At 39.0% G+C, this 288,358-nt stretch overlaps 8 protein-coding genes and 1 non-coding gene across 27 annotated transcripts; 5 read left to right on the top strand and 4 right to left on the bottom strand.

Moving 5' to 3' along the window:
* Positions 1-58,194: 58,194 nt before the first annotated feature.
* LOC124411921 (synaptic vesicle glycoprotein 2B) lies at positions 58,195-107,216 on the top strand. 2 transcript variants are annotated; one of them, XM_046891463.1, is made up of 9 exons: positions 58,195-58,388; positions 96,969-97,177; positions 101,469-101,528; positions 102,104-102,187; positions 104,060-104,384; positions 104,526-104,647; positions 104,881-105,564; positions 106,220-106,507; positions 106,646-107,216. In XM_046891463.1, exons 2-9 carry the CDS (start codon positions 97,141-97,143, stop codon positions 106,699-106,701), a joined length of 1,656 nt encoding a protein of 551 aa, XP_046747419.1. In that variant the 5' UTR covers positions 58,195-58,388; positions 96,969-97,140; the 3' UTR covers positions 106,702-107,216. The 2 variants fall into 2 exon arrangements, with proteins under 2 accessions (XP_046747419.1, XP_046747418.1); XM_046891462.1 differs by lacking the exon at positions 58,195-58,388 and adding an exon at positions 72,307-72,693.
* Positions 95,651-95,723, top strand: Trnar-ucg. Its single transcript has one exon. It is a non-coding gene; the product is annotated as a tRNA-Arg (tRNA).
* Positions 107,217-133,210: 25,994 nt separating the features above from the next.
* LOC124410745 (protein shank) lies at positions 133,211-194,088 on the bottom strand. Of its 9 annotated transcripts, XM_046889334.1 has the most exons (19): positions 193,609-194,087; positions 174,750-174,817; positions 155,418-155,670; positions 152,936-152,955; positions 147,748-147,873; positions 146,486-146,666; positions 145,611-145,930; positions 144,537-144,801; positions 141,988-142,600; positions 141,288-141,514; positions 139,666-139,842; positions 139,332-139,542; positions 138,990-139,191; positions 138,479-138,788; positions 138,170-138,363; positions 137,024-137,188; positions 135,327-135,630; positions 134,632-135,185; positions 133,211-134,574 (listed from the first exon to the last, which is right to left on the bottom strand). In XM_046889334.1, the coding sequence occupies exons 3-19, from the start codon at positions 155,617-155,619 to the stop codon at positions 134,137-134,139; spliced, it is 4,509 nt and encodes a 1,502-aa protein (XP_046745290.1). In that variant the 5' UTR covers positions 155,620-155,670; positions 174,750-174,817; positions 193,609-194,087; the 3' UTR covers positions 133,211-134,136. The 9 variants fall into 9 exon arrangements, with proteins under 9 accessions (XP_046745290.1, XP_046745284.1, XP_046745288.1 ...); XM_046889328.1 differs by having other exon boundaries at positions 133,211-135,185; positions 155,418-155,673; XM_046889332.1 differs by having other exon boundaries at positions 133,211-135,185; positions 152,936-152,953; positions 155,419-155,670.
* Positions 194,089-208,373: 14,285 nt separating this feature from the next.
* LOC124411574 lies at positions 208,374-215,735 on the bottom strand. 2 transcript variants are annotated; one of them, XM_046890775.1, is made up of 3 exons: positions 215,602-215,735; positions 215,094-215,157; positions 208,374-208,647 (listed from the first exon to the last, which is right to left on the bottom strand). In XM_046890775.1, the coding sequence occupies exons 2-3, from the start codon at positions 215,096-215,098 to the stop codon at positions 208,374-208,376; spliced, it is 279 nt and encodes a 92-aa protein (XP_046746731.1). In that variant the 5' UTR covers positions 215,099-215,157; positions 215,602-215,735. The 2 variants fall into 2 exon arrangements, with proteins under 2 accessions (XP_046746731.1, XP_046746730.1); XM_046890774.1 differs by lacking the exon at positions 215,602-215,735 and having other exon boundaries at positions 208,524-208,647; positions 215,094-215,330.
* Positions 208,910-225,710, top strand: LOC124411568. The gene is made up of 11 exons (XM_046890762.1): positions 208,910-210,953; positions 215,668-215,824; positions 216,434-216,547; positions 219,609-219,799; positions 221,634-221,852; positions 221,962-222,112; positions 222,344-222,534; positions 222,832-223,061; positions 223,478-223,878; positions 224,104-224,425; positions 224,623-225,710. The coding sequence occupies exons 1-11, from the start codon at positions 209,094-209,096 to the stop codon at positions 224,978-224,980; spliced, it is 4,194 nt and encodes a 1,397-aa protein (XP_046746718.1). The 5' UTR covers positions 208,910-209,093; the 3' UTR covers positions 224,981-225,710.
* On the bottom strand, positions 222,147-241,072 carry LOC124411571. Of its 3 annotated transcripts, none has more exons than XM_046890771.1 (7): positions 240,052-241,072; positions 236,163-236,270; positions 234,256-234,420; positions 232,563-232,660; positions 230,043-230,205; positions 229,307-229,518; positions 222,147-222,182 (listed from the first exon to the last, which is right to left on the bottom strand). In XM_046890771.1, exons 1-7 carry the CDS (start codon positions 240,236-240,238, stop codon positions 222,162-222,164), a joined length of 954 nt encoding a protein of 317 aa, XP_046746727.1. In that variant the 5' UTR covers positions 240,239-241,072; the 3' UTR covers positions 222,147-222,161. The 3 variants fall into 3 exon arrangements, with proteins under 3 accessions (XP_046746727.1, XP_046746725.1, XP_046746726.1); XM_046890769.1 differs by lacking the exon at positions 222,147-222,182 and adding an exon at positions 225,544-225,719; XM_046890770.1 differs by lacking the exon at positions 222,147-222,182 and adding an exon at positions 225,544-225,719 and having other exon boundaries at positions 236,163-236,267.
* Positions 241,073-247,451: 6,379 nt separating this feature from the next.
* On the bottom strand, positions 247,452-250,887 carry LOC124411572 (toxin Tbo-IT2-like). 2 transcript variants are annotated; one of them, XM_046890772.1, is made up of 4 exons: positions 250,729-250,887; positions 249,721-250,002; positions 248,295-248,388; positions 247,452-247,922 (listed from the first exon to the last, which is right to left on the bottom strand). In XM_046890772.1, exons 2-4 carry the CDS (start codon positions 249,803-249,805, stop codon positions 247,787-247,789), a joined length of 315 nt encoding a protein of 104 aa, XP_046746728.1. In that variant the 5' UTR covers positions 249,806-250,002; positions 250,729-250,887; the 3' UTR covers positions 247,452-247,786. The 2 variants fall into 2 exon arrangements, with proteins under 2 accessions (XP_046746728.1, XP_046746729.1); XM_046890773.1 differs by having other exon boundaries at positions 250,773-250,879.
* A 194-nt stretch (positions 250,888-251,081) lies between these two features.
* On the top strand, positions 251,082-254,742 carry LOC124411415. The gene is made up of 6 exons (XM_046890508.1): positions 251,082-251,166; positions 252,753-252,987; positions 253,815-253,925; positions 254,205-254,247; positions 254,412-254,630; positions 254,722-254,742. Exons 1-6 carry the CDS (start codon positions 251,112-251,114, stop codon positions 254,740-254,742), a joined length of 684 nt encoding a protein of 227 aa, XP_046746464.1. The 5' UTR covers positions 251,082-251,111.
* Positions 254,743-254,752: 10 nt separating this feature from the next.
* Positions 254,753-265,712, top strand: LOC124411569 (serine/threonine-protein phosphatase 6 regulatory ankyrin repeat subunit A-like). Of its 6 annotated transcripts, none has more exons than XM_046890765.1 (16): positions 254,753-254,801; positions 259,419-259,543; positions 259,916-260,173; positions 260,749-260,944; positions 261,091-261,280; positions 261,407-261,653; positions 261,758-261,872; positions 261,936-262,025; positions 262,223-262,446; positions 262,674-262,899; positions 262,995-263,159; positions 263,425-263,783; positions 263,862-264,016; positions 264,151-264,429; positions 264,623-264,997; positions 265,129-265,711. In XM_046890765.1, the coding sequence occupies exons 1-16, from the start codon at positions 254,787-254,789 to the stop codon at positions 265,236-265,238; spliced, it is 3,129 nt and encodes a 1,042-aa protein (XP_046746721.1). In that variant the 5' UTR covers positions 254,753-254,786; the 3' UTR covers positions 265,239-265,711. The 6 variants fall into 6 exon arrangements, with proteins under 6 accessions (XP_046746721.1, XP_046746720.1, XP_046746724.1 ...); XM_046890764.1 differs by lacking the exon at positions 254,753-254,801 and adding an exon at positions 258,470-258,832 and having other exon boundaries at positions 263,425-263,779; positions 263,858-264,016; positions 265,129-265,712; XM_046890768.1 differs by lacking the exon at positions 254,753-254,801 and adding an exon at positions 258,470-258,724.
* Positions 265,713-288,358: the final 22,646 nt, after the last annotated feature.

Raw genomic sequence — 288,358 nt, 5'->3', positions numbered from 1 at the left:
GTGATCGAAGGATAAAACTTATCTTCACTCACTGAAACTCGGATGGATTTTAGTTTCACTAGATACGATATTTCGATTTTTCATTTAGCATTCATGAACGTTGCGAATAGTTTTCTTCCACTTTTATTCGATGAATATATTCAGGGTTACAAATTAACAGAATTGGGTATATTTGCGCAACCAAACTCACGAACTTCGCAGCCAAATTCCTTGTCTCTCCTTACATAAATCAAACGCTACTCGTGCGAATACGCATTATGTACAGAATTTCGGAACGTGGAAATATTTTCTGTGAGTAAAGGACTTAAGTAAAAGCTCTTGTACTTACGATTTTGCATGAATCTAACATCTTTCTAATGCTTAACGGCGAATACTGAATAAATTTAGCGTAGAGATTTATCTCGATATTGCTTAGAATGAAAATGAAATGCAGGACAAATCAACAGGAACAAGTAAAGGTGAAGGATAATGGAAATTGATAAGTTTATTGTTCGAATACAAAATTCATTCCCCTCGTACAAGATAATTTTCATCCATGTTACGTGATACATCGGAAAAAAATAAGATTTTAGATTTAGCATGTTAATGACCTTGGATTAAATCGCACGATTTTTAATATTTGCAAAATTGACGAAATGGCAGCCATTTTTTGACATAGTTGAAAGAGACAGCTTTTTTTGCAAAAAAATATAGTTAAAATCAGAATTTCAAAAAAGGAATAATTGGTTTCAAGGCCATCAACATGCTGAATCTAAAACCGTTCAATTTTTTGGTTTCAAGTTAACCATCTCCGAGAAATCATCAACACCTTTTTTCTAGACTGATTTTCAACTGCGATTTTCGTGTCTGAAAAGTGATTAAAAGCAATAAAAAAATGGTCTTTTATGTAATTCGAGAGTGTATTTATTAAGCCTAACAAAGCCAACTTCAATATTTGCGGTGAAAGTTATAAAAAAAATTCTTGAAAAGAACCCTTTCTTTGCCCGTCAGTTGGGTAGACCCCTTAAGCTCCTTTTCCCTGCATTCCCTCTGCGCAATTGTTATCGCTTCCCACGTGTGTAGTTCCCTCGAATATCTACTTTTAATTGTTAATTCCCTCGCAGCTGAGATTCAGGCACATACACGTATACATATAGGTATGTTGAACACCGTATCTCACCCTACAAGTTGGAAAACAGGGTGATTTTTAACTCTGGCGTAATTCAGGGGTTGCAAGTTATGGAACAATGCCATATATAACATGATACTTGGTAATGGTAACAGTTTTCATATATATCACAGTCGGAGAACTGTATACCGGGTGTTTCGAAGAAAACGTCGTAGTATGTCGAGTTGCCTACCACAGAGGGGAACAAATATCGGTAAAACAGACCTACGTTACCGAGTCATGGTTGTTGTTTTATCATTTTTTTAATATTTTTAAATTCCGTTAGTCCCAATAGTTATTCTATTATATATGCGCAAATGCGGGAGAAAAATCTACTTTTTCCTACATTTGCGAGAAAAATACGATTTCCGGGAGAAAAGTCTGCTTTTCCCTCGCGACTTTATTCCCGCAAATGAGGGAAAAATATGCCACTTTCGTCCCGCTTCGCAGGTCAAAAAAGTCAACACTATGGTCGAATCGAGAATGCGTACGTAGATTGTTCGAGGCGCTCGGAGCGTCTGCAGGCAAATAAAACTCTGAAGTTTGAGAAAAAAATCTTTGTGCAAAGAAGGAATGAATAGTAAATGAGAAATGACGAAAAAAATTCTCCACGCACGTAATAAATGTGGGTTCCGAAAATTCACCACCGTAGGCAGATCTCGAGAGAATCTCATGAATATATTTTTTCCTCGACCAGAAGGCACCTTGTGTAAAATCGATTTTTACGAAGTTTAATTGTGTAGTACAGACTGCTTCTGAGATTGCCAAGATCGCGAATTGAATTTCACCCTGTGATACAGTAAAATTCATTCAAGAACTATCCTGACTCACCCAAGTTCAGATTTCGAACACCGAGGATAAACGGTCAAAACGGTGCAGTCGGCATGGTGAACGTATTCTTGGAGGATTCATCTTATTCCCGACTCATCCATAACGCTCACTTTTTTTACCCGAAACGCAGGACAAAAGTAGTACATGACTCCCCTTATAATTTTTTTCCCACAAATTTATTTTCTCTCATTAAAGAGTTTTTGAGTTTTGCTGATTTTTTCTCTTTTTTCTCAATTCGAACTATTTCTTTCTGTATTATTATAAGCTTTCAATAACATTATAGTCTCGAGATTAATAAATTAATCACACTGACACATGAAAAGAAAATTTATGATGATTTTTTATACAATAAATGATTTCATTCGTTTATTTGAAATATTTGATATCATGTACATAATATTTTTTGATTTTTGAAATCACTAAAAAAGATGTGATCAAAATTCCTCCCACCAAAATTCGGATGATCGTAATATGCGTCCTGAAAAAAAGTTTCAATCTCCTGCGACGAAAGTGCATACCCAAAAAACTTTTGGCAGAAAATTTCTAACTTACCGCTCCCAGAAATTCCTTACGCATGCACTTGCATCGTAGGAGATTGAAATTTGTTTCAAGACACATACCGCCATGATCTAAATATTTTCGGAAGGAATTTTTGATCACATATTTTTTACTAATTTGAAAAACAAAAAAATTGATATTACAGAAATTTCACCGAAGTCTCCCCTCAACATCTCTACTCTCTAGCGATCTTCGAATCTGCCGAGTCGCAGACTGCCTTACCGACACGTCACCAACTGATACTTCGCAATTCGAACGCCAAGAGGCGCTGTATTCGCTTCAGTCTGGTTCCATTGCGCCTGCTCGAGCCGGCCGGAAAGTCTTTGTCCGTCCGCTGCCGAGTTAGCATGAAACGCGTTACTTTACACCCGCTTTACACGCGTGAAGTGACAGTTTTCAAAAAGGTTGCACAAAAAATGTTACAAATATTATATCGAGCAAGCTTCAAGCACGGTGGTTATTCGTTAAAGTGTGTGCGTAATCGTGAGACAAAAGTGATTAAAAGTGTATCAACAACCGAAGTTTGGCCGAACATCCTGACAAGGTAAGAAGTCTTATCTCATCCGCACGTGTACAGATATTTACACAATTTTTGGTTTTTAGTGAAAACATAACCTTGAAAGCGACGCGTTTGTCGTACGTTGAAGGTACGTTTTACACTTTCGGTAATGCTCTAAGAATAGACTGACAGCTCACAGCTGACTCTACACCCACTTGAGAAAAACGGTGATCGAGTCAAATTCTGCTTTCTAAGTCGATCTTTTTTGTCGATGATTTTATTCGATTTAGAGTATTTTCTCTCGTTTTCCAGTTGACCGATAGTCGACGTTGTGTTGTTTGGGCTTCCACCCGAAAAAAAAACAACAGATTCCCGTTTTTGACTTAAGGTGCTTATAAAGAAGCCTCGTACACCTCGAAAACGCGGGGATGCAAAACGCCTATACCGCTCAAGCGATCAGAGTGAAACTTGGGCAGTTAATGCCTTATTTTGGCAAAAAGTGGAGCGTCTTTTTACTTTTTCAAAATTTTGAAAAAAAATTTACAGATTGGTTAGCACTCACTGAAATTATCCAAATTTTCACAATTGCACTGAATGGATCGACCTATCCGGTATGATGCCACTCGGCAGTGATGAAACATACATTTTGAGCCCAGTCCTATGAGATATGATGGTGATTTGACAAAATAGCAGCTGATCTGGTTTTTTATTACGAAGAACACTGAAATCTCATTTTGGCGACATTTGTTACCGACATTACGCGCATGCCGGTAATGCATGCGTGTCGAGTCGGTAAAAAATTACCGGCATGCATGGAAAGTCGGTAACAAATGTCGCCGAAATGAGATTTTGGTGTACCTCGTAATCGAAAACCAGATCAGCTGCCATTTCGTCATTTCACCATCAAATCTCATGGGACTGGGCTCAAAATGTGTGTTTCATCACCGCCGAGTGGCATCGTACCGAACAGGGCGATCCATTTAGTGCAACTCTGAAAATTTGGCCAATTTCCGTGGGTGGTAACCAATCTATAGATTTTTTTTCAAAATTTTGAAAAAGTAAAAAGACGCTCCACTTTTTGCCAAAATATGGCATTAACTGCCTAAGTTTCACTCTGATCGCTTGAGCGGTATAGCAGTTTTGCTTCCCCGCGTTTTCGAGGTGAACAACGCTTCTTTATAAACACCTTAACTAGAATCCGTCGATCTCCAAATCGACTGACGATGTGCAGTTTATTGCAGTGCAAATAGATGGCGTCGATTTTTTGTGCAATTCGCAGTTCGTAAGGCGCTAAGATCGGAATATGAGCGGAGCTTGAGAGTGGAATTAGAGCTTGCGGCCTGTTAGGAATACCCGAGCAAAGTTGCTCGGTCACAAAGTTGGCGTGTCCTAAGTTCACTATTGTTTCGCTCATTGCGCACCGATTGCTTTGAAATTTCGGTCGCAGCGGATTTCTCTTGCTCCGTTTCCTCTCCGGCTTTCGAAACTGCGCGACTGCATTCGCTGCTGCAGTTAAGGCCGAGCTTTCTCAGTATATTTACTTGATTTACCGATTGCAATCTCTCAGGCTAAGCAGCACAATGCACGACTTGCTGCTGCTGCTGCCGCCGCGGCTTCTAAGTTATTTATAATTACCACTTTCAATGCTTCGGATTTCGAGTCGAATCTGTATGCAGGATATGTCGCTTCCCGAACTTTTGACTTCGCGACTTAAAATCGAAGGGACGGAAGTTGTGATCTATAGATCGATTTTCCATTAAAAAAAAAAATCCTTACGCCGTTAATAATAAATTTTATCAAACATTGATTCTCTGCTTTTCGCGTAGGGATAAAAACGCCGAAAAATCAAAAAATAGAAGATTCAACGAAACGGAGTTTCAGAAACATCAAAATTTATTTCATATACATTTACAAAAGTAGAACGTTGATGTGTAGAAAAGTCAAAATACAGAAAGATCCAAATGTCGAAAGACCAAATACAGAATCATTAGAATGAACGAGCCTTCATTGCCTTGGTCTCATAAACTTTGCCTTTCTTCATTTTCAATGTTCTGTACACCGACTTTATACACTCAAGAATGCTATAAAATTTTAGCATTTTTCGAAACATTTTACGGTAATTGATTATTTTCATTTAAAACTTCATCCCGCTAATAATGACCCCTTAATTTTGCCCGTCAATCAGTTACCACCCCCCCCGAAAAGTTTGCTACCCTCTGTTTTGTCGAGATTAATTGGAACTCTGAGAAATTTTGCGGATCTTCGATGTGATCTATTGATGCAGAAATTGATTCTTCCTTCAATTACTAATCAGCATTCGCCGTTGCTCGGGATTGTTTTTAAATACTAAATTAAATGTTACCTCATTAGTGGAAAGTTCAACTTTATGAGAGGAAATAGAGTGACAATTAAAACAGAAAAATATCAGTCATAGTATAAACTCGGGGCGCGAATGAAAAACTAAGTAAAAATGGGCCAAGCGATTGTTTTTCTCTTTCCCTTTGACTCCGATTTTTCAAATTTCACGAACCGTATGACGTAATTTCACTTTGTGTTTTACAGCCGGAAATTCGTTTTCGCTTTGAACAATAGTAACGCAATGCATTGTAAATTATAACGATCTTTTAAATTTGTCACCGTCAAAAAAAACCCCCCTAATTGGCTGCAGGTATAAATGTGTGGTTTTTCGAGATGCTGTAGCAGCTTCGGGAAAAAAAAATCACTTAACCGCAAATATGCATCTTTGATTCTGTCTTAAAAAATCTGAAAAAATTCTCAACAATCTGGTGTGAAATACGAAAATGTTTCACCAACCATCCATTGTAGAACGACTTATGCTTCCAATTTTTTTTTTTAAGTTTTCTTTTTTTTTTTTAAAAGCTTCAAAGCAGTAAGAAGTAAGAATCTCGCCACTTTGGCTCTGAGCTTGAAAATTTTGATACCTGATACATCATTTTTCCAGATTTTTAAATCGTGTCGATCAATAAGTTGGTTTCGAAAAATTGTAGAAAATTCGAACCGTGTCGAAAAAATGTAAATTAAAACTAGAACTTTTCAAAGTGAAATCGATCGTGTAAAAAAATGGTACAAAAAAAATGTTACCACAGTTGTTACCATACCAATTGGATTCTGTGAATCCAACGATCCATTATACCACTTCATATGCTGAGTTGATGCTGTTTTAAATGTTATTGTAGGCCTGAATTTTGTTGAAAAAAATACTGTCTAACAACTTTGGAATTGTCCGAAGTACTCGGAGATAAAACTTCGTCGGTGATTCCAAAGACTAAAAAATAGTGATTTTTTTTCTCGATATATCGTTACATGAACTTTGCGAACTTCAACCTCGTTATTCACTCATGTATATAGGTACTCTGATCTACATAATATTGGTTCCGAAGAAAATACATATCGGTAAGTCGTGCCAGAGGTGCACGAATATTTTCTAACCACACAGCTTCGTGCGCGCCATTTTTATTTTGTTTTGGATTTTATCTGCGTAATTCGATCGTATTTAGTGCTCTTCGATATATCTCGTGTTATTTGTGTTGAAAAAGCGACTGCAGATTCTTGTTTATTACTTTAAAGCGGGAAAAAAGAGTCAAATACGCCTGAAACATTTATTTTGTGACACTGATCATATCTCGTTTATTTAGTTCCAACTTTATTCACTTAAGAATAGCATAACGTGATCCGTTGATATCGTTTTTCCAAGCAAATAATAAGTATTACGTTACATTCGTTCGGTATTCCTTTTAACTAATTAATAAATCCGTTTTTGCCAACGGAAATGGTTCAGCGAGTCTCATTGGTGAAGTTAACACATTTATAAAATTTTCATTGATTCGATGAATTAATACGTTGAAGCAGATTTTCTGCACAGTAAAATAAAATTTGAATTCAATTAATTTCGCACCTGTTCATCGCAATGGCTGTCTTACAATTGTTGTTGTTGTTGTTTAGAAATGTTTAGAAATTTGTCAATAATATAACAAGTCTCTCTACCGGTGTTGAGATTTTACTTGGGACTCTCCCACGTGGGTATTACTCATGAGTAGGGTACCAGGAACTCAAAGTTTTCCTCTTTGCCGAGGCTTCTGTCGAGAGGATATCCGTGTTTGCACCAGTGCAAGTGGAGGGGTGAATTAATAAAACTGAGACTTTTTGGGGATTTTTAGACAGCTTAGTTTGAACTGTAGCAGAAATTAAGTGTATCTTCTGATTCACTGAAAATCCCGAATCTTCAGCCTGTCTTTCAACTTAACTGAAAGTCGAATTTTTTTAACAACGTTAACTACGTTCGGAAATCCGAAATAAAGAATCTCTCAAGATTAAAATTTTTAATACAGTCGAATTATAATTATTTCATATACAAATTGGACATTAAATATTATGTAGACGATATCAAATATTTCAAATAAATGAATGAAATCATTTGTTGTGTAAAAAATCATCATAAATTTTCTTCTCATGTGTCAATGTGATTATTTTATTAATCTCGAGACTACAATGTTATTGAACGTTTATAATAATACAGAAAGAAATAGTTCAAAATTGAGAAAAAAGAGAGAAAACCAGACAAACTCTAAAACTCTTAGTGAGAAAAAAGCAAATTTGTAGGGAAAAAATTATAAGGGGTGTCACGTGCTACTTTTGTCCCGCGTTTCGGGTAAAAAAAGTGAGCGTTATGGTTGACTCGGGAATAAGATGAATCCTCCAAGAATACGTTCACCATGCCGACTGCACCGTTTTGACCGTTTATCCTCGGTGTTCGAAATCTGAACTTGGGTGAGTCAGGATAGTTCTTGAATGAATTTTACTGTATCACAGGGTGAAATTCAATTCGCGATCTTGGCAATCTCAGAAGCAGTCTGTACTACACAATTAAACTTCGTAAAAATCGATTTTACACAAGGTGCCTTCTGGTCGAGGAAAAAATATATTCATGAGATTCTCTCGAGATCTGCCTACGGTGGTGAATTTTCGGAACCCACATTTATTACGTGCGTGGAGAATTTTTTTCGTCATTTCTCATTTACTATTCATTCCTTCTTTGCACAAAGATTTTTTTCTCAAACTTCAGAGTTTTATTTGCCTGCAGACGCTCCGAGCGCCTCGAACAATTTACATACGCTTTGCAGATCTCGAGCAATCAGCGGTGATTCTTGAAGAGCGAAGAAACACCTTACAATTTCGCAAGTACGGACACATATGTATACATAACGTACTTCTGACAAGCAGAAAATATTAAGAACCAAGATTTTCAAAAACTCCCATCGTGCATTGAGACTTCATCAACAAACAAGCCCATAAATTGTCATATCCCACGGACCCACGTCTACCCAAATCCTAGTTCCGTTTTTGACCACGCAGTTATACATTTCACAGAAGCTAGCTAGAAATCCATGCTAATTTTCTCATGAGTTACGATGACACGAACAACTTTTCATGGGTCGTTAATAAAACGACATTGCAGGATCATCCATATGGTAACCCGTACCATCAATGGTAAACTGCAGTTCTGCCATACAATTCGGTTTACAGTCCAACAACGAAGCGCCGCAGTTGCATAGCTTAATTGTTACACCTGCTTGCATCGCGTATCGAATGACTACGCGTGCACATGTAAGTGCAGGTGGATGTACATTGGCCGGAGAGAGCTATTTTCAGTTGCAAAATAGTACAAATCAATGCAACACTGCACTTGATTGGAAAACAGCGGTATCCAATTTCCAGCTCTAATCCCTGACCCAGGATCAGTGATTGACACCGTAGACCAGACTTGTTTCCATTCTTCTTGTCGTTCAGATTTCAACAATTACCAGCAAAATCTCGTTAAAATCGTCGTCTGCTTCGTGCTCTCTCTCTGTCTGACGGTATCCCGTATCCCTCACTCATAGTCGTCAAGTCTCTCGAAAGAAAGTCGTTCCTAATCGTGTGTTTAATCGTTTGCTTTTAAAACGAGCAGCATTGTTACATATTCTTAGAAATATTGTTGATACTTGTCATCGCTGTATCAGAACACGGAATAAATTTCAACTCAGGGATTATTTACCGTATTCGACTGATAGTGGAAACGATTGGGTTGTTAAACGGCAGTCGAAACTGCTGCGCACATTCTGCAGCGACGATTGGAAATAGGGGATGCAGAGCGAAGGGCGTTCGGCGTTAATTAAGCTTTAGAAAATGATCGGCAATCCAATTACATCGCGGCGTTGCTGGCTGGTACGTCAAATTACCCAGCGGATAGTTGGCTATGGATATATATATATATATATATATATATATATATATATATATATATGTAGAGGGGCTTGTAGCCAATCGGAATAATGGCTCGAGCACTGTGCGAGCGGTGCAGAATTATCCCTTTCGCCGCGGTCCAGAGATACAACTTCCGGCCGCACGCGGACGCGAAGGCTTCTCCGGAAGCAGCAATGCCTCGAATCCGCGCGGTTTAACGCTGTCCTCGCAAGTGTGCGAAAGGCCATACACTTGCGCGTATTTAACCTGCGGAGGATTATGTACGATGCGGTTTTTAACACGTCTGCTATTAGATACTTATTATGTTTCTATATCTATCCAGCAATCGTTTATGATACGAAAAAAACAGAAGATAACGTGATACCAATCTGTTTGCAAAAGTGAAAATTATACCGAGAGGAAATTGTGAAACTTAAAATGACAGTTCTGGATTTACTTTCGACAAAAAAAGTTTTCAGAAAATGAGAAGAAAACTTTTTCGAAACACTTGGTTTCACTTTCAAGAAACTATTTTTACGTGTTAATCAAATGAAAGTTTTCTTCTTTTTTTGATAACTTTTTGTCACGCCCTACGGTGGCGGAAATTGGGACTAAATTCAAAACTGTCGTATCGTATTTCCTTGCTTGTAAACAGGGCCGAATTTAACGTGTAAAGATCTTGGGGTTAACACATTTTTCGAGGCTCTACACGGGGATGATGTCTTTGCAAGTGGAAGGAAATTATCTGAATTTATCTGAGAGGCATAGGAATTAAAGATAGTACGATAGTCATTTAAAGAATAGAGTTTTTTTTGTTTATGGCACATTTTTTTTATGTATATAATAGTATTTAAGTGACTGGGAAATCGGAGATTGGAGATCATAAAAGTAACGATAAAATTATTCACCATTATCAGAAAAACTTGAAATTCATTGCCTGCAGGGTTGCCTCCGAATTTTGGCGTTGGCGAAATCTTCAATGATTTTAGTATGATCGATAGTGTTTAGGGACAGCACTTTTAATACAGCAAATAGATGGTCTTAATAGTATATCATTCTGCATAAAAGTTCTGCGTTTATTTTTTTTTTTATAAAAACAACTTTCGAAAAGGAACCTTCCGATTTATAATTTGCAATGAGAGTTGACAAATATAATCTTAAAATAATAAACGTTACACTTGGAAAAGGAGATATTAAATCCTCATCGATTATCATTTTAAATAAATTTCATTTATTAATCCGTTTTAAAAGAACATTCAAAAGTTTTTTTGGGCTATGAACCCTAAAGTCCCCCCCCGTTAATCCATGCCTGCTTGTGAAGACTGAGCATGCGCAAACCTTCTTGTCTTTTCAAGCAGGCTGGCCACCTCAAACTTCAGCTGTCAGACGCCCCTCACGCAGGTTATGTAGGAAACGCTAACTTTCTTCGTATAAGCAGACCTCGAACAGTTAATTTGGTAATTCGGAAATTCTTCGCAAACTTTTATTCCTAACGCGAAAGAGATCGACATCTCATGGCTAGTTTCGATCAGGTTGGCTCCCCTGACTTGCGGACAAAAACTCTTCTCAAGACCAATGAAGTTCAATTATTTTGCGCACGAGCAGACGGTTGCTAGGCCTGCTAAGTTTCACCGTTTTCCTCTCGCTAGATGTAATAAGATGTGCGAGAATACGGAGTAAAATAAAAACGGTTGAAAGAAAGAAGAAAAAAAAAAAAAAAATGGGGAAGAAACGAGGTGAGCGAGCGAGAGAGAAAGAGAGAGAGAGAGATTGAGAGGGAGGCAACGTAAAGGTAAGATAAGAATGGGAAAAATTTAATAAGTAAAGACGGGCGCATAAGCAGGAAGAAAAACGACCTGCCCGACGGAGGGGAGGAGGGGTTTCGCAATACCGACGGCAGGTACAGCTCATATTCACGAAACAAGGTAAAAGCGCTGAGGTCATACCGCGCTTGCTCCTCAATTAATATCCCCCCTCATATACCGGCTAGATTCGGCGTGACTTGTGCTGACGAATGACGTCTATGGGCTAAAACGTTGCTCGACACTTTCACGTTGTTGGGTATGAAAGTCGTGAGTTTAAGGGGTTGTATACGGTTGCAATTTTCAAAAAGTCGTTTTTTTTTTTTAATTTTTTTTTATTTATCCGTAATGTACATGTATTTAAGTACACACACGGAAAATTTCTTATCAATATTGGTAAATATTGAGGATTCGATGTAAGTTGAAAAAAGAAAATTTTCTACTACATGTAAAGTGCTTCTGAAACTTTAAGCGCGTTTTTCTGAATATTTTGTTTTTAAAGTCGGTGAACAAGATTTTTCGGAAACGACTTAACCGATTAGTCTGAAATTTTAACACAAGCTGTTTAAGAATATTTTTTAGTAATTAGTCGAAGGTTTTTTTCTCATGGATTAATATTTACCATTTTATAGTCAATTTAAGGCCTAAGTTTTTGTCCATTTTGTTCATATTAAAGCAGTTTATAAAAACAAAAAGTAAATATCCCTCTACTCGCTGTAATCCACCAAACTTGGTTTAATAGTTCTAAATATGAAATATAAATAAACAGTGCATAGACAAAAGTATAATTGAATTTTAACAAAACTGTTAAATATTATAAATAAAGAGAAATGTAAAAATGAAAAGACTTAAATTACACCGTTCACCTTCAAATGTTTTAGGCCTGATTATCAGAATCTTTCTATCTCTTTCTCTCTCTTTAGAGTTCTTACACGCGTACTATTGTCAATAATTCATGATTTGTAATAAATTATTGTATTTTATCATATGACACCATTTCTCAGTCTTCGTTTAACAAATTTTAGTTATTCGCTAATCTTATCCTTATACGACCTCCATTCACGGAAACTAACTGTAGCAATTAGCCGCACCTTCAGAATTACGATGCTTGTGAAAGCTAAATTCTATTGAACCGTCTTTCTTATGAATTTTTTTTATACATTCACGGTTTTCTTCTTACCCAAGGAGAATCCCCCCCCCCCCCCCCCATACGTCTGCTAGATAATTTGATCAGAGAGAAAAAAAAACCTCAAGTTGAACTTTGCTTTCAAAATAATCGCTACGAAGGTACGGCTTTGCTGAAGTACTAATTTGGCAAAAAAAAAACAAACCTTTTATCGTTTGGTATAAGCAGAAAAAATTACCGCTCGTTGATAATCTCGGGGGGGGGGGGGGGGGGGGAGGGGGTGATATAGAAAAAATAGGCTTCTGCAACTTTGCTCTCAGAATAATCGTTAGAAGTCTATGACTCGCTGAATTTTGTATTTGCAGACGCAAAAGTCTTGAATATTTTCACCCTTGGCATAAATTCAGTAAAACTTCAACATTGTCACCTGCGTCGTCATTTCTACTGATGTGAAATATTCCTATTCACATGATTAATCATAATATATATAATAAGTTACACAGTAAGCCTAAATTTTATGTCGATAAAGGTAAAGGTACTAAGAAAATGAAAAATTAAATACCATGAGTGTTTCTTATTAAACATGGGGGTGAAAATTTTTCAAATAAATGGTAAACATGGGGGTGGAATCACGGCGAGGGGGGGGGGTGCGAAGGAAGGAAGGCAGACATTTCGCTGAAGCTCTTCGAAGTTTCGACGGTAATACACAGTTTAAAAAATTTAAGACTATCTTATAAAAAAAACTTATTAACCGTGCGGCTTATCGACGCAGCGCATCAAAACAAGAATTTGCATAATAGCAGCCTTGGGGGCTGGGCGAAAGTTTAGGGGGAAGCTCCTTCAATTCCTCAATATTTAAGGCTCTACAGTTGACTGCGTAACGAGGCATCGTTTAAATACCTGCCTGTCGGTATAACAAATAATTACGCTTTCATACGCAAGCGAGATTCGTGTATTAATGCGGTCTTTAAAAGTTACTCACGTACCACGGGTAACCTGACTGAAACGGATTCAATTATCGCATCCTTGATTCAAAATGGAAAATATCTTTGGAGGAATTTTCTGTAGAATATTACTAAGGCGGTTCAAGTCTCCTTAAAGTGCGCGTTGCAATTTTTTATGCTACACACTTTTATGCTCCCGAAAATTATAAGTTTTGTAGGAAATAACATGGAGTTGAATTTTTCTTACCGGATTTTTATTTCCGCGGATATAAGTTGATATTTAATATAATATTCTATGACTCGATTTAATATCATAATTGAAATAATTTTTCATGCGGTAAATAATAATCGCAATTTGAAGATCGATTTTTTTCAATACAGATTCGAAATGTAAGAATTTATCACTATTCCAAAGTTCAGATGAAATCAAAATGAAGAAGCTTGATTCTCACTTAAGATCACGCGTGACACAAAATTTATATGCAGAGACAAAATTTTTTGTGACGGACGGAAGGTTTTTTTTTTTCTTTCTTTTTTCATTCGAAGAAAGAAATTTGGTAAAAGTGTTAAATTTCTTTCTTTTTTTTTGTGTCTAAAACGTGTGAAAATTTTTATGTTTTTGGCTGACATTTCCCGTGACATGATTCCGCAAATATGGTTAGTCTGAAAGTTCAAGTTCAGAAAATTATTTGACTTTGACAAGTTGAGAGTAAAAGCACAACTTGAAGCGCTTCGCCTTATGAACCGTGCAATTACTCGAGTAAATGATTTCCGAACAATTCATATTTAATAAAAAGTTTAGCTGGTCAATTTTATCCCTTGTTATTTAAAAAATTTCACGGGGGCCCACTTTGCCCCAAAATTTTTCGAGACGTCAAAAATCTTAAGGTTCCCACTTTGCCCCACCCCTCGCTACATAAAAATTGAAACTTTTCTGAGATAAATTTCGAAAAATCAATCGATTTGGATGCTGATTACAACAGGATAACCCCTCAAGAAAACTACCACCCTCTCTGTCGGAGCACGAAAATAAAAGACTAGAACCCCGACTCGGTTGTAATTATTTATTAACGTCAATGTGATTAGCTTCCGGTTGCTCGAGCCTCCGAAATCAGTCCTATCTATCCCAGTTACAAAGAAAAATAGCCGAGCCGAAGGAGCCTAGACGCAATAAAGCAGAACGTACACAGATACGTGCAGGGTTCATTACCCGTCTGCCGAGCCGGTATAACCGTACAGCTACATCCGTTACTCGAGGGGCAGACGGTCGGTCTATTTGCCCGGCGTGGCGTGGCGCGGCGGCCGCATCCGAGGGGCTGTTACACGTATAGAAGGGCGGGAGTGAAAACTCCACAACTCCACGAGGGAGGCCAGGGTCAGGGCTGTTGGCCAAGTACCGCAACGCTCCGCAAAGGCGTGACGAGGCGAGGCTCAGCTGTCGCTGGCAATACGCGCGTGGAGAATTCTGCGGGGTTGGTTATGGCCGATCCCTTCTCCAACCCCCTTCCAACCCCTGCCGCCCTTTCCGACAGACTGCGCCTCCTCAGACGAATTAGCCCCACGCCCGGTATCCCGCCGATGCAGGAAGTGTGCCGCTGGCGTCTATGATCCTTGCCTAGACCCATTACCGTCCGGCAATCGCTCGCAGAATGCTCGACCAGCCCTAATGGCCCGTCATATATAATATATATATATATATATATATATATATATATATGTGTGTGCATTTATGTGTGTATATATATATAATGGGTGGAAGGGACGCACCCTTGTACTCCTGGGGACGTTTTACATTTAACCGCTTCATACCCAACGACGATCGCAACGAGTGAATTTTCAAATTTCCCGCCCGAACTACCGACAGCAGCGCACCTGGTGGTCAGTGATGTAACTCAGTACAGCGAGACTTTGTTTATTGGGATTGAACGGTTGTGTTGTTGAATATGTTTGATTGATTTATGTGACATGAGTAGTTTGAGAAAGCTCAAGAATTATGATTTGTCTTCGTTGAAATTAAAAACTTAGGTTATGTGGTGATAAAATGACGCTGACAACCAGCCTCTGACATTATGAAGACACTTTTTAATATATATATACATGTGTCTCATACGTAGGTATATACGTACGTCTCTCTTGTTTGTTTGACGATGAATTATTTTTGCTCTGGAAGATTCTGCCAATAAACTGGGATTGAAAAGTTTCATTTGTACGTCAGGCGTTTATGCGTTTTTAATACTCACGTTTCATTTATTCCGGCCCCTGACAACCCTTATTTTCACGATGATCTTTCAGTCCAGTCTCGCGTTTTCATGTTTCATGTGCTTATTTTTTATAGATTTTACAATCGATAGAAATACGTCGAGTAAAATTTATTGTGGAAGCTACAGTCGGAATATAAATTTGGTTCATAAATTGAGGAGTGATCGAGTGGAAAAATGGCCAATCCAACCATATTTATATTTTAGTTATAGTATACTTCGTATTCTTTCTGACGTTTTGAGGTAATTCCGAAAAAATACTTGTAGTTGATAGTTCCTTTAATTTAAATTAAAATACCATATTTCAGATATGACTTTTACAATAAATATCTCTGAATAACGTATGCAATTAATCAGCAATGAATCAAGATTGAATGAAGTTCAATATTGAGTATCGACTGACATATGAGGAAAGAATTACAGTTAGTTACAAAAATTAAAAAATAAAATTAACTGCAGAGCTAACATTTTTCCGTGTTTTGCGAGAAAAAAAAATCATCAACCGATACAATTAAGCGATACAATCGACGAGCTCATGGATGTATTTTTTTAGGCGGAAACGATTTCGACTCGCGTCAATGTTCAAAACGCGTTCAATGTGTGAAGAAATCGTTTGGAAGTCTAAAAAATTAGAAACGTTACAATATAAGATACAATACGTTCTTCCGGAAGTGAAGCTATCATACACACCAATGAACTGAGGTGACATCAATTTCAGGAATTTTTTTAGACTGTTACGTTTACGGTCATGAAAACTGTCTCAATTAGTCAGCAGAATGCAAGATACTTGAAAAGCAGCAACTTTATCTTCAACTCCGATCTTAGGAATTGACTCAGGTTGTTGATATCGATTACTGAAGTCCTCACGTATCCCAGAAAATATGTCGTTATCAGACTCATTCGGTATCAAACATTCATTTTTCCCTGAAATAACTAATTTAGAAGCAGGGATGAAATCTTTCTCTCAGAATTCACAAACAAGGCGTGAAAGGAAACGAAAACACATAGTTTGAGTATGTTACCTATCCTGGTATTAAATTTCTTGGAGAAAACTTACAACCTCAAGGGAATCCGGTTCCGACATACTTCGGGTAGTCTTTCTTCGTTTCCTTTTCCACGGAAAGCCAGCCAGTACTTGGAACTCTAAGAAGCAGGAAAACTTGACACAAAGTAAAACAACCTGTGAAGAATTCAATCACGGTGTAGTATTTCGATTAGACCAGGCATTTCTCAACCAACCATGAAAATCCAAGTCTTCTTTCCATTCGAGGGTGTGAAAGCAGCGCCGATATTGGTTGGCAGATTGTTTCATGCAGTACTGATCAGTTTGGGCGACAGTTTATCCGCAATTGTGAAATTTCATGAATAATCTACTGTGAAATATCATCGGAATATTATGGAATATACAAAATCCCGGATCATTTCAACACCAGAACCACTGACAATTAAGATGTGAAGCTATTCAAACCAGTTAGAATGATTATATTTTTATCAATATGATATAAAAAATATTCTATCATGGCATATATTTGAGAAAATATCTGAGTACAGGTGCCACGAGGAACTTGTAGATACTGAAGGACCAAACTACAGCGCAGGACTTCACTGAAGTACCTATCTCAAAATCATCTGAACAAGAAGAGAATATCGTTTGCTTGTTTTCAAGGAACGGTATCAACAACAATTATTTCCAAGCATATCCAGTTAACGAAAAAGATTTGTCAAAGAGCTGCAGTCACACAAGCTTGAATATTATTGTTCCAAGTATAATTATGGAAATATTTCCCAATATTCTAACATAACATGGCAATAATAAAACAACGAAAGAACTGTCACGGATAACTTTCGATGCATTATTTATTCATGGTGTCTCTTTTCATGTCCTTAACCAAATCGAGTACTCAACGATGGTTTCTGAGCTCTAGCAGATCTTTGTGTCTGTAAGTTGCGAATTGATTGACAATGAAACGCAATTTTCGGAGGCATGAGAACCAGGATGGAGTGAGTACACGAAAGGAAGGAAGGAAGGAAGGAAGGAAGGAAGAAAAAAGGGAAAAAAAGAGATTGTAGAGACGTAGATCAGCTGCCAAGCTGAATTCTCGTCTCTCACTCGACGTTGTCATGGAAACGTTAAGCTGGTCGCGGTGGCTCTAATATCTCAGAGTAGAAAATAGAATTACCTTAACCGTTTAACAGGAACCGACGATGGATCAATTACTTTCTCGTACAAAAAATATCGGCTCACGAGCCTTAAAATATCTTTGATATTACTCAAGTGATACGATATTCATCGCTGATTTTCGACTCGAAAGTTTCCATGTCGTTGCATCAATATGGCGGTGCAGCTGCCGATCAGCTGATCGCTAAATACGGACGTCGAGAGATTCGGGGACTCAACTCAGCCGAATTCGGCACGTCGAGCATTGATCCAGGTCAGTTGATCTATGACAGGCTTCCGAATCGGTCGTAGTTCTAGTGACTTGCTGCTTTTGGAAACGTTGATTTTTTTTGTCATTTTTTTTTTTTTTTTTTTGCTGCTGCCACAGCTGTTCTGTTTCCGTCCCGTTAATGCACACCTTCTATAATTACCATATCCATCCAAAATAGAACACTGAGAATTCTTGTCGGAAAGATCTCTCGGCTAAAAGAGCGCAGGAATATCTTTTTAAGATCCTGTTTCGTAGTGCAACGAGAAATCTTTTGGGAAATCCCCGTAATTTCAACCAAGACTGCAACTGTCGTCATCAGCGCAGGGCAGAATGCAAGGTCACGGTCAATCCCATGGGAACCACTCACAGCTCACCCGCGTACCTTCGCTGAGATCATAGTGATGTAAAGGTCATTCCTTTATGCATGCCGTGCTCACTGTTGTTCGGACTGTAAATTGGGATGCGGAAACCCTCTCGAGTTGATCCTTCGCCACAATAGTTCCACGCAGCAGCTGATCCGTTGGGATGTTACTCAAACACTCAATTTGCGGGATCAAGAAGTCAAAACACACGAATGTAATTCAAGGATAACCTTAAGTAACCTGAGCGATGTCTCAATAATTTGTACGACGGAAGATGTGAATTTTTTAATTTTTTTTTTTTGGTTTATAGGGGTTTTTGACCCTCGGGAACTCAAATATAAAGTCATTTTTGTGCTGTATAATCAGGGTTTCGAGGAAACAGCCAAATTTGACGTTTTTTAGATTTTCCTGAAAAATTTCCATTATCGATAGATAGCAGTATCTGAGGAAAATGCAAAAAACAAGAAATTTGGTTGTTTTCTCGAAACCCCGGCTTATCAACTCAAATATGACTTCAGATTTGGGTTCCTGAGGGTCGGAAACCCCTGTAAACTAAAATGCAGCATCATCAAGAATTTGGACAACTGTCGGTATTAAACACAAGAAAATTTTTGAGGTTATGTTCAAGACGGTTGGTTACCCTGATGAAAAGCTACTTTTGAATTATAGCACATCTGCATTAAATTGTAGAAGATGACGGACTATTCTGCCATTAACAATTCACTCTGTATAATAAATTCTTTCGCATTGTCGACAGCCGATGGTAATCATCAAATATACAGTGACAACCGAAAAGAGAATCATGAAGCGAATATAAAATTCAGGCACTTGCAAATTGATATCGTGAAAAGTACTTTTTGCGCGGGGTGAACACGCGTCAATGAAAAACGAAGGGGTGCTCCACACTAGAGAGAAAACTCATGTGGTGCCCACACGTGATACCGGCACGGCACAAAGACACGGACTTCGTCTCTGTGGTTTACTCAGTTTCAACTCCTAGGCTTCACCTGTACTTTGTTTCGCTTTGTAGAATGGCCGTTCATTCGTTCGTTCGTTGCCTTAATTAGAACCGAAACACGTACATATTGCCGGATAGCCAAGAACACGTGCGCTCAAAGTGTCCATGGTTGAAACCCTTCGGTGGGTACGTTTAGGGGTAAATTGTCTCTGCGGTAAGCACGAGGCAGCGGTGGGGTGTGACTTCAGCCGTTTCTCACGTTGATTCTGGTTCAGTTTTTAAATTGGATTCACTGTTGGAACCGTCACAGCATCTCGCTTTATTCCGTTACTGTTTTACCCCAAAAACCAAAGAGCTTGTTTCATTAACTTTATATTTACTGTTTACATTTTTCAAGACTTTCAGTAAACTCGCATCTCTGACTTGACACTGTCGTTTCTATTTATTCTCGGTAATATTTCTTTCTAAAACTGCAGAATGCAGTTTGAGCTCTACGCAATTTAATGAGAAGTTTTTTAGACTACGACTTGACTTCCAAATTTGATTAATCACTCGCTGATGCATTTCACACCATCTATAGATGCTCGACAATTGGTCGCAGCACTATCCAAACAAATCAATCAAAAATTTGGTCAGACAGATTCAACACTATCTTCATTAAAGGGACTAAAAACTCCCATACATGTTTTGTGATCAGCGTTTTTCAGTCGATTAATGATTCAGTCTTATTGAAAAGAAGTTTAAACCATACGATCTCCGGATTTGTCATGCATTCGTTACGTTCTATTTAAAAAAATCCGCTTATAAATACACCCCCAGCGGTTTCGCCTTACGGTGACCGAGGGTTGGCATGGGGGACATGGATTCAGACACTCACGGCAAAAGCCAACAGCTGCAGCACGCAGAAGCCAGTCATGTGTCGTTGACGTTGGAACGTGACTACCTACGTCAGACTCTCACTGTGGGCAACGGGGTAGTTTTCTGGCTTTTTGGTCCTTTGAGGGACTGCAACGTGGCTGCATTTATGCGCCCCAAGTCATTCCTATAATTGCAAACACGAGCTGCAGGCACTCACGTGTGCAGTACAAAGAAACCAAAATTGAGAAAAGGGAACGTGGAAATGCACGTGTCTGTACTGATGATGATGATTATTCGTTTGATCAAGAAACCATCAAAAACTTATAAGCTCGTATCATTCTTATGTCGTTGGTTCTGATAAAAGGAATTAGTTTTTCCTCGCAAAGTCTTTCCAATCATGCTATCGAAGTGTTTTTTAAGTTTCTTAATTGCAAAATGATCTACTGAATTTTCGAAAATATTTCCTTCACGTTTTTTCGGGATTGAAACCCCAAAATACGCAGAAAAATGCCAGTTTCAGGAAATCTACACAATTGCCCAAAATATATGGAAACAATCAGCTCTGAAAAAAGTGTGTCGAATTCAAAAATAGAAGTTCGAATTCTGACAAATTCAATATTCACTAATTACTTCTAACCGTTTAATTGATTTTAGAAAATAAATATATGCAATACCGCATATTGATCAAGAAATATGTTGAATAAGACGCATGCTCAGCGCGAGTCTTAGTAGTTTTACACTAAGAAGACCCGACAAGCTGTTCGTCTACAACATACTTTGTGCTTCATGAAAATCGATGAAGCAAAAAAGTTACCCGGCTGAGAGCTGACGCGCGAGAAAACTTATCGTATACTTGCAGCATGATATTAATGTGGTCCTCTTTAGCGGAGCTTAGGTATATATATATATATAATACACACACATATATACATGTATACGTGTACACATTCGCAAATTGGAAAGAGATTTGAAAAGTATTTTCAAGCCATGTTCATAGTCTAATTGGAAAGTGATTTAATCGAAGAAAAAAAGATCCTTTTTCTGCATCCCAATCAACGCGCTTATTTAAAATCTTCAATTTTTATGCTGACGTTCGATTTCTCAAAAAAAACTTTGACAATATTTTAAGTATATATGTCATATCTGTAGGTGATGAATTTTCTGACAGGTTAAATTTTAGTAAATAAAATTATTGCTAAGGCTTGACCAGTTTTTTCGTTCCTCAAAAAATCTTCCGTTGCTGTTTCAAGAAAAGATTTTCATTGACATTACTACGTTATATTTGTTATCCTCGATGTGTTACTTGAATTGTTTTGAAGATCTTTCAATTTCCAATAGCCATATGCGATAATTTTCAAATTCACGCATAATATATGAGAAAAAAATATCTTCAACATTTAAAAATCTCTTTCCTTGGTTTTAAATTTCTAAAAGTTTTTTTCTCAATTTCTATTACCGGAATTAATTTTCAGGGATATTCATTCTTTTCGTCTTGAAACTTGCATTTTGCAATATATTTTTATCCTGACGTTTTATCCGCAGTTATTTTTAGTTTTCTATACTTACATTGATTATAGTAAAAGGTATTAAAAAAATACACAATTCTTGTGTCATAACAAAGTATTTATTTACCAGTATTTCATCAGTCTTTATACCTATGAAAGAGATAGTTTTGCTTCAGTCTCTTTTTCTCTCTTGAGGCCGCGGGGTCATTATTTATCCAACACGTGGAAGAAACAAACTGTTGTAAGAGAAGGAAGAACGAAAACATGGACATACCGAGAAGAGAATATTTTCTTTTCTCATCTCCTCTTTATCCGAGCAATTTTTCTTCCTACGGTAATTATTATCTTCTACAACAGTGATTATGGGTTATCATCATCCTCGCAGGTCTGAAGTCTTCCATTGAAACATGAAGTTACATTGTTAATATATATATATATAAATTTGGAGCGACCTCTTAAATTTTTTTTTTGAGCTGTCCTTTGTAGTGGGCTCTTAAAATATCAAAAACTAACATTTTGTCACCCGTGACTCAAAAAAAAAAAAAAATATTCGGTTTTTTTGCGCCACCATAATATATATATATATATATATATATATGTATTTCCAAATTTTTAAAAATGTCCAAAATCGTCAAAAAATTAAATTAAAAAAATTATTCTTTCAGTATTTTGTTTGATTTTTAATTCATGTCATGGTGTATTGTTATCGATTCTTTCTTACTTAATAAAAGAAAAAAAATTTATGAAATTATAATATGAATATTAAAAGGTCGCTCGAAAAGATCTAAAGAAATGCACCAAAAAATTGAAAAAAAAATTATGAGCGACCTTTCAAAATTCAAATTTTGAACTGAAACTTTCGGAAACCTAATTTTTTTTTTACTGTCTATAAAATTATACCGTAACGAGAAGAAAAAATATAAAAAAAAACGATTTTTGACGATTTCTGACGTTTTAAAAAATGTGGGCCAAAATAAGATTTCGGTGTACTTCGTAATCGAAAACCAGATCAGCTGCCATTTCGTCATTTCACCATTAAATCTCATGGGACTGGGCTCAAAATGTGTGTGTTCATCATCGCCGAGTGGCATCATACCGGACAGTTCAATCCATTCAGTGTAACTGTGAAAATTTGACGAATTTCTATGAATGGTAACCAATCTGTAAATTTTTTCCCAAAATTTGAAAAAGTATAAAGACGCTCCACTTTTTGCCAAAATATGGCATTAACTGCCTAAGTTTCACTCTGATCGCTTGAGCGGTATAGAAGTTTTGCTTCCCCGCGTTTTCGAGGTGTACGAGGCTTCTTTATAAGCACCTTAAGCCCCAATGAAATGTCCCTGCATTCCATGCAGCAAATGTCAGAATAGTCTTCCAACAAAATCCACTTTGTCGGTTCAAGAATTCCTTTCCCTCCGTCTACCCCCAGTAATTAAATGACTCTGGCTGGCGTTGAATCTGCGTAGATGCCACACGTATGGCGGATGGACCCACGCCGCCATTGTACCACGTGAAACGTAACAGCTCGCATATTAATAGTCAGGTGCATAAATTAGTGCTCTCAACTCGGCTGACCATTCGGTTCCAGGGTGAGTGACTCGAAATGTTGCTACAGAGTAGCAGCCTCGCCAAGACGTGACAGGCTGAACAATGAGGGAGATTTGTACGGACCTTCTCAATCCCGGATACCAACTTCCGCCCTTTTCACCGTACCTGAACCCGCAGGGTAAATATCACTCGATTGACTTCATTTGTCTAACAACTCCGTGTGCCCCCTCCTCCCTTACTCGCTGCTGGGGTTGAATTCACCCCCGAGCGAAGGTGCCGTGTGAAAAGTGATGGAAGGAGGAATTCTTCTTGGTTCGGAACTGCGAATTAGATGAAAATGGGGAAAAATTTACTGCTGAAAAACTTCAAGGGTGAACGTTGTTACTTCATTTGGTAAAGTTATGCAAACTTTTTGCTTTTGCTATGCAAAATATATCTACCTTGATTTTATCATGGCTTGTGTGTGGCAAACATTTTTTGATTTTTTTGACTTTTGGTTTTGAATTTTCTGGATCTTATGGTTGAGTGGCGCGAGAGTTTAGTCGTTTCGCGTCAAATCGAGTACTCTTGGGGATAAACTTACATCGATATTTACGATTTTCACAAAGGTTTGTGAAAATGTTGTTTCGACGCAGAGATAAATCCTGTAATTTTTTTTTTTTCCCGAGCATTTTCGGTATCGGCAATTTTATTGGCTTCAAAATTAAACTCTATACAGGCTCTGTACGATAGATAGGTCTGGAGATACGAGCGTTTGAAGATCATCGTGCGCGAGTGTTTTGCCATTTTATTGGAAATTCCAACCTCGTTTAACTTGCAAAATATTGACACTAAATACAAAAGAGTTATGGACATTCTTTCGAGTCAAACGTGTTCACGCTTTTTTTCATAAAATTTGAGAGCCTGACCGTTTTGAAGGTAATATATACACAAATACCTATAGAGCAATATCTGTGAACCTTCGTGGTTTTATACGTTATTACGTTAAATAATAGATAATGGCAATTACCGAATAAAAATAATTTGTTGAAAGTATTTTTCTTTGATGTTTATAGTTTTGGATGTAATTAACAAGATTCATTTACAACGAAACTGTTATTTATATTTATTGGTAGTGCAACTATTTAAACTCATAATTATTCGGTCATTCGTATGAAATAAAGCGAACAAGTCGTATAAAAATACAATCGATTGCGTGCTCCGGAATTGAGTTGCGATTTAGTAAAGTGATTTTAAATCCTAACCGCAGTTCATAAATTGGTGGAGCACCCTCGCTGTTTCAAGAATCATAACTGCGTGAAATGTTACTTCGTACAACAATGAACTGCCGAGGAATTTTCATAAATTTCGCCACTCGATGCCTGAAGAGAAAATATCGTTTAAAAATGTGCATAAATTACAGAATTGCATTATATTAAATATCTTCAGGGTCCTATTATTTCATTTCAGTTACAAATGATGATTGCAAAAATTATAAAATTTGCCAAAGATGAAAGAAAAAAAAACGAAACAAAATCTGCGGTTGATACACAATTAACAATATCATTTCTCCATCTTAGTACTCTCAACGTCGATAAGTTGGTATAACAAAAAATCTAACTGGCACCACGATATTACATCGTCATGTTGGCATAACGAGCCCGGTTGTTTCCCGATATGAAGTGCTTCGCAACGCCATCCAGGAATATTTAGTACAACCGCGATAAGAGCGAAACAAGAAGCACAAGATAACAAAAAAAAAAAAAAAAAAAAAAAACTTGTTAAATCAACACGTGACTAAACCGGAAACTGAGGATGACCGAGTAATCCGTTACCCCGCGAAAACGGGGGATGAAATCCCGACGATCAGAGGGCGGCTCGTCGCGTCGACGATGAGCGAGGTGCGATTACCCGCAGTGGACGAACGGAATGACAATCACCGGTTCCGCCTACTCAGCATGCACGGAACTACCTTCTCATTTTGCCCGCGGAAACGCACCCTTCTAATCATTACTTCCAATCCTCAAATCTCTGCGTGCCTTCCTTCTCCGCCTCCTTTTGATCCCCCTCGTCCTCCTGCTCCTCTTCCTTCGTCATCCTGCCGCCGATTTTTCAACCGTTTTTCCGAACAAATTGCTCCGGAAGAATCTTCCAGCTAAGCCAGGCGTTAGTTATATATCTGAAATCTGGAAATAAAAAATTTTTTCATGGGAACAAAAATTCAGGGTTAATATACAGAGTTTGAACGAATATTATTTCCACGTAATAGCAAAGATTAATTGACTTTATAGAGCGTAAAAATCAAAATGTTTCAGTGATGTCTAGGAAAGGTTTGGCACCGCTGTGAAATGATTTTGTAAAGATTGGAAAAATCATCACCGTGTCCTCAAGTTTCGATTTTACCCGAATTTTTCCAAATTTTACCAGAAACATGATAAAAAGAAAAACAAAAAAAAAATAAAAAATTGCAGAAATTTTTTTCGTTGATTCAATATTTCTGAGAAGGCATTTAAACTATCTGGAATTGATTCTATTACATTCGAAGAAAGTGTAAGATTTTTTTCAAGTTGATGAGACGAGTAGTTCCGAAATGGCGAACCGTGCAAAAAATTCACGCCATTAGGCTGACAGGTGCACTAATTTACTCATTGTAATATCGACTGATTGCTTCTCTCTCCTTCCAAAGAATCCTGACTAGCTTCTGGACCTTCTAACTTTCTTTCAACAACTCCCTACGGAATATTCTCGTAAATGCAGCAGAATTCAAAGTTCTTCCGAGAACTGCTGAGCGAGGGAAAACCGGATACTTAACTACCCTTCTTATTATAGTACCATTCGGATCGAAAAACACTGCTGTAAATTAGTTCTCAGACTTCGAAGTCAACGCCTCGAGGTAAACTCGTTTTACTCATTCAGACGCTGTGAGATTTGTACAATTATTTCAAGAACCGATATTTTGCGTTGGAACTTTGACCTGAATTTTCGAAACTTGTTTTCGTAATAATTTCTCGGAATTTGAATTTAAGTTAGTTCTCCGAAGCTGTCTTCTTTCAGCGGGATATCGTTGGGTTAGTGGAATAAAAAGACACGTCGTTTTCATTTTCGAAAAATGGACACGCAGATTTTGAGATTCGAAAAAATGACACCTCGGGTTTGAAGTGAAAAACTTGCTTTCAAAGTTGAAGAAGGGAACACGTCGTAGATTTTTGTAATAAATTTATTTTCCATTTCAAATTGTAATTTCTTTGTTTACTGAATTATTTTTTAGAGTGGAAAATTTTTAATTTCTAATAATCATAAAAAATATCATCATGGGCAACAAAAGTTGCTGAAAATAATAGCAATCTTATATAATACGTAGAAGCACGCTTGTCAAAAATTTGAATGACAGTATTGTGTTCTATGAATTACCTGATCGTTTTGAAATCAAAAGATATTCGAGGATATTTTGATAAGATACATCAATGACATCGGAAATTTTGGTTTTCCGCACAAGAACTGTAAAACTCGTGATAATATTCTGCGTGTATTTTTTTCTCGTCTATATTGATTATTACCAGTTATAAGAAAGTTGAAAAGTGAAAATCCCAAAAACTTCCCCCCGAAAATATTTTGACATCGTAGTGAAATTAAAAATTGGCTGCTCCTCATCATTGCTTTCGAAGCGTAAGATCTGCCGAAAAAATTGATGTGATGGATTTTCTTTCTTCTTCTAAAGACCGAAAAAAATTTGCCCGATTTTGAACTTTCAATCGAGGAGTACTTGTCCGACTTCTTTTTTTTCTACTCACAGCCCCATACGAACGTATATTGATGTGCGAGTACAAAGAAAAAAATTTTTCACTCACTGCTACGGAAACTTTGTAAGTGGAGCCTTTTTCTAGGGTTTCCTGTAGTTGGTAAGATCATCTTTCACGTTGTTTTCTTCCCTTCAAGACACAGAAAACAATAATTATTATGAAGAATATGAAGGCGATCGGAAAGGGAAGGAGGGGTGTCATTTTTTCACAGAATTGGCACAAATGGAGAAAACTTGTCGAGGAAAAACAACAAATCGAAGTTCCGGAAGAAAGTGAGGGAAAATTGTTGATTGAAAATTATAATTCAGATACACAGGTTTTCATACCGATAATTTTTTTATACCTTTTTCTCTCTCATCTGTGAAAGCGGAAAAAGTTTGAATAAAAGAAGAATAAAAACCTGAATCCACTTGATGATTTTTGCAATCATTATTTGTAACTGAAATGAAATAATAGGACCCTGAAGTTATTTAATATAATGCAATTCTGTAATTTATGCACATTTTTAAACGATATTTTCTCTTCAGGCATCGAGTGGCGAAATTTATGAAAATTCCTCGGCAGTTCATTGTTGTACGAAGTAACATTTCACGCAGTTATGATTCTTGAAACAGCGAGGGTGCTCCACCAATTTATGAACTGCGGTTAGGATTTAAAATCACTTTACTAAATCGCAACTCAATTCCGGAGCACGCAATCGATTGTATTTTTATACGACTTGTTCGCTTTATTTCATACGAATGACCGAATAATTATGAGTTTAAATAGTTGCACTACCAATAAATATAAATAACAGTTTCGTTGTAAATGAATCTTGTTAATTATATCCAAAACTATAAACATCAAAGAAAAATACTTTCAACAAATTATTTTTTATTCGGTAATTGCCATTATCTATTATTTAACGTAATTACATATAAAACCACGAAGGTTCACAGATATCGCTCTATAGGTATTTGTGTATATTATATAAGTCATTCCACGCCAAACCGCGTACTTTCGAAACGGTCAGGCTCTCAATCCGTTGATCTGCAATTATTGAAACCTGCTCGAAACGCAACCAAGAAACAAAGGGAGGGAAAGAAGAGTTAAGCTGATTTTTAAATCTGCAAATCATTTGTTTCTCGCTCTGTCCCAACTCACTTAGGCTCCGTTCGCCAACTCATACCTACAGCCTCCTTACCGAACCTCCTTGATTAGCATATATTCAATTCATGATCCAAAGTACCGTCGTTATATTCTAAGTGCAGAAACATGTCGTCTCCCCCCGTCTTTCCACCCGCCGCAGATTTTTATATTTCACCTCCAGAGCCCCTCTGTCTTACGTTTTTCAATTATCTTGTTTTTTTTTTTTTTTTTTTTTTTTTTGTTCGATTTGTTTCTTGCGTCTTATTCTCAATACGGCTTCTTACATATTGAAAACAGGATAATAATAGGAAAGAGGATAATTTTCGGAGTAATACCGTTCGCTTTCAATTTTTAATCCATTATCGCACTTGCTCGATATTAATAATGGTAGAAATATAATTATTTGATGGTGATATGAAGGGTCTTGAACTTCTCGTTGGAGATCGATTAATTGTATCAAAATTAGCACACTTTTTTCTTTTCTTGTTTCTAATCTTTAAACTAAAAATATTTAGTTTAAAAGTGTAGAATAAACACTGCTTTGGAAATTAAATCCTGAATAAAATACAAATTGAATGCTTGAATTGGAAAATATGGAGAAATATTGGAGAAAATTATTTTCAATATTGCGCCTCATTCAAACGGTTTAAAATTATATCAGTAGAGATTGCAATTTGGTAGTGTAAATTCATGTTTAACGGTAAAAAAAAACAAAAAAAAAAAAAAAAATCAAGAGTAAGAATTACAGAAAATATAAAATAAAACGAACAAGTCTATCGACAAAAAAGAAAAGGAAAATTCTATTCAAAGTAATTCAATTTTTTCCTCCTTTTTTTTCATGGAACATTATTAACATTCGAAACGCATAATTTGAGGTGGAAAAAAATTGTTTCAGAGGTAAAATTAAGACTATATCCAGAGTATAATTTTAAATCGATGCATCGATGTGTATAACTGCACTTCATAAATCGCGCTTATAACCCAACGCCGAAACACAATTAAGTCATAATTAATAACGACATAAATCGCGCTTTGAATTCAAGATGCATAAAAGGCTGTGAATCACAGGAAACTCGAATGAACAGTTGAACAACTAGAAGTTGGAAATAGTTTGGATTGTTGTCTGACTGTGGAATTGTTGGGGGTACCACTACAGAGTTTAGAGAAACGTTGATGAATATCTGTGGCTTTCTGGGAGATTCTTCTTCCCTCAGGCGAATAATCATAATAGTAATAATAATTATAACAGCGACAATGATAATCATAATAATGACCACTCCAGTTTCATTTATCCATTTTCTCTGTCTTTGCTTTGAAAATCCTGAAATTCCGATATGTAAATTTTGAATAAATATATTTTTCTTAGTCGCTTAGAGTGTTTGCCGCTACGGAAATTTTATTTGTTTAAACGAGCCTCCGTGAAAATCTTGGCAATTTTTAATACTCTCTGTGCTTGTTGTCTTAAATTAATGCATTATTGTCTCATGGAATCGGTAATTATTTGAAATTTATTAGCGAGTCTCAAGGCGAAAAGCTCTTTTCATTTTTCACATAATAAATCATTGTTTTTGCTGAACAAACTTAAGCTTATTGTTAGGAATATAAGTCACGTACTTTGAGTTTATTTATTCTGATTATTCCTATTTGATTTTTTCTCAATTTTTTTCTTCTTTCTCGATGTCAAAAACTATTCAACCATTTTATACAATAACAGTTAAAACCTTCGGAATTTTATTACTCAGCAAAAGAATTGCGTATCGTAAAGAACAATACATGTTTTTGTAGCAAATTGAACGATCTACAAAAAGAGTCTCTTACAATTTTTTCGTAAATCTACTGGCTTATAAGTTATTTAAGGTTAAAAATTAGTTACGTCAAATTTTAACATTTATTTCCATTTCCACTGTGAAATAATGATTTAAAAATGAACAAAAATACAACATTTCTTAAATTTCATGCTATCTTCATTATTACACGTCGAAAGTTTCTAAAAATTTCCAATTACTTAACAATCAGCAAGTCCTTAACGTAAACTATTTTACAAAATTAATATTTTTATCAACTTTTGATGCAGTAGATTTACAAAAAAAATCGCAAGAGATCTCTTTTGTACATCGTTAAATTTCCTACAAAAATACGTATACATTGCTCTTCACGATACGCCAATCCGTTATTGAGTAATAAAATTCCAAAATAGAAAATAAAAAAAGTAAAAATTTCTCTTGTTAATATTAAGAGCTCAAACTATTATAGAATTTTTTTTTTCGTCATCTTGAACGATATTTTTACGCTGACGAACGAGAAAAAAAAAACCATACATATATATTTATTGTACATGGATAAATTATGTTTCAAGCAAGGCTTGTGTACATTGCGCTGTACCAATATACACTGTTCGTTATGCTTCTTCTACGGTTGGAGAATTTACCGTCCCTCGACACAGCATGTCCATTAACGGGACATGGTTATCCGACGTCTATGTACGTGTATATATGTATACATACATACTCATCGAATCACATAACCACTTGACGAAGTGCTATTTTTTCTTTTCTTTTTTTTTTTTCCATTTTTTTTTTCTCTATCAAACTTTAGCCTGCAGAACTTCAACCGCGAGATGAGTTGCAAATTCGATTATTCCACCTGACACTCGCGCAAGACTTTGTAACGCTTCAGAAAGCATCCTAAAATACTGATCCTGAGCTTTTTTGCTTCGGCATTTATACATCGCAGTGTCATCAGTTCTTTTTTTTTCTCAGTTTCATGTGCCACATGTTTTTATTCTGCCAAAGTTTCAGCTCTTCTTTATACCTTTTTGCACGATATAATCTAACTGGGAAAGGGGGGGGGGGGGGGGGGGGGGGGGGTAAAAATACGCGATGATCAAAAAAAGTATAGAAAGTCGAAGTATGCAGGAATAAAATAATATAAAGATCGGAATATAAATTATACCAAAACGTTAAATTCTCAAAATTCTTCCACACAATATATACAAAATCGTATACAGATTCTAAAGTTTTTCGTTCTATGTTTTGACTTTCTTCTATACTTTTAATTTTCTGTATCTGGAATTTCTACATTTTGATTATTCGAAGAATGTGCCATTCTTTCCACCGCCCCAGCCCCACTCAATTACTCGCCGTAATTAATATCTATTTTTCTATTTTCCATTCTGCAAGTATATCTAGGATTATAACGGGACCGAAACAGTAAAGGCAGAAAAGATTTTGAGAAACTTGTATACGGCAGATGAATCGAATCCCGCCGCCGCGCCGTTTAAAATAACGCTGCAAAACGATCATGCACTTACCGCGAGGCTCTTGAGACGAACGGAAGTTGATGGCGGTCGGTCTGCGGAAGACGCGTACCAACTGGACCACCGCGCACCGGATTTTCTGAGAGCCAAACGACCGACACAACAAAGCTGAGAATCCTCGGTTTCCGGTTGCTCTTAACGTTGATATTTTAAATGAAGTTTAAACGGGAAAGAAATAAAGGAAACGGGGAGAGTGCTGGTTGAAAAATACAAAGGAAGCACTGCAGTGGACGAAAAATAATCCGAGAATAGACAAAAGCGTTGCTCTGTCCTTTTTATAATCCAATTTTATTTGATCTTTTGATCGATTCATTCGCAAAATTGTTACGTTGTCAGATTTTGAAACGTTTTTTTTTTTTTTTTTTTTTTTTTTCTTTTTTATCGAGAAGACATTCGTGTGAGTCAAATAGGATCGGGAGAGTTAAATCAATCGATACAGACATTTTATAATATTGCTTCAAATATTCGTGAGACAGTTTATTACGAAATTTGTTGTGGAAATGATAAAAAAAAAAAAATTCTGTTTTTAAGGAAAATGCAACAGGCGAGTTGAAAAATTTATACGAATAAATTTTCATCACGTCAAATTTGAAAAGCAAGTCAAGCTATTTGGATGCATTTATAATGGATTTAGAAAGGTGAAATTATTTTACATTGCTTTATATTCTTTGGTTTGAATTCTGAATAGCGATTTTAGCGCGACAGCCTGACTACATGGACGCTCAATGAGTCTGTCGTACATGTAACAAGATGAATCTTAACCAATCCTCGAAGTTTTTTCGATCTAGTCAAAAAAATATGAAAGCTGCGTTTCCTCTGAGTGATGCAACGATGATGCAATGCTTCGAGGAAGAACTTCGTCGGGGAAGATCATCAATTAACACGTGGAAAAATTATTTAATTTCATATTTTTCGAGGCTTCGGCTGGGCATTGATGATGCAATAGTCACAAATAATACATTTCTATTTATACGATCTGTTATGGTTATTCGCAGAGTCGTTGAAGACTAGTTTTTTACATTCACAAGTTACGAAATGGATTTCATATTTCCGAGCAGCCCCCCCCCCCCTCCCCCCCCCCCACGATCCTGACCGTGGAGCTTTCCTTCTTTTCATATTGTTTTATGTTGTCAGCTGAGACGCGATGATTCGTATTGATATTTTCTATACGACGTAGAAACATAACGATTAAACAAGATCCTGAAGTATAGCGATACTTCTAACACCCAAGATGACTCCGTCAAAAAAATTTCTCGTCTCATTCATCGACCAATTCGACGACAAAAGGATTTTGCTTACCTTCGGTGCAGCCAATGAAGAGATACGCGTGGCCTATGAAAGGCAGACTTGGCATTTCCTCGGCGTTAGACGGACAATCGGAGTCCAATAAAATTTTCAACACCTTGACTGCAAAGTTGATCATCCGGTAGAATGCAAAGCGCACCACCAGAAGCGTGGCTGGCTACCGTGAATGAGTTCGTCCTGCGATTCGGTGAAAACGCGAAACACGGATCTATTCATTTTTCTTCCAGCTGCGTCGATGAAGTAAGATTGAATTTGGCCCGTCGTACTGCAACACCTTTCTTCGTTAGTATTCACTAAACTCACCTCCCCGTCGTAGGTATAATATCACGAGCTGAGGGAAGATAAGATTCCGCTCTACGCTCTGATTGAACTGACTCGGATTCGCCGTTTTTATACCTTCAGGGAATAACGCGTCGCATATTACCCCCGAAATGATCGAACATTCTCTCCGCTGTCCACTCAAGGCCAGTAATTATTTATCGCTCACATCGAATCAGTGAGTGCAAACAAGAGTTCACTCGAAGTCTGTGATAGAAAACCGGTTCGCTTCTAAACTGAAACAGGTTCGGTTAGCGATTTGGTCATTTTCGTCCGATCTGTGTGGGTCGTAATTTCGGTAACGCGGTATTCCGAGTTAATTGACTACCGTTACTTGTAGTCACGAATATCCCGTCAACGGTAAGAAGTTGCTATCTTTGAAGACGAGAAATTTTTTTGACGGAAGTCATCTTGGGTGTCAGAAGTATCGCTAAACTTCAGGATCTTGTTTAATCATCTTTCTACGTCGTGTAGAAAATATCAATACGAATCATCGCGTCTCAGCTGACAACGTAAAAGGATATGTAAAGAACGAAAGCTTTGCGGTCAGGGTGGGTACGGGGAGCAATGAGCGAATGCAAAACAGAGAAATAAAAATATGCAATATTGGATGAAAGTAATTTTTTTTGTTGAATATAATTTATATTTTTATTAGCAGCCGCGAGTGATTTCGGTGGGATGAAGTCATCACTGTCTACACTCTGGTCTTCCATAATGACTATTTAAAATACAGGAAAATATCTAATTCAAAGCTACGGCTACGACGCCATGACGCGAACTGCAAAGACACATCGGCGGTCATTTTATCGTGCCACGTGTGTCAGGATAGTGTTGTATTCATTTGAATCTGAAATCACTTATTTAAATCATTTGCTTCACGTTGGATCAGTCATTTACAAAAAATCATTACCTTCGCCTGGTGGGCGTAAAGTTCAATTTTACGCGGATAAATGGTGCATATTTGAGCGTACTTTACGCCTACTATGACGGAAAATGATTTACCAAAGGAAATAAAAAATGCGTCTAAATTGTTTCTACATTTAATACTAGAGAAAAATATATTAAAGGTGATTTTATTTTTCAATTGTAGGGGCGAGGGGGGGGGGGGTGGGGTGGGGCAAGGTGGGCCCCTTAAGAAAACAACGCCTAAAATCAGAATAAAATGTTTGATTTTCATATGAACAATTATGTTAAATTGTTATCCAGCTTTCTCGAGAAAAAGTAATCACAAATTCAAGTTCAGAAAATTATTTGACTTTTCAATTACTCGAGTAAATGATTTCCAAATAATTCATATTCGATAAAAAGTTGAGGCTCCTAATTTTATCCCCTGTCATTTAAAAAATTTCAGGGAGCCCACTTTGTTTTTCACACACCTCATTCCTTCAATTTTCACAATTTTTTACAATCAAATTCTTTCTAACAATAATAATTAACCTATTAATATACACGTTCTATCAGGAATAGCAAAAATCCGCAAAGAAATATGTTGAAAAGTTCTCTAAATATACAAAAAAAAAAAAAAAAAAAAAATGAATATAAAATAGGTGGTAAGAAAACTTACCACTCTGATTCAAAAGGTTAAGCTCATGAGAAAGCAGAAATCTGAGACAAAATGAGATTTTAAACAGGCTGAACGTGAACCTCGGGGTAATCACTCTTACTTGTAGATGCATAACCGCATCAAACGTCTCATCACAAGTGCAAAAAGTGTTTACAAGCTTCTAAAAAGCTTGCTCTCAGATTCGCAATATCGCATCATGTCTATAGAAATGTATGTATGTCATATATATATATATACGAGCAAGCCACGTCATACATCTGCTACCAATATCGCGACGGTTATAACGGGCGAGTAAAACCGCGTTTAATTATTATTTTTTTTACGACTAATAATATTCTAACACGGCAGCCTCTCGGGGTAGACAGTGAGGCAACTTTATGAAAATGGGAATAATAGTAAATGTCGGATAATAATTTTCCCTGCAATAATCGTTAACCGCGTCAGCAGGTATTCCAATGGTTATATCGCCTTTCGGGCGTTTCTTTCCTACATCGTATATATATATATAATATATATATATATATCGGCATGTATACATGGACGCATCTCGGAAGACGATAAAATAAACAACCTCTTTGTTTTCTGAAAGCGGTGTAATAAATTATTATTCCAACATTTAAATAGATATATGTAGAGCGGGAAAGGTTGTTGGTAAAAAAAGTTTTACACTTAATTAGAACGAGTTCTTATTCCGGATATAATTCGATGAATTAGAGTACCTACCAGTGTGCGATCTGAAAAAATGAATTTGAAAACGGAAAAAGTGATTATTTAATCAAAGTTGAGAAGCTACGAATTGAATTAATCTAATTCAATTTAATTAAACGACAAGCGGCTTTGGACTGGCTATGAGCCAGCCCTCGAACTTCTTCTTCTCATACAGCAGGTTCCAAGTTCATAAAGAAAAAAAAGTATAATATGCAACTCGTATGTCGAACTACAAATTCAGATTCATGATTTAAGATTTCAAAGCCCTTGGATACCATATTACGTGAAAATATGACGATTTTTTCATTTTTAACCACTGTAATGGATTCACCATCACAAATTTTGCAAGTCTGACTTTGGATTCGTTACCCGTGACCCAAAAAACATCCCCCAATCAATTTCTGACTCAGATTCGTGATCAGCCACTGAACAAACTGACGGTTACCAATTTTCAACAAAATCAAAATGTTTTTAGTTTTAGCTTATTGAATACATCAAATTTACATTTCGCAAATCTGACCATTGAGCCGTGATTAACTAGCCGGAAAACCTTGCGGCACCAATTTTCATTCAAATCCGTTCATCCATTCTCAAGATGTCATCGTATTTATTTGATTTTCATTTTTTGTTTTATAATTTTGTTATTTACATAATTGAAAGAATAGTGAACAGATCAAAGCCAAACTCTAATCAATTCTAAGTTTGGAAAAGCCGAATCGATTTAGATAAAAATCATTGAAATCCGGTAACTCGTTCGCGAAATATCGTCGGATAAAGAAACTGATGACGTACGTTCATATGGACATACATACACACACTCACAGACGTCCACCTGAAAATGATTGAATGTAATTCTCTGAACTTCAAAACGTGGAGATCTAGTGAAAACTGAAATTTTCATTTTCGGGATAATCGCGACAACTTCCTTTTTTTCTTTTAAAAAATCAATTTGACGCAGACAACCGATTGAATTTCTCACCATACAATTGAATCTATTCGCAATTTCTTGATTCTTAAACTTTTCACCTCTTACCAGCTCCTTGCAAACATTTCACATCCATTCATTATTCATTCGAAACAGAAGAAACAACGTTAAAATGAAGAGAAATAAATTTCGATCATGTATAATATGTAAAAATTTATGTGAAATATAACGCGAGAGCACGAATGGCATGATATTTCTAGAGGAGGTGAAATGAGATTAAAAATAGTCCGTTTGACGAGCACTCCAATAAACTGAAAGCACATCATATTAAGGGACACGACGTGGTGGTACGATGTTTAAGTCTCCCACCCACTCGTCGTTAAGTAATTCAACTCACACACACACACACACACACACACACATACACACAGCAATAAAAGCAGAGGCATTTTTGCGGAAATATATTATTAGGCAGCCAATTTTGCTCGCGTGAATAACGTATTCTAAAAAACACGTACACGGTGTCCCAAAATGAGACTCATAGATCTGACGATCGGTAAGCGTGTCATTTCAAAAGTACAGAATGAAATTGATTAAATAAGTTAATCAATGAATTCGGTTTGTAGCGAAAATTTATTTGTTCGTATAGGTATAAATTGCGCGACAAAACTCTAAGAGGTTGAGCTTCATGTTGTGTAAACTGACTTGAAAAAAATATCTTGCAGATTCATACACGATGTCTTAACGATGTTTGGCAAAACTCTACTGTAGCTTAGAAGAAACCAGTCAAGTCTATGGAAATAATTATTTCAGTAAAACAACTTGGGAAATAATTAGATTTTTCAAATGAATGCTTTTTTGTTACAATCAAGATTATTGTATCTTACATAAATTTGCAATTAATCATTGAATTTCATCATGAAATTTGACTATAGTACTGCATTACTACTCGTAGAGATGCTCGAATTGAACACAATTTGTAACAAATGTAAAAAAACTGGGCAATTCTCTGAGCGAGGCACTGCATGATTCTCAGACATTTTTACAGCATTAACGTCAAGTGCGTGCAAGGGATCGTGGATCTGGTTATGGGCGGTGGGATTTTTCTGGCAACAAAAACTGATCCCACGTTTTGTGACTCTAGGTGTGGGGCCTTTATTTGTACATTTTTTTTCACCTTTTTCTCAGTTTTTCTATGCGTGTTTATTTTTTTCTTCTCATTTTTCTCTTCTTATTTGCTGCAGTCGTTAATGCACCTTTTTGATACATATCAGCTCTACTCATCGAGAGGCAGTCCGATGACTTAGCTTCTTCTTAAAAAATTTATTCGCACTTAGAAAGTTTTGCATATCTTACATTCAAATGACTTGGTCAAAATTTAGAGGTAATGTATTAAAGAAATCTCTATACTCGGAACAATTTCAAAGTACAGAAATCTCGTGGCTTAAAGAAAGTAAACGCTAAGCTTAAAACGAAGATAAAAATTAAATTATAGATTTAAAATTTAGTTTCTATCATTTCTTTTATAATTTGTTTCCTTTCACCTCAATTTTTATTTATAAAAATACGTGAAGCTAGAGGGCTGGATTTCGACTTATTTGATTAAAATTCAGAGTCAACCAAGAGTCCCTATTGACTCCGATATGTATACGCAAAATGCCTTTTCTATGTATACATAGTGAGATATTCCGTTGAAATGTCAGAAATGCAATTTAATATAAAATAAATCCGCCTGTATTTATGCAATTCATGATTTATTCTACCGAACTCAGCCTGCATTTATGCAATTCAGGACTAATTTTACCAAAGTCAGCCTGCGTTTATGCAATTCATGATACACATCACAGAACTCAGCCTGCATTTATGCAACTCAGTATACATTTTAACAGAATCCGCCTGATTGTTGAGAACCAGAAATACGTTTTCGTCATACTCAATCTGAGCTGCATAAATGCAGGCGGATTTAATTTGTGTTTGAATTGCCGATGTGCCGTTTCCACGAAATGACTTGGTATATGGACACGAAATGTGTGCGCACGAGGAGTACGTAAAACTGCGTTTATCTACGACGACGTACTTAACTTACTTATACAATGACATCAGCTGCTGTCGGGTTCTACACTACTTAATGGCCACCGCCGAGAGTGCAAGTATCCCGCTTCGTTTATGCCGCCTACCTTACGCACTTATCCATCCGTCAAGGGTGCCCGCCATATGGTGAACCAGGACCGACCGAATTACCAGCCATTTCACACTGACAATAATCTCGTGATCTAAATCGCAAATCCAGGTCTTATTCTAAAATTAGGCAGGCTACGTAGACTGTTTAATATTGTTGAAACAATGTCCTCTCAATGAATGAAAACAATTGAAAATATCTTCATTTCTTACAATTCTCTTAAGTTTTTTTTGATAATTCTGTAGAAACCCAGAAAACCGTTGATGTATTCGCGGTTAAGGATCAGCGCTACTTTTCGTGACTAAAGGACCTTGTGAATCACTTTCGGAAAGAGAACGATCTGGAACACAGATAAACATTTTCCTGTAGTGACTACATAATTTCATAGCATTATTATGTTTGTGTCAAAAACCAGTAATATTCTTGTAAATAAATAATAACAAAGATTCTGAATTCTAGATTAAACTTCGAGTTTTCAGTAGCCATATGCCTGGGGTTTAAAGTATTTCCTTTATAAGTACGAACCGTAAGTCATTTGAATCAGCCGATCAAGCAGCATCGTGTGCGAAGAAGAAAAAGCTTTTTTGGAACGCTACTACGCTACTATTTTTTTCTCGAAAGTATCACATCTAAGGAATATCACCTCCAAATTTTAGTTAAAAGTATAAAAAAAATTGAGAAAGTTATGATTTTTTCCAGTGAAAGTATCCTTTTGGCGCATTGACCTCTTTATCTTTTTTTTTAACATATCGCAATTTGATTTCTTATAAACCGACTTTTCGTAAGTAATCTAGAATATTCAAAGCATGTACCGTATTTTTTTTTTATTTTTTTTCACCACACTAGATCGGTAGTTGTCTCACGATTATTCTTTTTTTTCAACCGATTGGGTAGGATCGATCCGGTGTGACTATCGTGAAATTATTTGGCAGTGTCGCTACGAAGGGTGAAAAACGTAAAAAAAAAAAAAAAGAAAGAATCAAAGTGGATTGTATGCGGAATCCGATTTTTTTTCTCATCACTTATCCAAATTAATTTTATTGCTTACTCTCCTTGACTAACAAGTTCATGCAATATCAAATAAAGTGAGCAAACTGAATATTCAGTTTCTATTAACACGTATAGTGTCAAAAAAATTGTTTGCCTGTCACAATCCTTTTCGTATTTTGGAATACGAAATCTAAAATCAATTGGAGACGTTATGAAATTGTGACTAAAGGTATTACTAATTGTAAGTTTCATTGTATCGTAATGATATTTTTTTAAATCTTGTTTAAAGTGAATTTAAGATTAGCTACAGAAAGAGCTTTTTTCAGCTACTTCTATCACAACAATTCAATAAACCTCATGTTCGAAAAATACTGTGAGAAAAATTCTTTTTTGACCTCTAAACGAACAGCAAAATTTTTAACACCTCATATACCTGTATATATGGATATATTTTTAGCGTGGCGAATGCTGTGCTACGGTAATTTATTATTAATATTCGCCAAAATCGAAGGAATTCTTGGTCACGTTGAGACGCGGGGAACGGTGTGAGTTATGTAATAAACGCATTCCCTTCATCAGCATGGAATTTGACTCGTATCATTTCCGGATTTCAATTAGTTACGAATTTCATTCCTTTTTCATCCCTATTCAACACTTCCGTTCTATAAATACGTATCGTAACATTGCAGTTTATTTACGCATATTATGAACCACCACCTCCACTTTAATCTAAACCTACACTTATCTAATACTCTGCTAAGTGTTGCCAACCACTGACTGTATTCGTCTGTATTCTATGCTCTTTTCTATTACGCGCCTTTCTTTAAGAAAAAGCTCAGTTCATCAATATCATTGGTACCGTTTTACACGTCGAATTCCGTTGATTACATCACACTTTGATAAGCTGAAGATCAGCGCCATCTACCGGCAATGTATTGCAACTGCTCCAACGACGCTCAACCTCGTGATTAACCAAGTTTTTTGTAGCCTTAGAAACTTTCACAGCGACATCGCGAAATCGCTGAGCACCGCGAAGCTCTGTCACGCCATCTAGCGGCCATTTGCTCACGACTCTTCCAATTTCTAATTCCAGTTTCCGACGAGCGAAACAACTTTTTCTGTTATTGCGCAAGAGACCGACGACGTCATTGTTCGGCGTTCGACTTGTTGCTTATCTCTCGGGTTTTCGTGAGGATTTATCTGAATTTAATCCTTTGTACTCGAGACCATTTGCGCTTGGGGAAACCAGCAACTCGAGACGATTTTCCGCATATATATCCGAGACCCCGCATAAAGCCAAGTGGTGATCGAGAGTCACCTCTCCAGTGCAAAGGGTTCATATCACGATGAATTAGCAAGACAAATATTGATTTTTATAAAGCAGCAAAAAAATTTCAATCCTTGTTCTGCGGTAATCATTGATTATTATTCCATCTCGCTATTTTAGAGAATTTTATCTGTGAATAAAAATCAATGACAGGCATGATCGACTTTATAAAAGGATAAAAGTGTGCTCTTATAATATAATAAATTTCAGAAAATATACGTATTAGAAAGAATGTTTATGAGCTTTTCTCCTGTTTCGATTTTTGTTAATATACGATGATTACTTTTTTCCAATTGAGTAAATATAAGTTCCTTTGAGACGAAGATGGTAACTAATCGTCAGCTTCAACTTCTTCTTATCTCGTACTCTCCAAGAAGCGCGTTATGTATTCGATTAGAAGACCGGCCGCCGTTTTAATCTTTTTTTGCCCTCTTTTATTCTCGCTTCCGCAGAAATGTGAGTTTTGCATAATTATCGTGCCAGCCGAGGTGTTTTTTTCCCTCTCGAGTTTCACGATGTCTTTTTTACTTCTGAACTCTCAGATGTGTGCGACTCCTCCCCAGGCAGAGATGATCTTGAAATCCCTCCAAATTAATTCTCGATCAGATTTCCCGCCTCCGTCGTCAAATCCTTCATAACTGTCGTCAGAATCGCTCTCTTTAACGCTAATTCCATAAGCTTATGATTTAAACTAAATTGACGGTGTCAGACGCCAATATCGGTCTTTTCGGGCCGAGCGTAAGTTTGCAATATGAGTCGTAAGTAAGCCGAAACCAAATATTGCAAATACGCGAGGCTAAAAGAGCGTTGCCTCTTTATTGCACACGATTCCTTATATAAAACAAGTTACGCGCTTCTTCGCGAAACACAAAATTGAGGTTAAGGTCGCGTAATGTCGGATTTGTTTGCGACAGCGCATGCGCAGACTCACCCTACCGTAATCGAAACGAGATCTTCATGTGCGGAAAACACGTATGATAAAACGCGTGAAACATGCTTCCGTTATGTAAAGAAATATTTTCAGCTTTGCTTTCATTTATTGAATTCAATGCTCAACTTTAACTATATTTTATTTCACTGAAGAAATGCTTAGTCGTTATAATGAAATGAAGAAGTCTTCTGTCAGAAGATAATTTCAGTTTATGAAATACTAAGATTGCTTCAAATCAATCTTCAAATGATGTTTTTTCCTATAAAATATTTTGTTTACAGCTCGCAAGTAACTCATTTTTGTGGAGTATAGAAATTTTTCATAATTGTATTGATTAATTGTCACTTCATAGTCAGAAGAAAAGATTTCGTGAATCAAGACTTGGTTGAAGGTGTAAGATTTCGGGAAGTCAAGTAAATTCGAATTACTTAATATCAATTCTATAAATCTAGAAAAAAATTTTCTCTGTGTTTTAACTTCAAGTCTTCAAGTAACCCCCCAAGTTTGCTCGACCAGTTATAAATATTGAAATGAAACCTTTTCGATGATTAGCCGTGGAAACATATATTTCGATCCCGCGTATTGAACTTTCGAAAAAATCGATGATCCAGCAAACTTCACAATAAGATACCACAACCTCTATTGAAACAACTACAAGGGGTTGATGGTTGGACATTTTCCGTAAGAAAATAATTCTTGAGGGTTGTGCCCACTTCACGTTAAAATATTATGACCATACGAAGTTTGTGTTAATTACAGTTAAACATTGATCGTAAAGAATTGTGAAAGCACTCAAATTTGCCGCTGATTAGTCACTCACGATCCATGAAATTACATGGGGTTGAAGTTCGTATTATCACAATCTAAATATTGTCCAAAAATGAGGGAACCGTAATAAAGTGAAAAATTCACCTACTTTGCAAAGACCAAACTCAACTCTCCAAAATTTATTCTGAAATTGTAACTTCGTGATTCTTTTCTCAATGTCTCGTTACGTTAACGTTACTAACTTCAAACTCGTGAAATTACACGACAAGACGTATTTCTATTTCATTTTGTACGTCTTATTATTATTATTGTTATTATTATTATAATTTCGCACGTATTCTTGAAATCTGCACCGATATAGTGAAAATCAATTCATGGGGGGCTCATCCTCATGTTTAATTTTATTTACTTGCAAATGGCAAACTGAAGAATCCGTATCTTTGAAAGGCTACAATACGAATGTGATTATGCGGTCGTGTCTGGTGCAAAAAACCTAAGCTTTTGAGATTCTCCAATTTTTTCACACACGGACTGCAAACATACGAGACATTTCTTATCCAAGCAACAAAAAAACAAACATCCGTTCGATTTTGCAAGTTCTGGATAATTCTCGACTATAGTTCTGTAGTTCTGTGCTAAAGAGAAAAGTAGAAATCAGATCAAGATTGATATAATGCATTTATTTACATAGTCGTTGTAATCGTTATACGAACTAGGACATTGCGTGTCTGCGTTACTAATTTTCGGCATGAATTGCCAATCACTTTGCATAATGGGAACGCAGTTAAAACTCGGAGGGGCAAAAGTAACACACAAAAAATAGACGGAGGGAGGGGATCCTCAGTATATTTGCGTTAAAGGTAAGCTAAGAGAAAGAGAGAGAGAGAGCCAGAGAGCGAGGGGGGGGGGGGGGGGGAGTAGTGCTCAGTTTCGTTCTGCTCTGTTAGTACATGTTTGGGCGTACCGTTTGCATGGCATTTAAATAATTTGTTCGATAAACAAGTTCTCAGAAAAATGGTGATATCAACCTGGGGTTGAAAAGAGGCTTGGGGGGGGGGGGGGGGGGGAGGCGAAAGAGACGCCAGGCGTCCCAACTTTGGGGCTGAAGGATGAAAGCTAATGCAGGCAGGTGTGGGTGGGTTAATGTCGTTTCTGACGGTAGATTGAACGCAATCTGTCTTGACAGCTGCAGGTTCTATACTTCGAGTTTTATACGAACGTCATTATTCTCATGGCAAAATCAGTACACTGTTATATGTGGAAATTTATTTTGTTTTACGGGGAAAAAGTTTATATTTTAAACCCTCCGACTCACTGCATATTTTTTAATAAATATCAAGGTGCTGTTTAAATCCTTGAAACACTATGAGTAATTCATTTAATCGTGCAATGTGTGTGTCTTGAATTCATTCATCTTTTGTTAGGCACTCAATATCACGATGCTTCAAAGAGGAGTGTAATTTTAATTATCGGACAATCGATACTTCTTTCAACTTAAATATCATTCCCAGATTCGTACAATGAGATTTTTTCTTGATTTTCAAAGCTGTGCATATACAGTAGGGTGGCGCAAAAAAACCGACTGTTTTTTTTTTTTTTTTTTTTTGAGCCTCGTGTGACAAAATGTTAGTTTTTGACATTCTAAGAGCCCACTTCAAAGGACAGTTGAAAAAAAAAATTTTAAGAGGTCACTCCACATTTTTTGAAACGTCAGAAATCGTCACAAGTCGATTTTTTTTTTTTTTAATTTTTTTTTCGTTACGATATAATTTTATAGACAAGAAAAAAAATAAGTTTCCCGAAAGTTTCAGTTCAAAATTTGTATTTTGAAAGGTTGAAAATTTTTTTTTCAATTTTTTGGTGCATTTCTTTAGATCTTTTCGAGCGACCTTTTAATATTCATATTAAAATTTCAGAAATTTTTTTTCTTCAATTTAGTAAGAAAGAATCGATAACAATACACCACATGAATTAAAAATCAAAAAAAATACTGAAACAATAATTTTTTTACGATTTTTGACATTTTTTAAAATTTGGAGCGACTTCTTAAAATTTTTTTTTTTCGAACTGTTCTTTGGAGTCGGCTCTTAAAACAACAAAAACCAACATTTTGTGACACGAAACTCAAAAAAAAAAAAAAAAAAAAAATAGTCGGTTTTTTTGCGCCACCCTAATATACAACTTTCGAAGTTAATCCAGAAATTATTAGTATCAAGACTGTAAAATTTCTCGTAGGTTTCCTCCTAGCCAATGTTTCCGATCTTATCATTGTTCACTTTTCATCTCTTTCACGCCTAATAATGAAGGCAGAGCATTTTTTGTCGAGGATCGTCGCCCCGCGGTGGTGAATAATTATTATCCTCGCGTGTGTAATTAACCGCTCGCATTCCGCAACATTCTACAGCTGTGTGTTATACCGCCGACCAACGAGCTGAAAGCTCAAATTTTCCGCATTGCTTTACCAGTCAGGTAATTATAATGTATTACCTTCGGAAACTCGGGCGTTCGTGATTTGAGTCCAGAGACGACTGACTAATTGTTGCATAAACGATTATATATCTGTGAAAATACGGCGAATATTTTACACGTAATTTTTTTTTTTCTCTTTTATATGTCTAACAAAATTATAAACTCATCGTATTGAACAACAACAATCGCTCTAATTAGCGTTCCTGAAGCGAGAGGTGAAAACTTTTTTCCGCGTATTTGTATTATTTATAAACCGACACGCGCCTGATATTCAAAACTTTCGCGCCCAATTTTTGCTACGCAGTTTATTTCGGGTGAAAAGCTAGAGTGAAAACCGAAAAGACTTGTCCCGGGGGAAAGGAACTCCTTGATTCACCTTAGCCGCGTCCTTTGAGTCCGCAGAGAATAACATTAACAACTCACTTTCACGGAAAGTTTTCAACGATGTACTAGGCAAACACCTATTGGATAAATATTTATCACTTGAACGCCGGTTCTTCGTTGAAAACGTTGAAGCGGAAAATTTGAATTCAAGATCATGAATTTTAAACCGAATTCAAATCGTTTTTGCCTTTGGATTAGTAATTTTAACGTAAACGTGTTTGAATTCATTGCATTACTCTTCATCTTCATCATCTTGGATGCTAGTGTGTATAAAAATTTGCAAATGCATCGGTGTGAGTGTTTTCAAGGTTATTTATCTAGAATTTTCGTTTACTATTTAACTATTTAACTCTAACCTTTAAGAAAACATCTGCATTGAAAATTAATGTGCTAATGACTTACAAAAATCAGATTTTCATAGTAAAAAGCGATGTATTCGTGATGTCGATGTCGTAAATCTCTTTTTTTTGTTTACAAAAAAATTTATGAGAAAAAATTCAATTTTTCAATCTTGTGCTTTTGGAGTAGTAAATAAGATCAAACTCGCGGTCCAAGAAACCTGAAACTTATTGTTAACGAAAGGTGTTTTTGTACACTCGACACCATACTTTAAAAATATATAGACATCGCCGATAGTGAGGATCAGACGTAAGTCGGTTCAGGATGGAATGTCTCATAGATATATGCACACATACAACGTGTATGTGTATCTTCAATTACAGCGTAGTTTCGAAGCGTTGAACCACTGCACCGCGCTCCATTAGCGCTCGATCGGTATATACGGTATATACAATGTATACATATACTGTAGTTGCCTGTAGATTAATTAATCCTCGAGGTATATGCGAGCACACACACACACACACACACACACGTACATACGTGCATACTATGTGTATAATCCGTAATTTTTCCATCGTACAATACACCGTCAATCTATATAATAAACAACAATACACGCGTACATATATTTATAGTCTGAATAATGCGAAACTTCATGGGATACAATGTTGTACGTGTCATGCGCTCAGACTGGAACGCACACACACACGTATAAATGCCCACGTTCGATTATAATTTCATCACATCGCTCGATATATAGATATGATATATTTCAAATGATTTATACATTAGAATTAGTGAATGAAGTACAGAAATCACTATTTGCACAGTAATAATTGTCCAACAAAACGTTACGCCAAATCAATTGACAAGAAATTAATTCTAAAAACAAGTCAATTTTGAAAGACTTGAGAAATCACAAATTTATGGATTATCGTATCATCGACGATCACATGTATTACTGTTATACTAATTGTGTATGTAAAAAAAAAAAAATCCCCAAAAGTTTTTCATTACCAACTCCAAGCATGATTATTTCTTACAAAAATAATTTTCTATATTGTGGTTTATTGAGTCAGTTTTAAATAAGATACGTAAACTCGATAGGATAATTACGTGAGCTATACGTTTATATTTAGTAAAAAAAAATTCGCAGACATTCTTTACTCGACAATGCAGAAAGAAGGTTGCGCGCGACTTCCAAGGATGATATTATGTCCACCTTTTTCTCATTCTCCGTGCTTTCGTCATCTTTTTACCCCCCCCCCCCCCCCCCCCCCCCCACCACCGTCAAGCTTTCTCTTGCTCTTGCTCTTTTCCATCTTTCCTCTTCTTCATCTTCTTTCTCTGCACCAGCAGCACCCTCGCAGCTGGCTGCTGGCTGCTGGCTGCTGGCTGCTGGCCTCTACTTTCCAACTTACTGTGAGCCATAAACTTGACCCTGCTGTTGGCGTTTGTCATCTGGAAGCGTCAGAATGAGGAGCACGTCCCCCGGTTTTCTCGGCATATTCCTACTGGCACGCATGACTCTTAAGAACGGTTTATCGATGGGTAATTTCGAACCAGAAAATATCTCACCCGAGAGAAGAAGAAAAAAAGGAGCGGTAGATTCGACGCGAAAAAGAAATACCTACGGTAAGAATGTTTAAAGGAGCTTCGTTAAATCCTGTTAACAGAATCGATTCAAAAATCATTTGAAATATCTTACACGACAGTTAAATAAACTTGGTGTGGAATTCAGAATAAATAACAAACAAAAAAAAAAAAAAACACATCTAACTCTGATTTCTTAGAAATATAAAAATCTCTTCAACATTTGCAGATATTACTTTTAACGGTGTAAGAAATTAAATAAATAATTTTGCACACTACGAAATCCGCGTGGAGCGTCGACTTCTATAAAGCGTGAAAAAAAAAAAAAAATGACAAAAAATTAAAAAAGAAAAAAAGAAACAGTGCAAACGGTAAGAAAAAGAGAAAGGTAGCAGCTGGTATTGTAGCTCGTAATTTGGCAACTCGCTATACGTCTACCCGCAATTTTTAACCCGGATCGTTAAGAAACCAAGTCACGTAAAGCCGGAGCTTAAAGACCGGGCGAGCTATCGGCGGTGGAACGGGTTACTCCGTGGAATATAGCAACATAAGAGAAAACAATTCAGTTCTTTTCGATCTCTAACTTTATACATGCGTGATACATATTTATCTGCACGTATACGTGCACGTTAGAGTGTTTGAGAAAGAAATAATTTGCGACTTTCCGACGTGGAAGTCTCTAAAAAGTTTGATTAGGTTGAAAGAAGCGTTCTGCTTCACGTGGAAGATCGTCCTCGATTGATTTTTCACTTTTTTTTTTTTTATTACGTTTTTTTGAAGCTATGAGAATTGGTGGAGATTTTTTATTTATTTTTTTTACAGGTTACGTGGATCGAAATATCAATTTATATACTACAGAAGATAAACAATTGTGATATTGAGTCTCCAGTTGATTTTTGAGAAGTGTATTTGTTGACTTTTTTTTATTAATAATTCAATCTCGTCAAATAGTTTAGTATGAAATTTAAATTTAAGAATACGGAATTGCCATTTGATATATTAATATTATGTTGCGAATCGTCATTTTTCGGATGAATGTAAATTTCTGGAAAGAAATAATGATTCAAGGGCTGCAACATGTTTCTTCGTAAATTCAAAGGAATGTGAAAAAAAAAGTAATAAATCGAACGAGGACGATCATCTTTTCTCAAAATCTTTCCTTTTTAATCTAACCAAACTTTTTAGGGGGTAATACGTTGAAAAATGGCAAGTTACTTTTCCTGAAACACAGAGTGAATTCCTAAAGACCACATGGTACGTGGTCTGCGCACGCGCTACAAGCCGAGACCAGCTGTTTGCCAGGGATACCAACCGTGATAAATATAACCTCAAAACTTTCACAGTTGTCGGGATTGAGCATAGCTGCCACCGATAACTGTCAAAATTTTTAAGGTTATGTTTGCGACGGTTGGTAGCCCTGGCAAAATTCGCTCTGTATAATATTACCGCCGTGATGATTCTTGTTTATTTTTTTCCTACCGAAACTGGTCGAAGTGTAAGGATAAACGCGCTAAGCCAGTTAGGAAAGGGGGAGAAAATTACTCTTTAATTTGTCAGCAGCGCGTCTGCGAAAAATAAAAGCCGGAGTAACCAAGGAAAGGGAAACGGGAAGAGGCTGATGAGGGAATGCGAGAGATGGGTACGAAATTGATTGTGTGGGAAGAAGAAGAGTGGAATTCGTGCGTGATGACCGGACATTGCTGCCGCCTAGCCTCTCGCTTCGCTTTCCTTTCCTTCTTCCCTTCCTCTTCTGTATTCCGCAGCTTTTTAACTCCAGCTCGAACCCTCGAGCCACGTAAGAGCAAGAATAAGGGTTGATCCTTTCAATGTATGACAGAAATTGAATTCCTATATTCCCAGAAACAAACCCTTGTGTATATATGTATACTATATTTATATCAATATATGGACGACGCCGGGCAAGCTTCGATAAATTTTATCTCCGGAAACGGAAGTAAATTTATATTTCACCTTCATCTCGCATTCCTTTGCCTATTCACTCGCATGTGAAAAATGAACGTTTTTCGGTTTCTTGGTTACAATTTTCAGCGGAAAATTTGATTCGTCGGGCAGAATTGACCGATCCATATTCTTTACACTTTTTTTACTTTGTTACATGAAAATCTCGTTTCTGGCAGGAAGCCTGTTTCTGGTATTTGTCGAAAAAAAGATACAAAATTTTGAGATGAAAAAGAAAATTTTACGGTCCATCCTTTGACTGAAGACCCTTCAGGATATTGTGGAAACACGTGTCACGAATTTTTCATCAACGTCAAGGAATTCTGTTTTCATCTGATATGCGACAAGATATTTTATTTGAAGAATTTTCTTTCTTTTCCTTTTTTTAAAACCGAAATTAGAGCAGAATTTTCAAACCTCTTTCGCTGTTAAAAAAAATCAATTTGCAGACGTATTTTTTAGAAAATTTTCTTTTGGCAACACAATATTTTGTTGTAATTACCAAAATTAATGAAATAATTGTTTCAAAATAGCAAAAAATTTAACTGAATGAAATATTGTCATAAATACAAAATTTAGATTTTTTTTAGTCCATTTAGTCAATTTAATAAAATAATAATTTTTTCCGAGTGTTATCAAAAAATTCGAGTACTCTTTGGTCGATTCAACTAAATCGCTTCATACGGTTAAGATTAGTCAAATTCACAAAATCACGAGGACTACTAATTGATTACCGCTATCAAACAACATGTTACATCGTAAATCTACAAAATATTTTATTCAAGTGGCTGAACACTCTCATAAAATTGCAATCAACGATCATTTTTTCAGTTACAACAATTAATCAATCATTTTTCAATCTTCCCAAAATGATTTCACTGTATACATCTGATTTCGCAATCGTAACAGAATCCATGGGATTGTGGTACCAACCTTTCCTTAAACACTACTGAAACATTTTGGTTTCTGCGCGCTGTAAAATGAACTCAGCTTTTTGGTTGTTTGAAAATAATTTCTGGCCAGAATTTCGGTCACGACTGAATTTTTTTCTGCGTTTATAGCAGAAAATACCGAGCACATTGGAGTCCTTAATCGCAATGTAAGGACACGAAGTCCTGTTCCCAAAGCACGTAGCCAGACGCTCTTTTAGGGTGGACTTAGGTGAAATCGAGTTTTTTTTTTGTTTTTGAAATGACTAAAAAAGATGTGATGAAAAGTTCCTCCCAACAAAAATTTTTTTTTTCGAGGGCACTTATTACCATAATCTAAATTTTGTTGGGAGGAATTTTTTCATCACATCTTTTTCAGACGTTTCAAAAATCAAAAACTCTACATCATCAAAATTTCACTGTAATCCCCACTCGATGTTTGAAAGAATGTTATAAAGCAAAATTTTCGTTATTTCAGTTGAAAAAAATGTATTTTCCGACGCGACGAAATGCCAAGTTCAAAGCGTAACACAGATCCGAAGTTCTCCACGAGTTCTCCCCTAAATGTTTGTTTACAATAAACAACTTGACGGTTTTCATTATGTTCTATCATTAACGTTTAAACGATGTAAATCTCTGGGGGGTAATTCTGTCGAGCATTGAAGCAAAGCCTTCGAAAAATCTAATCGCGAAGTTAATAACTTGGAGCTATTAATTAGCCCGTTTTACAGTGTTTTGCGTGTATCCGTTGAAGGCAGCTAAACTTAAACCAGACCGCCATTGAACCTTTCTGTTCTCTTGAACATTCGCACGTGATCCGTTTTTAAATAACAAAATAGCGGAGCTTTAAATATTTTTTATTTTTCATTTTTACCATTTTTTTCACCGTAAGCTGCTTATAATTTTTTTAAATATGAATAAAAAGTTATAATCCTATTTCACGCCAAAACTATACATTCGGTGAAGATTTGTGGAAAGTTTCAGCTCAATCGGATGATTAGATCGGCTCGAATCGTGGTCGCAAGATTGAAAAATGTAGTTTCGAGAATCGCGTTTTAAAGTTTTTTACGAGTAAAAATGTAGGAAAAAACGTATAAAAAAAGGTCTTACACTAAATCGGTGATGCCTGCTTCATAAAGTAAACCTTCTGTTTCGTAAAAAAATTCATTTAGATCCGCTTTGGACTTTCTTATTTCAGTCCAACGTTCTTCAAACGCCTCTGGGGCCTTCCACAGTAATTCAGTTTTGGACTCGTTCTCGGTAGATTAAAGGGAAAAGAAGGTTTCTACCTCATTCCTGAGGGTTTATAGTATACAGTAAACAAAAAAAAAAAAAAAAAATTCTAACTGGGAAACCCCTCTTAAACCGATCATTCTCATCAAACATTCTAAAGTTTCTTGAACCATTTTCCAAAATTGTCAAAAGATTCATAAAACAAATTGTGAATATATAAGGTAAAAAGCATTTGAACGATAAAATTTTGGGATTACTAATCACATTGAATATTGCTGTCTTTGAAATTACTGTAGAAACTTTAACGGCCACGTCATTACTACGTAGACTGAAATTAAGGGGACATCCACGTGTAGCCGTCTGATATCGTTCAGCCTGGATATTTGATACGAAGTCGCGGTTTATTTACCACCCTGATAATTAATATGTCAGACTTTCGTCAAGCTGGAATCGGTTATCGGGGCTGTTGGACGTTGGTACGCTAATAGAGGCAAAGGGTCGACCACATCAAGCCCAGAATTTACGAAGCGTCGCACGTGATCCTGAACTATTAGACAACTTTTGTTCAACTCTGCTAGTATTGATCAACTGTGATTAATCAGAGCGATTAAAACTGCTCTCTCTTTTTTTTCTCCTTTTCGATGCCTCAATTCAAACATATAACAAATAATAATAAATACTGTCTCGATAATAATATCCATAGAAAACCAGACATTTGTCTTAAAAAATAGTGAAAATATTTTTAAAAAACTCGCGAATCTTTTATTTCATCCGCTCCTTTGTACTCAAGTATGAATTGTTATGAGCCTGATTTAATATTCAATCAACGATATAACTGCACTAATATTACTAAACATGTATTTTTTATTAATCGATGATGGCATAACTTTTGCGAGCTGCTGATGCAGAGAGCGAAATATTGGCTAATTCGTGAAACCTGTGCCCTGATTCTAATATCGCTTGTTTCCAGGACGTTACGGTGGTTCTTCTCTACACTAGTGCATTACCTGATTAAATTTTCCCCGATTCATCCCCCTTCTTCACCACTGAACTTACGTATAGATATATATATATATACATATACGTAACCTGTATATACGCGCGAAATATAATAAAAGCGAGTAGATATATACAACGAATATACGAAAGTTGCGCAAATCTCCTTTCCGGGCAGAAATTTCTCTCACACATTCAATTCGACAAACATCTGGACTCGGATTCTTAGCTTGAATTCTACGTGGACAGATTTTCAGGGTATACAGTATTCGTGGAAATTATGGAATCAGGGAATTCTCAGGGGATTTTATATTCCCTGAAAATTTCATGTCGTATTTGGAATATATTAATTTTCATCCTAGGTTCATAAAAATGTAGCCATTTGGTGAGGGAAAAAATTTTCTTTCAAATTTCAGGCAATGGTCACGAATGAAGCCCTGATTTCTTATAAATTGTACGTGTAATAATATCTGTGTAATGCTATGGAGTAAATCAATGGCAAAAATTTCACGAGTATCAGAACGATCGTACAAAAAAAATAGAAATAATCTTTTTTTATCATCTCCGTAGCAATTATTTGCTGTTTTCGAAAAAACGCGTTACTGGAATAGTAAAATCCTTTTAAGAATATTAAACTCCAACGAAGAAAAATATATCTCTCGAGCCAGACATTTTCCTACCTGTTTAACCAGATTTTATTCAACATATTTCTAAACATTACGATTCTGAAAAAGTTTACAAAAAGTTCGACTTATAAAAAAAATTATTCCCACAATCATCCTCAGAGTAGAATTTGAAAACTAAATTTGCTATATAAAGTATGATCTGAATAAATAATTCCATGGTCATAAAATTGGCAGTATTATTCTATTCCCTGTGCGAACAAAAATCCTTGTGTGAAAAACGTCTACAACAACTGCGATAATAATAACGACAACAACAACAACAACGATTTATTTATGAATAAAACATGTTTCTCTTTGCCCGAGTGAACTTCTTTCAGAATTATTTTGCAACACAATATAGATGAAGTCTAAAATCGTGATTTGAAGAAACTGAATAAAACCAAAAACAATTGAAACAGCATAATTGAATACCGTATTCAGGTCACTGAGACCTGAAAGTGGGTGCCGATTTTCTGAGAGATAAGCCGACCCACCAATATTGGCAATTACCAACACTTTACTATCTATGCAAAATAAGGTGGTCAGGATTGTGCCATAAGCAATAGACCGTTTAATAGACGGCCAATGCGATGAGCTTTTACCTTAACGAAGCAACAATCAGGATCGGTATATCCCCAGGGATCGCATCGGGTTTAACGTCTGCCGAGAACAACGAAGCCGAAGGCATCACCAGGGACCTCGTCAAAATTCGATCGTTAATTTTCATCTACCCGTTTCATGGACCCTCAGTTCGGTTTCATAAGAAATTCATGCATGCTAAATGTGGCGTATTATACTGGGTGGTCCATTTGACACCGCCACCTCGATTAACATGGTTATTATTAATAGTCATCTGAAAGTCATATCTCATGAGATTTCGGTGCTCGCGATGTTTTTTTAAATGGAACTTCCTGTTTCCTTGCTCTCTACAAGGAAGCTGACATCGAAACGCGTCCAATCATGTGCAACAACGTGACCCTTGACTGCAAAATTCATGATTAAGTAATGGAGGTGGGAATTTAAGGATAATGAATTGAATCGCCTCATTCAATACTTCTTTCACCTAATTTATTTCATCAAATGCTCAAAATGCTGTTCATCAACCTGAAAATCTTGTGACAGTTTTCTTTTTTTTTTTTTTTTTTTGCTGATATCTTAATATTCGTAAAAAGTGATTCGAAACTGAGCCATTCATCGAAACGAAGAATGAACTACTCTTTTCATATATGCATTACCACAAACTTACTTTCTTTCCAAAGTACACAATTGTTTTTCCAAAAATTGTTGCAAAATTGACTCTAACTTTATTCGCCAAAAAATCTGATGCGGTAATCAAAACAAAACAAAACAACAAAAAAACGATTCTACACCCGTCGAACGTCGAATTGTTGCAAGCAAAACAGTAATTTGGGGTATTTCAGTCGGTCGAGAAAGAACCTCAGGCAGTCGCTTATTACCTCGAAACTCTGCAGGGATCTGCAGAAAAACCTTACCAGCAGAGAAGACATTAGCGACTGCTAGGTTACTGGCTTCCACATCGTCAGGAAATTTTCATTTGCACGGTGAGTGAGCAGTTTCTGAAGAACTCTTCGGTTACCTTCGTGCTTCGCTAATTGAACACACATCGAGTAATGGTAACACAGATTCAAAAAGCCCGCGGGCTTATGAACACGGAACGGTTTCTCTTTTATGAATGGCAACATTATAAATGTCGTCTTACGGTATTCACAAGTCCACGTCTTATATCTCACCAAGATCCCAATTGCCAACTGTTGCTTGGCAGGCAGTTTTAACGATGCTGCTGTCGGAAATTGTTGTCTATGCGATGCCATAAAGACTTTTGGCATGCAAAAAAAATTTAAACTTACAAATTTTAAAAATCCCTCAACTTGGGTATATATTTGCACTCCCCCACTCAAGAAAAAAGTTAAGGGTGCGAATTCACACCCAAGTTAAGGGTTTTTCTATGAGGGTACTCAGTACGTAAGGATATCGATTTTCTGAATGTCAATTATTCAAATCGATAATTATTGGAACAATAGGAATAACAATAATAATTTTTGGCAGTTATCGTAGTTTATGCAATTACCGTATGTAGATAATTTTTTCAATTTTCATATAGGCCAAAAGGTCGTGTCTACCAACACCTACGACCTTTTACTTTGGGTTGGTGAATTTATACTTGAGCCCAAGGAAAGTGAAAAAAAACAAGAAATATTTTTGGCACATACGAACTTGTGACATACGACCTTACGGAATTAGTTTGCATGGGTTTTTATAGTTGAATACATAAGACCTTTTGCTCTTCATTAAACTCGTATTCAATTTTAACGTCTCTAACTATATTTACATGTTTTAATCCTAGATACCAAAATGGCGCCTGCTACCTTATTATGTGCATAAACGACATCTTTGCACAGAGAACTGCATGATTCACTTCAACTTCTTGCCCGCAGGTCAGATCTGAGTAATAATTATGAATGCCAATACAGGCCGTGCAGTCGTACGTGCATGAGATCCTGCAATTCATTCAAACTCAAGGCAAAGTGCTTTGTTTGCATACTAGTAATGAAAAGTTAATTATTTCAGGAAAAGCACTAAGCAGTTACAGCCTCTTAGAATATCGATCTCTGCGTGATAAATAACGCGAAATAGAGCTTGTAGCAATAATTAAATGTAGTTTCATTAAAAATGATTTGTACACGCTGCTCGCAAGGCAATCATGTATCAATAATGGCTGCAAACCTGATTGTCAGTGAAATATCCGCTCACGCAAATTGGATAGTTTATGCTGGAATTGCCTAATTATCTGCACGTATTATTAGTCGGCCGTCAAAAAATGACATAAAACAATGTTTCGAAGGTCAATTGAAATTACTGCAGATGAAATTTATGGGGTAAAAAAGTTTTTAATTGCAATATTCCAACAGCGATGCCTTATCGTGAAAATAATCTTTACATAACTTCAGTATTTTACGATGTTTTCGACTGCAAATTCATACGGTTTGGACAAAATCTATGAAATATAGTTATTTTATTATCTAATAGGTACAAAATAATAATCAACTTATGATTACTTACACAAAAACGATAATTGCTCTGGAAAATTTGTTTTGCAAAATAAACTAAAGAAGCATTCGGAAGTGACATGAGATAATGTCCGTAAAAATCTTACAAACGATACACGTTTGGCGTTAAAAAATTTTCGAATAACGTGAATTCTCTGTTCATAATTGGAGTTCGTTGCTTGTAATTTGCAATTCTACAGGTATTTGATAATAAGATAAATATTTATTTTTATTTTCTACCACGGCTGAAATATGTAGTAATATGTGTAATATTGCTTTCTGTTTCCATTAATTTTGGCCAAATGACAACTGCAATGCATATAGTTGAGTCGTCATAGCCAAGTCTGTCTCTTCGGGATACCTATAGGTATGTACGTATTCGTATCTGCAGTCTCACCACCACCGGACATGGATAAATTGATGAAATGAGTCACTAACGTGTAAATGACATATAATTGGCTTATTAACTAACTCACAGTTGAACCACGCCGGATTCACAGTGATAATTTACAAAGCAATATTTAAGTGCTTAAAGTCAACTCGTGCGACGTGTCATCGCTTACATACCTAGAACGAATTGGAATTTCACGGTGCTGTTATGCTCGCAGATTATTATACACCTGGGTGAAAATTTTTTCTGCAAATTTCGCGTAGATGATACTTTGGCAAAAGTGTTCGGGAAATTTGTTCGGAAATAAATCGTACGCGTGAATCATGAATATTCTTGTGGTACTGTATTGAAGAAAACGTCATTTTTTTTAAAATTTTTTTACTGGGCAAAGTGTTCAGCCGAGGTAGCGGTAATGAGTTACTTCTTGTGTACAATCTGGATTCTTGCGAAATGAGCTTTCCGGTACCTCCTTGTAGAACCTCATTTCTTCTAACGGATTGTCTCACTAATTTGACCAGCGTTGTAGTTTCGAAATGTCGGACTTTGACATTTAGAAAAACTCTGAAAATCCAGGAGATTGAGTTTATTTATTCCAGTAAATTTCTAACTTCTTATACGGATATCCAAAAAAATTTCCTGACCCAAGAAAAAGTGTCTATTCAATCAGCCTGTGTAACAGCAGGTAGTAAATTCATTAAAAAATAAATTTTTTCTGGAGAGAATTTTCCACATTACAAACGAATATGCTTCTCAAACCGTTAAATATTTGCTTAAAACTGTATTGAAAACAGTATCGCGTTTGGATTCATTATGCGTTACATTTTTCATCCGCATTACAACAAAAACTTGCAATCAAATCAATCAGAAATTTCATTTCCTTTATGCTGACAACGTGCAATTGTACATTGAGAAAAATATTAGTCAAAAGAAAATTCTAACACTGTTTCGCTGTAGCTAAAACAAAACCCACGAATTTATATCGGATGACGATAACCTTGGACCGTGTTATAAAATACTTGATCATTCCATAAAATTTGATGAATTCTTTCAATTAATTACTGATCACTGTGCTACCGTAATTAAGATTCATGATTTTCCAATCTCCTACTCATTGAAGGTATCAAGTTTCACCAAAATTGCACCCGATTGCTTCAACTGCATCTTCGATATCCCTGTTTCATCACAGATACTTTTATCTCTTAAGTTTTTCGGCCGGACTGTACATTCGATGCGTCCAAAAGCCATCCACGCGTGGTGAGCGGTCGCCTTACCTGAGAACGACAGGCAACCCACGAAGCAGAGATTACGAGAGAGTCTGGAGGGCATCGACGGCAAAAGAGACCGATCGTCAAAAACGGGCGTCGATATTCCAACCGCAGAGAAGATTATACCTCTACATATAACCAAAAGTATCGTCATCCGGGCGTAAACAGTGTTCGATATTTTAGGGGAGCTCATGACACTGGATTCGGGCTACTTTTCTTACCGTCTCATTCATGATGCGATAATGCAGCAATAGAATGATTGCTCGCGGCGGGCAGTGACTAAAGTGGATAAAGCCTTTACAGTGCCACTAGTTTAAATCGAGCGGGGTTCAGGGCTGCGCCTATGAGAGCCTCGCCTCTCTCTTTCCGGACACGGCGTCGCCGCGGCGGAACCGGAAGAAGCGCGGGAGCAAGCGGTGAGAAAACACCCTCCGAAGGCTCTCGCGGCTCGACGGTGCCGCTCGAGGAGCCCGCGCGGGATTTAGGAACGCAATTCAAACGCCGCGCGGGCTTTTTGAAGGGCCAACAAGCCGCCGGCCCTGTCTGACGTCCTCGAGAGGTGGCTTCGGCCACCAGATTGACAGACGCTCTTGTCGCGAACCGACCGACCCCCTTCAGTTATTTAGTCACCACGTACGGTACCTATCGACGCTTTGCCAGGTCGCAGGCTGTCCACCTCGGGAAAGTGTGCTCTGTAACGGAAATCTACCTATCGAGGCCGCCCTTCGTCCTCTATGAGTGAGCTTCTGCTACAGTACTATCCCTTCAAGGCAAGATATTATGATTAGGTGAGTAGCCTCGAGTAGGATGTCGGTCGTCTATTTTTAATCGATTTTCTGAATTTAATTAGGAGATAGAAGGAAAGAAATTTTCGTTAGAAAATAGGGGGAAATACAGATCGAGTTGGTTAATCGAATGAATGATCCTTTTTTTCTCGTGATATCGAACAACGATTTCATCAACGGTTTTCACGAGGCCTCTGATATTAATAAATTAGTGACGATTGCTTCGAAGTGACGGTATCTTAGCAGAATGACGTAATCCTTTTATTGATTTTACTTCCCTCGTATAATCAGAGAAATGTTTTTTTATTTTTTATTCAACTCTCTCTGGCGGATGCAGGTCTTTAACAGGAAATTGCAAGATTTGTAACGTTCTTAAAATATTTTATTGACTCAAAATTGAAACATGTAAACAGAATTTTTTATTCATAATTATGATGGCCCAAAACAAAATCGTGAGAAAATTGGTTTTTCGTATAATGTTTCGATTTTTGCACCTTCGTAACCCTAATAAACAAAATCGATTCCAAGGAAATTTTTCAACGCAATATTAAAAAAATTTTAAATCATGATTAGAATTTAAATATTAAAATATGAATTTATAAATTCTGAATTAAGTCCACCGTTTATGCGATAGATTTGGAATTTTTTTTTTTCAACCTCAAATAGACTATTTCGAAGAATGATAATAAAACCGGATGAAATCGAAAAATTGAATGATGCAATAAAAAAAAATTACCTTTTGCTCGCAGGCGCCATTTTCTATCGAAATGGAGAACTTTTAATTCGTACAGATTTTTCTTGTTACAAATCGAAACCGTTTCATAGGTGGAAATCTCCTTAATGTTTGAACAAAGTGCTTAATATGATTAATTTATGTCCATTTTTTGCACTATGAAATGTGATTAAACGATTTTCTTCGAGTCGATCAACTGTCTCAAGTGTCAAACAGCTGAACGTATAACTCTGTGTGATCACCTTAATAATTTAGCAGTTCCTCTCGCTCAGAACCTTAACTCGTTCCAACCTGTTCATGACTAGTTAAAAGCCCAGTTGATAGTCACGTGAACTACTTGTCACTAAAATATTATCAACTTTGAGGACACCAAGCGATAAAACCATTCTTGGGTCATTTTCTCCGCCTCTCTCTCTCTCTCTCTCTCGCTCCTTTTCTTTCCTCACGATCACCGACTGCCCCGCAGTAATCAAGTAATTCAGGATTTAAATCTAGATGGACAGTTGAAACGTGCGTGTTAGGGCCAGAGTGTCAGGGGCGAATTGGTATTGAAAGTGAAGAGCTTGCGACCGCGTTTGGCCTCGTATAACGCATCATGATAGCCGAGAGAACGCGGAGAAGCTGCACATCACGTTGTAAAAATTCCATAAGTAGCTTCTGAGATTCTGCACGATCTTGTGCAAAAAGTTGCAATTTTCATTCCGTCAAATTTCAGATTTAACATGATTGGTTATATTTGTCGTTAATATTTTGTCAAAAGATGTCGGTGATAAAATTTTTTGGAAAATTAAAAATAATTAATCCATATTCTCAATGTAGAGAACCGTTGTAATATATTCAAGGGAGGAAAATTCTGAGATGTAAGAACTGTGAAACCATTCTTGAATGAAGGTAGAAAAATCCAGCTCATTAAACATCAAATATTTTTAAAACTTTCGCCTAATTCATCTCGAGCTCTTTTTGTCGGCTTTGATATTTGAATGGTCTAAGAAAGACTTAACGTCAACGACCCTAGAAGTAAGCAAAGTTTTTCGAAATCGGCTCCAGTTTTTCATTTTATCAACGTTTCAATATATGCCTTGAAAAGGTGATATTCGGATGAAAAATTCGATTTTTTTTTTGCTTGATATCTAAAGTTTATATATAAAAAAAAAAAAAATTAGTATCAATGCCTTTAGTTATACATAATTTATTTATACAAAAGGAAAAAGAATATAGTAAATATAATGCTTTTCAAAAAATTCTCTTACAAGATTTTTCGTGAACCATGTGTCTTTGTAGAGTCCAACTATCGTTGACTATCCCAACGACCCTAATATCATTCCTACATCACTCTCAAATCCTGGTGAAACCGTTAACATCTATCTACCGTCTTTATTTGCAAAACCTTCGAAATTGTCATCAACCCCCTCCCCCCCCCCGGGCTCACTCCATAAAATATTGCAATAACATAAGAACTAGCGTCAATATAATATAATTATATTATGATTTTATTGGTAAATTTTACGTTTTTAAGCAACAAAATAGATGGAAAAAATCAGGGCGATCGGACATTTATCAATTACGTAAGGACCCCCCTCCCCCCCCCCCCCCCCTCTCCCTCGAACCCTTACGTAATTAATGAATGGTCCCTGATACGAAAAACATTGTTTTTTTTTCTATTTCTTTTCGAGCCGCGTTGCAAAAAGCAGGAAAATCTATTGAATATAAGGTATAATTTTACCTTCTAACTGTCATACGTTGGAGAAACTGGGTAGTGAGAAATTGTGCAACAGTTGCGAACTAACTGTATAGTATGAGTGATACTATACATGCCGGCATATTGGGTGGTACTTTCTACTACGTCGTAACAGTTTGATGGTTGGGTTGTTTTCTGTTCTTTTTTTTTTTGTACATTTCACCTAACACATCATCGATATGTACCTGAGTATGTATGTCTTATGTCTGCTGTGCAAACACGCGACGTGAATCGCGCGCACGAAGACGTTTACTCTGCGGGTAGAGATCGCACTTAGATTTGAAGTCTGGAAGATAAGAGAGACTCACTTGATTCTGAGGGGCTGCGCGGAGGGTTTTCATTAGATGACAACGTGATTATGAGATTTTTTTAAATACCATACAATCGAGGGAGATAATGGCTCGTCAAGAATACGGGTCTCGAACAGTGACTCATCCTTTCGCAAAAATACTGGTAATTTGTCAAGTGCTGCTCCCAGAATCTTAGAAAATTTTTGGGATATGACTGAATTTTTGTGGAGAGGGGTTATTTAGACTCAGGAACGGAAATCTGAAGTTATTTTTGGAAAATAGAAAAATTTGAGGTTTTTTTCACTGACCTGAAAAACTGCTATCGGTAGGTTAAAAATGACTTAATCATCGCGTAGAGCGGAAAATTCTACATCGAATTGTGTATTAATAAAAAATTAAAGGAAACAAAATTATTTCGTCAGACTCAGTCGATAAGTAGAAGTTCTGTTCAATTTGTTGATCTGACTTCGTTTCCGATCTATGAGGACATAATTCGATGCAGAATTTTCCGCTCCGCACGTTGTTCAAGTAATTTTTCATCTTTCGATAGCAGTTTTCGAGGAAAACTTGGGAAACGTCAAATTTTTCTGTTTTCTGAAAATTACTTTAGATTTGAGTTCCTCAGGGTCGGAACTCCATCTGCACAAAAATACAGCCATTTCTCAAATACTTTTAATTCAGACCTATTTTGACTGGAGTAAACTCACGCCCGGTTTACTACGTGGCATACGAGTGATGAAAATTCGTTCTTAATATAGATAGCTTCTCACATGTAACACGTGTTAATTAGCTTGAACGCGAGTAACGTTAGCGAGCGTAAATTTGTCCGATTTGATTTTATTGACGATATTTCAAGTCCAAAAGTTTCAACTGTTCTGTCAAATGAATTTTCGTAAGGGGTTTATCTCCTTTTTTTATCAGGAACATTGGTTGACCAAAAATCGGTATTTTTTTTAGGATTTTATTACAAGATAGTCGGACGTTGAGTATTTAGGAATTTATTTTATCTGTGAGCTACGAAGATCTCTTGAAGATAACAAAAATAGAAAATAATGAAATTGTAAAGAAAAGCTTAGATATCAATGCATCATTTTAAATCGGCAAAAAAAAAATTTAAACAGAGAAGATTCGTTAAATTTCAGTCTCCCACGACTCACTTTATTTAGAAAACTATTTTTTAGAAATGAATTAAAATACTTTTTTCGATATTAATATAATAACGATTACGATCGACGAATGGCAATATCGAATTGACTACTGAAAAAAGAAATATGCTTCAGCGATTTTGTAGAAAACAGTCGTCTGAATGAAATAAGCCGTCGCGGCGTCGTATAGAAGTGAAATCGAACGAATCCATCAGATTTTTAACCATTTCAAAGCGATTTGAAATGGAGAATTGATATCTAAGCTTTTGTATGATACAACTTTAGCCTTTCTTTATTTTTAAACGAATCCAATTCATGGTTTACTCATATAATAACTTCACAAATATTAAATGTACGACTATTTCGGAATAAATATGTTACAAAAATACCGATTTTTCAGCTAATCTAACTCTAAGCTAAAAATTATTAGTCACCGTTTTAACAGATGATTATCCAAGTCAAAATCGGTCAAGATCCTGAAATATATACTCCACAAAATTGATCTTAATCTCGATTCTCAAAGACAAATCAAAAGATCAAAAATTATGTGATCCTAAAAAATTCTTCTCGTCGAGAGGAACGAAAGTCTTTGAGATAAAAATCGACGCGGAAATTCGTCTGTCTTGCAGATGAAAATGTAACAATAAATGTAACGGCATGATCTGGCCAACCAATAGATTTCAATTATCTTACGCATGCACATTCGGTCACTCAGCTGCTAACTTTCATCATTTTCTCTCGTCAGGCTCAATCGCTCGACTGATTGTTACTGATTGTTGTGCAGACTTATTTTATCGATACAGGGATTTGAGCAGTTGATTATACAGATCGGACGAAGGGAAATTTTTGTACCACATTTTCTTTCTCTCTTTCGCACTTTTTGCCAGTTTCGCGAACTCTTTTTACGCCACATTTTTTCTTCATACATTCTCATCCTAAAAAGTGAAGCGTCATTCTTTGCTTCAGCAAATACGATAAGCGCTATCTGCAGCTTTACACATTCAAGGCATATTGATTATGTTGTCATTTATTATTGTTTGAATAAAATGTCGATCGGGGTGGTAAATGACTCAAGTACCTATAGACTACAACTATACGTGATAAATATTATCAAACTCTGTATTTGTCGACGGTGATTAGAAGTCGCTGGTGCTAAGGGGTCAAATCAAAGAAATGTTTTCTTATTATCGTAATCAATGTGTATTTCTAGATCGTTACAGAAAATACCTCGAGGTATGTATGCGTCTGCTGTGTAGGCCGTTGAACGTTGTTCGATTGAAAGAATTATTTATACCTGGTTAAAATTTAGGTGCGCAGGTGTATTTTAAGTAACTCCTTACCAAACTGAGTAAATATTTCAATTTATACGACACAAGAAAAGAGGTAAAAATTGCGATGTTCTTCTCAAAAAATTACTCATTCAATAAAACATTTGGAATGAGAATTTTCAGTATAAATTAATTGAATGTCAAACGTGTCTGGACGTTTTTTTTTTGTGTTTTCATTTTTGTAAATTTCAAAACGATATACGAATTTCCAGCCACGTGAAATTTGATCTACCAAAAGCGAAAGCGAAAAACGTACTCATTCTAGACCCTTCGAACTATAATGAATGGTAGAATTTGCGAATTTTTGAAGAGTGAGAGAGAGAGAAAGAGAAGAGAATTGTATATACGAAATACGCATTGCGTGTCAAAAATGTGTACATGGTTTTCTATATGTATACATATGTGTTTGACGGGGAGTCGCGAAGAGTAGCTACAAGCTGGTATAATCATGCTCACCGAGGTTGGGCTGTTCTGCAATTATCAGGGAAACTTAAGCTGTTAACGATGGTATTTAGCAAGTCTGTTTTCTATAAATAGCATTAGTAACCACTCATCTTCACACATGTATGTACCTACGTAGATGCAACGCAGTGAGAGCTTACAGCCCACAGTTTTCAATTCTATCGAGATATAGCTCTCACAGCTGTCTGTTGCCCGATGGAAAAATACGCAACTTAAGTTAACTTAACTTAACTTAACTTATTCTGGTCTAGAGGCTTGATTTTGAGGTGATTTTACGGACGCAATAGAACAAAAGCAACAAACATTTTTACCATACATTTTTTTTATCAGTTTTTATTGACATATTAAAAGTCTAAAAATGTATTTAAACAAGAACAATAAATAATTCAAATTCGTACAGACCAGCGAAGTGGGGACTCGAAAAAAGGCGTCTTCTGGTTAACGTGATTCCAACCCTCCTGGTGATCCAAAACATAAATTTTTGGTGAATTCTTCAAAAAGAATAATGTAGAATCAATCAGACGCAGGCGATTTGGAAAAATGCAGTTTTCTCGCAAAACGGCGTCCATGCAAAAAAGAGGTCACTTTTTTGCCTCATTTTTTCAACTTTAGGAATTTTTTGAAAATGGTACAAAAAAAAAAAAAAATTTCAAAAATTCATACGTCAGTCCAATTTTGGTAGTATTAAAAAGGTCTTTGCAAAATTTCATGTAAATCGGTCCATTAGAACTTGAGATATCAATTCAACCGTATCGAAAAAAGTAGTTTCGAGAAAAACGTGTTTAAAGTTTGGAATCGAGTTTCGCGCGGTCTAAGTCATTTAACGGTGTGTTATAATTACATTTTCTCAATTCAAAATCAGAGTTTTCATAACGTGAGCTCCCCCAGGTAGTAAAAAAAAAAAAATCGATTTTCTCAAATTTCTAAATCAGAATACTCCCTTAATTTTACATAATATTTGCGAGACCTTTGATGAAAGGTTTCAAGCCCGGATAAACATTGTTATGAATAATATGTGGAATTGGTGAAGACACAATACATGAAAAATGTTCAAATTTCTACGTCACACATTCCGCAGATGTCGATATCTATTTAAAGAATCGAACAGGTGTTCGAGGATGATTAAAATTATACACTTTTGATGATAAAATTTAAAATAGCTATTGAATAGTCGTACAATTAATGTCTGGAATTCTTATAACCAGAAATTGAGAAAATGAAAGATAAAAGATGTGTCAAGCTTCACACATTAGAATGTACAACGCTTTTTAGATATACAGGGTCGTTGTACAATAAATCGTCTAATTTTATGATCGATAATTTATTATTAACTGTTAAATGAAGTGTTTAAAATGAGGAAATCAGCTGGCATGCTTTGCAAGACTGAAAATATAACTTGACTCCCAAATTTTGTCAGAATCTATTTTACAAAGCGTTATAGAAACTCACCCCTTACTAAATGTGTTTATTGAACGAGACTTGTTGTATTTATTGACATATCGCAGCATTGATTAGAGATCGCCTTTATCGTGGAAAATATTGAACATTTTTTATTTATGTTCAAATTTTTACAGGTACGATATTTCAAGAAACATTGAAAAGAATTTTCAAATTTTACATCTAATGACTAAATATTTTTTAATGTTTATTTACTGCACCATTCGTGTGAGGCTATTTAGAAAAGTTAAAGTTCAAAAAAGTCTTCCGACGTTTATCCGAAAGCCATTGAAATCGTATGAAATTTCGTGAAATCATAACACAGTCCAAAGGGTTCCCAAAATTTTTTGAAATTCTCGAAATGTTACGAGATCGCGAACCCAATTAAATTGCACGAATACAAAAAGAATGATAAATATTATCAAACACATAAAATAGAATCTTCAAGGTTTCAAAATTAGAAAAATAGCAGTTTCTAAAAAAATTGATGATGTTTGAGTGGAAAAATATTTCAAAAAGCGCCATTTAAATTCTAGCGATAAAGTCACTCAGGCACGTAGCGATCTGACGAGTAATTCTACTGATAAAATTCTATCGTAGACCGAGTGAAAAATTTCAATACGTACACAAAATTGATTTCTGTTTCGTGTAACTGTCAAAGACATCTATTTTCCTCCTAATGTAATCACGTCACCACAAACGATAATGACATTATTAAAGTTGATCACGAGTCGTCCTCACGTTTCTCATATCAGTCTTTGGGTCCCAACCACATTTTTAACCCCATTCACAGCATTACATAATCAAGAATAACCATCAACAAAATGGGTATCTTGAAATCACAATTCACAAATCCATCGCAACAGCGATCATCGGGTTCAAAATTTCTAGGTCAACGCATTAATGGTAGCCCTAGATTTGTCGACTTGAAATTATTCATGTAAAATTTTTCACAACCTCTTAAACATATATATATTAAGGTGGCGCAAAAAAAACCGACTGTTTTTTTTTTTTTTTTTTTTGAGTCTCGTGTGACAAAATGTTACTTTTTGATGCTTTAAGAGCCCACTCCAAAGGACAGCTCAAAATAAAAATTTTAAGAGATCGCTCCAAATTTTAAAAAATGTCAAAAAATCAAATTAAAAAAATTGTATTTTCAGTATTCTGTTTGATTTTTAACTCATGTCGTGGTGTATTGTTATCGATTCTTTCTTACGAAATTAAAGAAAAAAAATGTACGAAATTTTAGTATTAATATTAAAAGGTCGCTCGAAAAGATCTAAAGAAATGCACCAAAAAATTTGAAAAAAATTACGAGTGACCTTTCAAAATTCAAATTTTGAACTGAAACTTTCGGAAACTTATTTTTTTTTTTTTTTGTCTATAAAATTATACCGTAACGAGAAAAAAAAAATTAGAAAAGAAAATCGATTTTTGACGATTTCTGACGTTTTGAAAAATGTGGAGCGACCTCTTAAATTTTTTTTTTTTCGAACTGTCCTTTGGAGTGGGCTCTTAAAACATCAAAAACTAACATTTTGTCACACGTGACTCAAAAAAAAAAAAATAAATAATCGGTTTTTTTGCGTCACCCTAATATATATGTATATATATGTAGCTGGTATCGCTTGTCTCAATGTATTTTGAAAGGAAGAAAAAAAAAGCAAAAAAAAAAAAAAAAAAAAACCTGCAAGAATCCAACGATAACGATATTTTCGTACAACGATTCAGAAAAATCTTAACACAAGAACAAGTAAATAAAAAATTGAAAACAATTAACTCCACAGGCGACAAATTATCGCGAGATTGTTTAAATTAAGAAAGAGTCACACACGTATTACTTATATACCTACATATGATACGCATGGGTGATTGTGCGAAAGGATTATTACGAAATCTTATTCGGCGTATACATATACGTCTGCCTAATTTAGTTCAGCCAGCAGTCTGTATCCAAGGCCATAAAGTACGCCGAAAATTGTACAAACATAACTGGTATTAATTGGCTAACTACTCTTTACAACGTATCACTCTCCAGCATTAGCCGCAGTTACACGAAAAATTTTATGTATAAGCCATAGAATGAATAGCTGGGAACAGCAGAGAATGCGAAGTTAGGCGCACTTGCCTTTCGAGTGTATCGCTGCGGCGCACGTTATCGGAGCTCGCTATCTGCAAATGCACGAGTAAACAATAACGGTTTATTGGTAAGATTCTACTGTTTACCCTATTGTACGATTTTTTTTTTCTTTTTTTTTTTTACCTCTTTTCTTTTTTTTTTTACACCTCTCTTCTCTCTCTCTCTTCCTCTTACTGATGGACCGATTTATGGAATAAACGCGCGTAAGCGACCTTATCATTATCAGCACATAATTTTCGGCTCGTCACTGTCACGTCTTCGTTCCAAAAACGTACATCGAAATAGATTGAGGACGCTTGGAGGAACAAGGATGTGTTTTTGAAGGACAGAAAACTTGGTTCGGCTTCGTGTCGATCGGTGATTGATGATGCAAGTTTTCGTTTCAGTGTGAAAGCACCTGTTTAAGAAATAATTATCGCAGCGTTTTTCAAATGAATGTATATATATATTTTTTTTTTTTTTTCTTTGAATAGAAAATTACGACAGAATGGTGGTCAAAATTTTTAATTTTCAAAGTGAATATATTTTTGAATTGTACAAGAATCATTCTTCAATTTTTTGTGTAAAAATTTGGAAAAATTGGATGATAAATCAAGGAAAACATTTTTCAAAAAATTTCGTGAATGTTTCGGAACTTTCATTAACTTAATGACTTATGAAAACTTGAATGTTGGACGTTTTTTAATCTGCGAAGAGAAAATTTTTTGAAGATATCTCGGTCTTGGAGAAAGAATTAGAAATATTTGAAAAAACAAGCGCTTTTAATAGAATGTGAGAAAAAGCATAAAAATTTCTTTCATTGTCAAGAGGAGAAGAGAGAGAGATTTTTTCGAATCGTCCAAGAAAAAAGAACAAAATTGAAAACAGAATCTATAAATCAAGAAGCTTCTGTGCTTCCTGGAATATCAGGAAATATCCGATTACTCTTATTGCCACTGTAGTCTTACTAGAAGCGACGCACAAATACTTACATCAATTATACACACACACACACACACACACACACACACGTAAAAGTATTTCATTACTTGATTGCTCCTCATCATCCTGTGACGTCAAGCCTGTCAATGACTCACTCAATTTTGCCGGCTCGCTATGCGTGTCCGAGATTCGCAATTCCTACTTTTTTCTCCTACGTAAAATACAAAATGTGCGAAATGCAAAGTCTTATACGCAAAGAGTGCCTAACAGCTGTGACAACTTCTTGAAACAACAAACTCTACTCTGGAAATTGTTACGCCAATTCTCGCCCCGAATAGAAATTAGTTTAGCATTAGTTTTCGGAAAATTGAGACAATTTGTGAAATTTTCTACAAAGTATGGTTTTTGTAAAAAATTTTAAGTATGCATGGTTTCTAATTAAAAAACTTGTAGATTTTCATGAAAATTTCTAGTTTTTCAGCTAAAAAATCTACGAGATTTTATGATTTTTAACGATAATTAAGAATTCTTTACGAAAAACTATGTATATTTACATTTTTTTTTATGAATCAATACGAAACGTTCCGAATTCTGTAAAAATTCGTAATAGTAGAAATTTTCACTGGGGTACGTCACTCCTACTAAGCCCCTAACAGTAAATCCTTTTACAGCCCTGTTTAAAAACGAATATTTGTAAAAAGAAACTCGGATAACCGTTTTTATCTTCCACCGTGTGTGAGTGAAACCAATATTCAACTGACAACGTAATTCATTTGAAAATCTGATAACATTACAAGTGTTCTTATGTGAATGTCGAATCACTAGATACAAGAACGTGAATATAAACTAAGCAAAGTAACTTGGCCAAAAAAGATTACATTATAGAGATTATTATTCTATAAAAAAATTAATTACTAGTCTAATAATCTACGAAATTGACTTTGCTTGAAAAATCAGGTTAGAAAAAAATGTCCCAGCAGGGTCTACCAAAATTTTTGGGTCGATTGAACCATTTTTTAATATATTACTAGGCGAAAAAAAAGTTGGAAGTACAAATTAAATGTTGATATGGCAATTCAAACGTCATATTTACTAACAGAAATGGAATAAATAATTCAAACATCGAGTGGAAATCCGGTGGGGGTTGCAAAAACCACAATCATGCGATGTTTAAGTTGTTTTTTGTACTCTAACATACACGCCTACAATAATAGTTTTTACAGTCGAATATAATATGTAAGGCGCAATAATATCTACTTAAAGAGATTGGCTTGAAAAACAAGGCGTTAACGAGTCGTTCTTTCGTCGAGGGACTTTGCGTGCGATTGTCGGAGCTGGCTAGCTAGGTTAATTGATGTATAATTACGCAAGTCCATTAATTGTTGAGACGGTAAACGTTTTAATTAATTTCACCCTTTTCTTTACCATCTTGTATTGTAAATATGAATTGAGCACGTTTTCATTCATGTATCGGTCAATTTTTGCGACGGACTAAAAATTTAAAAGTTGATATAGCAGACGACTTGGAGGTAGTCAAAGTCGTATTAGTATTACGATTTTCGATGAATTCTTTTCTTTGCGCAAATATTTTCATTCAAGTTTATGCACAATCAGAACCGTTTTCCCAGTCGAGTGAAGTTTGAGACACAATTGCAGAGATCCAAAGAAGTTCAAAAGCAATAAAATGTAAGAGACTGTAACGATCTGCGTCAATTCAAGTACAAGTTTTGACAGAAAGTGGTCAAAAAATGTCAAAAACACCGATCCGGACAATTAGACATTTTTTTTTTAATTCTTATTGCCAGTTTTACAGAAAATGACACCAAAAAAAAATTGGAAATCTGGAAAATCGATGTTGAAGAAGTGCCTGCACAAGTTTGCGGACTCTGCGAAAATATTCAATTTTTTAACGCAACACGGATTCAGAAATACTACACATAAAATTGACTCACGCTCGTAAAAAATCGAAACATATAACACAACGTCACATAAATTATGAAACTTTATTTATTTCTTTTTCTTCTTATTCTTCTCTCCTGTACGCAAAAAACGTTTTTTCGATTAACTCTTGAATTGAGATGCTGTTGAATTTATCTAAATGACGCCACTTCCTAACTAATGAATGAAAAAATTGTTACAATAGATAAAGTTTACTTTTGTAGAAACCAGAACGATATTTCTGATTTTAACAAAGTTCACCTATTTTTCAAACATTTATTGTAAATAACAATTAAACAATCTATTCAAATCGCTCCTATTCAAAAATAAGGTAATTAATAATAAACTACAAACGTAAAAGAATTCATAAACAAAGTTCAAAATTTAATGTTTTTTCTAATTCGTCTATGTTTGTCTGGACTTTCTCGTATCGAGCCTGAAACGTAATCTGCCATCATGCTCTCATTATATTGCACCTGATAACGTCGTTCAAAGTCCGTCATCATCTCGGTGAAAACATTTTTATTGTTCTTCTGAATAGGCACCCACATTATAGCTACCAACCAAAAAATTAAGGACTTATTTATAAAAGAAAATAAACAAAAGCAAACGTTATAAGTAATGAATAAAGATTCTGGTTATTATTCGATGTTTAGACTCAAATTTTATTTATTTAAATATAAACTCAATAAAAAATGTTTCCATCATATAGTATCGTTTTTGAAATTCTAAGAAAAATAAAAGAAAATCCATGCTTCATTCCTGTTTCGAATGTCTGTAAAAACACGTCATAACATTTCGAGTACATTAGTCTGCTGAAATTCCGAATTATCATCGGTTTTAATTAATCAGAATACATATATTTTGTAATACAATATATACGGTTCATCTGACCAGCAATATCAAAGATACTTGGGACCAGAAAACGTGTTTCGCACATAATAAGGCGTCGCGTGTTCCCGTTCGATTTTCCTAATTAGTACTTGTATCAACGTCATACTTCTTTATTTATCGCTGAAGTAAGAGGGGGGATAGAGGAATCGAGAATGGGAATTTTTTTCTCGTCATCATATTTTTCCTCCCAACAGGCGGAATAACTCCGGCGAAGTCAATTCTGCAGTCTCGTTCGATCTATATTTAGTGGAGAAACATGTATATAGCTTGGTTGGCGGGAAGAACGAGATGGAGAATGAGATGAAGCTTCAGAGTGAGACGGGCGATGCAGAGCAGAGACTCTCGTGCGAAATGGGAAATGTATTTAGAAAGAGAAAGAGCGACTGTGCGTGGTCAATAATTGGCACAGTTTTCTTCCACGATATTCCGCGGCTTCTACGTGCTCAGCCGTCATCCTCCAGTTCCTCGGAAGCCAGTCGGCTGGTCCAAATCTCGGAACCGGTGACGAGAGGAGAGGATCACGTAATCATGCCAGGCGCAAAAGCAGCCGCCAACGACGCGCGGCCATTTTAGAATTCTGTACTCGGGAGCGAGATGATCGCGTCGATTCCACATTTCCCAAATAGCGTGGAAAACAAGCGGTCCGCAATAAGCGCAGGCATTCTGCATTCCTACGCCCCTCGGATTATTCACAACAAGTTTGTCCGGTTCGCTTACTATACGAGTTCGAGCACCGCAGCGCAGCGGCCGCCGCCGCACAGCAAGCTGCGCAATCGATCCGAACTGCAACTCGCGTTGGCGCACGCCGACGATTTGCGCAGCTGCACGCGCGAGTAACTGCAACTGCAGCTTCGACTTTCGCTCGCTCGAGTATCGCAGCTGCGCGAGTGTGCGAGGCAAGTTCTTCGGCGCTCAGCGATGTGTGCGCGCAAATGGCGCTCCTCTTATCGCGATAACGGAGTTTGATTTCTCGCTAAAATTTCGCGACTTTCGTGGAGAGGACGGCGATACGTCGTCTTCGGCAATCAAACTCCCGTCCATATCTTGGCAGTGATTTGTGGCACCCCTTAAACCCGGATTGCGATACTGGCGACAAAACGCATACCGAGACGAAGATGAAGAACAACGCTGACGTTCGCTGGTCGCAGCTATTCGCGGTGGTGGGGGCGCATCGACATTCAGCGCGCCGCCTCCCTGTATATAAAGCTTTGATCATTCTCTCAGACTTTGGTTGTTCCCCTACGGGCAACTTTCCCGAGACTTGGCAAACACCGGAACCACTGTAAGTGTCTTTTTCACCACTGTATCTAAAAACGAAAAAAATTCATTCCAAACTTCGCTTTTTCACATTATTGCACAAACTTCATCCTCTTCTTCTTTATATTTCGTTTATATTAATGTTTATTCTCTTCTATTAGTATTACCATAATCGTTATTATTTTTCCGTTTTTAACATTCACCATAAAGAACATATCTATAATCTCGTCCTCTTCTGTCTTTATGATTGTTTTATTTTGCTTTTCTTGAGTTTTCTTGGCAGCCGTAAAATTTTCCGTTATTTATTTCGAACATTTTCGTTTACAATCTTGAACTTGCAGCGCAGCCTTCCGAGGGCGGAGCCGGCGCGAGTGATAGCCGGGCTGCCAGTCTTTGTTTACGCGAGCGCATGTAATAACCGCCGATTGTAGAAGTTCATTCGAGGCATACTCGGGGTCTCGCACTGACATGGGCAATCAAACCTTGGCATGATTTTATTTTACTGACAATTTGCGGTGATCTTTCCCGCTTGTTAAATCCTTGATCAATTTTCCTTTATCACAAAACTTGTACGATTGCATCCGTATGTGTCGAGATAAAATAGAACACAGGCACTGAGCAACTTTAATAACGCTCGAATTCATCAGATGTCACCAAATTGACCTTACAATTATTTTTAAAACTCGGAGAGAGGAGAAGTGTGCGCTTTATCCGCACCGCGTTAAAACCACAGAAACAGCAAATCGTATCCTCGGTTGAGAAGCAACAGAAAAGATTCAAAGTTGAAATAGGCAAATTTCGTGACATCAGCGTTGAAACGGGGATTGAGCCGAATCCAACGATACCCAACAAAGCACTATTCCGGTGCCTAAATACCGAAATATTGCGTATCAATGTGAAAGAGCGCAGCCAGCGCAGCGTTCGACTCGTGCATGGTGGTCCGCAGAACGGGCGTACTGCGGTAATCAAGTGGCTCAAATAGGCGTTGTGGCATATCGTTGGATTCGTCACGAGCTCCGCTACAAACTGATGCTGAAATAAAAAATCAACGAATCATTTGAGAATAAAGCTTACGCATTGGTTTAGAAAACAGTCTAAATAGTATCGGCAAAAATGAAATGAAATTTCGGAACAAACGGAAAATTCCAAAAATCGTGTGTACAAACTGGGCTGCTATCTAAATGCCTCATTTACGACTCGTTGTGCAGGATGTTGGCTGGCGTTGATTAATCGCGTGTATTGTTTATAGCGCGTAAATATAAGCCTGACAAATTTGTGGTCTCGCTGCAAGCTCGGAAGCCAACCGTGTAAATATGAATATCCTTCTGTCTGGAATCGGTAGTGTGGGTATAAAGTGATTACGTGTGTAACGGAGGCACCGCGGAGTGATAACGTCTTAGAACAACGTTCATACATGATTATTTCCCGACTAAATTATATCCAACGACTCGCAGCGTCACTTTCTGCGGATGCAGGTTCACAGAAATTGAGTGTCAATGAAGCAATAAATTATTCCAAGTAATATATGCGAAACGCGATTGACCATCGGTTAATACTGTTATCCGATAGGCTGTTTGACTCTTACAAGTGTATGAATTATTTACGCATGACATTACTGCACCAGCAAATGTTATTTTGTAAAATATATATATACTTTCACAGTGCATCATTTACATCTATGTAAATGTCAAATATTAGTATTATGCAGTTTTTATGCAGTTTAATCACTTTTTGAAATTTTACTTGTTGAACAAGTATTACGTATATAATTAACTGTATTTATAATTCACCACGCAAATGATGTATAATCGGTTTACCTGATTTCTCAAGTCACTTTATTCCCGTTTTCACGAGGTGATATGTTTATGCTTACTTATTTTGCACAAATTTCGCGATTCGTACACAACACGTTATTTCTGTACGCTTAAATTGTGTTTCTGTTTTCATACATTTGCCTACAGCGCGCACACCATTGGCAGTACGAATATCACTACACCACGGTGACTAACAACAATACAAGCAGAGTTTTTATCAAAATTATGATAATTCTGAATTCAGAGCTTGATCACTATTGTCATACACCATTTATCAACCAGCTCACGTTTTCTATGCCGAGTAAAAAAAGATATGAACAAAACAGTTACAGTTTGTCGCGAATGGGCCGCAATGTATTATATTTATGCTGTCATTATAATTTCATCTTCAAAGATACTTGACAAAAAAAAAAAACTACTTTTCTTTGTTCAATTCGACGGTTTCAAATATTTTCTATAAATTTTCTTGCGAAATAATCCAAGAAGTTAATTGACTGAAAAATACTTGCACTTTTTAGAAAGAAAAAAAAAAGTATTACCTACATCTATTTCTTGAGAATCCCATAACGCCACCAAATCATATAACAGTCAGTATGAAAAGCCTTGATATGAAAAGTTTCTCAGCGTAAATATAAGGTTTTTAGTCTCAAGGCGAAAACAACGCGACGGAATTTTTGTTAGCAACGCAACTTCACTTACCTTCGAGATTTTATAATCATACATTGTAGGATTCGACAGTTTTCAATATTTACATACTTCTAAGCACACATTTCTGGTGATAATATGTACTTTGAATAATTTTTAAAGTGCAATAGTCGACGTACTATTACTACGTTACGTGTAAAAAAACAAGCTGGAACTTAGTGTTTGTGATTAGCTACCAATTACCAGAAGAAGTGACATCATACAAACGCTCGTAGGCATCAGGCGTAGGCCTCTTACACCTGTACCCAGTCAACCCTAAATATGATTAGGTTAGAAAACTTATCTCGCTTATTCTCACGGTTCGCAGATATTTCTACGAAACTAAATTACTTCTGCCACGATTTGGTTCAACGTTAAGTGAAATATGATACTCAATGAGAGCTCAAACTTTCCGCAGAACTGAAAAACAATCGCAAGCGTGTAAGCGGCGGCCATGTTGACTTTGATCTAGCGTCTCAATTCGCGGCAGAAATATTTAACGATAAAAACTGCAGACACATTTTCGCAGTCACCCTGATCATTTCAAGAATTCAATTTTAGCATTTTGACATTAATGACTGCTGCTATTCGAGGAAAATATACTCGTCCTTACGTGACACACGGTTAATAGTAACTTTCCTCGCTATTACTGCTCTCTGCTCCATTCAATATACTAACTGATGTAGAGGATTATTTTATAAGTACATCACACTAATACGTGTATGCAGTTAAGTCAAAGAGATCGGGAGTAGCTGGTTAAATCCGCTTCTTCGCAGCTCATATATCAATTAAAGATGGCTGCTTGCGATGCTCGGTTGACCCCCCTCGGCAACAATTCGTTTCATTTAATCACTTGCTAGCACATGCTGTACATTGGCAGCTTGCGAGGAACTTGTTTATAATAATATTCTGTGTCGACATTGTAAAACTTACATGCTATTTTCTCTTTCACATTACTCTCCGTTTTTTCTTCACTTGATATTTTCATGACCTCACTGCATGTCGAACACGCATATTTCGAAGCACAAGTCACATCTACTGATAAAATACCTAACACTTTACTCGTACTGTTTGACTACATTTTTACACATTTTCCTTTTTTTCTTATCTACCGCCTCCGACGTCATAAATACGAGTTTTTTTTTTATTGATCGTATTCTTATTCTCCTTTTTGCTGCTGAGAATTGAAAACTCTGATTGATTCACAATTTTTAGAACACATTTGAAGAATTTCAGAAGTATTGCAAAAGTTTTGAAAATCTTGAAAATGAAGCGGAGAGAAAATTCTTGAAAATAAATAACAAAGGAGAATTATTTAGAGGAGAACTGTTCTGCCAGTAATATTTTACTCGTTGCAATTGTGTTAAAACTTGATTACTGAGTCGGTCCAATTACCGTAGATCCTACGAAAATTATTATGGCAGGCAAAATTTAATATGAATTTATCAAAATTGTGTATCTATAATTTATCTTCTTGATAATAATTTGTGTCCATCTACATGTAATGAATAAGTTGGAGGATAAGAGAAGTAGCAGAAGTAGTAGAGAAGGAGATACCTATCTTAGTGTATTCAAGGTTGATGCCTATTTTTAAAAATAATCATTTTCCACCGACAAGGCGAGGGCCGACCTGCGTAGGTCTCCTCTCTCGACCTCTGCAGCTGTCTGCTAGGCTGTTTCAAATCCATTTTCTATCATTTACATTTACTGCGTGTAGACGGACGCGATATTCACCTCCATGTCGGAAGGTAGAGATTTAGAGAGAGTCGAGAACCTCTGTTCACGTTCATCGATATGTCGATAATCATCAACGATGCGTGATCATCGTTAATCGATTTTGAAACGCAAGATTAATTGTTAACTTTGGGTTTGTTTTCTTCTGTCTTCTACACTTCTTCGTTACTTTTACATACGATAATTTAATTTCAATGATCAACCTGTCTATTTCTTATACAACACGAGCATGTTTCACGTGCGCAAAGTACCCGATTCTATGACGCTCGAGTGAATCTGCGAATGCGCATGCGCAGAGTACTGAAAAGATCACTTTTGGGTCTTGGAACTTAAAAGTGATCTTTTTTGTACCCCGTGCATGCGCTGTTGCGAACGAATCTGACGTTAAGCGACCCTAACCTCAATTTTATGCTTCGGGCATAAACGCGTAACATATTCCTGCTATACATATAAAGAATCGCAGGCAACAAGAGGGCAACGGTCCTTTCGCTTCGCGCATTTGCAATATTCGCCTTCGGCTCACCTACGACTCATATTGCAAACTTACGCTCGGCCCGAAAAAACCGAGTTAGTCTCCTTATTCCGCAATATGTAATTGTTCAAACGATTCACAGCTGCAAAATGTTTTCGCAGTTTTTTTTTTTTCGTCCAACTTGGCTGTTGAAAAAAGAAGTTAGTACAGCATGACTTTATTCAGTGCTTTGATAACCTCGAAATTAATGTAGGTATCATTTTTTTCCGTTTATTCTTGCTTCCTCACTTTCATTTGTGCAGGTATATTGTAAATTTGAATTGTGATTTCATTGTTTTATGTTATGCACACCGAGATTGAGCGAACATTGGAATTTGATGCGTGCACCAGCTGTAGATAAACGATAATTATCTGCTGCTCTTGTATTTAAGTGGTAAAACGTGCTCAAGAACCGCGGTCCGTGTATTGCAATGTAGAAACGTCTGTGAAACGTGCCACACGAGGTTTGACGCACGTGGCCTGTGTTATGTATTACATATACTATAAATACGAGAGAGCGATACGTTCCCGAGACGTCGTGTGAGAGAGAGAGAGAGAAACAGAGAGAGAGAGAAATAAAAAAGCTGATGATTAAGTACACTGATTTTCACATAAATCTTAGAAATCAATTTTTTACTGACCTGGTTTCTTTTTCCACATAATTTGATTTTGAAAGTTTGATAAATCATGAAAAATCACTGTATAGTATACCTGTGAAGGCTGCTTCAGCGACGTAAAAAATCTTGTTTAAAATTGTGCAAAATTGTTAAGTTACTTAAAGGTGGAAGCTGCGTCATTAATGCAGGGATCATCCGTATCAATTCACGATATCTAGGCACACATCACGAGCTCCAAATCGTCGAAAGTGTTTAGTTGATAATAAAGACATTACTTATGTATACTTTCTGGGATACACTAAATTGATAGGATTAAAATTTAAGGGGAATTCCATCATAAGTCGACTTGGGTTTGACTTTTGACCTCTCCGATTTGGCTCGCAATTTTTGTATATGACAATTTCGGGAAAAATTATAAGTCAGATATGAAATTTTTTATTCTAATTTAAAAGAAAATTTGTTATATTTTTCCAACCCTTTTTTGAGATTTATTTTCAAATTTGAACTGAAAGTCAGTCCACCGGCTCAAAACTTATGAATTTGGATACATGACACAGGATTCTTCATAGTTATTCCAGATTTCCGTATCGTGTCGATCGGTATTGTCGTTTCCAAAAATTGTAGCTAATTCAAATCGGTTATAAAAAAATTAGGAAATAACAGCTTAGTCCCTTCGACAATCACAACAATAATACAAAAAATGGCGAATGCCTCTAGATACACAGTATACAACATAACTCAAAATTAGGTAAACTCAATACCGTTGTCCAAGCATTCGCAACACTCCGCAGACGCGAATTCCGATTATTTTTTTTCCGCCTAGGTCGGGATGTGCGCAAACAGATGTTGGGTATGGGTGACGGATGGTTCATACTCGGAAGCTGTGGCTGGACCATAGGATCAGAATTTAAAGATTCGAGTAGCGCTAAGCGGTTTAATGATTTGGGTAAATACCGAGCATCTACCTACCTCCGGTACTTTTGCCTACGGTTTTGAAGGAAAATATTTTTGTTTACCGTCGGCTTTGGTCCGCGGCGACGTCACGACGTAAATTTAGCCTCCACTGATCGTGAACGCCGTCCTCGCGGCCACCGAGATCTCGAACATCGCTCCGAGTAAGGCGCAAATGGTCTTCTGACCTTAATAGTTGCGACAATTCGCGCCAGTCACGATCATGCAACTTATACCCTCGACTGGTACCGACTCACCTCTCCGTATACCGTGTGTCCATGAAAAAAGTGCGCACATTATACGCGTGCGTCAAGCAGCCGACGCCAATATCAATCCCGACTGTCAAAAAATGTCCCTAGGAACCCACAACTAACGATGGGCTCCTAGGGAAATTTTCTAACCGTACCGATTAGTATTGTGTCCGCTGCTCAATCAGGCGCAACTGTCGGCCAATAAGATTAAAACGACTTGAACTATACTGTTAGAAAATGTCCCCAGAAACCCACAGCTAATGGTGGGCTCCTAGGGACATTTTCTGACAGTCGCGATTGGTATTACGTCCGCTGCTAAATCAGGCGTAAACTGACTGATAAGATTTGAACGACACTTTTCTCGTGAACACACAGTATATACACAACTTATCTCACCGAGGTTATGCGAGTGCAAATTTACGGTTTCGGAGGTCGCGAATGTACCGCGGTAAACAGATTTCATCGATTTGATGCAGTAATTAATCTCGGAATTCGATCGATTATGAATTCGAAAGAATTTATATGTTTTTATTTTTCTTCTCTCGACGTTAAAGCGATTTTTCAAATCAGGCGACAAAATTTCACGTTTTTGTTTGTTTCTTGTTCTGACGCAAATGAGCAACCGTATTGAAAATAGTGAACTTGATGTGCAAAATAGAACAGAAAAATTTCACTGTTACTCATTACTTTTTCCTACTCGTTTGGTTGTACTGGTGAAGATTTTTTTAACTTACATTTGTTCTTGTATAAAACATTGTAACTCTTCTTTCAATTTCACAATGTTCTTGATCTTCGTAGTTTGGACCGCATCTATCTATAGCAAAACGTAGTTTAAGTGCACTAGGAGGAAACTTGAAGGCGTTGAAAATTGAAAATTTCTAAAAGTCACATGTTTTCAGGTTGTAAGTAAAATTCTTTTGAAAATAGAACAATTACCGAAGCGGTATAAGAATTCAACGTAAATCGGTAACTATGATCGAATTGCAAAATACTAAGATGAAAGAAAAAAATGGCGTGGAAATAGAAACATCAGTGAAATGACCTTTGAAGATATTCAGACAGTATTGCGAGAAAAAAAGCAGCAAATAGGTACATAAATCGAATTTTATGTACCGTAACATGCGAAATATAGGAGAGTCAAATGTAGCACGATTGCATGGCGCTTCATATTCACGGTCGAATTTCATTTCGTAACTAATGTCTCGAAATACTTTTTTTAGAAACAGATCTCTCACGCAATAATCAAACTAGCCACTCTAGGACCGCGAAGAAATTGTACATCAAACTGAAAACTGAATGGATAAAAAAGTAAAATAAATAAATAAACGGACTAGACGTACACACGAAATAAGATTGCGGCGCGGGATTCCTGTGTGAAAAACATCGGGATGGCTAATCAATCTCTCGAAACAAAATTTTGAATTGTTAAATTTTTAAGACGAAAACTTGGAGACTGTTTATCAATGTAAAAAAGACAAGAGCAAACTTTATAAGCAATAAACAAAGATTTTGATTGTTTTACATAAAAAACAGATTTATCGAATCTACAAGTATAACTAGAAATAAAACACCCCAATTGCTAACAAAAAAAGAGTTAGTGAAAAGAGTAGTTTGTTGGGAGCCTCGAAAACTTTTGATAATCTCAAAATACTTGGAGCAAGCAAAAAAACGATTAAAAATATATCGACAGGATGGATAAACAGAAATGTATAAATAAATCCTATAAAAGTGAATGATATTAAAGCAGTAACAACTCATGAATGAAATCATTAGTCACATGTTATGTAAACCATTCTTAATTGATGTTGTCTTAAATTTATCTTCTTTTCTTGTTAATTGTTGTTAAATTTTAGTCTTCAGGGAAGCCGGAGCTTCTACTTCTGAAGAAAATAAGTGTAATGCATTATAAATCTGTTCTTACTGTATTTTGGTAATCTGGTGAAATAAAATTAATAAATAATTAAATGAATAAAAGAATAAATGAATAAATGAATGAATAAATAAAGGAATGAATGAATGAATGAATGAATGAATGAATGAATGAATAAATGAATGAATATATAAATGAACGAATAAACAGTGAACAAATGAATAAATAAATGAATGAATGCATGAATGAATAAATGAATAAATGACCAAATGAATAAACAATTTTATAGAGAATGAAAATTTATTTCAATACAAAATGAAAACTAAATTTTTTCGTTCACCTGTGTTATCTGCGAAGTATAGAAGAGCTCAAGCGCGGCTGTGTAAGAAATTAAGTAAACGAGGAACGAACATTATACCGGTTCGAGTTTTTGGCCGGCTGCGCGCGATAGCCTCGGGCAATTCCTGGGCATAAGGAGGCTAGAATTCGGAGCGTTAAGCATGGCATAGTGGAATCGCGCTCTAGCCGCGGGTTGCAGGCGGCTCTGGAGTTGGACACACGTTTCCACCACACTTGGAGTATGCGTTACTACATGTAGGTATGTACGATAAAGCCGTGCACGAGTACACCATCGGTGTAGCCGTGATATTATAGTGGGGGAGGTACGGCGCAGGTAGGCAGCTTTTAGCTGGTTGAACAAACGTGCAGTATTCGAAACGACACTCACTTCATCTCGACTCACTGTCTCTCACGGATCAGCAGCGCCAATAATCTATCTTTGAAACATCCGAGCCCGCGTTCACTCGATACCTACTTACACTTAATAATAAACATATAATACAATTAAAAATATTAAATTTATACTATCGCACAATTATACGTATATTAAAAAAATACGTATACATATATATATATACATATTTAAACAAGTTAACGGAAGATATAATCAAAAACCCACGGACAATTGAACGTTGAATTACGGATGAACTGAAGGAAATAATAAACGCAATTTGTGAATGAAACAGTAATTTCTCTCACTCATTGTCAGCTGCTGTATATAAACAATCTCCTTCCCTCTCTCTCTGTCTATCTATCTATCTCTCTATCTCTCTCTCCCCCCCTCTCTCTCTTTCTCTATCTTTTACACACGCACATTGTTTGTACAAAGAAGAAAAAATTAATCGCAGCTGAGAATGAGCCTCCCGTTGTTATAATTAATAAAAAATTTAAAGGCATGTTTATGTATTTGTACATGTACAGCTAACGGCGGATTTTACCGTGTAAATAATTCAGGGAGTTCAAAGTTAAAAGAAATATATTCGGCATTTAAAAAAATAATTCGTAACATAAAACAGTTGTTTGTTAAGGTTGAAAATATTTTTATAAACAAAGTTCACATGTTTGCTAAAAATTTTACCACTTCACCCGTCAAACTGAACGAAACTCGCTACAGAAAAGTATTCGCTATAAAGTGCTGCTGCAGTTTATGATCGTCAAAGTGATTACCGAGAAGAGAAGATCAGTGTCCAGATCCGCAGATCTTGATCCCTTCCTTAATCGCCGATTCTATTCACGTTTCCTCAACGCGCAAGAGTAACACTTTCTCTCTCTTTTACTCCTTCACCCTCTCTTTCTCCCTCTTTTTCTCCCTCTCTCTCTCTCTCTCTCTCTCTCTCTCTCAATTCAACTCTACGACACCGTCGCACCAAGGATTAGGACTTACTACTGAGTTTCTCATCCAAAGACACCACTTCCGACCGCACTGCACTGCTCTGCGGTAAGTATCCGGTGACGATTATTAGTATACGAGTAATTCCATGGTTTTTTTAAGCTTGAATCATGCGGCTGGTGATTTTTCTTGCGATTTTAATTTTACCTTAATTTTGATTCCATCAAAGGACGACAGGATTTTGCGCAGTTTTTTTTAACAGTTTTTTAATACTACATCGGTATTCCTTGAGTTAAAAATTATTTTACCTCGTTTTTTTGGGTGAAGGTTATTATTTGAGGGAGAAAAGTTTTCGTTTAAATTCCAAACAGTAACCTGAAGTTTTTTTCTTTCTTTCAAAACTTGCTCCTTGTTGCGACATTCTTAAATACCCATGTAACGTACCTGCTATTGCAAATCTCGGCAATTTCGGAATATCTCTGAAATACCAATACTTGTAACATTATATTTATAAATACGAATATTTATGTATCTTGATTGAAACGAAACAGCTTAGCAAATAACGTAGGTATAGATTGCTTAATTTTCGCAGCAAACTGAACACGTTTTGCAACACGATAGTGAATCTTCGATTTCAAGTGATTAGTGAAACTCGGCGTTTGGTAAGCTTGGTGTAATTATTCCGGATCCTGCTTAGTTACATCATCAATTTATACGTCGTTAAATTATCGTTATTATCGTAAATCACAGTTATTAGAAAAAATCGTGCATTTTAAACCGATATTGCGTTGAAATAACGTCGAGTTATTCTCGACGCCAACAAGCGTCCCAAATTATCATGCAATATTCAAGGCCTCGATCTGTATTCGAGAAAATTTCATCGATGCGTTGTTAAACACTTCAATTCAGCAACATGAACTCAGCGCGAGATTGCAAACAGGAAAAAATTAGCGAGGAATTGATTAGTCGGTCAACGAATTCGGCGCCGTTCACGCAGACTCTCAAACCAACGTCATTGTCCATCCGCAATGCAATCTCAACCGCCATTATCGAGTAGATAAAGTTCACGAGTCAAGGATAGTCGATTACAACCTCCACGTTTATCTCGAGTGTAAATAATGAACTGGAGAATCCGATACCGGATTTCCGGTACACGGTCAGAAAAAACAATCATGCAAATTCAGTTTCAGTGCTCAAATATTTCGGTCCCGAGAATTTCACGCGCCATTTGCCCGTAAATATTTTCCGATTTTCGTGATAGTATTTTATAGGTCAATTAGGTGAAGGAAAAAATCCTGTAAATCAAGCGAATATTAATCGTCCTGCTGGTTTTCAGAGTTAATATAATCCTGCGTTCTGTATTGAAAATTTACGAGAAACCAGAATGAAAAAAGGCAAGAATCTCGGCTCTCTCGAATCGATTTATTTTCTTTTTCCTTTTTTTTTTCATTTTGTTTAGTATTATTATTATTATTATTATTATTATACACAATCATTAATTTCCACATTGACGCTAACTGCCTTGTGTATATTATTTTTCTGATACTTGGTACTTGGTGTAAAAAGAAAAAAGTTTTGAGGACGTTTTGAATTTTTTTCTTTCTCTCAGCGTAACCATGAAAATTAATCGATCGGAATGTGTAAACAAATAAGAGTGGTGGGGTTAGGGATGCGGAAGATGAAATTAAATGTGAAACTCGAGATGATATTCGCTCATCGGTAATCCAACCGGCAGATACATTTTGTACCTACTCGATGATTTTTAATTCTTGACTTTATTTATTACAATATAATTTCAATGTACGTAAATATTTTTTAAAATACTGGCACTGCTCAGTTATTGAAATCGGTAATCGATCAGAACCTGAGATGATTATAGATATAATTTAATTCTGTGTAATTGTAAGAAAGTCGAATGAAAAATCAAACGAACGAATGAAATCGTAGGGAAAAAAATTCTGTATTAAATCAAAAAGTATCGAATTAAATTTTAAATTAGTGAAACCTCTGCTGTTTAGATAGTGAAATTATTAAATGGAATAAAACGAAGATTGTAAGTGTTCATTTAAAATTTTTTACGTCATATAAGAACTTGAATAGTTGACAGAACCGATTATTTTCATCATACATATATCGAATCTTTCGCGGTTTCACCTTACGGTTAATAAATTGTCGATTTATCGATTTTATTCATCGATCAAAATCTATACGCTCGTTTACAAAACCATTGACGTAGGGTGAATGCCGCGTGCCCCATATACATATACATGTATATAATATATACGTACGTACAGTGATCGGTTACGCATTAATATACATATAACTTACGGTGTGACAGATCGCGCATAATGAGACAAATAAATATTAAGATCTAGGTGTGTAAAACAGCGCATAATCACAATGCTTATGCAAATGAATATAGCTGTACAGTTATCAGCGTTTACGTAGAACGCATTGCGCATTAATCTATAATACCTATCTTCTTATCCTACGTTATATATATACATATATTATGAGGCACCAAAAATAATTGCAAATACAAGAAATAAAAAAAAAAAACACGATTAGTCAAACAATAATAAAATAGGACAATGCATAGTGCACGAATGACTGTTAATGTCACGTGATTATTTTACACGGGTAGAACAGTGTCTCGTATAATATACCGTATTAGACGAGTTACATAACAATCGTTAAAAAAAAAAATATATATATATATATACATAAATGACTATCCTAGAGCGTACAAATTTTTTATTGTACATTTTTTTTTTTTTTTTCTTCTGTTGTTGTTTTCATGTGCACGTATATACATATCTTATTCCGTTTTTTGTCTGCTGCAACCATCGTCACGCCTTACTACAGATTTCCGCAAACGCGCAGCTTCTGAATGGTGTCATAGAATCATGGTCGGAGATGTTTATGCCGTACATTTATCCGTATTTAACTATTCAATTACTGAGAAGTTTTTTAATTATCCGGCTTGGGCATCTGGGCAGAAATAATTGTCGGACCTAATGTTCCTTGAACATAGATCTTTATGCGCCTATTGTGTCGGTGGGACACCGAAGTGGGTCGTAAATTACATAAATCGTTTGAACATAGTCTTTCTTATTCACCTGCAAGCGCAAAGAAAGAAGAAAAATAAAGAAACCGAGGCTTCGCAGGACGCAAAATATTTAGCCAATTATTCACATATGTTGGGAAGAAAAATAAAAAAATTATAACACTTGAGTAAATGTAGGTTACACGTTTACTCGATTTCGTTGTAACGTGCATTCCGCTACTGTACTTTGTACGAGCGATTGACGTGAAATTTCAGTTTAATGGATTTTGTTTCGTTTTTTTCCTTACCGGGATTTCTCGGTTAATCGATCGTGTCTATGTACCCATTTTGAAATCGTTTTATTTTTATATTCCTCACCGGTGTCATAGCCGTCCAGTAAACTGATCGCTCGCTGTGCGGTTTATATAGCTATACAAGTATAGAGTGCGTTGCGTTTTGGGTCAAGTATTTTTATCTTACAAGAACGCGTTTTTTAGCATATGGACACGACGGCGCGGGACTCGGTTTGGTCACAACGCATCTAGTAATGGGTATAATAGGTATCGAAAGAACTCAGGACTCGCTATTCAGTTCGTAAGTAGGTATACATAGATCTGTAAGTAAATCCTTACTTTTCAAGTGTTTCTCGGTTTTTATTTTATTCTTTTTCTTTTCCATTCGCGTATCTGATTTAATTCATTCTATTTTGCGCACACTGCTCCAGTTGTATTTATACATTTACATAATTTTTATATCACAGATATGTGAAATTTAATATTTTCAAGTTCTTACAGTTTTTGGCAAAGCTTATTCGGTAGAGTGAATTCTTAACGACCGCATGCTTCGTCATTTGCTAAAATTTTATGCGCATTTCGCCACGCTGACCAACCGTCTCTAACCTCAAAAATTTTTGCAATTGTCGATTGAACAGAACTACCACCGTTGACGAGGAAATAAATCAAGTTTTGTAAAAATTTATTCACAAACATATCTTATAATATAATACACTAATCGTAAAAACAATGTGCCTATTATTAGTGTACCTACAACGCTGATCCAGATTACTGAAGTTTATTCAAAATATATTTTCTTTTCTTTTTTTTTTCGCTCGTTTGTTTTTACACGTAGTAATCCGCTTACTCAACTTATCTGAACAGTTCATGCAGATTATATAACAATTTTGTGATTACTTTTCACTCAATTCAGTCGAAGACATCTTCTGGTGTAATCAGAGCTGAGTTTTCTTTCATAAATCGTATTTCGTGGTAGCTACGCCTCCTTAAATGATACAATTTTGTCAAATTAAGATATATCGCATCAAGGTGCATAAGATACTTGTAAACCACTTACCCAGCAATATGCTTGCGTATATACCTCCCGCTTAGCGTGTTAGGTAAGTTCAATTATAGTGTCAGGTAACGGCTGCTTGGTTAACATAATCAAGTCAAGCCACCCGATCCCCTCGTATAATTCGAGCATCAAATGGTTACGGGGTAACAGCCGTTGCAGATTTCGAATCTGCTGGGCTAATCTTGTACCCAAAATTGTAATCTGGAAAAATATTTTAGAGATTTGGAGCAGAAAAATTCTCGCATATTTTTTAACGTTAATTTTTCGGTATTTATTGTAAAATAAATCGTTTCAAGCAGTTTGGAGACCATAAAAAAATAGCGCTCTTTGTCTAACTATCGTGTCTACGTATTCAAGAGATTACTCTGTCGGTAACAAGACTTCCAACAAAATGTTGTGCATGTGCATTATCACTTCTCCGTTTTTGTATGTTCTGTTCTTCTGTCGGTAGGTTAGCTTGAATCTTAGCAAAATCCCTTCGCACCCTGAAATAAAAACAATATTAATAAAATGAATTAAATAAAAAAACTCGGTAAGAGAATTATTAGACTGTTTAACATTGGGGGCAATGTTCTTTTACTTGTTTTTTTGCGCGAACAGGATACGATTGTTTTTACAGAACTTCAAATCCTACCGAAGTGTAGAATTTTTAGCTCAAGTCTTATAAGTGCCTGATCGTGTACGCTTTAACGGTTACACTGACTATATTTTCACCGAACGTCGGCTCTTTCCGCAATTCTAAACACAGGATACAAAAAGTATAGATTTTGTAATACGTTTCTGGTTTCCATGGTTACCATATCATAAAAATAAGGCTCTCATAATTTTCTAGGGTAACTTAATCATATCACGATTATTATATTCACATGTGAAGTTAATCAGGATTATTACAATTTTTTTCAAAAAAACTGGAATAAGTATGTTTTGTTCAAGATGTCATTCGAGTAGTTTAAAGTCACACATGGTGTGAAGCACCTATGGTCGTTAGACTTTTGCTGAAAATCCTATACTTCAGGAGTAATTTTTGCAAGGCACAAAATGACTTTCAGTTCTAGTTCGACCAGAAGAAACAGGATTAAAAAAAAAACTGGATCCCAAATTCGAAACAGTCCAATATACTTGAATTTATACATAGATGTTTAAATATGTACCGTTTAAAAGTGTCGTCCTCGGTCCAGAAGCGCAAACAGTGCAATACAAGGACGCGTTACAGCCAAGCGGCTCGACCTTCCTTCCGGTTTCATTCATTTTAACAATCCGCCAACACGATCGCCAAAGAATTTCGATTTTACAATTTTACACGCATGCATTCGATACGGTCACCGTACAAATACACACGCACGCACACCTGCGACTAAATCGATCAAAATATAAATTTCTGTACATAAACATGTTTAACAATAAGTTTTATACGTATATGCAGGGATGATAAAAAATTATCGTGCCGCGGCAAGGCCAGCTTCCTCTCTATCTCTCTCTCTCTCTCGATCTCTGTATAAGCAGTTGGTATTCGTTGACATAAATCTGGGCGCGGTGGTCGCATTTGGTTCATTCGTACGATGTTTATGTGTGTGCTTAAAAAAAAGGATATCATACCTGCATGTGTCACGAATATATTTGAGTAACATTCGACGTATGATTGAGTCATGTATTGTATCTGACGTATATATATATATATATACACACTAAAGATATGTTACCTACAGTTATCTATTGTTATTTGCTGTCACATTTTTACAATAAACTGTACACTTTTTCCACGTTTCTAATATCACGCGCTACATAAATTTCTTACATTTATATGAAACGTTATTATATTTGTTTTACTGCGTCCATAATGTATGTCATTATACTTGTCATATATATTTTATTGTTATAACTGACATGCATATCCATTTTTTATTCTATGGTTTGTCACCGCGGATATACGATAATGTCTTCATGTTAGTGTATCTCTTATTATACTTTACTACACGTAAAGAGTGAAGAGAGAAGGTTACAAGCTTGTTTTTTTTTTTTTTTTTTTTTTTTTTGTAATACTTTTTTATAGCAAGTCTTGACCGCGTTGATAATAGATTCACGACGTATGGCTGGCTAAAGTTATGATAGAATGAGACGCAGTTAGGACTTTCAACTTAGGCTTAGAATTCGTAATAGAAACCCGTTCTGACTTACCAATGAGTGATTAACGATGCTTGAACTTTTTTGGTTCACTGATGACAGATAGATTTTGGTTGATCAGGGTGAGAGGTATTGTTGAAATTTATTCATCTGTATTTGTTTCTGGTCCAAGTTAGAAACGCCGTAGTGTGAAAATTGAAATTAAGAAGTTGAAATGAAAATGATCCAGTTGAATTTTATGCCAATATATATGTATTTTATTTTAAGTGTGCGGGGAAAATAAAAAACCAAAAGTCTTATACACGTTGGCAATTTCAGGAATATCAATTGAAGCACCAGTCTGTTCGTTTCTTCACGTAAAAATCTAGTTGTTTTCACAACTTTTATGGATCACGACTGACTTCCATTTGTCATTGGATTCTTTTACGCGAGTTTCCGCAAATAGATTCTTGATAATATTAAGTTCGTTTTTAATGGAGCATAAATTCGCGAGTTTCTGCAAGTAGATTCTTAATAACATTTAGTTCGTTCTTAATAAAGCGTAAGTTCATCGATAAGACCTCTGATAATTTTGTATCAAACGGTTATGCAATTGACTAAAAAAACTAAGTAACGTGTAAGTTCATTCCAGGCAATTTGTAAAGAATTTAAATACAAAACTACTTATTCGATAACGTAATTGCTCTGAAATGATCTATGAAACGAAAGTTTCCTCTTCTGAAATTTTAATTTCTAAAGCCACTTGAAATACATATCCAAAAACCATTTGCCAGTGGAACATCGAGCCGAGCAATGAAAATTTCGTTTGTTAATTACATCAAGCAAGATTTTCGGTCTCTACAATGAACCGTGAATGTTGGAATTCAATGTAACATAAGACTCGAGAGTTGACGAATGCGAGCATCGTACAAGTATCCAATGCACCGTGCAGAGGACAGCTGATCTCGTACTACGCAGAATGAGCTAACCTTAATTCGCGGTATAAATTCTCTACGAGATTAGCAAGTACTCCTCTAGCAGAACAGGCATGCTGCGCAATTCACCATTCGCTGTTTGCTTTGCAGAATTTTCGAGCTTCCGGCATTCCACCTACCAAGCACTGCAATCCCATTCGCGTATCAGTTATCAGTCCTTGATAAAATTCGACTTATTGTAATAAATTCACAGCTATTAGATTAGCACTTTTTTCGAACAACGTGGACACACACTATCGAGATATCTCGAATACGTAATATGTATAAAAAAACGCACGAAAAAGTTTCGAATCTAACAATTCTCAAAGCAGGACTTGCCCATTATGCGAGTGATGAAATTGTACCCAGTCTCCCACGTTTCATCATGTTTTTTCGAATCAGCTTAATGCTAGGGATCCTTATCTCATCAACCTCATATTCGAGGGCTATCCGGTTCAAGGTATGCCGGTCGGTCCAGCACGCTGGGTACCGTGTCCATGTCCATCTGTAACGGCAATACCAAGAGATTTGGTACCACGTAAACAGATATTCAATACCTATCACACCGAGACCCAGAGATATTGTGCTAAGGCAGGAGAAAATCTACTTGTGTAAGTGTGTGTCGAGGCATTCTGCGGTATGCAACTGCAAATTGGTATTACAATCAATCGGCCGAGCAGACTGCAGACTGAGTGGCTGCCCTTTCACACGCGTGTAAAACTCGCTTAGCCTTGCATCTGACATCTCTCGCGATGTCGCGTATTTATACATAACATCTGAACGAACGATTCTCTGATACACTCGACAATTATTCACGTGCTAGAGTCCACATTCACATAGTAAATTCAGGCCTGTTGCGCAGAGAGTTGGTTTACAATTTACACGGCCACTTGAGTTACTTCTACCAGCTAATTGAACTCACTGCACTCTGATGTGAACGACCAAGTCACAGACACATGTTATTATGTACAACTGTGATTCGACTACTCACCGTACCTGGAATAGTAGGCGTAGTAAATAGTATCGATTCACAACTGGTTCGAATTGTACATAGTGCAACAGGTTCAAGTTTGGACAAATCGAATACTCATCCATTAACATTTTATTGACAGTTACCTAGCACTGAAAATGGCGACAAAGTACCGGATATTGTCAAACAGTTTTTGGGGCTTGGGGCAGTTGTCACAGACTTCAAGTTAATCGCGTCACAGGAGTGCTTAGAGCTCGGTAGGTAACATCTGGTGGTGACTCACATTTTGTATTTCGTCAGTAAGCTAGCGTAGAAACTTGATATGTTTTTACCTGTGAAGATCTGTTGGCACCTCGATGGCGATGAAGTTTGCGAATATCTGTTGAACCTACAGCTTAGCAATTTTCTGAGAATTATTTTCGTAAACAAAAGATGTAAAATAAGATCCGAAAAGGTGTTAATTTCGACAGAAAAAATTCAACACTTACACAGATTAGTTGCAACAGTAACTAGGTACCAGTGAATCTCGTTAGCTGAATTCTCACTATTATGGCTTTTCCAATAAAAGTTTAAAATGGTGACTGAATCATTCCTGAAGGAATATTTGCTTCGAAAACATCGCCATATTCTTTACTGCTGAAAATGATTGTATAATATTTGAAACTTAATCGCTGTAGTGTAACGATCAATGCGGAATTGATTTTCCGCCAATGACGTTCGCTGGAATGGGTCTGTTTAATGTCTGACGGATGTTTTCTCACAGTTATGACCTGCAGGCTTTCGCATGTCCTACTTTGTTTCATTTCAAATATTTACCACGGAAAACAAGGTATCTTTTCTGTACAGCAAGTTCTAAAAACATCTTTTCGTCTCCTCAAGTTTCTCTGTAGTAACCTTCCTATTATATCAACCATCTTTCGACATACGGTAAACTCTGAGAATAATACGGAGTTATTGAAGTCATATTACGTGTTTATTACATTCAATAGTGGAGAAATAATTTCGAAGTGACGTTCAAGATACAACTTGAGTTAACGAGACTTATATAACGGCTTAAAATAATTCTCGAGAACGAAAAATTATGGGCGGATCGTAAAAATAGCTTGGTTATGAATTCAGTATGACGATGAAAGGCATGGTGGCCGATGGAACGCCCCGTCTACCACCTCGCGTTTTGCAACATTATTCTCGACCCTTTCCCGAGTAAATACCTCAGTTTCCTTGATAGCGGCAGCAGCCTAGCGACGGATAGAAAAATTGGCAAATTTTCATTTTGGCAAAACGTCAATCGTGTGCTCTTGAAACTAAAAGCGGAAAAATAAACATGGCGGATGGTGGCGCCCCGGTGTTACTCGACTATCCTCATGTAACTTTCAGCTCCACGCACATACTTATAATTTCATGGACGGTTGGGCTCGTCGGTAAGGTTACCAAAATTTACAACATTTTAGTCCATGGAACACCATGCGCCTTGTGATGCACAGAGCAGCTAAGTTATCAGCAGAGCGCCAGATACGTCATTGCTATTTAGAATCTCGGATATAATTTCCATCTACTCTCGTCCTCGTCACGCTGTTTGAGAACCCGATAAGCATCTAGATAATGCGCCGTTGCATTTCCCGACGTATTATCATCGTGAAACTTTGTTGCGTAGTGCAGTTTCACACGTATCTGCTTATATTCATTTAGTAATAGTCTGGTTTATACGTATTAAATATTTTTTGAATCCACATATTCTGGATGAATACTACCGGTGAATGATTATGACAGTAAGAATGCAAAGCGACCTGTTTTTCTGCAGCGGAAGTTCGGTTAGGGGTCAGAATTGTTTAAAAGGTACTACTAGAATGAGGAATTTGATTTATTTTCCGATTCTTCTCACTGATTTCTTATTGTCTGTACCTAATGTGTCTCTACGAGTTTCGTATTCGAGCCGGGACGTGTAAACACGGTTGTTGTTTGATGTCTAAAGTAGCGTAATCACCGTTTAAGTCGATGTCATACTTATCAAGGATTTCTCAGCAATCAATAACCGAGATTACGGCTTTTTGAATCACTCGAAAATGGCAGCACTAAATAAATACTTGTTTTTGACTCGATGTAAATCAAATATTCGTAATCAGCACAATGAAAATTACTTCCTCCAATCAAACACACCGAATTAATATAGACGCTAGAAGTTCCACAAACTGTATAATCGGGGTCATTTCAATCGGTGGACAAAAGTCATCGCATTACTTTAGAGCCGTTTTCTCTTTTTTATTCTAATCATCCGATAGGGCGACTGTTGTTCACGGTCCATTATTCAGAGCGACGACGTGTCGAGTCCACACAGGTGAACCTCGGCCTCGAAGGCTGCTGCGCAGACATCATTCGTGACGTAATTTCACAGCTGGATTTCAGAACGCGAGTGGCGCTTTCTCGCGGAGCAACGCTTTGAACGGCATTATAAACACGAATCGACGCATTCTAAAATCTCTATAGGATACCCGCAACTCTCGGAATAATGTACAAGAGTCACAGGCGTGGCCTTAGCATTAATAAATTGATCATTGAACTCTGGATCGTTGCTGAATCATTCCGTTTACACAAACACAACCGCGCTCATAGAATGCACCGTTCAATAATATTTCGGGGTCGAGAATTCAAGTGGCATTTTGTCTGGAAACGCGATGGTAGTTTTATCTCTTCCATTCAGTCATTATATTTTTCCATTTCTTCTCATCGCTTGGACTCTTCTACGCGTATTTATTACCCACGTATTAGAAGCGTGCGGAAAATTTCTTATCCCAACTAATTCCATACGAATAACATTTGAACCTTCGGAATAACTCGATTAATTTTCTCCAGTCATTTGAATTTTTCGAATCGTTCCATTCGATTCGATCACTATATTCGTACACTCCTGCTCCGTACACACTTGCATCTACGGACAAAATGTTGTCATATCTAGTTTACCTCTTCCTTTTTCTACAAAAGTCTCATCACACAGCGTTCGGAGTTTGTTTTTTACCGACTTGTAGTAACAAGCCGTGACTATAGTAGCTGTGATTGATTCGGGAGAGACGTCTTGATTGTGCTCAATAACGGGTCTCTCTCCACGAGCTGTGAAGACGTGTAGTATGCGCGGTTGGGTTTCAAGGCCTCGTATTACTAGCAGCTTAAGTGTGTAGGAACTCATGCGCGAATTCCATATACGAGTATGTACACATACGACACCTAGCCGGCGCCTCTTGTTGTTGGAAGTTTGGAAAATAAAGGCGGGGAAAATCTTGTTGATTTAATATGAGGAGTTTGGGCTCGGGTCAAGGCCTAGTGCGAGGTGATAAAAAATAACACTAATCAACGAGGCCTGCGAAGGCATTCGAATACATGACACCTCGAGTAGGTTCTGATTGCGCAATTTTCTTCTCTTCTTCGATTTTCAAAACCAGGATTAAGTATGAAATTACGAAACCGAGTGATTCTTCCATTAGACTCTTCACTACGTCTATTTTCAGAATCCAACACGTTTCGTGACGCTATAAGTGATCGGACTTTTAGAACGATGAAAACGATTTCGTAATGCACATATTGCAGATGGATTCAAGACGAATAGAATGCTGATTAGCAAAATTAGAACGTAAGGTTCATGAGTTTCGGAGAAGCCACTCGCACACATCATCGAAAGATCCTAACCTTAAACTTCGCATTTAACTTCGAGCCTTCTTTCACCGTGTAAGGGTGTACAGCCTGTAATAACTAACGTACTAAAGATCAGCGTGACGATACTCGGTTAGTGTAACAAATTGACCGCCGGATGTCTCTTTTAACACCGTTTTCTGGAACAAGGCTCCAAATCCAGTACCGTCAGCCTTCCTCTCATTATGTGATTGAGCTTTCGTTGCGTACGTCAAGCCTCGCACGTAATGCCGCACTACCGGAAGCCCTCTGCCTCCTCCACAAAGTCGTTTCAAAGTACCCGGCATACGTACTTATGTACACAAGACACAGACAATAGCGTGTGTGTACTTGCACTGCAATGAAATAAGCGATATCTCGTTGTTGTCATCAATAATTACGTTCCGTTTCAACCTCCGCTCTTGTGGAAAACTTTTAGTATGTTGTACTAGATCTGTAACTTTATTTTACATATCAATCGAAAAAGGATCGATACAGTTTTTATTGTAGTCCGATCGCTTTACTGACGTATAGTTATTCGTTGTTTTTCTATGAATTTCCTCATTCGTGTATGAAAGAATTTCACCGTCGAAACTAAAATAAATTCCGACCTGATTAAACTTAGATTTTCAAAATTTATCAAAGTTTTTATTCCGACCAATCCCTAAGCCTAAAGCAACTTCCGCACAGCAAACCTATGCTCCAAGCGTATATCGATCCATACAGAATTGGATACTGTAGTAAGGGGTGAAATTCGCTGGTGAGAAAAACACCCCCAACAGACCGTGTGGCCTAACGGATAAGGCGTCGGACTTCGGATCCGAAGATTGCAGGTTCGAGTCCTGTCACGGTCGTGGAATGGAATTTTTTTCCATCCCTTCGTTTTTTGCATCGTCTAAGAAGCCGAGTCAGCTGTGAAGCTAGTTTTTCTTTTTTATTTGAAGTTATACCAGTCTTTGTAAAGCCTACGAATGTAATAGATCACGTTTTCCATTATCCACGTGTGGCTTCTGTTGAAACAAGTGTATCCTCGCTTAGTAAAAATATTTGGAAATGGGAACGATCACCTGAGAGGTGGGTAAAAAATATGCGAATAATAGAAAACATCTGATGAGGTGTTCATTTTTAGAAATTTGTTTCAATATTTTTCACGTGCCTGGATTGTGGGTAACGATCTTACCTTCTGTACGTGCGACACATGGACATGTATGGTATATAACGAGGCGGTTTGAACTTTGAGTGTCAATATTTCGGCAACGCTATAGCTAGTGTATTTGTTCAGTGTCTCCTTATCATTTTCTCAAGCCCAGAGTAATAAGATAGTCTACTTTGCACTCCCGCGTACGAAACTGGGTTCAAAAAACACGGCTTTGAGGAAAAAAATTCAAATGAATTTGCTGTTTTGTATAAAAAAATTTAATCAATATTCGGGAATGAGCTGACAAGAAGACCGCGGGTTCCTAAACCTCGTATACTGCACACGTTTTCCGGACTTTTTATTCACAGTTTACATCTTCGTTTCATTTCCACAAATTAACTTAAGCCCTGCATCGCATTCTAATTGCGCGGCAACTCACCGTCGGGATCAATTTATCGCGTTTATTCCCCGGCTGACGAATAGAAAAAAAGAAGGAAAAAGAAAAAGAAAATTAAACAACGGGGAAAAAATAATCTTACGTAAAAGAAGCCCAAAAAGAAAAGCGCGACTAATAGATCAGATATTGGTAAGTCTGTAGCTCGACCAACAACATCTTTTCATGTAAACATTATAATGGGTGCGAAAATTAAAAAGTACGAATACGTGCTAACGATGAGCATAAAAGGGTGTCAAAATGATCAAAATGAAAAATAAGATTTTTAAAGAGACCGATTTTGTGACGGGTCTTAATAATTCTAAAAAATTAACGGTTGGAGGGAAAAAATATGGAAAAGTTCGGGGGTGCTTTATCGAGATCGAAAAATCGTATAAAAAATGGTGAAGCGAATGAAAAATGGCGAAAGAAAATCATTGGTCGAGTTGAGACGGAAAGTCTCATATTCTTTTGAATTGGTGAATTGTCACAGTTTCTTATCTGTTCGTATGCACTGTGATGTTTCAGCTTGGCAGCGAGTTCAGAACCCCATCCCTCCCACGAAAAGCAGTGCAGCGCAGGATCAGCAGGAAGACTACGCCAGATCATAGCCTACCGTTTCCCAGCGTATCTTAACCGGAGTAATTTCTTTTAGCTCGCTTACCGCAGCCAGATTTAAACACCGAGCCGACATCGTAGGATGGTAGAAGGTGAACCCGACTCAAAGCACAATCGTAGTGAGTACAAAAGTAATCTTTTAATTAAAAAAAACATCAGCTGGTGTGCTGTAAAGTCGTTCAATTTTTATTACACTCAAGCAACTTTTATCCGCACGTTCCTTTCGGTAAATTTTGCTTTTCATCACCTTTGGTGATGTAAAAAAAGGTTTCGGTAGAAAATTACTTCTTCTGATATCAACGGATCTTCACGTTTTCGAAACTCTAAAATGCGAAATGGCTCGATGAAAAAGTTTGAAGCTCACAGGATTTTACAACGAAACGATGAAATGAAAATTTCCATGTCCAGGTTTTTATTTGAACCTCCCCTTCTACCGGAAACCAATCGATTTTTTATGTTTTACACAGAAGCCTAGACTTTTTCTGAATTCTAGAACCGATTTTGTTTCTTCCAGTTTATATATTTATCATCTACATCTTTACTAACTGCTTATGTTTCCTGTCACAAATCTTCAAATAAATACACTTTTTAAAAATTGTTTGAGGGGAGCTGGAACGGTGTGAACATAATCATTTACGGAAACTGTTTTCTCCTCGATGTCCTTAATTTCATTTTTATTTTCGAATGCGTTCTCGACTTCTTTTCAATATTTTAAATTTCATTTTACGAGTACGTTATGTGCACGTATATTTTTAACACCCACGGAACCTACTTACGTCCGAAACGGCGCCATTTTATTGCAAGATGTATACTTGGCCTATAATTTCCCAATTTTTTAATTATCCAATTCGAATCGATGCCTTAAATAGACCCATATAATCGCCTCACACATTCACGAAAATCACGCCATAAACTAAGTATTGAACATTCTCTCTAATGCAATGTGTACAAAAAGTGTTTAACTAGTTTTCTGCTGCCGATACGGTTATCGGCGAACGACTGGGGAAAGAAACCGTTCAAAGTTCGTCACATGGACTCATTGAACAGATTCTCTTATCATCGCTGAAGAATTAATATAAAAATACATGAAATATATCTTCAATGTTCAAAAGTATTCAACCAAATACATACATTGTTATAAATTATAAAATGGTTATAAAAATATATTATAATTTATAGATCATGTGAACCTGGTTGCTTTATTTAATTACAGAAACATGTTCCGTGGATATTAGGAGAAAAAATTTCAAACCAGTAACTTCAACACACTAAACTACTTCATTATCAAGCATCGGAGATATCACATTATTTGATCATTTTTTATTTTATTTTATTTTCTTTAGTTACAATCATAAAACGCTTCCCATTCGATTAATGATAGCTAATTTTAATACTAATCGCCTTACAATAAGATCGATTTTTGATCGAAATAACGACATTCCGACAAAATCTTAAGTACTATAAACCAATGCTTTTGTTCCTTTTTTCCAAAATAAAAGCATCAAAGAGTTAATTTATAACTTGATCGGTCAGAGATTTGCGCGGTTCTTTTTTCATATATCTTTCATTACTTTAAAGTCTAAATTAATTGAAAATATTAGTAGAAAAATAAGTCGATAATCAATTCAGTAATAATCCCATCCAGCCATGCGGTCTTTCAACTCCGTCCCGTTATGTTATTGTATTTTTATAGGCTGCATAAATTATATATCGCGTTACGATTACGACGATAAATTGTGCGAATTGTACTGCGCACCAGCAAACCTGACGTGCATACCTTTCACATGTCGTATAAAATATGTCACATACCTTGAGAATTAGGAATCAGCTCTGCCGGGAACCTTGAAATTAAAAGTGTCCTCCAAAAGTATATACTGCAGTTAAAAATATCTCTCAAGTCGGTTATATCTGTACAGTGAGTATTAAGACGGACGAAGAAAAGCTCTGGAGAAAATGTATCAAACATTGTAGAAATTTTGTATAATTATTCACGCAAAAAATGGAACGATAATCACATTTATCGCCTTTAAAAAGAACAAATCATAATTTAAAGGATTTTGATGTAGCTGTCGATGAAAAAAACGAAAATAAATTAATTGCTGATGGATATACAGTGCGGGATAAAAAAAGTCAGATCGATTTTCAGAAGTTTTTTTTACTGCTCAACTTTAAAAGAATAAATCTTTTGTTTCGCGTTTAAAAATCCGAAGAAGCTTATTCCTTGCTGAGATACACGCTCGGGAAAAACAGGTTTTAGAAAAGTCACTGGGAGGCATGAAAAAATTTAATATAAAGGAATGTTCAACTTGATTTCCATCTTAAATTGTGATTCGAAGTTTGATTCTGGCATTTTAATAATTCTCATAAATTCTATTCACGTGACATGAACCGTTTCTTGTAATATTAGAGAAATCTGATTGCCTATTAGCTGAAGTATTTAGATCGTTTATCAATTTTGATTAAGTTCGCGACATCGTATACAGCGGAATTTTTTGATAGTGAACTTTCTCGATAATTTCCCAAAAACAGAATCTTAACCTCAAAGCGCTAGTTTGAACTCTAATATTACAAGAAACGTTTCATGTCATATGATTAGAATCTAGGTGGATTGCTGAGAATGCCACAATCAAACTTCGAATCACAATTTTCATGATAAAAACTGAGTCAAGCATTCCTTAATATCAGTCCTTTTTCATACTCCCAGTAATTTTTTCAAACCTCGTTTTTCATGTGCGTGTATCTCAGCAAGGAATAAAAATTCTTCTGATTTTCAAACGCGAAACAAAATATTTATTTTTATAGTTTCAAGCACAAAAAAAGTTCTGAAAATCGGTCAACGCGTTCGGATCTTATTCACGTTTTAAATCGGTCCACTTTTTTTTTCCACCCTGTACATCAAGAAGCCTTCACTAGAAAACGCGAATTACGAAAATGTCATGAATTTGATAAAGGTAGTTAATTTTTGAGGTTAAAGACGGTTGGTCATCCTGAAAATAAGCCGCGCTCGGATTGTAGCGCATGCGCATTGAATCTTAGCAGACGATGGAACGCGCCGTCGTTAGGAATTCACTCTACATAACACTAACCCGTCATACGATGCATCATGAAAGAAAGTAGCGTCGAACCTTTAAACATCCACTTACACCTGCGATGGCGAGTTACGCGAAAGTGTAGAGCAAAACAAAATGTATAATCGGAAATGTCTCGCTTGTGGCTATAAGACGTGGAGAGTATCATGCTGTCGAGTTGTATTTTTAAACAAAAATCATTGACGGCGAATGCCGCACTGGAACTATTTTCTAGCCGGCGATTATTTTCGGTTTTCGAATGTTTTGACGCGACTGTTATACAACGGGGCACATTGCTCGGAGCCTTCGAGGCTTTGCACAGCTGCTCTTCTTCTTTTCCTTCTTTATTTATTATTTTCATTTATTTTTTTATTTATTTTTCTTTTCTTTCATACTCTGATAGACCGTATCCGTAACACCTGCCAGAGCCGCAGGAGATTTGAACATAAATCAAAATGGCTGATAGAAGTTTAACGTTTTCTTACTTTGCATACATGCATGATTGACGTTTATGTACTCTTCAAGAAATAATTTTTGAGACAAGCCATAATGTGTCTTGTCTCATCAGTGGTTGGATATATTCTTTAATTGTGTCATTTTACGGCTGGAACAAACTCCATCGCAATTTTATAGTTTTCATGCACCACTCACATACGAGGGAATTTGAATTTGAAGTCAAAATCGAAAATACTCTTCATACTGTCAATTAAAATTGACAATACAGAACTGCGAAACGTATCGAAAGATTCTTACCTTTCGTTGACAAAAAAAGGGAAAGAAATGGATGATACAGTTAATATCAAAAGTCTATTTTCTAGTAAAATAATTTATAAAAAGATATTTCGTGTCTAAATTTCTTACGCATTATTTTTCGCAAATATCACAGAAGTAACGCAGTGAATGCGTCAGGCATGTCTGCAACAATTTGCTTCAATTTTATCTTCGGCTGAACTTGGTTCGTAATCGATCACAATACATACATCCAAAAATACGCGTAAAAAAATATATCAAGTTTTTCTACCCGAGTCCTGACGTCAAATATGATGATATTTCTGTGTGCATATTTTTAACTCGAGACATCCGCCGAACGCGTGGTAATAAACTATTAATATTGGTATATATATATATATATATATACATGTATATAATGATACGCGTACGTTTTGGAACGTGGTGAAATGGGTTATTAGCTTTTAAAACATTTGAGCAAACAATTTTTTCTCCTGTCAGCCTCTTAACTTGGGCCAAATTTGACGACTTCGACCATAACTTTGTCTGTATTTGCCTTTTCCGTTCACTCGTCTTCTTTCTCTGTAACTTCACCGTTAACTTTATTTTTCAGAGAGTGATGTAAAAGACGATCGCCCAAACGGCTGTGGTTCAAAAGACCTAGAGCTCGCACGTAAGTTTCCAAATCAAAAGTATTGAAGTTACTGAAGTTGAGTAATACCTACTTATAAGTTTTCCGATGGTTAAAAATGAATCGCTTTTTCCTTTTCTTTCTTTCTTGCTTTCGTTCTCTCTCTCTCTCTCTCTCTCCTCTGTAGCGAGGCTTGAAATTTATGTTGCTCGAGTAAAAATAGAATCAGTTTAGATGCATAGAATTTCTTGAATGAATTTTGACCTTCATTCAATGATATTTGAGAAAGTAAAGAACCTCTGCTTTTCGGCAAGAAAACGTGAAAATATTCCGTTATATATGCCTCCATCATCTCGAGTGTATATTTTCACCACGTAGTAACTATTTTGCTGCGTGAGAATGAAAAAAAAAACGCTTGTCTTCGCAGTATTTTGTCAAAGAGTAATAATTACAAATGACGAAATCATTAAAATTGAATGTTACGACAGCATCCGATGTACCGTTTCTTTCATCTCTTGGCACGTATTTAATATGCAGTATTAACGATATTGAAGAACTGTGTTGTAACTATTTACCATTCTTGAATATACATAATTAACTTATTTCTTCTCACGCAGGTTTAGGGACAAAGGGCAAGACTCTCGATCCCGAGAAAGGATCTTTTGAAAAAGCTGATTTCGAAAAGGCTATCGAACTTACCGGTGAGTACTTATGTTGATCAATTTCTTTTATTTTATCATAATTATATAACCGCGTATTGCATAAGTGCATGCGGTTGAGTAGCCATCTTTTATTTGTCTAATAATGCTTATACTTGACTAAATTGATACGCCGAGGACATAATTGATTTCTTTACAACGTTATATGTATGATATGATATCTATTTGATAGCATTTATCAAGAAATTCTTATTTTCTTCTTCGCACGAATGTAAGCCTGAAAGAAAAAACTTTGTAGAACACCGCTGTGATTAACCTAATGTTGAATGAAAATAATTTATCCGTTTGAAGTTCATATTTGGTGAAAAATTTGTATGTCTACATAAAAATTTGAATGAAGGAGCTTATAATTCTTAGACGAATAAATAGCAAAGTAGATTATTTATCAGGTCTATTGGGTTGCTTTAATTTCTCTTTTTTTCTTTCTCTATTCGGGAGAGAAGAAACTGAAAATTAGACTTCTGTACCTAATAAGAACGCGAGACGCCAATGGCTGAACATTTAGACAAGATTTTCTGTTCGATCCTGAGTCTAAACCGCGAAATTTACGTCAGAGGTTACCGCGATACCAGTTTCCAGTTTCCGCTTGAATTCTACCTGATATCGAATAATTACATAAGGTCAATTAGCCGTCACGTCTAAAAACCAATGTAAATAATTCGTCGTAAGAATTCGATAACTGCATAACTATAACCCGTCGCCAAAAATAATCCGTATAAATATTCTGGGTCACTTCGAGTATGCGCAGCATAGGAGATTATTCTCTGGGATTCCGCCCACACATAGGCAACTAAAGATACACTTACTGGGGATTTCGCCCGCACATAGGCAACTACATACACACCTACTGGGGATTTCGCCCGCATATAGGCAACTAGAGATACACTTAGCGACGTACCCGCCTGCATTTAGGCAATTCCGTCTACTTCTTATCACTCGACTTTTGTTAATTAAATATCCTCAGTGCGCATACTCGAAATAACCCGGTATACATATGTATATTATGAATATGTATAACTGCAGTCGATAACTGCGCTAGTATCACGTTCATTCCTCAAAGTATATATCATCTACCAGTGTACAGTGTATCGAAAACGGGGCACTAGATGGTACCTACACATGTGGCACGCTTTGCATGCTCGATCGTATCTTAACGTTTTGAATCAACATTTTTTTATACGCACAACTATGTAGATACTTAGTCATACACATTATGCATGTGTACATATATTGGACTGGAATTTTTTGTTTGCTATTTAAGGTGTACTTAACTCAGGCACATTATCGAATAATGATTTCCAATGTTGGAAAAGTGCTCTGCTCTCATATAACGATACCTAACACTTGTATCAACAGGTTTAATGTTTGGTTAGGGTTCTTCGATCAGTTTAGTCGATTGAAGCGTTATAATTTTGAATCAGGATAAGCATCATAAGCACATTCGCAAATCCCTCGTACGTCTGGCTACTATCCGGATTTGCCAGCTTTAATTTGCTAAAAATAGAGAAGAGCTGTGGAAAATAATTGGTGATAATGAACGGAAGAGCTTCACTTCCTCTCTTTGAAAATTTATCAGGTTTATGACTGTGTTGCGGCAATAGTAACTGAAAATAAAGTTATAAGAAATAATCATTGAAAAATTAAGAAGAGTGTATGGGATATAACCACACAGAGCATTTCATAATGCTTGTTCTGGAGTGAATAAGAATCAGCTAAAAATAAATTCACGATTTGTCCGCAGTCTAACGTCTTCTCAAAGACATTTTTCTCTCACAATAAGCGTCGAAAATACAATTAGACTATGGGTAGAGGATAAATAAACGAAACTTATGGGATTATTTTAATCGTCTACAGGATATGGCAAGTTCCACTACTTCCTGCTCGCAGTATGCGGGTTGGTCAGCACGAGCGAGGAGATGGACGTAATTTCCATGTCCTACATTCTGCCGAGTGCACAATGTGACCTGGATCTTGATACCCACAGGAAGGGATGGATGAGCTCCATCATATTCATAGGGATGATGGTCGGTGCCTACGCGTGGGGTTCAGTGGCAGACGCCCTGGGCCGCCGCAAGGTCCTGATCGTCATCTCCATTATGAACGCCGTCTGCATAGTCGCCTCCAGCTTCACTCAGAGATATGAATACTTCTTGTTGTTCAGATTTCTCAACGGTGCTGCGTAAGTCACTGAATTACTTAGTTCACAGCCGAGTACATACATTGAATTATCAAGTTCTATGATAACCTGTTGGATTTTTCTTCGCCATATCATTGCAAGCTTGATACCCCGTAATTATCATGATCCTTTTCATTCCTGCAGCCTTGGAGGTAGTGGGCCTGTGATCTGGTCCTACTTTGCTGAATTTCAGCCGAAGGCGAAGAGAGGTTCCATGCTGTCGTTTATGGCGGCATTTTGGACCCTTGGCAACCTTTTTGTCGCTGGTAAGTGAAGACTATCTACCCAACTACCTTGATGTACTCCGCAGTTTCCAAAAATTACCTTCAAATCATTAGCAATTTTGAGTAGTAGTTGACAATTTTCTGCTCACTTCAGCAGAGAAACACGAGTATGTAACAAAACTTTCACCTGTGTTTAGCACAAAGTAATCTGCCAGTGTCTACTGGCTTTCTTTCAGATGTTGACTAGGCGCTAATTTCATTTGATTTTTTTACAGGACTGGCATGGCTCATTATCCCTTCCGGGATCGGTTTCTACAGCCTCACATTCAAGTATAACTCATGGCGAATCTTCCTGCTGATCTGCGCTGCACCGTCCTTTTTAGTGGCAGGGCTTCTGCTGCTCCTGCCCGAATCCCCCAAATATTTACTCATCCGTGGACGAGAGAAGGAGGCTCTGGAAATATTCCGTGGCATATACGCGATAAACACCGGTAACCCGCGAACCATGTACCCAGTGAAAAAGCTGATATTCGACGACTCGAGGAATCAGTCTAAAAAGATGAGCACCAAGACGCCAGGCAAATGCAAGATGCTCTTCGGTGATATATTGGGAAACACTAAACAGCTGTTCGTCTCACCGATCCTGCGTTTCACTTTAATTTCCATCATAATTAACTTCACCTTCCACATCGGGTACTACGGGCTCATGATGTGGTTCCCTGAACTGTTCAACCGTTTCGACGAGTACCAAAAGAACCACCCAAATGTCACCTCGATAGGCATCTGCGAAGTTACGGACTTCGTAGTCAAAAATGGAACCCGGGGCACAAACGTCACCTGCGATGACCAAATCTCTGCCCAAGTGTTCCAAGAGTCCCTCATTACCGTCGCATCTGCAATACCTGCTAATATCCTTGCTGTTGTTGGAATGGATCGTCTTGGTCGCAAGTTCTTCCTCGGTAAGAATTGTGCACTTCGTTATACACTTCTCGAGGGCCGATTGTTCCATTTAGCCAGCGACGCGTTTATTCGCATGACAAATCTTTCGTTGCAGATACAATAACTAGCCCTAGATCTGTTCCTTCCTTTCTTCTTTTAAACTTTGTGGCGTTAAAATTATGCCGTCCTCAGCACAAAGTAATGGAATGGAGTATTCTTTCAGCTAAGTCTTTTTCACCTACTAAACAAATCTGACATCTGCACCATTATCAATATCAGATCGTACGCTTGCTAATTTGAAATCTGAATTTTGGGGCCTAAAATACTGAGACCAACAGAATACTTAGAAAAGATCGGCCTATTTGAATAATAAGTTAATTCAAAATATCTCAAATCTGGAATCTCAGATTTCAAATTGAAATGTCTCGATGTTAAATTATCCAACGAATTCACAACATTCTTCTCAAAAGATTAGCATGCCTCAATGACATTTCAATCTAAGAAATTATAAGATCTTACACTTTCAAAATTCAACTAAATGACGTTGTTGCGCAAAAAACTTAGCCAAATGTCAAAGGATAGTGAGTTCTCGTGAAACCGATTAACGTCCGTACAGCAAACTGCTCATATAAAAACTTCTCAACTAACCTGTTGCACTTTCTTCGGTTTTTCCAGTCTTCAGTACCTTCTCCGCCGGTCTTTGTTCCACCGGACTATACTTCGTGACGAACAAGATTCACAACTTGATCGTATCGGCGTTCTTCAGCGGTGTGATAAGCTGCGGTAACGCGGCCCTTGATTGTCTGATCACTGAGGTATTTCCCACAAACCTCCGCGCCACCGGCGTGGCAATTTCAATGGTGGCAGCCCGCCTGGGTGGGATAATCGGTAACATAGTCATTGCTCAGCTGCTGGACACGTATTGTCCAGCGCCCACATTTATCGTCGCCGTACTTCTTATCGGTAAGTTTTACTTTCATTCTCACCATTTATCTACATATACCACGTGCTTACAAGTTTATTTTACTATACCTTCTGGTCTTCCTTTATTTTTGACATGACTAATTGTAATTTTTTTTTCTTTCATTTCTTCCAAAACAGGAGGAGGTCTGATGTGCTTAGGTTTACCAAACACAACGCGTCAGCCGTTATCCTGATACCCTTATAACGAAAGTTTATTGAAATTTGAAATAAGAAATTGAACAAAAAAAAAAAAAAATTTAAATAAATAAATAACACACTCGATTCCGATCGAGCTCCATTGTATAGTCATGATGCATTTGTATTATTAGGAAGATGTACGTAACCGGTCTGTATACCTTTATTATTGTAACATACCCACCAAAAAAGTTGCGCAGCACTACACACACACACACACACGCACACACACACACGCTTACACAAACACACAGAGTCACATACTCGCAAATCACATACGCTAACAGTATATATAACACGTCATTATACACACAATGCACATATGTATGAATACGTATGTCAAATGAATGTGTATTACACGTTAGATTGAAATATGTTTACTTAGTTTCCGCGTAGAAGAAGTTGAAGGAGAAAAAAAAGTGTTGAAAAAGAAACAGAGAAAACAAAACATCAGTGATTCAGTAATGATATTATGGTATATTTTATGCAGAGGAACGAAGTCAGAGGTTACAAATGAACGAAATAATTTTCATCAAGGGGATAGACTATATATTCGTTAAACTGAATTATGTAAATAGTGAAATTCCGAATTATCCCAACCAATAAGCACGCAGCATGCGCTACGATATTAATGAGTATATACTAAATTTCTCCACAAGTATTGTCGTTATGAAAAATTGATTAATTAAACCAAACCATTAAAATATGTCAATTATGATAAGACATAACTCCGTTAAATTTAATATACGTGTTATATGATACACGTACATGAATAACGTGATCTATTCCTGAATGATGAATACGATGATCATTTTTATTACGATTAATCATTACGCGTTCCGATTAACAAGGCTGTTTGTTGATCATAATTACGGTTTGGAAACTGTTTGTTCACAGTTCCTCGATTTTAACTTTTTTTTTTGTTTTGTCTTCACTTTCTCATTCTCACTTCTACTTCTTTGCCTAAAGCATGTATATAAATCTGAATGGTGGATTAAGTTTTCTGCATCGGTATTGGACATTCTGTATAAATGCCGATATTTAAAAACCTCATACATCTCATATACATATCAGCAATAAGACGGATGATTTTTTTTTTTTTTGTTGATTGCAAATGTAATTACCTACTAGAAAAATATGAACATCATTGCAGTGGTTAAGGTTGCAATGAGTTATTGAAAAAAGTATTAAAGCATGAAAAAAAATTAGAATGTCATGTTGAGAATGTTAGCAAATTACACGATATATCCCCATATAGGTGAAGTACGATGATTGTTATTGTTTGAAACTTTTATGATTATATGAATATTGGTTATATATAATATACGATACCTATACTGTACCTATACATATATATCTAGAAATCGTAAGCTGTTGATAATTTGGATGATTTCTTACTGTTGGTACTAAGGAGAATCGTTGAATACCCACATTGTATTGTATTATACCTATTTGTACTCAGTGTTAAAATACTCAGAATAAAACTACTTGGAATTGTAACGATGCAATCAATATTAGTCTGTATATGCGACTGCTCATGTAACGTAATGAACAACCATAATGGAAAAAATACAGAATCAGGAAGTACCTTAAACAATGTAAAAATATGTGTTCGATTTGCCTGAGTGTAAGATATTGCGGGGAGAATTTATCGTTTTATGACAATATCTCTTAATCCGTACCTCGCAGCGTATTAAGACTGCGCATAATCGATTTCTCTTGCGAAATTACGTCAAAACAGGGCCTCACAGAATTTATTGCACTTTTCAGAATTGTCGAAATTTTCGCCGAAATTCTGAAGGGGTTAGCCTTACTTTTTTGATCATTTTCGGAGCCGAAGATTTCTCGTCTTGGAATCGATTTGTATGACCATCTCTAGAATAATTCGACCCCCAGGAACTCAAAAAACTCATGAAAAAGAGCGTAGGAGCATCAGCAGAGAAATGACGATGATTTTCCACAGTTTTTCGGCTGTAACTTTTGATGCGTTGCTCGCAGCGTATTGGGACTGCGCTCAATCGATTCCCCGCGCAAAATTACGTCGGAATAGGGCCTTAGAGAATTCATTGCAGGACTTTTCAGAATTGTCAAAATTCTCGCCAAAAATCCAAAGGGGTTAGCCTTACTTTTTTGGTCATTTTTGGAGCCGAAAATTTCTCGTCCTGGAATTGATTTGTATGACCATCTCTAGAGTAATTCGATCCCCAGGAACTCAAAAAACTCATAAAAAAGAGCGTCATACCATCAGCGGAGAAATGACGATGATTTTTCGCAGTTTTTTGGCTGTAACTTTTGATGCGTTGCTCGCAGCGTATTGGGACTGCGCCCAATCGATTCCCCACGCAAAATCACGTCGGAATAGGGCCTTGAAGAATTCATTGCAGGACTTTTTAGAATTGTCAAAATTTTCGCCAAAAATCCAAAGGGGTTAGCCTTACTTTTTTGGTCATTTTTGGAGCCGAAAATTTCTCGTCCTGGAATCGATTTGTATGACCATCTCTAGAGTAATTCGACCCCCCGGAACTCAAAAAACTCATGAAAAAGAGCGTAGGACCATCAGCGGAGAAATGACGATGATTTTTTGCAGTTTTTTGGCTGTAACTTTTGATGCGTTGCTCGCAGCGTATTGGGACTGCGCTCAATCGATTCCCCACGCAAAATCACGTCGGAATAGGGCCTTGAAGAATTCATTGCAGGACTTTTCAGAATTGTCAAAATTCTCGCCAAAAATCCGAAGAGGTTAGCCTTACTTTTTTGGTCATTTTTGGAGCCGAAAATTTCTCGTCCTGGAATCGATTTTTATGACCATCTCTAGAGTAATTCGACCCCCCGGAACTCAAAAAACTCATGAAAAAGAGCGTAGGACCATCAGCGGAGAAATGACGATGATTTTCCTCAGTTTCTCGGCTGTAACTTTTGATGCGTTGCTCGCAGCGTATTGGGACTGCGCTTAATCGATTCCCCAAGCAAAATCACGTCGGAAAAGGGCCTTAGAGAATTCATTGCAGGACTTTTCAGAATTGTCAAAATTCTCGCCAAAAATCCAAAGGGGTTAGCCTTACTTTTTTGGTCATTTTTGGAGCCGAAAATTTCTCGTCCTGGAATCGATTTGTAAGACCATCTCTAGAGTAATTCGACCCCCAGGAACTCAAAAAACTCATAAAAAAGAGCGTAGGACCATCAGCGGAGAAATGACGATGATTTTTTGCAGTTTTTTGGCTGTAACTTTTGATGCGTTGCTCGCAGCGTATTGGGACTGCGCTCAATCGATTCCCCACGCAAAATCACGTCGGAATAGGGCCTTGAAGAATTCATTGCAGGACTTTTCAGAATTGTCGAAATTTTCGCCAAAAATCCAAAGGGGTTAGCCTTACTTTTTTGGTCATTTTTGGAGCCGAAAATTTCTCGTCCTGAAATCGATTTGTATGACCATCTCTAGAGTAATTCGACCCCCAGAAACTTAAAAAACTCATGAAAAAAAGCGTAGGACCATCAGCGGAGAAATGACGATGGTTTTCCTCAGTTTTTCGGCTGTAACTTTTGATGCGTTGCTCGCAGCGTATTAGGACTGCGCTTAATCGATTCCCCATGCGAAATCACGTCGGAAAAGGGCCTTGGAGAATTCATTGCAGGACTTTTCAGAAATGTCAAAATTCTCGTCAAAAATCCAAAGGGGTTAGCCTTACTTTTTTGGTCATTTTTGGAGCCGAAAATTTCTCGTCCTGGAATTGATTTGTATGACCATCTCTAGAGTAATTCGACCCCCAGGAACTCAAAAAACTCATGAAAAAGAGCGTAGGACCATCAGCGGAGAAATGACGATGATTTTTTGCAGTTTTTTGGCTGTAGCTTTTGATGCGTTGCTCGCAGCCTATTGGGACTGCGCTCAATCGATTCCCCACGCAAAATCACGTCGGAATAGGGCCTTAAAGAATTCATTGCAGGACTTTTCAGAATTGTCAAAATTGTCGCCAAAAATCCAAAGGGGTTAGCCTTACTTTTTTGGTCATTTTTGGAGCCGAAAATTTCTCGTCCTGGAATCGATTTGTATGACTATCTCTAGAGTAATTCGACCCCCCGGAACTCAAAAAACTCATGAAAAAGAGCGTAGGACCATCAGCGGAGAAATGACGATGATTTTTCGCAGTTTTTTGGCTGTAACTTTTGATGCGTTGCTCGCAGCGTATTGGAACTGCGCTCAATCGATTCCTCACGCAAAATTACGTCGAAATAGGGCCTCGAAGAATTTATTGCAGAACTTTTTAGAATTATCGAAATTTTCGCCAAAAATCCAAAGGGGTTAGCCTTACTTTTTTGGTCATTTTTGGAGCCGAAAATTTTTCGACCTGGATTCGATTTGTATGACCATCTCTAGAGTAATTCGACCCCCAGGAACTCAAAAAACTCATGAAAAAGAGCGTTATACCATCAGCGGAGAAATGACGATGATTTTTCGCAGTTTTTTGGCTGTAACTTTTGATGCGTTGCTCGCAGCGTATTGGGACTGCGCCCAATCGATTCCCCACGCAAAATCACGTCGGAATAGGGCCTTGAAGGATTCATTGCAGGACTTTTCAGAATTGTCAAAATTCTCGCCAAAAATCCAAAGGGGTTAGCCTTACTTTTTTGGTCATTTTTGGAGCCGAAAATTTCTCGTCCTGGAATCGATTTGTATGACCATCTCTAGAGTAATTCGACCCCCAGGAACTCAAAAAACTCATGAAAAAGAGCGTAGGACCATCAGCGGAGGAATGACGATGATTTTTCGCAGTTTTTTGGCTGTAACTTTTGATGCGTTGCTCGCAGCGTATTGGGACTGCGCTCAATCGATTCCTCACGCAAAATTACGTCGAAATAGGGCCTTGAAGAATTTATTGCAAGACTTTTTAGAATTCTCAAATTTCTCGTCAAAAATCCAAAGGGGTTAGCCTTACTTTTTTGGTCATTTTTGGAGCCGAAAATTTCTCGTCCTGGAATCGATTTGTATGACCATCTCTAGAGTAATTCGACCCCCCGGAACTCAAAAAACTCATGAAAAAGAGCGTAGGACCATCAGCGGAGAAATGACGATGATTTTCCGCAGTTTCTCGGCTGTAACTTTTGATGCGTTGCTCGCAGCGTATTGGGACTGCGCTCAATCGATTCCCAACGCAAAATCACGTCGGAATAGGGCCTTGAAGAATTCATTGCAGGACTTTTCAGAATTGTCGGAATTTTCGCCAAAAATCCAAAGGGGTTAGCCTTACTTTTTTGGTCATTTTTGGAGCCGAAAATTTCTCGTCCTGAAATCGATTTGTATGACCATCTTTAGAGTAATTCGACCCCCAGAAACTCTAAAAACTCATGAAAAAGAGCGTAGGACCATCAGCGGAGAAATGACGACGGTTTTCCTCAGTTTTTCGGCTGTAACTTTTGATGCGTTGCTCGCAGCCTATTGGGACTGCGCTCAATCGATTCCCCACGCAAAATCACGTCGGAATAGGGCCTTGAAGAATTCATTGCAGGACTTTTCAGAATTGTCAAAATTGTCGCCAAAAATCCAAAGGGGTTAGCCTTACTTTTTTGGTCATTTTTGGAGCCGAAAATTTCTCGTCCTGGAATCGATTTGTATGACCATCTCTAGAATAATTCGACCCCCAGGAACTCAAAAAACTCGTGAAAAAGAGCGTAGGAGCATCAGCAGAGAAATGACGATGATTTTCCACAGTTTTTCGGCTGTAACTTTTGATGAGTTGCTCGCAGCGTATTGGGACTGCGCTCAATCGATTCCCCGCGCAAAATTACGTCGGAATAGGGCCTTAGAGAATTCATTGCAGGACTTTTCAGAATTGTCAAAATTCTCGCCAAAAATCCAAAGGGGTTAGCCTTACTTTTTTGGTCATTTCTGGAGCCGAAAATTTCTCGTCCTGGAATTGATTTGTATGACCATCTCTAGAGTAATTCGACCCCCAGGAACTCAAAAAACTCATGAAAAAGAGCGTCATACCATCAGCGGAGAAATGACGATGATTTTTCGCAGTTTTTTGGCTGTAACTTTTGATGCGTTGCTCGCAGCGTATTGGGACTGCGCCCAATCGATTCCCCACGCAAAATCACGTCGGAATAGGGCCTTGAAGAATTCATTGCAGGACTTTTCAGAATTGTCAAAATTTTCGCCAAAAATCCAAAGGGGTTAGCCTTACTTTCTTGGTCATTTTTGGAGCCGAAAATTTCTCGTCCTGGAATCGATTTGTGTGACCATCTCTAGAGTAATTCGACCCCCCGGAACTCAAAAAACTCATGAAAAAGAGCGTAGGACCATCAGCGGAGAAATGACGATGATTTTTCGCAGTTTTTTGACTGTAACTTTTGATGCGTTGCTCGCAGCGTATTGGAACTGCGCTCAATCGATTCCTTACGCAAAATTACGTCGAAATAGGGCCTTGAAGAATTTATTTCAGGACTTTTTAGAATTGTTAAATTTCTCGTCAAAAATCCAAAGGGGTTAGCCTTACTTTTTTGGTCATTTTTGGAGCCGAAAATTCCTCGTCCTGGAATCAATTTGTATGACCATCTCTAGAGTAATTCGACCCCCCGGAACTCAAAAAACTCATGAAAAAGAGCGTAGGACCATCAGCGGAGAAATGACGATGATTTTCCGCAGTTTCTCGGCTGTAACTTTTGATGCGTTGCTCGCAGCGTATTGGGACTGCGCTTAATCGATTCCCCACGCGAAATCACGTCGAAAAAGGGCCTTAGAGAATTTATTGCAGGACTTTTCAGAATTGTCAAAATTCTCGCCAAAAATCCAAAGGGGTTAGCCTTACTTTTTTGGTCATTTTTGGAGCCGAAAATTTCTCGTCCTGGAATCGATTTGTATGACTATCTCTAGAGTAATTCGACCCCCCGGAACTCAAAAAACTCATGAAAAGAGCGTAGGACCATCAGCGGAGGAATGACGATGATTTTTCGCAGTTTTTTGGCTGTAACTTTTGATGCGTTGCTCGCAGCGTATTGGAACTGCGCTCAATCGATTCCTCACGCAAAATTACGTCGAAATAGGGCCTCGAAGAATTTATTGCAGAACTTTTTAGAATTATCGAAATTTTCGCCAAAAATCCAAAGGGGTTAGCCTTACTTTTTTGGTCATTTTTGGAGCCGAAAATTTTTCGACCTGGATTCGATTTGTATGACCATCTCTAGAGTAATTCGACCCCCAGGAACTCAAAAAACTCATGAAAAAGAGCGTAGGAGCATCAGCAGAGAAATGACGATGATTTTCCACAGTTTTTCGGCTGTAACTTTTGATGCGTTGCTCGCAGCGTATTGGGACTGCGCTCAATCGATTCCCCACGCAAAATCACGTCGGAATAGGGCCTTGAAGAATTCATTGCAGGACTTTTCAGAATTGTCGAAATTTTCGCCAAAAATCCAAAGGGGTTAGCCTTACTTTTTTGGTCATTTTTGGAGCCGAAAATTTCTCGTCCTGAAATCGATTTGTATGACCATCTTTAGAGTAATTCGACCCCCAGAAACTCAAAAAACTCATGAAAAAGAGCGTAGGACCATCAGCGGAGAAATGACGACGGTTTTCCTCAGTTTTTCGGCTGTAACTTTTGATGCGTTGCTCGCAGCGTATTGGGACTGCGCTTAATCGATTCCCCATGCGAAATCACGTCGGAAAAGGGCCTTGGAGAATTCATTGCAGGACTTTTCAGAAATGTCAAAATTCTCGTCAAAAATCCAAAGGGGTTAGCCTTACTTTTTTGGTCATTTTTGGAGCCGAAAATTTCTCGTCCTGGAATTGATTTGTATGACCATCTCTAGAGTAATTCGACCCCCAGGAACTCAAAAAACTCATGAAAGAGAGCGTAGGACCATCAGCGGAGAAATGACGATGATTTTTTGCAGTTTTTTGGCTGTAGCTTTTGATGCGTTGCTCGCAGCCTATTGGGACTGCGCTCAATCGATTCCCCACGCAAAATCACGTCGGAAAAGGGCCTTAGAGGATTCATTGCAGGACTTTTCAGAATTGTCAAAATTCTCGCCAAAAATCCAAAGGGGTTAGCCTTACTTTTTTGGTCATTTTTGGAGCCGAAAATTTCTCGTCCTGGAATCGATTTGTATGACCATCTCTGGAGTAATTTGACCCCCAGGAACTCAAAAAACTCATGGAAAAGAGCGTAGGACCATCAGCGGAGGAATGACGATGATTTTTCGCAGTTTTTTGGCTGTAACTTTTGATGCGTTGCTCGCAGCGTATTGGGACTGCGCTTAATCGATTCCTCACGCAAAATTACGTCGAAATAGGGCCTTGAAGAATTTATTGCAGGACTTTTTAGAATTATCAAAATTTTCGCCAAAAATCCAAAGGGGTTAGCCTTACTTTTTTGGTCATTTTTGGAGCCGAAAATTTCTCGTCCTGGAATCGATTTGTATGACCATCTCTAGAGTAATTCGACCCCCCGGAACTCAAAAAACTCATAAAAAAGAGCGTAGGACCATCAGCGGAGAAATGACGATGATTTTTTGCAGTTTTTTGGCTCCAACTTTTGATGCGTTGCTCGCAGCGTATTGGGACTGCGCTCAATCGATTCCCCACGCAAAATCACGCCGGAATAGGGCCTTGAAGAATTCGTTGCAGGACTTTTCAGAATTGTCGAAATTTTCGCCAAAAATCCAAAGGGGTTAGCCTTACTTTTTTGGTCATTTTTAGAGCCGAAATGTTCTCGTCCTGAAATCGATTTGTATGACCATCTCTAGAGTAATTCGACCCCCAGAAACTCAAAAAACTCATGAAAAAGAGCGTAGGACCATCAGCGGAGAAATGACGATGGTTTTCCTCAGTTTGTCGGCTGTAACTTCTGATGCGTTGCTCGCAGCGTATTGGGACTGCGCTTAATCGATTGCCCATGCGAAATCACGTCGGAAAAGGGCCTTGGAGAATTCATTGCAGGACTTTTCAGAAATGTCAAAATTCTCGTCAAAAATCCAAAGGGGTTAGCCTTACTTTTTTGGTCATTTTTGGAGCCGAAAATTTCTCGTCCTGGAATCGATTTGTATGACCATCTCTAGAGTAATTTGACCCCCAGGAACTCAAAAAACTCATGAAAAAGAGCGTAGGAGCATCAGCAGAGAAATGACGATGATTTTCCACAGTTTTTCGGCTGTAACTTTTGATGCGTTGCTCGCAGCGTATTGGGACTGCGCTCAATCGATTCCCCACGCAAAATCACGTCGGAATAGGGCCTTGAAGAATTCATTGCAGGACTTTTCAGAATTGTCGAAATTTTCGCCAAAAATCCAAAGGGGTTAGCCTTACTTTTTTGGTCATTTTTGGAGCCGAAAATTTCTCGTCCTGAAATCGATTTGTATGACCATCTTTAGAGTAATTCGACCCCCAGAAACTCAAAAAACTCATGAAAAAGAGCGTAGGACCATCAGCGGAGAAATGACGACGGTTTTCCTCAGTTTTTCGGCTGTAACTTTTGATGCGTTGCTCGCAGCGTATTGGGACTGCGCTTAATCGATTCCCCATGCGAAATCACGTCGGAAAAGGGCCTTGGAGAATTCATTGCAGGACTTTTCAGAAATGTCAAAATTCTCGTCAAAAATCCAAAGGGGTTAGCCTTACTTTTTTGGTCATTTTTGGAGCCGAAAATTTCTCGTCCTGGAATTGATTTGTATGACCATCTCTAGAGTAATTCGACCCCCAGGAACTCAAAAAACTCATGAAAGAGAGCGTAGGACCATCAGCGGAGAAATGACGATGATTTTTTGCAGTTTTTTGGCTGTAGCTTTTGATGCGTTGCTCGCAGCCTATTGGGACTGCGCTCAATCGATTCCCCACGCAAAATCACGTCGGAAAAGGGCCTTAGAGGATTCATTGCAGGACTTTTCAGAATTGTCAAAATTCTCGCCAAAAATCCAAAGGGGTTAGCCTTACTTTTTTGGTCATTTTTGGAGCCGAAAATTTCTCGTCCTGGAATCGATTTGTATGACCATCTCTGGAGTAATTTGACCCCCAGGAACTCAAAAAACTCATGGAAAAGAGCGTAGGACCATCAGCGGAGGAATGACGATGATTTTTCGCAGTTTTTTGGCTGTAACTTTTGATGCGTTGCTCGCAGCGTATTGGGACTGCGCTTAATCGATTCCTCACGCAAAATTACGTCGAAATAGGGCCTTGAAGAATTTATTGCAGGACTTTTTAGAATTATCAAAATTTTCGCCAAAAATCCAAAGGGGTTAGCCTTACTTTTTTGGTCATTTTTGGAGCCGAAAATTTCTCGTCCTGGAATCGATTTGTATGACCATCTCTAGAGTAATTCGACCCCCAGGAACTCAAAAAACTCATGAAAAAGAGCGTAGGACCATCAGCGGAGGAATGACGATGATTTTTCGCAGTTTTTTGGCTGTAACTTTTGATGCGTTGCTCGCAGCGTATTTGGACTGCGCTCAATCGATTCCCCACGCGAAATCACGTCGGAGAAGGGCCTTAGAGAATTCATTGCAGGACTTTTCAGAATTGTCAAAATTCTCGCCAAAAATCCAAAGGGGTTAGCCTTACTTTTTTGGTCATTTTTGGAGCCGAAAATTTCTCGTCCTGGAATCGATTTGTATGACCATCTCTAGAGTAATTCGACCCCCCGGAACTCAAAAAACTCATAAAAAAGAGCGTAGGACCATCAGCGGAGAAATGACGATGATTTTTTGCAGTTTTTTGGCTGTAACTTTTGATGCGTTGCTCGCAGCGTATTGGGACTGCGCTCAATCGATTCCCCACGCAAAATCACGTCGGAATAGGGCCTTGAAGAATTCGTTGCAGGACTTTTCAGAATTGTCGAAATTTTCGCCAAAAATCCAAAGGGGTTAGCCTTACTTTTTTGGTCATTTTTGGAGCCGAAATGTTCTCGTCCTGAAATCGATTTGTATGACCATCTCTAGAGTAATTCGACCCCCAGAAACTCAAAAAACTCATGAAAAAGAGCGTAGGACCATCAGCGGAGAAATGACGATGGTTTTCCTCAGTTTTTCGGCTGTAACTTCTGATGCGTTGCTCGCAGCGTATTGGGACTGCGCTTAATCGATTCCCCATGCGAAATCACGTCGGAAGAGGGCCTTGGAGAATTCATTGCAGGACTTTTCAGAAATGTCAAAATTCTCGTCAAAAATCCAAAGGGGTTAGCCTTACTTTTTTGGTCATTTTTGGAGCCGAAAATTTCTCGTCCTGGAATCGATTTGTATGACCATCTCTAGAGTAATTCGACCCCCAGGAACTCAAAAAACTCATAAAAAAGAGCGTAGGACCATCAGCGGAGAAATGACGATGATTTTTTGCAGTTTTTTGGCTGTAACTTTTGATGCGTTGCTCGCAGCGTATTGGGACTGCGCTCAATCGATTCCCCACGCAAAATCACGTCGGAATAGGGCCTTGAAGAATTCATTGCAGGACTTTTCAGAATAGTCGAAATTTTCGCCAAAAATCCAAAGGGGTTAGCCTTACTTTTTTGGTCATTTTTGGAGCCGAAAATTTCTCGTCCTGGAATCGATTTGTATGACCATCTCTAGAGTAATTCGACCCCCCGGAACTCAAAAAACTCATAAAAAAGAGCGTAGGACCATCAGCGGAGAAATGACGATGATTTTTTGCAGTTTTTTGGCTGTAACTTTTGATGCGTTGCTCGCAGCGTATTGGAACTGCGCTCAATCGATTCCCCACGCAAAATCACGTCGGAATAGGGCCTTAAAGAATTCATTGCAGGACTTTTCAGAATTGTCAAAATTGTCGCCAAAAATCCAAAGGGGTTAGCCTTACTTTTTTGGTCATTTTTGGAGCCGAAAATTTCTCGTCCTGGAATCGATTTGTATGACTATCTCTAGAGTAATTCGACCCCCCGGAACTCAAAAAACTCATGAAAAGAGCGTAGGACCATCAGCGGAGGAATGACGATGATTTTTCGCAGTTTTTTGGCTGTAACTTTTGATGCGTTGCTCGCAGCGTATTGGAACTGCGCTCAATCGATTCCTCACGCAAAATTACGTCGAAATAGGGCCTCGAAGAATTTATTGCAGAACTTTTTAGAATTATCGAAATTTTCGCCAAAAATCCAAAGGGGTTAGCCTTACTTTTTTGGTCATTTTTGGAGCCGAAAATTTTTCGACCTGGATTCGATTTGTATGACCATCTCTAGAGTAATTCGACCCCCAGGAACTCAAAAAACTCATGAAAAAGAGCGTAGGAGCATCAGCAGAGAAATGACGATGATTTTCCACAGTTTTTCGGCTGTAACTTTTGATGCGTTGCTCGCAGCGTATTGGGACTGCGCTCAATCGATTCCCCACGCAAAATCACGTCGGAATAGGGCCTTGAAGAATTCATTGCAGGACTTTTCAGAATTGTCGAAATTTTCGCCAAAAATCCAAAGGGGTTAGCCTTACTTTTTTGGTCATTTTTGGAGCCGAAAATTTCTCGTCCTGAAATCGATTTGTATGACCATCTTTAGAGTAATTCGACCCCCAGAAACTCAAAAAACTCATGAAAAAGAGCGTAGGACCATCAGCGGAGAAATGACGACGGTTTTCCTCAGTTTTTCGGCTGTAACTTTTGATGCGTTGCTCGCAGCGTATTGGGACTGCGCTTAATCGATTCCCCATGCGAAATCACGTCGGAAAAGGGCCTTGGAGAATTCATTGCAGGACTTTTCAGAAATGTCAAAATTCTCGTCAAAAATCCAAAGGGGTTAGCCTTACTTTTTTGGTCATTTTTGGAGCCGAAAATTTCTCGTCCTGGAATTGATTTGTATGACCATCTCTAGAGTAATTCGACCCCCAGGAACTCAAAAAACTCATGAAAGAGAGCGTAGGACCATCAGCGGAGAAATGACGATGATTTTTTGCAGTTTTTTGGCTGTAGCTTTTGATGCGTTGCTCGCAGCCTATTGGGACTGCGCTCAATCGATTCCCCACGCAAAATCACGTCGGAAAAGGGCCTTAGAGGATTCATTGCAGGACTTTTCAGAATTGTCAAAATTCTCGCCAAAAATCCAAAGGGGTTAGCCTTACTTTTTTGGTCATTTTTGGAGCCGAAAATTTCTCGTCCTGGAATCGATTTGTATGACCATCTCTGGAGTAATTTGACCCCCAGGAACTCAAAAAACTCATGGAAAAGAGCGTAGGACCATCAGCGGAGGAATGACGATGATTTTTCGCAGTTTTTTGGCTGTAACTTTTGATGCGTTGCTCGCAGCGTATTGGGACTGCGCTTAATCGATTCCTCACGCAAAATTACGTCGAAATAGGGCCTTGAAGAATTTATTGCAGGACTTTTTAGAATTATCAAAATTTTCGCCAAAAATCCAAAGGGGTTAGCCTTACTTTTTTGGTCATTTTTGGAGCCGAAAATTTCTCGTCCTGGAATCGATTTGTATGACCATCTCTAGAGTAATTCGACCCCCAGGAACTCAAAAAACTCATGAAAAAGAGCGTAGGACCATCAGCGGAGGAATGACGATGATTTTTCGCAGTTTTTTGGCTGTAACTTTTGATGCGTTGCTCGCAGCGTATTTGGACTGCGCTCAATCGATTCCCCACGCGAAATCACGTCGGAGAAGGGCCTTAGAGAATTCATTGCAGGACTTTTCAGAATTGTCAAAATTCTCGCCAAAAATCCAAAGGGGTTAGCCTTACTTTTTTGGTCATTTTTGGAGCCGAAAATTTCTCGTCCTGGAATCGATTTGTATGACCATCTCTAGAGTAATTCGACCCCCCGGAACTCAAAAAACTCATAAAAAAGAGCGTAGGACCATCAGCGGAGAAATGACGATGATTTTTTGCAGTTTTTTGGCTGTAACTTTTGATGCGTTGCTCGCAGCGTATTGGGACTGCGCTCAATCGATTCCCCACGCAAAATCACGTCGGAATAGGGCCTTGAAGAATTCGTTGCAGGACTTTTCAGAATTGTCGAAATTTTCGCCAAAAATCCAAAGGGGTTAGCCTTACTTTTTTGGTCATTTTTGGAGCCGAAATGTTCTCGTCCTGAAATCGATTTGTATGACCATCTCTAGAGTAATTCGACCCCCAGAAACTCAAAAAACTCATGAAAAAGAGCGTAGGACCATCAGCGGAGAAATGACGATGGTTTTCCTCAGTTTTTCGGCTGTAACTTCTGATGCGTTGCTCGCAGCGTATTGGGACTGCGCTTAATCGATTCCCCATGCGAAATCACGTCGGAAGAGGGCCTTGGAGAATTCATTGCAGGACTTTTCAGAAATGTCAAAATTCTCGTCAAAAATCCAAAGGGGTTAGCCTTACTTTTTTGGTCATTTTTGGAGCCGAAAATTTCTCGTCCTGGAATCGATTTGTATGACCATCTCTAGAGTAATTCGACCCCCAGGAACTCAAAAAACTCATAAAAAAGAGCGTAGGACCATCAGCGGAGAAATGACGATGATTTTTTGCAGTTTTTTGGCTGTAACTTTTGATGCGTTGCTCGCAGCGTATTGGGACTGCGCTCAATCGATTCCCCACGCAAAATCACGTCGGAATAGGGCCTTGAAGAATTCATTGCAGGACTTTTCAGAATAGTCGAAATTTTCGCCAAAAATCCAAAGGGGTTAGCCTTACTTTTTTGGTCATTTTTGGAGCCGAAAATTTCTCGTCCTGGAATCGATTTGTATGACCATCTCTAGAGTAATTCGACCCCCCGGAACTCAAAAAACTCATAAAAAAGAGCGTAGGACCATCAGCGGAGAAATGACGATGATTTTTTGCAGTTTTTTGGCTGTAACTTTTGATGCGTTGCTCGCAGCGTATTGGAACTGCGCTCAATCGATTCCCCACGCAAAATCACGTCGGAATAGGGCCTTAAAGAATTCATTGCAGGACTTTTCAGAATTGTCAAAATTGTCGCCAAAAATCCAAAGGGGTTAGCCTTACTTTTTTGGTCATTTTTGGAGCCGAAAATTTCTCGTCCTGGAATCGATTTGTATGACTATCTCTAGAGTAATTCGACCCCCCGGAACTCAAAAAACTCATGAAAAGAGCGTAGGACCATCAGCGGAGAAATGACGATGATTTTTCGCAGTTTTTTGGCTGTAACTTTTGATGCGTTGCTCGCAGCGTATTGGAACTGCGCTCAATCGATTCCTCACGCAAAATTACGTCGAAATAGGGCCTCGAAGAATTTATTGCAGAACTTTTTAGAATTATCGAAATTTTCGCCAAAAATCCAAAGGGGTTAGCCTTACTTTTTTGGTCATTTTTGGAGCCGAAAATTTTTCGACCTGGATTCGATTTGTATGACCATCTCTAGAGTAATTCGACCCCCAGAAACTCAAAAAACTCATGAAAAAGAGCGTAGGACCATCAGCGGAGAAATGACGACGGTTTTCCTCAGTTTTTCGGCTGTAACTTTTGATGCGTTGCTCGCAGCGTATTGGGACTGCGCTTAATCGATTCCCCATGCGAAATCACGTCGGAAAAGGGCCTTGGAGAATTCATTGCAGGACTTTTCAGAAATGTCAAAATTCTCGTCAAAAATCCAAAGGGGTTAGCCTTACTTTTTTGGTCATTTTTGGAGCCGAAAATTTCTCGTCCTGGAATTGATTTGTATGACCATCTCTAGAGTAATTCGACCCCCAGGAACTCAAAAAACTCATGAAAAAGAGCGTAGGACCATCAGCGGAGAAATGACGATGATTTTTTGCAGTTTTTTGGCTGTAGCTTTTGATGCGTTGCTCGCAGCCTATTGGGACTGCGCTCAATCGATTCCCCACGCAAAATCACGTCGGAAAAGGGCCTTAGAGAATTCATTGCAGGACTTTTCAGAATTGTCAAAATTCTCGCCAAAAATCCAAAGGGGTTAGCCTTACTTTTTTGGTCATTTTTGGAGCCGAAATGTTCTCGTCCTGAAATCGATTTGTATGACCATCTCTAGAGTAATTCGACCCCCAGAAACTCAAAAAACTCATGAAAAAGAGCGTAGGACCATCAGCGGAGAAATGACGATGGTTTTCCTCAGTTTTTCGGCTGTAACTTCTGATGCGTTGCTCGCAGCGTATTGGGACTGCGCTTAATCGATTCCCCATGCGAAATCACGTCGGAAGAGGGCCTTGGAGAATTCATTGCAGGACTTTTCAGAAATGTCAAAATTCTCGTCAAAAATCCAAAGGGGTTAGCCTTACTTTTTTGGTCATTTTTGGAGCCGAAAATTTCTCGTCCTGGAATCGATTTGTATGACCATCCCTAGAGTAATTCGACCCCCCGGAACTCAAAAAACTCATAAAAAAGAGCGTAGGACCATCAGCGGAGAAATGACGATGATTTTTTGCAGTTTTTTGGCTGTAACTTTTGATGCGTTGCTCGCAGCGTATTGGGACTGCGCTCAATCGATTCCCCACGCAAAATCACGTCGGAATAGGGCCTTGAAGAATTCATTGCAGGACTTTTCAGAATAGTCGAAATTTTCGCCAAAAATCCAAAGGGGTTAGCCTTACTTTTTTGGTCATTTTTGGAGCCGAAAATTTCTCGTCCTGGAATCGATTTGTATGACCATCTCTAGAGTAATTCGACCCCCCGGAACTCAAAAAACTCATAAAAAAGAGCGTAGGACCATCAGCGGAGAAATGACGATGATTTTCCGCAGTTTCTCGGCTGTAACTTTTGATGCGTTGCTCGCAGCGTATTGGGACTGCGCTTAATCGATTCCCCACGCGAAATCACGTCGGAAAAGGGCCTTAGAGAATTCATTGCAGGACTTTTCAGAATTGTCAAAATTCTCGCCAAAAATCCAAAGGGGTTAGCCTTACTTTTTTGGTCATTTTTGGAGCCAAAAATTTCTCGTCCTGGAATTGATTTGTATGACCATCTCTAGAGTAATTCGACCCCCAGGAACTCAAAAAACTCATAAAAAAGAGCGTAGGACCATCAGCGGAGAAATGACGATGATTTTTTGCAGTTTTTTGGCTGTAGCTTTTGATGCGTTGCTCGCAGCCTATTGGGACTGCGCTCAATCGATTCCCCACGCAAAATCACGTCGGAATAGGGCCTTGAAGAATTCATTGCAGGACTTTTCAGAATTGTCAAAATTGTCGCCAAAAATCCTAAGGGGTTAGCCTTACTTTTTTGGTCATTTTTGGAGCCGAAAATTTCTCGTCCTGGAATCGATTTGTATGACCATCTCTAGAATAATTCGACCCCCAGGAACTCAAAAAACTCGTGAAAAAGAGCGTAGGAGCATCAGCAGAGAAATGACGATGATTTTCCACAGTTTTTCAGCTGTAACTTTTGATGCGTTGCTCGCAGCGTATTGGGACTGCGCTCAATCGATTCCCCGCGCAAAATTACGTCGGAATAGGGCCTTAGAGAATTCATTGCAGGACTTTTCAGAATTGTCAAAATTCTCGCCAAAAATCCAAAGGGGTTAGCCTTACTTTTTTGGTCATTTCTGGAGCCGAAAATTTCTCGTCCTGGAATTGATTTGTATGACCATCTCTAGAGTAATTCGACCCCCAGGAACTCAAAAAACTCATGAAAAAGAGCGTCATACCATCAGCGGAGAAATGACGATGATTTTTCGCAGTTTTTTGGCTGTAACTTTTGATGCGTTGCTCGCAGCGTATTGGGACTGCGCCCAATCGATTCCCCACGCAAAATCACGTCGGAATAGGGCCTTGAAGAATTCATTGCAGGACTTTTCAGAATTGTCAAAATTTTCGCCAAAAATCCAAAGGGATTAGCCTTACTTTTTTGGTCATTTTTGGAGCCGAAAATTTCTCGTCCTGGAATCGATTTGTATGACCATCTCTAGAGTAATTCGACCCCCCGGAACTCGAAAAACTCATAAAAAAGAGCGTAGGACCATCAGCGGAGAAATGACGATGATTTTTCGCAGTTTTTTGGCTGTAACTTTTGATGCGTTGCTCGCAGCGTATTGGAACTGCGCTCAATCGATTCCTCACGCAAAATTACGTCGAAATAGGGCCTTGAAGAATTTATTGCAGGACTTTTTAGAATTGTCAAATTTCTCGTCAAAAATCCAAAGGGGTTAGCCTTACTTTTTTGGTCATTTTTGGAGCCGAAAATTTCTCGTCCTGGAATCGATTTTTATGACCATCTCTAGAGTAATTCGACCCCCCGGAACTCAAAAAACTCATGAAAAAGAGCGTAGGACCATCAGCGGAGAAATGACGATGATTTTCCGCAGTTTCTCGGCTGTAACTTTCGACGCGTTGCTCGCAGCGTATTGGGACTGCGCTTAATCGATTCCCCACGCAAAATCACGTCGGAAAAGGGCCTTAGAGAATTCATTGCAGGACTTTTCAGAATTGTCAAAATTCTCGCCAAAAATCTAAAGGGGTTAGCCTTACTTTTTTGGTCATTTTCGGAGCCGAAAATTTCTCGTCCTGGAATCGATTTGTATGACCATCTCTAGAGTAATTCGACCCCCAGGAACTCAAAAAACTCATGAAAAAGAGCGTAGGACCATCAGCGGAGAAATGACGATGATTTTTCGCAGTTTTTTGGCTGTAACTTTTGATGCGTTGCTCGCAGCGTATTGGAACTGCGCTCAATCGATTCCTCACGCAAAATTACGTCGAAATAGGGCCTTGAAGAATTTATTGCAGGACTTTTTAGAATTATCAAAATTTTCGCCAAAAATCCAAAGGGGTTAGCCTTACTTTTTTGGTCATTTTTGGAGCCGAAAATTTCTCGTCCTGGAATCGATTTGTATGACCATCTCTAGAGTAATTCGACCCCCAGGAACTCAAAAAACTCATGAAAAAGAGCGTAGGACCATCAGCGGAGGAATGACGATGATTTTTCGCAGTTTTTTGGCTGTAACTTTTGATGCGTTGCTCGCAGCGTATTGGGACTGCGCTCAATCGATTCCCCACGCGAAATCACGTCGGAAAAGGGCCTTAGAGAATTCATTGCAGGACTTTTCAGAATTGTCAAAATTCTCGCCAAAAATCCAAAGGGGTTAGCCTTACTTTTTTGGTCATTTTTGGAGCCGAAAATTTCTCGTCCTGGAATCGATTTGTATGACCATCTCTAGAGTAATTCGACCCCCCGGAACTCAAAAAACTCATAAAAAAGAGCGTAGGACCATCAGCGGAGAAATGACGATGATTTTTTGCAGTTTTTTGGCTGTAACTTTTGATGCGTTGCTCGCAGCGTATTGGGACTGCGCTCAATCGATTCCCCACGCAAAATCACGTCGGAATAGGGCCTTGAAGAATTCGTTGCAGGACTTTTCAGAATTGTCGAAATTTTCGCCAAAAATCCAAAGGGGTTAGCCTTACTTTTTTGGTCATTTTTGGAGCCGAAATGTTCTCGTCCTGAAATCGATTTGTATGACCATCTCTAGAGTAATTCGACCCCCAGAAACTCAAAAAACTCATGAAAAAGAGCGTAGGACCATCAGCGGAGAAATGACGATGGTTTTCCTCAGTTTTTCGGCTGTAACTTTTGATGCGTTGCTCGCAGCGTATTGGGACTGCGCTTAATCGATTCCCCATGCGAAATCACGTCGGAAAAGGGCCTTGGAGAATTCATTGCAGGACTTTTCAGAAATGTCAAAATTCTCGTCAAAAATCCAAAGGGGTTAGCCTTACTTTTTTGGTCATTTTTGGAGCCGAAAATTTCTCGTCCTGGAATCGATTTGTATGACCATCTCTAGAGTAATTCGACCCCCAGGAACTCAAAAAACTCATGAAAAAGAGCGTAGGAGCATCAGCAGAGAAATGACGATGATTTTCCACAGTTTTTCGGCTGTAACTTTTGATGCGTTGCTCGCAGCGTATTGGGACTGCGCTCAATCGATTCCCCGCGCAAAATTACGTCGGAATAGGGCCTTAGAGAATTCATTGCAGGACTTTTCAGAATTGTCAAAATTCTCGCCAAAAATCCAAAGGGGTTAGCCTTACTTTTTTGGTCATTTCTGGAGCCGAAAATTTCTCGTCCTGGAATCGATTTGTATGACCATCTCTAGAGTAATTCGACCCCCAGGAACTCAAAAAACTCATGAAAAAGAGCGTAGGACCATCAGCGGAGAAATGACGATGATTTTTTGCAGTTTTTTGGCTGTAACTTTTGATGCGTTGCTCGCAGCGTATTGGGACTGCGCTTAATCGATTCCCCACGCAAAATCACGTCGGAATAGGGCCTTGAAGAATTCATTGCAGGACTTTTCAGAATAGTCGAAATTTTCGCCAAAAATCCAAAGGGGTTAGCCTTACTTTTTTGGTCATTTTTGGAGCCGAAAATTTCTCGTCCTGGAATCGATTTGTATGACCATCTCTAGAGTAATTCGACCCCCCGGAACTCAAAAAACTCATGAAAAAGAGCGTAGGACCATCAGCGGAGAAATGACGATGATTTTTCGCAGTTTTTTGGCTGTAACTTTTGATGCGTTGCTCGCAGCGTCTTGGAACTGCGCTCAATCGATTCCTCACGCAAAATTACGTCGAAATAGGGCCTTGAAGAATTTATTGCAGGACTTCTTAGAATTATCAAAATTTTCGCCAAAAATCCAAAGGGGTTAGCCTTACTTTTTTGGTCATTTTTGGAGCCGAAAATTTCTCGTCCTGGAATCGATTTTTATGACCATCTCTAGAGTAATTCGACCCCCCGGAACTCAAAAAACTCATGAAAAAGAGCGTAGGACCATCAGCGGAGAAATGACGATGATTTTCCGCAGTTTCTCGGCTGTAACTTTTGATGCGTTGCTCGCAGCGTATTGAGACTGCGCTTAATCGATTCCCCACGCAAAATCACGTCGGAAAAGGGCCTTAGAGAATTCATTGCAGGACTTTTCAGAATTGTCAAAATTCTCGCCAAAAATCTAAAGGGGTTAGCCTTACTTTTTTGGTCATTTTTGGAGCCGAAAATTTCTCGTCCTGGAATCGATTTGTATGACCATCTCTAGAGTAATTCGACCCCCAGGAACTCAAAAAACTCATGAAAAAGAGCGTAGGACCATCAGCGGAGAAATGACGATGATTTTTCGCAGTTTTTTGGCTGTAACTTTTGATGCGTTGCTCGCAGCGTATTGGAACTGCGCTCAATCGATTCCTCACGCAAAATTACGTCGAAATAGGGCCTTGAAGAATTTATTGCAGGACTTTTTAGAATTATCAAAATTTTCGCCAAAAATCCAAAGGGGTTAGCCTTACTTTTTTGGTCATTTTTGGAGCCGAAAATTTCTCGTCCTGGAATCGATTTGTATGACCATCTCTAGAGTAATTCGACCCCCAGGAACTCAAAAAACTCATGAAAAAGAGCGTAGGACCATCAGCGGAGGAATGACGATGATTTTTCGCAGTTTTTTGGCTGTAACTTTTGATGCGTCGCTCGCAGCGTATTGGGACTGCGCTCAATCGATTTCCCACGCGAAATCACGTCGGAAAAGGGCCTTAGAGAATTCATTGCAGGACTTTTCAGAATTGTCAAAATTCTCGTCAAAAATCCAAAGGGGTTAGCCTTACTTTTTTGGTCATTTTTGGAGCCGAAAATTTCTCGTCCTGGAATCGATTTGTATGACCATCTCTAGAGTAATTCGACCCCTAGGAACTCAAAAAACTCATGAAAAAGAGCGTAGGACCATCAGCGGAGAAATGACGATGATTTTTTGCAGTTTTTTGGCTGTAACTTTTGATGCGATGCTTGCAGCGTATTGGGACTGCGCTCAATCGATTCCCCACGCAAAATCACGTCGGAATAGGGCCTTGAGGAATTCATTGCAGGACTTTTCAGAATTGTCGAAATTTTCGCCAAAAATCCAAAGGGGTTAGCCTTACTTTTTTGGCCATTTTTGGAGCTGAAAATTTCTCGTCCTGAAATCGATTTGTATGACCATCTCTAGAGTAATTCGACCCCCCGGAACTCAAAAAACTCATGAAAAAGAGCGTAGGACCATCAGCGGAGAAATGACGATGGTTTTCCGCAGTTTTTCGGCTGTAACTTTTGATGCGTTGCTCGCAGCGTATTGGGACTGCGCTTAATCGATTCCCCACGCGAAATCACGTCGGAAAAGGGCCTTAGAGAATTCATTGCAGGACTTTTCAGAATTGTCAAAATTCTCGCCAAAAATCTAAAGGGGTTAGCCTTACTTTTTTGGTCATTTTTGGAGCCGAAAATTTCTTGTCCTGGAATCGATTTGTATGACCATCTCTAGAGTAATTCGACCCCCAGGAACTCAAAAAACTCATGAAAAAGAGCGTAGGACCATCAGCGGAGAAATGACGATGATTTTTCGCAGTTTTTCGGCTGTTACTTTTGATGCGTTGCTCGCAGCGTATTGGGACTGCGCTCAATCGATTCCCCACGCAAAATCACGTCGGAGTAGGGCCTTGAAGAATTCATCGCAGGACTTTTCAGAATTGTCAAAATTCTCGCCAAAAATCCAAAGGGGTTAGTATTACTTTTTTGGTCATTTTTGGAGCCGAAAATTTCTCGTCCTGGAATCGATTTGTATGACCATCTCTAGAGTAATTCGACCCCCCGGAACTCAAAAAACTCATGAAAAAGAGCGTAGGACCATCAGCGGAGAAATGACGATGATTTTCCGCAGTTTCTCGGCTGTAACTTTTGATGCGTTGCTCGCAGCGTATTGGGACTGCGCTTAATCGATTCCCCACGCAAAATCACGTCGGAATAAGGCCTTGTAGAATTCATTGCAGGACTTTTCAGAATTGTCAAAATTTTCGCCAAAAATCCAAAGGGGTTAGCCTTACTTTTTTGGTCATTTTTGGAGCCGAAAATTTCACGTCCTGAAATCGATTTGTATGACCATCTCTAGAGTAATTCGACCCCCAGGAACTCAAAAAACTCATAAAAAAGCGCGTAGGACCATTAGCGGAGAAATGACGATGGTTTTCCGCAGTTTTTCGGCTGTAACTTTTGATGCGTTGCTCGCAGCGTATTGGGACTGCGCTTAATCGATTCCCCACGCGAAATCACGTCGGAAAAGGGCCTTAGAGAATTCATTGCAGGACTTTTCAGAATTGTCAAAATTCTCGCCAAAAATCTAAAGGGGTTAGCCTTACTTTTTTGGTCATTTTTGGAGCCGAAAATTTCTCGTCCTGGAATCGATTTGTATGACCATCTCTAGAGTAATTCGACCCCCAGGAACTCAAAAAACTCATGAAAAAGAGCGTAGGACCATCAGCGGAGAAATGACGATGATTCTTCGCAGTTTTTCGGCTGTTACTTTTGATCTGTTGCTTGCAGCGTTTTTGGACCGCGCTCAATCGAATTCTTTCGCAAAATTACATCGGAACAGTGCGTCAACGAACTGATTGCGGTACTTTTTAAAGTCGTCGAAATTCACACTCAAAATCCAAAGGATTTAGCCTTGTCTCTTCTCGAGTGTCAAATACATTGTCTCAGAATTGATTTGAATGACCCTATTCCAACTAATTGGCCTCTGAGAAACCCAGAAAACACAGCAAAAAGGGCGTAGGATCAACAGCACAGAAATGACGATGAAAATCTTCAGTTTTTCAACTGTAGCTCTTCACGCGTTTATCGCACCGTATTTTGACGCCGCCCGATCGCTTCCTCTCGCAAACTCACGTTGATACAGCGTCGTTTTAAAGTAATTTTAGTTATTGCTTTGATGCTTCGAAATATGTACTGAAAAATTACGAACAGGTCAATCTACGTTTTTGGGGCAAGAACTTTTGGTTTCAGAATTGATTTAAACGATCCTATTGAGACCAATTCGATTTCAATGAATTTCGAAAATCCATCAACACATCGTAGAATTAAAAACTGGTAAATCATGACAAACCGTTGAGAATCATCTAATATAATCGGCTCAGTATTCTTTCAAGAATTTCGTTCCCTAATGGGAACTTTTAATACGAGGCCCGCAACGACTTAACACGATGCGCTATCGTTCACTTTCGCAAAATTACAACTATTTCACGTCTCAACGAATTCGTTCACGTTCGTCAAAATCCATTGAAATATGGCAATAAAAATCCATAGGGGTTACGCATTCTCGTTTACGACTCCAAATTCTGCAAATGAAGTATATTAAAGTGATCATAAACGTCTGGAATTGAACATCTGTTATTATTCACTCTCAAAAAATTGCACATACCTCTGCATCTTACAGTCTAATACTATCATACAAAATACAATATTAATTATAATAATTACAATGAGAATCATAATTATTGTAACAATAATGACGCGAATGATGACGATAATAGTGACAACGATGCCGGCGGCAACAGTGACAGTAATAATATTAATAAAAGTATCAATAATAATGGCGATGATGACGATGATGATGGTAGTAAAAATCAGAATAATAAGAATAACAACAACAACAGCAGCAACAGTTTCAATAATAATCAAAAAGTGGACATATGCGTGTATGTATTACGTGGTACTAGATGGCAATTTGCTAAAGTGTATACATATAGTATTATAGGCATAATGGAAGGGTGAAATTTAAATAAAATAAATGTTCCGATATTCAGTCGTTTGAAATATCATTCGATACGCTTTTTAGTTGCTATTTTACTACAACCATTGCTCTGTATGGTATACGATGATCACGTACACAGATTAACGTCATATATTTTACTGTGTACATATGTGTTTAACAATAATTGTTGCCTGAAACTCCGCTAAGAAGATAAAAGGAACTCTCATCTTCCTAATCATCGGTTCGTAGCGAAATCCAAGTTATGAGCATTTACTTATCCATGGCTAATCCAAACTTGACCCTTTGTGCAATGCGATCAAATTCATCTCATATAAAGTCAGTAGAACTTTAGTTCGATCTCTTTTATCAGTTCTGAGTCTTTAATATACATATAAATAGTGCAAGATCTACACAGGAAGTTGCAGAAAAATCGATTATAGCAAATTTTTAAAAACTCTGAAGTTCTCTCCCATTCCTCTAGCCACGCTATATTATAAACGTACATCGACGCTGACTCAACACATATTTATGCCACGAACTTCATCCCAATTGAGAGACCAGATACGATGTTTACGTATGTTTACAGTACGCATGTATATGTAAGCTTGGCGATTATATGCATACATATATATGTGTGTGTATGTATGTATGTATGTATGTATATATGCATAGTATATTATTTATGTGATTGCAGTAAAAGTTTTTCGACCATACACCACTTACACGGCTTGCTTTTGTCAATAACACTTGTATCTTGCCAAAATCAAGTCATAAATTGAAACTGCGTGGGTCGATGGACAAATAGATCGTGCGAGACAGGAGGTTGAACCGCAGAGATACTTGAATGAACTATTATTATGGGTGCTGAGAGCTCTTTGATAGATGCATAGACGCATTATGTTTTATACATACCTATATTTGCATTTTGGATACTTATATCTATAATTATCTCTTGGATACCTATTTTTCTTCTACAGAAGGTATATGACTTTGAGACTGTGTAGGTTTCATTGGAGTGAAAAAATTGTAGCGAAAATCACGTCCGTATTACATAATACAAATGTTATTCATACTAGGTATAATTGCAGTTTCATCCAAAATGGCATTTATCTATATATCGTAGTTGCGATCAGTCACTTTATAGGTAATATAGTACACTACTTCATTTTTACTCCAGCTTCAATGAATACTAATGTTATTAAGGAAGTATCAATGCTGGAATCATAATTGCAGTGGCTGTACCCGATATATATGGTATATCATATCATACTATGTTATATTAAATTATATACTATATTATATATATTTTTTATAATACTCTTTTCACTAATATGGCATGTCATTACTATAACTATTCTTCGAATGGTGAACAGCGGATGATTCGGCATTCCAAAGGGAACGCCAGCTACACTTATATATAGGTACATAACGAACACCTGAAATTCTGTGCCAAATCTACGCACCCTTGACCCTTCCCCTATTCTATTAATTAATTTTGCTTTTGACATTGACCCAATTGGATCAAATATATTCCAATTTTTTCGATTATTACAAACAATCGTTTACATTATCGGGATTCGTAAAAACTTGCAGTTTAGGTAAGGTCAATAAATTAATTGTCAAACATAGTTATATTTTTCAATATGTGGGTGTCGTCAGAGAAATCACGTGTATCAAACTATTTCCTTTGGATCGAACTTCCGTATGCGTATTTTGCAAACCTAATTTGCCTCTTTGTAAAGTTGCTATGGTGTAGGCATGTATAATACATTACACATAAATATACACTAAAAAAGAATTCTAACAAATAAATTTTCGATCGTCGGGATACAATTGCTGTAAATAGCTGTGTAAATAACTGTTAACGACGGTAACAAAAACCGTATGCAAAGTATTACAGAGTACAGTTCAATAAACTTTTCTTTACTCAATTATTATAGTATAATATTTATGTAGACTTGATTATAAGGTACATACATGGTATTTATCACCATCATTCTTTCTCACAACCATGTATCTACGTATGATGAGTACTTACACACATATCTATACATTGTTTTCTCCTTGTTTTTTTTTTTCTTACTTAATTCCGCTTCAATATCAATCGACCCTGACTTGACTCTATTTAAACATGTACAATGAATTACTATAAAGTTGGATTGATACGCACATGGAAAAATAATAATTTACAATAGAGAGATGAAGCATCATGGACGTCGTTTGTAGAAGTAACTCACGTTTAAAGCAATACTTATTTATAGTTATTACTAGTGACAAACATACAAGTGCGTGCATTCCAATATTCGTCATTATCAATGTATGTATAATAAAATATACAATGAAACACGATACTGTACCCAAGAACCATCAATTGTTGAACTGCTCATGTGGGCAGTATTAGTCTATAAATGTGAAACCATGTAGCTCTATGACAATGATAGTAGTCAAGTATGAGTACAGATATTTTGTCTCGAAAATTCAACAGAAGATATGAGGACTTGAGAGACGATCAAGTATCAATTTTCAGACGACGATAAATTGTTTCCCAGAATTTCTAACAGTTTTTGCAGACTATGATAGATTACTTCACCATGAAATAATTCTTAGGAACAGATTTACGCATGGAAGGAATAAAGACTACTATTTAACAAGTCTAGTATTGCAGTACAAGAATGTATCAGCGAGAATTCGAGAGGAGCTCATACTTCGTTGATGGTAATAATTATGCATTTGCTTACATTATTAAAAACCACAAATATTTTTTCATAACTTTGCGATTGTGCAGTTTTTATTAGGCTCTTGAACGGTGTCCGTAGTAAAGAAAACAACTACAATCTATATATGTGTGCCGTACAAGGACAATATCAATATAACAATTTATCCCAATGTATACAGGCATCACATATGTGTATGTACATCAAGTTCTGCGCATTCATGTATTTATGTATGTACGTACGTATACAGCTATTCACACGCGCACAGCAGTTCTGCAGTCGTTGCACCTACAAGCCGTTCACTGACTGTGCAATCTTCCACTAGGTGGTTTTACTTGATTATTTCCAACCTTAGGGATAGCTCCGACTATTTTGACGCGGTTTTGCTGCCTGTTGTCGCAAAACTGAGGCGGTGGTGCAAACACCGGTTCGTCGCTACTGCCTGTCGATGGCCCTGCATTAAATTCCGGTGGAGGTGGAACAAATAGATCGTTGTTCTGTTCATCGGCTTCGGCTTCTATTGGCGGGGGTAGTTGAGCCAGGCTGACAGCATGCCTGGTCAACATCCCGCTGCTGTAGCTCATTCTCTTTGGGTTACTTTCTTTATCCGCTGGCATGGGGTGGGTATTGTTCTCGTTCCGGGAGTCGTCAAACCCTGTCGGCGGTCCGACCGGCACATCTTGATCGGAGCTCACACCGCTAGAGCTGTTGTCACCGTCTTCCATCAGCTGTTGGGTCTGTTGCAACAAAAAGTCATTAGGATAGCTCTTAGATGACTTAAGCTGCGTCCTGACCTTTTGAATTTCATCAACGCTGAATGAATGTGGAATCGAACTGCTTCCGGAAGAGCTGCCCGAGTCGTTCGAGTTCCCCGACGTTTCTTTAGCTGATTCCATTTTTTCCCTGACTGCCGCTTTTTCCAACGCCTTGGCAATGTCTGATTCACCGTCGGTTTCATCATTTTCCGATTCTGAGAGGCTGTAATCTGGCTCGGGTATAGGTGGTGCTGCTAAATTCGTTGCGGACGAACTTGTTGTCATGCCACTTTTCTTCTTCCTGTCTCTAGGACCGGTAGTGTTGTTACTTCTATTCGTTTTCAAAGGCTGGGCGTACTGATTCTTAGTCAACTGGTTGTTACTCTGGCCAGGTGGTTTGAACGTTGAATTGTTCGGAGTTCTTAAACTGTGAGACTTCCTGACGTGTGGCCTTGCCGAGTGCGCCGGCAAACTGCGAGAGCGATAACCTACTGTCTTTGTGTCTTCAGGCGACGCGTACAACTTGGCACTGTTGGTTGGACGAAAGCTGGACATGATGCCGTATACAGATTCTGGTGTTGCCGCAGCCAATTCTGAAAACGGGCAGAGTTAGTATTGGTACGAATGAAATTTGGTAGGACATTGCCATTTAGGTAGATAGAATATAAACAGGAAGAGCAAAGATTCATCTACTTCAGCAGTCGCTCAAGTTACCTACGTAATTAATATCAAACCTTTGACTTGTTGGATATGCGCAATGTTGTCGTAAACAGATGCAGTCGGTGTTACCACATCAGACGCACTAGTGCCAACGTTCACTTTGACAACCTGGCCAACAGGCGGGGGCGGGGGAGGATGATTTGGTGGAGGTAGAGCATTTCTACTGGCGAGCACATTGACATCCTCTTGACTACGATGACCTTTTGGGACGATAATGTAAGAATGTGCTTGTATGTTCAAGTCTGGAGTGCTGTGGAAATCCCTGTGAAGATCGGAACCACCTCCTAATCCTCCAAAGAACCGTACCTTCGAGTTTGACTGTAAGTAAAGTAAGTCTAGTTATTTATACAAAATGTGTATGGTTCCTCAAATAAAGTAATTATTTCACTTGTTATTCAATCGCAGGACATAATGGTGGTTAGAGAGAAAAATCCGTGCAAAAAGAATCTTGATTTAATGACATCCGAAAACGATAATTTTATTTTTTGTTACTTATTATGGCATATTAGCAATTGCACCGTCATGTGTTCCAACAGCTAGACTTATGTTTCTACACAGGATAGAAAAAATCATATCTGTAAAATTATGTGGTAACAATCAATTTATTCATATTCATATGAAGCGAGCAAATAATGTAACACTAACTGCCCAGCTGTTTACTAATTTGTGGTTGTTAAAAACATCAATTGCAGACGGTTCAGGCTTTTGCTGAGGCTCTATGCATCCAACTGAAATATGTAACTCGTGAGACATCTATTCCGGAAAAAGTTCAACTCTCCGTGAATAACAGATATTGGGCATGTGAAATGAAGAAAAAATCATACTCCCTTAATTAATCGTAATCATACATTTTTATACCAATAATTTAATTAGTATCAATACAACGAATAACACGGTAAAGATATCGAGTATATCCTTACAAACCAGTATGAATGATAAGAAACGCATATCGAGCCGGGTAATTCGGTTAGTAAAGGCAATTCACCTGGAATCATGCAAGTATCAGATGAGTTATAAATAAATTGCTTTTCAATCAGTAATACAAGAAGTCCTCGTCATCTCGCCCGTGCCAGGATTGCGGTCTGTTGTACGCTCGTGGTTTGCGCGAAAACTATAACAAACATGCATATTGCATTCTTTATCCACATACATGCATTAGCTGTATATAAATAAGTTTGGCATTGTTTATTTTGGACTATGTACTATAATTTACATGAAGCGCAAAGCACTGGCAATCGAATGATCAGTAATAGCATCAATAGTTAACGATCAGAATATACGCTACATGTTAGATAAACACGGAATTGTAAAGTCTCAAAGAAAAATCAGATAATACAACAGGAGTCCAATAAACGTTAAGTCCAACAGCTGATAAATAGCCACATTGAATTAGCATTGACCTTGGTTGCAAAGATCTTATTTTACCTGTTACTCCCCCAATGAACATCTACATAATCCCTTAAAGTTAGTTTTCATGTGCTATATACCCGTACAAGCTGTGGTAGGTGTTGATATTAGAGGAGCAGTGTATTTAGGCATAAAAAAATACCAGTTACCGCATATATACGTAATGCAACTCTAATGCTGGATAAATTAGGTGAAAACCCTAATGAGAATTCTGTAGACATGTTGAATATGTTTCAACGAAAGGCGAAAAGGATGAAAAAAACATGAAAAAGACTACAAGACATCCAGGCAACTGTTACTGTACCTTTCCCTTCCTTTTCATGTCCGCCACACTGGCATACACACGACCAGTTTTTGCCGGTGATGAAGGGTGAGATTTAGTCGCTTGGCTTCCAGTTTGAAAGTGGGAGCTCATCATTGAGGAGCCATACTGACCGGTAGCGCTGCCCTGTTGTCGCTGGAACAACTCCTACAAGCAAAGTTTAAATCTAGATACATTCCTGTGTGCAAAGCTTGCAAACAATCACTCTCCTGTAACGGGAAAAGTTCGTGTAATAAATGCTCTGAGAAATCATAAAATAAATCATGTGAGAAATCGTACGCAGTTATGAAAGAAGTCAGTTTCACCTTGATCAGGTAATTTATTTATTTTATTATGTGTTATATGAGTTATCAGTTTGATTTAAAGCATATCATTTAATATCTGATTTATTATACAATTTTTGATTCTATCAGATTGCGAAGAAAATTGAAGATTCGTGTCGGGATAGAACCAACATCCATCGAAGTTCGAGACAGTCAGTCTGCCACTTGAGCCACTGCACTTGTATAATACGATTCAGTTTTACAATAATAAATCTCAACTGCGTTCTCTTTTAATATTATTTGAATTTATGTCAAGTCCTCTCAGAGAGGTTGAGATTTATTATTATAAATCGGAACCTTAATGGTAAAAAGTGCTGTGGCTCAGATGGCAGAATGACTCATGCAAACTTCGACAGATGCAGATTCGATCCTGACCCAAATAGCCTTTTTTTCTTCCTAGACTCTCAAGAACCATATAACAAATAAATTCATTATATGATTTTTCAGAACATTTATCACATCAACTTTTTTAGTAGGATCCAGTGCGTCGTACTAGTTTTAAATATTATCCAGTTAATTTAAATAAGTGTTTCTTGGATTATTTCTTCATTGACTGACAATGAGCTTCCATTCTACTTGCACATTTATGGATTGAACAACGGTTTTTTAGACATAAAGTAGAATTAAACAAAATAATATACAAGCAGACATGCTTTTGCGATACAAGTATGTGTTCAGCTATCTACGATCAGCACGCCCGATATATTGAAGTACATTCGCAGTGGGAACATTTTTTCTTCATCTCACATTCTTTAGTAAGTTGAATGCAACATCTGAGGTTTCGCTCTATGATTTAATCTATTACCTCAAGTTCGGCAGCAGTGATACGACTAGACGTTGGCCTTGAACGAATGCTAGCCGTTCTCGGTTGAACTGGTGTACTCTGCCCGGTGTTTGATCCTGTCAACGATTGTTGGGGCAAATGTATCGACTCCGCACTACTCGACTTGGCACCTGTCGACGCTATTTCGTCCCCATCATCCTTTTCTCCATCGCCCTCTATAAAATAGAGAACAATTGAAGAGGTGAGTTAGAAACGGCTGTAAGTGCCATGTTTTCGCTTAAATCTCTTTCAATGGTCGCCGTCAAGCAAACAAAAAATATAATAACTCACCCAACCCAGCGACCATGGATCGAGCTCTTGCTCTTCCGACGCTTAGCGTTGTTTTGGGATCCCTTCTCGGTGGCATCGGTGCCGGTGACCTACCGAGAGTGCCACCAATGACCACATTGTTGTTCCCTTTCCTCGGCAGTGTCGCGTATTGCCTTTGGATTGGCTGACTAATAGGCAATGCTGCGGCAGACTGAGAATTTGGAAGTCCGACAACAGCCGAAACAACGCACATTCGAACAAGTTCACCAGATTTTCTTATCAGATCCACGACGTGCTCGTGCGAAGCTGTTGTCACATCTTCGCCATTTATCTACAGTGTGAAAAGCTTCGAGTCAACTATGTATGCAACGATACCTATGATTACAAACGCTGAATAGTAAGCTATTGTTTCTTATACTATAAAGAGTGTATGAATTAGTGATTTGGCACGGTACTTGACTGAGAAATTGCTCGAATACAGGCACAGCGCATCAAAAGTGGATACTTAGGCTGTTGAGCGATTGTACATTACCTGAATCAAGTAATCCCCTTTTCTCAGTCCAGCAATATCTGCAACACCACCCTGATCCACATCATCGAGATACTGTAAAGCAGGATATCTGGTCGATGGAGTTAACTCCATTAGTGGTGAGGTTGCTTTTGCTCCACGTAATACGAAACCAAAACCCTTTCTGGATCTGTGTAGCACGACGGTGCGAGGTTCCGTCGTCACTCTGGAGGAAATAAATTTTCTACATAGTCACGCGAACACAAGCATAAATAGAGTCAGGGTTGTTCATCTGAGAATAAATGTGGAAAAAGAGAGAGAAATTAGGCATCCATGGGACAATTGCGATATGATTATTTGTCTTACGGTTTCTTCAAACGTGGAGCGGTCGCGAAGTATTTATGCTGCGATTCTCTACGTCCCAATACCCTGTTTCGTCCTTCTCTGGCGGCTTGGGGACCCAATGGAATATTCGTATGTCTCAGCCTCACTTCTTGTACGCAGTGCGCTGGAAATAGACCGGTTCCTTGCCCCCTGAGAATTCCCTCCAGCAACCCGCAATCCGTGGCCCCTGTGACTGAAGAAAAAATAACGTCACCACTTGGATAGAGCAGGTAAATACAAACAATTATATCATGTGCCATAGAAAGGTGTAACAGGTGTGCCACAGACTGCGCTATAGAACGTTTCAGAAATGTACCTTCCAGAATGTCGCCCTGGTTGATTGCGAGATGCCCGTTAATCCCAGTATTATAACTTTCAACACAAACGACCGTTGTTCCAGGAATTGAAAGAGAATTTGTTGTGTCAGATTGTGACGTACCGACACCAGAGCTATCGCTGATAACGTCGGATGCTGTATCACCCAAGCTTTTGTCTGAAATAATTGAGAAGACAGATGCATTGAGGTAAAAATTGTAACGCATTCCAAACAGTTTTACCTTTTCGAAATGCCAGGGGTCTGACGGGTAAGAATAAATAAAAATCTATCGGGTTCAATAACCTTGAGAAAAATTATCGAATTAACATTTTTTCTCTTCCTATGAAATTTGTCTACAAAATAAGTCTCGTTGACAATGTATCAAAGCAATTTATAGTACGTAAATATTTCCCTGAAACTGAACGACTCTTTGCAGGCCAATGCAAACCAAGTCATCGAGAAACATACGGTGGCTAAAGGTTGCTAAGCTGTGAAATTGCCATAACGAACCAGTGGATGATAGCGCTTTCGCAATGGTTGGACATGAATTGAGAAAAAAACATGCAAACCAGACAAAAACTGATTAAGATACCATTACAATATTTCAACATTATACACTATACGCACATGTATGTTTTGGGATTGTCTTCGATTTGGGTTCAGAGAAATTTTCATTAAAAATCGTTAAAAATAATGAACATAAAATTTCGACCCCCCACACCGATGGAAACCTGTGCATTATAAAGCTCGGGCTTTCCCCATTCAGGGTACATTCCCAGTTAAAAAAAAAATTGCTAATCTAAGAAACTTTTTCTCAACAAAATTGATCTGATTCCAAAATTCAAATTATTGATTAAAAATGTAAACAGTTTGCGACTAAACGTTAGTTTCAGCTCGCCATCGCAGTCCGCAGAATAAATTCGTCACAAAGCATATGGAACACATACACATATGGGAACAAGTTGATCTAAGTATGCGTACACGATTGTACCTATTTGTCACTAGGGTATTAAAAATGTACCATTTTATATATAAATATATATGCGCCTATAAATATTTGACCGCCGCACGATCGCAAGTATATTCTTGAGAGTACACATACCAATGGACGATTAGTGCCATAAGCGATTGAAAAAAGATGAACATCCCTTTCAGAGACACTGAACAAACATGCATGATATAGTTATTTGTGTGTATAGATAGAATTGATTTTGGTGGTGATGGATAAAATAACAAACGGATAATGACAAAAAGGTCGTTCCGACAGACTTTCCACTTATTTTATAACGCAGCGTTAGAATAAAATCATAGAATAATCATTTTTGCCGTTGCGCCAGAGTTTCGGTTTGTACATTCCTAAGTACGTTTCTATCCTAAGCTAAATCGCGATTGATCGCCAGTGATGATTTTACAACCTACGACAAAGTCGACCATACCATGATTAGATATTGACTGGCATTTGTATGCAAAACTTGTTGATTATTTTGCATAATCACGTATCGCAACACTTCTGTCGTAAGTCTATGTTTGTTACTCACACGCAGTACGGCGTGGACGTACAAATATGGCACCTAGCAGTATTTTGTCTGTGGAAAAAAAAAAATTCAAAAAAACTCTTGTACCTGTAACTATGCTGGCTGAATCTTCGCCGGACGGTTGATTGCTGCCCTCTGACAAGCTAGAACTAGCAGAGCTGAATGGGGCGAGACTTCTGTTACTTGGGGATGGAGATGGTGGCAGGTCCATCGTCCGATGAATGTCCAGGCGATGCTGTAACTCGATCCTATGCTCTTGTAACCTTGAGAGGCCCTCAATTCTTAGGTTTTGATAGTGCTCCGAAGGTGGGAATCTTGAAATTTTTGTGTACATTTGACATCGGCATAAATTGTCTTTGCAGCATGGATAATTTACAAAATTGTCCATTACACTCGACACCATTCATACAAAATTTCAATGTCGGCTGATTATTTGCATAAAACGAGAGAAATTTTTGAAATGGTAAAGAAATTTATGGCCGTCACACTAGTTTACAGGATGTCTGACACATCGGGCATGGAAGGGGGGAAATTTTTTTTTGTTACCCATTAAAAGCCGAAAATCGTATAAAAATATACTTTTCTACTTCACTCTTGGAGTCGACATCATGAAATTACCCCTGAGGAAAGGAATCCTTAATATCATCATTGCAATGGTTTCGGTTTAGCCTGATAGTATGCGGCGGTTGGAAATGACTTTCCACCCCTTTGGCTCTTTTACAATACTTGTAAATAATATGTCCAATCATACTTATTCGCACCAAATGCAAAGACAGTTTATGCTTACCTTGTGTTCGGATCTCTTAAGCTATTAGGATTCTGGTATTCGGACGGTATCCGGTCAAGTGTGTTCAACTGTTCGGTTCTAGCCAGGGTGCCAAGGTTGGGCTGATCAGATTGTATTCTGACCAGGGCTCCCAAGTGTTGTTCGGACGGGATTCTTTGGAGGGTTCCAAATTCTGTTCTGGATACACCGACACTTTGATCCATGGACGGTAACCTCGATAGGCTGCTCTTGCGCAATTCGCTCATTTTCGTAGGAGGGTAGTGTTCCATCGACGGGATCCTTGACAGCGTGCGAACTCCAGGATTGTATTGTTCGATCGACGGAATCCTGGTCAAGGTTCCTGCAGTGAATTCGTCGGTGAATGGTGTTCTAGCCGCAATATTTTTTATACCACTATGCGTCTCTGCGTGCTGCATTCTCGTCAATGTCACTCCGGCATACTCTTCAACGGAAATTGTTCTCGTAATGAGAGGACCCGACACGTCATGCTGCTGATCGGCAGACGGTACTCTAGTAAGAGTTCCCAGGTTGCTAGCCGAACAGCTTGTCGTCATACCGCCAAAAGCCATAGAGCGGCGTTTCGGATTGTAGCGTGGAGGCCCTTTAAACGGTACTGGAAAAGGAGGTTGCAAGGTTAAGTAAATAAAAGGTTACTTAGCCTTACAAGTGTTCAGCTTATATCCTATCACATTTATCATACATGTAATCGTACATACGCAGGTGTGCAGTACGTAGGCGTGCCGCTGACACAAGCGACATGTATTACAGTAATGTATGTACCATTTGGATGCGACAGGTAGTCATATCATTGGCAAATATGATGCACAAAAACACATCGCTAATCTATTATCAAATATAACGTACAACTCTTATTAAGCACGATTAAAGATTCTCCATCATTTTCGCCCACATTTCTTGCCGGCGCCCTACTAGCAAAGATATTCTCACAATTAGACAGATAATTACTGGAAATATTTTTATTCCTCCATTAGCTAATACCTCTTCCAAACTTAGCTACTTGACGTTTTCTTTCCCCTAAAATTCTCACAACGAATCTTTTTTTTGCCACAGCCTCCAGTTGTAATGGAAAACGTGCAGGTCTGCACGTTACGTGAGAAGTAATTGGAAATTCACTTCCCTTGTTATGTGTGTCACGCCAAATACAAGACATTTAAATACATACTCTGAGGATTCTATAAGGCCGTAGGTCGGCCCTATGCTATTTAGCGGGATTGGCCTGCTTTGCCAAATCTTCACGCCATATGTGACAATAACAATAATAACAATAACTGTAATATACGTTGAAAAGCAGTGAAGCACAATAAATTGATTAGTAACGCACTCATGTTTATACATCTTTCTAGAATAATTACAATACATAAAAGTATACGGAAATGTATGAAGGAGTTATCAAGAATTAATGACAAATGTTGTATAGTTACGTATAGCTGGCGTTAATATTATGACACCTGCAGTCCATTGGTAATTGATAAACAACTGTCCTTTTTTATTTGCTGATCAGATATTGCAAATTGAAGCATGAGCATTGAAAACCTCTTTCCCTTGCCATTGACCAGTCAAACTTATTTGAGAATGACACGATCCACCGCTTATTGGACAAATATCTACCCGCATGTATAAGCACTCCTGGTCTAAAAAATTTTTACTTCTGCAGCGACATGCAAATAACTGTCGGGTCACTTACATTGTTACATTGTTCAGGTTGAGAACGATATAAGTACAAATTTTATATGTACCAATACCGTTTGCAGTATGTGCCGATGAAGTAACAATGAATAAGATTAACCAGGAAGAAGGGAGGCGAAAAAGTGATGTTCATAGTGTATCCAGAGTATTTTAATAGTGTGAGAAAAGGTTCAAAAACTAGCTTCGTATTTTCCTTTTTGCAATAATTGTGAAAGGTGTATGTCAGTCAATATGACCAGTGGACTGCGGTCGCATTCAATGGTGAAAAATAATTCATGGCGAGTCTATAGTGATCTGGTGTATACGTACCAGTCAAGCAGTTAGTACGTACATATGAGTTACAAGAAAACCAACGTTATACAAAATTAGACGGACAACCATCACCACCAAATCCCACACACAGAGTGAAGTTGATATTCCTAAGTATACAGTTACACTTGATCGCTTGGTAAGAACTTGGTACTACGCTTTACAATTTATTTTCAATAATAATTTAAAAAAAAAAACAGTTTTCAGTACTCATAAGATTAGGAAAACTAGGACGTGCTCGTGCTCATGCTCATGCCAAGCAACCAACAATGAAATGGAATTGTTGTGACGATGTGACTTCGATATCGAATTCTCGGTAAAGTTACAAAAATAATTTTCAATATACTATCTTAGTAGATTTACTGGCATTAGATTCGTACTTCATATATGAGCGTAAAAGGTTAGTTCTTTTTTTATTAAAATCTCAACAAAGCCTGTCATTGAACAAGTGAAAAGAATAAGGGTATCAATGAGTCTAATTGGAAGAGGAATGCCTACATGTTTCGACATGCTGGTTAAAGACGAGCACTTACCAACTTCTTCAGCTTGATAATTTTTAATAACCTCCGCTAGATCCATATTACCAGCAATCACGGCGACCTGGTACGGCGTTTGATTTGCATAGTTGAGACTGTCTTTTTGAGCACCTCGGAAAAGAAGTTGTCGAATGCACGAAGAGTCTGTGTTGTTGACAGCGCATACGTGCAGAGGGGTATTCCCAGACGCATTTCTTGTATTCATGTCAGCCCCGTAGAAAAGAAGGTGGTCAAGGTGTTGTACTAAATTATTTCTACAGGCCTGTAAAAACATTGAAATATTACCTACCCTGTTGCACATAGTATTACGGTATTGCGATAGCTAGAAATTGATAAGCGGAAAGTCACTGCCGAAATGAGGTATAGCGATAAAAAAAAAAGAAAACGAAACACTCGTAGTCCTCGGGGCTGAGTGAGTGAGTGTGTACCTACAGATAGTGTGGAGTTTCTTAACTGCGAGGTATGAAAACATGATGAGGATCTCAGGTGTATAAGTCGGTTATAATGAAAACGTTGCATAAAAATTTCATTATAATTGACTGATATACCCGAGAACATCATCATGTGCATACATATAGACAGGGTATCCAGTTATTTGTGAAAACGTAATTCCCTGAGAATTCCAGGTTCTCCAGATAAGAATCATTATTTATCCAATTTCTTCTCATGTACACAATAAATGAAAAATACAATAGTCAAACGAACAAGAATGGTCTATATTTGATTAGAGCATAACTCATTGATTGTGAGGCGAATTTGTAAGAATTCGCTAGCACGTACAATTTTTAAGAAAATTGGGGCTTGGTTCATGACCATTGCCTGAAAGTTGAAAGAAAGTTTTTTTTATCCTCACCGAATGGCTAAATTTTTATGAACCTAGGATGAAAATTAGTATATTCCAAATACGACATGATATTCCCTGAGATTTCCCTGATTCCATAACTACCATGAATACTGAAACCCTGACAGACTGTGTCCAGCAGATTTGAAAACGTGATTCATAAATATGAGGGATTAGGTCTGATAGGTAAGATAGTCAAGGTGCGGTGATAGGGACCTTCATCAAATTACCTGATGGACCTCCTGCCAGCCCTGAAGATCCTGAGCCCCGATAGTGGCGTGATCGTGAAGGAGAGTTTCGCAAAGCATAGGATCCGTCTTGTACGTGACGCTGTAGTAAAGCGGTGTCAAGCCTTTAGTGTCCTTGTAATTTGGACTGGCCCCCAGTTCCAACAATGTTTTCACAGCGTCTAAACTATTTCGCTCGACGGCCCGATGCATGGCCGTCAGACCCTCTTTCGTTCGGTAATCTAGGAGAGCTCCACCATTCACCAATGCGATGATCACTTTGGACGGTTTTTTTAGGGTAGCTGCCAACGTCAGCGGTGTTTCTGTTGCGTCGAAAAAATACAAGATCAATCAGTGAATAATTTTCATTAGACTAAATAAAGAACTTTCCCCACTTTGGGCCATCAACGTCCAGTAATGAAGTCTGTACCATTTTCTGGATAAGTTTTGTAGTAACAATAACTGAAAAATAGTAGCTCATTTAGAGTACCCGGAATTATTTCTGATCGATCGAACATGTGGTCTTACTGTGATAAAATTTTATCGTTAGAACTCTCAAGTGTAATGAATATGTTGTGGACATGCTCAGACAGTACCGGTATAGTATCATCTTCAGGATACGTGTCATATCCCAAGTACCAAATGAGCAGTGGTAGAACTAGAAATGTTGACGTTAATTTTTCATTCTATTTTTACGATTATTGGTCAGAATAACTATTTCTGATCTCAAAGATGACAAGAATTTTCTTATTGAATTTAAGTAATTTGGCGCTGATAGAACAGAAACCTTTATAATAATGTGACCGAAGTTCTTTAATTTTATACAATAGTATGCCGCATAAACAACGGAACACCATGCATGATTTTATTCAACTTACCACCTGATTCTTGACAATGAAAATTTGGATCGAGTCCTTTGCTGCACATTTTAGCTATTTTTTCTACTTGACTATTAGCTACGTAATCCAGCAGTCTTCGAAGGTTTGCTCTGGTATGCATTGCTTTCAGTTGCTTCTCATCCAAATGAAGCATTTTGTACACACGTCTTTTGTACTTCAACTGAAACAAAATCAAACATCGTGACTTCATAAATCGCCGATACTTACAGTTCTAAGTACCTACTGCATTTACATTTCTCATTTCTTATACATTGCACATCATGGAAACACCGAAAGGGATATTAAATCGTATAGCTCCTGTGTAACGTAATAAACATGAATAACTCTTGGTAGATATTTGCATTAATGCTCTCGACCCGCAATAATATCACTTTATACCTGTGGGAGAACAATAGGTGATAACAGGATATTAACATCTGACATTGGTAGCTCAAACGGGAATGAAAAAAGCGAGGTACATGACCGACCGCTGGTGCATGGATGTAAAGAGACGAACGTATGCAATCGAATATTGACCAGCGGTTGATCAGGTATGAAGAACTGGCGAAACACGGCATTTCTAACGGTGCTCGCCCCTTCCTGCATCCGTAGATCTCTGTCCAAAGATAATCAAAGCGATGGTAAGCCATCTTACTTATATTACACTGTTACGTATTATACTTAAGTAGCCATGCCCAACGGTGATCCAGGATAAAATCAAAAGTCTTGAACTAAGTCAAGCCGGTTTGTTTTTTCGATGTAAAGAATATTGGAAAGAAACAATTCGGTCCATACTTTCAACTTGAAGAATGACTCGTTCCATTAGTTCAATATTCCATTTTTTTTTGTATTTCAAATTAATCTGACGAGGTTTTTTTGAAACTTGCAACAAATATATCACGAGGGAAACAGACCCTTCGACCGTTATCGACGAAACGAAGAGATTCTATCTTAGTCAGAATCATACCGAAACGAACATGGAACAGAAGAAAAGAAACAATAATTAAAAAATAATACACGGACTCGCTGCGTACGTAAGAAAGAAACAACATATTAACAACCGCCGCGATGCTGGGAAAGGTTAACTAATCCCTGCGGTCCAGCAGCTTCGGACGTACTCGTTTGAAGTGTTCGAATTTTTTTTCAGCAAGCATTCTGGCCGCTCAATTTAACGTCGTTTTAAACAGATAGTTACTGTTTACCAATGATTGAATAATGCAGACAATGCTATGGATGGTAAATATTATATACCAATTACGTACCTCCAGGTAGCCGACTGGTCCGTTAAACGGATAATCCCCCAAACGACGTTCTTCGTCCAGGAATTTTCCGGCTTTTCCGTTAACTGGTGGGCAGAACAGCCCATAGTTAAAACTTTCCTTGAGCTCCTGTAAGATGAAAATTTTTGGGATGCAATACTTGTGATAACAGGGAGAAAGAAAAAAAAATAAACCAAGGTCTCCTGTTATACGAGGAACGCGATGGATGCTCAATATTTTTACGAATTACATTACGATTAATTATACAAAAACGTGCAGTGAGAGGTGCGATGTTTAACCCCTTGACTGTGAGTGACACACATATTGGGCTGAAATTAGTCGTGCCACCACTTTTGTATTGTAGACACATATGTGGATATTAGAAAAAAAAAACATGTTTTTACTTAACCGATTTGATTATTGTACGGCAATTTATAGCTTTTATGGTCGTTGGCGGATCCAATAAGGCGGGAGAAAATTCGAAAAGTAGTTGGATTTCGATAAGAATTCGTATCTTAAGTGTTTATCAAGTCAACTCTATCAAATAAAAATTCAAATTGGCAATCTCTCTTTGGATCCACCACTTTGAATTTTGTAAATTTGATTACAGATTAAAATTCAGTGAATTATAAAACCATAAGACTGACTTTCGTCAGAATCAAACTGTTTTTCGAATCTGAATCCACCACATTAGATCCGACATTTCGAATTAAAAAAAAGTGATTCAGATTCAAATCCAGCAAGCTCAAAAATCGCAATACTGAGATGATAAGATAAATCTATCAATTCTTTTCTCCTGGCACGAAAGTGGTACGAAAATCTCATATCTGACATACTGCTCAGAAGTTAAGACTGATGTTCAAGAGTGCAGTAGGACGTCGAAGGAAAATAATTAAAGAGATCCACAAAGTGGAGTAGAAGAACAGGAAAAAAGGAAAGCAGAGGGAGGTCGAAGGAAGGCAACACTTAAGCGAACAGACCGCACGCTTCCCATATACCTTTGGTAAAAAGCGTAACTTACTTTCAAGTTAAAAACCAGTTGGGATGAAAATTGAAAGTTCTCATTCGAAACGACGTAGGTAGACAGTTAATGGAGTAGTTTACTTCTTCAGGCTAATTGAAATAGCAATAAATATGAAAACATGCTGTGAACCAGATGACTATTATAGCCAAGAAGATAAAAGAAGAAGTAACCTCAGATAAGTATAACGACGTGTAACCCAAAAGCGTCGACGTAAACCTCTGCAATATGTTGCAACGTGTTACGAACTATGTCTAATTATTTCAAGCTCCCACTGTTATCAACAAATTTAAACTTTTCAGCCAAAACCCCAACGAACAAGCTGTTGGTGCATTGCGCTCAGGATTCTATTTATGCAAGATGAAGGAAGGAGTGGATTGAGTATGGCTGACATCCTTCGGTTCTTCATCCAACGACTTAGGATACGTCCGGATCGCGTGAGATCAAACTGTAAACCTTCGCTCGACCCGATGTTGTGAAAGAACAACGTCGTACCATATCACGCGACAATTTGTGTTCTAACGTGGGTGTTAGAAGTGACTCGTGATCTATGCACGAACAGCACTTGCCGTAGCCACGGGGCATTTTCGGTTTAGCCTTGAACTGACAAAAGTATAGAAAACAAGATAAAAAAAAAAACCAACAAATTTTTACACACACCTCGATCTTGAATCTCTTTGTCCGGCAATAAGCAGTAAAAGCATTCATGGAAGATATTGGATCCTCGTTATACGCTTTTAAAATGAATTTGACCTTATATACAATATCTCCGCGTATTCCATTGAAACTCGAGTCAGTAGAATCGAAATATTATTGAAGAGTATGCTTTAATATTTGTTAATATTATAATTTAGTCGTTTGTGGTAGTCGCACAATAGATTGCAAGTCAACTCCAACTAACTTCATCCTGATAATATTTTCTATATTGACCTCAAGAAATCTTTCATAAGACAGTTGAATAATAGTAGACGCCATAATATATGTGATACCGGGGATGGTATGTGGTATTTGGTCAAGGATAGAGGGGAAAAAAATCCTAACGATCGATTTTTCAACCCGTCGTTGAATGTTTTTGCTGATCAGAATACGTTTTGAGATGAAACAAGCAATAAGTAGATAGCTGCAAAATGCAATTTGTCAAAAGATGAAAATTGCGCTGAATAGGCTGATCCCTGCTGCGCGCGGGTTCGCGAAGGAAGCTATAGTTAACGATTCGAACGCGCAATGCCATATACCTACCATGAAGTTGACTTCTCGTTAATTTCAATCAAAACCGTTAACTACGTCGTTAGCGACAGAGACAGTTTGCATCTTCCGGTAGAGTTATATAGCTGCTGGTAAATAATTGAATTGGAAATCACTTGGTCCGTTCACAAATCACAGTAGTAATTCTCCGGTCGTGCGGAACGACAGAGTCACGGGATGCGGAATAAATTGTCGATAACATCGGATATTGAAGATTGATTCAAAACGCTTCTTCGCAAGCGATCAAACACTATAGCTTATATCGCTTCGTAATGTCATTCCATGCTTGATGCACCGTGACTGTATTTCACTCCTCGTTATTAAACCGGATATTTCAGCGTCTGGCAAAATTCTAATTAACTATCTCGTAAAGCTGACTCACTCTCGTTGGAGAGAATTTCAAATGTGAACAGTTTCCAGTTTCCTAAATACGCTGTTCCGGCTGTCTTACGCATGAACACTCGTATCCCGTTTCGTTCTCCGTTTTCAAACTCATACCAATAACATGCAATACTTATTAAATTGAGTAAAAATTTTCGCGTAAGAAATGATGATGTTTCTCTTGTAGACAATCACTTAATTGATATCCGAAACGAATGACCGGTTTAATTTCACAAAGATTTTCTCTTCGCGGAGCTGACGTCGATATTTTTTGTTATCGGCAATAAATGAACCGATCATTAACTACAGTGAAATGTTTTTCGTAAATGAAAAGGTTTGAAATATCTGAGGAAGAGGTTCGTCAATTATTGAAATGCCGAAGAGATATTACAGGGTAATCGTTGCGTGTATACAATGCGCAAAAGTATAATAATATTATACGGCTGGTTGTGAAGTTGAAAAAACATGAAAGAACTCATAAAATCGATGGCTTACCCGAAGCCAGGACTACGAGGAGACGGAGCAACAGCAGCAACCCAATGAAAAGTACTCCCACGGGCTTTAGGTGAATCGTGAAGACGCAAAGAAATAAAAGAACCAGTTCACCGTCCGTTGAGTACAGTACTTATTTCATTAGGGTTACTACAAAACAGAGTTATAGTGTGCATCTTATAAGGCAAGAACGACCGTTTACTACAAACCGAATACTTTCGCAGTGTTAGCGAAAAAAAATTTTGCTGATCTTGACAGTTTTTAAGATAGCACATCATCCCCTTCACCAATTTTTTCTCATACAGACTTTAAATATTATACAATAAACAATAGCCTAACTAAACCCCAATCAGTAATAATTAATCTATCGGTAGAAGAAAACCGCGATGAGATTATCAATTAATATCGTATGTTTGCAGAATCAAAAGGCTTGGCCGAAAATACTGCTATCAAGAGATGGATCGGTTTAGTGTCTACAATTTCTGACGTATGTAGGTACGCGTGTATCTTGGATACTGCGAGCTAATGACTTGAGTTGACAGCGAATGAATAAGTTATTATTGTGCAAGGGTATTCGATGATAAGCTTGCGACGACATGATAAAATACTACAAGAAGTACAAAGTGCCTGTTCGAACACCACATCCAGGAAAATACGAATCTCTGCCTCCTCAGCGATATTGAACATAAAAGTACATCAGACGAATGGACGGAGACGTTCTTCATCGTTGTGCAACTTCCGCTGTCATTATCACGTCTTCAGTGAATACCGAACAATGCATTGCAGGTTACCATAACCTATATCTACACATACTACATTATTATACATCAGAGGTGTGTATACATACGCTAGTAGCTACTACGCGGAATATATGATATTACAATAGAATGATAGTAAACACATCGATCAGTCAACTCTACGCAAACACAACAAATATATATGCAGAGTGAGTAGCTAACGGTCGAATGGTCCAACGCGCATGCGCTAAAATTCTAGAGCAAAAGCAGTTGTTTTGTCAGGTTGACCAACCGAAATAAGTTCAGATGACAGGTCACCGCGATGTATGTAACCTCAAGAATGTTGGTCGCCCTGACAAGTCAACTGCTTTGACTCTAGGATTTTAGCGCATGCGCGTTAGACCAGTCACCGTTAACTACTCACTCTGTACGTATATAATATAAAATATGAGTTGTTTCATGACAATGCAGCAAACAATTGACTATGACATTATTATTTTCGTTAGGAATTTTTTTTCAACAAAATTTTTAATTTGTTTTAACAACCAGCTTTCAGCCTATCGACTAGCACGACTTTGAATTTTGTGTGAGAATTTCTCTAAGAATCAGAACACCGGTTATATGTAATTTTTTATTTTTGAAAATTAATTAATAAGTTTTTGAGAAACGTTTGAAAAAACCATAGACTGAAAACGAGTGCTTCGAAAATAGAAAATAAAATTTACAGAACAAAGTGCTGTTATAAGATTCTGGGGGTTCCGCTAGCACGAAAAAATCACAGGTGAAAATAATAAATGTCGTCGATCGTTGACCGAGTTGGCATGGGACACACCATATAAACTTCATGTTTTATGCGAATTCTGACACTCCACATCCTGCAAGATCCACTAGAGGCACATACCGCGTACCTAAGCTGCTTGTGGTCGTCCTACTGCAGCGTATCCCTTCCAAAGCAACCCTCACGTACACTTTTTACGCCTTTGGTGGACCTGCTACATCACATGGAGTGTCAGAAATCACAGACAACTTAGGGTATACAAGTATAATGTAACATGTGCCAGTGCTGTGCGTTTATTCGATTAACGGGCAGCTTCGATTAATCGTTTTTTCGATCATAATAATTCTGTAAGTAAATCGGTATACCTATGAATGGCAATATTCGACTAATCGATTAGTCGGAAAATGATTAATCGAAAAACTGGATTAACCGCCTAGCACTAATATGTAGCAACAATTAATGTTATGACAAAAAGCAAGAAAAAACATATATATCGAGAGTATATTACTGTGCATGCTATTAGTGAATTGGACGTACCCTGTACCAAGTAGCCACCTGGTATCAAGTGCTCGGAAAGGTGAGACGGGGAGACGTACATCGTAGGTTGGCCGATTCGGACGAACGATTCATCGTCAGCGAGAACCAACCAACCAACCAACCATCCAGCCAGCCAGCCAGAAACAATACCAGGTGGTTGCGAATTCAAGTGAAGCGAGGTGAAGAGTGAAGTGAAGGTGAAGTGAAGCGGAGCGAAGTTGCCCACGAGACGTAGTAGGTATAGTAGGTAGACGTTGTGATAATTGTCGCCGTAGACCACGTCGTGTGCAGCCCCCAATGTGCAAATGTGGATAAGCGAAACAAAAGAAAAAAACACCACAAACGTCAGACACAGCGTCACATTTTCCCATCCCCGTTAGTTTCGGAAATTTTGCAATTGGGACTATTGTACGGGAGGTGAGAGGAGCAACGTAGTACATCGTAGTTTGGAGCTAATGGCTGTCTGTGATTACCGTCCTTACTTTTTTGTTTCTTCTTTTTTTCAATTAATAATCTACAATCTGCTACAACCTTATTTCGCAATTTTCGCTAATTTGACCGAAAAGGTAACGGGAATATCAACAAATTGCTCGATCTTAACAGATTTTTTATTCCTAATGTGACGGTAAACTAACCAAGTGTGAATAGGCACTTGTCTCAGGCTTCATAGTTTTCGAACCAAGTGATTTTAGGCGAAATATGGGTAAGGTTTGTGGAAATGGCAGGCTTTTGGGGTTCAAATGTTTTGTAATAGTACTGATAATTCCAATTGAATATAGGAAGAAAATAATTTGAGTGGTTATAAGCGAAGAAGAAAAAATAGGATACCTTTAGGGAAATCGGGAACCCACTGTGAAACCTGAATTATGTGCACAAGACTTGTCGATTGGTTCAAATATATCTGATACTGGGTGACAAGTTACGCCGACGGGCTATCAACTCGAAAATGAAAAATAATGAAAAATTTAATTTTTGGTAATAATCTAGTTACCAAAAGAATTCCTACATAAATTTAGACGCTTCTAGATATTTTAGAATCTAAAAATTTACAAGAAATAATTAAATATAAATTTTGAACCGTCAATAATTTCTCAATATTTTAAAATAATTGCCAGTGACTATAACCTCAGATCAACCGCACTAGAAGTCATCGGTAAATAAGACAACCATCAACCCCGTGAAGAAGAGGGAGGAAAAAATGCATTACAGATGAAGACACACAAATAGGAATAAAAATAACCTAAGAAAAGTAAAAAAGATAATTTTATTTTCAAACTGATGCATTATCTTCGACTGTTCAACGCCGGACGAGCAACTGTAAAAACCTTTGAGTTTCAATGCACAATTCCAATAGAACTTGAAAATAACGAAGATAATGCACCAATTACGACTAAGGATCGTTAAGGCATATATATAATAATTATTTAAATAGGGAGCAGGATGTTAATGGGGTGGTGCTGTACCTCCTGAGTTCCGAAGGCAAGCATGTCGAACAAAAAAATACGCTGCAGTGAGTGTATACGTATATACATATATATATATATATATATATATATATATATATATATATATATATATATATATATATATACATATTTAGCAAGTAATAATACGAGGTGAGCATGTGACATGATTATAAATACACATATAATAATCGAACAATACACTTGACATAACTGCTTGTTGTTCCATTACGTCATATCCGATATAAACGGAAATCTGAATCACCCAAAGATATTTCAACAACCGAATAACAAGATTTTTTTAAAGATTTTTTTCACAAGTAAACGTTACTCTGTCCAAAGCTGTCTGCGTTTTCTTTCTCTCGGATTTTTTAACTAGAAAAACTATCACTATACAGAGTGCCACGCAAGCCACGCTTAAACGACGATCCATAAGCAACTAATTGTCATTTAGGTGTTTCGTTACGACGTAATCTTTCGGTAACCAAAGCCTTGTATTATCGTCCATGAATTAAAATGCCTCAGTTACAGCATCGTATGCTTAAAATATTATCTGTGAAAAATTAATTACTTTACAAAATCTCTGATTTTAAATATTTGGGACAACGACTCAATTGCTGCTTTAACATCGTTCTCCAGCGAATTTTCAGCCTAACTAATAACTATAAAAGCAGTTCGTTCTTCGTTGCTTGTGACAAAAACGGTAATTACAATCTGACTGATCTATAGACATTACTGCGGTACGGCACATTGCACGAGAGAAGATGCAAGACCAACGAAATATGCTTCTGCTTTCTTCTCCTCAGGAAAAGAAGAATAAGGAAAGAACCGTTCCTCTTCTATACTGAATAAATTTTTAAAATAGCATTCAATTTTATCATACTTAATCGTATCCTTATACATACATGAAATATATTTGGTAATTTACAGGTAAGCAATCTATAAGACACAAATAAGACACACCTAGATAGAGTCTAAGTACAATATGAATCAAGAGTTATCCAGACGCGTGTTGCATACCTTGGGTAGCGAAGCGAGACACTGCTGCTTGACATCCCAGACAAGCTGATCCTTCGGGAACTGAAGACATTTGCTCACGTTGAGTTCAGGCACGTGCACCCTGGCAAGAAGGATGCCTTCCTCAGCCGAACCCGTCGTCTCCGAGCCGAGTTCGTGGCCCGCGTTGAAGCTTGCCGAGGATTGCTTCAATCCTCCGTCCATCGCGAAGCTCACGATCAGCCAACTTAGGATCTCGGATTCATTGACTTACATCTACTGAAACAGAAAAAACCGTCGGTTTAATTTCGCTAAGGGTGTGCGGAATCAAGTTTTTAGCAACACCTGTTTGTAGAATTGGATTATCTAAATCTGCGGAGGGTGAATAAATGTCCCAGTTTCCGAAAAGTGCCGTAAGATATTTCAACTTTGACATTTTCCAATTTAATATTTTCCACACTAGGTTTTTTTTTGGCGCATGCGCATTTTCGGGTAGCTTAATTTTACGCACTCTGTCATTATTGCGCAACGTAAGTGACCTAACCTCAACATTATACGCGTCGTCAATAGCACCTCGGTGCTTCTCACATAAAACTTTCCGCATAGGTGTTGCAAAAAATATCGCCTGTGAGATGTGTGGACGGGCAATATCTGACTCGTTTTATTACAGCACTCGCGTTCGGTTTGTGCAATAAACCACATTCGTTCATGTGTCATCTATTTTCGCACCACTTACACGATATACTTTTATATTCTCTCACAGCCGTAAGGCTGCCATTGTATATTTTCTCGATGAAATTAAAGAAATAAATAAGGTTGGTTCAAAATATAAGTTGTTTTTTTTTTGTTTTTGTTAATCCATCGAATTTTAATATTCGATGGAAGTATATCCTCCAAAAAAAATTAGCTTTCCAACACAAGTGTAGCAGGTTGCTATTTTAATTTCTATTTCCCATTCGTTTGACATTGAGAAATTTCACTTTTCGTTAAAAGTTTAAATACTCATAATCTGTTCAATATTTTTCAAATTCATGCATAGATCCCTGACGCTGTTTAGAATGCTTTTGTAGCAAGTGCCGTGAAAAAATGGAATTACAGGCCCATTTACCACGAAATTCGTCTTTTTGGCTTACACGACCTTATCTATCGTTATACACGCGTTATACGATATCAGTTTTTGATAAATTATGTATATGACCCTCATCCCCCTCTTCACCCTCCTCATACTACTTCGCTTATTGTCACGTTATATTTGTCATCACAATATCAACGCTTAAAGATACAAACGCCAAGTTGACGGGAGTCAAGAATGCGGACTACCGTGGGCGTAAGAAGTTCTACGTAAAACCGCAAAAGCCTCAAGAGAAGCTGCAGTTAAACACACTTTTGTCCAACCTTGATGTCTGATGGGTTGAAAAACTTTGCATCGCTATTAAACCACGCGGTTCCAACTCCATGAGAAAAAAAAAAAATAGTCAACAAAATTATTTCAAAGCGAGAATAAGCACTACTATGCACACGTGTAGAAAATGGCAAAGACAATAACGCCTGTACAATTCCATTTACGACGTTTGACAGAAGAGAGCTCCTTCTGCCTCCTTTTCGCAAAGTCTGTACGCGTACTTATGAACGACGATTGTCTGTCAGACCATGGCACGATGTAAATCATAATTTTATAGGTCTACCCAGCTCAACGAACATTCCGTGTACAAGCAGGTCGAGATTTTTACGTCTGGCTTTCGACCTCCCCTCCTCCCCCGCCCTTTCCCGCCGTGTCTGTAATTGACGCTAGGTGTGGGCGTTAGTCGCAGACTTGAATCGTGCACTTACCGAACGTGTGGTTCGACATGATCAAGGGACGAGCGCCATCGCTCCATCGCTCTCGAGGTATTCTTTCACCTCGACATCTTATTATTTTCAGAAACAGATTCCAAACTTATTGATCCAGTTCACATTTTATATGGTCCTCGACATTCGTGTTCCACTGATAATACCCAAAGATTTTTCGCGAGGATATACGACACTGATAACCTCAACGAAAGACGGATTACACATTGTAATGGAGCTCGCTTAACAACCATGACACGAATAATCGACGAAACAGATCTGACATCTATCAATAATATTCATATATATATATATATGCATTCATTCATTCATTTATTCAGAAGAAACCCGAATGCAAAGCTACCTATATAAGCATTATTCCAGATCCATCGTCACGACGACATTGAAGTGAGATGTAAAATTGGTATCAAAGTAAACCCGGCACGTAAGGATCGAGCAGATCCACGCAAAGGTTCGAAGCGATGTCGTTGAGTTTGCGAGTGTTCGAGACCTTCCAGGTCCTACATTGACTGCATCGAAACAAGTGAGGCGAGGCGCCGCGAGGATGTTGGAGGGGGTGGTCACCCCTCTATGGATACGGTGACGAGGGTACGTGAATCGCAGATAAATGACGCCGACGACTAAGAGTTTAACCGAGGAAAGTACGGGGATGACAAGCCCATACTGCACCATCAGATATGCAACAACAGAAAGAACCTTAAGACTATCAGAATATCTAAGTATGATCTGTACTTGGCAACTACCCGTACCCGCCCACCTTGTAGCCCGCATTTGTGTGACTATATTTTCAGGAGATTGATTTGATTGGTCAAGTGTTCACCCCGATTCGCTATTACACTTGACATTTGCAGCAGATTGAATTTAAGAAATGTTTTAAGGTCACTTATGTACACTTACCCTTGACGAGGATTGTTTTTTGGTCTTCGTCGTAACGCTGAGACATATAATCCAAGAGAATAATCATCGAACCTGCGTCGGCACACTTAACAAAAATCTGACTATTACAGGTAACCTTGTAGTTTCCAGATTTTTGTAACTCGTTAAAACACGTATGATCATAACGCAGCGTTGTGAAAAGTCATTGTTATGCCGATACTCCACGATTCTATAGAATGTTTTCCAATCGTGTCTACAATATGATCCAAACCAAAATCGTATGATTTACAGAAGGAATAATAAGAAGAATAACAAACAAAAAGAAAGATCAAACGTTATACCATCTCGTCTTGTTATCGAATAAAATAATTTTCAACACCGAGAAAATAGATCCGATCAAACACTAAATAAAACGGCACCGCGCACTCCGACACCTGACAGCAGCGCACAGCCCTCTTAGGTATAGCCGTACAGTATTTCGGGAAAAACACATCCCTACCGGTGTCTCGTCGATCCCAAGGTGGCGCCATCAGGGAGCTCCGCAGGGGCGGCTAGTGGGGGGTGGTGGATGTGGTTGCCCGGCAACGCCGAGAGATCGACCGAGTACAACCCCTGTAGGAGAGACGGAGGCCGCCCCCGGATTCGCTTACGCGTCAATTCGTCGCAATTCCCGCCTGGTAGGAAAAGCTACGAACGAACCTCGCCCAACTTGATTTCAGATCACTGCAACTGCGTTTTCTCGATTTTATATCCTGCGTGTCTTTCTCGTTCGCCGATATTTCCTCGCAACGGCAGCATCCCAAAAGATGTTTCATCTTTCCGCACACTTTGAGACTGAGATTGTGAAAACGAACCGGTTGAACCGTTAAATTCGTTGCGTATATCCCTGCGGTTTCTCTCAAGAGTAAAACAATTGCCTCAAGATCTTATTACCTTTTACACTGCAGCAAAATTCTCTCATCATCGGGATACCGCGAGTGTTAATCTAACGCTACCTGACGTCAATCTGACACTGGCTAATGCTCAATTCCCGCATTGTGGACAAAAATTGTTCTATAGTAGATAGTTAGACGGTAAATTTTAAGATTAGATTCTTAACAGAGTAGGGGAGACCGGGGCACAACGGACCCAAGCCGCTAACTACTTTTTGTGGCTTTTGAGCACTGGGCACAAAAGTTCTTTTCATCTATATCGAACAAATTCATTGTTGTTTTGCCATAATGAAAAATAAAAAATAAAAGTTTTTTTTTGTCCTAAAAAGAATGTCGCATACTTTGATTCAACACATATTAAACAAACTTGTAATAATATCTCAGTATTAGGGAAAAAAAATTCCCCTACATATGAAGGGGTCCAGGAAAAAAACCACTTCAGTCCATTTTTTTATTTATCCAAAACGAGTTAGCGATACGATTGTTGTGGCATTAGATAGTGCTTTGAAAGCATACCACTGCAAACCTTAGTTTGCATTTTTCATGAAATCAGTCCGACTGCACCAAAGTGGTTCTTACCCTGGACTCTACATATACACACACATCGAGCACCGTATCTCGTAACTATCTCTCGAAGCGGATGTCGGTTGAACCAATCGAGATGACTTCGTGCCTCGCATTTAGCTGGACAGTAAAGTGACCCCACTGCGGCAAACGCAAGTGGCAAGCTTCAGAAGCTATTAGATTGCCACGGATTGTGCAACCGCAGGACACAAACTGATGAAAATCTACAAATATTTACACTAATGTAAAACTCCAGAGACTAATATGGTGCGGAACCCCATGGCCAATATTCCTAACAGTACACTTTTTCTACAAACGAATAAATGGTGCTTAAAAAACTACTGAGGTGGTTCAGAAATTATCCGTTAATCACAAGACTGTAAAATGACGAACCCCAACCAGCTTTTCCGACTTGCTGCGGAGTGTTGAAACGCTTGCAGCCTCCCTATAAACAAATTACCATCTCATTCTATACATCGCAGGTTGAATTAATTGGATTAATCAGCGAATTTTATGTGCTAATTTGAGTATTGAAGTTAGGAATCGCGGAATGTACTTTGGTCCGTTTGTCATTCGAAATTCCAATTTCTTCTGAACTTTCTTTACTTCGTACTAAAGTCGTTAGTGATCGTATCAGGACATCAATATACAGGCGCAATTTAAACAGGTATGTAAGTAGCTACGTATAAGTTTCAGATGAGAATGATCGAGAAGCTTAATATTCGAATGTCACTATCCTGCGGACTCTCGCTTGCGATAATACGACTCGAATGTCATCGAACGATAAAAAACTAATTGATAATTGATAAACGTAACGCGAAAAAAAAAATGTACTCAGTACATAACGTCCACTAATCGATGATTAATTGCAGGGATCGTGAGGATCGCTAAGCGGTAACAGGTTACCCTTAACCACTCCGTCCCCTGCAATAATATAGGCTTGTTGTCGATCTTCCCTCTTCCCTCTTCCCTTTCTGAGGTCCAACATTGAACTCTGAGACCTGCACCGCGAGAGGAAGCAAGGAAATAACAGGACGAAGAAGGGTGACCTCTTTCTATTGATCTAACCCTCCAAAAAAATATGTCATCCTAAGAGTGACGCATTTCCTCGCGGAGCCTTCCCCCTGTTTAATAATTTCTATAGGCCTCTGCCCTTCCGCTCCGCTTGTCCAATTAACGTCCGCCAATCAGAGTGATCCCCATTCTAGGGGGAGGACAACAACATCCACTCTGCGAGTTATTAATTCACAAGTTAAAAAAGGGGGATATCTGTACGTTATACCCGTTCATGTGCATCTAAGTATGTAGGCACCTATAGGTGTAGGTATATAGTTATGGGTCGTCATTGTGGCGACACAACCGGTGAAGGAAAAGGAAGTATGAATATTGGTGAGCTCGATGAATTGACGTCAAGGCATCAATTGCGCCATACGCCGAGATCCCCACGCGCTGATTTATCAAATCAATTACCAATTTGTAGCGTGTAGGTACCTATACGCATACCTACATCAGTTACCTCACTGTACCAATGTTGGTGCAAAATCCAAAGGGATAAACAAGTTGACATTGTTATTTAGTCATTTCAGTGGTATAGATACGCTGCCGTCATGTGCCACTGACTTGACTTATTCGTACTTCGTACGTGGTACTTGGACGATGAAACTAATGTGTGTGCAGTTGTTTCAATTGAACAAACCCGTAGCATTCTTTACCCAACGAGCCCTGTCGCTAGAGATTTTCGATTTTGTAACGTCGACGACAAATTAAAACCGGTGACCCATCCGCGCAAAAGCTTCAAGGGTTGGAAAGCAGAGGGTGGGTTATATGCCGTATCCCGATTAAATCGCTTTCAGGCACGACCGTTCGTAAAGAAAGTGCCTTATACCTAAGGTTGCCTTCTCCAAAAACGTCGGATTAAGAAAAAACTGTGAAGCCGCGTTGGAAATATATTTTGGAACCCATACAAGCTCGTTTGCAAATATTTTCAAAATATATTGAATGTTTGGAATAGTCAGTACAGGGTATTTGTGAACACGATGCAAAAAAAATCCCTTAGTTGAGCAAAAGAGAGTTTTTTTCGATAATGGTCATTTTTATTGAACTGTTTCAGGAAAGGTGACGACCTGATAGGCGAAGATATCAGCGAGACGCCATTTCGGGAGAAAGTGAAGATGGTCATGGACCTTTCCTGAAGATGGTCAGCTGGATCCGTTCGAAACATCACACATCAATGCGTGAACTTGGAATCTCTAAGTTAGCATGTCATAAATGAATAAATGTTCTCTTGCCACCGAGATTAGTCCTATAGTTCATATTATTTGATGTTCTTCGAAATGCAGCATAGATAATTAATATACAGCTATCTGTAATCAGAGAAGTTTTTTATTTCTTAAATAAATCATTTAATTATGTTCGAAAATGTGAGAAAAAACAAAACAAATGGATACATGATGATGTTAAGTATAATATCAAAGTACAGTATGAAATAATGATTACAAAAATGTATATTAAAACTTGAAGATAAAGTTCAACAACAAAACTGAATAAGTCAAAAAACGGGAATATAAATAACTGGGATATACAACGGAAAAAACTTCTCACTGAGAAAGAATAAGAAAAATTGCAGTAACAAAAAAAAAATAAAACAGATTTCACTACGTCGTCGTTGTTGGTTCCAGATAACGCTATCGAGTGAACATGTTTGATAACCGTGCAAAGTCCACAAAGTTTAAGATAGTAACGTTAATCCAAGAAAATATTTCAAGATATCACTATTCTACGACTTTCGAATGACTGTGAACGAGCTGACTTCGCAAAAAGTTAGCGAAACAATGATTATTCGCAAATAAACTATTAAATCAACGTTACGAACTTCAACCTGACGAAAATTTCGTCAGAGTCGCTGAATGGATGAAGAATAAATTATTGGTGCAAGTCAATGCTCGAGTCAATGTCATAAGACGTTGTTATAGTAGTAGAAAGTCATCTGCTGTTTCCTGGGATGTGCTTAATGTACTCGAAAAATAGTCATCCTCCAAACTATATTATATTTTTTTTTTTTTTTAAATCTCGAGCCTGCGACGACATCTTGGCATTTGGTAGTGAAATGCTGTTGCTTCGACCTCGGTTCTCTGGTCTGAAGATATCTTCGACGATATAACTTTAGTTTTTAGATTAGTTTTGTTGATTTCGAACATAGTTCCGACTGATAGTTGTCCTTAATAAATTATAGAAATCTTTGTTTTCTTACATTTCGAGTCTACGACGGTGAGATAACGTCGTTCGAAAATGAGATGGTGATGCTGCTCTTTGGTTTTGTGCTTCAGAAAGTTTGCTAACAATAGTTTCGATACATAGTTATCCCCAGATATATATAAAAATAGTATGACCTATCAGGTTCCATACTAGAGTATCCTGGATACTGAGAAAACATGGGTTTATTCTTGGGATACTTTTTTGTAATTCAGACGTCACGTTATCGTACATCGCATATAATTGTTCCTCAGCCAGTGTTCCGACAGAACTATTGACGCAATTTATCCAGATTGTAAAACTCTTTACATCTGTGGTTTTTTTTTTTTTTTTTGGCTTTACAAATATTGGTGGTTACATGTTACCAGTAACCCGTTTGCGATGCTTCATTTTATAAAATTAAATCAACTGATTTGTCAATGCATGTGGAACTGCAGAACTAATCTGGATCCCAACAAACCTACAGATCAATAATAAAATTCCAAGATTTCTTGAGCTAAATATCAAAACCATGTTTTCTTTTTTATCGTTTTTTCACGAAAGACTTTTTCTGCTCTAGAGGTGTAAAACTCTTCAGATTAATTCTCTATCAAAGTCAAGTGATTGAATTCCGCTGAGATGTTATGAGATACTTACAACACGAAGTTGTAATCACATTTTCGTTTCTTGTAGAGGCGTATTTTGAAAATTTCCAAGAAACTATTGCCGAAACTCATGGCTAAGTATAGAACTAAGTAACCGTCTGCCAACGGGACTTTGATTCATTTATGACAAGTAAAAATTTGATATGCCAAGTTCACACATGTGTCGCGACGGCGGCTACAGATATCGTTTGAATACAGAACACCCGAAGTATACGAGCTACGCTGACATTGTAGTCTCATGAGAGGCGAGGCTACTTTCTCTGTCATGATAGCCTGCGGGGTGCTCCCACAGAGGTTACACATATACCAAGACGTACCAACCAAGTCCTCGCGTCTTTCGATCAACTCCATTAGCGGCATCCAGCCCAAACAATAGATCAGAGAGTTACGCAGATGCGAAGCAACGACCGATCGAGATTTCGTTTATGCAACGTAATGTAACGTGCCTTCTCAGTCCGGTTTGTCGTCGTTATAGTCAACTGTCAGTCATTCTTTAGCACTTCATTAACAGAGGTGACGCGAGAATTGGAATGTGAAGTAAGGGGGGCTTGTTTTGTCCTCTACGTCTTTTCATAGATATTTTATTTTTATTTTTTATCCATTATAGATGCTTGTTTCGGGATCAGAGACTACCGCCGACACACGTGATGGTCATGAATGAAGAACAAGCTTCTACATCACGTACGCGTATTTTCTCAGCGAGATCACTCGTTGGTGTCCCATTTCAGCAAACATCGCTAACTATAAACTGATAACGAAAAACTCAGGCTAGTTGGAAAACAAAGACCTAAGACTAGTGAAGAGGTATCACTGTGTGAAGACATATAAACCGTGAAACGCAAGCTGCTAAGTTTGATGGAGAATCTTTACTCTGTAACGTGAGTATGAAGTAATATCAGAAAATTATGTGGAAACGTTAACTGCTGGTAGTCGGGTGTTGTAATTCGTTTTCACATAACGATTCTTATTGCTATACATATCGGAAATAATATCATCTGTGCAGTCGAGCTTCGCTTCCTGCGTGGAAAAGGAACTCGATATTACCGATAGAAGGCAGGCAAAAGAATGGAAGTTACACACTTGCATAAGCCTGTTCAATGCTATGTTTGGTGGATAACTACAAACGACAAAATATATTATACACGGCAACACGGTTTGTAAAGGAGTAGTAGTTCTCTCTCTCTCTATACTCGGGGAACATAAATAAAATTGCCCAACTCGAGAGATAACCGTTTGGAAGCAACATTTTATTTCACTCCCACCTGAAACTCTTGACGGATACAGCAAGAAAGAAAACGTCGCTAAGGGATACCACTTAAATCCAATTTCAAATGGAAGTTTTCCAATTTACATACCATCATTAACGTCACTCCTAAGTAATGACGCAATAATGAAATTTCCGTTCGAAGTCTTGCCACTCAGTTGCATTTATTAATACGGACTCGATCCTTCAAATATATTGTAAAAAATGAAATTATCTATTATTATGCTTCTACATGAAGAAATATAATTCTCGAAAGACTCCTTGAGTAGTAAAAATCAGAAAATAAAATTAGTAAATAAATGATAATATTTCAAGGACGGTAGAAGAACTATTTCGGTAAGTTGCAAAGAAGATTCTTGTTGCAGATTTTCTCGGCAGAACTGCGGTAGAAGGATATACTAAATCTTAGCCGGATATCTCGCTAGCACATCAGAGGCAGTATGGCATAGCGGGGGGTACGGTACCCGGTTCTTGGTGCTTGGTTCTTGGCTCTTGGCTCTTGGCTCTTCGCTCTACGGTCAAGATCCAGGGCCGTATCTTCGTATATCCACCAAGCCATGCAGGTAACAAGAAGAGGAAGAGGAGGAGGAGGAGGAGGAGGAGGAGGAGAAAGAGAAATCTCTGCCGGAGGCGTCAAACCTCAAAATCTCCCTTCTCGTCCCCAAAGCTACGCTCGCAACTTAGTCATGTTCTTTTTCTCTCACCGATGCATGATCCATACATCCGAGTTTAAACTATGGGCAACTGGCCGTAAGTCTGTACCTGCTTCAGCTACTCCAATCCGATCCTGCATCGAGTTGTAGCCGAGCTAGCGCGATGGTGTACGACACAATATAGTGTTGCAGTGACTCCACCGAGAGGGAGGAGGGAGGGCATGCATATGAGGAACCAACTATAGAAGAATTTCAGGTCTGTCTCAAGGTTGTAAAACGGCTGAACGGTGAAGTACAGACATTTTCTACGAAACTTTCGTTACGACAGATTTATCGAAGGTGATTGCAGCGAGCCTTACATACGCATATATGCACGGCTTTGGGCAATGGATTTTATAATAAATATTGTTATAATGATCATACATTTCATTATTACAATATTAAATACTAGATAATGAATTTTCGCATAGGACATGAAGCGTTCATTGGACCATTCCGAATGTTGATCGTTAGAAATTTTCACCAGTCGGATTTTGGACCATTGGGTGTAATGGTGTATCTAAACTTTAACCCGCACCCTCTGAATACCTAACTAACATAGTTAACGGAGCTATTGTGGACTAGGAATATGATCAGATCGTGCCTAATACGCGAATTCTATTGTTCGTTCGGCCAGTTTTTTTTGTTGAATAACTAATTGTAAATAAATGTTATAAGTTTTGAACGATACAAATAGGTGATCGCACATTACACTATTCAAATCAACTTTAGTTACCAACAAGGGAGGTATTCGCAGGTAAGTTTGATAAGAAATAAAAACGCTGTTTCGTGTGTGTTTTTTTTTTCTTCATTTTTTCCTTTTCAATTTATAATTTATTATCATAAGAAGGGCCCCAACAACAATAACCGATGTCACGAATTATTTTATCCGATAAGTAGACAGGTATGAGATTACACAAGGCGGCCCCACTAGTGCCAGCCCTGTCCTGGACCAGAGTATTGATCCGCCAGAGCGTGCAGTAGTGCGCCAAGTCAGTGGCTCGATGAGAAGAAGAAAATCGTACGGTAAAGTATATATAGCCACACGATTAGAGGCGCTTTTATTATTAATTTGTCTGAATTTTGATGGTGTCGCAGGTCAATGATAAATTTGTCATTTATATGGCACGAAGGTGATGATATAGATACGTACATATATATAGGACTAAAGAGATGTATGGAACTCGTTACGTTTCAGTTGACTTCAATTTTTTTTCTGCTTTCTCAAAAATGAATATTCTTTCTAAAAAGATCCCACTCCATGCCAGAATGTCAAACGACCCTTTAGTTTGATTTATTACTAACTTACGACGCCCGGAAAGTTCAGTGAATTCAATCAAAAAAAGGTCAAGAACTAATATACACAGTGAATTTATTGTACGCGTAAAACTCGCGATATTCAAATGATCAATAACGTCGATAAAAAAAAAAAAAACCACGGATATTCGTTTCTCAAGAATTGAAAACCTGTTCAAAGATGAGTAGGTAGTAGTTATAGGTATATGTAGTGGCAAGCGAACGCGAGTTAGTGATGAATTACGAGCAAATTAGAGAGAAATAAGAGAGCTTGGGTGCCCGTGTGAATTATTATGTGAATACTATACATGTTACATTCTAAGTACCCAACGAGATGAAAATCTAAGGAAGCGGAATATTTTTTCTTTCAAATACAGCCCCGGTAAAGAACGTTTTAACATAAGTGATAATTGAAACAAATTTTGATCGGGCAACCACCAATCCATATCTCAAATCACCAGTATTGATGATTTGATTAAACTTCATAAGTCACAGGATTGAATTTTCAGCAATATCTAGTTAGTTGATGATTTTTTGGAATTGTATCAACTAGTTAGTTATAATACAGTCTTGTTGGTATTACGGTTTAATAAGTTGATAAATCAATGGACTTATATACATACACAGTAAATGGGACTGGAACAAGCAGCTTAAGCTTAGAATATATGCGAGTACCATACTCACACATTATACGCATATATATACAGCACTATACGAGGGTATGTATAATGAACACTCATTCTCAGCGAAAACGAAAGTATAGATAGCGATAAAAAGAAGAAGAGAACAAAGAACGCAGTTCAGCACCGAGTAAACCAAGAAAAAGAGGGAATGTTAGCTTAAAGAATGGTTGCGAAATGACTGTGAAAATTACATTTGTTTCTACGTACTTTATCAGCTAAGCAATTCTCTGTTTGTAATGTTACTGCTTATACGGGGAAAAATACTTAGGTATGCCTGCAGGTAATAGGTGGTGATTATCTTATACGAATGCACAAGGTAATAGGATTCTGACTCTATGAAGTATGGCGCTCTTTTCAAACGTTGTTCAAAGTTGATAATTGATTTCAAACAACCGTAAGCTAAGACCAAGTCCAAAAGTAAGAAAGAAAACCGAGGAAAAGACATGAACACGGTTAAATTCGGAAGATCCTATAGATAACAGGCCAATACATTGATGATATTGTCTTCTCTAGTCACGTTTAAACGAGTACCTATAACTACTAACTACTGCATTGCACCCTGTTTCTGATTCGGTCACATATCAACGTATGCGGCACAGTGCCCACAGATAGTTTGCAGGTATGCGCATTAGCATCGCGTTCATTTCAATTCAGAGTAAGGGTAAAACATAAATGCCAAGTCATGCGATTGATTGATTCATTCGATCAAGCCCTGTTAATGTCCGTAAAGGTGTAGAGGGTGTTACTGAGTAAGCACCGCGGTATGCTGGGTTGCCTACCACTGAGGGGAACAAATATCGTTAATACAGACCTACCGAGTTACCGGTAGTTAGCGCATTTAAAGTCCTCGCAAATCAACTGGAACTGCCCATGTTGGGAAATTGTGTGGGTTTGGCCAAGTAATTGTTTCGTTGTTGATAAACTTGCGCTGAAGCGTTCAGAGATCGCGTTTCGGAGCTACGTTAAAGTGACCATATAACTTGACTTGACTAAAGTGATTGTGACTCGGTAGTAGACCTGTTTTACCGATATTTGTTCCCCTCGGTGGTAGGCAACTCGAGATACAGCGGTGTTTGCTTGAAAAACACCCTGCATATATATATATATATATATATATTTGATGCTAGATGTATCTAGATCACTGAGTGAGTGAACAGTGAAGCAGATAAATGATAAATAAAAAAATGAATCTTTCAACTGACGATGAGATTAAAAAATATCTCGATTTTGAATTCCTTGATTTCGTATGTAATATCCCTTACAATACAATATATTACTTAATCGACTGATTCATAAAATCAGTCCAAGTTTAGTTGTCTCGTTACCGCTCCTCCATCATCTTACAAAGCAATCAGTAAAACTCTGCACACTGTTACGTGAGGTCCAGGTTATGCCAAGTAAAAAAGAGTAACGCGTGCCGAGTTGAAACGAGACCGTCTGGTGGGTGGCAAAATATAATTTTTCACCGACAATTATAGAGACGTACATACACGTGGTGCCTAGTTATACGTGTGGACGATGGTATACGCAGGTATAACCTATAGATAGATCGATAATTATAGGTACTACCGTGCATGAACAGGTATAAGATGCGGTAGGTAGTTCGTAGGGTGCTCATGCGCGGCACAGCACAATAGTCTGGCCAACGCCTCCCTGCATCATTGAGCGTCCCTTGCCACGGCAACGAACCAGAGCCCGTGCAGACCCTGTAATTACAAGGGACCGGTTCGGTTCCCCTGGCAGTTAACCCGCGTACACGTACCTACGTACTTACGTACGTACGTAAGTTGGTTCGTTCGTTGGTTCGTTCGTTGGTTCGTTCGTGCATAATTGCTGGAGCCAACAAGACCCAAAGCACGGCGCCGGGCTTCGCGAGTATTCGCCCTCCGAATACTTACCTCCATACAGCCAAGAAAGATCCTTAAGAGGGCTGCACGCGTGCACCGATCGTCAATCGATAGCGTATTCGAAGGTCGCCGTTCTCAGGAATTAAACTCTGGTGATTCATACGGCCGCCGGTTATTTCACAATTAAGCAATTTTAATCATTGAGAGTTGTGTCGGTCGGTTGGTTGGCTCGCGCTAACTCTGCAGTGACGTCAGAATTCCATATGAGCAACCGGTAAGAAACTGGTTCGTTCGGCGTCTGCACAACCTACGTAGGTGCACACAGCTGGTACGTTTCAATACACCGATGAAGTATACTACGAGTATGAAGCGGCTACTTCAAGATACGATGATGATGATGATGATGATGGGATCACCGCGCAATTGAATTATTTTCACCTTTGACCTGGACCATTGAATCTGTGCTTAATCTTGACAATCACGATTCCCTATTTATCATGAGCGCAGTATGTTATACTAGCAGTATCGCGATCAAGTATATTTAACATGAAAAATAAATTGCTAAATTACCTGCCAGCCGTAGATCCTGACCTACCTGAACTTATAGATTTTAGTACACACCCTTGAGACCTATAACCATTGTCGCCTCGCTATTATACAATATGTAAAGATGCTGCAGTGCACCGAGTAGTACATACATGTGTGAACATACATAAAGTAACCCGAAAAAGTTCTTACAAGGTTCTAAGTGAACCGCTTCTGATCCAAGCTTTGCTCTATCAGGTACCAATTATCTTCAAGATCCTCTTTAGCGTGACGCGGAGTGCGGTTAAAAGCAAACTAAGAACCTGCCTCACACCATGCAGTATCACTCCCTGTAGTAGATACTCATCGAATACACCATAATTATGTAACGTCAACGGCCCATTAGCTTACAATTAGTACCACCGTAAAAGTACTTATTAATAGTGTAACTTTACTGGCCATAACAGGTATAGCCGTAGGCGATGAAAAGCGACGATACGCCGAAACGAGAAAACGAAATTAATAATAATAACTTATGATACACCGTAACAAACACGAAGAGTAAAAGAGCATATCTTACTGAAAAAACTTCAGGAAAACAGGGTGACACGTGAGTTTTTTTTTTTTTTACTAAAATATGCTTCGTGAAGTGCAGAATTTACATTTGTGGTAAAAAAAAAATTAATTAACCAGAGTATTTTTTGACGAAAAACCTTTTCAGTAGTTTTCAGTAAAATCTCCTCTTCTTCTTCTTCTCTCCGTCAAGGGTCCACTTATTTGAAGTAGTTTTTCCCGCTGAGGAGCCCGGGTATGAAAAAAAAAACCTTTCAAAAATGAACAAGATTGAGTAAGATTAATTTCAACAACGTTGGACGAGGTATCTTGTACCTCATGGGTATCCACCATATTCATCAGCTATACGTACACCTACGCGGCTCGCATATATTGCCAGCGGCTAGACACGATTGGTTTCGGCGAACTTGCTTAGGTGGAGTGAGGTTGTATCGCCAGAGTTCTCTTCCTTCCTCCATCCCTCCCTCCCACCTCTCATTCTGCCCCCTCATCCTTCTCGCCCTCTATCTCGTTCTCCCTCCCTCCCACCCTCTCTCTCTCTATCTCTCTCTCTCTCTCTCTCTTTCGCTCGCTGTAGAATCACCGCATAATAACGCACACAAAGAGGGATTTACAGTCGACCAACCGACGACCGGTTTTCAACCCAGCATTCATGCGTTCTCGTTGTTTTTCCACATAGCAATTTACGTATAGGTTCCCCCCCCCCCCGCCGCCACCCCTTCCTCCACCCCGTTTACATTTCCAAGTTTTTTCACTTTATAAAGAATACATCAATTCCCGTATTATATATATATATATGTTTCAACATTCTTGTCCCGGTACTACCATCTATCTATATATAATAGACTATAAATTGATCTATCTATATTTACCCATTCTGTAGATCTAGGTATGTATGTACATACATACACATGTGATATCCGACGTTATATATATATATATACTGTCGCCCGTCCAGTGCATTAAACGCTTATAATTTAATGTCCGGTGTGAAATTCGAGTCTACTTCTCATCTCCCTTCCGGCTTCGTGTCCCCTCTCCGAACAATACACGCCACGCATGCACACAACTGTATACTTGCATAACGCGAAACACAATAAGAAGAAACTGCACACGTCGCGTCGTGTGAAAAAGTAAACTCGACCTAGAGAAAAAGAAGCAAAAATTTCACTCGTCCGCGGTATAGTTTTCTTACTATCTCTTATTTGGTACATGTTACCGCAGTAATGACGATAGCCATAAAAAAAAAAGGAGGAAAAGGCTTCTCCTTTTACATGACATGGAAAGGAGGGCTCCGGAACAGATCGTAATCGCGGTGACTTCAGGTTCATTCGAAAAAGATGAAAGTGCTAAAGGACAAAGGATGTGGAAACGGAAAGAGGGAAAGGAACAAGGGTGGGTGACACGCCCGTTTATGACTTATACAGACATCCGTCGTCCCACGGAGGAACACTTGGGGATTGACAATGCGCGTGGTAGCAATGGATATCGGATACATATTCGGTAACATTATGTAAAATTTCCGTAACGTAATGGCGGACATCTATGCTTGATGTGCTATATAAGATTATATGATGCATGATTGAAGGATGGAGGAAAACTCACGCTACTCGTTTGCACAATTTTATTCATTGAGGACATTTGAATGCACACGGTTGAAGATAATTTTAATATATATGAGAGATACAGTTGATCGTAACTACAATAGCAGATATGAAACGTCTACAATTTGAACACAAAGAAAAAGAAATTACACGCGAAAACAATTCGTGCAAGAGAGTAGCGGGCATGTAGTGGAAGTCAGTGTCTATTTGTGGTGCAGGATGACGTGAGAATTTCAAGTAAAAACAATAGTGAAAGAAGAAAATTAGGATGTGTATGAATTTGGTAAGAGCCCAACGCAACATGCGAAATGACTAGAGGAGAATCGAAGTCTGAGGTCGCGGTATGAAAACGATCCCATCCACGAGAAGTGGTTTAATTTTTTCCACGAACTGCTGCCGTCCGTTATATACCAACATGATCTCGTCCTAGCGGTTTAGTTATTATACCCTTTAACGATCAGATATATAGATTGATATCTGGTGAGCCATAAAAGGGACCCAACGGAGAACGGCTGCATGGCTTACTCGCATGACGATTTCTTAATCTTATATGTACGTTCGTCTAAACGTAGGTAGCTAAAGTAGAAAGGCGTTCACTATAAATCCACACTACACAATGCTTTTAATATTTCTCCTGTATTGTCTAAAAGATCGGTAAGAATCGATTTCTCCAACATAGCGTAGATAAAAGAAAAAAAAAACGTACATCAAATCGGCTTCTCAAGACGTTGATTGTGAGTTTGAATCGCTCTTGGGGGTCATCGATTACCTACTCTTACGGTATGGTACATACTCTTATTTATAATCCAAACAAAAAGGCATCAGACGAATAAAAAGTAGAGTCTAATGCTAAAGTAATTGAAATCCAAATACCGTTGACCAGTTTTCGTGATTTGAGAATCGATACGAAGCAATCGCAAAATACGAATACCAAGTCTTCACTTTCGCTGTGCGGGCATCCACGGTGCGCAATTTCTCTTGTTACAACTATGCCAACCACATGTCGAATCCTTCGATGTTATCTTGGATAGTCTTTCACGGTATATATATATATATATATATATATATATCGGATAGTAATTCTTGAGATTGGTCAGTGTCATTGTATCCTATAGATACGGTATATCATCGATCGATGTCCCAATACAGCTTTCTTGAATACACAGAAAACTGTTCGCAAATTACGTAAAGTGAAATTCGCCCCGAAGGTATGTATATATATATATATATATATATATACACAACTGCACGCCAACACGTAGATATCATACAAGTATATGTATAATACGTGCCACGAACGATTATCTCTTCCTACGGCTTTTGTAGACGCGTTACATCCAGCCGAGTTCTACCTTTTACAACTTTTCCCGCATACCTTTTCCCACCGGCTAGGTTCAACTCGTTATGCCTATTATACAAGCCCCGCGGTTGCCGTTCATTATACGCACACGGTTCCATGCGTATTATATACCTATCCGTTACGGTGTACTAATATCATCTCCCCGTGTGTGTCGAGTTAAATGAACCCACACATGTACCGAGTATTGGGTATGCATGGACTATGGCTATTGCTATTGCTATTGCTATTGCTGCCCAGCAATATAATGAAAGCCAACGTGATTGTTGTGTGTGTTGTACGATACCGGATCGCGTTGCTCTCAAAGTTATAAACATTCTCTCGTATTGCGCGTGCGCGTGTCGGTGCGGTAATATATGTTATATATATATATATGTACAGTAGTGAAATGCATAAGAGAGGGTGTAGATTCGACGAATGGATTATAGCGATAAGTGTAAAGATTATGAGAACTACTGCGTTCCTTTTATTGTACTCTTTCGAAAAATTCCAATGTCTGTAACGTCTGTGAAATTTTTCCGTACCGTGAGAATTGGTGGAAACTCCAAGTGATCTTGGTATTCAGGGGGTTAGTCGAGTAAGAGTAGTATAGAATGATTATTTTATTTAATGTTTTATTCCAAGTAGAGTAATGGACGGAACAGAATGAACCAAAACGAATTTGAAAATCACTTTAAAACAAAAAAAAGTTTTCAAATCATTTTATAAAAATTGACTCCTGTACGTCCGTTTGAGTGGATGGCTGTAGAAAACTATTGTCAACGGTGGTCACGTTTCTTCGGCGAACGGAATATCCGAAGCACAAAAACAAAGAATTTTCAAAATCGTCAATATATTCTCCAAGCTTCTGTCGAACAGATTTTTGATAAATTGAAATTTGCCTTAGCCGTTATTTTTTTCATTAGATTTCGTGTTTTTATTTCCAGACCATTCGAGAGCGTTTTTATCAATATCTAAAAAACAAAAAGTCGAATAAAAAATCCGTCCTACAAAAGCTTAGAAGACACATATATTGACGATTCTAAAAATTCTTGGTTTTTCTATTTCGAATATTTCGTACACCTAAAAACGTGATGCCAATCGTTTTCAGCTGAGCTCCACTTGAACGAAAGTACAAGAAACAATTTTAAGAATAATTTGAAAAGCTTTTCAGTGTTTTAAAATAAAAGTTCATTCCCTTACAACGCACCATCGCGATCGCCTCCCTTGCCCACTCGCTGCGAACACCCACGTTGTTGGTTCGACTTTATTCCGAACCGCAATTCATTGTCAGCTCAGCTTTCGATGGTGTAGGGTAGTAGGAGTCGACCTAGCGCCAATGCAAATCTCTCAAGGTATTGCAGCATACCCTGTAGGTATACGTGAGAGGCATTTGCCGGGTAACAGAATAGATCTTACCGTTATACACGCAGGTCACGCATTTCAGGCATCCGCTGCTGACTCCGGCTTTTTGTCGTTCCCCGGATCTTGAATCATAAAGAAAATGAAAATTTCAGACAACTGAATTTTAAACACCGGATCGTGTAACTGGGCAATGCGTATTGTACTCAGTGACTCACTATATATATATATATTTTTCTTTTTTTTTTTTTCTTTTTTTTGTTATCAAAACTGAAACTAGTTTTATTTGTATAGAAATTTAAGGTGCTTATGATCAACGTATCGTTTGTTTTTCTTGTAACTCGCGTCGCTGATCATTGGCACATGAAATTTGATAAGAAAGGAAACTCGGTCCAGTTTTGATTGCGAAAACAAAATTTCAAGTCATTAGGAATCTATTAATGAACATTACTGTACATACATATGATATAAGTCATATTCAACTGGAGAACAAAGAAGTGAATAAACAAAGCAACGACATTGTACCTTAACTATAATTCTTTTGTACAATAGAAAAAACCCTGAACATACGAAAAAACTGATCTCCAGCAATGTTCAATATGGCTCGTTTTACGTTTTGAAATACGCAGGTAGAGGCGCTATTGGTTTATAATACGATAACAACCTGAAATCAGTGATCCACAGACTACACTTTCGTTTCGTTTGGGAGTCTAGTTGAGCATAATAGGAGGTATCATGTTCACTGTCAGTTCAGATCTGCAAATCTATTAGTTGTTCAATAAATCTATACCTGCCACGAGGAAGAGAGTGAAGAAGAAATAGAGGATGAAGATAATGCTGAATCAGAGGGTGGAAAGATTCTCTAAGTACACTCAAAAAGCATCGATACATAATCTAGTTTCAAAGGAAATGCTTTGAAGTTTTTTCAGCAATGACTCAAGCCTTGTTATTCAAGTTTACTACGATGCGTAAGGTCTGTTGGAATCAAAACGCGATTTCAATTCTATACAAATCATCTGTCAATGAGTCGAAATCTCTGAATTCAATTTCATCGCCAGTGATCGTCACATAACTCGTATATAGAATCGAACTCGCATTTTGTTTAAGGCCAAGAACAAGTTATCCGTAAGGTTAACGCATTAATGAATATTACTGTACAGTTGCAAACTCACGATTGCGTAATACGGATATCGCAAAAAGTCGGTGACGAATCGTCAGACATTCCAAATGTGTACTCGGGCGTGTTACATAATGATAAATACCTTTTGCAAAGTGACATATCGGTTTTACTTCGGCACAAAGATCTTGAAATTTCTTTTACACACTACCGAATGGTGTTGCTGCAAAATATGTTTCAAAACTAGACCCATTAAACCACGTACCGAGATTTCGAAATAGGATAATCGACTGCGCGATAAATATGGTGGCCATAAAACTATGAGGTGGGTGGATGGTCAAGTAGATAATAAAGATAATGACTTTTCTCTCTCTCTCTCTCTCTCTCTCTCTCTCTCTCTCTCTCCTCGTACCCCTCCATCCTTCTGGCGTTGGTGCCGCGTCAGAAGAGTTCGATGGTAAGTAGTGACTCCCCCTGCTCCCAAAGGCGAATTCTAGGCCGGTCACTTTTACTTTTCACTCTCTCAAGAGCCGGCACGACGCCATCCGTGCAGCGCGCACAAACTCACTCATGTACTGTTCTCATACGACGACGCATATGAATTTTGAAGAAAGATCATCTCACGCCTGCAATTTTGACTCTCCAGTTCCTTTCTACGAACAGCATTACGTCTATACTTATTTGGGGGGTGTCATGTATACCTATATATATATATATATATATATATATATATATATATATATATATACACATTCACGCGGGTACACGTTACATATAAACGATAAATTCTTCCCACGCTGTTGTTCGCCGTTTGTATATAGATACAGAAAAAAAAAATTGATAAAAAAGTCGAAATTAAATCTGAATAAAATATGATATTTTTTGTTTATACGAGAATTTTTAATGGAATTTTTTTTATTGTTATATTTTTTTTTGCATTATAGAAACACCGGCCACTCACTAACCTAAGGTCAACCATTTAACATATTAATTCGCCCTAAATTTTTCTAGGAGATAATAAAATCTACGAGATATTTCGACAGGCATCGACTGAAATTATCGATACACGTTCTTTACTTTGTATTTAAATCCGATAGACATCACCTGATGAAATATACTGATATATAATTAATGGATGAAAAGCGTTACGGCGGGTTTTATTATTATTTTAAATATTTTAATTCCAGTAAAATTCGTACAAAAGCTGCAGAACGTAGAACGAGGTGTCCTCCATACTTGCCGATACTCAACCGTTCACCAAAGCTGCAAGCTGTTCAAATAAGATTCTAACCTGCCGAGACTCCGTCAACAAATTACGATGTCGATTCTATAGTTATACGTAGAAAGAAACGTTTGAAACGATGCGGAGTTCGTAATTATTGTACCTTGGAGCTTATTACTGCACGTAAAACATTCAATCAAAGTCAGATTTGTAATATTATAATATACATTATTCGAAAAGTAGAATTTAAGTTTCAGTTTATTTCTGATTATACTACATATTAAGGTGTTGTTAGGTCCAATCTGACGTGTTTAATAATACATCACATGGTATTAAAAATGTTTATTAAGAATATTTCTGTAAAAAATGTCTCGATGGTCACATATTCAGTCGTCAACTACGATTATCGGTATCGATCTCTTTTTTCCTGCCCAGATTTTCAATGTAACATGTCATTTATATACTCGATCAGGGCTACTAATATTCTATATCTAGGATAAAAGTGCTTGGATATTGAAACGTTTCACATATCCAGATATACATAATCACGTTTATTCCTTCGTGTCGAGGATCTTTATTTACCGCAAACGGTAGCTCATTACATCAATATGTATAATATGCAACGTGTTATAATTAGTTTATAATATACACTCGATTTTTTCACGATCAAAAATAACAATAATTACGATTAAGTACCGAGCGTTGAGAAAAGGAGGAAAAGAAACCGTCGCACGTTTACAGGAGAAACCAGTTCGTAGTCAAAGAACAGTTAAAATTGTTAAGGCAGCATGCTGCAGCGGTCGGTAAAGTAGATTAGATACAATATATCGTAAAATGTAAGAGATATTCTCAGACTTCGTTTCTATTGTATAAAAATAATTCAACGGTGTTATGTTATTCGTATATTGAACGACGATGACTGCATGATTTATACATGAACGTACCAAACTGCGGTCGATAAAATCTCTACGCTTTAAACTCCTCTGTTATGAACATGAGCATTATGTACGGTGATGAAATCGCTGCACAGAAAATACCACTACGGCACATCACACCTCTCCGCCGATAACGACGTCACCTCAACGATGCGTTGGGATCGGCGATAAAACTTAGGTGTATGTGTGACGTCGTGGCCTTCTCTGCGCCGCATGAACGCTGGTAATGATGATCGTGACGATGCTGTTGAGGATGATGACGGTGACGATCGGATGGCGATGCCAGCTTCTCAGGGGGATGCCAAGCATTGAATTATGCCGATAACGATTAGCGTCAAGGGTGTCGTGTCGTCGTCCAAAATCCACGCGTCAGGAAGTTTCGAGTGGTCAACCGGTCGCTTGTTACACCCACCAAGTAAGGACTCGCCGATCGAAGAGTGAGCGAAGGAGGGATAAAAAAAAAAAGGAATTAACTCTATGTCGAGACACAGTGAAATAATCGAATCGGAGAAAAGATATGATAATAGAATCGCATGTGAGAAAGATCGTGAAAATAAGCCAGACGGCGATGTAGTAGTGGAAGTGGAAATAGACAAGGAAATAAACGACGATAAGCGAGCTCGTCAAGAGAAAGTACGAGATTAAAGTTTGAAACGATATCGTAACGAAACATCGTGAAAAAATTACTGTTTTCTAATTTTTACAATAACTTTCAATGGAGTAAGATTTCGAAATACGTATATGTTTTTTTTTTTTTAAATAACGGTTTACTGAATTTCAAACAATTCCAAAATCGTGAAACGACGGTTTTTCCTGAGCATGAATCGTTATTACGATAACGTTACTTATTGTAACTTCGACATATGTAATGAGAAAGTGACGAGTGATATGACCTTCTAAAATCAAACGAGGTTCTACTTCCAAAAGGATATGAAAACAATTGGAAGATACGTGAGATAATACTTCTTGGCAGTTAAATTGATTTGTACTAACTACAGGGTGTCATTTGTAAAACGAAAGAGATTATCTTATATCTGGTACTGACAATGAGACACGTCAAAACTGATCTAATCGCGGAACGAATTAAAAAAAAGAAACCCAGAATCCAACGTCAAGATCGTCACGTAGAATTAATATTTAAACAAGAAGCTAAGAATAATCTGACTTCGTGAGCGATAAGTTTTCGAAATCATAAATTAAAGTAATGGAAAATAAATGGGCGCTGTTAAAAACTAATAACAAATAAACAGGGCTTAACTAGGAAAAAAATATGCTCCGTTTGACTGGACAACCTGCGTGAAAATTTTTAATTCGTCGAAGAAATTTTACTTGTGAAAGAATTATTATCTTGATTTGAGAAAGAGCTTAAAGTTAGTATGTTCAACGTGGCAAAAACTGGAAAATAAACTCAACTATTTCGCAATATTGTAACGATTTTGCGGAACTTATATTTGCAAAATATAAATATATTCCCTTCATTTACACTGTTTATCCAAGAAAAACTTCAGACAATCCTGAATTAGCGGATTTAAAAAAAAAACAAGTGAAGTAAATCACGTATTACACTCGGTTGGATAAAGGCTGCAGAAAAGAATCGTCTGCAAATTTATTACCACGAGGAAACATTGAAAATCTACTTTTCCCAACTTTATTAGTGATTACATAAGCGCAATATGGACTGAGGTAACGACTATACATATAACATGGCGTACGAAAATGATGACTTTCATTAAAGAGAAAAGGAAAAGAAAGAAGATAAATATAGCAAAATAATATGCAATTAAAATTCGATCAATCACGTGATGTGATTACGATTACCTGACACAGTTTGGTGGTCCGCGGAAATACGATTTCCTCCTTCGAGCCATCGAATGAATATATTTCATTCCGAACGTAAATGATTCTCGACTTCAAGTACCAACGACGATAGATGAAAACTGATGCAAAGAATGCCACCATCAGTGGCATTATTCACGCGAATTCTTTAAACCGAATAAAAAAAAGTAATAAAATTTTTTCTCAAATCACCGATAGACGCAAAAAATGATCCTACAAAAGATCTGAGGAACACGATGTTCGTACAATTGTATAATTATATAGAACAGGAGTGCAGGCTCTTGATTCGATGACGGCAGACGGATGACTGAGATTCGTGAAGACGCATTCTCGTCACACGGTTAGCTAATTTATTATTATTCTTTCGACTTCTCTCGTTCCCCACCCGCAACGTCGGCATCTTGGTCTTGCTCTTGGTCTTGGTCTCGGTCTTGGTCTTGGTCTTGGCCGTCGTCGGGCGTTGAATTACCATCGCATGCAGGTCGGTCGGTCGGTCGGTCGGTCGGTCGAGTTCCTTCCTCGGTGAAGTTCTCAGCGTCGTCAGCATCGTAGTGGTGCCGGTTCCCTATCTCGTTATTCGAATACGAGCACGTTTCTTAGAACTCTATACAACGCCTCGTCGAAAACAACGCTGGCCACCGCCGTCGAGCGTCGCCGCCTTCTCTCTTACGTTCTACCTTATATGATGTTTATATATATACAATAAGAATAAAAAAAGAGAAACATGGCCCACGACGATGAGGTATGAGGTTGTACCGTCGTGATCGGTAAGCTCAAAATATTCATGCAGCATCTGCGCCGTTGCAATGCGTCGTGTCAACGATACTAAAAACCGTGGAGGGGGGGATACGATAGTTCAAGGGAAAACGAAAAATCACAATCGATCAATTCTCGACCTGCTTTGATGTACGAGAAAAAGTTTTTTACAAAGCCTGAAGGGTTTCGAGAGAGAAGAAAAGATGATGCCGATATATATGTGGGTTGATTTGTGAATTGGACTATTTTCGAGATTTTATTTTTATTTTTTGGTAATCCGTGATTTCATATAGGGAACACGTATTTTGATTCTATGAACGTCTGATGGCGAGTTTGAAGAGGGATTCAAAAAAAAAGAAATGGAACTTTTATAATTTTCAAAATTTTTTAAATTGAGTTACTTGGCCATTTTTTACTGAGACAAGACATTAATCCGGAAAGTTTCGTTAATTTCTTGCGCTTAAAGGACTGTGAGAGACGTTTAATCGGTTCGAAAAGTAGTTGAGTATGTCACTTTTTAAAAATTGAGAGAAATTTATTTGAAAATTTAAAAATTTCAATTTTTTTCTCCCACGTTTTTGTAAATAATACGAATTCCTAATTAAAAGTCACGAACGTATTGCAATCGACAAATCAACGGATACCAAAATCATTTCTTCCCTTTGAAACACATCAGGTTTCGTAAAAAACTTTTTACTTCACGATTACTTACATTTCATAGAGTAACGATAACGAGAGATTACCTGACAAATAAATTCTACTTTTACTTAGTTGATTTCCCACGATTTCTAACTTTGCATAGCTATATAATTTCTCAAGATGACAAAGAGATTATTTTTTTTTTTGCACAATCTTCTTATAATCCTACTAATTTCTTAGATTACAAGATCATTTCAAACGATATTGACACCATGATCCCTCGTTCGAAACACCACTTGATTATTTCTCATCCTACATAGCAAAAAGTCGAACAGTTAATTGCAAGAGCTACCTAACATAAATATTTCCTTATACGCATAGTAAAATATATGACGGCTGTACTCAGGCACTGTTATACCTGACTACACAAGTACAGCCACAATAAATTAAATACCGCCAATGAGTTTTCTAACGGTATAAGATCGTTTCATCTAATACAGTCTCTCCCTATTCTTCCAACTCTCACCGCCTGCACCGATCTCGGTAACGGCGAAGAAGACTTGAGACAACCGAAGGAGACGTCTAACCAACCGACGTCAACTTCTGCTTAAGAAAACCCCGCGATCGACCTCGCGAGTCACGCGAGAAAGACGTAACAGTAACCCTAATTGTAATTGTAACCTAGAGCGATGCTAGCATAGCCACTCTATCCCGTCGTCAAACAGCGACGATAAGGCAAAGCAGCGTTGCATTCTTCAACCTTTTTGCTTTTTTTTTTTTTTGTTTTTTTTTTTTTTTTCTTTTACCGAGACCATCCACTTATCAATATCGTGTTCACCTTTTCTGCCGACCATAGAGACCGGAACTTGGGCTTCGTTTCGAATCACCTCAAGAAACCCCCCCCCCCCCCCCCAAAAAAAGAAAAAAAAACCTAAGACGCAAAGACGTTAAGGTCAAACGGGCATGTAACCACCAGCTGGAATGGCACAACTGTAATCATCCCCGGGACCAAAGTTGAGCAAACAGTTAAAGAACGTAGGTCGGACTGGAGGTCAGGTTTAATGACTTTTTACGACGAGGAACCTGCGACATCGAGCGACTTGACGTATCCTGAGTGTTGCGACTCCTCGACGACGCGACGGTGGTACTGGCTGCCGTATCAGATCGCTTTAGAAGGTAGATATATCTGCCTTTTATACAACACTCAGCAGCCAAGTCGATTCTACATCAAACTGTCACCCACGCCAATTGCCCCCCCCCCCCCTTCCCCCACAAACCCCCATACAGCATCTATCTCCTCTTAGGAAGGGTAGCTTTTTGCTAGGGTGACGTATAATGTGGTTGAAAAGATGGGTGAATGGTAGACCGATGTTATGGATGTACTAATCGTGGTGCCGGATCTGTGTGGTGGATACACGCAGCGTTCCTTTGAATGTATTAAGATATTTGTTCTTATTTAATCGTTACGTCATATACCCATCAATGAGGGAACAATAAGTAGTAGAAAAAGAAAGTTAAGAGAAAAAAAAAACGTCAGTATCTTTTGAGAGCATAAGTGAGTTGGCATGATGAAGCAAGTCTGTTTTTCGATGTGATAAGGCACCGAAGTAAGTATGATGATATTGATCGACTTCCGTTGATCGACAATCAAGAGTCGACCATTGCAGTCGTGGATTTCAACTGAATTTTACACTGCTGGTTAGAAGGAGAACCAAAGCATGTAATATAGAAATAATAATATGAAATGATTTCACTGACTGCTTTTCATCTCTATCAGCCTTTCTCACCTTGACCACCGAACAGCATCCAACCGTCCACCAAAGATTCTCCTAAAAAGGTATCGAGACGAGTATCGGTTCTGTGGGCAGCGTTGGCGAGGCTATTACATGACGAAACGAATTTTCAATACCGAATACCTGCAGCGGGAAAAGCAAATGCTGTGCATATAAAAAAAATGGTAGGATGCAGAGTCGAGGAAGAAAAAAATCTAGTGGCGTTGATATAACAGCCAGGGATTTGATAAGTTGAAAATTGATTCTTAGCGAAACGCATCGTTGTTTTCCTTCTCTTTTCTGTCCTTAAAATAATTGCCCCGTTCTTATTGTGGATCCAGATCAATAACGTTGATCATCGGATAGATAAAATTATATGCGGATGTAGTGAAGTTGGTCGGTTCTTAAGTCGACGAGTAGTCACGCGACGTCAATCTAAGGTCCACACGTATATTACCCCTGCCGCAGGTACAATTGCCTTAATTTCCCTATCTTTTCAAGTCAGGATCTGTAACATGAACTGAATGCTGATTGATTCTCAAGACGGTGAAAATCACAGTATTAATAGATCCTTCATCGCATTGAGACGTGACGTCGTCGCCGGTAAAGAAGAAAACTTGTTTGACCAACATTTATTAAGGGGGAAACTTACCTTGAAAGCCTAAAAAGTAGGTGATTCTAAAGTCTTTGTAAATGTTGGTAAGCTCTAAGGATCTTTTGTCACTAGTTTGAACTACGTCTGGTAATTTTCTCACGTCATTTAAACCCCAACTAATCGAGTTATTATACCAATTCACGTTGGTAATTTGCGTACATTCTACAGAGGTCGCAATTTTCATCTAAAAGCAACAAATTTTTTCACTGTTTAAATTATTTTTAAAAACATGAATCTAAATCTGCTCATCAGAATCGAAAATTTTATGTTTAACGCGTTGTTTGAAAAGTAGGCATCGTATTTCACCATTTTTTGCAATCAAAAAGGATACTTTAAAAAAAAAAAAAAAACAATTATCTCAAACGGTAGATTCATGTTTTTAGAAATAATCTGAACAATGAAAAATATTTCTGTTTCGTTGGATTTAGATCACAACTGCGATCTACGAAGCGTATTAACACCTGCGATGATACGTAGGTAATAAATCGATCAATTACGGTTCAAATCCCTTAAAAAAAATTACTATACCTACTTCAAAATAGTGAATAAAAAATCCTCAGAGTGTAAAAAATGTCCGTTTAATTCTTCCCTGTCGAAAAAATTCTCGAAAACCACTTACTTATCGGCCTTCAAAGACAGGTTCTCTCCCTTGTTTCCTGGCATTACGAATAATTGAAGATTGCATAGTTTGAGAATGAAACTTTACAGTGACAGATGTCACGCGAGCTAGCGAACCGTACCTACACGCTCGATATTACAAGAAATTATACTACACAAAATTATACCAGACTAACACTAAGTCATCCACTTACGAGGCTGAAGTTAGTAAAGTTAACGTAACGAAACGTGAGGGAAAACTGCATTGTTGCAAAATTTTAGGATGACTCTCAAGGAGTTGGCTTTAAAAAACGTGATTAAGTTTTGTTTTTTATGATTAGAAAATCTTAGACAAAAACCTAAAGTTGCGAAGTAACGATTTTTCATGCATCGAACATCCATCGTTGGAGTAACATTACTACTTTCAACATCGTAAACACTTTATTAACGTTATAAAACTACAAAAATTAGTACACAAAATTATATCGTTGAGAAATAATTTTGTTTTTCATAATTCTATGTAGTATAATATCACGTAGTGACTAGCGTGTAGTAATCATACCTTACATAACACGCTTTTTATTGTCCCCATTAAACGTCTAATATATATACCCATCGTAATACCAATAAATAGAATATAAATGGCATTAAATCGCTACCTCTGCACACCATTGGTCCAATCATCTTTCTAACCGATGCATTCGATCGTTACAAATAAACCCCCTTCTTACATCCTTTTCCCGCTTAGATATAATCTGTTGGGTACATCTGCTCAGAAGATAACATTAATTGCTCAATATACTTGCTAAAATATTATCTTCCAATCGTCTAAAGATTGATTTAGTTTATACCTGGATCGCCACGTATTCCCAGTGTGAATCTCGGCAGGATGCATATAATACGACGACATAAGTACATACCAGCAAGCTCATTTATTGGTTAATAAGCGCTATCCGTTCGGCGAAGGAGAGATAAAAAAAAAGAGAGAGAAGGCATCAGGTAAAATGTCTGTATACGTCTCACTCATGTTCAGGAACGAATAAGTGACCCCTGTGTACGCATGCCTCACGTGTAACACAGCCTGCCCCCCCCCCCCCCCCCCGCCACCACGCCACCACGCAGACCAGAGCAGCAACTCAAAGATAACGGAAACTTCAAGGCACAACTACGCAGAACGTGGTTGAATCATAGAGTTTTTTTGTTGACAAATGCTTGCGGTTATGTAATCTCGAGTACGCGAAGCGGAATACATCATTGCAGGTTCTACATTATCGATTGAGATCGAGACATATTGTTGTACGAAACTGTTTTCCTGTTCATTGAAAAGACTCGAAGGGTTCCAACGTCTCGTTTCCATCTCAATTTATCAGTTTGAACGAAGGGTTCCCCCGCCTGACGTAGAAGGAACGTAGTGAGCAACGCCCTTTAAGCGTGAATGATTGCCACCACCAGGAGTGAAGCCCTCTCCTGTCGCATCAGCAGCATGATGCAGCTAGTATAGTGCTAACACACGGGATGACGTAACGTGAAGCCTGGAATCATTTAGCTACGCCGGAAATAATAATCACCGTCACTCTCCCTCCAGCATTGGATATATAGTGTGCAGTACTATTTAATAATACCATGGGAAGTAGGACTTTATTAGAGGTGTTGGTTTCAGAAAGAGAGAGAGAGAGAAAGAGAGAAATTACTTCCCAAGTATCAGCACCGTACTATATAATTCGTACGAATCATCAACAAGAATAGGAACTGATTCACCTACCGGATTGTATTGATATAAACTGATATACTACGCTGATAAAAAAGCACCAAAGAATAAAAGTACCTACAAGCAGCTAGATCGGTAGTGATAAACGAATATATATATATATATATATATATATATATATATATATATATATATGTATATATCAGTTGCCTCGAATGAAATCGATCATATTGCAATTATATGATAAGTATAAGGTACACCTCTTCAGGTTGATTCTGAAACTGACGTAGTATATCTACGTTATGGATTGGTAGTATCGCGATGTAAACCAGTAGCGGTGAGAAGTGTAGAAGCGCTGTTGGTTTATAATCAGTAATACTAGGGTAGGGGTAGGTAAATCAGTATCCTGCAAGACACTGTACTGTCATTCCAGAATCAATCAACCACTATTGTGATTCTACAGACACGGCGATTGTCGATTTAAAAGAAAAAAAGAAAATTAAAGGAAACGAGAAAAGAAACCAGCATCGGGCACCATGTCAAAGGTTGTCGTGTCTCGAGGGTCAACGCGCGATTATTGTTATCATCGTTTTCATTATATTATTATAGTTGTTCTTGTTATAATACCTACAATTGTTATTATTATTGTTATACGTATGCATATTCACGTTGTATAATGTATATATGTATGTGTATTCGTATCACAATGGTTTACATATTGCGTAAAACAAAGAGGCAAACTCCTTGTTGGACGCGATTTTTTATACAACAAGAGCGCGTCTTTTTATACGCGTTTTGTCACGAATAACAAAATTGAAGGTAAACTCACGTAATGTCAGATTCGTTTGCGACAGCGCGTGCGCGCCTAGGAGTTAAAAGTGATCTTTTCCGTACTCCACGCATGCGCATTCGTCGACTCGCTCCACCGCGTCATAGAAACGGTTAAAACACGCGTGAAAGAACGCGTAAAACATGCTCGCGTTATATATAACGGAATATTATTCAATACGAGTATTGATATTTGAGAATTTCAGTTTTTTTCACCCGATGTTTCCAAGATCAAGATCCAATCTTCTTGTGTTTCTTTTTTAGGTCTTACGTGTACAATCGATTCATGAAAGAGGATACACGTAGCGTAGCTGAGTAGCAATCAGTCACAAAAGCTGCTAGATACCGACCGCCAAATCATTGTTTGGAGATTGGCTAATGCCGGGAACAGAAAAAAAAGTGACGCGCCTTGACAAGGTGGCTTCGCAACTTTACAAAAGTGTATGTACAGACATTTTACGGGTGTACAAGGTATGTACCTACACATCCCTGTGTGTGTGTGTGTGTGTGTATGAACGATATCTAGGGATACCTTGTACATGTAATACACACATACAACGATCCGTATCCATCCAAGACCGAAGTGCCGCAGTTCCGGGTTCTTACTTATACGGTGTCTTAGACTTTTGTACGACAGGTGGTGGGATTCGGTGTTTTAAACCTGCAACGTTAAATCGAAATTCAACGTAGGATCTGCGCTGGGAGGAGGAACTGGTATGCTTGAACGGTAATTATTAATCTTAAAAGCTACGAGTAACCTTGTCGAATGATTATAGCCACTCCTTACACATCCGGAACAAGACTATCCAAGAACCACGCTAGGAGTTCAGACCAAGAAGTAATGTTAAACGATATTGGATAGAAAATAATGATGATCAACAATATTATATATATATACAGACAAATGATGATCAAATTGTGTTAGATGTTCGAAAATATTGCGGACGGATCGAAAGCCAAGAATAAATTAAAGTGAAACTCTTTAGATGTCCTCCGGCATCGGCATTCCTACTATACTATCATATATATATATATATATAAGACACGAATTAGTCGAGCGCAAATCAATGCTTGAATCTCAAAAATTTGGAAGTAGCAGCGAAACTTGATTTTTTCACCTTCGTTTTGTACCCAATAACACTATAAGGCAAATGTCCAAGATCAAAAATGCCTGGAAAATCCGAAGAAATGATAAAAATTAATGGAAACAAATAAAAATTCTTCATCACTTCGTAATTTTGTATTCGCCATTTGATTAACCCCCTTCGAAATCCAATTCTAACGGTTGGACATTTTTCTATACACAATGGACGGAACTTTAGATGATAGCATTTGACAACTCATTCGTTTTCCCTCAAATCGAGGCGTCATAAAATATTTGTCGACCTGCGATCTCCGAGATATTAAATATAGTGTAAGACGAAGCATTTTACCCGAGGTTTTACCTTCGAAAAAATCGGTATCCTAGGTATAAGGATAAACTCCCGACGTCCTCGAGTGGACGGTAGTGAAATGCTGAATAATGCCCGTCGAATACATGAAAGGGAGGGAGTTTATTCAACTATTGTTCCGTCAAGTAGCCGATACAGAAAAAAAAATAAAAATCAAGTTTCTTTGAGGCAACCTACATAGCCTACATATACACAGTGTATGATGAAGTAGATCATCAGGGTGGCCACAAATTTTTGGGAAAAAAATTCCATGACATTTCCAGTTTTCCCTGACATTTTCCAAGTTCTAGTAAGTTACTAAAACCTAAATCGTTGAGCTTATTAACTCTATATTTGGTTAAAATTCAATTCGAATTGAGGAAAAATATAACGTCCAAAAAAGTCAATTTGAGGCAATTTGTTTTCTCGACGAAAAAAAGTAAACTTATTCCTTAAAAAAATGATTTCTAATTCCGGTGATATAAAATTAATATTTTCAGTTTTTTCCATGACCAAATTAAAAAACCCCTGAAAATTCCAGGTTTTTCACAACCCCTTTAAAATTCCCTGAAACATCCAGATTTTCAAGATTTCCCATGTATGTAGCAACCCTGTAATCATCCATGTCGGCAAATAGATTCTTCGATAACTGATTTCTGTATACAATATACAATAAACTTAAAGAAACAAAAACTTTATACACCGGAAGATCAACTCCTCAAGAAGGTGAGAAACAAAAATTTCAGCACGAAATACTAAACGAATACTAACAATGAATGTTAAGAAATAATAACTTGGTTACACCCGTATAAGTATCTCGGCAGGTATTGTATCCGTATAAATAGGTTAACAAAAAATTTCAACTCCTTACTCATTCCTATATATTATAGACTCTCATACAAGCGGGATCAACGCTGGGCAGCATCTCTCTCTATCTCTCTCTCTCTCTCCATCTCTATATATATATCTATCTCGCACGCACGCGCGATCCGCCTGTTTGGTCCGGCGTTCGGGACCCCCTCTGATATATACGGGGTGATTGTCCTGCAGATCGCAAGGGTTTTTTGTCCCGTACGAACACGCGCGAGCGAGATAACCTCGTCGCTCTCGCCCTCGCCCTCGCCCTCGCCCTCCTCCTCATCCTCATCCTCTTCGTCGTCCTGGTTCTCTTGCTCCTTTTGCTCCGACTCGCGGTGTGTATAGCCTCTTATTGACACGACACGCATTCATAGACAGCAAGCGAGGTGTACGGAATACCTGCGTGTACGAGATACGTGCGTGCTAGGCTCAGTCATGTATGCAGGCATTGTGCCTACCTTACTTGCAAACGGTATTATGCGGAGGTCTATACGGAGTGTCCATAAAATCACGGACCAAACGGATTTAAATTGGAATTGTTTTTACCCCCGTAGTAATGCTTGGAGTTCAATTTTACTGCATTTATTTTTCCCAATGAAACATCGAGACACGTTTCACAAGTAGGTATAATTCCATGCGCTATAAGGATATTGTAGGTATAATAATAATAATAATAATAATAATAATAATAATAATAATAATAATACAGGGAAGATTCGTTGAAGGTGAACATGGTTCAACCAAATTTCAATAAGAGACTGAAGTTTTAACGACGTTATAGTAACAACTTACGTTTCGAAAAAGAAAATCGTCATTTCAAAAGTGTAAAATCTCTAAAATTCAAGAAAACATATGAACACAAAAGTTGTTGATATTTTGAAAACTTGACGATTTCAATATCACCGTAAACTTGTAAAATAGTAATTCTTCCCCAAAAATCACTTCAGAGTCTCATAATTCAATCCAGGCTTCTTACCGGGTGTATAAAGATGTAACATCGGTTGCCTACGTGCCGGCGAAGCGTCGTTAGCATCGTTCACTTTCAACGAATACCCCCGGTATGAAGGTGTGTACCCCTCCACCTATATTTATATGTACTTTTTCATCGGCGTATGACGAATAATACGTGTTGGTATGCGGGTACTATTAGAATTGGTATATAATTTATCACGTCGCAGTGCATGGAGTAAAGATGAAGACGAAGATAAACTCCGATGAGGAGATATTATTTTTTTTTTTTTTTTTTTTAATAAATGATGAAACCTGGTGGCTCCATCCAACAACGCGAGATGGTGAATTGATGGCTAATTGTAAATAATTCGCTGAGCTATTCCTGTACAATCGAAACTCTTTTCGATCAGCCTCGACCGATGATGAGTTAAGTGAGCCTGAGTCGATCTAACTTAAGCTTGCATGGTAAATCACACCTCTGAGAAATCCGTCCAACCACGTTGCATGTATATATAATCTCAAGACCTTGGCACATCTCTCGTGCACTAATTAATTTAGAGATTACAAAAAAGCTATTCTTATCGAACCCAGAGCCTAGACTGTAATTCAACGAACTTATCTATAGATACAGATCAACGGTACTATACACCCTTACAGCCATACGTTTTAGCAACAATAATATTATATGTATATATAAGAAAAAATATATATATATGCTTGTCAAGTTTGTCCTTGACTAGAAATATTTTATGAAAACGAAAGATAAGTCAGAGGCTGGAGAAGAAGTTAATGTAACCATACGTTTTTGGCAAAACTCGTTATTTAGCTGCTTTGAGAGTGTCTAAAGCTCAGTAAACTCTTATACAGTATTGAAGCTAGTATTAATTGAAGAAACTAAACTTCTTCAAAGTCATTTTCAATCTACAAAATAATGATCTGTCATTTAACGTTTAATTTTGCTAACGTTGAGGCAATGATGCATTTTTATCAAAACCCGTTTTCAGATCGTGAAGGTACGTTATAGGCCTATAAGAAAACGGAAAGAGTTTTATAGTATTTTGGAAATTAAATACTTCCAAAATAATAATAAAGTTGAAAAATAGGTATCTTAGTCTTTACAATAATCCATTACATTAACCTTATCAACTCCAACCTCACTTTCATCAATCAATTAAAGTAGGTACGTAAAATTGCTGAAAATAATCGACTATAGGCACAAGAATCGAACGGAGTTGAAATTTCGAATTTGAAAAGGTCAAAAAGCGCCAAATTCCGTATTTTTTTAGTGGCGACACTTATCGTTAAAGTAAGAAAATGAAACTTTGACGAGACATCAAAGTGTCGAATGGTTCGAAAGCCGACTTTTTCTCCACCTTTTGTTCCCTTTTTCCCAAACCAGTGTGAATTAAACAACTTCCTGCGCATTAAGCATACTGCATCCAAGGGTGCCGCAAGCACATGATAATACTAACATACAAGAAGAGTGTGTAACGCAACAAATACGAACTCGCATAAATATTGAATGGCTTCTGTATATGGTATACCGCTACGGTAGGCGTTATTTATTGATTTGCAAAGCTTGAAAGTCGTGTACGGGTCTTCTGTTATTGATTGGCAACGTTTAACGCCACGGCGAGTAACAAAACAATGGAAACGCCCCGAGGCCCGTCAGGCCTGTCCGAGTAAGCCAACTACTACCACTACTACTACCACGACTATTATCGTCTAGCCGAGAAAACAAGGAGGAAAGTTTTACCGGGTCGGATGATTATTGTTATTATTATTTGAAATGGTAACGACGATTCCAGTTGTTTCGTCGCCGTTAATCAGTCAAGAAGAAAAATAGCGTGAAGAGAAGAGACCACCACTACATTTAAAATCAGTCTTCAGCAGCGTATTTGATTCTCGATTTCATCCGTTCGAGAGTCGAAATTTCTGCTGCTGTACTCTCAGAAGACGTTCAAGAATATGTGTAAACAAAAACGTTGTCATTCTTCAGTAGTTATCGATGAACCTGAATATATATATACATAAAATAATGGATATAACAGAAATACGGAAAATTTATATATACATTGATCGACAACAATGCGAGGGACCAAAAGCAAATAATAATTTGTACAACAAGTGTTATCTACACTCCACACAATCTCTAATATATATATATATATATATATATACCTATTTCAAACGGCATAATTATTATTATTGTTTATTATTATCCAAGTTATTGCGATATCAGGACGATTAGAGATTACAGGTGAAAAAAAAGAGGCCTACTGTTGTAGCGTAAAATTTTCTCGTCGTTTATCACACCGTGGAGTGCGTAATTGTATTATTGCTAACTTAATTCTGGTACATACAAGACGCTGAGAGTCACAAGTGAATTGCGGCAGTATATTCATTTCGCACAAAATCAGTTGCTGTTGAATTTGATTATGGTAGATGACGCGTCACACCTACGCGTGGTCGACGGTTCACCGGGCAATTGTAAATGAGAGGTCTTATCGTTGAAATAATTCCTCATCATTCTTAAGCGGATTATCTAATTATATATAAAAATTATTTGCGGAGCTAATCACCGGTTTTTAATCCAATCTTGTATCACTTGCGGAAATAAATAAATAATAATCGCCGGTGCGGTTGATATCCGATCTCCTCTGTGATGAAAATAATTTTTACAATTTTTTACAAATCTTTAGAGAATTTTTTGGGCTATAAATGTGCAGAATTTCTCATTAAAAGAAAAAAAAATTTGTAGATTTTCATGAAATTTTTTTTATCTCTTCGGTAAAGAAAATTCAATTCAATTAACAATTCTTCGCGAAAAACTATGCATGTTTATAATTTTTTTTACCAAATAATATGAAATATTCCAATTTCAGTAAAAATTTGTAGAAGTAGAAATTCTCATTTTCACGCTCTCGGAACTTCGACTTGGTGTTTTGCCCTTGTGGAACTTTGCGCGTCGTCTTTCGGACCATTCGAAACTTTGATGTCTCGTCAAAGTTTGATTTCCTTGTTTCAAGTTTCACCATAAAGAAAAAAAAGAAATCGGAACTTTCCAAACTTTTCAAATTCGGACCTTTAACCCCGCCCCAATGACTTTTGTATATTAGGCTGTAATAAGGCTATGAATATTCACCAGTTCGGCGATGGTTCCCAAATCAGACAATGAATATACTGACTGGTAAAGTCCGCATCTGCACCCGGTTTATGGTCATTACCTGGTTCTCAATGTCAATCAATCACGCAGGCACAACTGGCCGTCTACGTTTAGAAACAAGTGTGTTTGAAAAATGGCAATCATCGTTCCAGTCAAGGCGAAAACCATGAAAGAGAACAGCTTAACTACAATTTCCTGGGTCACGCTCTCGACGAATGGTCGTTGGTCTGTTTTGACGTTCTCCCATCCCCCATCGCATGCGTGTTGCTGAGAACGGAACGATATTGGCGTTACATGTGCTTGAATATACCGATTCGTTGGGATAAGAAAAAGCAGCAACCGTTTTACGAAGTTATTCAACGAGTATCACGAGCCGACGCAAGACCAGATTTAAATACACACGTAATACATATTCATGATGCATTTGTGCATAAGCTCTTTCTTACCTCAGAGATCGATGGTTGAGCCTCGACAGCAACTCGGCATAAGCTCAACGCCAGACAACGCCAATTCCCAGTTTTTCCTGACACTATGTTTAATTTTTTAAAACTATCCTGCGACACCGATCGATAATATTTATACTTCGGGAGGAATTAAAGGGCCCGAGGTAAGTTGACGGAAAAAGGGGAGCGGAAAGAGACACCACGCGACACTGCACAACTTCGAAAGAATCCACACGTATGTACGTCACACTTGCGCGTATTATTGTTACGACGCTGTATCAGGCTTAGGGTTGAGTTAGACTTCGGTAATATTGTCACGCACAAGAGAATTCCCCGAATGTAAACCGCCGCCTCCGTCACCGTCAACGGCACCGTCACCACCACAACACGACACGACGCGACGCGACGCGAAGCGAGACGACGATACAACACGACGCAACCACACGCTGCAAAGTTGCCCGCGCGACTGGATTTAAGCCGCGGGGCAAGGCGTCCGCGCGTTTCCAGCGCCACCCACGGAAGCCGACTCGACTACCAAGAGATTCCCAGAGAGAAGCCTGAAGCACTGTTTTTCGTGTCTGCCATTTCGTAGCGCCCTCTGACGCGGAGTAGAGGAACTAGTTATCGAGGTGTACGGTCGGTAAGCGGCCACTGTCGGTAATCGGCCAATACTCTACCGTATATAGCATTACGAAATCAGCAAATGATAGAGAACACGTTTGTGGTTATCAATAGTAGAGCCGACTTGACTAGCAAGATATTCGCCAGAAAGAAAACTGAAAGAATGTTTTTCGTGTCTACCATTTCGTAGCGCTCTCTGATGTGAAACTAATTATTGAGGTGTACGGTCGGTAAGCGTCTACTGTCGATAATCGGCCAATACTGTACCGTATTTAGCATCAAGAAAACAGTGGATGATAGAAAACACGGTTGTGATTATCAGTAGGCGAAAGTGAACAAATTGTGAATATTCACTGCTCCCGTGATGCTCAATACGGCAGAATATTGGTGGGTTATGGACAGGTCCACTTACCGACCGTGCATCTCAAAATGGCGCTACGGCTTGTGAAAATCAAGTGTTTGTAGTATTGCAGAGTCAATGCAAGATTTCTTTGGATTGATTAATAAACATGATTAATAAATACAATTATTTACCCTGCCGTAGCAGACTATGCCTATTTATTTTAATGCAGATTGATTTCCAGAAGCCGCATAGCAATCTTGTTATGGCCTCTGCATTCTGCTTATGGCTTGTGGAATTTTTTGTACTACTGTGCAGCAATATTCCGTAGACAAAAAAACCGCTGATTTGTTGAAAATGATTGAATATATATATTTAAAATCTATTATCCTATTAATAGTAAATTTCCTGTATTTATCTCGAACAAACTGTCCGATTTCCTCCTGTTTCATAACGTAAGCTCGTTTGTAATGAGTTGTAAAACTTAATGAAAAATCTCATTTTTGTTCGTCTTTGCGAACGGGTGAAAACTGTCAGCAGAGAAGAATCTGTGTAAAGCATAGTCACTAGGATAACTGAGCTTTCGCTGAAAAAAATTGTCATTTGAATAATTTGGACTATGTAGGATATCTTCGGTTTGACGTGCGTAACGATTATTTCAAAGCCCCACTGTGTTTTCACTTTTACCATTATGAATATTTTCTCCCATTTTGTACTCGGATAAATGATCTATAAAACCAGTAACAGCTAATTGATTGTGGCTTTGTTTACAATTTTTGGCACAAATGTGAAGTACAAAGTAAAAATTAACCACATACTTCTTTCATACTGAAATATTAACATTTTATCGCGCAATAACTGCCCCAATATTCATAAAAAGATGACTTAACGGCTTCGATTCCTGAGGAGGAAATATGAAAAACAAAGGCTGCTCCGCTCAGAAAGATCAGAAGATTTCCAAAGGCGCGTTTCATCAAAATAAAATGTGATCAAATCATACTATACATTATTTCACATTGGATCAGAATTCGAAATATCATTTTTGAATTCAGGGTAAAATAATTCAGTATACTCCAGACCACTGTTCACCGCACGTATGAATTGAACTTTTACCAAGAAACCAATTCATGTAGAATCGATACATTTTCTTTAAGATAACAAAACAAAATGTGACGATGATGCTTAATCTCAGTAAGTGAACGAAAAAATAAATAGATATAAGGCACTTGATATGGTATCTTTGTTAATGGCATTTTGAGAAAGCACGTTGTGGCTCTGATACGTCAATTTAAAAATTTTAGGTGGTAAAAATACTTACCAGAAGTGAGGAATGTACGCCCACGATAGGCGGAGTCAGAGCAACTTATTGCACGGAGTTCTTTACAGAAGAACACCGACCAACAATTCTCGTCCAAAATGAATACTTTATTTTATGTATAAAAAACGCCTTATTCTCCTACATCAAAAAATATATAAGAGTGCCCAGTTAGTTTCTCACTTTATCTCCTGTATTATATTGTCATGTAACAAATTGATCGATGTATCGTGTTATCTGTTCTGTCAATTTTGCGTGTCTCAAACCTCTGAGCGGCTTGTGTCTAATTGTGTCAGAAGATCATAGGCTATAATTACGAATGTCAATGCTTGAATGTAGGATGAGAGCGTCTGTGCATCGTCTATTATTTTTTATTCTCGACATTGTGTTCACAAGAAATGACGAGACAAATTTTAACTGCTACGTATCGAGATTCGGAAAATAAAATATTGAAAAATGTTGTTGTTTCGAAACTAGTCACAGGGATAAACCATATATATTACAGCACAGTTCGCGGCAATTAAGAATAACCTGTAACAAGTGACCCGATCAATCAATTTGCGAAAACAAAGCGAAACCTAAATCCATCATCTAGTTAGCAATAATAAAAGGTGCCCAATAGATATAATTTTTAATCACTTGGTAGTCCTGAATTGTCAATTAGTTCACCGTTTAATTTAAACTGATACTGAATTCTGCTCACTTGTCCGAATCGCTTAGTTAATACTCGTGCTTATTTCGTTAGTATTTCATCATTCAACTTGCATATTTTTTTATCCATGCACCATAAGCTTCCGGTATATTCGGATGAATAATTTTTCTGACGTAGACAGTCTGTATCGATATGAAATATTTTTTTTTCGAAGAGTCAATTGTGTGTAACAAGGGTACGTTAATTCAAAAAGTGCCTCACTTCACGGTTAGACCTAACCAAATGAGAAGGGAACCACCTATAAAGCATGAAACAGCCTGGAGACGATAAGAATACATTTTTATAATTGTTTGAAAATTCTAAATCGTACATTTGAATCAAAATTCTAAAATGAACATGATTGTTTACTAATTACAGAACTGCTAAACTGCAATATTATACACGTTCACACCTTTTGGTAGATCAATTCGAGTTTTCTGTTTTCGTTTTTCCTGAGTTAGACAAAGACATCCGAGTACCTTCCTCATTACTTGGCAACATTGGTGAGTTTGCACGTGTTTAGGTTGGCAATATCTACACAAATCTTCGATTTTTCAACTACATATTAAATATCGCAACGCTGTTTGACTTTCGGTCGAATAATTTTTTTTGCGATCTACCCATTTTTCAGAGAGTACTCAAAATTACAAATTTTGCACGTGGCTGAATATCATGGCACTGCAGCCTGCTAACTATAGTACAGAAACATTTTCCTCCGTATAGATACAATCCACAAGAAAGTAAGCCATAGTTTTACGGTGAAAATGAAGAAGAATGGTGCGTGTTTCAAAGAATGGAGAACATTTTGGACCGAGTACAGGTAACTATAGCGGCGTTTATGTATTTGCGTGTCAGACTCCGTTTTCAATATTTCCGTTGGCCATTGTACAAGTTGACGTAACATTTCGCTGCAAGTGTCAGTAAAGACATTCAAACTTCTAGTCCTGCAGTTACGAGCTTAGGGCGTTAAGTAGCTGGTGGTATTTCTTCATACCATTTGTCACGAAATTTTGCACCCGCATTCGTCAACAAGTGTACCTTTCCAACGTTAAAATTTTCAAAAACATCTTCCTTTCTACGAAACAGGTTTCCAAGGCAACAGTAAGCAATGCAACAACTAGTTACGAGTTACGCTTTAATAATTGTCCGGTAAAAATGACGCTTAATCAAATATCTTACCACACGATCATGCAATTATCTGATCTCGATCTTCGTTCCAAATAAACCAGGCCACTGTATGCAGCATGCTATACTAGTATGTCGGTGTACTCATGCGGTGCCATAACTTGAGTATCGGATAACAAAGCGCATCTGGGTATTGATACTAAGATCTTCGCCGATTTTCCGGAACAAGTCGTCCTTTCGAATGCATAAGTTTTGAGAAGTCGAAGTCGAGCCTGCCAAATTTTGAGCGCGGTGACGACCACGACTACACACTACCTACACTTCGCTGCTCGGTAGCAGTAGCGTTAGAAGGACATTGGTTTTAAAATAGTCAGCGTCCCCAGCTGGCACTAGCGATGAAAACTCTGAAAGCGGTGCAGATGCCAGTTGCTGGTCGCTCTTCGAGCATTAAGCATTGCTGCGAGAAGATTTTATATTTTATTGCATATGTTTATGATATAGACGCATCTTTTGTATGCAGAAGTGCGGGCTCGTGTGTACGCGGTTGTATATATAGTATACTTACACACATACATACATACATACCTATCTTCACCACATACATGCAGACACAATACACACAAACGCATCAACGCGAATACAGATAAACAGACGGACACAGACGCATGCATGTATGTACGTATGACGGACACATGCATAGGCTTATGTACGATACAAGCGATACATGCGGTATAATAATATTATACCATATATATGCTCATTTCAATGCAGTTGTGATGTCGGTATTGTGAGTAGTGGGCGGATATACAGTGATTATGCAATTGTCTCGTTCAAATTCGATTGAATGATGATTATAAAACCATGTGAGGCTTACACAATGTAATGTATAATGTGACCAAGTGAGAATATCAACCGTAAAGTTCGTATATCCGGAAATTCAAAGCCGGTCTTCACTTGCCGGCCCAACAGATACTTACGCGTTGTTTCCGTGGACGAGGTTGACTTGGGCTTTTACAGTACGTATTTAGAACAACTCGTTATTCCAGCAACAGTTTTGCAAACCTACGGTATTCGCGGAACTGAAACGTCGAGAATTTGGTTGAAACGCGTGACAAAATTAAACTTCCGTTACGAATTGTGTCCGTAGATGTACTTTTCATCTGGGTGTATAAAATTACCGTTTTATTATTTGATACTATTTTTCATTTTTCTTTTTTTTGGTATCAATTATTTTGAGATTACCTTCGTCATTCAACTGCAGTTCCATTTAATACAACACAGTTAAGCTTGCGTCAATCGTTCAGATTTTGACTATTAAGATCAGTGGTTCGATTTGTTTGAGGACATGATACAAAAATTAAAGGATGAAAAAATTTCTCTTTCCATATTTTTAACACTTGTGAGCCCAAGATCGGCCCCATGAATCATCGCAGTGTTAACGACGGTTCGACTTTGTTCTAGTTATTCGATTTAATCGGAAATATAAAAATGGACACTGACCAGGCGGAAAAATGAGAGAATGACAAATAAGTGCGTAGGTGCCTGAAATACTTTCAAGTTTTGGCAGTGAAGAATACGTTTAAAATAATGCATCGTTCCGGCATGCTGAAAGATCATCCCGCGGTGTGTTAGCCGACAACCCAGCTTCACTAGATCTGCTCACAGGGATTTCTTTTTACATTACGGGATCAGCCAGTTTGTGTCGGTACATATGACTGGCATACATATATATGCATGTATATACATAGGGAGGAAATCTGGTACTCATGGGAATTCAAACTACCACGCAGTTCGTCGAAAACAACCACCATATTATCGGTAAGATATCGTATTTGCAACAGGCTGGTTATACGTACCTTTGAGAAAATGGCAGTGCATGCAAGCTTGACGTATCACGGAGTTTTTTAAACATTTTTCAACCTAAAGATGAGAGTTTGCCTTAACTTGACAGTCAATTTTCCTTGCGATGGATCCATCGATCAACTCTGACGCATGCTATACCTTTATAAGTAATCGTGTGTACAGTGATTGGTTCTCAATTCCGTAACATGTTTGCATTTTCTCTGTAACATTTGCACCTGTGCTCACGTCCTGCTTACCCATCAGTCTGGCTCATCTCGATCTGTAAATCATCACAGAATCGTATTTATCGAATAAAATGGAAACGGTATCGGGAAAACTCATCGCGTCGTTCAATTTCCCGCGTTTGGACAGGGAATTTGTGTATGCAAAAAATTGGCAATAAAATTTTACTCTCACCGGCGAACGATACCCAAGTCTGTTTGTCGTAGAACTTTATGGACTACTAAATTGTCGATTACAATTTTACCAGCACGTATTCAAGCGCAGATCATCCGAATAATATTGTTATCCATCGATTTTTGCGTTCAGGAGATCTGTGAAAATACAAGCATAACTTTAATACTCATTCACGCATCGTGATTATAATATAACATTAGGCAAGAAAATTTATTAGATAGAGAAAGAAAAACCAGTCGTGTGTTATCCGCTTTCATTAAACGGTCCACTTTTAGTTTAAAACCATATTTGATCTGACAAAATCTTTTCGACCGCAACTATACGCATGAATATGGGGAAAAAATATGGGATTTACATGCGCGACGGTATTCGTATGGCCAGCGGTTTTGTGGAATGATAATTTTCGGGATTGTGGCGATTCATAAGTTCAAAGAATTTGACGTCAACATACTGATAAGTAATTCTCACTTCAATCCCTGTAATTTTGACGTTAAGAAAAGCACTGCCCATATAATTACCGTTGAATATGTAAATCTATTGGGTTTTGTGTCCTATAAATAAATAGTTTAACATGTATCCGGAATAGAGATTGAACTGTTGCCGCATCTGACTGTAACTCATCCCAATCAGTCAACTATGAGCAATGTATTTTCACATCGCGAATGTAGTTTCATTCTTATTTCGGACATAGGAATAGGCGGTAAATCATAGTGATCAGAAGCAACACGCACTTCGTAGTATTTGGTCTATTCTCCGCTATAACGGTAGACTTTTGTCATAGTCAAAGGGAATGCATCAGGTATCTCGATATAATAGTCCGTGTGTTCAATGACTGTAAACGGCAACTCGGTGGCGTGGGAATCGAGTGTGTATTACAGCGCAAGGTACTTAATACCAGATCTGAAAATCACTACAATCCAAGCCGGGTTTTTCAACACGTGCTGTTAACCGAAATAAAAGCGAATAGACGCACGTCGAACGAGCGTCAGCGTTTGCTAGTCGACGTAGGTTCATAACGCGGATCAGAAATAGCCTATAACACCGCTCTCCGATTCACGTCGAACCAGACGTCGTGGATATATATAAATTTAACATACCGAGCGATGGAAATTTCACCCAAGTATATTCAAGCCATGATGCGCATGTTCCAGATATTTCATCGGAATCCAGCATTATGTGTACTAATACGGGTTTGAGCAAACGATATTCGGCCAATTTCTAATCCAAACGTAAGTCGCTGCTGGTAAAGTCGGTTGCTTTCAAGCCTTCATTTGTTTTGAACCCAAGATCGTTTTTGATAATTGGTAATTTTGAATAAAGAATATACCGCCATACACCCTGGATCTGGTGTATTATAATTTTTAGGATTTCGTTATTCACGTTTTTTCGAAATAATTTGGTTCGAAATCTTGCCGATGCTGTTGCTGACCGTAGTCGATACGTAAAGACGACCAACCCTTGACGCACGTGCGCCAGTTTCCTCCGCCACAGTTTAACCGGCGTTGAATTTTTTTCATACGGTTTGGAGATAGACTGAACTTAGTTTAAGCTTTGATTAACGTTAGAGGAATCGAGCCTAAGTATTTCATCGTTAGAACGGTCAGAGTCTTAAGTCGCGGATGTATTCGAAGTGTACACCGAAATATAACGTCCAACCGTCAACCCCAGGTTCAACTGGTTTTTATCTTCTTCTACGCCTACTTCGTGGCTCTATAATTGAGTCTTGACGTTAGTTCATCCTCGTGAAGATGATGTCGTTTCAAGGAGTACACATGAAGCATACCTGTATCCTAGGTGTGAGATTTTTCCAAGATGGTTCCAGTATAATCAAAATATGGATGAGTAATATCCAGAAAGATCGAAAGTCTGTTAGAAATAAGATTAGCAATGACGCAGGATTTGCGGTGTTCCTTACTCGTTACAAGATAAATAACTCGATTCTTGGAGTAACATCATTCATCTTTTGGTACGCGGATCACTAATTTGACAGCAGTTTAGCATGTCACGCTCACCCTTCCGGACATTGCGCGTATTGCACAAAATTTTCACTTACACATTGTATGATTTGTACTACGATCGTGTTTCGCTCCATTTTTTCTATCCATTCTCTACAGTAATTTTTCATTATTTCATTTTCAATTACTCAAGCTTGGCGTACAACAATCTTTCAATTTGAACGAATAACAATCGAATTTTTTGTAAAATTCTACGAATTCGGTTAGGCATCCGCGTCGCAATATTAGATTTCGAGTATAACAGATACGTAGAAAAGGTAAAACGGTTTTACATTTCTCGGACATTCTTAAGTAAACGTTTTTCGAAAGTTAATTGTTTTTCTGATTTTCCCTTGTCCTTTGACAGAGACTTCGCTACCCGAAATGACAACTTGGTTCCATGGTTGAATAGAAAACATATGACTAACGTAAAAAGTATTCTCATTCACGTGACTGTAATTACGTTTGCCCGGTTTATAATACAGTAAAGATGTAATAAAATTCAGTTGAATACTGCAATATAATTGTATGCTGATGGTATTCTGCATTCAGCATGAACACGATGGGAAGATTGACGTCAAGTTGGTTTTCAGATAACCACCCCCCCCCCCCCCCTTACTTTCGATAACGCCGGGCTGCTGTTTATAGGTACACGCATAAAGAACACTGGCAACGATATAAGCGAGCCCTCCGTCAATGAACGACGAACACTCGCTGTTCGATTCCTGTTGTCGACGCAACTCGTTCAACCGCGTCATCATCATGGTTATTCCTTGGATACGATTGCCATCTGGCATCTGACGTAGGAACGACGGTTTCTCCCCAACTGACCGACCGGACTGTGTCGTACCTCGGGTAGAGGAAAGCGGAAAAAATATTCTTCAACTTCGTTACCTCCTGCCGTATCTGACGTGTTATTTTCTATTTATTCCTTTCGCATTTTAATTGATTTTTTTTCAGTCGGCCGATCTTTAGACATTTAATTAAGAGCAGAAATATTACGTTTGTGGTAATATACCGAAGTATTTCCTTGAGGAGCCTCATAGGGACCCCATATTATAGGCAATTCAGGGTACAAGTCTGCTCTAAGCAGCTTCGAGTTCCTCCGTGGTGAAGTAACAAGAGTTGTCTATGATTTTAGGTCCCTTTGTGACTCTTCCAGATTAAATCACCTGCTTACATCCTTTTGCGGTACGACTGTAGGGAACGTTGTTTCATCTGTCGTTCGAGTAACGAATCAATTGGCGCAAGCTCTTTGCCGGATGGTGGCGTCCCGATCGCAACACGGCGGAAGCTCAGCTTGCGGGATTTGGCTATATCTATGTATAACCAGCTACCCGGTATTGCGATGTATTCGCTGATGTATTCGAGGGTCGGAGCCAGTCGTCGGTCTGCGAGCATCGGCGACCTTGCGATATTTTTGCGCAACTAAAAATAATCGCGCATTTTATAACTGCTACGCAAAGCTGATCGCCCAGACTATCCTAGTTTTATAGACGGACAGATTCACCAATTCCCAAATCAAAGCCAACTCTTAACGTTCCGGCCTTAAGGTTTCACCGTATATGGTGCACGCCTGGTTCAATCCTTCCGGGTTTCAACCACGATAGAAACAAGGAATCCGTGTACTTGGTGCGCTCTACGCGCCCAGTGAAAACTCGGTATCTGTTTATTTGAAAAATATATTGAACATCAGGTCATACGTATATAATTTCATTCGACATAAATTTCAGATCACGCTATGAATGGCGTTTTTTAACTACTCGTCGATACGGACATGTTCTTTAATGGTCCGGAATGGGCGTTGCCACTGATCCTTTGAGCCTCTAGACATTTCATTGATCCTCGAATTCTCGAGTCTCCTCTCACTCGGGCTCGTCATCGAATGTACATACATGCATGTATGTAAATATATTCAAAGATGAGAAATCATTTGGCACAAAAGTCATCAACCCGCGGAGTCGTCAACAAGGGAATCGATGTCTTTCGTCCGAGTGAAATAATTCCGAGAAGTTTCTTGCGGGATTTACGTATGTTCAATCTCGCCAAGCATTCCCTGAGGTCGATTCAACAAATAAAAAATCAAACGATTAATTTAGATTACATGTTGCGTATATTTTACATGTTGCAAGCATGTCCGTAAGCCATATATCACAGTGCAGTTAAGCACGTCATTTAATACTGAAACGGAATTGATGTTTTTCATTTTGCATTTGCATGTTTTCTCTTGAACAAGAAACACGCAATCAGTGTTGCTATTTTAATCACACTTCTGTAACGTGAAATATCACCGCATGCGAAATTCTCGGTCGTCCTCCCGGCACGTTCTCAACTCATTGTCAGCACGGAGGCTAAAATTTAACCCAAAATTCGTGGACCTTGTACATTTCTACATGTAAAGCTTCTCAAATTATCTGTTTACTTCCCGGTGAGATCTATTATAAACAGAAATCCGACAGCATGCATTTTTCTCCTCAGCCTGAAGACTTTTCTATCACAGGCTTCTTAAATTTTTTTAACATATAAACGTTTGTGCGGCATCTGGGAACGTCTACCAAATTTCCTGGACCCTCAAGTAATCTATTCATCATACGCAAATAGCTGTTGGTCTTATTACCCATCCCAATTGAACTTCCATAATTTTTCTCCCACACTCGAACCGCGCGTATCCAGCTTCTTTGCGCGTTGCTGTAAAAATAACTTGACAATCCGTTTCACAGGTGTAACGCACCACAGGGTTCGTCAGTTTTTGTAGTCTCGCCAGTATGTTACCCTCGTGCCGTCTTTTAATCCGAACGCCAGTCTATTTCTCGCCAGACAATCGAGCCAGAAATACCAACATGGCCACCACGTTAATTTTGGTACACTCACATGACGGTCACTCATCATTCGTCGCAACGTACCTACATCGTCTGGATCCAACCTACCTTAAAGAAACGTTTGTTCCAAGGCCGGTGACTTTTCCACGACAAATAAGGCCATTTTTCGTACTCCAAATTGATTGCGTACGAATACGATATACACCAGATCGTATAAAAAAAGGTGACTTACGTTAATGATTTTTTCGTTACGATGCAAAGTATCGAAGAATTTATTGCGAAGACGAAAATTGTAAATGCAAGCGCAACTAGTTCTTAGCATGTATACTCTTTCGGCTGGGGTCTGCTGTAATAATAATTCGCGGATACTGTAAGTCCTACATTTACTGACAATCACTTGAGATCGTCACACCGCGGTAACGAAAGAACAATAATCATTGTATACAGGCCAGGGGTAATTGTAAACTGCACATTCAAAGGAAAATTGAATTCCGTTGGTTAGAACTTGTGCTACTGATGCCATGTACCAATAATTCTAAAGTCGCCGGCGCTGATGCAAATAAGGAATGAAAACAGGACGTTTCGGATTCGTTTAAAAATTAAGGCATTGTACATGTCGTCGTTCAACCACATATTTATACGTATAACATTACGTTAGATAAATATGCAGACCCACAATCCTGTAGTGATGTTACCAGACTATCTTCAGATTCTAGTCGAATATATTTGCGTTACACTTACCTTACGAAAGGAGCAGATCAATTGCACATAACTGGCGACCCATCTTCAGAATTGAGGCAATTAGTGTGCAAAGCTAGTATGTCCGTCATAGTTTATCCATTGTACAGTTATAAAAAATTTACTGCTCCAGTGAGAATCATGAATGGTCCAGAATTAAATGATTCAAATACATAAAGTATAATATACAGTGTATAGTAAGGTTCAGTAGAGACATTCGGCTCAGCTATATTTTCCGAAAGAATTTTCATTCAAGAAAAATTCACATGTTCGTTATCTTTCACTCGTCTTAATTTGCGATTCGTTCTTCAGCAATCGTTACATCAATTTGGTAACAGAATAAAAAAATCACGTTGAGATTTGACGCATTTTGTTTAGATTATCATTTTGTCAATATGTAGTGTAAAGTGAGTGAAGAAATGGTTAGTTTCTGTGCAATGGGCCTGACTTGTAAATGATTTTGGATTAATTACGCCACGGATTTTATAATATGTTTAGTAAAACTTGGCGTTTGACGAGTCAAATGCACTGAGAAGCAGCAGCTTGATTTATGTTGGAAACCTTTCGCATGTCTCACACTTCCGTGAGACGTTACGCATATATCCTAAGAGTCGCACTTTCTTTATAGTCACGATACTCATAGCGCGTAACCAGTAGGATTAAGACTACCACGCGTCTATCTCAATGTGTTTATAATCCTCACATTTGCCAAGTATCCCGACGCCATCGCCCGATAATTATAGTCGATCAGAGTCGATGGCGCGATGGATGAAGCTACCGATAGTCGTGCTGTAGATAATCGTCTCTCGCTATGAATCACAAGGATATTTTCATCGTTTTTCATTTTTCCATATTTTTTTTATATCTCTATTCATCTTTGTTTAAAAATTTCTAATAGACACGTTGATCGCAAGCTTTGCAAAGCTGTGCGACTATGTTCTTCATACGGTAACTGCAGAGTGATGAAAGAAACGAGAATGCGATACTCTTTTACCGGTCATCGGTATATAGATACCCGTTATACACCTGATCCATTTATGAACCATGGGTTTGTATTTCCATAACCCAAATATTATAGTTTGCGGTAGGTATCTCACGAGTTCGGGTAACCATATAAGCTTTACACCGTTCATTCGAGATTCGTCCTAAAATAAAGTTGAAAAGGTGCTTTCGTTTGGCCCTTGTCGCCGTGACGTCACTTTTCGCTGCGTTGCTCAACTATAACCACCGCTAGATATTTCCTGCGTCGTATATTTCGAGAGCTCTTCCTTGGGTTGCTCAAGATTTATTTTTCACTTCTATATATTAGTCTCCTACCCCACCTTCCAAATTCCTCACCGAAAGGAAATATTGAAAACGAATCAGAGCAAACCGTGAACGTTTTATACGACAGTCACACTTTATTTCCTACAAGACAATGGAAAACTAAAAACATTATAAACCTTAAGGCTCTATTTAGTTGAAAACAATTCTACTTACGCAGTGGTTATATTTTTGAAGCAATAGCGTTGGTCTAATTGTAAAACTAATCAATACCGTCAAGTTAACATTTGTTTCTTGTCAGTACGAAATTCACGCCGACGTCAGCACGACAACTTCGATTGCCGCAAGTTGGTTGAGTATTTATTTGCGAGGCGGAGACGGTAATACGAATATAGTGCCAGTAAGAGGGTATCAACGCAAAGCGTTAGAGCCAAGGAGTGACAGAGATTGCAAAAGAAAGTGATATGTGGCATGGGAGCTTCGTCACGTCAAACGGCACTCGGTATCAGTCAGGGAAAAGAAATGACTTCAGTCCGAAACGATTGAAAAAAGGCTGTTCCAGACCGTCATCCACGTCGCAGAAGACTCACCGAATTTCGAGACACCCGTTTGAGAATTCGTGGAAAGTAATTTCTTTTCATCTGTCGAGTAAAATGAAATTCAAGAGTTGCAATATCGCTGGAAGTGTATTTGTAAGACAGCATCCCGCCTGTGCACGAATACGCATAATGTTGTGTATATGCAGACGTACACACGCGCGCACAGACACACAGAACACACATACACGCATGCACACATACGAGCGCGTGCGCGTGCGCACGCACACGCAGCATACGCGATATGCCAGCATGTATACAATATCTATCGACGATCGCGTTGGGTCCGTCTGTCCGTCCGTCCGGCAGCGACTTGGTACAATGCGAGACGCACGCGTTTGCCCGTGTACTCTTGACCCGTGAACGGACGAGGTGGGGTACACGCTGATCGTCTAGCAAAGACGTGCGTATATATCTACACGGCATTTGCAAATGCCCACTCTTCTCAATCACCTTCCTCTCGGCAAGTGTCCCGATCACTGTGTCTCGTCGATTAGGTACGTTTCATCCTCCCAGCAGATAGACGGAGAAGAGATGAGGTGGCTCAACCGTTCCTGGCGCGCGAAGCACTCCCGGCTGACGATGGAATCAAGGAGAGATGCGGAAAAGCGGCTAAGGGGAGGGCCAGAGACGCTTTTAGACACAGAGCGTCCACGACGTCGCGGCGCCCTGAGCAGTAGTCGTGTACCTTGGCGAGCCTCCACCTTGCCGGCTCAAGTGAAACATAGACAACAGACGTTAACCGTAACATGGTGGACGCGATTCGGACTCCGCTGTAGGGGAGAATTCGTCGCCTCGTATCGTCCTCGTAGAGTCCGAGCACTGCAACAAACCTGTTTAAGTTAACAACGATGAAAGTGGCAATAGTGTGTGTGAGGTGATCGCAGGATTAGAGGCAATCGAGTAGGACGTGCATGCGAAAGACCGTTGTCCTTGTCGCGGTAACTTTTCTGCCCAGGCACCGGGTTGATAGGTATGCGTCACAGTACCTACGTACGAGCTATGCGTTAAAAACGCAACGGAACGGCGGCGAGCCGGGCTCTTGGAAGTGGATTCGACTGTGGCGGGTCATCGGGGGACCGTATTACGGTAATTGTCATTCCTCGGGTATTGGTCCGAAGTTTCCTCGGACGGACATCGGGTTCGGAAGCAGGTCGACCCGGATCACCCCTCGCGCCACATCGTCTGTTCACCGGCCCCATGGTGTGCCCAGCCCGCTTCTCCACCGGCGATGCACAGGAATGACCACCACCTCGCGAGGTCGTTTTCCCAAGTTTCATTCTACGAAGTGACAAATCTTAAACGTAACGAATGCTTCGACATCCCCACCGAGGTATCTGATACAGGTGCACACGCAAACGGTGATAGCCCAAAACTTTACTCGCGAACATAACAATATACAGCTCGAGCAATATCGGCGGTCCGATTGCTCCGGAGGGAAACCGATTGTGAAATATTCATATTCCACTTGGTGTGATACGGTGACTTGGTAGTGGAGTGCCGTTGACGTTGACGTTGACGTAAAAGACACCGAGCCCCTCCCCCCCCCCCCCCCCCCCCCACTCCCTCTGCCATCCCTTTGCATCAAGCCGCAATGGTTATGCGTTAGTGCGGGTCTCTTGCCGATTTATGCGTAAAGGTTTCTAATATATTTAACGCTAAGTTGATTCGAGTGTTCAAAAGTGGTTCGTGTGGCTAAAAAGGAGGACGGAGCCGGAGGTATCGCGATGGCGGAGCGATCCGGTGCCCGAAGAAGGTCACGGCGGGACAGCAGCGAAGCAGGTACCTCTCGCAACACCACTCCAACGTCCAAAGATAAGCGCACGAAGCGACCTATAAAACCAACGAAAGAGCGATGGCTGCTGACTCGGAAGACTTGGCGCTACATGGCGGATGCAGGAAGGAAACTAATACCCGACGGGGTGCACAATCGCCAAGAGGATATACCAAAGATCGAGGAATACTTTCAGGAAATGTGCCAGAAGGAACCGAAGTTTTTGCTTTTGAGGAAAGCCTCGTATCCAAGCTCGTTGGGCTTCCGTACCCATCGACGCCGGAGAACCGGAAGGGGTGGTAGCTGTCGTGTCAAGGCGAGTTCCGCCGACGAGGCCGACGTAAACGAAACGCGCGGACCCGGTCCGGCGTTTCTTCTCCAGGCAACGTCCGGGGGAAGATTTGACATTACAAAAATGAAACGGGATTGGTTGCAGGCCGGCGCTGGTGTCGGTAGCTCCCCGGTTACACCGGAAGCTCAGCGAAAATTACCCCACGAAGATGCCGAGGCAAAAGCACTGGCGGATATGTTACAAAAATATTTGAATATGCAAGGAGAAGGTTGTACGACGAGTCCCGTAAAATCCTCCCCCAACCAAGATACGATTCAGTCAAAGGAACCATTCAACTACCAAAATCTTATCGACAAGCTTCAGCAGCATCTTGACCTTATAATGGCCCAGGGTCGAGGAACTGACGTCTCGAACGTTCATCGCGGTGGCGTACCGATAACCATGCTACCCTACCAAGGCGACTACGTGCACAAGTCGCTGCTCGACACCCTCAGCCGTTATTACAGTAAATCGCCAAATCGCGATCACGTGATATCTGACATATTGACGGACCGAAAGCTTCTCGAGAAATTGTACTTCGACTTAAGGTGTACACGGGGCTTTCGGGGCCCGAGGTCCGCAGGTGCTTGCGCGTCACCCGCGTCCCAGTGGCGTTTCAATACTGATCGTGAGGCTAGAACGCAAAAGGACGGTGGAGGTAGCCGCCCGGACAGAAGAAGGGATCTCGGTTCGCCGCCGCCGCTGATCGCGGTTCAAGGCCCGAGCACAGACAGGGGACCGGTCGATGACATCGTCCAAACCGACCCGATACCGCGGGACGTGATCGAATCCTGTCTGCCGGACCAACGGGACGAGCAGACCAGCAAGGACATCCAAAAGTTGGGAGGTCCCGCCGGGTCTTCGCGACGTAGGAGTAGCGTGGACAATGACGACGTTTCACCCTCCGTCAGCGATACCATAAAACGATACCTACGAATGGCACGGAAGAAATCAATGGACGCTGAGAAGGTCGATAGGTTCAAGAGGGTAAACTATGACAGAAATTTGCGAAACATTAAAGGAAGGTGCGACGATAGCGCGAGACCAAGCGAGGATGACGGTAACAGCAAGGGTTGTCAAACGCAGGATAATTGGGCTGTTAATTATCGTGAAATGTTCGATATCGTCGATAATTTGTCGGATCCGGAGAACACGTCGCCGGGGAGTCGTAACGCTAGTTCACGTAGTAGTATTGACGCTGGATTAGGCTCGGAAGATACACCCCCAACACCGAAACAACACCAGTCCTTCCTCTCCCATTTCCTGCATGGTTCCAATCCCAACAGAGACAAGCCGCATTCAGCGCCAGGTTCTCCAGCTATGACGTCCTCGAATTCCGCAGGTGGCGCAGCGATGCAGAAAAGTAAATCGTCGAGCAGCGTGGTGCATCACGGAAGCAGGCTGGTGGCCAAGAAGATATGGCGATCAAGGAGCAAGAGCACGTCGAGAGCCTCCAATCAACCGTCCGTATGGACACCGCAGGTGAGCTCTACATGTCCATGTATGTCCATGCCTTATAATTATACATATAACCTACATTCGCGTTTCCTTATGGCCACATACGTATAAAAGTATGCTCACCTAACGTGTGGTATACATGCCTGCCTGCGTACCCACATCTATGACATGCAAAAGTCACTGTGCGCTCATGTCTTCCATCGCTGTTTCAAAGAACCTCTCTCACTTGGGATGGGGATTTTCTCAAACAATCGTAGTTCATTTCTTGTGCCGACCCTTAACTTTCTTCGGTATTTGCAAACGATTCAAGATAATTTCCTCAAGCGCTGGACTATCCCCAGAACACCCTTTACCGTTGTACAGAGAACGGGTGATGCGTGCGTTTACACCAGCTGTATTCGGCGAAAGGGATTGCCAGTTACCGAGATTCTCTTCAATTTTATTTCATTCAATTAATTAATTTACTAGTTCGTTTGTTCTTCTTTTCCCTGATAAAGAAAATCAAACAGCCAATTTCCCGTACAGCGATCAATTGTTCGAGGAAGCTTCCCCATTCGCACAATTGCTTATAAAATTGCTACCAAATTTGAATACAAATTTCATTTTTAGGTACTCGTACTTGTTGCCAGCATCGTACATGATTAAATATATTTAGGCCTCTAAATCGGCATGGAATCTACTATCAATTTTCAACATGACAGAATGTTTAATAAATATATCGCGATGTCGGAACAAATCCTCTGCACTGTATGCTGAGGGTAGCTATATAGAGTGAAGGATGCATCAATATCTGTAAGGTGGTTTGGAGCAGGCTACATATTTTCACGCGAGTTTCCCGCGCTTCGATAGGAACTCCCACGTGGCGAGCAAATATCTCGAATGTTACGATCGGTTACTAAACAATCTATGATTCAAATTATTGCGGTACGTAAGATACACGTTATTCAAATATAGCGCATAAATTGAAGCGAGCGTGGTTTTTTCAATCCGTTGAACCCAACGACTCCCAAATATTCGTGAAGTCTGGTGAAGATTGCATAGCTGCGTAAATCGACCAGGGTCTGACCGTCGACCTCTTGGATCTGGTCCGCATTTTTTATATTGTTGTTCCTATTATAAATAGCACTCGAATTTTTTCAGACTTTTTCGAGCAAACTTGTATTTATTGAGATTTTTGAAAACGGGCATGTCTTTAGACGTAATTTAAGAGTCTGAATAAATTCTCCCAAAACTTTTGACAGATATCAAATTAATAAGCCTAGACTCAGTGTTTCGATATTTGCTCTACTCTTATGTGAGGTTTCAGAATAAATATTGAAGAACATTGTTTTCAGTTATTCTTCGACATAAGTGAGAACAGTTTCGGAAATATTTGAAAACATTCTTAAAAATGCTGGACTATCTATAATAATGTTCAAGCAGCAACCCACTTTTTGCTTCCATTTAAAAGAAATTTTTGTTTAAAGCAAAAAAGAAAGTAGAAGCGAACATTGGACCACTCTGAGTCTGAGCTGAAAAATTTTGATATCAGACACAAAATTTTTGAGAATTTTTTCTCATTTTTAAACTGCTTCCATAGACATATGGGTTTTCAAAAATGATATACCAAACAAATTTACTAGAAAAAGATTTAAAAAAAAATCGATTATTTATTAGAGTTAGAAAAACAATATAAAAAATCGCAGACCAAATCCAAGCGGTCGAGGATCGGACTCTGGTGGATTTGGCGTAGAATGCCCTACATACAAAGACGCACCGTCTACCCCAGTGACGCCAAAAACCCAAATAGATGATGCTGACAGTTGCAGCTAGCTTTTACTGAACCGAAGACCACAAATGAACGCGTCAAGTTGAGGAAAATGAATTGATCAAAATATACCAAAAGTTTCAAGTTACTGAATAACTCTTGAAACGTTTCCTCACTCTCACTCTCTACTTCGTACCGCGGCTTGGATTCGCAAGAATTTGAACACAGCTATTTTCAGAAAGAAGCCATTCCTGTTTAAAACACTGTGCATTTGTATTGGCAAGGACAGCGAAGAAGTGTCCATTTTTTTAATGAAATTTATTGGTATTGGATCAAACGGGACGAAACTACGAAGGAAAGAATCTTCACGTATTGGTAGAAGGAAAATCGCAAAGAAAAATCACTCACATCTATAGGTATAAGTATTATAGTTATATACGTAAGACTGGTAACATGGATTTCGGTGGAACTTGAAAAAAAGTGATATCAGTATTTTTACGCATATTGCTTAGATGGTTATAGTTTTCGGGCTAAATCTTTACGGGAGTCGACTTTCGATCAACAGAAATATATTAACAATACCAACACAGTGATTGTATATGTAAAGAAATTTTATCAAAACAATCCAATTTATTGTTCGAAAGAGAGTTTCATCGTCCCACGTCTTACCAGAAATATAAAAATACGCTACACGAAGAGAAAGGATTATTTGAGTCAAGCGATATTCGTTTGATTCAACTAAATGCAACGAACGCGATACTTATTTAATTAAAAAAAATACGTTTGTCGGAAGAAATACTTGTGTCAACTTAATATAGAATTGAATCAAGCCTTTGAATAATCATGCTGATAATCAATTTATTCAAGATAACACGGCGCGAGTTCCTTACAATAATGTGAATTTCGTGTCAAGAAAATGTGTGATTGAAATGACTAAAAATTTGATTGAACGCATCTCAATCGTTTTGTTTTAAAACATGAAATCATTGTATCATACAAATTGAGCTTGTTCTAGTGCATGTCTTATTGAGTCATGAATTTAATGGTTGAAGCAGGTAATAAAATTTTTTATTACAAAAATCATTTGCATTGACGGAACATTAGAGTTATTCAAGCGCACAAAACGTATTCTTCGCATGATATTCTTTATGATTCTATTGACTCAAAATTCGGTTTTATAAGTATCTCTCAAGGTACTTCCGTAGCGAGAAAATTCACCACCTAATAGCCGTTTATAGTACCAGTATACTGATGTTTACAATGAATATATTCTCTACTTGTTTTAAAGCATTTGGTGTTTCTTTTAACTCGTAAACAAATTAGTGCAACTGATTCAACCAGTTACGCCAAACAAGCACCAGTTAGATCAACAAAGTATGGCATTCAATCGATGTAAATTTTTTGTTGGCTAGATTCGTGTACTTATTTTGTTTGAAGTACTCAATTGTCTCTGTCAACAAACATGAGACTTGGAGGAACAATACATAAACTTCAATTGAAACGATATTTAGTTGACTCAATTTCGGAAACACATCAAAAGGTTTACTCGAATGAATACTTCACTCAATCGTGACAAGACGGGCTTCTGTTGAATCAGGGAATTTGCTTGACTAAATAATTTTGACAAACTAAATTGTATAATTACAATTAAAGCTTACCAGATTGAAGTAAATGGACTCCACCGAAATCTGTTCTGTTGGTCCAAGACTTTCTTTCCCTCCGTGTATTAATTAGGCCTATTACGGTAGTAAAATGTTAGATGTATACCCGAATGAAGTAGATTATAACCTCCCCTTGTTAAAGCAGGTCTAAGATACAGTTGGCTCCGGCAGCCTCTGACCAATCGCAGCGGCGCATCGAGCAGATACTACGTGAGTTATTCAATAGGCGTAAGTTAGCCGCTAGTGCTGCCAACCTTATTTCTAGCCCACTAATATTAGGCAGTTTAAAATCGATTTAACTCGGGTGTACAACCCAGTAAAAGAAAAATTATACTCTCCACATTTCTTAACAGAAATGTAGAAAATACTTCGCGAATTAATTTTGAAAAAACGAACGAGATGCGAATTTCAAATAACAACGAACACCAGTTTGGGGTCCCCCTTCGAATTCGTTCCAACTTGTGTATCTTGAATAGTATTTAAAACTAAATAACACGTATTTTTTAGTTTTCACACGTATCTTTTAGTTTTCAATGTTCTACAAAGTACATGAGTTCCAATGAAATTGGAGGGGGATACCGAATTGATGTTCTTATTAGTTATAAAACACTATCCGTCTTATAGACAGGTATGACAGCTGATACTGTTATGGAAGAAGAGGCGCACAGTTGGACGAAGGGTCAATTGACGATGAGCATGGCGATAAATTTCAAATCAATATACTGTTCTAATATATTTTTATACTGCATACCTCACCTCATTAATTGACAGCAGGGGGAAAGCTTCCGTAACCCGCTTATACTGCAAATTCGTCTGTTCACTGCAACGAATAAAATGAATTATTTCCGTACTTTTCCGAACGTTTTCAAATTTTGGTAACCGTCCGAGGTATATTTTCTCTACATTCACCCACTCAAACGGATAAAGCCCGTTGCGTAACATCCTTTGATGATCCCCGCAAGCACTTGGAAAATAAAGTGTCGCTTTATACGAGCTTCTTAAAGTTCACACATAACCTCCCTGTTCGAATCGAACGTGCCTTCTTTTATTGTCCCACTTTAACCGTCGGGCGGCAGCGCTACGAATGCTAATAGAAGCAGTCACTACGCTCTTGGGCTCTATAATCGCATAAAACAGCGTATATGCGTACCCATACCGAAAACCTTAGGCGACCATGATGACGACTATCCAATCCCACACGGTTAAACATTACAAAAAATGTATCGCTAATCATGTAACGTTTTATGTCTTCACAATTTCTTACCGTCAAATAATTCAACTTGATTCAGTGATTCATTTGTCTCTCTTCTACTCGCTGGCTTATCTACAGGGAAGATGCACTTGGGCTGGGGCAGGAGGTCGTCGCGTTACTCTTCAAGATACACCACTTCGAGCCCTCTCGGACGTCGAACGCCGTGTGCTTTGTCAAGTGGCTGTCGCGAAATTACAAGCCCTAAATCTTGGGGTCCACATTCGTCCACCTACCGGTAAGTCTAAGCAACACCTTCGAGTTGGTCACGTTCACTCCTCATTGCCAGTCCGCGCGACGATAGAAGACGGACGACGAAACTTTGTTATACCTATATACCTATGTACACGGTGACGATATACCATGACAATGAAAAAGTTGCAGAAATTGCGACGTGGTTGAATTTCACGATTTCTACACCAATCGACAATTCGATACTACAGTGGAATCCTAATTCATTTGACGATGTATCGGTGCACCACGTATGTTAAACGCATGTACATATCCATAGAGTTCAAGAAATGGGTGATCACGTGAATCACATTTAGATACTTTTAATCATTTCAGCTGAAAGTATGGGAATATTGCATGACGGACCGTGAGAAAGACTTAATCACTTGCACCGTAGCGGTTTAAGGATAACGCGGTTTATCCTGCCACAAGCGGGACTCGTGGAAAGAAGTGAATGAACCTACGTACTTGATACCTCATACTTACGTAATCTGACTCTTCAGACAGACATCCACGGTTACAAATGTGCACACATTTTCTCTGACTGCAACAGAATGAAAAATAGTATGTCACGGATAATAATGCACGAATTCTAATCTAATTTTTTTGTTATCAGAAACTTTGGGCGGCTCGGTAACGACGAAGCCGAAACGTCGTGCTTATTTACTGAAGCGTAAGGCTCTGACAACTGGATTTTTCGACAACAAGGGAAAAGATGATAAGGATAAGGGTGAGTCGCGGACATGTGTTCGCATACCTTAACCTATGTACGAAGTACGCTTACAGTATACTATTCAAACTAATAAGAAAAAAAAAATTATCCGTCACTTGTGACGTTTGGGGTACAGAAACCACGCACCGATCCCGAGAATGATATCACCGATGTGACGTCTATCATGGCTACAGCTGTTACACGTGTTTTATGTATATAGGTATAGGAGCAAACGGCCGTATAAGCTGACTCGCTTCTAAAACCGCCGTACATCCCACGTTTGTAAATCAAATGGCATAGAGTACGCTGGAAAAGAATCGTGCAAAGGCGTGCAAATTACATATGCCTGAAATTACCCAAATTTGATAGGCAGTGAGAGTACTGTTGTCATTGGATGTACCAACTTTCAACAACACTCACGCGGCTGCCTTTCTTTCCCCGATGTTTCGCATCAATGTATATGAAAGATGCTCTGAATAGAGTGGCCTGTAGTATAAACGGGCTCCAAAGTATAGGCCTATATATAAATATCTTGAAATAGACCGAAGCGGCAACGCATCGCGCCTTTATCGCATACCATCTCAATGATCACTGTCCAGAGCAATCCGTCCTAAGTATACTATTTTACCTTTATCGCGATCAACCACTTCGCATATTTTTACCGGAAATATGATCGCAATTCGACGCTTCTCCGAATGGTCGAATTGTTTTCTCGAGTTCAAACAGTGAGAGATGAATACTTCTTGGCGACTGTTGCATCATCCGCGTCGGATGGCTTATTCGTCTCTCATACGAAAATCCACGATTGATCGAAAGTTACTACGACGAATCCTGGAATTGCGTCCAAGGACCTCAGATATCATGGTTTTTTAAGCCAAGGGACACCCAACACTAAAGATTACACGCGACTTGTTCTCACACGTTGATTCGCTGGATCTCGAAGATCGGCTGATAAGTCACTCACAGTCCTAAAGGTGATGACCGGTTACATGCCAAGTGAGTGACCGCGCACCAGAGAGTCTTGATTGACGCCCGGCACTTACGAACCCCGAGTAAACCAACCAACGAATATACATGTGACCGTATACCTGTGCATCACTCTCATACGCAAGCGCGTACGAGTACCTACTTAACACATAGCGTGCATGATGTATATTATATGTAGAAATATGCAATACCAGCGCATCTTCTCTCGGCCTCGGTAAATTTAGACCCGGAAAATGTCTCTTATTTCACCCGGGTTACCGTTAGTAGATTTTGCCAGGATCGTTATTGCCCTTCTATCGAGAACTCTGGATTACTACCAGTATTATCTGTCGCTTCAAATCCCAACTTTTAATGGACACTTCACGGAATGTTGGCGACCATAACTATGCAGAGGTTAAATTTGCCTGTGATGCACAGGGTAATGTTACGGGTAACGTCGTATCATTTCGAACACATCGTACTAACCTCACGAAGTATTTTGCATATTGGTAATTAGACGCGAATTTATTCAATCTTTCTGATGTGGCTTGGGTTGAATGCGATGTAAAATTATTCGATTAAGACGCTGTGCATGAGAGTGAATAATTTATAAAGTATCGAGCTCAGGAGTACCTAGTTTAACTTAAAGGTATCCATCGCGTAACCTAACCTATACATGTGAGGAGTCGTGTGAGCGGGAAAAATTTCAATTTTAAGGATCGTCTTACTTGAGTGAACGTATCGTAATATAATATCGAACAATGTGCTTGGAACTTGCAAGCGTCAATGTCCCAGATTGCGTTCTATATCGGGATGCGTATACGCATGCTGAGCGTTTCTATATCACACAAGTTTGGCGGACGTCGAGTCCACCGGCACAGCGATCGCGATGTTTCGCGGGACGGTTTCGTCATTGGTAGGTTTCAACGAGATCTTGTCGATGTCGATTATGACGTGCCAGCAGGTGGGTTTCACCGATAGTAATCGTATACTGGACTGTGGTATCCGAAAAAAACTCACTGCCCTCTCGCCATTTTGTATATTGGGGAAAAGCATGAAAACTCACAGAAAACTCGTCGTGGCAGGTCTATGTCTACATCCTCCACCTCTTAGGTATTACCAATTGATCTTAAGTTGAACTTTGTAAACCTGAAACTGAATAGCGCAGGCGAACCCACGCCGTACATGTAAAATTGTAAAGGGGTTGGATGTGGATATATATAACGATCTATTTACCTACACAGATGTGTGTCGTCCGCCAAGAAGCATATCTCACTTTACGCCTGCCGATTCATCAAAATGGCACTTATCACTTTGTCGCAGAAGATAAAAGACACAGATAACCCCAATGGTGTGCAGGATAACCGATGAGGTTCTTGCGAAACGCGCCATTTCAGGTCAATGAGAACCTCAAGGCGTCGAGTCGTTGCGTGCCGAATGTTAGACGAAGCAGCCCATCGGCGAGTTGGATCTGGGACGGTTGCTGGATTAATTGAAATTCCGAAACCTCTGAAAAGACGATTCGAAATTCGTGATCCCTGCATGATCCCAATTAACGAGAAATCACCTTGCAACAAATTTTTTTCTGGCAAGCAGCGTGTCGACAGTTAAATTCAGATACACGGCAGAACTACCTTGAACCTCGATATTGTATCGCACGATATCTATAAATATACAGCTATATTCAACCTTTGTTTGGTCGACAGTGTAACACGTGACGTCATCGTCATCCGTTACCTCTGAAGCAGTCGTTAAAGTCTTTGCTCGGGATATAAGATGCGAACCCTTTTTCAAAAGAACCAATCTTCACGGAATGCGTCATCGTTCTTAAATAAAACACCGCAGAAAATGAACAGAGCTAACGTCAGATGATGCGAGAAATTCTTCAACTCGACCAACATTTGCTCCAAACATTTTTTCATTCTCTTCAATAGCTAACCCCCACCACCCCCTCCTCTTTCTCGCTCTCTCTCTCTCTCTCTCTCTCTCTGTCAACACGTCTCGAAGATCAATATTCAAGGTGGTAACTGCCAGAGCTATAATACATAAATTATATTCTCATTTAGTCTCAACATTGGCAATATGATTTACCCACGATTCATTTTGCCTGTAGAATCCGTAGGTGGTCTGGTTTTTGGAATCCCACTATCTCAGTGCCTCGAAAACGACAGGATCGCCAGGATCGCCGCTGCAGCTGGAGAGATTAGCGACGTTGGGAGTTTGACGAGAAACAGTAGACACGGAAGCAGGGCCAGTTTTACCAGTCTCATTGAAGTGCCCAGCGTCGCTGCGAAAACAGACGAGGTATGCGCGTACCTAAGATGTTCAACCCTTGCATGCCAACGCAGATTCCCACCTTTACACTCCCTGAAGACCCGTGTCCATCTTTCCCAGCGTCATTTTGACTGCTGTGGTCTAGACACGAATATACCCATAAAGGTTGACTGCACATGAGGGATGGTTGACGCAAATTGATTGGAATTAACGATTTCGATCGCTGAACCCCAAGTCGATTATCTTTCTCTTCGCACTTTTGAAAAACTTGTGCAATTCTAACACGGGGCAGTTTGCGGCTTACAATTAGATTCCTTCAAGGAGAGAATGCTGTCGTTGTAGAGATTTGACTCGAACGAAAAGTAAATACATAGATACAGGTATTTATAACAGGAGACCGAAATAAGGAAGGTTAATAGAGGTTTACGCTTCAATAGTAAATTTGACGACCTTGGTGATATAAACATGTTACGCACAGGCATGGCGTAATTTAATATTATGTGATAAATTTCCGTGGCATGTGTATATAAGACTACGTCGGCACACCTGACCGATTCAAACTGGCAACTAGTGAAACTGCGTTGCATGCAGTTGATCGTCATCGCAAAGGCGAAACATGACGTCACAGATCGTGGACGAGAATAGAACAGGGCCAGAGGGACTAATTTTACCGTGGGGTTAATTAAGACCGCTTAATTTTGTAAGAGGCTTTATTTAAAGGAGGGCTTGTAACATTGCGCCAAGATTTTCAATCGGAACACGCACGATACGTCTACTGCATATTCTGCGCGCATGCGCACCTATATGCAATCCGTCTATAATGCCTGCTCGTTTTTTATCACATTCTATGTCGCATAAGTGTATGAAAAAATAGATGCTGGAATGAAACTGTCGACTTTTAAGGATGTACAGGCTTTGTGATGAAAATTGTACAAATTGTCTTTACTTTTATTTTGAAAATCCGTGTCAAATTTAAAAGCTATTGTCTGAGCCATACCAGAGGTATTTTAATTTTTATTTTATCGTGATTTTACATTGAGCCTGAAAGTTTCCCATATGAATCAATGTAAAATCATAAAAAATTAGAGGTCAAATAACTCTGGTATGATTCAGATAATCGCTTTCAAATCTTAACAACTTTTGATACGAATATAGATCACCGTTACTGATCTGAAATTTCATACCTTTTTAGTGAAACAAAAAATTTGATTTCGACCGAACCTTAGATACTGATGCAGTATTTTTCTGCGGAGACAAGCTCAAACAACTTATATATTTTTCAAATTTCAGTAGCGAAATCTGCAGGTTCAAGCGATCTAAAAACAAGTTTACAGTAACAGAGTTATTTTCATAGTTAATATTAGGACTGTGCGGATACCAGAATTCGTCAGATCGGGTCGTGTCGGGAAAATTCTATTAGTTTCGGGTCGGATTCCCGAGATTTTCGAGATTGCCGTAAGCCTGGGAATTCCCGAATATTTCGGGATTCATGCAAATGTTGGGATTCCCGAGAATATCAGTTTTAACGAAGTATTCGAGAATCCCAGATCGCCCGATAAAAGATGATATATTTTTTACTGAAAATATTTAATTTCACGTAGATGTAATATTTACTATTAGTATTCAGCATCTACTATTTGTCCAATATTACAAATATCAGGCAACTTAGATTACTCACGTTTTGGGTTTTTCAAAAATTTCTGCTCTTCCAAAGATTCCGGTTCCACTTGAATTTGAAATTCATTTCTCTGTACTGGCTAGAATTAACTTGTTAAAGGAAAACATTTGTTGTAAAATTGTGCACCGTGTTAGTGAGTACGACGTCGATTATTGTCTGTGGATAGAGCATTGACATTATTTCAAGGGGGGCTCCTGCGAGTCACTACCGTCAAAAGGTGGAGCTTTGACCAGCAGTGACTCGGGTTTGCTGGAGCTGAGCGACAGTGGAGGTGGCGGTGGATTTCCGGGTGAGTGGGATTCCGTTCCAGCCGTTGTCCAGCAATGCGTCAAATACCTCCAAGTCAGCGGACTCCATACTCTTGGTATATTTCGCGTGTCTCCCTCAAAGAAAAGAGTTCGTCAGGTGAGTTCCCGTCTACGCTGTTTCGCCTATCCGTTTTCATTTTCTCCTTTATCTTCGACTCAAAAACACCGTATCTGAAATTTAACTCAAAACTACCGCATTGTTATAGCTGCGAGAAGATTTCGACTGCGGACGAGAATCGAAAATTGGTCCTGACCAATGCCCGCACGATGTGGCTGCTCTGCTGAAGGAGTACTTTCGGGATTTACCAGATCCTCTTTTGTGCAGAGATCTCTACCAGGCGTTCGTTCACACACAGAGTAGGTTGGCATGAGACACATTGGTGTGGACGCAGCTGTATTACCCAACTCACGAATATTGTATACGTTTCTAGAACTTACCTCGCCAAAATCGATGCCTCGTCGATTTTTTATTTTCATTTTCATTTCCCTACCATCATGTTGTCGAGGCTGTTATTTTGTTCAACGTATTCTTTGAATCCATTCGATTTCTAACATATTAATGATTTATCATTACCGCACAATTTACAGAGATAAGAAACAGACGACTGCAGCAGGAAGCTCTGCAGCATTTGATTCAACTGTTGCCGGCGCCAAATCGTGACACTCTGTGGGCTTTGCTCAATTTCTTAGGTGAAGTTGCTGGGAACAGCGAGGACCACAAAAATGAGGCCGGTGAATGGATCGCCGGTAACAAGATGGACGCAACTAACTTGGCTACCGTAAGAACAAAAATCGCGTGAAAGAAACGGAAAAAAAAAAAAAAACTGATAGATGGATCAGAAAAAAAGCAGGTCAAACGGACTGCTTTCTAGTTTTCCAAAATGTCATTTCTTATCTCACGCCGAGACGTAATCCAAGTTTCATTGCTAAGTTTTGAGATATTTTGTACTCCGCAAAAGTCTCGACTCAGTTCTATTGATTCCGATGATGAGTTATGAGGAAATTGTCCATCCCAATAATCAAATTGTCTTGGTAGGTACAGCTGTGTAAAACTTTTTTCTGCACCGACCAAGCAGGTATTTGCGCCGAACATCCTACACTGCGTTAAGCCAGGGCAAGCGCGACCGGAAATCTCGGCGGAAAGGGCTGAAGAACGAATCGACGTGATAAACGTCGTCCGCGCTCTGCTCGAACATAGTTCAGTTTTGTTCACCGTACCCGCAGCGCTCCTCGACGAACTCTATCTACACATGATGGACACGCATCCCGCCGACCTGGACGCCGCTTTGACCCGCCGTGCAGACGAGTAAGTTTCCACTTTCCGTACATATAGGGTACTAGCTACCCCGTCGCAACTTCGCCCGCATCCAAATTTCATGACCTAAGCTTTAGACGAACTCCCTTTCAGCTCCTTAGCAGCCGAATTCATCCCTTTAGGAGTTGAATTTAGAAAAATACCGAAAATCGTATTTAGGAGGTTGAATGAGGAACCGTTAGAAGCAAAAAACCAAGTCGATATCTCATGGGAAGCAAGAGATAGCGAGTAATCAGCGAAAACACTTTGCACCCCTTTTTATCCCTTTATCGTATATCTGTATACCTGGCTACCTTGTACAGGTATACGCATAATATCGTATCGCGTTATACCTCCATACAATACATGGTCGATGGGACGCATCGTTTCGTTTTCGATATTGCTTATTGAACGAGATTCGCCCACAGGCAATGCGGGGACGATGGTGATCCTTGCAGCGAGGCGGAGACGTTCTCCGAGGAAGCCGTAGCGCCACGGAAGGTTTGGACGCGGGAACAGTGTCTCCATCAGACAGCCGGCGTCGGGGGCGACATCGGGCCAAGGCCGAGGCGATCGAAACGTCCCGGTTTTCGACGAAAGGACGGGAGCACCCGCAGCAACAGCGTCGACAGCGGTTCGAGCGAGGATCCAACCGATCCTAGGCGAAAATCGTCACCCATGGTGATTACGGCCAGCCTGACGATACCCATGTCCGGATTCACCCTAAACCTCGACGACCCCGATATACCTTACATCGAGGAAGGACCGAAACAACCATGCGCACCCCCGCGGCGGCAAAGACAACGATCGATATCCGGTTGCAGCGAAGGTGACTGTTTATATGAAACGCTGATTTATATATTATACAGTTATTATTATATGATCCAACTGATCTATTACAAGCACTCAACACTCCTCCACCCGCCAAACACCTGTTGATCATCGTGCAAGCATGCACTGGAAGCCAGTGTTGATTCCATTGTGGTTATCACTGCGCGTGCCTGTCGATGTATGGCGTGGCTAGACTTTAATGAGAAATAATCTGGTCCCCTAGGTGGCGGTAGACACGGAAGCGACAGCGCGGTGGGATCTTCGACTACCTTGTCGGGCGATCAACCCCCAAGCTCGCCACCCTCGTGGGCGTCCAGTCCGCCGGCGAGTCCCGATAGCGCGGTCACTGCGGTTTCCTACATACCCGATCATCACGCTGTTCTGCAAAGGGTGTCCTTTACTACCTCGAGCGAAGTTCGCCAAATATCGAGGTCAAGCAGTCAGAACAGTCAGACTGTATCAACGGCTGCATCCTTGGAAACCCCGAAGAGCTCGGTTGGCTCTTACACGCCAAGCATAACTAGTATCGGCGGTGCCGTGTTAAGGTGGGTGATATAGTCCTGCGTGAAGGATGTAAAATTAGCGACAAGTATAAGCGAGTATAAAGTCGTCTGCTTTACTCGTGACGGTAAAACAGCTCCGTTGTCGCCAATTTCTAAACGATTTCTAGATTAGATACTAAGATTTTCGAAGTGAACGACGGACCATAATACGTATACTTATATCGCTTTCTTTGGCGCAGGTCGAAGACCGCGGATATCGAGAGAATGCTGCACATCACCAAACCGGAAATTAGTAATTCACCGGCGAGCCCGTCACCGAAACAGCAACAACCAATTACCAATTCGAACGAAAATAAGAAATATACAAAGAGACGTTACACCGACTCGCGGCATCAAACAAGGCACATACCTGACGCCGAAACCCTCGCAGCCAAGTCACCGCCGACGGCAACGACGACGACGACCACAACGACGACGATGTCGACGTCTATGACGCCGACGCCTTCCACGCAAAATACCAGGGTGATTCCAGCGCCCGTGTGGAAACGCCGAGAGCTGATATCCAGCGCTCCGAAAGACCGAGAGACTTATTTTTGATAGTAAGTCCAATTTCCAGGGCATAGGTATATAATACTACCGCATTTACGGGTAGGATGGATGTGGATATGCATCCGCACCCACCCCGTACACTCGCAGCACCAACTCATGGCTCCAGATTTGACGCATACCCTTGTGAGATATTCTGGTTCTGGATAAGATACATTTCCAATACACGTCGCCCTGGTAACGCCCATAGCTTTGCCCATATCGTGCAATACTGGCTCCGTGTATTTCTATTCTCGATACCCACGGTAATGCAAGTACCACAGACTTGCAAGAAATTCTTAAAAATCTTGTCCGAAAGTACTTTCTACATCTACCTGACGCTGTGTTCGTACGTGCTTAAGCACGGAGAAAAGGAATTGCCAAAGAAACTCCAATTGTAGTATAATTGACTCTAATCACAGTTAACTATTTGACAGATGCGGTAACTTTGTATTGTTACTGTTGCTGAAAAATTGTTGACAATCATTGGATTTTCTGAGAAATTGTAGCGATCGTAGAATGATTCGATTGTTTTAGATACAAGTTCAGAAGCCGAATATTTTTTTGTGTGCTTGTAAGATTCTGGTATCGTGATGCAGTCAATTCTATCACATTGTTTTGGCAATGCTGCGTTGTTAACTTGAGATTAAAATCGTGTTTATGCTATTGCAAGTATTACTTTATATCACTGTAGTACTTTCCGCACGTGCTTTATATAGCAATATTCTGCTGCACCATAACCTAAAAGTAACTGCAAATAGAGTATTAAAGTGAAAAAAGAAATCAACAATCATCTGGATCAGACAAAATTTTAACCTAATATCGTCAAATCTACTTCATCTGTGAAAAAGCTAAAAGATGAAGGTGATGTAACCTCAACTGTAGTCCAGTTGTTGATCACTATCACCAGTTGTTGATGTTACAGGAAAATTGAATGGTAGAAATTGCAGCATTGCAGTTGTGATCTTAAAACGGACTAAAGTAAGAGAGATCATAAAAACTATTGCTGTTGTCCCGGCATGGTCTAGTGAATCGAACATTTAAAGTTGCCAGTTATACTGCAGTTCCAGAACTGAAATATCCGCAGCAAATAGATCAGTATCGTTGACATCACGATAGCGTGATTGCAATAGTTTTTCTATTTTTTCACGATACTGATATTTTTTACTTCGGCAAAATTTTTTTTCGTGTGTTCTTACGCTCCCCCTCCCACCTACCCGACCTTCGCTCATTCCTCGTTCGCGTCGAAAGAGCCGGAGCTTATGTTCGAACCTTAACGATAAGTTATGTACCTATTCTGTAATGAACAACCGTCCCACGCCTTGGGTTGCGTGAATTCCCAAATATTATCTCATTGTCAACTGATTATATGCGCGTATAGTATCAACCACCATGGAATCCCAGAGGTTAGAGCATCCGAGCTATCCAATGATTCCGTCATACACTGTTAACCATGAATATGACGTTGGCTGATCAATGCTCCAGCACGCCCAGATTTAAGTGTATAATAATACTTTCCTACGTAGTTACCTGCGATCCTTGGCTCGGTAGTTCTTGAAATGCGGAACTGACGAAAAGCCACGGGACATCAACCGGTGATAAGAATGGTTGTATTGTACATGCGAGCTAGGATGCCATGAAACGGTCAATTTCAACATAACGAGAGTCAGATTTAATCGTATCCAGTTATCTCCTGGTGAGAATAATTACCTGTACTACTATACCGTGACGTTACGCAAGTCAATAGTTTCGTCGTCAAGTTTTAAACTTATAAACTGATATACAATTAAATATTAATTTTTTTTACAAACCTTCGTGTTTTCTTTAACCATACAAAACAAATCCCCCCCCCCCCCCCCCGCGCGCTGAGACGAGTATATATTCTCTTCAGTTTTATACGTTTGCATAATTCAAGCTCATTTTCATATACTTAGATATATTATCTCTCCGTTTTCAGCGGGGAATCCTTACCGACGTATACCCAACACCTTGTGGAGATAATAGTGATTTTTTTATGAGGTGTTTTTGAAGTTTAAAAACTCCATGATGCGTACGTAAGCACTACCGCACCGTATAATATTCATGTACATACGTAAACATGTAACAACATTACGAGTATGCATACCATCAAAAAGAGTACATACGTATTATAACTTTTGTTTAAGCTTATTGTAATAATTTTTACTCTTTTTTTTTTTTATCATCCATTACAATTGCTTCCAATATAATTTATTCACCTGACCTTACAGAAATTATAACAATTTTTAAAGTACGTATGGTTAGAATCGAAGAGTGTTTGAAACCTCTCGATTGTTGCATTTATTTATCAAGACTTGACTTGAAGGGTGATGCATGCGTACACATACTCAACGCTAACTGCATACGTATAATATTTTTATTTTTATTTTTTCTTCAAATCAATTTTGTCGTTCAAACACCATGAGACCGGCTCCCAATAAAAGGTGTGAGGTAACTTACGAAAAAGACGCTAGAGAATAATAAATATTTAATAATAATAATAATAATAATAATAATAATAATAAAAATAGTAATAAGGCAACTATTGATAATAATGATATTCGACGAGAATTATAACAGCAACTATGATGTTGATAAAATTCTTTCTGTTTTAGATTTTGAGTGAAGCTTATATACTACATAGAGGTACATCAGTTAGTAATAATATAAATATATACTAGAATACACTATGTATTAGACATACATATAACGTGTAATATATTTTCTTGCCCATATGGCAGCCAAAACAGTAGCTGCCCTTATTCGGACTGGACGGATATTTTGCGAGTAAGTAGAAAAGGCAGATATTTTATCCTATAAGTACGCGAATCTTAAATATTACTTGGTTACGAAAAAAGATCGTATATAAATAGAAATATAACAATGATTTTGTTTTCGTTACACGCAATATTCGCATAATGCGTACGAAAACCTATGTATATAGATATAGTTGGGTAGCTGCACGTATCCCTGTATTTGCATGTAATTCTGTATTTACCATTGCGCCAGGTACGAATAGTTGGGAAAATTATCATTCGGATCACAACACGCATTTCTAATGCAATCTGATAGGTAAGGTAACACTTGACTACTCTTCAGTTGTATCGCAGGTTTCAGAATATTGCACGATTAGAAAATCACTGTCCCCTAGATGCATGTGTGCCTGTGTATGGGCCGATCCACGAACCTTCGGTCTACTTTTTAGGGTAAAATTTTCGATTCAGATATGTGTAGTGCACGCTGAGTTATGAAAATCCGTCAATTTTCTGTACTCTACCGCATACCTTTTTCCAAGAAACTGTTTTTATATCTTTGTTTCAAAAAGTGAACGGTTTGGAGTATATCCTGAAATTTTCAGAGTGGAATGAAAACAATTCATTTCCTGGCTCTTCGTATTAAGAAAGATAAAGATTTTATACCCAAAAATCACATTAGGTCACATTTTTTTACCATTCGAAAAAGTGGTAAAATTGATCTACGTGTTGTCGAAAAAGACGAGGAACAGAGGCTGTAAAACTGGACTATAAGACATATCCAAATTTCAGCCGAATTGATTTTTACCTTCAAAAGTTAGCCAAAGGTTCGTAGATCAGCCCGTATATTCATTTATTCGTAATTACATTCATATTAATCATATATTAGACAGGGTCGTCTATTCATTGGTGAACAGGAGTGAGACTGTCGCAACCGTTCCGCCTGGCGCATCCCAAACGAGCGACTCTCTCCCGGATCTCACGTTCGGCAACGAATAAATGACCCTGTATGTTTTTACCGTATAGCCAGAAAATTTCTCTCAGAGTTTTCGAGGCCTTTTGATAACAAACGATTCTACGGTGCAACCCAAAGGTTGTTTATAAAACAGCCAACGGGCTGAAACTAGACTTCGAAGCAAAAGACCGCTGTAGATGGCTTGTAAACTCTTCTGGACCACAGTACGTACATGAGATAAACATATTTCTAACATTCGTACACCGGCATCCGTTTCACCCACATGACTGTTATAATACCTGCAGCTGTATAACCGCAATAAAATCATCACCGTGTAAAATTACTTTCATAACATCGTCTAATATTCCCCTTATTATGATCACAAGGCTCGATTTTAGATTGAATATAGGTTGACAAACAGCGTCAAACCACTACCATCCAACCAAGTGTGTAAAACTAACATAAGCCAGACTCATAGCGTGCATGAAATTCAATCAATGCTCATCTTAATCCATTAATAGCGTAACTTGGCGGGTAACTTGGGGTAGCTTACTTTCGTGGGTCGTTACCTATCGCGTCTCAAACTTCTGTGGAATGTGTCTGAATTCGTACCTTTTTCTGAGATCCATTTCTTGACAAGGTCGGACTGTGCGACGAAAATCCTGGATTCGGTATACCCATTGGTTTTGGCTTCTTTAGGGAGCTTCTGAGCGGGGATGAAGTGCTGGCTGCGCTGCCGGACGTTGCCACCGATGCCATCGATCCGTTTCCGGCACCACCGGGGTGAGGCTTACCACTGGCGTCGGTCATTGAAATGCCAGCCCCTAAAAATAATATCTCGTCAATGGAACGGATCGTGGTCTGCCATCGAAAATCCATATTATTTGTATACATATATGTACATGAAGGTATCTATATACGTAGTTATCGATGCCAGTACACCGTGAAATCAAATCTGTTACAACCGATTCGCAAATATTCGAAGCGTGGAACTTGGAAATGGATAGTACGTGCTTTGTGTACATTATTTCATGCGCAAGACCCGTGGCACCCCTCTATGTTCTTTGAGTCATATATAATGTTTTCGCTAATGCTGAACTCGAACGTATATTTCTACACAAACAATACAGACATTTCACAACTCAACATTCAACGATAAAATTATGTCAAAGTACAAGAAGTTGCCGAGTACCATAAAGGTCCTTTCGGTATGATTTGCGCTCTACGGATCACTATAGTGTGCATAGTAAGCCGAATGAAAATATTTACTCACATAACAGCGGTATTATACATGTATAATGTAATTAGTAAACACGCAGTAATATACCGTACAAGTCAACTAACTCACCATTCGTGGGGTAACGGGCTTCCCGGTATCCCGGGTTGTCAATCGTGGTACCATGAGAAGTATGAACGTCTCGAAGTTTGGTCGGGTCACCACCTCTCCGTGCGTAAATGCCCTCGTAGACAGCAGACACCAGCACGCCAAAATTCAATGCAATTGCCGCCAGCTAATAACATGATAAAATCGAGCATACCGGGTAATTAATCCTTGTTTTTCGACGCCCACGCGGAGCTGTTGGTGTGCATGTTAAAAGCATGATCGATAGTATAACAGGTACAATGTATATACAGAAAGGATCAGGACTCGCACAGCTCGGTTGTGGAACAATGAGCTTATAATGTATACGTCAACGCTTTCTGGGTGTTCCGACAACCCCCAGAAGCTTTGGACCGAAGACAAGGGTTATAATACCGAACATTATGTTGCCAACAGAGCGTATACTCTCGAAATCTGAATCAGTTATAAGTATACTTCTAGAAATCATTGAAACATCAGTGAAAAGTCAGTGAAATTGATTGATTATAAGTGTTAAGGCACTGCGAGCCTGAACGGCGTAGGGTCTTTTCTTTTCACAACCCCATCGAATTGCACAGTAGAAAGAAAGTTACTTAACTACTCCCTGTTCCCAATTCTCGGCACGAACGCGATCTTAGGAACTGCCCGAAAACAAATAAGACTGCCGTGTCGTGGAGTTTTAATTATACCACACCCATTTATTATATGGCGTATTATACCTTACAGGGTATAACTATTTCACGAATTACCTCACGATTCATTCGCGTAGAATCGAAAGTGGAGCACGTCAAATGTGCTTATGCTCTCTGTCTTCTTGGCTGAATAATTCCCGATTTGCCCAGTTTGATTTTCACGCTTATTCAAAGTTTTTTCAGTTCAGTTGATATGCGAGGTATAATCTTCATGATATTGGTTGTCAAACATGATCATACCTTTCCGCGTTGTTTCGTTCGGCTGCGTTCCAGCTTGATCTCATCCTTTGCTTCTCTCAACAATCGTCGCTTTTTTCTTTCACTCATAATAATTTTTGAATACACAACCCATGAGATCTGTCAAACTTGCACAAGCGGCGCGATGCTAACTCGTGCTGAGACCAGACTGACTCTTTTTTCATTGTCTCCCCGAGTCTGAAGCTTGGAAATTCGAGTTGTCGGGGAGAGAGAGAGAGAGAGAGAGAGAAAGAGAAATAAAAAAAACAAAGAAAAAGAACTAACTGACGAAAGAAACGAACGAGCCGGATAAACAATTCACTGCTCTAACTTTCCTGGCAAATTATAAAGAATTTTGAATATCGAATTACACGTCGAAGGTTATACTGCAAATCCGACACATCCAGCGGGCAAACCACAACGAAAAACACACGCATGACACATGACGCCCGCGGCGAAGGGAATCATTTCGATTATCAGTAACCCGCCTCTATTCTTACATCGAATGAAAAACAAATAAACGTAATCACCGTACCAACTTGACCAACCTGTACCATTCCCAGCAGCATGGCAACTGCACGGTTGGCGACCTTACCGATTGTTTTTAATGTCAAGCCCGATCACTCTTATATCTATAGTAATAATAATAAAAATAATACTAACAATAGTAGTAATAATAGCAGTCGTTATTCTGGGCACATCATATTTTTATGATTCGTCAACACATACACGCGCACCCGTAATACTTTGATATGTGCGGCACGTGACCTGTAACACCTGCACGGTCTCCATGTTGAAACGGTTCGCACAATTCGTCGAGTTGGCGAACAGAGACGCGCCCCCGTGTTCTTCATCACCCACCCACACGTGCAGTGTGTCATATGAGGCCACGTGCCCGTGAACCACGGTGTGAGTGAACTGGAGAAACTAACAGCTGTGCGTATAAATTGATCCTTATCAATATCCCGATTGCAGCAGGTCATTTGCATTCATCGATTTTTCGTTGACTTTATTCTGAACACTGGCAGGGTAGTTTTTATTAAATAATATACGGGGTTGTTTATATATATCTGGCTAAACACCAGAGCCGGACGACTAGAATAACTAGTGCTGCTCGATTAATCTATTAATCGGTTTTCGATTATTCGTTTTTCCAATTAATCGATTAGTCGACGGTTTCGATTCACATATCGATTGACCCGGAAAATTACTATGAGACAACTTCGATTAATCGCTTAATCGAAACCGCCGATCATACGATTATTGGAAAATTGAGTAACCGAAATTGTCGATTAATCGATTAATCGCACAGCTCTAGAATGGACCCTGTAGAATTATAATTTGAGAACCGTGTAAGCCGAATAAGATTGTTTCCTCATTATACCGTTTACCAAGATGGGACTAATTAATCGTAATTGATTCTCATAAGCTGCCGAAATTCATTTATACACCCACAGAACCGACTGTGACCGTATGCCGTACAGCGTTATACCTACGAAAGATCCTATCGAGCAATTATGTGGCACTCGTATGATTAAGTACACAGACTCGGATTAAATATAAATAGAAAGTGTATTACCTGCATGTAAAAAGCTTCTCCCCGGGTGATGAGAAAACTGTTGGCTCGATCGTCTGTCTGCAGAGCAAATAAACCAGACGCAACGATGGCTAGCAGAGCTGAAACGAAAAAAAAATTGTGGGGCCATTGCTTAGCGTGGTTATCAAACGGTGTACTTGTACAATATCATCTTTACTTCATAAAGTATGTCCATTGTATATTCCGTTTTTTTTTTAATGAAAAACACACAAAAACCCACGCAGACGTATGTATATTTTTCGATTTAAACCTCGAGTCTTATTTATATTCAACATATAAAGGTGCATACATAAGTCAATGGTGATCCCTCCAAGATGCTCTGACGCGTGAGGCAACTACGCAGATATTGTACTATAGGTACAATGCATTCCATGTCAATTGGCTTACGTATCGACTTCTGTCACGAACGCAGTCGTACGGTTTATTATTTAGGTAGGTACCTATAACTTGTGTTATGTCGTTCGTAACGTAACAATATAACTCCAAGAATATCATGCATAAACGATGTAATTTAGGTGTTGCATATTCGGCTGCCTAAAACGCACAGAGTCTCAATATTCCGAGATTACAATCGTTTACGTAGGTAATTACAAATGCGTGTAACGTTGCCAATCATAGCAACTATTCGTCGGGTAATAATATCCTTATTATACCTATAAGGGTCATTTATCGAATACTGGCCACCCGACCCTAGAACGAGAAAAGCTGCTTTATGTGGGTTTCAGGTAAAATCAGCTGCCGCAGTCGAACTCGTGGCCAGTATTCGATAAATAACGATACATACATTGAGAAAATATTCTGATTAACTGTAATTCCTCTATAAAATATAGTAACCCAAGCCATGGAGACATGGTAGCGAAAACCATACCTGCATCATAAGTAGAACATTGTAGTTGGTGTTATCGCGTGCCAGGGGAAAAAGTTTCTCTGATAATTACGCGGAATTTTACTTGATATGCGACATACCACGCACACATTACGTTTCTGAGTACGTATTATCAACGCACAAAAACGAGTAACGCATTCCTAATCTATGAAAAAATGATTTGAACCCTGGGCACTTGTTTGAGCATCACAAGAAATCGCAGCTAGATTTATGGTTAATGCAACAATAATGATATAGTTACTGGAACTACATTATTGGTTTCTCGTACTGTACACACCTTGGTTATAGAATTAATCCGTCATATAAAATGACACACAGGCGAAGAAATCGATTAATTACAAGAATTATCGTAATATTGACCAACAGTGAATAGATTGTTCCAACTATAGGTACACCTTGTTACAAGCGCGCATTAAAGTGGTGTGCTTCCAACAATAGTTCCAAGAATAGTGTGGTTGAACATCTCTGAATAACCAATATTTTATTTATGTTAACTTTATGTTAACTAAAACAGTTCGTTAGAAGGGACATTTATGTACAGTGTACCCAGCCAAAATTATAGTAAAGCTTATCATAAAATTGGTTGACTGGACTACACATTTTTGACTATACACATTATCAACTATTCGTAAAAAAGTTTTTCTCGTTACACCTGGTTTCCCAAAAAGTAAATCAATGCGAAAATTGTAATGTGAGCTGTGTAAATTTCAGGATTCTCTCCGCTTTGGGCCTGGGCCAATGTCTCGGAATAACGTTATTCGTGATGGTTAAAATCTTTGAAATACTTACTTGCGAGAGTAGCGAGTGCCACTTTGGCAATTAATGCCGTATTATAGGACATGAGGACCCTCTTCGCTGAAGAAGCCATCGCTAACTGAACAACACTTAAGACGACAAATATCGCCAACAGAACGGATGCGCCGGTTGCTGAAAGACCAGCCACCCATACAGCCACTGGAAATGAAAAAAATTTTACGATTCAGGTAGATTGTAAAGGTCGATTGGCGAAACCATATGAAAGTTTACTATTTGATATAACGACATTTGATAACCCGTAAATGTACCAGAGCGAATTGGAACCAGACTCACTGTACCTTACGTACGTATGGGGCATTCCACGCCAGCTGCACCAAAGTTGGACCCTCGCCATTTTTGATTTGATCGAAAAAAATTTCATGCGATTATCCCAACCTCAGAACAGTACCATGAATTTTTCATATTTTTTTGAGTAAATTTGTATTACTTATAATTTTTAAAAACCAATATGTTCCATTCCGTAATTTAAAAATGTGAAGAAATTTACAAAATTCTTGTGTTAAATATCAAAGTTTTGCTTTTTTTCTTTAAAAAGCTCAAAAAAGAGGAAGTGATTACCGGCCCATTTTGGGTCTGGGCTTAAAAATTTTTGTATCTGCCGCACAAATTTTTGTTGGCTTTCAAAAATCATAAATGATGTGAATTTATTTGAAATAATCTGAAAAAATTCAGGGTACTGTTTTGGAGTTGGGGCAACCGCATAAAATTTTTTTTATCAAAATCAGAAATGGTGAGGGTCCAACAACTTAGGCACAATTGGCGTGGAATGCCCCGTACAAACACAACGACAAATTTCACACCACGAGCACGTGTTTCATTTAGCACGCTCCAAGAATAGGGCTGTGCGATATCTGGGTACAGCAAAATATCTTCGATAATATCGTTTAAAAATATTCTGTTATTAACATCGGCCTTCGATACCAAAACTGAAGTATCGTTATCAGCATACCGAAAGTTGAGACTACCCATACCAAAATGCGAAAACGTCGAAATACCGGAATACCGAAATATCTAATTACCGAAGTACTGAAACCGCGGACCTCAATTACCACGAGCGTAATATCGAAATGCAGATGTCAAAAAAACGAATATTCCACCAACATTAAGATATTATCAGAGGTTTTTTAAATATATGTTAAATTAAAGTATGCAACATTCTTTTAGGATGAGAAAAAAAATTTTGAAGATTTTCGGAGAATATCCGTCGTGGCCAGGATTTTTTTTCCAATCATGGCTATATAATAACGAATTTGTTCGAGACAGATCAAAACAACTTGTACCCGGTGCTCAAAATCTACAAACAATAATTAGCGGTTAATGGGTCCATCGTGCCCCACCACGTTACCCTATATACGAAAGATCGGACGACAGACAGCGACGCGATAATCGAGCTCGGCGAAGCCCCTACAATTCAAAAGTAGGTAGTGTTTACGGTCGACCATTACTGAAATGACGATGAGTAGAAAAGGACTTAAGTAGTCCGACGACACCCTTACTATTAATATCCCCGGGTTTCGGTGATCTGATTTGTCTTATTCTTAACTGCATAACTGAAAATTTAGCAGTGTTTATGCTCAAGGGATGTAATGTTTATGGTTCGCAATCAACAAAGACCTAACTTCTGCCCTCGTTGACGTTTTCGTTTCTAGTTCAGAGTCTGTAATAATATCCTTCACCGCAGTAGTAGAGGTGCTCCATTAAAGATGTAGCAATCGTATATATAGGTAATCCGATCACGTGGAATATTGTACGTTTGTATTAATGGCGTCTTACCACACCAACCGCATAGTTATTATCCATGATTTTTAATCTTTAGCCAAACGCCAACGCTGCTACATCCCGATATTACTTCCAGATTCAATACACCGTGATCAACTCACCGACCGGCTGAAACCTGGACACCGCTGTACCGCATCTTTCTCTACCGTAAAGCAGCTGCTTGCATTGTCGCCAAGGTCCAAAGTATCCGTTTTCTGCCGCGGTACCAGCTGGAACAAAAGAGAATTGCAAAAACAAAAATTGCATATCGGATTCAATGCTCAAATTCATTAATCAGCCCATCCTCATCGTTGTTCCGTCGCACAAGCTCTTTTTATCAATTTAATTTCAGGATATCTGTTTTTCCTATCCCACATACCGAATTGCTTGGCAAACACTTTTGAACGAAATTTATTGTAAGCACACGTGTGATATGCATAGGACGGGTAGAATCTTTTCAATGCTTTGGCACCAGCTTTGATGGTGGGTTCAATGGCCGAAAGTGAAAGGCTCATATACGGCTGGAAACGGTAAAATCCAGCCTGTGCATATGCACACTGGCTTAGAGTTATGTACATATTTGTAAATACGAAGTATTGTACGAATTCGAGAGTGGCTTATAAATTCCTAGTTCAATATCAGGGTGCAAGGTAAGCTATACACACGATGGCCGTGTAACTAAATTATATGAAGTAGGTGTATATATAATCTAGTAACTAACTCTACGGTAATTGGAATCCAATGTCCCACATTCTTTCACATATCTCTGTCGCACCCAACTGTATCATGTCGTGGCCTAGACATTTGTTCGTTACTCTAGCTTTGTGACAGTTATTTGTTATTTTTTATGTTCTTCGCAGTCTCTTTGTTCAGGTTGTAATTTGTATTTCTGTGACGTCGGAATGCATGAGGTTAAAACAAATGAATCCTATCGGATACGATGTAGCGTATGGAGCTTGTATAATGCATGAGAAGCGAATGTGTTGCGTGCGGGTGTGGTTGGAAAGGTGATCTCATCGCTGGCAATTTTTATCGATACAGTTGAGAACCGTTGGCTGATGTCTCTGTTACGCAATAACTGAGATGATAAAAATCTTGCAACACGGTCGCCTGTGGCAACGTAGATCCGCAGTCGTTGTTCTTATTCTGAATTTTTTTCAATTGTTTTCTACCGAAACGGTGATATAAATAATACAGCTTGATATCTTTGGGTTAGGTAGTATCTCTACACATTACGGCATTCTTCCAGCCGAAACAACATAACCTTGACGTTCATTTTTAGCTGTTTGAATGACAAATAACTAGATGATCATTATTTTTAGGGTATCATAATAGCTTTGCAAACATGAATCGACTTGTATTAGGTCATCTCTAAAAGATTATCCGTACTTGCCACTTGCAGCTTTTGATCCCTCCCTTTGACCCGTTGACGATTTTTTATTAATCCATAGGATAGGATGATAAGTCAGTTGATCACAAGTTTCATTATATGCTCGTTTCAGTTTTTCATGATCGAAATCCGGTGATACGGTATATAGACATAAAAATATTACCCAGCCCAAAAACATTGAGCTCTATCACTTATATCACCGTTATTTTGTGACAATTGATAGAACTTAGGCATAAGTCTGCAGAGAAACGCATTTGAATCATAACGAGAAGTGAATTACGGGAGATCTCATGGCTCGAAGATATACCGTTAATATACCTTTCGAAATTCTAAGCGTTTCGTAACTGATGCACCGTTAGTTCATTTATTATGAACACGCACTGACTGTAAGTATTCGTGGATGCATACCAACCATGATCAACGAAATGGTAAGGCAGGCTACTCACAAGTGGAGTATCAAACCTCCGGATGATGGATTCTACTGCAACTTTCGAAGGTGTTTTTAGGCCCAAAATATGGAACTTCTAATGAGTAGTTGTATCTACTGAGCCATTCTTCGTACAATTTACAATGGATCAGATTGTCTATAATTCACAGTCTGAAATAATAATAGATCCGTCTACACTTAACTTTATAAGATCCTGTCATCGAAACTTTAATGGAGAACAACAAAAATTGATATTTAAGGTAAAATACGCAACAGATTTCATTTGTCATAAAATTTTACCAATTACACTTATGATACTATCAATTTTACCCAGAATGAAAAAAGGCCTATGAGATGAAACCACACATCACAGGCTTGATATTTTGGACCAAAGAAACGATCCTGAGTGTTTGAACAGAATCCATGATCTAGAGGTATGGTACTCTCCTTGTCAGTTTAACGACGATGAAGGGCAGCAAAACCACAGCGGTTAGTGCAGCACGCAGAGTCGCCACGAATGGCTAGATCAGCGGTCTGTTTCACCGAATTCTCTGCATAGTGATGTTGTAGGTAAAATATACCTACTTACTTATGACTTAAGAAGTCAGTGGCAGTCGAAACCTTATGAGTGGATATAAAGCTAGAGCACAACCACGTATATTTCTCTGTGATTCAACTCAAGTGTAGACACACAGCTGACACGAAGATTTCAGTACGAAATGTTGCGCGACGTACGCGAATCATTGTACAGATACGCACGTACATTATACGCTCCCTGCATCTAATGTGATAATAGTGTTGCCAAAGGGGTTCATTCCTTTTCACTTGCCCCCGCGTATCTGTTGCTATTGGTGGTGTGGCACGTAGCGTCAAAGTTAGAAACCGACGAGAGGCGTACGCAGGCAGCATAGAGGATAATTAGGTTCAAGGAGCTAGGAGCAACGTCTAAAATGGGTCACACTAAAATTGGATATCTTGCCTAGTTAGGTAAATGTACCTCCTCTATATTGGCCATACATTTAACTTGATGGGCATCTCCATTGATCGTTCTACAATAGGTATCTGCATATCGACATGAGAGCAGCCTGATTTTGTGAATACATATTTTGCTTGTCCGCGATCCGAGCCGTTGCAATCGCGAGTCACTCAAATCTGACCCACTCCGCAGAATTCCATAGTTGCACAATTCAGGCATAATGTCACAGCCTTGGTCTTGAACCTTTATCGATCTGCCATGCAGCTCAATGACACTTATATCTATATAAGAAATAGATTATCGTTCAATATGCTGTATAAAATACGGTCCTCTAAACATAACGCACGAGTCACTATCACCGATATCAACTATACTTTTCAGAACAACATATGACAACGATAAACGTTTATTTATGTTTTGTTACCGAGGATCCTTCAAAGCAATTACGGAAGAGAATAAATTTAATGATGATGAAGTTAGCAACGTTACTGTAACGATGCATGTTTAAGAAAAAGCGTTACTTCGCACCTTTAGGAATGTCTGAAATTTAGTAAACCATCTTAAACTCATCTTATTTTGAACGACGGACTCCTTAAAAGTTAATCTAAAATTGCGTAACAAGGGTTTTTTCCAGATGTTTTGTTACCTTAACGTTACTACCTTCAGCCTTATTAAATGTGGATATAATTAGTATCGTCGCACCGTAAGAACCGCAGGATAAAATAATAAAATGTTGAAATAAATCACGTGGTATCAATAAAATTTCAAGACTCTAAGAGCGATGCTGTAAGCACTACCCTTCGCACCAAAGAAAACTCACACCTCAAGTATTATGCAACAAGTAAATCGCAAGCTGATAGAAAATGTTGATAAATAAAATTACATGTTAAAACCTGTTCGCACAAGAGTCCATTGAAAGTATAAAACATGTGGCTGATTCTCCGATGACTTGAGGTAGAGAGTTTTTGAGATTATAGCAGATACTGGTAAAGATTTTAGAAACATAGTCGCTGGAAGAGGGGAATTGATTAACCGATTGACGGATTGATTGGCTGATCAATTGATTAATTATTATTTATTACGTCCTAGTAATATTCATCATGGGGCAAAGTGAAGGCCAGAGAAATACCGTTGAGAAAAGAGGAAAGAAATATTAGAACAAAAATGGAGTAAAACATTGACGGCTATAGATTAGCGAGTTAGACAATTTTTACCTACCATCAGGATTTGAGAAGTAACCCCAAGTAGGCGTTGCCGTCGCAGCAGATTGCAGAACGAGAGCTAAAATGCCAAGTGCCAGAACCCCAGCAGCACCACGTGCTGCCAGTGCACGTTTTTCATCCAACGTTGGTTGCACAGTCATCATACCTCGATGACTTTGGTGGTGGTTGTTCGATTCTGCCATTCTTCATACCGTTCGATACTGAATCTTCAATTCAGGCTTCAGTAAGACTCGGAAAACCAAGATTTGCCAAATCGTTTTGTCTGTTCTGGTATTTTGATTTCCTTCCTCTGATTCTCAGTCCTCTTCTCGGACTTCTCTCTCCGAAGCAAAATTGTTTCTCCTTTTCCCGAGCTCTTGGCTTTGAAATAGTTGCCTGTGCACGGATATACGTCTGTATTTAGTTTTCCAAGTTTCTTTTAAACCCTACGATACTTAATTTGAACCCGAAGTGAATTATCATTTGGTATATTCAAAACACAACTCAAAAATACTTCAAACTTTTATCCTTGTTCATTTGTTATTGTTTGTTTAAGGATACCACAGAATGAATTGTCAAAATCACGGCAAATATGATTGAACTTTTTATTTTAAAATATCGATCAACGATTTCAGATATATTAAGTATGTGTGCTTTTCAATTTAAACTATTCATCCCGTATTCTTGAAACGTTATTTATCAACCCGTAACGCAGGTTGCAGGTACCGTAATAATTGAACGCCACAGATATCGTCCGGCGTAAGTTTAAAGTTTAGCCGTTGCAGTCCACAGATGTAGACTCGCCGGTGTTTTAATATTTATTAGTCAAGTTCCACTGATTACAGTTGAATCAAGTTTTGATCACCGCTGCGACACAAATCACAAAGGCACGTTGCCAACTATTGTTCCCTATCGATACCACAACAGTTTTACTGGCCAACTCGAAAAATCGCTGCTATCTTGATTGGGCCTCAAGATGCTTTGAAAGTTTTCAACCCCTTCACGCGTCCACCGCCCTCATGAACTGTCTCAAGCCAGACGCAGGTCGATCATTCGAATATCGGGTTTCACTGTTCTCCCTGTTAACTCTTCTTGTTTTTGCGTATAAAACCGTTTTCTGTTGCTCCGTGAAAAAGAATCACATGTTTTTCGGCGAAAGATAATATGTAACAGAGAGTTTCCATTGATAGTGTACTCATTTGCTTGTTATTTTTTTGAGTTTCCTTCTTCTGTCACTGCTTTCTTTAATAAAAAAAAAAATATGAATAACACTTGCAAGATCGCCCGGGAGATCAGACACGCACGCGGCGAGTGAATCTTCCAACACTCAGTCGTGTGCCGTCGTAGTGCAACAATGCTACATCATTCATCCTCGTCGACCAATGTGTAAGATAGGTTCCGTTACGTTTTGGAAGCTTTCCCAATGCCTTTGCAATGAAAGCTGGCCAGTTGTCAGAAAATAAATACCATAGATTGCTGCGGACGCTAGGGCGCGCCTACTTTCGAGACTTTGTTCCTACGGCTGTAACCTGATTGGCCTCGGGCTACCGCCTAACTTGTGTATACGGTATTCCCCCAACTGCAATCAATATGTACAGCATAGTAAGTTCCACGCGGTGGACAGCTCACACGGCCGTTGGGCGATGATTCTCAAACGATTCCGCTCCTCCCGCCTGCACTCGACAACCGACTGTCCGTCAGTCCGTTACTACTTTCGCCTCTTCTTCCGCGTACTCTCTCATCTTCGTACCTTTGTTTTACGTTCCCTTCTTCTCCCTCTCGATTTCTTTCGTGGGTCTTTTCCTCTGGTAATATCGTCCCTCGAATCACCCCGTCCTCAAAGGATAACCTGCAGAGTGTAGTCTTGAAACCGGTTTTCGCGATCTTTCGCCTTTGCTAAAAATAAACGTTAGTCAACCGGCACACGGTTATCTCGCTAGTGCTGAACGCGTGTTTCAAAAAAGATTTTGACCGTTGGAACATTTCCGAAAGACAAGAACTGATCGATACTCCTTGTACCGTCTAAAGACGAAGCGACGATAGTTTTTTCTCACGTGCTGGTTATTTACTAGAGCGAAGTCGGCCCGTAGGTAGGGAGGTACGCTTTAATAGTTCTCGTGTACCCCACTCTACCTGTCATGCCTACACGCCATTTTGATTCGGCAAGGTGTGCACGTTTTAATCGTTGTACCGCTATCGAAGCGCGTTTTTCCAGTAACAACCCGGCACTTGTTCACTCGGAAACCTTTCTTTCGAAAAAAGTTATCGTTGATCTCTGGTTGACCCTTTGGTTGGTGGTTCGATCCGCGAGTACAACTCAAACGACTCTGCTATTTCTACTGCGTATCGATTCCAAGGAATTACCGATTCTCCTTATTGTCAAGACATTCTGCAGTGACGTTTACCAGCCAGTGCTTGTGTAGCGGAACCGTATTCAACGTACGGGAGCATCAGACACCGTGACGAACGATACTTGAACGATCCTTGCAACAAACTGCAATGCGTAGGATAGTAGGATACCTGCAGTACACGAATATCCGTCTTGATACGTTGAATTTTATTACTTTTTCGGCCTTGGCTGATTTACAGTGTAGACGTAACCAAATCTATGATCATACGCTGTTCGTCAGCTTGAACGTCCAATTAGAGACGTTTCATCAGTTCGCTCTCCCACCGAAACGTGCTGTTAAATACTGAATGGTCTAGCGGTAGCAGGTTGCCTTTGGTTTGCCACTCTTGAAGTAGCATATTCATCATGTACCGCTGAATCAGGGGATTCTTGGTTACTGCAGAATCATAAGTATGAGAACCAAGTTGCAGAAGAATCCACTCATCGGAAAAGCATGTGGAACAATGCAGGTTAGTGCAGGTATCCACCTGGTTACCAACGGTCATAACCATGTCATTCGACGAACGCAGGTGCAGCCGGTACTTGGGCTGCTATCGAAAATAACATTTTCGCTGCTTTCGTTTCCTCCAACGTCTGCAGCCTCATTACAGGAGCATTATAATTCCATTGAGATAGTACGGATGAGCTATAGCAAACTGATGGGTAACGACCCTCGTCGCAGTTATAATATTTGACGGAATATCTTCTTCCCTCCCGCCCCCCCTCCCCCCCCATCACCGACCCTCACCTTTCCATTAATCGAGGAATTCACCTTGTCACCTTGTCACTCTCGACTTGTCGGCTGGTGACAATTTTTGAGGGGTTCTCAACCGTGTTATCACTTTGTAAACGAACACCGTGTTTGTAAATGCGTATTGAGAACGAGGAGAACGTGTGCGCAGGTCTGCGCGATGGGCAGCACTGAACCGCTGTTGCAACTCGATGCCGCTGGTGCCAAGGCACCGCCACGTTCGCTCAGGCACTCCCCGCGGTTGGTATATACAGCGTTATACCAACGTACAGACGTGCATACCTATGTGTATGTATGTACATTGTAGGATTAGAGTTCCTCGTTCCAGCTCCTCCTCACCTTGGCGTGAGCAACCGAACGGCAGAGCTGCGCGGCGAGGAGCAGCTCGGGGGAAAACGGAGTAAGAGCCGAGGAAGCGTGACGGTGGGGAATAGAAGTCGACGAAGTACGCCTACGAAGGTGCGGCCTTTGCGAACGATATTTTTCATCGCAGGCACTTTTTCGGTTTTCATTATACTCGTTATATATGTATACTACTAATTAGCCCCACCTGCCGGCGGCGAGATCCTATACAATGTATGTAAGTACCTTAGTGCCTGTTTAATCGCTGCAGGTTGCCGTGCATGCAGGAGTCTTTGCAGGTAATCCATGCCCCGAGAGTAGGTTTACATGTCGCTGTCCAACGACGGAATCGCGGCTACGAATCTCGGCTGAACTGAACCCGCAATCGGTCCGAAACACAATACCGTTATGCACAATAAGACGGGGCAGATAGCGGGAAAGCCGATAACGATTGCGACACCTTCGAGAACATCGAGGATCGCGTGCGGCAACGAGGCTTCGCGCCTATCCGGCATCGCTTGGATGCAATCGCTTGTAGATGCCCAAAAGTGTAGACAAAACGCGGGATGATGTAGCCAACTTTTTCATTTGTCCGACTTTCCGAAACAATGCGTTGGGTTACGATTCCACCTGTTATAGCAACGTGTATAACCTGTGACGCACTCCTAGTTTTCAAAGACGTTTCCCACCTCAATTACACACCTGCAGGTGCAGTTTGATCTTTATCGTATCAGTTGAGCCACATTTCTATAGGACGTTCAGGCAAACGCACAATTTACTGCTTCAACCAGACTGCAGACAAACAAGGGCATAGAAATCGGCACTGCTCTTACCGCGAAGATGAAAATTAGAGTAAAATCACAGTCACCTAATCGAAGTACACTTGGTACATATTGTTACTTTTGGAATTAGTAACGATTTTGCTGTGAAAAAAAACAAGAATCTCGCGATGAACATCTTTCGTTGTGGAGATAAAAAAATGTTGCAGCATAAAAGTAACAAAATCGGTAATGCGCGACTTAGATATACGTTCAGGTTAAACAGCCGTTACTCGCAGGTCATAGTCCTGTCCTGCAGGCTCCTTTACTCTTCCGGAAGCCGTCATCTCATCGGATCACGCAACCTCTCGGCTATTTTTCAATCACTACAAACTTAAACATATAATTGCGTGAACTTATCAGATAATAAATTCAACGATAGTTGAATTGAGTGAAAACTTTCTCAAGTGATTCACCATTACCGCATCAAAATAAGGACCAGGATTTTTTCTGTATCGTAGATCCGGCGCTGCTAAAAGGGTTTTGCAATACTTACCGCAAGTAAATTAAATTTATTTCTCAAGTCAATTAATTACCAATTTCTAGTTGTCACTGGAAAGCATCGTCACCTTAGCTTCGACAAAATAAACAGTATCAAGACAGATGCCAATTAAGACTGATACTTGTGAGCTTGTGACCTTCGGCTCAACCTTTGTAGCCCTGATTGAAGACATTTTTCAGCCCTCCTCCTTGCGTCTTCGAGTTATACCTACAAAATACTAGGCCAGTATTTTTTTTCTTCAGAATCTAGATTTACATTACAGCGGGTTAACCTGGTGAAATAATTGACCCAAATAGGTGACAACGCGATCCGAATTATTCGGTTAATTGGCGAGACGGTCCAATTATTGTAATAATTGGTAATGTTATATAATGTTTCAGCCATTCACGTGCTTTAATCAATTAATTAAAAATTGTTTATACCTTTTCCTAAGAAGCGTTCAACACATAGGTACCGCCAAAGATTACTGCAATTGGAAAAAAGTTTTCCATCGATTGGGTAGTATGTAAAGGATCTTGAACTTCGGAATAGCCTACTTATTATTTTTCTCTTTTTTCCTAAAACCATTCACTTTTATCTAGGTTAATACGTACAATTTTATACTATGTTTCCTTCTTCCATTTCGCAATCGTGAAGACGCACGTGCAGGTCACGTAATATAAGTACATATATAATATTTATGACGCATACGCTTGATGATATCGCACTACGTAGGTCAAAACTTGGGGTTAACCAAGTTAACCCTAACCAGCTCGGATTGCCATCAAGAAAGCCGTTCATCGCTATCACGTGCTCCCTTCTCTTCGGACTATTCGCAGCAAGCTCAAAAGTTAAATTAATTAACAGTTCCCAGTTACCTCAGGCCGGCACCGAACCTCATTGGTCTTCCGACCTTTTTCTGGGTGTTTTCTCTTATCGACCACCTACTGCAGACCTAATCTACAAATAATAATACAATGTGTGTGTGTGCATATTTAAATACATTTATATTAAAGGTGCACATCGTGCCGCAAGTCAGTCGATGTTTAAATTCGCCAGGCTCAAAGGTACCAGAAACCTATTTCAACCAGCGAACTTTACTAAACAAAGCCTGGCTGGGTGTTTCATCCGTGTAAACCAATGGCGAGGGGCCCTATGTGAGTATAGAACATAATATCTGAAATACATCATTCTAGAAATAGAAAACGTACGTATAATTACTCACAATTAATGAATGGAATTAATTTCATGACAGTACCAATAGCGGTCAGATCTGCCAACTGAGTCCATCAAAGCATAAAAATGTAGCCAAGTACACACTTACACACCACCTGTTACTTTAGTCTTTGAACTCTGGTTTCAAATATCCGGTGTTAAATATCAAGTATAGTTCCAAGTTTTCTTTTTTCCATGTGATGTGCATAATCTTTGAGTGATTCAATTTATACGTTACATGATTCTTAACCTCTGATACAATTTTGAAATTCTTGGCAACAACCTATTACCTGTGCCACGATTTATGATCCTACTTTCTCATGTCTGTCATGTATTTTGAAAAAACAATAAATCAATGTGTCAGAGATAAAATTGCCGTGGACGATCATCTTGATAATAGCACCGTTCATTTTTAGATATTGCAAACAATACTGTAAATCTAACAAAGGATCGCCCAGTGGATGGAACTACACATCAGCAACTTCATATTTTCGGCCCAAAGAAACAACCGCGAAATTTTCAGCAAAATCTGTGATCCGGAGGTCTGATACTTTCCTTGTGAGCCGGAGCTGTCCATACGAGCTGTCAATACCATCTGTATGTCACCTGAACGGTAACTTCGTACACCTGGTTATGTTCGTTTTATACCATTTGTACCTTCTCGCGATACCATTATTAGATTTCGATGTTTGGATTGCAAACTCGTTGTCATATTGATTGAACTTTGCTACTAGGCAATAGGAAAATATGTCTATCATATCTAATAAACTACACATGTTGATGAGTCAAGCTGACGTATCCAAATTAGCTATATTTTTTAATCAGGTCTGTGATGCCTCCAACTTCGTACTTACCCAAGTTGCATAGCTGCAACTAATTGAACATAAACATAAAACATTCTATCATGTGACGATAACAAGGAACACATCGGTGATTGTTAGGTAGGCATGTAAGAGAAGCTACAACGCAATGAAAATAATTTCAGAGGGTGAACAAGTTTTTAATACATATTTTTTATTAGGCTCTATTTATATTTATGTAGTTTATTCATATAATTAGACATCAAGTTTTACACTAATAATAAATGAATACATCGCATAATGTTAGCACATAGATAGACAAGTCAAGGAATGTTTTTTAATCCAGTCAAATGATAAAAGTTTGTGTTTTGTGTTTCCAAAAATGGAGTGAACAGTCTTCGGTCGGGCCTCACGTAGAATAGAAAAATGGCATTTATCTTCACGTAGGTATATCGGTATCAATAAAAAGATCTATCTTCGCTAAATCCCCGAAAAAAGAAATAGGGTAAATGAGAAGAAAAAAAAAACTGAATTAGAAAACGAAATAAACCATCGATGTGAACGAATTAGCAAGCAATTCAACTTCGCTCGTAAAGCAGTTTTTATCAACGCAGTATTTTCGAACGAATTTCCGGTACAAACCCTCGGCAGGGTCGCCTGGCCCCAAGATACCCTGCACGCAGATAAATTCCGCATTGTACATACAAAAAAACCACAAAGAACGTAATTCGCAGTCTGATTTCACGTCTGCCTTACGAAGAGAAAATGATTTTTACGTTGTTTCATACGGACGATACTTGTATATGTATCACACATTATTACCATATCCTATCTATAATATATATTATAGTAAAGACCGAGTTACGCGAGTAGGTGCCTGGAGCCTGCAGGATGTCTGCGATTTACTCGCGATACGGAGGGTAGGGCCGTTCTGCATTTGCGAAGAACCAATGGCTTATCCCCACTTCTGGAAGATGCCCATCCGTTGACAGCGGCAATTTGAGCCCCAGAGGTTACATCGGCAGCTCGAATTGTAACAGCAGTCGTTTCGCCGATGATCACAGTTACCATCGCGGCGCACGCAGCCACGCCTGTGTAGACAGCCAGAGATTAAATTAAATCGTAATTAAAATATAAGTAAATACACTTCCCGAGATGGATTCTGACCGATTCAAGGCCACCGGTGTCGTCTGCTACGCAGGTTGAATAGATGGTAGCAGACGACACCGGTGGCCTTGAATCGAGCAGAATCCACCTCCCGATGTACAACTGCGATGTGCAACAGCCGGCGAAAAAAAACGTTTTCATACCGGGTCTCGTTTTACACATAGCTGTGGGACGAACGCATTGTTGAAGAAAAGAGTTTAAGGTGGATGAAAGGAAAACTATCAAAATCGGAAAAATTGTATCTCTTGCATCGTAGAGAACACAAAGTCTAGTCAATAGATGCGAATGGGACTCACTTCTGTTGAGCTGCGTGAAGTAAACGATCCAATGCATTGTCCGTATAGTCGGAATCGGTGAGCCCATCATCTTCTGCGATCCGTTCGATCTCTTCTAGAAACGTACCGGTACATGCAACAGATATATAGATGTATATATGTACATTTATATATATGAGGCAATCGATGTCGACTTACCAAGCCCGTGACCCCAACCAATTTAGATTTATCTGATTCTTTTTTATATGATCGACCTTCCTCCGAATTTATATATTTTTTTGTTATACGCCATTTAAACTATCTCAAAAACACCATTTCTCTTTTTTTTTTTTAATTCACAGACATTTTCTGACATGAAACGGTGATTTTAAGCCCAGAACTTGAGTGTGATTCGGATTTTTTCTATATTTTTAGAGGGATTCAAACATTTTGGAAGCGTCTTGCTCTGGAAAAATAGAAAAACCCTGACTCACACTTCCGTTTTGGACTTAAAATCATCGTTTCACATCAAGGAAAGTTTGTGAATTTTACGAAGAAGAGAAAAATGACGTTTTTGAGTTAGCTTAAATAACGAATGAAAAACGTTTTTAAAAAATGAATCAAAGTTTTTTTCGTGGTTGTTGGAGAAAGATCAATCATATGAAAAAGAATCAGCAAAATCCAAATTGGTCGGTGTCACGGGCTCGGTGAGTTGGCATGGAATGCCCCATATAGGTATACAAATTGTACATATCGTGTACAACCGCATGTATTTGCGTTGGCAACGCGCGATAGACGCACGGAACCACAAAATCACCGCATAACACCTTATACCGTACTACCGAAAGGACAATTTTCTTTTCAAAAAAGTAGAACTCTGCGAAAAATTATAGGTGTAATATACACCGTATACTATACATTCATGTCACACGGAAAAAAAAAATTTGCTGGAGCAGTAAATTTAAGTGTTAATATAGAGACAGCAAGAAAATTCGTTGCAACAGCTGGAATTTTGCGAATTTAACTAATGGGTTTACTACAGTGGGAAGCCCTCGCAAGACCTTTGCTATTTCATTGAAAATTCTTGTTGCTACAATATTAACACGAAAATTTGCTTGGTCCGTCGAATTATCTTTTCCGTGCACAGCTACAGGTATTAAAAAATTATATTTACAACTGAACCTGTGTAAATCCGATCGATCTATCATCTTTCCTGACAGCAATTTACGTTCGCGTGACCCTCGTGACGTTGATTTTTTAAAACGTTTTAAAGGAGTTCAGCACGTGGCAAAAAAACTCACTTTTGTTGATTTATTCGTGTAAGTGTATAAATGACTTGATTTACTAACGAATGACTATTGATTTACACAGGGGAAAGGAATGAATTCTACTAGTTGATCGGTACATAGTTAAAGTACATTCGCAAAAGTGAGAAGAAGAAAATTTAAACGAAAACACACATACTTACCATCTTCGAAGTAAGGATTTGCACAACCCCGATCAGCCAAGAGGACGAAAATTGCACAGGCAAGAGTAAGTAAGCTGGTCTTCATCTTGTACTTCGAATTTTATCTCGTTAAATACTGTCAGCTTGTGCGCTAAAGCCTTGCTTTGTCTTTCCCCCCGTCTTCGACTCTTCTTCGGCTTGTATGAAAGAAAGATTTTACGACCTATACGTTGTCAGACGATCAACACCTTGCCACTCTAATATCCTTCTATCTCACTCTGACCTTGTCTCGCACCTTCTTATCTGTTCAGCAATACGTTATACATGTAATTAGGATGATCCTTAAAACGGGTTTGGGTAAATTCCAATCAGCTCTAAATAGATAAATGAAAATTCGTCAGCAAATTCAAACTGGCGCCTGTAAGTACACGATGTTTTTCATTTTAAAATAACATTGACTTTGAGGTGTCGTTCAAAAGATTCTAAGTTTACACGAATCGAAAGAATATTGTTGGTACTAGTTGGAAGAAAATTTGGAAACTCCTGATGCGATATTTCGTATAGTTGCAGAACTTGAAATGTCCCATCAAGGGCAATTTTCATTTAGAAATAAGACTCGCAATACACTTTCGGTTCGTACGAATTGTGATGCGGAATTGCGCTTTGATACTGAATTTCAAAATTCACTCCAAGTTCATATTAAGGGTCGTTCTAATATCCATAGCCTACACATGTAGTGCTATCATTAATATGTGTATGTATGTATGTATGTATGTATGTATCTTTACATATATGTGCTGTATTTACTGGATCTCTGACGCACCAAGCACCCACATCTCTCTCTCTCTCTCTCTTTCTCTCTCTCTCTTCCTCCCTCTCGATCTCTCCCTCATTCACGCACGAACCCACAGTCACACACCTTTTCGTACTCCACGATTCTCTTAAATTCCAGAACGATGTTCGACGCTTTTTTTTGTCCCTATAATACCTAACACTGCGATTTTCTTGATTAGTCAATGTTTCTCTCACTCTGTTTATCTCTGTTCTTTCCACGCCGTCCCTCTCGTTTGAACGTCTAAGTCCCTGTCTACCCTCCTGACGCTTTACCTCCTCTCGGTTTTTAATTCGTATTGTTGGTCTTATTACTCGTTGGCGGGTTGCTGCCAGAGTTGCGAGTGACGCGCGCCAGTTCAATCCACCTTTATATAGACACGGGAGGCGTGGCCTCCTACAGAGGTTCCGTGGGTGCTGTGGTACGGGGATGAGATGGGCTGGGATGGGCTGGGATGGGATGGGATGGGATAGAATGGAATGGGATATGTTTCAACCCCTCCATCTTACCCTTCCACAAACCCCGACCCCCAACGCCTTTCTCTTGCTGCGCGATCACTTCGTTGAAACGGAAATAAAGAATGAATATAAGGAGAGGAGCAACTGGTGACATACCAATGGAGTATAAACAGACAAGTAACTAGCCGATGTTATAATATATGTAACATTTTACACGAACGTGCTATTGCTCCTGGTATCTGGATGTTTATACATGTTAAAGAAGAAACGGTTCGTCAATGTTGTTATACTCTTGGTTATACAGGAAGTAATTCGATAGAGGTTTGCGACCCATTGTTTACCTATAATCCTTTATACCACTAGACTGATGAAATATTCCGAGGCAGTAGCCTTACAGCCGTCTTCTGTTTGTGTAAAATTATCTGACTAACTAAATATTTTCCACCTCCAAACCGGACCTCCGCTAAGAGAGGGTGAAAGAAACACAGTCAACAAGACATAATGGATACCGATCAGTCGAAGGGCTAACTAAGAATTTCCTTGCTAAGCCGAAGAAGGGCCGACAAGGTTCGTTTAAAATAACACCCTTGTTCATTACCAGAAAGTAATTAGTTAGCAACTTTCCTGAACCAAATGGACCAACTTTAATTATAATTCATACCTCGCAAAAGGCACAAGTTACATTGAACTCTATGTATAAATATGCATACGTTATATATCTCTTTAGAGGAAACTTATAGCTTTTTCAATCCGTTCGCAGACGCGTCTAGTAGAAACTTTTTCACAGTTGACATAATATTACGTTGTGAATACGAAAGTTAATCGAATGACTGGTATAAGATGGTGAAAAAATTTAATTTAACAAAGTTTACTTACACCTACGATATCTCAACATTAATTTGTTAAAGTTGATGAAATAACTAAACTTGATTTGTGATATTATCAAAGTAATGAAGCCACCCCAGTCAAATTCAAATAAATTTTTTCATATAGTTTACTAAATCTATTCTGTGAATAAAATGGAGTAAAGATTACTATGTATGTAATATGAGTCATTAATTGTTTACTTGACGAAACGATATGTTGTATTTTGAATCTAGAAAATATTTGATTAGACTGGAAAAATAATTCCCGTGACGCGCCAGAAATCCTTACTCACAAGAGTAGTAACGTAAGTAGTTAATGAGTATATACAATGGGCTCCGGCTACCTATTCAATACAGTCCGATTTGCAGAACTGAATCGTTACTAGTCAAATAATATTGAATGAGCATACCATTAACTATAACACATTTCTTTGGCGTTGTTCGATGTTGCATTCAATTCTTGTAGCATAAATTACACCGAAATGACAAGTTTTTAATTACAATGATAGAAAAATCTGTTTGCAATCTTTATACAATGCTTTTAGTACGTAAGTTTTATTTTCAGAATTGCAACAGAATCCTTCAGATTACGGTACCCTTTTGCTCGATGGACTAAAAATATATTTCTCCTATGTGCAATATATTTTTCGGTTACGTCCAGCCAACATTTAACGAGTGTTACATAAACCCTATCATTTAATCATACTGAAATAATCTCGATAGACAAAACTAAACATTTTTCCGTTATTGAGTATCTCAGGCACGATCAAGTCTCGTCCCCGTGGTTGGCTCTTAATGAAAATCACGTGCCAGAACGAATCAAAGCGTTATCGTAATAGCCAATAACAAATGATAGGTACCGCGAACGGAGGAACGTAATGTCGTTATGCCTTGCAGAAATCGATAACAGCTGTCATCGGTCTGAATACTTGACACGGCAGAGCAGGTCCTGCATCCTTGTAGTTGTTCCGAATGGAGTATCGACGAGTGTTGAGGCAGCAAATCACCCCGCGTCATACCTATATCATTTAATGATCAAGCGTAAAGAATCGCGGATGAAAGACCGACGTCAGAGGTTGGGTTGCCATGGATACTTCTACGATCTTCTATCCGCCGCAGCTTTTCATAATATGTATGTATGTACCCTCCGTATCCTGCCATCTGTCGCCAATCTTTGAATCAATTAAGGAAATTGAATTTTGCGGCAAAACGATTCTCTCTCGTCAAAGCATCTGCATTGCAAATCGTTAACCGGCGTGGCTTGTGCGAGTGTACTACGTATACATAGGTATACGCACAGTAATATTCAATAATGCCTTAACCTACCGACTAACTTGTTTTCGGTCTGGAAAAAAATGCGAATTCGATTCTATACGAATTATATGACAATGACTGGCAAATTCCTCCGTGGTGAGAGCATCACTACGCATTGTCACAAAGTTCGTATAGAATCGAACTCGCATTTTATTTCAGACCGAAGATAAGTTAGCCGGAAAGTTGAGGGATGAACGACTAGCACTGTACACACATACAGTACACAGGTGATGTACCGGTTTCTTTAATACTTCCCGCTTTATACTTGGCATGGATAAATCTGATACTAATTGTAAGCGGATTTGGTCCTACCGTGTTATTAGAGTGTTTTTTTAGTGGATGCTAAGATCAGTGATGTTAGAGTAATATTCCAGGTACACTGAAATTCCATTCAATTCTTCAGTGTACTTGTGAAGTTTTTACACTGCGATTTTCCCAAAATGACACTTAGAAAATCCAGTCAATTATAAGTATTAATTTAGAATTCAGTGTAATTTCAGTGGAGTGAAAAATCTTTTCGATTTCAGTTTTATTCTAGTGATGGGGTGGAAAATTTTTATTTCAGTGATTTTTCGGTGGGGCTTTGATGTGCCTCTAACGCAATTACTGCAGTGACATGTAAATGTAACTTCATTTCAATTTCAGTGGGACGGAATCCAACAGGGATCTACCTAACGAGGACGGAGCAGCTTGCACAACGAAGATCAAACGTATGCGACAAATTGTCAATCATAACTTGCGTATGCCCGTGGACAGGTGAGTATTAATTCTTGGTTCCTTCCCAACAAAGGGACGGTAAGCGGAGTTGAAATCGTGTGACGTAACACAGGAATACGCACGTGAGCCGGCGTGGCGTCACCGCAGATTAAGTCATAGCCACGAGCCACGAGACGCGAATTTCGAGGTCCTGGTCGTGGGTGGTTGTTATCGGCTGAATCCGTTGAATTCGTCGTGAAGCCACTATTACCAAGACTGAGCGCCCTGTCACGTGCAGATTCAGATCTAATTAAGATAACTGACAAAACTCATGGAGAGATCCGGGGCTGACAATGAGAGAGGAGCTGTGGAACCTCCGATTGTGAGTCGTTTGAATACCCCTTATCTTTACTCCGGTTGATTTGAACGTGTCCATCCTTATTATTTCATTTCATGTTCCATTTACCCATCTCTTATGGTGTTTTAACTCGTTCGCTACCGACGAAACTTTGAATAACTTCCCCAGAGACAGATCTTCGGTTTTAGCACATCGCCAGTAATTTGACTCAACAGTTGAGTCCTCTGCAGCGAACGCAACGTGTTGACATGTTTCGACGATGTGCCGGATTTTTAACTAATTTCGGGCTCTCGGAGCTAACGAATAACAACGCCTGGAGGTCTCTGAATTGTACCGGTCGAGCACCTGAGGATACAATTTCTCGGTCCTTTTCAACCTTCTATGAACGCGATGTTTTCTTCATTTTCGTTCGTGCAAACCAACTATTTTCAGGAAAAATTGGAGAGATAAATAATTCTTTCGAGTTTGACTCAACGTTCTCGACATTTAAACATCAAGAGTCAATCGTTCCTGTGTTAATTGAACCAGGAATTTTCAAATACCGTACGGCACCTCTTTGTCCCATGTCAACCTGGTATGTACCTGGTCCATATACATACATAATTGGTAAACACAATCGACCGTGCTCTGTCACAATGAATATACAATCGATCGGAAACACTATAGCTTGAAATATCACTTCCTCTGCAGCTGCTCCGTGTTTAACCGTGAACAAATTTAAACAGAAGGCAATTGAATCCCTCTACCAGCATTGCCAACTTAATTCCTATGAAAAAATTTTCATTTCCATCACTAATATCGTATAAAAACCGATAGGCGAATTTAAAATGGTGTATATCAACTTCGCTAACACATTTAAAATTATAATTTTTATTCAAGGAAAACTTGTTTCAACACATTATCACGTTGTACGTAAAGTAAATATATCTTAAAAGTATCGCAGCATTTGTCCACTACGCTTCGCTCATCGTCCGGTGAAGGTTATATATGTGTTGGCACCGCCGGTGTCCGGGAGATTCGGAAAGGGCTTTTTCAAGAGACATTCACGGTTTAATTTGCGGTGGAATGGAATTTTGTCATTTGGAACGAAGAATCTTAAGGTCAGCGACGTCGTATCGTTGGATGATCGTATGTGTGTAACGGGTCAGAAAACTGTCGCATGTACGCTTCGACTGAAATAGATGTGCATAATAAGATACTTTTACATCAAAGTGAAATCATTGTCCGACCCCAAAGCCACTTGTGAAGAATGTTACTGATAGTTTTGTGGAACCGGACCTTTTTTCTTGAGTAACTGTTCATTCATCATCACTGCCTGCACTTATTTAGATTGCCTATAGAATTACAGAATGACGTCTGCGACTAATCCTATACTGAAGAGCGAATTTCATTTAACACGAGAAACGTGATATCAGCAGTAATTGGCCAACATTTACGATGCACCAGGGTCCCATTCATCGTACATTCTCGACTCTACGGTCTGGCAAGTCCCTCGTTTTAATAAGCTACCGGAGCTTCGGTTATATACATATCGTATGATCGGACGCGTATCGAAAGGTCCAGTGGTTACTGTGACTTGCTGTCTGGATAATATTTATCCACATTAAGCGTGCATGCACAATCCATACTATATGCAGCAAAGATTTTTTGAAGGGGGCCACTCTTGCTCAGGAAAAGTCGATGTTAATCCTTATACATCGGTTGATCCGATATACTAAGTCACTTCGTTTGGCTCGGTGAGTCAATTAGAAAAGTTCAGCTCGGATGATCGCACGTTGCTGCTCACGTAGCACTTTTTCCAAGCCCCTTCGTCGCCACCTGATGACGTGCCTACGGAAATTTGATCGCAGGGGCAGAGCTATAAGAAGAGTCAAACGAGAACACGAGAAGGGGGCATTAATTGCCTGTAGAAATTACTTCATGACTGCGTACAACTGTAATTTCCTCTTTGATCCGTAAGTGATTAAGTTGAATGACGAAAAATGATATCTGTTTCGCAAATTGTCCACATGATTGAGTACAGTTATGTATATGGATTTATAGCACACATACATCATTCATTCAGCATTATAAATTACGTGAGAACGGAATATCGAACTACCCCCCCACAAATGGAAAGCCGCTAACTGGAGGCTGCTGAAGAAAAAAAAACTAATAGCTCGTCATGAGAGTTGCCCGCTCACGGGCTGGTAGTGGGATTCGATTTCCACACAATCTCCCGATAGTGTATAGGTATACATAATTTGAGTTCTATATCATCCGTTCGAACCGAATAACTTAGTATATCCATTTAAAATATTTTATTGTCTAATATACCTACATGGATAAGCAACATACGCAAGCATGTACCGTTTCACCAGCTAGTACTATAGTAATGTAAAATAGTACATTGTTCAACAAGGGAATAATCGACTTTTATTCCTATGTTACATACAGGACTTCATTCCCGACTTAACTCTGGTCACATTATCGAATTAAAAGTGTTTTCCTTCTATGTGTAAGTGTGATCTATCAGTCTAAAAACAGTAATATTATTGAAACTTTATAATAGTACTGAGAGATGTAGTTCAAAATAGAAAAGGAAGAGTGAAAACCAGACAAAATCAAAAATTAATTTGCTGGAAATATAACTTCATATTCAGCTCAAAAAAGTAAACATTACGGTTGAATCCGGAATAAAAATTATGTAATGTATGACACATGTATGTATGTATGTACTACATACATACATATATCCTCTGATGGTGCTCTGCATTATCATCTGCGTTTCTGAAGCGAAATAGAGAAAGTTAAGATAGAGTGAGCGAGATATGAGCCACTCTGTTGAGATATAATACTACTTGAACGCTTATTGTGTGGTGGCGGTTCTGGAGAGAGAGAGATAGCTCGGAGGTGAGGTGCTGTGTCTTTCTATTAGCTACTACGCATGCGCGGCACAGTCTAAGCAAAAATGTTATGTCAGTGATTTAAGTGGAGTAAACCATAGACATAGGAAATACCGGAACATAGTATAAACACGATTCTTTCAAGAGGTGCGCGAAGCCATTCCAGGGGGGTGCTGAGGTAAAGTGTACCCACTTTTGATTGGCCCGGTTGCCCGGACCTGCACCCGCAGTACTGTGCACACGAGTCACAGGCAACTTATTTATTCTGTTCATCTTCGCTCAGAATTGTATGTTTTATGGGCAAGATCACTTATTCTTAGGGTGCATTCCGAAATTAGTTCCCAGTACCATTAACAATCTTTTATCTCTTTTGCGCTGTCGAGTTCATGGGTAGTTCTGCTTCTGTCCGTCTAGAGAGTTTTTAGCGCTGCCAGCTAATTTCGAAAGGCACCCTCATGACACTGCGCTTGCGCTGATTAGCAGCCAATCAAAATTAAGCACACCTTACCTAACACCCTCCCTGCATCGGACACCCACCCACGATGATAAACTCCATCCCGATATTTCCCGTGCTTACATCATGGTATTTTGTATGTCCATAGTGTAATCGTATCAGAAAGGGATGTGTAAGCTTTTTGAAAGAATGTACTGGTGCAAGAGAGATAGCATTTCACCTCCAAGCTATCTCTCTCGCCGGACATACGTGTAAGCGGGAACTCACTGATATACATATATACTCTAAGGATATATGCTATATAGCGTGGGATATATATATACAGGGTGACCCAGTATCCGGGGACCACCGGGCACTGACGGATTCTTTGCAAAGAAATAAGACTAAAATTACTCTTGACAATTTTTTTTTAAAGCCACGGTTTTTGAGTTAGAGCCGTTTGAAGTCCACCAATCACGGTGCACAGATAGGGCCAGGCGCACGAGCCTAGCGCGAGGCTAGCGTATGCTGCATCGGGTTCAACTACACTAGCCTCGCACTTGGCTCGCGCGCTCGGTCCCATCTGCGCTGTGATTGGTGGACATCAAACGGCTCTAACTCAAAAACCGTTGCTTTAAAAAAAAATTGTCAAGAGTAATTTTAGTCTTATTTCTTTGCAAAGAATCCGTCAGTGCCCGGTGGTTCCCGGGTACTTAGTCACCCTGTATATAGTGTGGGAACTAAGGTACCACATAGAAAGAGAAAGAGCTCTGCTGGCAAGTCTCTACTTTTGTCTAACTTGCATTTGATTGGTGCCTCTCTCTCTATGTGCGTTTCGGGTTTTCGGCGCCTTGCTCAGTCTACCTCAGTAATACCTCTATGCCAAAAACGCGAGCGTGGGCTCTCTCCGATGTGATTCATCGTCAACTCGTCTGTCAACGCGTCTGTGCTCGACGCGAAATTGATAGTCAATTGCAACAAAAAAAAAATAAAAAATGAACAATTTACTGAATATTTCTGTTACACAAGTGTGGTTCCGGTTACCAGTTGCGTTGGTCACCGTCGCAAATTTTCATGATTCGATCGTGGAAAACAAGTAATTATTGTTTCATCGTTCAACTCGTTATTAAAATCGGGAAACTCGTACTCGACGAGAATTCAAATTCCACTTTTCCAATGTGCGGTACGTGACAGCAGATAACAGTTTGTTTACTTGATTGGCAATAATTTTCGGATGCGTCGTATGGGCGTTGATTAGTTGACAAACATGTTAAAAATGTTTCGTGACGAGGTGAGTTCCAAAGGTGTAGCAGAAAATTGTTATCAATGTCGAACGGTACTACGTCTTTTAGGTTAGAGACCACCGCTACATTAAGTAAAGTTTTGCCCTTTTGATTCAGACGCAGATTCGAATTATCTGCATACTTGCAATCAGAAATAGATGTATGTGCTTAAATAAAGTCTATCGTAGTGGTTGTCATGCAAACTCTATCAAGGCGACTGGGAAAAATCATTTCCGAACATTGTTTATTCAGTCTGACTGGCCAGGAGCCTTATAATGTCAAAAAAATCACATCATTTTAATGGTCAGAACAGTCGATGTGAATCTTTTAAGTTACGCAGTTGATCATCGATCGACCAGTAAAATCTTATCACAGACACAATTGAGTATGAATATCAAGACATAATAAATTATTCAAATTTCACCGGGCAACTCTCAAAATTTGAGTAAATCCCATTGCTACATCAATAGCAGAGTCGCTGATACTGAGACCAACAAATGGATACCTGAAATGAAAAATCTACCAATATGACCAGTAGTCAGAATTATTCAATATGATTCATTTGGTTTCATAAATATTGTTTCACATTTTTAGCCGCCCTTGATCCAAGCTATATTCAATGGCAACCTGGAAGAGGTAAAGGCTTTGCTGACGCAACAAGTTGATGTAAATTCGAGAGATTCCGAACAACGATCTCCTTTACACGCAGCTGCTTACATGTAAGTTACGAATTTACTTTGACACAATAGTGTGTGTCCAATTAATCGAAGCGATCCATTTGAATATGTTAATTTGCCATATCTTTCATCTGTTCTGGTTTGAACTCAGTAGTCTATAGACCTAGAAGTGTACTGGTAATGCCGGATCTCATCGAGCATAACGAGTGACTATATTTATAATGATTTACCATTTGCTCTTATCAGTATGTCCTCTCGCATCTTCTGGTCTTTGCATCACCACTTTCTTCATTTCAGTCTCATCTTATCTTATCTTAAACAACCAAAAAATATTATAGTCGACATGTAAAGTTTACAATCATAGAGATATCCCGTGGCAGCAGGACATAACGAATAAACTTTGACTCTGTGCAGGGGAGATCCAGCCATCGTGCAGTCGTTAATAACTTGGGGAGCTTTTGTCAGCCAAAAAGACAACAGATGGCTTACACCATTGCACCGAGCCTGCCGTTCGGGTAATTGGGGCGCCGTTAACGTCCTGCTGATGTACGAGGCAGATGTGAATATCCGTGATCGCAATTGGCAAACTCCGCTGCACGTTGCTGCTGCAAATAATGCGATACAATGCGCAGAGAGTCTTATCCCTCTGCAAAACATAAACGTCACAGACAGGTTAGTGGTTTGTCGTTTGAGTAATTATTTTTTTAGTAATCCTAAGTTGCTTGATTGGTATTACATTATTTTTATTTACTTTCATTTATTTCTTTGACCAGAAATTTTTCAGTGTAGATATTAATCTTACAAAGTAAAATCCTCTCGAGGTACATAAATGAAATTACCTGTACATAGATCTGAGAAATAATAATACTACTAACCTACATACTAAATAGAACAAAAAAATGCATACGTTTTTGACTTGAAGGGTATTCATGTGATCATACGGCAATATACAATTTAATATCTATGTCAACAGTTACAAGTTTGAGTTATTTTTTAATTACTGTACATTAGATCTAATCCAATCTTTTAGTTTTTTCACAGAACTTCTTTTATCAGTTTGAAACATTTTTAGATCATTTGGTAAATTATGAAATATTCTAATAGCTTTAATCTAACTATTTTTGTTACCAACAGCTAACAGTGCAAAATTAATTGGCTGGCAATATTTTTATTTCTTCACTTATTCATTCTTGACTCACATTTGAAAATGGGACAATGTAAGTACAGTCAGTTGAAACTATTTTTAGGGGTGGAAGAACGAGCTTACATCATGCGGCCTACAATGGACATTTTGAAATGACGGAGCTTTTAATATCTCAACCCGGGTGCATACTCAACGCTTGCGACAAGAAAGATCGGAGAGCCTTACATTACGCCGCTCACATGGGTCACGATGCTATTGTCAAATTACTAGTCGAAAATACAGCATCGGTCGATGTTAAGGTACAGAACAACTTTTTGTTTTCTGCAAACTAATACGGACAACTGATTCCATCAACATCACAAATACTCCATAACATCTGAATATCGAATTCATACTTTATATGCACTGTGATTATCGCATTACATTCTCACCCTCTTTTGCCAAGGATCGTGAATTATATACTCCGCTGCATGCCGCCGTTGCTTCAGGGAAAGTGAACTGTGTCCGAATAATCATTGCCGCCGGAGCAGACGTTGAGGCAAAGAATGTCTATGGAAATACACCGTTGCACATAGCCTGCTTCAACGGGCATGCGAACACTGTGACGGAATTGATCAACCACAACGCAAATATCGGTAAGACGGTACAAAGCTTGTCCCGATTGGAGAAAAACTTTCAATTTGATCGGAAATTGAGTAACTAAAGAATCTGTTACCACCACCAATCAACATCAAGCAATATTGCGTCTATCCTTCTTCTAGAGGCATTGAATTACCGTGGTCAGACACCGCTCCACGTTGCTGCCGCCAGCGTGCACGGCGTCGAGTGTTTGGAGGTTTTACTATTTTCCGGTGCGCAAATAAACGTTCAATCTCAGGATGGTCGTACTCCGTTGCATGTGACCGCCATTCACGGTCGATTCACACGCTCCAAGAGTCTCCTCGACAGAGGAGCGTCAGTCGACACCCGTGATAAGAATGGAAACACAGCTCTGCATATCGCGGCGTGGTACTTATCAGTTATATACGTAGTAAATATTTGAGGTCCAACGGATACTTTGTTAGTTCTAGTACAACTTTATCCATTGATTGAGCAAAAATTCTCTATACTAGGTACGGACACGAATGTCTCTCGACTACCTTACTTGAGCGTGGCGCCTCACCAGCAGCACGAAACTCCGATCAGAGAACACCCCTTCATCTTAGTTGCCTCGCAGGGCATATAGAGGTACGATACAGAATCAATAATTTTTTCGATAGCCGCAGAAACGTACTATGCCCATTTTTCCAGGTCTGCAGGAAGCTATTACAAGTGGACAATCGGCGTATGGATTCCAGGGATATCAAAGGTCGGACGCCGTTACACTTGGCTGCTTTCAAGGTATAGCCAAAAATTAATCGATTGATATTGTATATCCGAACTATCTGTCCTGCAAATTTTTATTCTCATTCCAACACTATATAACGGCAAATATCCCTACTGAGCATGCCAAAAAAAAATTTCTTTATCACCGACACGTTTCATTTGTCTTTGTGGTAAAGAGGCAGATCAGTAAATTAATATCTCATTTGATCCAGGGTTCGGTGGAATGCTTGGACTTGTTACTTTCGAGCGGGGCCAACTTTCGATTGCCGGACAATCAAAACAGATCTGCACTGCATTACGCCGCTGGCCAGGGCCATTATCTCTGCGTTTTCACTCTGGTGGGATTTGTCAGCGACGTCAACGCTCAGGATGCAGAGGGCGCAACACCCTTGCATCTCGCAGCTGCAGCTGCCGATCCTTCGGACTCTGAAGCACGGTATGCAAAATTAATCTTTCGTATTACTCATTAGTGGCAAAAGTATCAATAATCAACATTAAACTTTACCATCCAGTGACACACATGCAATCTGCCCTCTGGGTCAAAGTGCTATGAGAAAACACATTGTATTCTAATTTTGCCATAACTACCAATAAATCTGGTATTAAGTGATTTTTTTTCCACAATCGGCGTAACGATCGCCGAACGCAATTTTCTCGACTTAGGTGTGTGCAATACCTGTTGAAGCATAAAGCTGACCACCTAGTGCGAGATAAACGTGGATTCACAGCGATTCATTACGCCGTCGCGGGAGGAAATCAACCCGCTCTCGCAGCGTTACTCCGAGCATCCGCACCTCATAATCCATTGGTTTCGTCGGCCTCGTTCGGTACAACCACAGCAGACGGGGATCATCCGCAATGTCCAGCTCTTACGCCGTTACATCTCGCGGTACAGAGCTATTTAATAAAATTAATATCTGCAAATATCTATTTGAAACTGAAGATTTTCGTTTACAATTAAACGAGGATAAATTCATTGAACAGGCTTATTATGGCCACGGAGAAATCTTGAGACTTCTACTGCCACTCTTCCCGAATACCAACATTAAAGAAGAAACTGGCAAGACGCCTTTGGACTTGGCATCATACCAAGGGCACAAGCAGTGTGTACAACTGTTACTCAGATGCGGTGCTCTTGTATCGGTGCAGGTAAAACTTCCAGCTCAACATGCGTTCTCAATTTAACCGCCGAAGCGGAGACATTTATTGTGATCAACAATAAAGTTAATGACACGTATTCTGGTGTATTGTAAACCAGAATTCCCATTCTATCAACAGTTTACAAGTGAAATAGGCAATGTTTATTTTTACACCTTGACGATATACAAGTCATCCGTGGATGACTAAATCAGACAATACTAACGGATGACAAGTATAAAGCTGATAATCGACAGTATTAATAAATTATTTCAAGGATTCCGTCACGAGAAGAACTCCTGTACACTGTGCCGCTGCAGCGGGTCATTCCGAATGCTTGATTTTATTATTGGAAAATACCGAGGACCCCTCAGTTGTGGATCGTTGCGATGCCAAGCAACGAACCGCATTGGCATTGGCAGTAGCAAATGCACACCTCGATTGTGCCGTATTGCTCTTAAAATATAAAGCGGACTGCAATTTGCCTGACATAAATAAGCATACTCCATTGTTTCGCGCAGCAATTCAAGGACTACACCACAGGCTCGGAGATCTTCTTTTAGAAAATGGCGCTATTGTCTCAGTCCAGGATGGCAATGGAAAAACACCTTTGCACCTGGCAGCGGCATGCGGCAGGTATGGAAAAAGCAATAGTTTTGAGTAAAACTCTGCCTAATCCATAAAATGGAATGTATATAGTCCAAGTCTTTGCAGACGGTCAGTTCTGGCAGCATTAATAGCAGCTGACCCTAAAGCGGCGACGCTAAAGGATGATCAAGGTTGTAACGTGTTACACTGGGCATGCTACAACGGCCATTCCGATTGTGTCGCATATCTTTTGGAACAGAATGTGATTGACTCGCTGGAAGGTAAGCTGATCCCGCCAGTCAACTGAAGGTTTCAATTCAATAATAGCAACGCCTATAAAACGGCTACAACAATAACCATTCAATGAAACGAAACTGTAGTTAAAATGTCATTTGAAAATCTTGTTCACTCACAGGTAATCCATTTTCTCCGGTACATTGTGCCGTCTATCAAGGCTCGACTAATTGTCTGATATCATTGATACGCAAGTTTGGAGGAAAGGCAGTAGCAACACCTAGGGATACGCTTGGTGGACGCTTGCCTTTGCATGTCGCCGCCAGCGCTGGCTCTGCGGATTGTGTTCGTCTCATTCTAACTGCAGTCGGATCAGAAGAAGCAGGTCTTGAAGCACTAGACTGTGAAGGACGAACACCTTTGTTAAGCGCTGCGGTAACAGGACAATGCAACGCTATCGGTTAGCCATATTTGCTTGAGCTCAATGGAAAACGTTATCAGTATTTGCAAATCCTATAATATCATCATAATTGAGTCACAAGTAGCGGCGCAATTTGGCCATGTCATTGTTACGAACAATCCTGTCAGCTCGCAACTAAAAATAAATGATAAACGGTTTACAACGAATAATGGGAGAAATTTCCTGATTTCAGAGTTATTATTGGAATGGCAGGCGAACGTACGTGCTGTCGATGCAAACAAAAACACTGCACTTCACTTGGCGTGCCAAAGACGTCAATCACCGGCAGCTCTGGTTCTACTTGATCACATAAACAGCATGTGCGTCGAGGGTGAAACCTTGCAGGAGCAACAACAGCATAGAGCGGCAATAATAAATATGGCGAACAAGCAAATGAGAACGCCGTTACACCTTGCAGCAAGAAATGGTTTAGTGTCGGTGACACGCAGACTTTTGCAGCAAGGTGCCAGTGTTGTTGCAGTCGATGCAGACGGGCTTACACCTGCACTTGCCTGTGCTCCAAATCCAACCGTCTCTCGTTGTTTAGCTACAATACTTGCAACTAATGGTGCGTGAATGTATCGCATGTTTTTATTTCCGTCTTCCTCCTTGTCTTTTCAATGAAAAGTAATTTCATTCTCGTCACCAAGCGTACGCTGTTACCTTAGTTATAACAATTTTTATATCATCTGTCGGCAGGTCAAAACTGGAATGCCGATCAACCGACTTCGATTCAGCAAACCTCGGAGGCCTACTTGAAAAGTCGTTCTGGTGATTCTCAACATAGCTCCGATTCCGAGTTTTATTGATAGCAAATGGTGTTAAGGTTACAATCCTCAAGTTCCCAAGACTTGAAAGTCTCATTTTTGCCAACTTATGCGTATCCATTGTACGTATATGAATATTCTAAAGAACTCCAGCAGGCACTTCTAGCAGAGAGCCGAGACGTCAGGGACTATCAGTGAGCGTTTTTGTTGATAAATTTAGATTTATTTCTCAATTATCGAGTGCTGCATAGTCGGCACTCATGCCTGTATGCGTGAAATCGAGGATACGCGACTACTGCCGAGTTTTACTTCACAGATATTCAGTCTGAGAATCACTGGTTACCGTAAACAGATGTATACACATATAAGTAAGCACAAGGTGATTTCCCAAATTTGCTCAGTAAAAATACCGCTCTGTCATATGATTTTTGGGTATTTCATTTGATGCATCAAACTCAGAAATCGAGGTTCGAAAGTCCTACCAAAATTAATAAAGATGAATTAGATTGCAACAATATTCCCCTAATGCTAAAAAATTAGTGAACCATAAATTTCAGCGACAATAGCGCAATTATTACTGACTTTGAAAAGATCACATTATCGAATTGTTTCTACAATGAGGGGAAGGCATCATTTCATCAATTTTAATGTGATGTGTTAAAAAAGTCATCCTTAACTGTACCAATGTAGTTGAAATTTATAATTTTTAAATTATTCCGGTGTCACGGGAATTATTCTTTCAAGTACATTGAACCTGATCAACTTCAGTTGCACCTTCAAACTTTTGTTAGAGCGTATGTTTGTCTTGACAGCTCTGACTGGAATGTGCATTTGGTGCATTCTTAACACACCTGCTAGCATTATCATTTATCACCTGAGATTCAATGAATTTTGCCACCAAAACATGCAGAAGCACATTTATTGATTATTTATGGATTACTGATTTCAACGTTTCTCATACTCGGACTCGGACTTTATTATGTCTTCCGATTTCAAGATGTGACAAAATTCTGTACATATTCTTCTTATATTCAAGCATAGTTCGATACTGTACGGTTTATTGGGTCATTTCAAAGAAACCCAAATCGTATCACATTTCATTATAGATGAATATTGTACACATAATGTTTGACTTTTGAAGACTACTCAGCGCTGCGTAGTATAACTTGTTGTCCATATAAAAATACCTGCTTCTCTATGTCGAAGAGTTGCCTTTTAAATTATGCTCTGTCCATGACGTATGAAATGTCTATTTGCGTACATTGTCGTTGAAGCTGCTAAATTTATACCATTTCCCAGCTGAGGTGGCATTTCAATATTTGATCTCTGCGACCAAACCGTGTAAGGAACTTATTGGAGTCATTGCAGCCAAAATAAGATAGATTTGAACGCTTCATTCGACAATATTACAAATTTGTGTCATAATTAAAAGTAGACTGTAAATATGAAGATGAATAAATGCTTAGGATGAACTGATTAATGTTACAACTAGCGAGCTGTACGTTATTTCATGAAGCCAATTTTTTACTGTAATCGTTGGTGCCTCAGATAATGTGTAATTAAAGTTTCCAAGCCTCATAACGATTGGGCACCATTGTCTTTACATCATGCATTTTTTTTTCTTGTTTCATCAATTTACCCATATTTTTCCAAACTCGAAATTGCAGGTACATAGGAACACTAGGGGCTCGGTCCATGAGCACCTCGTGCACCCACACTGCCGGCGCTTTATACCTTACAAATTGTCAATGGGGACCACACATCATAGTTTGCCATATAAAAACCTGTGGGACCAAATCCAAGTCAATATCGCATCTGGTCTAAGAGATATCAAGCAATCCATCAAAACAATTTACCATTTTTTATTATTAATAGATCTTTTTTATTGTTATTAGAATCTTTCGATAAATTTAATAATAGTTTAACTGTTTAACTATGAAATTTTCAAACCAAGTACAGGATTTGCATAAGCTCATTTCAAGCCTGACCTTGAGTTCAAGCGTTCCGTGAATAGAAGACTATTAATTATCGATAATATTGATACTCTATACTTGTTAATAATATCCTTTATATTCTCTAGAACATTAATCTATTGAATATATGATACGGATCAAGGTACGACTCACGATAACACTAAATGTATGGCAACTGTTTTACCTATTAGGCTACATACCTAAAATAATATGTAAAACAATCGAATTTTCTTTCAGGGTGGCTCTGACGACACGTTACGTGACTCGCGTGTGACCAAATCACAACCTACAATGGGACATGGCCTTTAAGGCCTATATTTAATGGTTTAAAAATAACAAAAAAATCACAACGTACAGGTTTTGCAGCATGTAGATCGGTCTTCTCCCCTCTTCGTTCCTCTTACGCGCAATGGATTCCTCCTGGAAAATTGCGTCGACGTCGTGCATCAAAGAAGGAAGAAATCTGAAGACGTTAATTCCATATTTGTCGACGGGAACACCTTTTGTCTTCTGAAGTAGTGTACACTAACACATGAAAACTTGTACAAGAACTAAGGCATATTAAATAAATTGAAACTGAAACTTTGTATCCATGAGTTTGTGATTTTTCTATTCCACCTCTTTAAAAACCCGGTGCATATTTGATGTTTTTCAGTCGTGAGTTTTGATTCGTTACTCGGAGCGTGTCAAGACTGGGCAATGGATTCCTCTGGAGAAGTTCCGTCGATACGGTGCGTCATGAATAGCAGAATATTTCTCAAAGTCGACCTAATTTCCACTCGGATAATCGTGGAGGTTACCCTCGCTTTATTTGCGATTTTTCGAGCTCGGAATCTTTTCGTGCCGGAATCGTTTTCCTCGACCCTTTTTCCAATAATCGAAAGCTCGGAAATACAGAAGAAAAACGTAAAGAGCGTGGGATGAACAGCGGGAGAATTTCGGAGAAAATTTTGCGTTTTTGGCTTTAGCTCTTCGTCCGTCGCTCGCAGCGTGTTCGGACTGCGCTTAATCGATTCCTCTCGCAAAGTTACGTCAGAATGGTGCGTACGAGAATTAATTGCAGCACTTTTGAAAGTCGTCGAAATTTTCGCCATAAATCCAATGGGGTTAGCCTAAGTTTTTTCCTCGATTTCGGTGCGGAAAAGCTTTCGTCTTGGAATCGATTTGTATGACCCTTTCCGGAGTAAATCGACCCCCAGGAACTCAAGAAACACATGAAAACGAGCGTAGGACCAACAGCAGAGAAATGAGGACGAAAATGAGCAGTTTTTCGCCTGTAACTTCTCAGGCGTTAATCGCAGCGTGTTGGGACTGCGCCCAATCGATTTCTCTCGCAAAATTACGTCGGGATAGTGCCTTAAAGAATTTATTGCAGCACTTTTCAAAGTCTTCGGAATTTTCGCCAAAAATCCAAAGGGGTTAGCCTTAGTTTTTCCTCGTTTTCGAAGCGGAAAAGTTTTCGTCTTGGAATCGATTTGTATGACCCTTTCCGAAGTGAATCGACCCCCAGGAACTCAAAAAACACATGAAAACGAGCGTAGGACCAACAGCAGAGAAATGAGGACGAAAATGAGCAGTTTTTCGCCTGTAACTTCTCAGGCGTTAATCGCAGCGTATTGGGACTGCGCCCGATCGATTTCTCTCGCAAAATTACGTCGGAATAGTGCCTTAAAGAATCTATTGCAGCACTTTTCAAAGTCGTCGAAATTTTCGCCAAAAATCCAAAGGGGTTAGCCTTAGTTTTTTCCTCATTTTCGGAGCCGAAAATTTTACGTCTCGGAATCGATTTGTATGACCCTTTCCGGAGTAAATCGACCCCCAGGAACTCAAAAAACACATGAAAAAGAGCGTAGGACCAACAGCAGAGAAATGAGGACGGAAATAATCCGTTTTTCGCCTGTAACTTCTCAGGCGTTAATCGCAGCGTATTGGGACTGCGCCCAATCGATTTCTCTCGCAAAATTACGTCGGAATAGTGCCTTAAAGAATTTATTGCAGCACTTTTCAAAGTCGTCGAAATTTTCGCCAAAAATCCAAAGGGGTTAGCCTTAGTTTTTTCCTCTTTTTCGGAGCCGAAATATTTACGTCTTGGAATTGATTTGTATGACCCTTTCCTTTCCGGAGTAAATCGACCCCCAGGAACTCGAAAAACACATGAAAAAGAGCGTAGGACCAACAGCAGAGAAATGAGGACGGAAATAATCAGTTTTTCGCCTGTAACTTCTCAGGCGTTAATCGCAGCGTGTTGGGACTGCGCCCAATCGATTTCTCTCGCAAAATTACGTCGGGATAGTGCCTTAAAGAATTTATTGCAGCACTTTTCAAAGTCGTCGAAATTTTCGCCAAAAATCCAAAGGGGTTAGCCTTAGTTTTTTCCTCATTTTCGGAGCCGAAAATTTTACGTCTCGGAATCAATTTGTATGACCCTTTCCGGAGTAAATCGACCCCCAGGAACTCAAAAAACACATGAAAAAGAGCGTAGGACCAACAGCTGAGAAATGAGGACGAAAATAATCAGTTTTTCGCCTGTAACTTCTCAGGCGTTAATCGCAGCGTATTGGGACTGCGCCCAATCGATTTCTCTCGCAAAATTACGTCGGAATGGTGCCTTAAAGAATCTATTGCAGCACTTTTCAAAGTCGTCGAAATTTTCGCCAAAAATCCAAAGGGGTTAGCCTTAGTTTTTTTCTCTTTTTCGGAGCCGAAATATTTACGTCTTGGAATTGATTTGTATGACCCTTTCCGGAGTAAATCGACCCCCAGGAACTCAAAAAACACATGAAAAAGAGCGTAGGACCAACAGCAGAGAAATGAGGACGGAAATAATCAGTTTTTCGCCTGTAACTTCTCAGGCGTTAATCGCAGCGTGTTGGGACTGCGCCCAATCGATTTCTCTCGCAAAATTACGTCGGAATAGTGCCTTGAAGAATTTATTGCAGCACTTTTCAAAGTCGTCGAAATTTTCGCCAAAAATCCAAAGGGGTTAGCCTTAGTTTTTTCCTCATTTTCGGAGCCGAAAATTTTACGTCTCGGAATCGATTTGTATGACCCTTTCCGGAGTAAATCGACCCCCAGGAACTCAAAAAACACATGAAAAAGAGCGTAGGACCAACAGCTGAGAAATGAGGACGAAAATAATCAGTTTTTCGCCTGTAACTTCTCAGGCGTTAATCGCAGCGTATTGGGACTGCGCCCAATCGATTTCTCTCGCAAAATTACGTCGGAATGGTGCCTTAAAGAATCTATTGCAGCACTTTTCAAAGTCGTCGAAATTTTCGCCAAAAATCCAAAGGGGTTAGCCTTAGTTTTTTTCTCTTTTTCGGAGCCGAAATATTTACGTCTTGGAATTGATTTGTATGACCCTTTCCGGAGTAAATCGACCCCCAGGAACTCAAAAAACACATGAAAAAGAGCGTAGGACCAACAGCAGAGAAATGAGGACGGAAATAATCAGTTTTTCGCCTGTAACTTCTCAGGCGTTAATCGCAGCGTGTTGGGACTGCGCCCAATCGATTTCTCTCGCAAAATTACGTCGGAATAGTGCCTTGAAGAATTTATTGCAGCACTTTTCAAAGTCGTCGAAATTTTCGCCAAAAATCCAAAGGGGTTAGCCTTAGTTTTTTCCTCATTTTCGGAGCCGAAAATTTTACGTCTCGGAATCGATTTGTATGACCCTTTCCGGAGTAAATCGACCCCCAGGAACTCAAAAAACACATGAAAAAGAGCGTAGGACCAACAACAGAGAAATGAGGACGGAAATAATCCGTTTTTCGCCTGTAACTTCTCAGGCGTTAATCGCAGCGTATTGGGACTGCGCCCAATCGATTTCTCTCGCAAAATTACGTCGGAATAGTGCCTTAAAGAATTTATTGCAGCACTTTGCAAAGTCGTCGAAATTTTCGCCAAAAATCCAAAGGGGTTAGCCTTAGTTTTTTCCTCATTTTCGGAGCCGAAAATTTTACGTCTCGGAATCGATTTGTATGACCCTTTCCGGAGTAAATCGACCCCCAGGAACTCAAAAAACACATGAAAAAGAGCGTAGGACCAACAGCAGAGAAATGAGGACGGAAATAATCCGTTTTTCGCCTGTAACTTCTCAGGCGTTAATCGCAGCGTATTGGGACTGCGCCCAATCGATTTCTCTCGCAAAATTACGTCGGAATAGTGCCTTAAAGAATCTATTGCAGCACTTTTCAAAGTCGTCGAAATTTTCGCCAAAAATCCAAAGGGGTTAGCCTTAGTTTTTTCCTCATTTTCGGAGCCGAAAATTTTACGTCTCAGAATCGATTTGTATGACCCTTTCCGGAGTAAATCGACCCCCAGGAACTCAAAAAACACATGAAAAAGAGCGTAGGACCAACAGCAGAGAAATGAGGACGGAAATAATCCGTTTTTCGCCTGTAACTTCTCAGGCGTTAATCGCAGCGTATTGGGACTGCGCCCAATCGATTTCTCTCGCAAAATTACGTCGGAATAGTGCCTTAAAGAATTTATTGCAGCACTTTTCAAAGTCGTCGAAATTTTCGCCAAAAATCCAAAGGGGTTAGCCTTAGTTTTTTCCTCTTTTTCGGAGCCGAAATATTTACGTCTTGGAATTGATTTGTATGACCCTTTCCTTTCCGGAGTAAATCGACCCCCAGGAACTCGAAAAACACATGAAAAAGAGCGTAGGACCAACAGCAGAGAAATGAGGACGGAAATAATCAGTTTTTCGCCTGTAACTTCTCAGGCGTTAATCGCAGCGTGTTGGGACTGCGCCCAATCGATTTCTCTCGCAAAATTACGTCGGGATAGTGCCTTAAAGAATTTATTGCAGCACTTTTCAAAGTCGTCGAAATTTTCGCCAAAAATCCAAAGGGGTTAGCCTTAGTTTTTTCCTCATTTTCGGAGCCGAAAATTTTACGTCTCGGAATCAATTTGTATGACCCTTTCCGGAGTAAATCGACCCCCAGGAACTCAAAAAACACATGAAAAAGAGCGTAGGACCAACAGCTGAGAAATGAGGACGAAAATAATCAGTTTTTCGCCTGTAACTTCTCAGGCGTTAATCGCAGCGTATTGGGACTGCGCCCAATCGATTTCTCTCGCAAAATTACGTCGGAATGGTGCCTTAAAGAATCTATTGCAGCACTTTTCAAAGTCGTCGAAATTTTCGCCAAAAATCCAAAGGGGTTAGCCTTAGTTTTTTTCTCTTTTTCGGAGCCGAAATATTTACGTCTTGGAATTGATTTGTATGACCCTTTCCGGAGTAAATCGACCCCCAGGAACTCAAAAAACACATGAAAAAGAGCGTAGGACCAACAGCAGAGAAATGAGGACGGAAATAATCAGTTTTTCGCCTGTAACTTCTCAGGCGTTAATCGCAGCGTGTTGGGACTGCGCCCAATCGATTTCTCTCGCAAAATTACGTCGGAATAGTGCCTTGAAGAATTTATTGCAGCACTTTTCAAAGTCGTCGAAATTTTCGCCAAAAATCCAAAGGGGTTAGCCTTAGTTTTTTCCTCATTTTCGGAGCCGAAAATTTTACGTCTCGGAATCGATTTGTATGACCCTTTCCGGAGTAAATCGACCCCCAGGAACTCAAAAAACACATGAAAAAGAGCGTAGGACCAACAACAGAGAAATGAGGACGGAAATAATCCGTTTTTCGCCTGTAACTTCTCAGGCGTTAATCGCAGCGTATTGGGACTGCGCCCAATCGATTTCTCTCGCAAAATTACGTCGGAATAGTGCCTTAAAGAATTTATTGCAGCACTTTGCAAAGTCGTCGAAATTTTCGCCAAAAATCCAAAGGGGTTAGCCTTAGTTTTTTCCTCATTTTCGGAGCCGAAAATTTTACGTCTCGGAATCGATTTGTATGACCCTTTCCGGAGTAAATCGACCCCCAGGAACTCAAAAAACACATGAAAAAGAGCGTAGGACCAACAGCAGAGAAATGAGGACGGAAATAATCCGTTTTTCGCCTGTAACTTCTCAGGCGTTAATCGCAGCGTATTGGGACTGCGCCCAATCGATTTCTCTCGCAAAATTACGTCGGAATAGTGCCTTAAAGAATCTATTGCAGCACTTTTCAAAGTCGTCGAAATTTTCGCCAAAAATCCAAAGGGGTTAGCCTTAGTTTTTTCCTCATTTTCGGAGCCGAAAATTTTACGTCTCAGAATCGATTTGTATGACCCTTTCCGGAGTAAATCGACCCCCAGGAACTCAAAAAACACATGAAAAAGAGCGTAGGACCAACAGCAGAGAAATGAGGACGGAAATAATCCGTTTTTCGCCTGTAACTTCTCAGGCGTTAATCGCAGCGTATTGGGACTGCGCCCAATCGATTTCTCTCGCAAAATTACGTCGGAATAGTGCCTTAAAGAATCTATTGCAGCACTTTTCAAAGTCGTCGAAATTTTCGCCAAAAATCCAAAGGGGTTAGCCTTAGTTTTTTCCTCATTTTCGGAGCCGAAAAATTTACGTCTCGGAATCGATTTGTATGACCCTTTCCGGAGTAAATCGACCCCCAGGAACTCAAAAAACACATGAAAAAGAGCGTAGGACCAACAGCAGAGAAATGAGGACGGAAATAATCAGTTTTTCGCCTGTAACTTCTCAGGCGTTAATCGCAGCGTATTGGGACTGCGCCCAATCGATTTCTCTCGCAAAATTACGTCGGAATAGTGCCTTAAAGAATCTATTGCAGCACTTTTCAAAGTCGTCGAAATTTTCGCCAAACATCCAAAGGGGTTAGCCTTAGTTTTTTCATCATTTTCGGAGCCGAAAATTTTACGTCTCGGAATCGATTTGTATGACCCTTTCCGGAGTAAATCGACCCCCAGGAACTCAAAAAACACATGAAAAAGAGCGTAGGACCAACAGCAGAGAAATGAGGACGGAAATAATCCGTTTTTCGCCTGTAACTTCTCAGGCGTTAATCGCAGCGTATTGGGACTGCGCCCAATCGATTTCTCTCGCAAAATTACGTCGGAATAGTGCCTTAAAGAATTTATTGCAGCACTTTGCAAAGTCGTCGAAATTTTTGCCAAAAATCCAAAGGGGTTAGCCTTAGTTTTTTCCTCATTTTCGGAGCCGAAAATTTTACGTCTCGGAATCGATTTGTATGACCCTTTCCGGAGTAAATCGACCCCCAGGAACTCAAAAAACACATGAAAAAGAGCGTAGGACCAACAGCAGAGAAATGAGGACGGAAATAATCCGTTTTTCGCCTGTAACTTCTCAGGCGTTAATCGCAGCGTGTTGGGACTGCGCCCAATCGATTTCTCTCGCAAAATTACGTCGGGATAGTGCCTTAAAGAATTTATTGCAGCACTTTTCAAAGTCGTCGAAATTTTCGCCAAAAATCCAAAGGGGTTAGCCTTAGTTTTTTCCTCATTTTCGGAGCCGAAAATTTTACGTCTCGGAATCAATTTGTATGACCCTTTCCGGAGTAAATCGACCCCCAGGAACTCAAAAAACACATGAAAAAGAGCGTAGGACCAACAGCTGAGAAATGAGGACGAAAATAATCAGTTTTTCGCCTGTAACTTCTCAGGCGTTAATCGCAGCGTATTGGGACTGCGCCCAATCGATTTCTCTCGCAAAATTACGTCGGAATGGTGCCTTAAAGAATCTATTGCAGCACTTTTCAAAGTCGTCGAAATTTTCGCCAAAAATCCAAAGGGGTTAGCCTTAGTTTTTTTCTCTTTTTCGGAGCCGAAATATTTACGTCTTGGAATTGATTTGTATGACCCTTTCCGGAGTAAATCGACCCCCAGGAACTCAAAAAACACATGAAAAAGAGCGTAGGACCAACAGCAGAGAAATGAGGACGGAAATAATCAGTTTTTCGCCTGTAACTTCTCAGGCGTTAATCGCAGCGTGTTGGGACTGCGCCCAATCGATTTCTCTCGCAAAATTACGTCGGGATAGTGCCTTAAAGAATTTATTGCAGCACTTTTCAAAGTCGTCGAAATTTTCGCCAAAAATCCAAAGGGGTTAGCCTTAGTTTTTTCCTCATTTTCGGAGCCGAAAATTTTACGTCTCGGAATCAATTTGTATGACCCTTTCCGGAGTAAATCGACCCCCAGGAACTCAAAAAACACATGAAAAAGAGCGTAGGACCAACAGCTGAGAAATGAGGACGAAAATAATCAGTTTTTCGCCTGTAACTTCTCAGGCGTTAATCGCAGCGTATTGGGACTGCGCCCAATCGATTTCTCTCGCAAAATTACGTCGGAATGGTGCCTTAAAGAATCTATTGCAGCACTTTTCAAAGTCGTCGAAATTTTCGCCAAAAATCCAAAGGGGTTAGCCTTAGTTTTTTTCTCTTTTTCGGAGCCGAAATATTTACGTCTTGGAATTGATTTGTATGACCCTTTCCGGAGTAAATCGACCCCCAGGAACTCAAAAAACACATGAAAAAGAGCGTAGGACCAACAGCAGAGAAATGAGGACGGAAATAATCAGTTTTTCGCCTGTAACTTCTCAGGCGTTAATCGCAGCGTGTTGGGACTGCGCCCAATCGATTTCTCTCGCAAAATTACGTCGGAATAGTGCCTTGAAGAATTTATTGCAGCACTTTTCAAAGTCGTCGAAATTTTCGCCAAAAATCCAAAGGGGTTAGCCTTAGTTTTTTCCTCATTTTCGGAGCCGAAAATTTTACGTCTCGGAATCGATTTGTATGACCCTTTCCGGAGTAAATCGACCCCCAGGAACTCAAAAAACACATGAAAAAGAGCGTAGGACCAACAACAGAGAAATGAGGACGGAAATAATCCGTTTTTCGCCTGTAACTTCTCAGGCGTTAATCGCAGCGTATTGGGACTGCGCCCAATCGATTTCTCTCGCAAAATTACGTCGGAATAGTGCCTTAAAGAATTTATTGCAGCACTTTGCAAAGTCGTCGAAATTTTCGCCAAAAATCCAAAGGGGTTAGCCTTAGTTTTTTCCTCATTTTCGGAGCCGAAAATTTTACGTCTCGGAATCGATTTGTATGACCCTTTCCGGAGTAAATCGACCCCCAGGAACTCAAAAAACACATGAAAAAGAGCGTAGGACCAACAGCAGAGAAATGAGGACGGAAATAATCCGTTTTTCGCCTGTAACTTCTCAGGCGTTAATCGCAGCGTATTGGGACTGCGCCCAATCGATTTCTCTCGCAAAATTACGTCGGAATAGTGCCTTAAAGAATCTATTGCAGCACTTTTCAAAGTCGTCGAAATTTTCGCCAAAAATCCAAAGGGGTTAGCCTTAGTTTTTTCCTCATTTTCGGAGCCGAAAATTTTACGTCTCAGAATCGATTTGTATGACCCTTTCCGGAGTAAATCGACCCCCAGGAACTCAAAAAACACATGAAAAAGAGCGTAGGACCAACAGCAGAGAAATGAGGACGGAAATAATCCGTTTTTCGCCTGTAACTTCTCAGGCGTTAATCGCAGCGTATTGGGACTGCGCCCAATCGATTTCTCTCGCAAAATTACGTCGGAATAGTGCCTTAAAGAATCTATTGCAGCACTTTTCAAAGTCGTCGAAATTTTCGCCAAAAATCCAAAGGGGTTAGCCTTAGTTTTTTCCTCATTTTCGGAGCCGAAAAATTTACGTCTCGGAATCGATTTGTATGACCCTTTCCGGAGTAAATCGACCCCCAGGAACTCAAAAAACACATGAAAAAGAGCGTAGGACCAACAGCAGAGAAATGAGGACGGAAATAATCAGTTTTTCGCCTGTAACTTCTCAGGCGTTAATCGCAGCGTATTGGGACTGCGCCCAATCGATTTCTCTCGCAAAATTACGTCGGAATAGTGCCTTAAAGAATCTATTGCAGCACTTTTCAAAGTCGTCGAAATTTTCGCCAAACATCCAAAGGGGTTAGCCTTAGTTTTTTCATCATTTTCGGAGCCGAAAATTTTACGTCTCGGAATCGATTTGTATGACCCTTTCCGGAGTAAATCGACCCCCAGGAACTCAAAAAACACATGAAAAAGAGCGTAGGACCAACAGCAGAGAAATGAGGACGGAAATAATCCGTTTTTCGCCTGTAACTTCTCAGGCGTTAATCGCAGCGTATTGGGACTGCGCCCAATCGATTTCTCTCGCAAAATTACGTCGGAATAGTGCCTTAAAGAATTTATTGCAGCACTTTGCAAAGTCGTCGAAATTTTTGCCAAAAATCCAAAGGGGTTAGCCTTAGTTTTTTCCTCATTTTCGGAGCCGAAAATTTTACGTCTCGGAATCGATTTGTATGACCCTTTCCGGAGTAAATCGACCCCCAGGAACTCAAAAAACACATGAAAAAGAGCGTAGGACCAACAGCAGAGAAATGAGGACGGAAATAATCCGTTTTTCGCCTGTAACTTCTCAGGCGTTAATCGCAGCGTGTTGGGACTGCGCCCAATCGATTTCTCTCGCAAAATTACGTCGGGATAGTGCCTTAAAGAATTTATTGCAGCACTTTTCAAAGTCGTCGAAATTTTCGCCAAAAATCCAAAGGGGTTAGCCTTAGTTTTTTCCTCATTTTCGGAGCCGAAAATTTTACGTCTCGGAATCAATTTGTATGACCCTTTCCGGAGTAAATCGACCCCCAGGAACTCAAAAAACACATGAAAAAGAGCGTAGGACCAACAGCTGAGAAATGAGGACGAAAATAATCAGTTTTTCGCCTGTAACTTCTCAGGCGTTAATCGCAGCGTATTGGGACTGCGCCCAATCGATTTCTCTCGCAAAATTACGTCGGAATGGTGCCTTAAAGAATCTATTGCAGCACTTTTCAAAGTCGTCGAAATTTTCGCCAAAAATCCAAAGGGGTTAGCCTTAGTTTTTTTCTCTTTTTCGGAGCCGAAATATTTACGTCTTGGAATTGATTTGTATGACCCTTTCCGGAGTAAATCGACCCCCAGGAACTCAAAAAACACATGAAAAAGAGCGTAGGACCAACAGCAGAGAAATGAGGACGGAAATAATCAGTTTTTCGCCTGTAACTTCTCAGGCGTTAATCGCAGCGTGTTGGGACTGCGCCCAATCGATTTCTCTCGCAAAATTACGTCGGAATAGTGCCTTGAAGAATTTATTGCAGCACTTTTCAAAGTCGTCGAAATTTTCGCCACAAATCCAAAGGGGTTAGCCTTAGTTTTTTCCTCATTTTCGGAGCCGAAAATTTTACGTCTCGGAATCGATTTGTATGACCCTTTCCGGAGTAAATCGACCCCCAGGAACTCAAAAAACACATGAAAAAGAGCGTAGGACCAACAGCAGAGAAATGAGGACGGAAATAATCTGTTTTTCGCCTGTAACTCCTCAGGCGTTAATCGCAGCGTATTGGGACTGCGCCCAATCGATTTCTCTCGCAAGATTACGTCGGAATAGTGCCTTAAAGAATTTATTGCAGCACTTTGCAAAGTCGTCGAAATTTTCGCCAAAAATCCAAAGGGGTTAGCCTTAGTTTTTTCCTCGTTTTCGGAGCCGAAAATTTTACGTCTCGGAATCGATTTGTATGACCCTTTCCGGAGTAAATCGACCCCCAGGAACTCAAAAAACACATGAAAAAAAGCGTAGGACCAACAGCTGAGAAATGAGGACGGAAATAATCAGTTTTTCTACTGTAACTTCTCAGGCGTTAATCGCAGCGTATTGGGACTGCGCCCAATCGATTTCTCTCGCAAAATTACGTCGGAATAGTGCCTTAAAGAATTTATTGCAGCACTTTGCAAAGTCGTCGAAATTTTCGCCAAAAATCCAAAGGGGTTAGCCTTAGTTTTTTCCTCATTTTCGGAGCCGAAAATTTTACTTCTCGGAATCGATTTGTATGACCCTTTCCGGAGTAAATCGACCCCCAGGAACTCAAAAAACACATGAAAAAGAGCGTAGGACCAACAGCAGAGAAATGAGGACGAAAATAATCAGTTTTCCGCCTGTAACTTCTCAGGCGTTAATCGCAGCGTATTGGGACTGCGCCCAATCGATTTCTCTCGCAAAATTACGTCGGAATAGTGCCTTAAAGAATTTATTGCAGCACTTTGCAAAGTCGTCGAAATTTTCGCCAAAAATCCAAAGGGGTTAGCCTTAGTTTTTTCCTCATTTTCGGAGCCGAAAATTTTACGTCTCGGAATCGATTTGTATGACCCTTTCCGGAGTAAATCGACCCCCAGGAACTCAAAAAACACATGAAAAAGACCGTAGGACCAACCGCAGAAAAATGAGGACGGAAATAATCAGTTTTTCGCCTGTAACTTCTCAGGCGTTAATCGCAGCGTATTGGGACTGCGTCCAATCGATTTCTCTCGCAAAATTACGTCGGAATAGTGCCTTAAAGAATTTATTGCAGCACTTTTCAAAGTCGTCGAAATTTTCGCCAAAAATCCAAAGGGGTTAGCCTTAGTTTTTTTCTTATTTTCGGAGCCGAAATATTTACGTCTTGGAATTGATTTGTATGACCCTTTCCGGAGTAAATCGACCCCCAGGAACTCAAAAAACACATGAAAAAGAGCGTAGGACCAACAGCAGAGAAATGAGGACGGAAATAATCCGTTTTTCGCCTGTAACTTCTCAGGCGTTAATCGCAGCGTATTGGGACTGCGCCCAATCGATTTCTCTCGCAAAATTACGTCGGAATAGTGCCTTAAAGAATTTATTGCAGCACTTTGCAAAGTCGTCGAAATTTTCGCCAAAAATCCAAAGGGGTTAGCCTTAGTTTTTTCCTCATTTTCGGAGCCGAAAATTTTACGTCTCGGAATCGATTTGTATGACCCTTTCCGGAGTAAATCGACCCCCAGGAACTCAAAAAACACATGAAAAAGAGCGTAGGACCAACAGCTGAGAAATGAGGACGGAAATAATCAGTTTTTCGCCTGTAACTTCTCAGGCGTTAATCGCAGCGTATTGGGACTGCGCCCAATCGATTTCTCTCGCAAAATTACGTCGGAATGGTGCCTTAAGGAATCTATTGCAGCACTTTTCGAAGTCGTCGAAATTTTCGCCAAAAATCCAAAGGGGTTAGCCTTAGTTTTTTCCTCATTTTCGGAGCCGAAAATTTTACGTCTCGGAATCGATTTGTATGACCCTTTCCGGAGTAAATCGACCCCCAGGAACTCAAAAAACACATGAAAAAGAGCGTAGGACCAACAGCAGAGAAATGAGGACGGAAATAATCCGTTTTTCGCCTGTAACTTCTCAGGCGTTAATCGCAGCGTATTGGGACTGCGCCCAATCGATTTCTCTCGCAAAATTACGTCGGAATAGTGCCTTAAAGAATCTATTGCAGCACTTTTCAAAGTCGTCGAAATTTTCGCCAAAAATCCAAAGGGGTTAGCCTTAGTTTTTTCCTCATTTTCGGAGCCGAAAATTTTACGTCTCGGAATCGATTTGTATGACCCTTTCCGAAGTAAATCGACCCCCAGGAACTCAAAAAACACATGAAAAAGAGCGTAGGACCAACAGCAGAGAAATGAGGACGGAAATAATCAGTTTTTCGCCTGTAACTTCTCAGGCGTTAATCGCAGCGTATTGGGACTGCGTCCAATCGATTTCTCTCGCAAAATTTCGTCGGAATAGTGCCTTAAAGAATTTATTGCAGCACTTTTCAAAGTCGTCGAAATTTTCTCTAAAAATCCAAAGGGGTTAGCCTTAGTTTTTTCCTCATTTTCGGAGCCGAAAATTTTACTTCTCGGAATCGATTTGTATGACCCTTTCCGGAGTAAATCGACCCCCAGGAACTCAAAAAACACATGAAAAAGAGCGTAGGACCAACAGCAGAGAAATGAGGACGAAAATAATCAGTTTTCCGCCTGTAACTTCTCAGGCGTTAATCGCAGCGTATTGGGACTGCGCCCAATCGATTTCTCTCGCAAAATTACGTCGGAATAGTGCCTTAAAGAATTTATTGCAGCACTTTGCAAAGTCGTCGAAATTTTCGCCAAAAATCCAAAGGGGTTAGCCTTAGTTTTTTCCTCATTTTCGGAGCCGAAAATTTTACGTCTCGGAATCGATTTGTATGACCCTTTCCGGAGTAAATCGACCCCCAGGAACTCAAAAAACACATGAAAAAGACCGTAGGACCAACCGCAGAAAAATGAGGACGGAAATAATCAGTTTTTCGCCTGTAACTTCTCAGGCGTTAATCGCAGCGTATTGGGACTGCGCCCAATCGATTTCTCTCGCAAAATTACGTCGGAATAGTGCCTTAAAGAATTTATTGCAGCACTTTGCAAAGTCGTCGAAATTTTCGCCAAAAATCCAAAGGGGTTAGCCTTAGTTTTTTCCTCATTTTCGGAGCCGAAAATTTTACTTCTCGGAATCGATTTGTATGACCCTTTCCGGAGTAAATCGACCCCCAGGAACTCAAAAAACACATGAAAAAGAGCGTAGGACCAACAGCAGAGAAATGAGGACGGAAATAATCCGTTTTTCGCCTGTAACTTCTCAGGCGTTAATCGCAGCGTATTGGGACTGCGCCCAATCGATTTCTCTCGCAAAATTACGTCGGAATAGTGCCTTAAAGAATTTATTGCAGCACTTTTCAAAGTCGTCGAAATTTTCGCCAAAAATCCAAAGGGGTTAGCCTTAGTTTTTTCCTCTTTTTCGGAGCCGAAATATTTACGTCTTGGAATTGATTTGTATGACCCTTTCCTTTCCGGAGTAAATCGACCCCCAGGAACTCGAAAAACACATGAAAAAGAGCGTAGGACCAACAGCAGAGAAATGAGGACGGAAATAATCAGTTTTTCGCCTGTAACTTCTCAGGCGTTAATCGCAGCGTGTTGGGACTGCGCCCAATCGATTTCTCTCGCAAAATTACGTCGGGATAGTGCCTTAAAGAATTTATTGCAGCACTTTTCAAAGTCGTCGAAATTTTCGCCAAAAATCCAAAGGGGTTAGCCTTAGTTTTTTCCTCATTTTCGGAGCCGAAAATTTTACGTCTCGGAATCAATTTGTATGACCCTTTCCGGAGTAAATCGACCCCCAGGAACTCAAAAAACACATGAAAAAGAGCGTAGGACCAACAGCTGAGAAATGAGGACGAAAATAATCAGTTTTTCGCCTGTAACTTCTCAGGCGTTAATCGCAGCGTATTGGGACTGCGCCCAATCGATTTCTCTCGCAAAATTACGTCGGAATGGTGCCTTAAAGAATCTATTGCAGCACTTTTCAAAGTCGTCGAAATTTTCGCCAAAAATCCAAAGGGGTTAGCCTTAGTTTTTTTCTCTTTTTCGGAGCCGAAATATTTACGTCTTGGAATTGATTTGTATGACCCTTTCCGGAGTAAATCGACCCCCAGGAACTCAAAAAACACATGAAAAAGAGCGTAGGACCAACAGCAGAGAAATGAGGACGGAAATAATCAGTTTTTCGCCTGTAACTTCTCAGGCGTTAATCGCAGCGTGTTGGGACTGCGCCCAATCGATTTCTCTCGCAAAATTACGTCGGAATAGTGCCTTGAAGAATTTATTGCAGCACTTTTCAAAGTCGTCGAAATTTTCGCCAAAAATCCAAAGGGGTTAGCCTTAGTTTTTTCCTCATTTTCGGAGCCGAAAATTTTACGTCTCGGAATCGATTTGTATGACCCTTTCCGGAGTAAATCGACCCCCAGGAACTCAAAAAACACATGAAAAAGAGCGTAGGACCAACAACAGAGAAATGAGGACGGAAATAATCCGTTTTTCGCCTGTAACTTCTCAGGCGTTAATCGCAGCGTATTGGGACTGCGCCCAATCGATTTCTCTCGCAAAATTACGTCGGAATAGTGCCTTAAAGAATTTATTGCAGCACTTTGCAAAGTCGTCGAAATTTTCGCCAAAAATCCAAAGGGGTTAGCCTTAGTTTTTTCCTCATTTTCGGAGCCGAAAATTTTACGTCTCGGAATCGATTTGTATGACCCTTTCCGGAGTAAATCGACCCCCAGGAACTCAAAAAACACATGAAAAAGAGCGTAGGACCAACAGCAGAGAAATGAGGACGGAAATAATCCGTTTTTCGCCTGTAACTTCTCAGGCGTTAATCGCAGCGTATTGGGACTGCGCCCAATCGATTTCTCTCGCAAAATTACGTCGGAATAGTGCCTTAAAGAATCTATTGCAGCACTTTTCAAAGTCGTCGAAATTTTCGCCAAAAATCCAAAGGGGTTAGCCTTAGTTTTTTCCTCATTTTCGGAGCCGAAAATTTTACGTCTCAGAATCGATTTGTATGACCCTTTCCGGAGTAAATCGACCCCCAGGAACTCAAAAAACACATGAAAAAGAGCGTAGGACCAACAGCAGAGAAATGAGGACGGAAATAATCCGTTTTTCGCCTGTAACTTCTCAGGCGTTAATCGCAGCGTATTGGGACTGCGCCCAATCGATTTCTCTCGCAAAATTACGTCGGAATAGTGCCTTAAAGAATCTATTGCAGCACTTTTCAAAGTCGTCGAAATTTTCGCCAAAAATCCAAAGGGGTTAGCCTTAGTTTTTTCCTCATTTTCGGAGCCGAAAAATTTACGTCTCGGAATCGATTTGTATGACCCTTTCCGGAGTAAATCGACCCCCAGGAACTCAAAAAACACATGAAAAAGAGCGTAGGACCAACAGCAGAGAAATGAGGACGGAAATAATCAGTTTTTCGCCTGTAACTTCTCAGGCGTTAATCGCAGCGTATTGGGACTGCGCCCAATCGATTTCTCTCGCAAAATTACGTCGGAATAGTGCCTTAAAGAATCTATTGCAGCACTTTTCAAAGTCGTCGAAATTTTCGCCAAACATCCAAAGGGGTTAGCCTTAGTTTTTTCATCATTTTCGGAGCCGAAAATTTTACGTCTCGGAATCGATTTGTATGACCCTTTCCGGAGTAAATCGACCCCCAGGAACTCAAAAAACACATGAAAAAGAGCGTAGGACCAACAGCAGAGAAATGAGGACGGAAATAATCCGTTTTTCGCCTGTAACTTCTCAGGCGTTAATCGCAGCGTATTGGGACTGCGCCCAATCGATTTCTCTCGCAAAATTACGTCGGAATAGTGCCTTAAAGAATTTATTGCAGCACTTTGCAAAGTCGTCGAAATTTTTGCCAAAAATCCAAAGGGGTTAGCCTTAGTTTTTTCCTCATTTTCGGAGCCGAAAATTTTACGTCTCGGAATCGATTTGTATGACCCTTTCCGGAGTAAATCGACCCCCAGGAACTCAAAAAACACATGAAAAAGAGCGTAGGACCAACAGCAGAGAAATGAGGACGGAAATAATCCGTTTTTCGCCTGTAACTTCTCAGGCGTTAATCGCAGCGTGTTGGGACTGCGCCCAATCGATTTCTCTCGCAAAATTACGTCGGGATAGTGCCTTAAAGAATTTATTGCAGCACTTTTCAAAGTCGTCGAAATTTTCGCCAAAAATCCAAAGGGGTTAGCCTTAGTTTTTTCCTCATTTTCGGAGCCGAAAATTTTACGTCTCGGAATCAATTTGTATGACCCTTTCCGGAGTAAATCGACCCCCAGGAACTCAAAAAACACATGAAAAAGAGCGTAGGACCAACAGCTGAGAAATGAGGACGAAAATAATCAGTTTTTCGCCTGTAACTTCTCAGGCGTTAATCGCAGCGTATTGGGACTGCGCCCAATCGATTTCTCTCGCAAAATTACGTCGGAATGGTGCCTTAAAGAATCTATTGCAGCACTTTTCAAAGTCGTCGAAATTTTCGCCAAAAATCCAAAGGGGTTAGCCTTAGTTTTTTTCTCTTTTTCGGAGCCGAAATATTTACGTCTTGGAATTGATTTGTATGACCCTTTCCGGAGTAAATCGACCCCCAGGAACTCAAAAAACACATGAAAAAGAGCGTAGGACCAACAGCAGAGAAATGAGGACGGAAATAATCAGTTTTTCGCCTGTAACTTCTCAGGCGTTAATCGCAGCGTGTTGGGACTGCGCCCAATCGATTTCTCTCGCAAAATTACGTCGGGATAGTGCCTTAAAGAATTTATTGCAGCACTTTTCAAAGTCGTCGAAATTTTCGCCAAAAATCCAAAGGGGTTAGCCTTAGTTTTTTCCTCATTTTCGGAGCCGAAAATTTTACGTCTCGGAATCAATTTGTATGACCCTTTCCGGAGTAAATCGACCCCCAGGAACTCAAAAAACACATGAAAAAGAGCGTAGGACCAACAGCTGAGAAATGAGGACGAAAATAATCAGTTTTTCGCCTGTAACTTCTCAGGCGTTAATCGCAGCGTATTGGGACTGCGCCCAATCGATTTCTCTCGCAAAATTACGTCGGAATGGTGCCTTAAAGAATCTATTGCAGCACTTTTCAAAGTCGTCGAAATTTTCGCCAAAAATCCAAAGGGGTTAGCCTTAGTTTTTTTCTCTTTTTCGGAGCCGAAATATTTACGTCTTGGAATTGATTTGTATGACCCTTTCCGGAGTAAATCGACCCCCAGGAACTCAAAAAACACATGAAAAAGAGCGTAGGACCAACAGCAGAGAAATGAGGACGGAAATAATCAGTTTTTCGCCTGTAACTTCTCAGGCGTTAATCGCAGCGTGTTGGGACTGCGCCCAATCGATTTCTCTCGCAAAATTACGTCGGAATAGTGCCTTGAAGAATTTATTGCAGCACTTTTCAAAGTCGTCGAAATTTTCGCCAAAAATCCAAAGGGGTTAGCCTTAGTTTTTTCCTCATTTTCGGAGCCGAAAATTTTACGTCTCGGAATCGATTTGTATGACCCTTTCCGGAGTAAATCGACCCCCAGGAACTCAAAAAACACATGAAAAAGAGCGTAGGACCAACAACAGAGAAATGAGGACGGAAATAATCCGTTTTTCGCCTGTAACTTCTCAGGCGTTAATCGCAGCGTATTGGGACTGCGCCCAATCGATTTCTCTCGCAAAATTACGTCGGAATAGTGCCTTAAAGAATTTATTGCAGCACTTTGCAAAGTCGTCGAAATTTTCGCCAAAAATCCAAAGGGGTTAGCCTTAGTTTTTTCCTCATTTTCGGAGCCGAAAATTTTACGTCTCGGAATCGATTTGTATGACCCTTTCCGGAGTAAATCGACCCCCAGGAACTCAAAAAACACATGAAAAAGAGCGTAGGACCAACAGCAGAGAAATGAGGACGGAAATAATCCGTTTTTCGCCTGTAACTTCTCAGGCGTTAATCGCAGCGTATTGGGACTGCGCCCAATCGATTTCTCTCGCAAAATTACGTCGGAATAGTGCCTTAAAGAATCTATTGCAGCACTTTTCAAAGTCGTCGAAATTTTCGCCAAAAATCCAAAGGGGTTAGCCTTAGTTTTTTCCTCATTTTCGGAGCCGAAAATTTTACGTCTCAGAATCGATTTGTATGACCCTTTCCGGAGTAAATCGACCCCCAGGAACTCAAAAAACACATGAAAAAGAGCGTAGGACCAACAGCAGAGAAATGAGGACGGAAATAATCCGTTTTTCGCCTGTAACTTCTCAGGCGTTAATCGCAGCGTATTGGGACTGCGCCCAATCGATTTCTCTCGCAAAATTACGTCGGAATAGTGCCTTAAAGAATCTATTGCAGCACTTTTCAAAGTCGTCGAAATTTTCGCCAAAAATCCAAAGGGGTTAGCCTTAGTTTTTTCCTCATTTTCGGAGCCGAAAAATTTACGTCTCGGAATCGATTTGTATGACCCTTTCCGGAGTAAATCGACCCCCAGGAACTCAAAAAACACATGAAAAAGAGCGTAGGACCAACAGCAGAGAAATGAGGACGGAAATAATCAGTTTTTCGCCTGTAACTTCTCAGGCGTTAATCGCAGCGTATTGGGACTGCGCCCAATCGATTTCTCTCGCAAAATTACGTCGGAATAGTGCCTTAAAGAATCTATTGCAGCACTTTTCAAAGTCGTCGAAATTTTCGCCAAACATCCAAAGGGGTTAGCCTTAGTTTTTTCATCATTTTCGGAGCCGAAAATTTTACGTCTCGGAATCGATTTGTATGACCCTTTCCGGAGTAAATCGACCCCCAGGAACTCAAAAAACACATGAAAAAGAGCGTAGGACCAACAGCAGAGAAATGAGGACGGAAATAATCCGTTTTTCGCCTGTAACTTCTCAGGCGTTAATCGCAGCGTATTGGGACTGCGCCCAATCGATTTCTCTCGCAAAATTACGTCGGAATAGTGCCTTAAAGAATTTATTGCAGCACTTTGCAAAGTCGTCGAAATTTTTGCCAAAAATCCAAAGGGGTTAGCCTTAGTTTTTTCCTCATTTTCGGAGCCGAAAATTTTACGTCTCGGAATCGATTTGTATGACCCTTTCCGGAGTAAATCGACCCCCAGGAACTCAAAAAACACATGAAAAAGAGCGTAGGACCAACAGCAGAGAAATGAGGACGGAAATAATCCGTTTTTCGCCTGTAACTTCTCAGGCGTTAATCGCAGCGTGTTGGGACTGCGCCCAATCGATTTCTCTCGCAAAATTACGTCGGGATAGTGCCTTAAAGAATTTATTGCAGCACTTTTCAAAGTCGTCGAAATTTTCGCCAAAAATCCAAAGGGGTTAGCCTTAGTTTTTTCCTCATTTTCGGAGCCGAAAATTTTACGTCTCGGAATCAATTTGTATGACCCTTTCCGGAGTAAATCGACCCCCAGGAACTCAAAAAACACATGAAAAAGAGCGTAGGACCAACAGCTGAGAAATGAGGACGAAAATAATCAGTTTTTCGCCTGTAACTTCTCAGGCGTTAATCGCAGCGTATTGGGACTGCGCCCAATCGATTTCTCTCGCAAAATTACGTCGGAATGGTGCCTTAAAGAATCTATTGCAGCACTTTTCAAAGTCGTCGAAATTTTCGCCAAAAATCCAAAGGGGTTAGCCTTAGTTTTTTTCTCTTTTTCGGAGCCGAAATATTTACGTCTTGGAATTGATTTGTATGACCCTTTCCGGAGTAAATCGACCCCCAGGAACTCAAAAAACACATGAAAAAGAGCGTAGGACCAACAGCAGAGAAATGAGGACGGAAATAATCAGTTTTTCGCCTGTAACTTCTCAGGCGTTAATCGCAGCGTGTTGGGACTGCGCCCAATCGATTTCTCTCGCAAAATTACGTCGGAATAGTGCCTTGAAGAATTTATTGCAGCACTTTTCAAAGTCGTCGAAATTTTCGCCACAAATCCAAAGGGGTTAGCCTTAGTTTTTTCCTCATTTTCGGAGCCGAAAATTTTACGTCTCGGAATCGATTTGTATGACCCTTTCCGGAGTAAATCGACCCCCAGGAACTCAA

This window comes from Diprion similis, chromosome 10 (genome assembly GCF_021155765.1).
Source record: "Diprion similis isolate iyDipSimi1 chromosome 10, iyDipSimi1.1, whole genome shotgun sequence".
In the NCBI taxonomy this organism is placed as follows: Eukaryota; Metazoa; Arthropoda; class Insecta; order Hymenoptera; family Diprionidae; genus Diprion; species Diprion similis.
This window is presented reverse-complemented; position numbering and strand designations above follow the sequence as displayed.

Coding starts and splice junctions, on each gene's coding strand:
- LOC124411921 (XM_046891463.1), top strand. CDS start 97,141: ATGGTAGAAGGTGAACCCGACTCAAAGCACAATCGTA. Junction 97,178..101,468: donor CGACTCAAAGCACAATCGTA/GTGAGTACAAAA, acceptor TTTATTTTTCAG/AGAGTGATGTAAAAGACGAT. Junction 106,508..106,645: donor CGTCGCCGTACTTCTTATCG/GTAAGTTTTACT, acceptor CTTCCAAAACAG/GAGGAGGTCTGATGTGCTTA.
- LOC124410745 (XM_046889328.1), bottom strand. CDS start 155,619: ATGGACGGAGGATTGAAGCAATCCTCGGCAAGCTTCAACGCGGGCCAC. Junction 141,515..141,987: donor TTAAGAGATCCGAACACAAG/GTAAGCATAAAC, acceptor AAAAATTTCAAG/ATTCCCACCTTCGGAGCACT. Junction 135,186..135,326: donor GCATATCCAACAAGTCAAAG/GTTTGATATTAA, acceptor GCCCGTTTTCAG/AATTGGCTGCGGCAACACCA.
- LOC124411568 (XM_046890762.1), top strand. CDS start 209,094: ATGGCGGAGCGATCCGGTGCCCGAAGAAGGTCACGGCGGGACAGCAGC. Junction 222,113..222,343: donor GGCGTTCGTTCACACACAGA/GTAGGTTGGCAT, acceptor CACAATTTACAG/AGATAAGAAACAGACGACTG. Junction 223,062..223,477: donor TTGACCCGCCGTGCAGACGA/GTAAGTTTCCAC, acceptor ATTCGCCCACAG/GCAATGCGGGGACGATGGTG.
- LOC124411574 (XM_046890774.1), bottom strand. CDS start 215,279: ATGTTACGCAACGGGCTTTATCCGTTTGAGTGGGTGAATGTAGAGAAA. Junction 208,648..215,093: donor CCCTGCTGTCAATTAATGAG/GTGAGGTATGCA, acceptor GTCACTTCGTAG/AATGAAACTTGGGAAAACGA.
- LOC124411571 (XM_046890769.1), bottom strand. CDS start 240,238: ATGGCAGAATCGAACAACCACCACCAAAGTCATCGAGGTATGATGACT. Junction 236,271..240,051: donor TTACTTCTCAAATCCTGATG/GTAGGTAAAAAT, acceptor CTTTTGTTCCAG/CTGGTACCGCGGCAGAAAAC. Junction 234,421..236,162: donor GTCCAGGTTTCAGCCGGTCG/GTGAGTTGATCA, acceptor TTTCATTTCCAG/TGGCTGTATGGGTGGCTGGT.
- LOC124411572 (XM_046890772.1), bottom strand. CDS start 249,805: ATGAAGACCAGCTTACTTACTCTTGCCTGTGCAATTTTCGTCCTCTTG. Junction 248,389..249,720: donor AAATCCTTACTTCGAAGATG/GTAAGTATGTGT, acceptor GTACGTTTCTAG/AAGAGATCGAACGGATCGCA. Junction 247,923..248,294: donor CTTCACGCAGCTCAACAGAA/GTGAGTCCCATT, acceptor CTGTCTACACAG/GCGTGGCTGCGTGCGCCGCG.
- LOC124411415 (XM_046890508.1), top strand. CDS start 251,112: ATGAATATAAGGAGAGGAGCAACTGGTGACATACCAATGGAGTATAAA. Junction 252,988..253,814: donor GCCGCAGCTTTTCATAATAT/GTATGTATGTAC, acceptor TTTCAATTTCAG/TGGGACGGAATCCAACAGGG. Junction 253,926..254,204: donor TTGCGTATGCCCGTGGACAG/GTGAGTATTAAT, acceptor ACTCATGGAGAG/ATCCGGGGCTGACAATGAGA.
- LOC124411569 (XM_046890764.1), top strand. CDS start 258,809: ATGTTAAAAATGTTTCGTGACGAG. Junction 259,544..259,915: donor TTACACGCAGCTGCTTACAT/GTAAGTTACGAA, acceptor GACTCTGTGCAG/GGGAGATCCAGCCATCGTGC. Junction 260,174..260,748: donor AACATAAACGTCACAGACAG/GTTAGTGGTTTG, acceptor AACTATTTTTAG/GGGTGGAAGAACGAGCTTAC.